The following is a 288358-nucleotide window of genomic DNA, read 5'->3' as shown; positions in this document are numbered from 1 at the left end:
GTCTGTGTCCTACCATGTTGATTCAGATGTATACTTGAAAATTTGGATGATAATGCATTGGATCAGCAGTATTCTAGAAATCTCTTAAAAACATTCTCCTCTTGTTATATAGCAAATAATCTCCATTTAATGTCACAGCTGAAATACAGAATTGCAGAGATCTGAACACAAAAATTAATCAACATTGGAAGAGATCAAATAACAGCATTTTGACTCTTTTAAAAGTTTGTTTTCATTTACTTTTTTTCTTTGGATTTTCAAATGTTCTACCTTACAGAATAAAGTTTCCTTTGAAAGGAGGAAACCCACCTGTGCACCAATGCACCCTAGGACTATGGACTTGCTTCAAAAGCAGAGTTCTTTTGAGTTCAGTGAAACTGGAGACTAAACCCAGAGTTTTTCTGCAACAATTTCAAGCTGAGTCTTAGAGGTCTCTCTCACTTCCAGACAGCAGATTTTTCAGCAGATTGCTTATTAATTTTAGGAGGACAAGTCAAATCTGATGAGACTATTGTAGCCAGTAAGTGATTTTCTTCTGCGTCCAATGGGCTGAGAATCAAATACACACTTTCTCTCTCTCAGGCAGAAGGACTGCAAGAAGCTGCCTCAGCAGTTCTAAAGTTTGTTCTGAGTGGGAAACAAGGAATGCAAAGAGGCCTCCAAAGCAGAAAGGGAACCAAAATTCTCAGACTGCACTTTGTCCTCTCTCAAAGGACTTCACTCTAGACTCTTTCCAGTACAGATCTGTTTGGACATAAGTTTTGCCAGATCACTTTCTTACTTTCTTAAAGAAAACAGAATACAAATTAAAAGCGTAGTTCTGTGACACCAGACATATAAGTAGGGTAAATCGGATCTCCCAGAATTCTTTGTGTGAATTCCTCTGGTCATTTCATCCACATATATATTTTTTATCTGTTAATATATTTTTGTTAGACATCTTGAGCCAGACTTTAAGCTTTTCTATGAGTGTCTGCTAGATTACACATTTTACATAGTATATCTAAGAAGAGAAGTAGATGATGACTTTGATTATTCAGTTTGGGAATACACCTGACCCACAAAGCTGTGTTTCATATTCAGTCTGTGATCTGTGGGATCTATGGGATTATTCACAAATTTGAAATTAAGCATATGCTTCCACACGCTGTTGGATCAGAAACTAGAGTTATGACTAATCTGAGCCAAGATTCACATTTGTTCTGTTAAGGAAATAGGGACAAACTACAAGCCATACATCTGGAGGCAAATTCAGTTTTCCTTCATGTTCAGGAAAGAAGGACGGGATTTCATTGGGTTCTTTCTCCTATTCACCATTTGAGGAACTGATTATCTATTCAAAGAAATGTAATATTTTTCCAGCTTATATTACTGCAATTAGTATTATTTGAGTCCACTGTGTTTATGTTTATTTTATGCATAGTAAAATATCGTCAGTGAAAAGAACAGATAGTTGGGGTTTAGATCTAACAGTAAGAACTGTGGAGGAGAATTTCATTTTCTTTTCATTCACTTAGATGTATTTAAACAGAGGAGCCCCTTCAGTTCATAATCAGCTCTTCCACAGAATAGATCAGATGAAAAAAATATTAATAAAGATGGAGAAACACAAATGCTATTGAGTGTTATGATGAAATACACTGTTGGGAAAATATTCCTGAAGGTAACATTTAGTAACATTCACCTCTTTCTTTCCTTTCCTCTACCTCCTCTTCTTTCTTTTCATTAATGTTGTGTTTACCTTAGTTTCCAAGTTAGTGGATTATTGATTAAAGTGCAGTATAAAGTACTAGTAGGATGAATTATTGCGCTGAGATGGTGATGTAGTAGATGGGTTGTTGTTTTTTTCCTGATGCATTCTGTGTTTACGGTGATTTCTTTTGTTATTGCTCTCTTTGTTTTTGTTTCTTTTTCTTTTTTGAAGGGAAAATTCAGGGATAAGAGGAGGTCTTATGCAGCCAAGAATAAACATTCCTGTTTATAACTCTCTAACTAGAAAATTCAGATGGGTTATGAATGTCATATGGCTACCTTCAGTTCTGGAAACTGTTTGATGTATTTCTAAAATATTTTGCTAGTTGTTCCTCTCCTCTGATAACCAAGAACATCATAGAACCTGTAAATCTATCTGATCTGCCCAGAGAAACAATTATTCCCTTCTTTCTTTTGGCTGGGGCTAGTAGTGGATGCTTGTATTAAATGTAAACTAATAGATGAAATTAAAATGAAGATTGAGTCAATTGTTTGGGACAAGGGAAAAAGAAGAGAAGCTCTGCAAGTGGATTAACAGATTCCAGGGAACTGCATGTAATGGATGAAGCAAAATAGCAGTAGTGATAGGAAGTGTAGTATTTTAGGATTGCTCAATGTTAAATGCAAGAGTGATAGCCACATTGCTGCTGAGGATGACTCACATCTGCTCTTCTGTCAGATATTTATGAAGCAGTTTTGTGTGTGTGTGTGTGTGTGATAAGCACAATTGTACTTGTTCACTAGCTAATATATACTTGTATATTTTTTCAGTATGTTCAGAAGACTCAGTGTTATAAAGAACTGTGCCTTTACAACAAAAGCTAACAGGATTGTTCTGTAATACAGACCGAAGCCAACCTTTATAGCAGTAATCTTTGAGTTGTGTTAAGCAGGAAATGTTGTAAACAAAAACGCAGTTAGAAATAGGCAAATTATTAACAAATGCTTTTGAATACAGAATGTGCTACAGTGAGTGCCTCCTTCATCAATAGAAACTGATGGTCTCACACCTACAGATGACTGTCAGAATATCTGGAGCGACCTGGAAAGATCAGTGTGATTTCTCACATGCTTGTATTCAGAAGGCCCATATTTTAATTTCCGGAATAAACATTACTTGTTTGTTGAGGAACAAATACAATCATAAATTCTCTGAAGAATGCTCTGTTTCCTCAAGGTATATGTATGACAAAACTGTGCTTGATGACCTACAGAGCCCCATCCAAATCTTTCTGCTATATTTTCCTTCTACTTGCTACAAAGCTTATTTTTGGTACTCAGGGTTTGGTGCTCCAACTATCATGAAATACCACATATCAACATAAAATGCCTGGGTTCACTGTCTGGGTCCTCAAAACTTATAACTTAAGCTACGATTGCACAAGCAACTGAATCAGTCTAATTGATTGCTGCAGCTGAAGTGCCTTATTTTTTATCTGTTTCCTTTATCTCCCTGCCTTTGACCTTCTTCCATCTCCTTCTCCTTGCCTCACAGCTCTCATTAGACACATCTCTGAGCAAATTCAACATCACTGAGTTGATAAAAAACTTCTCCTTTAATGTTAGTAAGGTAAAATAGCTCGTGGTGGGATGTCATAGGTGCTTGTCAGATTCCAGTACTCTCTGATTAGGTTCTGATAGATATTTTACATGAAGAATGTTTAATATTTAATACTAAATTTACATATTTGCATATGCTTGATGTTACATAAGACTTTGATTTAGTAGAGTGATACAACTATTTAGCTAAACCACAATAGAAGCATGTCTTCTTTGAGCCACATTCTGTTACAGGGATTTGTTGGCTAGTCACAGTGCTGCTGCTGGTGCACAGTGGACACAGGGAGACCAGAGCAGAGAGCAAGGAAGGGAATGGAAGGGATGGAGAAATATAAGCTGCTGAGTCAGTTTATCAGGCCTCAAGAAACTACAGCCTAGTTTAACTCTCCATATGAACTAAATAATATCTACCCAATATTGTGAGATATTCAGAAATTTAATGGCACATAAATTTTAGTCTTCCTATGTTCTTGCATTTCTACTGTAGTATAAGGTCTTTATTTTACTTAAATTTGACTTTCTGGATGAATCCTGATGGAAGACTTCAAAATTGCATATAGAACCCCAAATTAGTGGTAAGTAGACTGATCTAATTTCAAAATTAGACTAATTTTAGCATCATGTATCTGCGAGAGACCTAATGTACTCTGCTTTTCAGCTCAGTCCTCTGTGGAGATCCAAATCCACAATTTCAGCAACACTGCCTGCCAGTTGTGGCCAGTCTACAACCATAACAAGGTACAAACACATCATCAGGTTGGCTCTGACAGAACTTTTCCATGTTTTCTGTATTCAAAGCAGTGCCACTAATACCAGTCTCCAGCAGCAATTCTAGAGAAAATGTGCCATTTTTTTGTTAGTTGTAAATGATATTTTAAAGCATAAGATTTTTGGCATAGCTCACTCTCATAAGGACAATCACAATGGCAGCCTAGAGACCAAATTTTATGCCTTATAAACCAGGAAAAATTCTTTACAGCTGGCTGTAGCCAGAGCTTCTTTTACTACTGTATTTTCTATTTACCCCATTCCCATACCTACAAAAAAGAAAAAAAAGAAAAAAGAAAAAAAAAGAAAAAAAGAAAAAAAAAGAGACAGAAAATTAAAGCTTGGCAAACCATCAGTGTGGTGGTACCTCCTTTTTCCTCCACCTACCACACCTATCTGGAGGAGCAAACTGTTGGTGTTTGTAAAGAAATAAAGTGTTAACATTCTGTTTTGCATTATCACTTACATTTGAATATGGCTCATTTTCTACAAGAAATGTCCAACACATTTTAAGCTCAGAGGATTTTAGAAAGGGATTGTTTAGCATGTTTATTAAGAAATTATAGAAATGAAGCCTCTGATCTAAAAGCAGTTTACAGGATGTCATCTAGTCAACTAGTAGAAGAGAAATGTTTCGTATATAGCCCTTTGCTCTCTGGCTAATACCTTTGTCAGTAAACTCCTTGACACTACTTGGTGTCTTTCGTTCTCTAAAATGGTATACAGGATCTTAGAATACAGTGATTTACTATGGAAGGTTCGGTGAACAATTCCCTGAAAAAAAAAAAAAGTAACTGCATAAGTCCAGACCCATACAGCATGGTAGAATTCCCTCAATGTAGGTTGAGGTTGTTCAAGACACATACAGGAGGCTGGGAGACAAGACACAGGACAGAAAGGAGACCTATGTATACTTTTCTGGACTAGTATCTGAGCATTGTGCAGAGTATTTTGAGACATCTGAAAAGGCAAAGATAATCCATATCTTAAAAACTGAACAGAGGCAATTTTGTTTGGCTTTATATTTCAGAGATGCTGTGAAAGAAAGGGCACATAAAGAAATCTCATGTCAGTTTTTAAATACAGTCCACAACTTCTGACTACAATATGTGCTTTGTATAGCTAGCATTTGCCAAGGGTTACCTTTTCTGAGAAAAGACAGTAACTCTCACAACTAACACAGATCTAGGCGAATTCTAACTACAGTGACACCCCCTGCAACTGCATTGTCCTCAGGGCTTTATTTCTATGGTTGTTGTTTCAATTATTAAGAGTCTTTCATACAATACTGGGAGAAAAATCAAGTTAGGAAATGGCAGCGTGTGGCTTGCCCACATATTCTTAAATCATCATCTTCAGTTTGCAATGAAGGCTTTAATTAAATGACCATGGAACATTTATGTCACAAATCCCTTGCCTCACTGAAGAAGGATGACATATAACAAAAAAAAAAAAAAAAAAAGAGAAAAAGTTCTTATCACATTTTCAAGATACTAACCTATATGATTTCTTAAAAGTGTTGCACTAGACTTGCTCTGAAACACCTATCCATTCCTATGCTACCATATAGGCTGAAGTTGTTTGGAACTTCTGGTAAGAATTTGCCCAGAGGAAATAAATCAGTATCTTCGTAGCAGATGGGATGGAGTTAAGCTGATAAAGTGCTGTGTTTTGTATTTAGGTTGAAAATAATGCTAATAACACATTGATGTTGTTACTGAGCAGTGCTTACACTGAGTCAAAGACTATTGGCTCCTTATGCTACCTGGCTAGAGAGGAGGTGAATCTGCACAAGAAGGTGGGAGGTGACATAGACAGGACAGCTGACCCAAAATGACCAGAGAAATATTTTCTGACATCTGATGTTGTGACAAACAATAGAACTGGGATAAGTTGTCCATGTGGAGACTGGGGATGGAGGGAGGGTTGATGCTTTGTGGAAACTGGCTGGGCATCATTTGGCAGATGGTGAGAAATTACATCACTTGTTTGTTTGTTTGTTTTTTTTAATTTTTACTTTTTCCTTTTCTTATGAAACTGTACTTGTTTCAACCCTTGAGTTACTGTCCTGTTTCCTATTTTTTTATTCTCTTTCCATCCTACTGCAAGGAGTGAGCAAATGGTTTTGTGGTACTTAGCTGCCTGTCAGAGTTAAACCACAGCAGTCTAGAATGCAAAGCACAAATAAGCCATCACATGACATCATCAGAGATCTGTAGTTCTAGGGAAAACAAATGTTATAAGCTCTTTACTCATACAATGATCTTTTCCTGTTTGTAAGCCCAAGATTTTCACTTCTAAGGCTGAGAAGAGTCATTTTTGCTTTATCTGTGACATTGCTCTTGGTTTTCATTAACATTAAACCAATAAGTTTGTCTCATTAAAAATCTCTCTACTCTCCTAGTATGTTCTCAAACTCCATTCAAACGTAATGATCTAGAGTCTTTTGTCTAGCTCCTGCCTGGTATTTGTCTTTTAATCCCCCTCCTATATAGGCAGCATTACCTTATAACCTTATCTTACCTTATATAACCTTTCTCAAGAATTTCTGGAGTTAAATCTAAAGCCTGTAGTGGGAAATTGATGGTACACGAGTCCTCTTAAGGAGACGGAGCAAGAGATATGTAGCTGAGAACTTTCTCTCTCAAATAATGTTATTGTGCTCTTTCTGTGGAAAGAAATGGCAGACATTTCTTTTGGGGTGACCTACATTTATTTGTCCTGTTAGTTCATTCTAGTGCTGAAGCATGGAGCTGTTATAATTTTCTCCCCTGACTGCCTGTTCCTAAGAAAGTCTGCTGGTATCAAATGATCTAAATCTATTTTTGAGAAAAGTAGAAATATATTTTAATATTTTTCCATTTCTCAGTGCACATAATTCATATGGTTCAGCATACACATCTTATTGATTTAGTACACTAAATGATTTTGTTTCAGATGCTCTCCCTAATGCTGATGAGAGTAACAAGATGTTTATGCCATAAATCCAGAGGGAATGAATGCTATCTGCAAAATCAGGGGTGACATGAGAAGCTGTAAGATGAAAAGCCTCATTCACAGAATCTGGCCTGCTGTTCTCCATTATCTTCACATAGAAACACCTCTTCTCGAGTTCCTTTTGCATATTGTTTTCCTATTAATGTAGACAAGTTAAAGCATCTTCTAAGAACCTCACACTTGATTATTAAGCTTCACAGATGTTTAAACTGAAAAACATTGGTCTTGTCAAAATTTTATCATACAGTTTATTGTACGGTCTCTAAAAATTGTCCATGCAGCAAAAAGTACAATACATCAAGATAATTAGGCATCTTAAATATTTATGCTGTTACCTGTATTGATCAAGGAATAAGTAACAGAGGCCCCAGTTCTCTCCTCTGTGTGAAAAATATATAATAATTTTCTCTCTATGCTTACAATTTACTCACTAATTTTTGACCATATTTCTGCCTTTAAAAAGCCCTATTTCATAGAATCATATTTCTGCCTTAAAAAAGCCCAATTTAGTCACACTGTGAAAGAATCTTCAATCTTCACCTGATATCAAACAATTTTTCAGAGTTATTGCTTGACATTTTATCACTCCCCTGTGAGCATTATTTCCTGAAATCTTATTTTCTCATAAAAAAATAATTGCACATTCAGATTGCATTTTAAATACCCAATACACTTTTCAGCATGCAACTTAGTGATCTGCAATACATTCAAGAAGTGCAGAATAGTCCAGGAGTACCCTCACTGAACTAGCTGAGTTAAGCACACTAGGGAAAACACATGTATTTCTGCTTATTATGTAAGTTTTGCTGGACAAATGATATTATAAAATAAATGTTAAAAATTAATATGAAGTTAGATCGGTTCTTACAAGTAGAAGATCTCTGAGCCCTTTCCTGTGGCTACAATCCTAATCATTTTACCACATGTATTATACTAATTTTTAGGTCATCTGTGCTTACCTGGAACTGATTATAATATCAGAACCAGAACCTAACTAGGACCTACACAGCATGTGATGTAACATATCATGACAGCTATAAATTATCAACAAAACTGATGTTAAACCAAGAAGAACAACAAATGTAGACCAACTTTAAAAATGTATGTCCACACCCTTTATAAGCTGAAGACAAGTTCACTTGAGAGCAGTTATCTCTGTTCTTGGTGCACTATCTCTTGTCTCTTGTTCTTACTTGTTTCTTTTTCTTTTGAAAGAAGCACTCCATGGATTTGTGAGAATACTAGCAGTAAAAACTTGCTAATCTTTTGTTGACTTTGAAGTTCATGTGGGAATCCAGGATTTTACCAACTTTCCAAAAATGATACTTCTGAAGACACAAGGAAATTATATAGATTTTAGGTTTTGGCCCTTGCTCAGTTAAAAAATAGAAAACTTTACAAACTTCTTTTGCAGCAAATCTGTTTTGGCTGTCAAAATACAAGAGAAAAAACATTCTTGCCCTGAGGAGAACACATGACAATATGGGAACTTCCATCCAAAATTATCCCATTAATGCACACTGGAGCTGTAATTCTGATGTGTAGGTGCTGATATTCAGAAATACTACTCCTTCATGTATTCAAGAGTAAAACTCTGCGCCTCCACAGCTTTGCTTCTCTCTTTCTTTCCCTTCCCACCCTTCTCACAGCATGAAAGCAGCTCTGGAGAGCACCTCACTGTCAAGTCCTAAGAGCACCTCAAACAAGAGGCCAAAACATACTTTTGTGTTTAAAGATGAAAGAACACCCATGTTGTCCACCTGATAGATGAAAAGCAGCATGTTACTTTTCTAACAAACTTCCCTTTATGTGTTCAAACTCACCTTCAGGTAAATGATATTAAGTCTGGTAAAAGAGAGAAGTGAATGCTATTAGTTGATCACTTAACTTGTGACAAAGGGAAAAAATACTGCTTTGCAATTTTCCACTTTTCTGTACTGAAGAGACACTGCTCTGTGAAGAATCATTCTTGACTTAATAAAATGACCTTTATTGATTTAATTTAAAACTCTTTATTGTCTCAGCAAAAGTGGATCGAATGGAACTGCTAAAGCTCAGAGTTTATCACATCATCAGAGCATCAATTTCCTAGCTGACTGCATCTTGGAATTACAATGAAAACTTAATTTCAGAAGTTTTATAAAGAATGGACTTTAGGAGGACCATTGAGAAAAGGCTTTCTTCCAGCATAGAATCTCTAACTGTGTACACCATTGTCTCCCAAGAATACAACTCTAAGAGTTGCAACTGCGGTACATATCTAACCACTGACATCTGTGTTAGCTATTAAATGAGAATACTTTTTCTTTAGTAGAACATCTTGAGCTTTTACAAATCTGATGCAGATAAAATTCCCAAGAAACTGGACTACAACATCTGTGCTCTCCTGTGGATTATGAATTATATAATATTTTGGAAGTCATACACAGAGAGACACAGAATTCTTTTGTATATTTCATTGTTTTGTTTTGTCTATTGTTTTCTCTGATTTTCTTAACAGTGTCTACAAGATAAAGTAGATCTTAGTGTAGGTAAGTAGTGTTCACTGCTGTCCTCTGATGGTAAGTATGACTGTTGATTGGTGAAAAGAAACTTTAAACTATGCATCCATATATGTTCTTCATCTACTTATATCAATCAGCTAAGAATAATAGCCCAGTGTAAACGACCAAACTCACCATTTCCATCCCCTTTACAGCAGTACGTGACACTCATTTACAATAATAACCTGCAGCCAATCTCAACTATTTACTTTAGATAGATTTTGTAAAAAAAAAAAACTTTCCTTTGTCAAATCATAGAATCACCAAGGTGGGAAAGGTCTTAGAGATCATACAGCCCAACCAATCACATATTACCAATACTTGCCCCGGAGGCACAGTGGTAGGAATGCCGCATTGCAACACCGGAGAGCCCGGGTTCAAAACCCCCCTGTGGCGCAAGTGGTAGAAGTGCCGCTCTGCTACACAGGGGATCAAATCCTGGGGGTTGGACTCAATGATCTCTAAGGTCCCTTCCAACCCGCACGAGACTGTGACTGTGATACTGTGATACTTTCCACTAAACCACGTCCCTCAACACAACATCCAATCATTCCTTGATCACCCCCAGGGTTAGTGACTCCACCACCTCCCTGAGCAAATCCAAGGTTTATTCCTTGTGCCTCTAGTTTGGAAGGCTATCAAAAGCAGCACCAGGTAGTAAATCACAGTGTTGTCAGAAGCGTGCCTTGTGGTTTGGAGTCAATTTTCTACATGTTTTTTTTTTTCCTCCTTTTTTTTCCAATCAGCTGTATTTCTTGCATCGGTGAGTAGGTCTAACATGTCAGATAAGTAAGCCTCAGCATTTCAGACAAGGTATGTCTTCCACAGTAATGGGCATCATATGGACTCTCTTTGCATACCTAAACAGGAAGTCCGATGAATCCTAGTTGCCCTAGGCTCACTGCACAGTACAGAGACATAACATGAACTGTTATTTCACGAATAGATATCCACAATCTAAATAGGAGATATTACAGATAGTAAAATATCTACAATATTTTTGTTAGAGAAATCTCAGTTTTGACATATGGTACTAATTAGTCCATAACTACCAAAGCCTTTGAATAGTCACTGAAAATACATGAGATTTCCCAGAAAGCGAGTTTGTTCATAAATGAGATCATTTTTTCAGGATATAAAGTCTGTTATACAGCTCATTCAGTAGCCGTCTAGACCTTGATCCAAAGTCTATGAAGTCACCAGGTGGTTTCACATTGAGTTCAGTGGCTTTGAAACAGGCCCAGGATAAAATGCCTGTGGGAAACTTTGACTTAGTGACTTACAGGGCCTGTGAATGCAACTAAGACCTTGCTGAACTAAAGACATGAAGAATTCTCTTCTTCTGACTGTGTAGAATGAACATTCAACATAGAAGAGAAATATTTATGCACTTTCAAAATGGTTTTAGTGAGTTTTGAACAATACACTAAGATTCAAGTTGCAAAACTATTCTGCGGTGTTTTTTGATGAACTTGTAGAAGTATGGCACCATGAAATGCTTTCTGAATCTATCTCAGTGATTAAATTTTACTAGTTGTTTAATTTTGGTAGGCTTGTCTCAACTCTTTAGAAGTCTGGAAAGTTTTAAGGATGGTCTATTAATTCTTCATTACTTCGTCTTTTTGTGGCTTAGTAAATTCCATTAACTTTTTGTGTGCTAAATTAACTTACTGGGCAATTTAAAAACACACACTCGTGAACAAATTACCTTTATTTATTTCTTCATCAGCATCACATGGGGTAAATAATAATATTAACATGCCCAAGTCTGACTTCAACAACTGTACTATAATAATCTGGAAAATGATATTCCTCACAGAGAGAACAGGCTTTACAGTAGTAAAGAAGCTAGAGCCTTGCCAGAAATTTGGAGCAGTTTTCTGTCTGGCAGGAAGGTTTTTTGTAGTGTACTATTCTCCAAATGAAATCTCTCAAAGGATACTTGGTTTTCTTTTTCATTTGTCCCATAAGTAGCTATTTCCTAAGACCTTCATTTGATAAAGCAGTTCAGTCTAAGCCTAACTTCACATAGAACGTAAAGAGTGCAAATCCTTTAGAAACAAAAAGTTTTGTACTATGCAAAACAAACAATCAAACAAAACACCAAGATATAAACTACTTTCTTTTATGCAATATAGGATGCAAAAAGTTACAAAGAGATAATTTTATCAGATTTACTCTGCAGTGTCCCATCTTCAGATATACACCAGCTCATCTTGAAATCTTAGGCCTCAGTCATTCAACTCCTGATTTTTTCTGCTTCTCTCATTAACTCTTGACTCAGTAAAATAGAGGCAAGAAGTATCAAAACTGAAATGATGTAGTGGAAAAATTTTAAGAGAAATTTTCCATTTCATACAGTGTACATTTCTATTCCAGAAATATGAACCACCTGTAGAAGACCCCTCAGGGAATAGCTGTGGTGCAGATTGCTTATTAACATCCTGGACCCCCTCCTGTTTGTGATACGAGTCAGGCAGTCTTTTCTTCTATGTACATTTCATGATCTCTTACACTAATTATTTGGAATTCATTTATAATAAATGCCTTATGTCTCCTTGCAGCACAGCACGCACTCTGAACATTCACTGCTTTTGTGTGTTGCAGAATGACTAATACAACAGAATTCCAGGCACAGAAAGATAAACTTTTCATTGAGGGGTGTTTATTTTAAAGAGACGAGGAAATAAGAAAAGCATTATTTGGACTGGAATGTGTGGACAAACACATTTCCATCAGAGATGTTTTCATTTCCTATTTTGCTTAGAACGATGAACAAATGAAAAAACATTCTTGGGACAATTTAAATTATTTTTGTAGAAGCAGCGAATATTCTAACTATTTAGAATCACTAGGCCTTCTGCTTGCTTATTTATTTGCTACTCATTGCTTTCTGTATAAATTTGTCTTGATATTTTTAGGCAGACTAATTATCTTTTGACTGAATTTTATATTGTCAGCACCTAAAGAAACTTAAGAAAAAAGGTTCACAAGCAAGTGATGTCTCTATACATCACATATAATGAAACACCTTAAAAGTTATTAGCTCATTAGTGTGAAGAAATAGATAAAACAATACATCTACCCAGAGTCATAGAATCATAGAATTACAGAATCACCAAGGTTGGAAAAGGCCTCTAAGATCAACTAGTCCAACAATCCACCAACCTCATAATTTCCCCAAGTTCAAGCATAGTATAGAACACCAGTATATTTATTGCACATTTTATGACAAAATTATGACAAGACACCAATGTTAGACTATTTTTATTTTTCTAAGACTCTTGTGGCCATTATCTAGTTTGACTTTGGACTGTTATTAGCATCACTGAAACACTGACCTCCATGTCTCTGGAAAGTGAGAGTGGAATTATTACTTTTTTTTTTTTTTTTTTTTCCCTAAATTGTTTTAATTCAGCGCTTTTCTCTCTAAGATGTCTCATTAAGTTTTGTCCTTCTTTTCACGAGGACAATAGTAATATGCAGGATAGACTCACAGTTTGCTTTGCTGCTCCTAGCATAATGCTGTTCTTTTACATTTTCAAAGATACTTCAATGCTGTTATTTTATAGCAATAAGAGCTTTCCAATTTGTAATCCATCCTGCTTTTATTGAAGAAAATAACACTATATGAATATGGTTGACATTTCTGCTCCTGAGTAAAAGTAGAATTGTACACTGGTAAAGCCTGTCTAGGTGAGACACAGAACCCTCTTGGAAACTGGGCTGAGCACTTCTTTCAAAGGCTGAATATCTCAAACACAACATGCCCTTTGAAGCAGATTTATGGTATCATTCTTTCCTGATGTACTGTTGAGAATATAGCAGACAAGGCAAGGCAAAAGAATGAGATCTGTTACAGCATCTCATCTGGATTTCAACAGAATAATATGTAAGATGCTCCAAAAGTAAAGCCTCCTATTTATTTTCACAGAAATCACAACAGATACAAAAAGCACAGTAATGCTACTAGACAGAAAATTCTCAGCTACAGAACACAATTTTTCAACATTGTCACCACTGTTATACATTTTTTCCATACCCAATGTTTGGTCTCTACCAATGTTCAGCAAGCATCAAAGAAGGTCAGTGGGTGTAACTTTTTCTGCATGGAGGTATTCAGTGATGCATGTTTGATTCACCTGCACTTCCATGTCAGACAACATTTTGTCAGACTGTCCCCCTGTTACCAGCTGTCACTTGGCCATAAAATGTAAAAAAATATTGGTAGGAATGTTCAGCCTCTATTGCCCTAGCACCAACACCCACCTCTGATACTGCAGGCCAACATAAAATAAGAGGCATTACTTTTGGAGCACTCCTCAAGCATACTCTTATTAAAGGAACTGCATGGTCACATATTTAAGGCAATTATAGGATCTCATGCATGATGTTAGGCTTTTTCAAGCGCCTGAGCATCCCATTCATCCCAGAGAGTCAGAGGCAATGAACTGAGCCTCCTTGATTTTAGAGTCCAAGATCTATTTACTATTTTAAGATCTTCTACTATTAAATCCTGTTATTATTCATAGCTCTGGAAAAGGTTTTCCTACAGAAGACATCAGACCAGTTTGTTTTTGAAGATGTATTAAGGAGGTGAATCTTAGCTCATTGAGTTTATCTTCTGTCCAAACTATCTCTCTCCAATACTCTTTAAATCTGAAGAGATTGCACCACCATCATATCCCAAACATGTCATTGATTTTCTGTCAATTGCACCTCTGAGAGTGTGAAAGGGTCACCACAACTGGATTTCCAAAGGCAACTGCCCTTCTGCCCTCAAAGCGTGCTAGAGATCATGAAGCAAATCCTCCTGGAACCTACACTAAGAAAGAACAGGATAGACTCCTTAATAGAGTCTGTCATCATATGAAAAGGGGAATGGTTTCAAACTAAAAGTGGGGATAATTATATTATATATAAGAAAAAAAAGTTCTTCAGTAAGGATGATGAAGCACTGGAAGATGTTATTAAGACATGTGATGGATGCTCCATCCCTGAAGACATTCAAGATCAGGCTGGATGGGGCTCTGAGCAACCTGATTAAGATGAAGGTGTTCCCATTCATTGCAGGGAAGTTGGACCTTTAAAGGTCTCTTCCAACTCAAATGATTCTATGACTCTATAACTCTAAGTTAGTGCTCCAGTGCTAGAAAGGAAATTTGTTCCCTGCAATTAGATGCTGACTGCACTAGACTGATGCAATCAGATATAGACTAGATATAGAAATAGACTCAAGATATTCTTCCCAGATCAAGAGACTTGAATCTTATTCCTTTTATTTTAAATCAAAAGCAGAATTTCTGATGCAATTCCAATACTGGCTGGAAGTTCCAGGAACCCTGGCATGGGCCTTGAGTGATTTTCTGTCCATCCAGCATAAATTAGATGAGAACATATCCAGCCAGATTGCGTGAGAAAATATACAGGCTTCTTCCCAAATTATTTGCATGCAAAATTCTGTTGCTATCACTTCAATTCAGATTTTCATTTGAATGAATATGGAAGTCAAGGATACATCATGCCAATTGCTACGTTGAGCTCTTAACGCAATAGGACATAATTCATTTCAGTGTTTTACAAACTGGGATCTTTAAAGGAAAATGTTTAGTTTTATGTTATTGGAAGTGGCATTTATATATTCTGGATGTTTTCTTGTGGTTCTCTTTTTCTCTGTAGTTTAGTTCTTCTGGTACTAATAAGTTTTCCAGAGCAGAAATGAAGTAAAAATATAGTGATTTGTATGTTAAATCAGAAACTGACATGGAAAAATTAAGTACATCTTCTTTACTACAAACACTAAGCAACTTAATACATCAAGTTCTTAATCTTTAAAGTCTTAACCCAATGTGAACTAATATCAATCAAATACCAAATGGATTTCATTGCAGACCTTTAAAGGTCAAGTAATGGGGCAATGTGAAACACAGATAAGTCATATCTTTTTCTCGCATTATGAAATTCCTGCTATTGTAGAATTGTTCTTGCTATTATCTAGTGGCACTACTGGCACATCTCCATTTTATTGTTCTTATTGACTCAAGATTTATTTTTTCATTATTCACTCATTTTTAGGCATTCTTTCTAATGCTTGGTGTATCTGATAATACACTGTCACACTACTTTAACCTGCTTCTATGTATTAGTTATTCCAGGTAAATGATTCTGTTTCCCAGTCTGCAACTTTGCATATACCAAGAACAGCGTAAAACTCCCATGTCCTGATTTCCACAACGCCCAGCTCCCCAGCTCCACTCCTACCCAGTATCCAGCCCTCCCACTCACTCCCTCTCCTTGAGACTGTCTGGGAATTACACCCCACTTAGAGTTCTCCAATGTTTCAAGTTCTCAGCCCTCCAGTAGGCCATACTCCATATGTCATTCATAATCATATTTTGCCTGATGTGTCCTTCTCTTTGACACTATATTGTAAAAGCCAAGGAGAATAGCTAAAGCAAGGGGTATTGTTTTGCTGGAATGTGTTAATAGTTTTATGAGATTAAGCCTTTGATCTATGGACAATTAAGTTGCTCATTCTACTAATCAGATGCAGGGGCTCTGTGTGTCTCCTTCTTATTCATCCTGTAGTGTTCTGGTTTCCACCCAGACCCTTAGGGTTCTGCCCACTGATGCTTAGAACATCTCTTGGAAGTGACTGGATGTGGCATTCAAAAGTTGTCACACTGGGTCTAAACATTCAAACAGAAATGCCATTAAATTGACTCCAAGATTTTATAAACAGTTGAAAAAATGGCACTGCAGATTCTCCACATTTACTGTCTCCCAGTGATTTCCAGAACAAATGCATTTTGTGCACAAACAAAAAAAAGCATACTTTTGTATGCTTTTGTTTCTCTAGCTATCTACTTAGAAAACTCATGCTCATGTCTGACTTACTTTCCTGCTCATGCATCAACAGCAGTACAAGTGGCCCTGCATATTATGTCCCTGTTCATCCTTGCTAAAACCAATTTTCTTCCTGTTGTGTCCTCAGTGACTGCAGGGCTCTTCATTTCACAGAATCACAGAATTGTAGGGGTTGGAAGGGACCTCTAGAGATCATCAAGTCCAACCCTATTTTCTTAGAAGTAATGTCTGTTTTAATCATGCAGCGAATCACTAAGTGGTCTTAAGAATCAACATTGTGATCTTAACTGAAAAATAATTTGTGTTCCTTTATATTTAAGAGCTGTATGGGTTGCCTTCCAAAACTTTTGCATACCTTTCTGAAACTAGAATGAAATTTAAATGTTACTGTGTTCAATCAGTTTTAAGTGGGGTCTTTCAGAGCAACAGCAAATAGCATAAGGAGCTTGTGTAGCAACACACAGAAGTTACTGCAAGTAATCATATGTATTTACAATCTGCTTCCACAGGCAGCTTCCTTACTCATACAGCAAGCCAGACTCCCATTGCTTTACAGCTGTGTGGGCAATGACTCCTGGAAGATGTGTGCCCTTCAGCATTATCTACCTGTTCTTTGGGTCATGAGAACACTTATAGCACAAGCTAAAGTTACAGAGTAGCTGATTATTGGCAAACAGATTCCTCACTGCCAGCTTTTCTTACAGTAAATAGAGATTTTAAACAGATTCCACCATCAGCATATGTGCTGATGAATACATGGTAAAAATATGGTCATTTTCCTTCATGCAAAATTTATTTAAGATGCAATATTCCATAGTTAAAATATGAAAACATATTTTAATACAGAAAAGATTATGAAGAAACTTGAAAAGATCTACACAGGTCTCAATAATTACTTCTTTGGATTTTAGGCTTTCAGTAGTATAGCATTGAGTACTTTTATAATAGTATATTTACTGCATTTTTCTGAAGGAGTTTCCAGAGAATTTTTATTTCCAAGGCTTAAAGAGCTCATAGATTTAGAAAGTTTTTTTGCTATTAAAACTTTAGATCTTTTGATACGCCACTGTCTGGTGTTTCAATATTTTATTGCTATTTCTATGGACTTTTATTACCAAAAGCACTGCAGTATCTGAGACATTTTCTTTGATACTCTCTCAGGTTTTATACATCTATTTAAAAGTTAGCTTGAATCTTCCCTATTTAAGCTTAGTATCAGGGTAACTCTTCTTGAACAGTAAAGTTTTACTCTCTCCCAATGAACACATATCTGCCTAAGTTGATAGAGAACCTGGCTCTTTTAGAAGTGATTTTGGACATTTACTTCAGTACATCCTCTAGAAAATATCAGACTAATACTTTCTGATATCCTTAGTTAAATGTTCCAAGATTTCCCCACAATCCTTCAATTTTCAGATTTATTAACAACAAGTATGAGAATTCTGAGTTTAGGAATGAAAATCATATAAGCTTCAGTTTCTACTACAGAATGACACAGAAGCAAAAATTCCTCCTAGAAAAGTCAGAAATGATTTTTAACATTATTAAAATAATAGCTGTACTCTCTCAACCTTCTTCATAGATTTGGCGAAATAAATAAATAAATAAATAAATCTTAACTTCCAAAGAAAATTCTTTAAGACATGTATACCTGAAATGAAGAGCAATCATGGAGAAATCCCATTTATATGATTATGGTGATCTTTTAAGCAACTGAATACAGGCACTCAGAATGTTCCATCCTACCTGTCATTACTACTATTACTTAAAACATTAAGCAGGAATGCAAGAAGTCCCCACCTGTATTTGCCTCTGTAAACATCCAGGTATATCTGAGTAATACACAATGTTTAAACTGGGAGTTTAACACTATGATTAATCATGCTATCTTGCTCAAAGAGCTACAATATACTCAGGGATGGCCATCATGAGAGCAAGGCCGTATTCTTATGATGTCCTTCAGCTTTCCTTGCTTTTAGATTCAAGTGTGTTCTACACAATCTTTCAAGGAGATTTTTTAAAATTCAGGGAGGTTGTATTGGTTTATAACAAACATAAAACAGGATGATCCATTCAAAATCTATTAAAATTTATACAAAACTCCATTAATTTTGACAGAATTCAGCTCAGCCATTCTAGTAAATTGGCAGCGTGCAACATTAGCTTGATTCTGACACATCCTTGTGGCTACAATCACACAAGTATTAATCCATTCCAATCTCTGTCAAAAAAAGAAATTCTTCAAGTGTCATTCTCTAATTTCACACAAAGTGACAGTTAACAGGCCCTTTAAGAATTCCATGGGGAAATACAACTGAAGAAACACAACTTCTAAACCAAATTGGTTCCTTTCTTTACACTTAAATCCATTTACACTTACTCTGACGTAAGCGGATTCAAGACAGTCATCAATTAATCAAAGTGTTCAGGGACAATGTTATGATCCTCAAACGCTTTGTGTATGACAATATTGTGACTGAGAATTTAGAACTGTTCCAGATGTTGAAAATATAATTTTAATAAAACAAAAAGAAGTTCAGAACTCTATTGTATATCAGCAGCCTCTATTCAGACCAGCTTTTTTAATACTGACTAAATTGCTGCTGTTTGGAGACATGCCAGGAAAACAAACCAGTCCTCTGCCAACATCTCCTCATCTACAGAAAGTAAGATAATTCCTATTACAGTTTCCAGGAGTAATGTCAAGGCATCACTTATGAATTTTAAAAAGTAAAATAACTTTCAAACAAGATTCAGGATTCAAGAAAACATTTATTAAGATAAAGAGAATATATAAAAATAAGTGCAAATATAAATATACATATGTGCATGAAAATAAATACATTCCCATACATAAACTAGAAGTAGACAAATCTGATGGGCTGCAGGTCTCATCCCACCCCTGGGATACAGCCTCAGGGTTGCAAGGATCTCCTCTGGGATCCATCTTGATCCCTCCCTTTTTTTTTGGTCCTCCCCCTACATATCCCATACTTCACCTTCTGAAAGTAGCATTCAGAGGTTCAATAACAAGTTCAATGCAGTTGCACAGCTTTCTATACCTTGCATCCCACAATAAGCCCTACGCCTATGGATGCAGTGACCCTCATCAGTGCACATGGCATTTCTTTCCTTGTTTTCCCCTTGGTGGTTTTCCTCTTTGAGAATGGCCAAGTCAAAGCAAACTGTTGGATCTGAACAGATTAAGGGGGTCCCTCTGCCCATCTACATTCTTCTGTTCTTCACTGGGTCTTTTCTTAATATGTTTAGACTTCAGTCAGATAACATAACAAATAGGTACTTCATTTTTAATTTATTTATTACATCCTTCCTCCACAAGCCTTTCTCTATGCTTTCCTGTAGCAGCGTATCAGGAGAAAGAAAAAAAAAAAAAAAAAAAAAAAAAAGAAAGAAAGAGCAATGTATCACTAAGATGAACTGCCTACATCTTATATTAATGATGATTCAGAAGTGACAGCGCGGTAATTCATCTCCTTTTGGTAGGTTTCACACATTTTAACCAGCTTTGACCTGCATAGGAACAACTTTGTTATCTCTCAGTGTAGAAATACCCTTTACAAAGCTCTTTTCTGGACTTTTTCCTTTCTTCCACTGCACTTTCATCCTTTATCCAAATCCAGTTACATGTTTTTCACGCTCCATCCTGTATGTGGTTATCGCTTTAGAATAACTTGCATATTTCTCTGTTTACATCCTCCTGACTCTCCTAACTGTATCTGATATGTGGTGCTGTGAAAACCAAACCCTCTACCAAGTGGTCTCCTGCCATTTCCTGGCAATGAATGCCAACATCTTTTCCTAGTCCTGGTTGGCTTACACTTCACTGACATTTTTATGTCTTCTCTCTCTTTTCTCTCCCCACTGTGCCTTCCTCCTTTCTACACATCCATGTCCATGTATTCCTCCTTTATGTTCAAGCTCAGTCTGTCTTTTATTTTCTCTTCTTTTCTTTTTGCTGCAGCAGTGTCTTCTCCAGCAGTTTCCCATTGCTTTTGTTTCACTGCTTCTACAACCTCCCTACTGCTTGAAAACCATTCATGTTTTCTAAAATCACTCCACATTCTGGCTTTCTTTGTCTTATGCACAAAGCAGCATTTCTTTTAGCAGTTCCATAAGAAGTTGGTCACTGTCAACAAGTCTGATGTGATTCACAGAAAACATACTAAACCTCACCCCTTTGTATTCTGTTCCAGTCTTTGTCAGCTCCTGTTTAATTCTTATCATTGTTTCTTCTCAGGTCAAAGCTGAGATTTTCCTCAACTCTGACATGAAAGGTAAACTTATGTTATGACTGAATGCTAGAGAAAATACCTCACTGACATCTACTAGGTCAACACATTTCTCCTGTCTTTTCTGCTGAATAGTTTTGGCTTCATTTTCCTTTTGTCTTTAATTGTTCTCTCCCAACATTCTGGATGCATCAGGATAACCAAACTATCTCTTTTTCTCCTTTTCTTCTTCCATTTCTGTCTCTATGCCTTCTATTGAGGTTGCACTGTCTTTTGGGATAGCCCAGTCTTTTTCAAAACACAATCCTCCCTGTATCGTCATCTTTAAATAGTACTTCTTGTCTGAGGAAGAATAAAACTAGCCATCTCCACAAACACTTTTAAACCTGCTCAAACATATACTTCAAACAGGAAGTAAAATCTGGTTTCTGAATATAGCAATTTCTTTTTCACCACCTCACATTATTTTCAGTATCTTTGTGCATGGTATGCTCCTGTATCCATAGTGCTGACTGTGTCTACACTGCATGCCACACAACGTGTTAACACTTACAACTAGGTAGAATTCAGGCAGGAACCTGGAGCCTTATGATAGAGTACAAAATTAGAAAATAGTGAATGGCACTTGATTTTTAAATTTTCTTTTTCTGACTGTGCTAATGGCAAAGTTGGTAGGTAACAAGAACAGTATTTTGCAAAAGTTAGTGGGATTTGACATATGTTTGGGATGGAATATGCTCCACACTGATATGTTTTGAGATCTCTTAGCAAATGTTTGTGACCTGCTTCGTGGTTTCTCTTCTACTGATCTTTGGCAAAAATCACATGTAGAATCTAAGATTTATAACTGGCCCTGACAGCTTTCTGAACCTAAGTGGACTACACCAGTTCAGTGGGAAGGGGGAGGGAGACAAGATGAAACTATCTCCATATGGCAGAAGAATTTCCATTTCCTAAGGGGATATTAAGTCTAGAGGCTGAGCCTTCAAAAGCTTTCCAAAATTATAAATGCACCTTTGAACAAATGCCGGAGAATTATGTCTGCAGTCCTCTCAGAAGCCTGAAAATCAGTATGGTGCTGGCATTATATATGTCTAGCTGTGCAGCAGCTGAGGTGATAAATCTAAAAAGGAGAAAGCAAATAATTAAAAAATAAGAAAAGCTGTCTGATAAAGGGGGGGAAGTGACTACTATTTTCTAATGTATCAGTTGTCTCTCTCTCAAGAAAAAAAAAAAAATTAATGAGGCACACAGAATTCAGATCCAAACTATAGAGATCACTATGGAGTGCAGGTTTACTTTACTCCTTCTAAACTTAGAAAGATTTTGGTTTTCCAGGCACCAACAGAGTGTTACAAGTTTACTTGGGAATGAGAGTTCTTTCTCTCTTTTGTGGGTATCGATATCATGAGGATCTTCACATGGAAGAATGCATGCAGATTTGTTATATCATGTTGAGCTCTGTGTGAGTCCTGAAATGTTGTAAATCCACCAAACCAAAAATTTCTGAAATGGAAATCAATAGTATAAAATGCAATTTTGGGGAAGAAATCATTCACCCAGATGTGTTTGTAGCACCTAATATCACAGTAACTGACAATGCAATTATAATTTTGACATTTACACATCCTTTCATGTATAGTAAACATTTCACACAATTAATGGTTTTTTTTTGTTTGTTTGTTTTGGTTTTTTTTGTTTTAATTTTGATGCTACCATCTAATGATGTTGGTAGCTTTTTTATTCTTCATCAGATTGAATTTCTACATTTGAGTGTTGGCTGATTTTAAAAAGTCTTATTTCAACAGCAAATGGGGAAAAAATCCTCCTTTTTTGATGGATAAAATGATGCTTGAAAATTCTGAAAGGAAAATTTGATTTTGTAGGACAGGTGTAAAAGTTTCAAATAAGGGATTCATTTTCTTCAGCTTTTCTTGACTTATTTTATCTTACTTTGTCGTTTGCTTTTTCAGAATAAGAGAGAAAGAAAATGTTTGACTAGAGAAGTTGTGGATGCCCCATCCCTGGAGGCATTTGAAACAAGGCTGGATGTGATTCTAGGCAGCCTGGTTAGTGGTTGGCAACACTGCCCATAGCAGGGGAGATTAAACTAGGTGATCTTTAAGGTCTTTTTCAACCCAGGCCATTCTATGATTCCATGACCATCTTTTAAAAATACAAATGCAGAATGGGAGAACAATTCATAATGTTTGTCTTCTATTTAAAATTCATTGCAAGCTCTTCTGGAAGGGCATAGGAAAATGTTATCCAGACTGTTTCCTTTCTCTTCAGTGATCTCTATTGAATGGTGTGCGTGTTATGTGCTAATAGTAGGTATATTTCTTAACATTTTGGGATATCAATTCCTACTTACCATTAGGAAATGATCATTTCCACTATTTCAATCAATTCATCAAGTGTGTTTGGGACGTATCTGCTAGAGCTATATACCACTGGGAAATTCATATAATGGAAAAGCTATAAAATATCCTCAGAATTACATGAGCCCCTCATAGTTACGTAGTGATATCGCATTCTGCAAGTAACACTGCAGCAGTTGGGTACATCACCAGCTGCTTATTCTGATCATGTGAGAAGTGACTTCCATTCATTTAGAAAAGCAAAAACGTGAAATGCAAGCTAGCTCAGGCTTCATGCAAATGTAGGTGAATTTCTTACAAGGTGGATTTGGAGTGGAAGAAGACTTTCATATCATCCAAGGAATAAGAGAAAGAAAAAATAAATACCTATGACACATTTTATGCATTTCATAATGCATTTTATGCAGTAATGCATTTCACTGCGGAGACTAGCTTCAGAACAGGTAAGACGGTAAGACTGCATTATGCAAGGGATTTGGAATAAAAAAACACCACCAAAAAAAAAAAAAAAAGCTCTTTTTTTAAGCTAGCAACAGTGCCAACAGTGGTGCTGAGCATGTGCTGAGAAGCAGCTTGTAGGTGGGCTCCTGAATCAGCAGGGGTGGAGGTGGCACATTAGCAGCACAGTTTAAACACCCACCCTTAACCTTCGCACTTGATAATAACCTTTAAATAGCTTCAGGGAGGGCAGAAGCTAGCTTCTGCCTACAAAGCACACGTGGTGAGTAACTGTTGTTGCTGCCTACTGAGAAAAGGGAGGATCAGTGAGTGAACACAGCTCACACTGCCTGTACTGTGCTGCATCTGTGGGTGTGGGAGGTGGGTCAAGTGGTGAGGACTGTAAGTATTGTCCTTCATTGCCTGGGAGACTAGCTTTCCTCATGGCAGTCTCTGAGACCATTGACCTAAACACAGTCTCCACCTGACAGCAGGCTAATTCCAAGAAGGCTGTGGTGACCCAGATGGAGGGCCTGCACAGAAATGTTGCGGTTCAGGTCTCTGGCTGCAAGGAGTGCCTGAGCCTGCTACTGCCCAGAGAGGGTGGCAGGGATTCCACTGGTGTGAGCAGGTGGATGAGCTGCACAGCCTGGTCGTGGAGCACAAGGAAGAGGTGCTATCAATAGAGGATACCACAAGTTTGAGAGCAAGTAGTTTGCCTGAAGAGCATCTTTTTCTCCCTCTTTCACCCTTAAATCTGCTCTTTATCTTTCATCTGAGGTTTTTTTTGTTTTTTTTTTTTTCTTTGATATAGCATTTCTGAACCACTGTACACACAGATTTTCCTGCTATGATCTTAGTATCTGATGCTAAAAATTGGTTTCACAAAATAAATAAATAAATAAATAAAGCTACCTCTACCATTTACAGCATCATTTTATGGCTAGGTAGATGGTACTAGTCTGAGTTAACCATTTGAGACTGATGAGGGTTACTACATTTTTAAATATGTAATATGTGTATATACTAAATCATAGATTCATAAAATGGCCTGGCTTGAAAAGGATCACAGAGATCATCTAGTTTCATCCACCCTGCTATGTGCAGGGTCACCAACTACCAGACCAGGCTGCCCAGAGACACATCCAGCTTGGACTTGAATTCCTCCAGGGATGGGGCATCCACAACCTTTCTGGGCAACCTGTTCCAGTGTGTCACCACCATCTGTGTGAAAAACTTCCACCTAATATCTAACCTAAACCTCCCCTGTCTCAGTTTGAAACCATTCCCCCTTGTCTTATCAGTGTCCACCCCTGTAAATACCTGTACCCCTCCTGTTAATATGCTCCCTTCAAGTACTGGAAGGCTGCAGTGAGGTCTCCCCAGAGCGTTCTCTTCCCCAAGGTAAACAAGCCCAGTTGCCTCAATCTTTCCTCATAGGGGAGGTGCTCCAGTCCTCTGATTATCTTGATACCCTGAGGGATACTGCTTGTGCGCAGACTCCTCCTGACAGAGAACCATTGATCACAACCCTTTGGCTGCATCCAACCAACCTATTCCCAATCCATTGAACAGTCCATCCTTCAAACAACAGAAATTGCATTTCTCTTGGCATCACATGCTGTCTGAATGTTCAACCTCAGTCACCAAACTTCCCAAGTTTCATCAAGAGTTTGGAACTACTTAAGGATTGGTTCTTTACTTTTAGAAAATTCTAGCATATCTTTCTCCAGGAGAAAGAAAAAAAAGAAGGAAAAAAAAAAAAAAAAAGGAAAAAAGAAAAAGAAAAAACAACAAAAAAATCCAAACAGTTACAAGTGAGCAGAATCTGTTCAGAGGCAGAGGGAATCCTCTGACATGCAATCTCAGGGGAAGTCAAGTCCTATGAGGGTAAACGTTATGTTGTGTGTTTTCCACAGAAAAGATAGCCAGAGTTTGAGAGAAGACTTATGCTTTGGGCACTAAAGTTTTGAATATCAAATTGCCCTTCCTTGATCAGATAAATGGCAACTATGCAAAAGTCCATTCAAAACTGCTGGGGTCAGACGGGGGGACTTTGATAGGACTGACTTCCTTAGGTACAAAGACAGAGTGCCCATTGGAAAAACAAAAAAAACCACTAGGTATGACTAATAGTAGAGAACATACAGCATCCACTTGAAGATAAATATCAGGATATCAGGAGTACATTCATCAGGCTATCTCTCTATCTATATTTTTGTCAAGTTTATTCCCTTGTCCTGCAAAATTCACCAAAAGGCAGTCATAAAAATAACGAGTTCAGGAAAATCACTTATGGGTTACAAAGTATAAAACTTTAAAACACTCTTTTTTTGCTCTCTGACACATTTTTATGGCATAAAATGACATTTTTTGATGCTTTATCAGTTTTATGGTCACTGCCAAATTTTTTAATCTGTTGTACATTTAAAAGTCAATAAAATCTCTCTGTTTGGGTCTTAGCAAGATTATAGTACAAGATAAATCACAGTGCCTTTGTCCACTCAAGAGCTCATCTGTTAGAAGACAGTGACCATGAATCTGGTGAATGAGTGCTGGAAAAGTTGTGAGTATCCTGAACAAGAAATGAAATCAGCATTTCAGCAGTTGAGTTTCTGTGTGACAGAATATCAATGTTTGCTTACAAATACAAGCTTAACTATAGTAGAAATAGCTGAGGCTTCTCTTTTAAGCCAGAGAGATGCTTCTGAATAAATAATATTGATTTCCATGACAAAAAGATACTTGAAGGTCAACACAAATAGAAGCCTTTTTTTTTCTATCTTACTGTTGTAAAGATACTATTGGCTATGTAAGGATGCCAATAGTGATGCCTTTTCAGTGAGTTACGTGAATCAAATGTGTTACAAACTGAAAGTAATGTTAACAGAGTTTACATAAGAAAATCAAGAAACCCCTGCACTTGCTGCCTTAATTTTTTGATTCTTCATTAAAATAAAAATAATATTTCAGGTTGATATCTAGAGAGTCATTGGATCTTTGTTCTTTTACTTTTTGAAACAGATGAAGATGCTGAGGAATTATCAAGAATTTTCTACTACATGTGACCTTCCTCAACACCCTCTGAGCAACAGAAGAAAATTCAGGTTTACTACTATTACCTAAATAGAACAAATTTTCCCAGAATGCTGTCTTTGTATCATAAAAAATTAAGTGCTCTACAATTTCAACAAAAGGTATTAAATTAGAATTTAACTATGAAATATTAAATGGATGAAAATATTTCCTGGAGTTGCAGAGACCACTCATTAAAAGGAATTTTGAGGAAAGACATAAATACACTTATTACCAGACTAAAGTGATCATTCTAGAAAGAAATATCTTTTGTTTGTAATTTCTTTTACTGCGCTAAGCCTCCTGATTTTCTTTTATAAATGGAACAGTTCAGAGTTTCATTTAACACATATAACATGCATAAAATTAGTTGGGAAAGTAATTCCTTATACCACTGTATGCTCCTTCCACAGTTTTTGCAAAGATCTAACCCAATTCTCACTCTGTCAGAATGTGCACCACTTATATCTATAGTGCTAGAACAGACAGAAAAGAAAAACCTAAACACTGATTAAGACTGTCAAAAAGACTAATGAATCTCTAGAGTGAATTAAGAGTTTGCTAACATTCTGTGAAGAAGTGGTAAAACTGCTTGGCTGTGTCCAAGACATGCTCAAGAAAAGAGAAACCAAACATGACTCAGGAAAGGCTCCTGGAACACTCTGGAAGTTGGAAAGTCCACTCATGCTAAGAGTCTATGAGTTTTGCTTAGCCAGACAAAATGAGGCCTGAAAAGTTGTTTTTTTTGTTTTTTGTTTTTTTCTTTTTCATGTCTGTATTTATACTGGAGCTGAGAAGAGTGAAAACATCAGGTGCTCACAAGAATTGTTTGAATAAACAATCAGAAGTTAACTGAGATATTTTTATCTGTTGAGATAGGTCTTATCAAAGTTTAGCCAAGAGACAGATCTTCCTTTGAATTCCATGCCTGACTGCAATTCTATACATTCCATTTGAAAACTGGCAGATAATGTATAAATGTTCGCTGAAAATGGAGTCACGAAGATACCAAAAAAGCAATGATTTTTTTTTTCAGCAATCTTGAAATGTTTTTTCATATTCCTTTATCAAAACAGAAAACATGGCTACATTCTTTTTGATGTTCACAGGACTGTGTTTAGTCAATGTATGAAAATGCTCAACATTATTTGCTATAGCTTGAGTTATCACTGCACGGAACCCTCCCTGTGCCCTGGTTTCAGCTCAGACAGCATTAACAGTGCACTGATAATTGGTTGTTGCTGAACAATGAGTATGTACCCCAGGCTTGGCTGGGCTGCAGTTCTGTCTGGGGTGGGCTACTTGCAGCCTGCGAGTGCAGGCCAAAGGTTAGACATGTTGGGTCTAGAGTCTTATGTTTTTGTTGAGTGAATGTGTTGTTTGATCTTTTGGACTAGCTTTGTCTGTCTTTGGTATGAGTACTAGAAAGTAGAAAAAGGCTGAATCAAGCCAAGGTGTTTTTTCCTAGCTTTACCACTGGATAAGTCAGCAGTCCTCTGGTCTGCAGGTGGATTTGAATAGCAACTTTTATATTTCAGTTAGTATACTTCTGACCAGATTAATACAACTTCATGCAAGCCCTTATATAATGTGAGACATTACACTTGTGAGAAAAAGACCCATGAAGAAATAATCAAAAACTCAGTTACTGTAGAACAACAATTTTTTGCTGGCTCAAACAACCCTTCCATGGTTTCATGATCTCAGAGAATTCAAGTTCACTGTTGCTAACAGTAAATTTACCCTTATTTCTACATTAAATATTTTCTCAATAAAGGAGAATAAAAAACCTAGTGAGCAGTTTGAGTGTTACATTGCTTTCCCATAAATGTCTGTGGAACAATGACACATTATAAATATCACCTGATCTTTACACTTCATAGATGTAGAAAGTGAAAATCTTTATAACAGAAAAAAAAAAAATACAGTCACAGAAGCTGCCACTCTGCATTTTGAGTTTGCATAATGATGTAGGAAGCAGAAAGGGAAAAAAAATCAGAAAATATGCACTAGAAAAAACATATCAAGGGTTTACAAATAACAAGGGATTTGCAGGTAATTTTCTTGTCAAATTTTTGTACAGCTTTCTATTTAATATTTTGTAACATAGAGTTTCCCGGTGTTCAAGGATTAAAATGTGAGATACAAAACTTGGGGCAGGCCACTACAAATCAAACACATTAAAGTGGTTTTAAACCTTAAAGACTTTCTGCTGCATATATATTAAAATAAAGTGCAGTCAGTTTACATTAAGGTAACCCTGAAAAGCTTATTTTGTAGGAATAATATAACTGAAGTCATTTTCTGTTGCTTCACCTATGCTGTGTATTAAGCCTCTTTGAATGACAGTATTCTTAACTATAATTTCCTTTTCTTTTTTTTGCCTACATCTTTCAATGACCCTTTTCATGGGAACTCAGAGTCATTGTTTCCAGCTGGGATTGTTTAATGGAAAAGACTGGGATCACATAGAGCTATGGTAGAAATCAGGGCTTGCTATCTCTTTACCTTTCCCAGACTTTCAGCATGGAAATTTAGCTGATGGCCCAAACAAATTACAGCCATGATGCTTTTGGGAACTTATCCCAAAGATACTCCTACAGACTCTGGAGAGTGCACATGCAATGGGAGCATTAAAGATACGTTTTAGAGTGCAAATAGCAGGAGGTCAAATGGAGGCAGCCATCCACAAAGCAAGCAAACAACAGAATCAGCCTCTTCACAAAATCTACAGGACTTCAGCTGCAGAGAATATTGCACTTAACAAATTCAGTGGAACATCACACAAATGGCAGAGGAATGTGGAAATTTCAAGAAAGGAGTTTTGTTTTGTGGACTACTTTTTCTTTCACAATCTCCTTTTATAATTTTGTCCAGAAGGACATTCATTTATAATTTTATGCTTTTGTCCAGATGAAAGTTGTGAGGTAGAAGAAGATGAAAGGAGAAATCTATGTTACCCTGGAAGGTAACATATCCTCAGTTATCCTGTGCTTCTTTGTACTTCCTATGAGACCAGACAATCCTTCTTTATCAAAAAAGTGAGCAAGTAAAACAAAACTGAACATCTCAAAGGCTGTGAGAACTTCTTTACAATGTTTTTATGAGTTCAGTGTATTGAAGTACTCTTATTTTAGCATTCATCACAACAGATGTTATTATTAGACAATACTTATGTACATCCTTTTTTTGAAAGTTTAGCCATAATATTTAACTGTAACTATTTCCTGTAGTAATGAATTCCACAGATGAAGTCTACACCGTGCATTAGAGGCACATTTCCTTCACTTCTGTCTAAATATATCAGTCAGTAACGTAATTGACTTGTCCTAATCTTATGTCATTTCAGCTTCATGATACTCAAAAACATATAGATTTTGATGTCAACAAGCCCATCTTCACTCATCTCATTGAATTTTTTGTGGGCTTGGTGTTGTGTTTTTTTCTAGGGGAAGGGGGTGGGGGGGTTAACTGAAAAGAAATGCTTAGATGTATGAGAGGAAACAAATCAAAGTGGAATTACGAAATTCCAGGAAGTATATTTGGCAAGTGTTGCATATCTTTTGACAAAACAGGCCACATAGGAATGTAAACAACTGAGACAGAGAATAATTATTTGCTAATAAAAAAAAGTCTATGAACAAGTTCTTGTGATTCAAAAGTAAAAAACAACTTTTTTTTTTGGTCAGAATAAATAGATCCTTTTCAGCTGAATGAATTCAGGTTTAAAGATCCTGCACTTACACAGAAGAGTCACATCTGAGTTTCCTTTTGACAAGCTTTCATTGAGGAATAGATGTTCCTATTTTATTTTTTTTTTAATTGCTACATGATTACTTGTTACTTGTAAACATCTGGGTGACATGCCTTGTGTTCCTTTACCAGGGAAAAATTGGAAGCAATACATTGAATTAAATATCAACTGAAGTCTATTTCTACTGTGAATTTTGAGATTCCTGATGTTTTCTGATTTCCAAAGATACTCAACATCACCTCTGCATATCCTACTGCAAAACACATGTAAATGTAGGTTTTTAAAAGAGAAGAAAGGAAGTAAAGAAGGTTGTTTTAAATGTTTTTAAATGCTGTGAAACAGCAAAACTATGTAATATTTCAGTAATGAAAAGCAACACCAAATTTTCTCTTCAAATGCGGCCAAGAACATCCAGGACTAACAGTCATGGGACAAGAAGAAAAGCAAATGAGGGAGTTTTGTAGTTGAACATGCTGCTGGGATCAGGGAATCCGAATGCTCTGGATCATTTTTGGGCTCTATCCAGTGTCTGTCTGAACTACCTTAACAATGCAAAGAGCGAGGACCAGAGCCTACAGCTATTTATATTGATTTTATCTGTAGCATAACAAGTAGTAGCAGCAGCAGTACCACCACTTCTACTTTATTTTTGACCCTGCTTCTGTAAGAAGACGTATGCAAATGCTGAACCCACTCCAGTCTCAGATCTTCACCAGATTTTTGAATATTGTTTTCCTCTTCCTCCCTATTCCTTTGATTTCTGTCTTCTCCTATCATTCACCACCTCCTCTTCTCCTCTTGGTGATCTGGCTGTCAATTTGACCATTTCTCTATTTTCCTTTGATGTGATATCAAACATAAACTTCTTTTCTTTTCAAACCCCTTAATGTGTCTGTGTTGCTCTTTCTGCTTCATATACATTTGGGTTACTTGACTGGAGCTTACAGTTTCTCAACTCTGTGAAGAGGATATTCACATAAAAATATGGCAAGGTTTTTCCAGTTCTAGCCTAAACTTTCTTTTATATACAGAGTAATTGCATTTTTTTACATAAACAAGGGCTGCTCTGAAAGAAATGCCTCCTATTTTATTGTATTGGCCCACAAGACCAGAGGCAGATATTAGTGGTATGACAATACAGGTTGAACCTTCTCAACAATATTGTTATACTTTATTACCGTGTGACAGATGGCAGCAGAGGGGCTGTCTGACAAGATGGCATCTGTCATGGAAATGTGTATGAGGTAAAGGTATGAAATTTAATTCCTCCATATCGAAAAAATTGCACCCGTTGACACTGATATGTACCAAACAGTGAATCTGAGCACAGTGAGGTGATGGGTGGTGCGTTTCCAGAACAGTAACATCTGCAGTGATTCACCTCCACTAGTGTGGATTTTTACAAGCATGTTATGCAGGCTTTATATTTCTGTGGAAATAAGTAGGAAGCATTACTTTCAGAGCAACCTATATACATTGTAGATATGTAATCCTCATCTGTAAACAATTAAATAAGAATAAAATACGTATTCATTTATTTGCAGTAACTAATAATAAACATTTGTTTTTTGTGTCACAAATATTATCAAAATGAGGAAATGTTAGTTCTGGTGAAAGAACATATTTCTAAAAAACTCAAAAATATTTGTCCATTTGTCCATTCTGTCATCGTTTTTCACTTGTCAGTGGTTTAGAATCTGCTCTGCAGACATGCTTTTCCTAGAATTCCATACACTCGGGGAAGTCTTCATCTCACCTGGACATTGGTTTCAAGGTAAAGACAAGTATATGCTACTTGCACAGTTTGTTACACTTTTAAATCTCTTTCTGTTGATGTTCCTTTAATCCAAGAATCCTTAGCTACAGAACCTTAAGGCACTCTCTAGTCTCCAAAGAAACTATATGATAAAGCCCCTTACTCTGTTTAGATTAGTATGACTCACAGTTTTGGAAAAAAAAAAAAAAAAGAAAAAAGAAACAATTTGGGATTGCACAGTGGCCATATTAAAATGGTGAACAGGAATAACTGCTATTTCTGTAGTGCTGCTACTTTAAAACATTTTTATCCCTCATTTGTGGTAAGCTTCAAAAACTTGCAAAATAAATTTCCTATAAAGGACACGTGGAAATACAAAATCCCTCTTCAGGGATTTTTGTTGCTCTTTGTTGATTTTCTCTTGGCTCTTTTCCACTGAGGTTTTAAAACAGTTTTTGGACCTTGTATGCCCATATAAAGTGTCCGAATATTGGACTTAGAAGAATAATGGTTCAGTGGCAGATTCTGTCATAGTATTATCCCTCTAATTTCCCTAACAAGTTCAGCTTCACTAAAATAACAACAATCTATTTTTTCTAATTTGGCACAAGCCACTTCATGACTATAAACCAGTTACTGTACTGCTGTTCAAACTGAAATTGGATTAAAGAAGTGGTGTGGAGACATCAAAATAAATTAGAACAAATAAGAATTCCAGTAAAATAGCAGAACAAGAATGTTATGTCTTGCCTTAAGTGGATTAGTGGAAGATAAAAATATTATCATTAAAAAAAAGCTGATGCCGTGTGGAAAAGTTTGAAAAGCATTCTGTTTAGAAGCAGTTCTTCACAAACAACTCTTTTCCCCCACTCATTAGTGCGATCAGCACTTTTATGTATAGAGTTGTGGGGGGCCAAATACACAAATTCCAGTTATGGGTTCATTGAAGATGACAGTTTAAGTCTGTTTTTAAGCTATGCTAGGGTATCACTCCCAGCTGGACTGGATGTGACAGTGAACTATTTTCCTTCCAGTACTGGTCTTTCAGTGCTGTCTGTATGAATCATAAACTTAAATGTTTTCTTGGTTGTTGTGGCCCTAGAAGACAAAATGCATTTTTTAATATTCTTCTGAATTGGTTATATCTACTTTCTACTACCTCCATAGCACTAGTAATCACTTAAAGAATCAGTAAGGTTGGAAAAGACTTCTAAGATCACCCAGTTCAAACCCACCCTGTCTACTAACCATGTCCATCAATGATACATCTCCACAGTTCTTGAACACCTCCAGTGACACTCCTCCTGTGCAACCACTCTTACTGAGAATAAATTTTTCCTAATAGTCCTAATTAATAAAACAAATGCATATGAATGTATTATTTAACAGACAGCATTTTTGTGAAATGCCTATATGAAATGCCCAATGAAATTAACTGCAGATGTTGAGCCGAAGTGCACAATGTCCAGTACTGAGTACAAAACATACTTAACAAAATAAAGAAACCCAAGTGCATACTGTACTCCTGGGACAGTCACCTAATTTATACAATTGACAGTACAGCCACTCTGAATACAATAACATGTTAGGAAAATGTGGATACTTAATGACAAATGGGAACATACTGTAGGCAACTTGTATGTCAAGGGAATATAAAATTCACAGTGTACTGAAAACAGCACTGGGCTCAGTGTTTATAACAGAGATAAATTAGCACAGTATTCAAAGTTACCTGCTGTTCAGCTTTGATTTTTTATTTCTTGTTCTGTTCATTTCTCAGTATTTTCATTAAAACTGTAACCGTAATTGTAATATTCATTGTCAAAGAACTTTATACATCTTTTTTTTTTATTAAAGCCAAAACAATTAATTGTACACCCAATGTAAGAAAGATGATTATAAAATCATTCTACCAACAACAGCAACAAAAATAAACTGACTAGAACTGAGCTCAAAAACAAATAAGCTACTATCCACAAATATGAAGACCTTGTTAATATATGTAGTGTATGAAAATGAAGATATGAGTTAGCTGCATGAAAGCATTTGTATTAAAAACAGTAATTGGAAAATAGACAATTCAAAAACATGAATTCCATCTCCCACAAGCTCCATGGTAAAATTACAGGGAGGAGGCAGTGCAGAGAATCATAGTATCATAGTATCATAGTCTCGTGCGGGTTGGAAGGGACCTTAGAGATCATCGAGTCCAACCCCCCGGGATTCGAGCCTCCTGTGTAGCAGAGCGGCACTTCTACCACTTGCACCACAGGGGGGATTCGAACCCAGGGCCTCCGGTGTTGCAACGCGGCATTACTACCACTTGCGCCACCGGGGCACACTATGAATGAAGGAATGAGAAAAATAAATATATCACAATATTATGAAAATCAGACAGTTTTCAAATAATTATGTTCTAAAGACTGTGATAGCGTATGTAAGTCTCAGAAAAAAACGTACGTCTGTAGTATTATGAACATGACATCCTCAGTCACCAAAGTTTTTGCTCACAGACTAGTTCAGTCCCGCGTGGACAATACTGAAAATAAATCTCATATTTTTATCTGCAGAAGCAGACTAAAACAGGGAGAAGTTATGTGTGTTTTCTTCCTAACAGCCTTCAGCCCATCTCCACACAGCCACAGAGGAACCATATCTGTGGATCAACAAGTAGTCTTTGTACTCACTCAGCCTATGATTTTTCTACTGAGAAAGCCAACATAAATGCATTTCCAAGAGTCTCTAACCTTGGAAGGGACTTTTTGAAATAACAAGCCATTTCCCAGAGTTGCAGTGTAAGTTAGAAGGGAGGTAGAACACCCTTGGAGAGTCAGAGCTGTGAAAAATGTGCTGGAGTAGTACTTTGGCAATTTTTCCATACTGATGTGGCCAAATTAACTCACTGTTTACTGTGCTTTCTTTCAATACAGTGGCACTGTGCTTAATTTCAAACTGTTTCTTCTACTCTTACACATGCCTAGGAATTTCTTGAAGCACTGATGCACTGAAACAAGGAGTTCTACTGTTTATAATCTTGCAGGAATGCATTAAGCTTCTATAATGCGTCCCACTTGCAGCTTTGTTTCCAGTTTTTTTTCCTTTCACCTTACTTGTATGTCTCCCCAGCTGAGTGCACCCTTCATCCCTTGCCAGTGTCTCTGTGTTAAGAGAGTGTGCTCCCATGATCACTTGTTAGCACAGTGACCAAAAGCTAACCACTATCAAAAGCTTCACTTCAGCTTTGTACCTCAGCCCCTTCTACCTCTTCAGAACACAGAACACAGAATTTTTCATTTATAACCTGAAATGGTATCCCCATTTCCACAAAGTGAAATTTCAACAGAGAACATTGCGTATGCATTCAGTCTGCAGATGAGTGACTGAAAAAAAACAACGGACATCTTGAATATTCTGGCTTACACTAAAAAAAAAGACATAATGGAGATAGATTGATTAATTAGAGGTGAACTTCCATTTGTCATATATAGATATACAAGGTAATGTACATATAGATATGGTGGGTTATTTTCTTGCTTATTTTGGGAAAAGCCCCATTGTGCCAGATTTAGGAAGCCACGAGGAGCCAGGCTTACCCCTCCTTTCTCATCCCCTCTCTGCCTCCTCTTGATTTCATTTTGATTCATTACTGAAGTGTCAGGGTTAATAAATCTTCTCTTCAGTTCACATAGTTGTCCTGTTGTCGAGTATCCAGGAAGTAGCACAAAGTGTGATTTTGCCAAGTCACGGTATCCTCACATCGTGTGAGTGGAAGAGTTTCCTGGGGAGAAGGATAAGCAAAACTGCATTTCTAGATCTCCCAAACTTTAAGCTTAGCAACAGCTTTGTCCTAGAGAAAGTTATTCAGGTTTAGCTTTCCTAATGAATAATGCAGAGGGACTCGAAGTACCAGAACAATTTTCTTGCCATTTATGGATGCTAAGTTACCCAAAACAAAAAGTAAGATGCTAGTTTTGTAAACAGCTATTCTTCGGTAAACATTTGGAATACCTTCTTTTTCCCTCCATAGGAAATCTTCACTGTGGCTGTAAAAGTAAAGCAACTTTAGCAGAGAATTCTGTGGCAAACTTCTTCATAGAAAGACAGAAACATTTTGAGATGCAGTTTGAATTGGGAAATAGAAGAAGATCCTTGGATTTGACCTCCAGAGCAGTATTTTTCTAGCATCCACAATAATTTCATTCTCTACTTACAGCAATTTTGCTGATCAAGTGGAGACAATGCAGGGGAGGTTTTCAAATCACCGTATAAAGTTTGTTGGAATTAGCGAGACTGTTGTTATAAGGCCTTTCTTTAAACAGGTTGGGATTTTATTTTTGGAAGAAACTTCCCAAGGAGGTGTGTCTTGAAACTGAAATGCTTTCCTTACTGTTGTTGCTTTTGGTCTACATGGAAATTGGGCACAGACCAGCCAGCTTGGCAGTAGGAACATGCAGATAGAAATGGTGTGTCTCTGAGAAAAGACATGGTCACGCTTGCCTGAGGGAAACAAGGTCATTTCAAGATCATCTCAGAAAGAGATGACATCATGTAGGCCATGTTTTCTTGACCCAGGCCTCTATTTAGCTGAAGAGTATTTCTGATCATGGAGTAAAGCACACTGCAGGGGTGTCCCACAGCTTAGCATTCCCTGTTCCTAATCCTGAATCAAAAAGCTTACTTTAAGCAGCCCTCACACTAAAATTTCATGCACCACTTGCACAGTGTTGGCAGAGATGTACTAGATTTTAGCGAACAGCTGCCAGCATTCTAGTCTAGAAACATTCTGAGCCATGAGCTAACAGAATCACACTGTTGCCTGATTAGATAACTGCAGTTTCTTTTTTAACCTGGTTTTGACTATGCCATCAAATTACAGGAATGTGCTGATGGGACATTCAGTACACTGAAGTCGTATCCCGTGATACTCTTTAAGGAGAGCAGGTGAGATGCTAGATTAGCAGCACCCCAACATTGCTGTGGTTTATAACAAACCTTCTATCTGGCAAATGGTAGGATATTTAAAATGAATTCAGAATGTACGCTGTCAACAGTTTACAGGATGGTTCGGCCTAGTTCTATGACTGGTGGGGTGGAAGGATTTTGCAAAATCCACACTTCTGGAAAAGGGAAACAGGGGACCCCAGAATAATTCAAAACATCAGCAACAATCTGAGGAGAAATAACAATCTGAGGAGAAACAAACCAATTTACTAAATCTAAATACTAAATGGCATCAGAAGGCAAGATAACACACTCTAATACAATATAATTAGAATTGAAGCTAATTAATCCAATATAATGAAAGAAAGACTGTTCAAAAAGCTGAGGGCCTTACACTAATAATGAAGTGATGCGTGCAGTCAGGATGGGTAGCAGTGAGGAGAGGCGAAGGAGAAGAGAGACATCAGGTGACTTTGCCAGGAGTTCTGTCTCCTCTCTGACAAAAAAGCCTCCTGGGGAACGTAGTTCTTCTCTTCCAGACAGGTACCTGGAACTGGAGCATTAACACTTTAACTCCCAGTGCACTACATGATGTTATGATGCGGAATACCAGTAACCAAAAATCATAAAAACCATGACATTTCACTCCTTATTCTACATCACTACATCATGCTTAATATATGCAAACAAACCATAATTAACAAGGACTAAATACATGTACACCCAAACCTATATATATATATATATATATGTATATATATAGACACGTGGAATTAGTGACTGCACTCCCCCAACATCAAATTCCCTTGTGGTACACATCATGACATGTGCTAAGCTCTTTGAAAGCTATCAGCAATGGGCAACATGGCACATGTGCTTGACTGATCTTCATTGCTTTAAAACTTGTGACTTGAGCAGATAGATTTAATTCTGTTCTCGTGTTTGATTATCTGTGGATGGCTTTCTGTTCTCATGTTTGCTTTTTTTCAAGCTGGTCATTCAAGTCAGATGAGAACAAGACCCAGTAACATTCTCAATAAGTATTTATTAAAAGATTGTCACTTTGATGGTAGGTTCTCTATGCTTGAAGACTCAGTGTTGCAAAACCACCTAAAATAAGGTTCATCTCAAGACTCTGCAGTTTCTCTGGTTTCTCTCAGATGACTGAATTCTGCATGTATGCTCAGAGGAAGATCTGCATATCTTTATAGCCTGAAAATCCTGTCTTGATCTCATTTACATTACAGTTAATATAGAGTTCTTGAAGAAATGGGAATAGGATCTTTTTATTCATCCTGAAGAAAGAATGGAAAGATGTGGGAAGTATTTTCCTAATTATTCTCTTATAATTGGTGAACATAAACTTCCTTAAAGCAATCCAGCAAGAATTTCAAATTTCAATAATTCTGTTCTGGAGATACCTCAAAAGAAATTATCATGTTTAAATTATGTTGAATAACCTTTCCCATTAGTACAGACTCCAAAAATTGCATTAAAAAAAACCAAACTAACTAGTACTGAAAAATTCTGATTTGTTTTATACTTAGATTGCTTCTTTAAAGTAGAATACTGTTACAGTAACTATCTGATGTCTGCCATTGGAAAACTTCTACATACATAATTGCAACTGTCTTAGGAAAGAAAGTTCAGCATAGTTATTTGCATTTGTTGTAAATTTAGTTTAAATTTCTGATTTTACATTTTGTTTTGCTGTGATGATTTTGTTGTCATTGTGGTTATTGTAAATTGATAGTTTGTGTTTAAAAACCCTGGGTATATGCTTCTTCGAGTACTGAGACCATAAACTTCAAGATATAATAAATACCTGGGTGTATGATATGTAGTCTGGCAGTAGACAAGGTGGTAAAGCCATTGTTGTGCTTGGTGATTACTGAATCAAAAATTTACAGGGATTTTCTCTGGTTATGGCTGTGACTAATATCTAAACAAAAACTATCTGAGTAACTCAGCTTTAAAGACTGACCTATTGATACTGCAAACACTTCCTTTTCAGGCTGAAAGCATATGCACTGTGATGAGTACATATATATGTATATATATGTGTATGTGTGTGACAGAACAAACATTAATCAGAATTATTTAATATTAAAAAAGGGAAAAATGATGCCTTTAATGTGCTTCCTGGACAACTGTATCATAGAATCATAGATTCATAGAATGGCTTGGCTTGAAAAGGAACACAAAGATCTTGCAATTTCAAACCCCTGCTATGTGCAGGGTCACCAGCCACAAGACCAGGCTGCACAGAGACACATCCAGCCTGGCCCTGAATGCCTCCAGGAATGGGGCATATACAGTTTCCTTGGCCAGCCTGTTCCAGTGCTTCACCACCCTCTATGTGAAAAACTTCCTCCTAATATCTAACCTAAACCTCCCCTGTTTCAGTTTGAAACCATTCCCCCTTTTCCTATCACTATCCACCCCTGTAAATGCCCGTTCCCATTCCTGTTTACATGCTCCCTTTCCGTACTGGAAGCCACAATGAGGCCTCCCCATAGTCTTCTCCAAGCTAACCAAGCCCAGTTCCCTCAACCTTTCTTCATACCAGTTCCAGCCTTCTGATCATCTTAGTGGCCCTCCTCTGGACCCTCCCTAAGAGCTCCATGCCCTTCCTGTACTGGGGGCTCCAGGCCTGGATGCAGTGCTCCAGATGGGGCCTCACAAGAGATGAGTAGAGGGGTACAATCAGGTCCCTCTCCCAGCTGGCCACCCCTTTTTTAATGTAACCCAGAACACAGTTGGCCTTCTGGGCTACAAGTGCACACTGCTTGCTCATGTCCAGCTTCTTGTCTACCAGGAATTGGCTTCTTCAGTAATCAGATAAGATTATTATTATTGTCCCCAAATTATAACAATATACTCTTCATGATTTGAGGCAAGCTCATTTGAGACAGGATGATCTGTATCTTTCTGCAGAAAAGGTAGTAGTTCTCTCAGATGAAAAGATTGTTCTCATTTGGTTAAGTTATCCAAATAGAAAGATATAACCATGTACCAGAATCAAACAGTGTGTTAATAGAGACACAAGAAATGAAATCATACTTAAGTGTGTAGAGTAACTTGTCCTCCACAGCAGGGATGCTGGGAAACGTATTAAGCTTTCCTAGCTATTGAACTGCTGCAGTACTAGGAGTTATGTTGGAAGGCCTGGAAAGGGAAAAATTATTCTCCCTTAGAGTAGTCAAAATCAAAATGTCTGATAAACATTTATTGGTTCATACAGGGAGACTTGGAAAATGTGCTTACATGTGTAACAAATTAAACTTCAGTCAAATTTAGTTACCTCAGCTTTTCGAGTACTGTGTTCATCACTGGCGAGCTAAATGTAGGAGAAATTATATGACAGAAGTTTTTGTAGGGGGGTTTTGTTGGAGGCTTGGACTCTGCAACTCTTCAAGTGTACTCTGATCCAGTGCATTTGTTTGAAACACTGTTTATAGAAGAAGTATCTGGAAAATTCAGATAACCTGCATAATTCTGTTGCACTCCTTTTCTTCTGTTTGCAAAGTTGGCATTTATTTAGAATGGTCAGGTTACTCTAGTTTTAGTATTTACTTTCCCATGTTCATATTCTGTTGACTGTATTTTTTGTATTTTGCTTGCAACTTACGTTTCCAGGCTATGCTTATAATTAGCACAATTTTGAGAACAATCAAATAGATTTATACTGGAGCAAAAGGATGCGAGTTGGCTTCATAAAATGTAAATGTAGTGCTATTCCTTCATATTAGGATGAAGGTGATGTGCAAGACAAATCAAACTTCAGCCTGCACCATTCCACTAATCTCAGTGGAAAAGGCAGCTCTGGACAGTAAATAAGAAAGGGAAATCCTATTTGATTGACTATAGCAGTCAAAGAAAATCTCCCCAACAGAGAATATCATTCTTCTAGTCCTGAAAGAGTAAATAATTTTCCATATCAAAGATTTTCACTCTTCTAAAACTGCCAGAAGATGTGGCAGTTATTAATACTTAATGTTTTCTAGTTTATGTCACGTAGCACCAAGCACCAATCTTTCAAATTACTTCATGGACAATATTCATCAGATATAATTCCAGGCAAACTCATTACTTTGGCAAATTCTTCTGGCTTATGGTATGTAAGGAAGGTCTTGGATATATATATTTAAAAAGCAAAATCAAATTGCTGTTTTCATACGATTGAAATATATCTATTTTCTGAAGCTTGACCAAGGTACAGTAAAATGCTATCCATGAGAGTATCAAAATACTCAAATAAACAGAGAATTGGATGACTGGAAAAGCAAACAACTAAGTAGGCTTTATGGGCACGACCCTATTTTTTGGATATGAGTTACAGTTAAATAGATTATGGTGTGTAGTAGACTTGATTTGCAGATGTCTCCAGCATTGCTCAGACTTTGCCTTTTGGCTACTTTCCTACTGAGTGAACTTTTACTACAAATGTGCAGTGCTCAGCAGTGATGCTGTTGTTTTTCCATTTTCTCAACTACATGGATGAGGACTACATTTTTCTTGTAACTTCTGAGTGTATCAGCCTAAGCATCAGAGATGTATTATTTTTTCCTCTGATACCTGTAAAACAAGCTTCTCATGACTCATATACCAGGTTGTCATTTCAAGAAGCCTGCCTTTCCATCCTGTTTTTCTTCTCATAATAGGTTTACAGTGAATGAGTTCTGATGTGGACTCAATTTTTCAGAAACCTCAAGCTCTATTTTCCTCCTTTTGGAAATGAAGGCATGGGCATCTTTTGGCCTTTGTGGTTTCTAGAAATTATCTTTAGTTTTAGATGATTTTCTCTCTTTGGCATAAGCTTTATGAATGAAGCTCTTTCTCAGGACCATAAAAATCCAGATAGCCCAATAATATCAAATCAAAAGAAAAAGGAGGGTGGGGCTCAATTGTAGCTCATTGGTTTAGCCTTTCTAAGCAGGTGCATAGGAGGACGGTTGGACTAGATGATCTTGTAGGTCCTTTCCAGCCTTGTGATTCTGTGATTCTATGAACCAGTGATGGGGGTCTCATGAGGAAAGGCCATTCATCAAGCTCAGGAGCTACAGGCAGCGCCCAAACTCTCACTACCTGACAGAAAATGTAGAAAATCCCTTTCCAGGGGCTCCCAGGAGTGCTCAGAGGGGAACACTGAGGGAAGGTAGCCCCTTTTCTTAGCCAAATGCCATTCGTCCTGTGGGGCAAGAGCAGCTGCAGATGGTGCATGCTGCTGGGCTGAGCAAGCACTCATGCTGGTCGTGTCAGAGCTTGACTTGTGCACTTCCCATGGCTGTGCAATGCACTCATATCACAGACTTTCCAGGGAGTTCACACACCCATTAAGAGAAACTCCAGTGGGTTTCCTGCCCAAACTTGGCTTCAACTTTTCCTTGTACATTCTGTTTAGTTGTTTGTTGGCTCTTCTTGTGTAGAAATTATGCTTGTAGAAACTACACTAAAGTATCCGAGTCCCATGGTCATTAGAAGTAGTCACTGCAGGACAGATTTGCAGTTTTTTGTAATCCTATTGTTGAATTACTATTTCTTTAGTTTGGATTTTTTCAGTAGTAGTTTGGATTTTTTCAGTAATAACCTTTACTTTGAAACCTTTGCATGCCAGTGACACATACATAGCTGTAGTGTAACTTATCAAAAACTCCTAATACCCATTCTTATTCCTGTGGCTGTGATAGTTTTATTTTTTTTATTATTATTACATCTCTTTATCTGAACACATGGTTCTACTTAAAGGCTACTGAATTTGTAGACTAATAAAGACTATCAAAGAAAATGATTTTGGACAAAAAGACATTGGAGAGGATCCAGTAGAACATAATTCCAGGGGACAGTTATTTACAGTTAAGGTTCCATCTACCTCTCCCTTCTCATCTCAGACTCCTAGCTGAACCAGCTATACACATTGGGTTTGCTTCAGGCTGCTAGTCATTTATTATTACCACTTAGCCAACAATACTTGAACCATTTCCAAAAATCAGACTACTGGGAGAGAGATGCCTTGTTCCAGTCCTTGATGTTTTCACTGTGTAAACTTGTAACATCATGATTCAAAGCAGAAACTTGAACTAGTATGTGGCATGGTCCCTCTAATTGAGGTGATATAATTCCTGCCTTGGCAAAAATACACCTAACCTTGTTTGACTCATGACGCCATGTACAAAAATAAAACAAAACAAAAGAAACCAGTAATAACTAAAAAAAACACCTGAGCATTCTGTTGTTCAGGGAGGGTTGCTAGCTACCCTCATGCAGGGTGGGAACCATGCACCAGATTCTTGAACTTGCAGTTATTTTCTGCTGGCATCCAGCCTGAATCTAGGAGGAAGATGGCAGATTTAAAGTACTAAGATTGTTCATAATGACATAAAGGAGACGAGGAAAATGAGAATTAGCATACACAGTGGCAGTAAAACCAGAAAAATATATAAGGTAGTATGGAAGACAGGAATAGTAGTGGAGATGTGGAAACTAGCTAGACCATAGTCTGGATGAAGAATGAGTAAGAAAACTAAGACACCAGGAAAAGACGTAGAAGATTAACTTTGTATTAGAAATCTGGGAGGATTTTAAAAAATGATAAGCACTAAAGATTCCACATGAAAATTTGGTTAGTATATTTTAAATCATGCTTCAAAAGAAAAATGCATTAAGTAATGAGAATAAAATAAAACTGTGAGTAATCAGTACAAATAAGCAGATATACAAATGAAATGAGACAAACACTGAAATATTAATGCCCTCAAACCCACAAATCAAAGGACCTAATTAAAGGCATAGAAATCATGCTGTTAATTCTACCACTGACTCAACAGAAACTCAACTTTGAAAATTTTATTGTGTTTTTGTTATTAAGTGTTTGTTTGAAGAAATATGTGTGTGTATACATGTGTATGTAGTAGCTGCATAGAAGAGCTGGGAGTAAAGTTGTAAGACAGTTCATGAAGTCTCTCAGTTTAGGCACAGTTGTCCTCATTGCATGATCCGTATCAAGGCATAGCTTTTGCTTTCTCTGCAGTGAGGCAAAATTACTTATGATTCTCTTAGTAGAATCCTAAAAGCCATGAAAAACTTTACACTAGTATGGCCTGCTGTTGAATCAGAAACAAAATCTGTAGATGAGTTTCATGTCCCACCCTTTTCTTATCTTAATAGGTTTAGAATTTTTATATAAAATTCTAAGTATGATACGAACATCTTTCTTTAAGAAAATTGAATAGTTCTCCTAAACATCCATGGAAAACACTATTTTTCCTTGATTTATTTTATGCTTATTTTGTCCATGGAGTTGGATGAAAAGTAAAACTAATTAAAATAAACGTGTATCTAGAGTATCTTTTGACAGAAACCTGTGTCATTTCCCAATTTGTTCATTTCTCTTCTTTACTTCCCTTACTAAATATGTAAACAAGTGTTTTTGTGATATGAACAAAGCTCAGTTTCCTACAGATTTAAATCTCATGTTCAATCGCCACTTCAAATTAAAATTTTCAATTCTGATATAGAACAGCTTGTGTCTTCTATCTAAAAATTTAGCCCACATTGTAGGTTTTCCTTGAAAATGTTCAAAGAACTTGTAATATTTTGAGAAACTACTCTCTGGTGTAGTTACTTGGTACTGGATTATATGTTTTGAATTTGCTACGGGAAATTAAGCAGATTGACAGAGAGGTCCAAACATAACAAGATGAAACTAAGTTGAAAAAAATATGTCCTCCAGACTAGGCCTGACACCAGCCTATTTATGGTACCACCTTCAGAGAGCTGTGTGTACATACAAGACCCAGTCCAGAATGCTTTAAATTCAGATTGCAGAAGAAGAATCAAAAGTGGTTTCTGGAAGAGAAGTAAAATGACAAAGATAAAGGAGAAAAGCAGGCAACAAGGATGGGCCAGAAAGAAAAGAGAAACGGTAGTAGCAAGGCTGGATCTTGGAGTGGGATAGCTCTCTCTAAACTGGTTGCAGTCTTCTTATTTACACTGCTGTGTGTCCTTTGGGCCCCTCTGTGTTTCTAGAGGCCTCTCCTGAGCTAGCAGCAGTACTCTGCGTTCTGCTGCAATTGAGGGCTGCGGGATTTTGGAGCAGAGAAGCACCCTATGAAACCTCCATCAGTGCTCCGTATGAACACTCAGGAACCTGTCAGGGGTGTCAAGGAGCTGGATTTTACATCACCAGAGCCCTGCCTGATGTTGTTGCTCTTCATTAACAGCCTCCACAAAGGAACATGCTCTGCCAGTGATTAGACACATGCTCTGATAAAGCTGAGAAATAGGCTGTACACATTAAGTGTTTTATCTCATCCCTCAGCCATATCCCATGAAATGCTGAGTACAACACAAATGCATTCAAACAATTCACAGAAACCACATGAAACCACATTCCCTGCAAAATGCTCTGTTCTGACTTGTCTCCTGAGTAATGGACACTGTGCTTTAAGCAGATAATTAGTCAGCAGCTAGGTAGCACGCTGCTGACAAACTAGCTGATTAGGTATTAACAGTAGGCATAACTCAGTTAATCCACTAATTTTTATTTTACACACACTGCATAATACTGTCTTTAATAATCCTACTGTTTATTTCTTGGCAGCTGAAAATAAGTTGACTCCATGAGAATTATCTGTTTTAAGAGCTATGAAACTCAGTCACTGCAGACACACCAGGCATTTTATGCATTATACGAATGATTCACAGAATCACAGAATCACAGGATCACAGAATGGCCCAGGTTGGAAGGGATCTCAAGGATCATGAAGCTCCAACCCCCCTGCCTGGCAGGGCCACCAAACTTCCACATATACTAGATCAGGTTGCCCAGGGCCCCATCGAACCTGGCCTTGAACACCTCCATCCACAACATCCCTGGGCAGCCTGTTCCAGGACCTCACCACTCTCTTAGTAAAGAACTTCCCTCTAACATCTAACCTAAATATTCCCTCTTTCAACTTAAAACCATTTTCCCTAGTCCTACTATTATTGGCCCTTTCAAAGACTTTATTCCCCTCCTGATTATAGGTTCCCTTCAGGTACTGAAAGGCTGCAATGAGGTCACCCCACAGCCTTCTTTTCTCCAGGCTGAACAAGCCCAGCTTCTTCAGCCTGTCTTCACAGGGGAGGTGCTCCAGCCCCCTGATCATCTTCATGGCCCTCCTCTGGACCCTTTCCAACATCTCTCTGTCTTTCTTCTACTGAGGGCTCCATACCTGGACACAGTACTCCAGATGGGGCCTCACAAGAGCAGAGCAGAGAAGGACAATCACCTCCCTAAATCACTGGTCAAATCAAGCTTATGGAACATATTGAGCTTATAAAATAAAACACAAGATGACTTTTTACAAAGTCTGACACTGATAGGAGAGGGGACAATGGTTTTAAATTAAAAGAGGGAAGATTTAGGTGAGACATAAAGAGGAAATTCTTTACTCAGAGTGTGGTGAGGCACTGTAACAGATTGTCCAGAGAAATTGTGGAGGCCCTGTTCCTGGAAGTGGTCAACACCAGGCCCTGGGCATCCCAATCTAGTGGGAGCAACCCTGTCTGCAGAAGTGGGTAGGAACTAGACGATTCTTAAGGCCCTTCCAACTCAAGTGATTCTGTGATTCTTTGATTCTGTGAGGCCATGATCCTGAAGGTAATACCTCCTATTTTATCATGTTGGCCCATGACTTCAGAGGCAGATTGCTAACAGTATCACACTAAGACTTAAGCTTGCCTCCAATATTTAATTCAATTTTGTTGCCATGTGAAAGTGGCAGCAGAGGGGCAGGCTGACAAGATGGTGTGTGACATGGATGTGCATATGAAGCAAAGGTGTGGGATTTAATTCTCCCCTGAGGAAAAAATTGCACCCATTGATATTCGCTGATGCTTGCTTAACATTTGTGGAGACCAAACAGTGGATGTGAGCACTGTGAGGTAGTGGGTGGTACATTTCAGCATAGCAGCAGTGACATGAAACACAAGCCGTGTTCCAGATAGCCAAACACAGCTGTCTGTCTCACCCCTTTCCCTGGTTGCTTTCGCACAGCAAGACAGTCACTACAGCACAGCAAAGCAGAAAAACTTCAGTTGGTTCCTTAAGACATCATTTTCAGCTCCCAAAAATGTTGCTATTTCTAAAATTAACCTAGGATTGCTCCTAGGTTAATTATTGCATAATTTTATGGTTTCCATGTTTTTGCCAGAGGTTACCCTTTCTCTTTACCTTGTCAAATAATTCAAACCCTTGGCATGAGTAGTAGGCTGCATGTTGATAGGCATAGATAAGGTGAGTGGAGGCAGTTGGAAGCAAGTGAACTTACAGAGGAATATCTACAGCCTTACCTGACCCACTTTGCTAGGGGTAGTTCCCATGACTGACTAAAGGACTTATGCCCTGACCTGTTCTCTGGTCTTGCATGACCTCTCCCCTTCTTTTGCTGGATTTGCCTGGGCCATTCTCCACACTGTCAAAACACAAAATGAAGAATTTCTCCATCAGCTCATCAGTGCAAATCAAGGACTATGATATGACACTGAACAGGGAACTGTGTACTCAGCTGAATATCGGCTTCAGTGCACTGGAATCTATGGTGAATATTTTGGAATATCGCAAAGTTTTCGCCAAGTTGAAAGAAAGCCAGTTGCAAAGTTTTCCTACTGAGTCAATGTGAAATTAACTGAGAATTTTCTCTCTCAAATAGTGTCATTGTGCTCTTTATATCAATTGTAATTTCTATGAAAATAAATGGGAAGCATTACATTCAGAGTGACCTACGTATGATTCTATGATCGTTATTCTTTAGTTTCTCCACTGAGGAAAAATAATATGGAGACCATACTAATGGCTTTTTTGAAAATCCTAATGAAGGCTGTAGAAGCTGTAGGAAGCTGCTGAAGTCCAGATCTACAGGGTAGAAGTCTGCACATGAGGTAATTGTTTGGACTCCCTTTGTAGTCAATGAAAAGAAATAGGAAACTCCAGGAGATGATTTATCACACCCTAAAATAGTAATCTTAAATAGAGCAAATGAATCTCATCTTGGAAGTGTCTGTTGTCTGTAATGACTATAAAAGGAATCAAGGAAACCAGCTTTCAAGTAAATGTCAACACTGAAAACATTTGAAGTTCATTAAAATGAGTCCCTGTGAATTTGCTTCCTTCTTGAGAACCCTCACAGCAGGGACCTCAAGACACTGTTATTAGCCTCCAGCCCTTCCCTTTACAATGAGACTTTCAAATGAGAAGAGTCTCTAGCTCCTGCAAAAGAACAACCAGAAGACTGGAGGAAACTTGCAAATAGAGATGGTGACAGAAATATACCTGTACAGTACACTGGAAAATCTCTTTCAATCCCATTTCTATCTGTCTTTTCACTTAAGGCTCTTCTTGCAAACATTTTTTAAAAACAAACTTCAAAATCACTGACATGAAGCACTGTTATGGATCTTTAAAGCTCCATAGTCTGGATAACTGGCAAGGAACAATTACAAGGACAAGTGTATAACATATTTACTGTAGAAATGCCTAGGGGAAACCCTATAGTTCTGTTTTACTAAGTGCAATGCTATCAGCTAGAGACAGTCTATACCACAAAAGCTACAAAGGCAAGACAATTGAAGTATCATGTTTCATTCCTTAAAGATGGAGAATTGAGACACAAAGAGATTAAAGGGTAACTTTCCCAAATTACACAGAAAGTCTGTGGTAGAATCTTGGTTCCCTCAAAGTGTAGTCTATAACCACATGCTTCTGTTGGCTTGCAGTGGTATTGCTAATTCTGGGATATGTTCTTTTCAGACAGGGCTGCACTTACAGATAATATTTGATTTTCTCTTTCTGTAATTTGGCTGAATTTCTTGTAAGAAAAATGGTTTGCAGTGCACTATCAAACCCTATCATTCAGTCAATACTGATCTCTTATGGCCAGGAGGGCATATGATAATGACTTTCTAGAAGTTTCAGAAGAGTCCATTCCTCAGCAAAAGGCTGTAATGATAGCTTGAAAGCTATCAGGTTGATTGTATATATTTTTCACACGAAGCTAGAGGCTTAAGGTTAAATATCAGTAGGAGTAACTAACAGCTGCTGCTAAAATAAGAGTTCAGATTCCAAGAATGGAAAATTTACACTAGGTTTACTTAAAAATTCATGAAGTTTCTGAAATGATGAAAACCAAAAGTCATAAACAATAACTGTTGGTCTCTGAAGAAAAACACATGAGAATCTTTTCAAGAGAGGTGGAAAATTTTATTTCTAATAACATAAAAGAAAACATTTCAGTTGTCAATGAAAATGAGTGAAAGTTCAGGAGTAATTTTTTTGAGAAATGTGTAGTAATTACATGATGAAATGTTACTATACGGTAGTCATCACATGAATCACAGTAAACATCCATGTTCAGTAGTGAGAATTAATATTGCCTTTCAGATGGGAGTTAGATTAACTAGCTCCTTAGTTTTTATGTTTTTTGTTAGTTTGTTTTTAATTATTATTAAAATTTAACAAGGGAATCAGCAATTTTTCTCACATGCATCAATTTCTGAAAGCTATAGAGATTATGGTGGTTACCTGTTATTCATTCTGCAAGGTGAAACTTCCAGTCCTGAAAGCTTTTCATAAACATCAGTTCTTGTATTTGAATTCATCACAAGAACTTGGAAGGAAAGTATTGTTTCAGGACATACTTATGCAGTGGCCATAACACAGCTTTATGCATCTTCCTTTCAGTTCTCATACAATTTTTTTTAGTTTGTTTTTTTGTTTTTTTACTTTTTTAACATATAAAATAAGCAAAGTCTTTGTCACACAAGTAATGAAATATCCAAATTTCTGGATCTAACATTATATATAACAATGTGAAATCTGGAGATTAGATCAAGCAATGAATACCAAAAACAAAGTCAACACAGTTTCATTTCTTTCACCAGAAAAGAAAAATTAAATTGAAAGATAATGATTTAAGACTGCTGAAAGGCAGCAATTGGTTCTTCAGTTCACAGCTCATCTAATTTATTCACAGCTAATCTCTTTTTCTCAGTATGACAAGTTATATCTGAAATAATGTACTTAGCAGAATTCAAGCAAAACATAGACTTCCATTTGAGAATTGAGAACTTCTACAATTAGATAACACACTACAAGAAACAAAGATGGAAACAAAACATAGTATTCTGCAAATAGACCCATATTTCACTCTTTTCTTGAGAGGAGATTTTAGTAGATAATTTCCTAACTGCTTTTGTGAATTCATCAGGAATTAGATAAGGGTAAGCCTTCATAAGATGCACAGAAACAATACTGTTCATATGATCAGGCTCTGAGGTAAGATTTAGATAGGAACATTCTGATCTAGAAGTGATGGTGTATTCAGCCAGACTGCTTTGTTTGGAACAGCTTGTGTTGGAAAACAGCTGTTAAATCCCAGAGAGTCTGGGTGAATACTATCTGGGTGCCAGGGCTCAACAGTGCTTCCCCTGTGTTCAGTGTCAATTCAACTACATCCTCCTTGGGATCCAGTCAGTTTACTGCCTCAAGTAAATGGTTAAAAAAAAAAAAAAAAGTAATAAAATAAAATAAGAAACAAGGAAACAATGTTCTAGTTCCAGGACCACGGGAGGCTTTATATCCCTTAGCTAGCAACTGATCTGCCCTCAACTTACTAGTCCTATTAGGTTCTGTTCTTCTTTTAATTTCCACTTGTTTCTCAATCAGGTAAATACCTCATCTTATCTAGAGTCACTGGAATTATCTATCTTTTGGACTTTGCTGTAGAAGCAGTTAATAATCCTTTCTGTGATTAGTAAGTGCATTACACACTCTGCAAAGGCAGTAAAATTATTTCAAGGAAACTTCATGGAATTTCCATACATGGACATATATCATTTTCTGCTTCTAGTGTCATCAGTTTTTGCTGGTCTGAACTCCCCTTGTGATTAGCCACAGGCACTTCCAGTGTTCTGAGCTCTGGAAGCAAAAAATCAGGTGCTCCCCATACCTGGACACTTTATTCTTATTTTCACAGCAAACCTCTCCAAGGTTTTACACCCTGTTGTTCTGTTGTTTTGTTGTTTTACACCCTGTCCCATGCCAAGCTCTTGGAAGATGGAGTGCTCCACATGTTTTCCCCAATCATTTCTTCTTCCTGGACAGAGACCTTTGCCACACAAAAGCCTGGATCAGTCGCTGTTTCCCTTGTGCTTGTAGACAACTGAAGATGATGTCCTGGAAGGCCAAAGATGTAGGCTTTGTAATTACTGAAACACTGCCCCTTGGAAGGCAGACTACAGCATTGTTTACAGGTTTTTAGACTAGCACTTTCGTGCCCTTCTCCCATGCTCATTTCCTCCATGTTAAGAAGCATTTACAGAGTTACCGCATTGTCTTTTTGCAGATCCTAAAAGCACACTCTACAATTGCAGGCAGAGAAGTATTCCATATTCAACACAGACTCCAGGGAGCTCTGGTCTATTCAGTCCTGAATACAGGATACCACAAAACAACTTGAAATCCTTGGAATATTATTAAAAGTGTCCACACAAGAAAGTCCATCAAAACTATTCTGTCACAATGGATGGAACCAAACAAGAGCAGAGGAAATGCAGTGTCTGAGCTCCCTGTCATAGATATGGAGAGTGTTAGATGAGAATGTGACGGGAAGGACAATTCCCACATCAAAATCCCAAAGCTTGGATACTCCTTGCCATTTGTGGTTCTTAGTGGTTTAATAGAGAATATAGTACATATCCTGAACTTTGACTGATTTTAGCTTTGAGGACATGATTAAGACCCATGAGACAAAACCACCTAACTATCCTAAGAACTTCCCCCTGATCACTGGCATATTAGAAGGAAGTAAAACCTCTTATATTCAAGAAGCCATGTTTTGCATTGAAGAGAGAAGACATTCTTCCTTGTTCCTGCACTTACCTGGCAGATGCCCTGAAGAAGAGTTAGTTGAGTGAATATTGTGTAAACAATGTCAACAAACAGCAACCAAGATTCTTTCAGCCACTCTTGCAGATATTATCATGTTGAACAGCCGCGTCAGTCTACTCTGAGACCCTTCATATCCTGTCATAAAACCTCTTCTATAAATGCCTTATCCTCCATCTTGAAGTGATTTACCCTCATGTTAGAAAGCTATTCTTATATTTCCAACGGATATAAATCTTTCAGATGACTTGTTTCAGGTTGAAATTCTGTTCATTTTTTCTTTATATATTCTTAAATTAATCTGAATTGCAGCTGGAATGTAAGAAGAAAATGGTCATGTAAACCAAATTTTGCTGAGTTTCCAAAAGCCTCCAATCTGATTCAGTTTGAGAAATAGGGAATGTTTCATCCAGATTTTTCCTTTCTAATGAACAGTTGCTCACCTTTTTTGTTTTGGTTTGTTTTACAGAATCACAAAATCACAGAATTATCAAGGTTGGAAAAGACCTAGAAGATCATCTAGTTTTGGTTTGCTTTGTTTTGTTTTGGATTGGTTTGGTTTGGTTTGGCTTCATTTGGTTTGTTGTTTTTTTTGCTCAGCCCAAAGACTGGGAAAGAGAACAAATAAATTCAATAGCTACTTTTTTTTTTTTTTTCTTTTTTTTCTTTACCTTTTTTTATTTTCTCTCTATTATATCATGTCTGCCCTGACATGTTTGCTTCTTTAAGGGAAAGAAGATGAGTCATGTGGATGAAAGACTATAAGACAGGGAGGTGGCTGAGAACAGTAGACAAGGCATCAGATAAAATATAATGCACTTATTTTATTACTCTGAGCAAGTCATTTGGGAAGGGCACTGGATATTGAAGTGGAGCAAGGAATTATCTGAAATAACTCCACATACATTTAATTCATCTTCCCAGTGCCTGACAGCTATGCATAATTCTCAGCATAGGGACCATAGAAAGCCATTCCTATACTCTCTCTCCCCTACAGACTTTTGCCCGCTGAGTGTTGGTTTGATCCCTGGCTGGCATAACCATGCTGACAGAAGCACTCAATGCTCAGACAGTTATACCAGCAAACTGCATGTCTCTTTGTTTTGGGGAAGGGTGTGTTTCTATGGAAGAACAAAGCCAGGCAAACTGCACCCACATTAGGAATGTCTTGCTTGTAAGTCAGTGTATAAGAAAAGAAATCCAAGAATAAACTTGGCCTTAGATACCAGACCCTTGGGGAGAGGTGTGAAGAATCGAAATGGATATCCACCTAAGCCTGTGATAAGGATTGAAATTTCTGCCCGATCTGCAGATGATTAACATTTAATGCTTTATAACATTCTAGTTGTGTAGAATCCTTTAAATGGATTTTTGTATTTTCTTTTAAGCCTCCCACAACCACCATCACCAGAATGGTGGAAAAAACATTATTTTATTGAGAAATCTGCCCCTTCTTTGTTTCAGGAAAAGATAATTGAAGATTGAGGAGGCATCTGTGCATAAAAAATCTTATGCCTTCAAGTGGAAAAACAAAGAGATAAAATTAACTTTACTTGGGAATGCATAATTTCATTTCTGTAAATCTTATCACATTCTTCTTCCTTTGCTTTGTCCAGAAAGAAATGATGCCATTTCTATGTTGTCTTTTTTTTTTTTTTTTTAATTTTTATTTTTTTCAGGTAACTTGTAAAGAAATGTCCTTTCCAAGCTCACTAAAACATTTATCCTATCTTAGACACTACAAACAGATGGAGAAAATTCCAAACAACAAATATGCTTATAAAAATGCAAATAAATATTTGCTTTCATTCAGTTTTATAAAACTTGTATCCCCGTGCAATCTCTCTGTGGTTATAAGACAAAGGATTTTTAATAAGTGCTCTGTAATGACATGCTCCGTGTCTTATGAGGTGGTACGTACATCCAAATCCACCAAATGATTCAAAGACTGATTGTGATGCAACAATAATTATCCCATTGTTTATGGTCAGTAAATGAACTAGATTTACCTCACTGTATGAGATCTGATGCTTTAATGAAAACAGGTTACAAACAGTGCTGTGGGAATATTATTATTTACCCAAGATGGTAGAACAACCCTATGTCTCAGTTCTGTTTACATTCAGGTCATGCTGCTTTGGGATAGACCCCTACCCAAATAAAGTAAGTAGAAAGAAGGAAAAAAAATCTTTATACTTAAATAATTATAGTGTTTACAGAAATAGATCTTTCCATAAAAGGGGGAAAAGACAAATAACACTGTGTTTGTTCTACTTATAAGTGATGTTTCCCGCAAGAACTGAGATACTATGATTATCTTCTTGGTTCTGTTTGCATTACTGGCATTTGTACCGTCTCATGTTCTTTTTTCCCACAGTGACATCTGGCGCAGGGCAAAAGTGTTCTGGAGCACTAAAGTGTCCTAGCTCAAGCAACAGGATGGTTGACAAGAGAAGAAAGTAAGATTATGACAAAAGGATAAATGGGTTTGAAAATATTGTCAAGCATAAAAACTAAGACAGTGAAAAAGTAATAGTACTACACAGTATAGTTGTGCCTGCAAAAAGCTGAATAAACTGAAGTTCATACTGCAGCAAGAAGTCCTTTTGGTAGTATAGACAATTATCATGTTCACTATGTGGATATCAACAAAAGAGTTCCTCCAGCTATAAGGGGTGTCCTCTTGAAGGACACTTTTTGGCACAGTTATTTTATTACAGGATTCCCAACAAGCTCTTCTGAAGCACAGAGAAGCAGAACAGAACAGAAACTCAATTTCTTATAGATGAGTTTTCATAATGAAAGGATATTATGGGTTAGTAGGAAGCAAAGGAAGCAACTTACTGTGTATTAGTATTTACTAATACAGATTTAACATGGATAGAGGAATACCACGAGTATACATATAAATGTGCTGCTCTACCAGAGGTTGCTAAGATTTCTAAAATGCCTGTCAAGAAGCAGTGTTTGTTTGTTTGTTTTGAAAGCATGTACTTTGATTCTTGCCATTAAACCTGATGTAACCTCTCACAAAAAAAGGTATCCATCTACAGTAACAATATCTGCCTCATGACATAAACTTTTCCATACTTGTTTAGTGAAAAAAATAGTCAGGGCATTAACTCGCATAGTATCAGGAGTAAACTCAATTGAGTGGGAATGAACCATTAATAAACAAACCATTTGCCTATTTCTTACCTTATTTTGAAGACAAAAGCTAACAGACAATTTTAAATAAGACCAGCCAGTGTGGTTTTAAAAGACTGAATAGCTACAAGAACTGGAATTTAAACTGACCAAAAATATTTTTAATTTTGATTCACTTTTAATGTTCTATTTATTGTTTTACATTTTCCAGTGCAAAGTGCAAATAGTGCAATACTCAGAAAGAACCAAGTAACTTTTTCTAAATCACCTTAATGTTTACATTTTGAAGTCCCTTGACTGCTGTTGGAAATGCTGCTCACTGCTACTAAAAATCTTTGTCTCTAGAAGGCTTCACTTGGCCCATTTTCTGTTTTTAAGTCTGCTTTCTCTCTCTACTTTCTTTTCCAGTGCTATAGAATTCTCTAGGCCTGCCCAGGGACGTTTTGACATGTTCTCTCCCATGGGCAAGCTGAAATAAGGAACTGTTACTTCCAGTGCTGGTGCTACAGCATCTCTAGAGCAAACTAAAGCAGAAATACCAGGAATCACACTGGAAAACTTGTTTTTCAAAACAAAGCAGCTTAGTTTTAAAAACTCAAGGCATTGATGTATTCTGGTGCTCCTCTGACTCAAAGTCATTTTTATCCACTTACTAAGGTTTAAATTGCACCATTTGATACACATCATGAAGGACTAGTTAAATGGGAAGCTACTCAACACACATTAAGTTTGCAACCTTAATTTTAAAATAGACATATTCTAAAATTAAATCTGTGTCAGTGCAGAAACATGAGATCACTTCCCAGATTTCAGGTTTAATCTTTGGTTTCAGTATAAGTGCATAGATGTGCTATCAAAACAACACCAAGTCACAAAAAAAATACGCCTTTTACTAGAGAAAGAAGTTGAAGATGATAAAATCCAAAGGAAAAGAGTAGAAGCAAGTCCTGCTTTTACCAGAAAGTTTTGATGTTTTTGACAGGGAGTTTGTCTTCTTTGCAGACAAGTAGCTCTTTTTCTTTCAGGAAAACTCTTCCAGGATAATCTTCTACAAAGTCCAAACGCCCACTCCCTCACTATGATATAATGGCCATTGTGCCTTTTTGAAGTAAGTATAAAACAAAAACAAATAAAAAAATGTGTTTTAACTCTGGTACATCCATCAACCTTGCCTTCACTGAGTCTGATGCACAGCCTCCAAGGACTGCAGAAATCAAAGCAGAAAATATTCCACTATATCTTTTGATTTCTTTTATTTTTGGATTAGCATTTCTAAGAAAAATATTTTATCTGTTTGTCATACTTTCAGGTATGTGTTTCAACTGGAAAAATCCTGGCAGTGCCATAAAAAATCTTTGCTCTTCAGCACAGTGAACCAGAAGGCCTTTCTTCCACAGGAAACAAAGGCCTTGGGCAATCTCAAGCTTATGTTCTAGGCTTCTAGAAATCATTTTTGAAGATTTAATGGTTAATAAACAATAAACTTTAAGTTGTTCCAAAATGCTCTTTATCCATGTCATAAATCTGATCTGATAGCAGAGATCGGGAAGAATAGGCCCCAGGGGAAGTCAGCAAGCCCTAGTATCTTGTGCTAAACTACACAAGAGGGAACACGGCCTGTAAAGGGCTTGTTGACTGTTCATATAGGCAAACAGCAGCAACAACAACAAAACCTGCTAATGAGTTAAGTAGCATTTACACCCTGGATTAATTCCAGAGCACTGTGAAACTAACTCTGCCTTCTCTCACCTGCAGAACATGGAGTAGACAAGCCCAGCATTTAGAAGATACATGGAAAAAAATCTTTCATAAACATCCAAAATTTATCATCTGGATTAAAACTTCAATATTAATCCTTATTTTACTTGATTTTCAGAACATACGTAGGTAAAGAGTCAGACCTGCTAGGAGTATGTCTACAGTTGAATATATTCTGAACTGGTTTTCTGTATAGAATTGATGATCTGCTTTAACTCCCTTTATGGATATCCTTACAGTGACCTGGTAACCTTAGTACAAATCAATTTAGGAAGTGACTTAAGTTAAACTCAATGGAGGACTTTTTAATTCTCAGATCAAGTGCCCACATAGGAGTTTAAGTTCACCTTTTTACCATATTTTTAAAAGATTTTAAGCAAGTTTTTCCAAATACACCAATCTGGGCCGTAATTTGCAATATCAACATTTCTAGTAGGTGTTTTAAAAAATGTGTTGCATGCAATGAAAAAAAAAAAAAAAAAGAAAAAGAAAACACCCATGAAACAGACAATAAAGTCTTCTGTTACACATATCGCTTAGGAAGATTATTAGTCTTTCATTAATCTTTACTTACTCAAAAGAAAGAATGTCACAGCTATGTCACTGCTCCAAATGTTTTTAATTAGTTAGGCCACATTAAGATTAAACCATTATGCAGTCAGAAGCCCTGTCCAAGACTATAGCTTCATAGTTGTTTTCACATGCAAACATAGACACTTATATGTGCAGGCACACACAGAGGTGGAGAGAGTCATTACTTGGGTGTCCCTGAACTTTCTTCACTGCTTTCAGTTTTTCTGTTTGTCCCAGGTCCTGTCAGAATTTTGTCAGTGGACATTTAAATTCATTTCCATGTTTGAAACTCAGACCCAAATCTTTATTTTGGCCAAATCCATCTCCAGCAGAGTTCTGCTTGCTAGGAAGAAATAGATTTTCAGTTTATTAATGTTTTGCAGAATGAAGATGAATCATTTTAAAAGTTTTACATGTTGTTTTGTTTTGTTTTTGTAAATTGAATGACCAGCTTTAAAAATAAACTAATTCTACTAATAAACGACTCTTGATACTTACGAACACTCATGTACACTTATTCACTGAAGAGCTGTTAAAAATTTCTCATGAAATATGGGCATCCACTGGAGAGCACTTACCTGGCAGAATACAAAAAAAAAAAAAAAAAAAAAAAAAAAAAAAAAGAAATTAATCTAAACTCAGGACTAAAAAAAAAAAAAACTACAAAATTTATGTGTCAGTGCTGTGGATAATTTGCTGCCTTCTTAGTTTTCGTCAGGAAAGCAAACATATGGGGCACATTACAAAATTGTATGGGAACATGTGTTACTGCACTGAAACACTAAGATAAGCGACAGAGAAATCCATGATCCATGGGGTTGGAATATTTTGGGCCTCCCGGTGCTTTAGCACTTTTTCTTTTCTAGTGTAACAGAATGTTTTGAGTTAGATGGAAAATGCTGGATGCTTTGGCAGCAGTGTTATGGTGGTTTGATCAAACCCCTAGCTTGATCCTGACTGTACAGGTCTTCTTTGTACCACCAGAAAAGTAAAGAAAAACATATATCACAAGATTGTATTCTGAAAGTTTTATAGCTAAAGTTTATTTGCTTCAGAATAGAGTTATTTGAGGGATTAGGGAAATCTGTTGCTCAGTAGGGAGAATCCACATTTAAAAGAAAATTCTACATAAGTTTGATCATATTTGTAAGCAAATTTTAATATATAGTGGAATGTTGTTAAATATCCACCTACTGCTGTTACTGTTTACATGCGCCTAAAACAAAAGAGGATGAATTCTTATTCATCTGCTCAGTTTTACACTTAAAAGAAACAAAAAGCTGTGCAAACCTTTCTCCCCAACCAGGTGGGGAAGCCAGTGTTTAGATCTGAGTAGTAAAGGTCTTAAACATGAAGAATTTTGGTATGATTCTCCTAATTTAGAAATTCAATTGTTTTTTCAGATGCATAACAAAAAAATAGATTAATATCAAGGACAGTTTTATCAGATATTCTGTATGGAATTTCAACGTGATTTATAAGGTAATGGCCTGCAAAAAGAAGCTCTGAATATCCCAGATAAGATGGGGATGGACAAGTCCTCAGGTCAGTTGCTTCATTTCACCTCTTCCTTTTTATTTTCTTTTTTTTTTATTTTCTTTTATTTTTTTTTTTCTCGAGCTAGTCATGTACTGCATTGTGAGATCTTGTACAGGTAATCTACATATACTTATAAGTGTTTCTTTAGTCAATACCTGATAACAGAGAAAAGTGCACCATTTATCCAACACTGTGAAGACTATTTCGTTATCTCAGACTTTAAAATTGTATTGCTGCTTTCTGAAACAGTCTAGGGCTGAATTAAAACATCTGGTTAGACAGAAACTCAATGTGAACTGTACATTTAGATACCCTTCACTCTAGGATAGGGAAAGTTAGAGGAAATAACCTTGGTCTAATGAAGACATAGGGACAGAAGAAATCTAGGCCTGAAAAATGGGCAGACAAACTCCAAATTTTGAAGCATTTTGTAAACATTGACCTCACACTTCTCTATAGTACTCAATACTGGGAAAAAAAAAAAACCAACAACAACAACAAAAAAAACACTACTCAAAACTGTTTCACAGATCAAAGCCCCATATTCAGCTGTCCTACTGTTCTGATCAACCTGTTTCCCATCTGTTTAGGAAGTTCCCACTTCTTAATATATGTTTCCTGCACTGAGGAACTGGAAGGAAGCAGATGAGAAACGACAGATGTTGATTAGAGAAAAGATTGGAGACTGTAGTGTACAGTGGAAAAAGGAGCTCAAACTACTGTCAGAGACAGTACAGCTGCTGCTACTGTTGTTTAAATCTCCTGAAAACACCAGCATCTTCCATAACTGTTGTTTAGGGCTATCTGCCAATACAAAGAAGGTGAGAATACAGCATGTTCAGCAGTGGAATGGGTTCAGGCTGTTGGGGATCAGAAGCACGGCAGTTGAAGGAGAGAGACCGTGGAGATAACAGAGTTGATGGAAAAACAAAGGCATCTCTGGGGATCAAGTCAAACTACCTAAACATAGCCTTGAACTGTGTCTCTCTCAATCTTCACTACACATGGAGACTAAGAACTGAACTGAAACCCCAACAAAAAGTAGATACATGATGAATACCAATCCTTTGGGTGTGTAGGCCAGAGTAGTATTTAACTGGATGTTTAAATACAAATCATTTAACAGAATGATGCCATTCTGCTAATATTAATAATCCTACAATATTATAGTTATAATGCATTATTTAAAGGAGATCATTCTAGCAGTAAAAGGAGAAAAATGAAAAGAGTTATGATCCTAAAGCAGGAAAAAGACTTCTGTGCCCTTGAGTTTGCGAAGTGGCTTGGCATGATTAAGAAAAAACATTACTGGAACAGTATTCAAGAGCAGATCCAGTTCAGCAGCAGATAGTAGCTTAGCTTAAAGCCACTGGATTAAGACTGGATGGAAATTTAAACATGTATCTTGGTTTGAAATAAGATATGATTTAATAGCTCAGTGGAAACAGACATTGGCTGCTTTAAAGTTCTTTTTTTTACCCTTCTTTTTAAAAGTCTCACATGTCTCAGATAGACTATTATTACAATAACTACAGTGCCGGATGAAATAGCAACCTTTTGCCTAGTCATTACTTTCTTGGCTGTTTAGTTTCATACAGTAGATTATCACAACACAAAGACTACATGGCAGTTGAGTGATCTGCAATGATTTTCAAGTGAAGGGCAATTGTGTAGTGTATCAAAGGTTTCAATATTTCTTTCAAATTGTTATGCATATAAATATCGCCTACAAGTAGCAATTTTAATGCAAAAATTAATCCCCCTTCTTTATCTAAAAAGCTATTCCAAGTAAAAGGAAAGGAAAAAGGACATCTTTGTCAGCTGCCTAAGAAACAACGTTGTGAAATTTAATCCCTTCATGCATTAGGAAGTTTTCCTGAAGAAATACTCAGATCTGACAAAGAAATCAACTTTCCCATGTTCTGCATCTGAGTTAGCTGGAAGAAAAATAGAAAAGGTTGACAAATGATCAGAGAAGCAATTGGTAAAATATTGCTTGTTGCTGAACAGAAGCATTCTGTGCTAGATGGAGAAGGGGAATTGGTTTGTTTCTTCCCAGCTCCTCAGAACAGAAATAAAGTAAACATCTAACAGGTTTGGAAAAGCCAGGCATTTCAAACACTGAGTTGCTTCTATCTTTTCATGCTCTGAGTCACCATAACTGAGCCAGACTGACATTAGTCAAATAAAACTATTTTGGGGCATAGTATAAATGTGCTTCTTAGGACCAGTCCTTCTAATATCTTGGTCAGTTCTAGAGCATTTTACCCATCTACTGTTGAATCTCATTAAGTTCTTGGGACAAAGACTGTCCTCTTCTTACTAACAGCTATAATACCAAGCTGTGCAAGGTCCAGAACATGAATTGTTGATGGTCTAAATATGTATTTAAGTCTCTCTGTGGCTTTCAGAGCACTGTATAAACATAAATGAAGAGCAGTGATATCATTCCCTGTTCTGCATGGTTCATAAATATGGTTGGGAAAACAAAAGCAGCTCAAAGTTAATTATACTAAATAGTGAGAAGGAACAGATAAGAGGAGTCCTGTTCTCTAGCCAAAGTAAAGAAGGTTCAAAGATAGTATCATATGCTTTGTACTCACGTTTTTTAAAGCAATTTCTCTTGTACGTATTGCACGTCAATCACTGGCTACATGCAACATACCTTGAGACATACTTGTCTTGCCTAGATAAAAACTGTTCAGAAGGATTCATCTTACCCAGCTCCTATTACCAACATGCTCCTTATGTTCAGCATCTAAGCTAGTCATCTAGGCTCCTCAGTAATCAACCGAAAGAGATGGGTACCTACAGAGAGTGATTCACTGTAGACAAGGCAATTCATTCTCTGGATATGGTCGTCCCTCTACAGCAATTATTAGTTATCTAGTTCAACTCGCTGCATAACCATTAAATAACTAAAATTAAGTGAGATGAATCTCACACTGTGTTGCTGTCTAGACTAGACTAAATTTCTTTAGGACAGATTTGAGTAACAAATTGCCTCCTTTTTGCTGCGTTTGGCAACACTAGTGCAAACAAACTGAAACCAATCAAAAAGGAGACTGAGAGATAATGATTACAAAAATATATATTGGGACAGATTTTAACACTGACTGCAAATGGCATATAAACTCTTGATACTCTAGTTTAAGCAGCAATCACATCTTCAATTTGCATTGTAACAGATTCAATCTGTCAAATAAACAGTAACTCTAGGTATGTAAAGTAATTACCATTTAACATTTCTATGCTGAGCCAATCAAAACCTAAGAAGGATCAAAACAGAATTAACTCACTGAAGTACATTACACTCATATAAAGTTGGAGTTCCAGGTAAGTTCAATATTTTCCCTGAGTTTATTTCCCACATGAAGCAGGGAACAGCTTACCTTCAGATAGCTGAAGTACTTTCCTATGGTAATAGTCTTTTCACCTCAGCTTCAGCCACCTGCAAGAGAACAACTGAACTGCAATTAATTTGTCTGTAAAACTGAAATTCCTACTGTTTGTTTTGACAAATGACACCATACCTTGTCTTTTCAAGTAGCCTGGATCATGGAGTGATGGAATAGATAGGGGCAAGAATGATTCCCTAAGTGACAAACTAAACAAGGTTTTTCTTCTGAATCAAAAACAAACAAACAAACAAATAAATAAGTAATGCATGAAAAGAATAAGATTTAAAAAAAAAAAAAGAAAGAAAGAAAGAAAAGAAAAGAAAAAAAAAAAAAAGAAGACTTTTTTTGTGAAGATATACCTGTGCGTAACTTTGATACCTCTTTGTAGTGAAGTTTCATAAGCAATTCATAAAGCTTGGGCAGGGTAGGTTACAGATGTTATCATTCAGTGATCAAAAGTCCTTTGGATGTGTTTTATGGAGGATTTCCTGTTTCTACTGTTCAAAATGTGAAAGACCCCAGGCTGACTTCATATCACACTTATAAATAGTGCTGCTATTCAGGTAGGTTCAATACTTTACTGATTTCTCTGTTCTGTAGAATCATGGAATCATACAATCGCTCAGGTTAGAAAAGACCTTGAAGATCTTCAAGTCCAACTGCAGCCTAACCATATTACCCTAACTCTAACAACCATTTACTAAATCGTGTCCCTGAGCACCACATCCAAATGGTTTTTAAACACATTCAGGGATGGTGACTCAACAACCTCCCTGGAGAGCTTATTCCAGTACTTGTCAGTCAAAAAAAGCCCACAGCAGTTAGTTTTAAGCTAAAACTCAACTCACTATTCAAGGAATTTCCAAAAAGAAAATACTGTTCAGCTGCCTGGATAGAAAACTACTCTCTTTATGAAACAGATGAAAGTGACTTTTTGCAAGTCTGGGGATTTTTACACACTGCATCAGTTTAAGATCATACAGCCCCTAGCTGTTTGTTTGCTGCTGGGCCAGAGGTTCTCATCCTACTGACAAGAGAGAAATTAGGAAAAAAATATGAAGTTGCCTCAACTGCTTCAGCCAAAAAATAAATAATTAAATTTAAAGGGTATCATTTAATAGTTCCTGGCGTAAGCATAGGATGGACAGCTGGAGGCAGAAACATTATAAAAAACCTTCATAGCAAGGTTACTCAAGCTGATCTGTGTTTTCCAAGCAAAATAATTTCAGAACTTATTTTTATAAGTTCATTAAGAGCAGCACACGGATGGCAACATACATATTTAGAAGTAATATATGTCACTTACTTATGTCACTATATGTCACTTCCTACAGTCTTTCAATGAAAGATTTGAGTTAGTTTTTCCTTCCCTTTCCTTTGTGTCTTCACCATTTGTGTATGGATCATGTGGCAACCCATCTGAGTGAGAAAAGTAAGACTGGATAGCAGTGGGCAAGCTCAAATACTCTTTAATTGCAGTCCAGCCATTCTTTACATTTCCAGTCTACTCATTTTCACTTACAAGTAAGGTTTTGTTGTTTCATCCAAATTCCACTGAAAAATCAACAGATAAGCAGGGAAAGAGGACATACTGATAGGAAATATGACCTGACTGCAAACAATACACTCATCCCTGGAAATGAGAACAAAAATATTGAGAAAATTTGCACTGGAAACAAGACTGTGATGATGAATGGAGATATATAAATGTGAGGATTTATATCTGCTGAGAATATAGCTCATTTTGACATTTGTACAAATGGAAGTTTATGAGTAGACTCCTAGACTGGCATATGACCTTCTGCCAGCTGCAGACCTGCTGAGTGGGCAAACCTGCAGGTTCTATTCACTTCAAAGACTTTCACAAAAGCTATTCAGATAAACAGTTGCTACACATTCCTCAAGAATACCTAGGGCATTACTCACCAAGATACACCAGGGATGCTGGGCCATTAAGTCACAAGGAAAGCTACCTTCCTCCTCAGGGAGAAATGACTTTAGGATCTGTGCTTTGAGAAGAAAAAATCTTGCAGATGCTCCTCCTTAGGTGATGTAATTCTGCCCTGCCCCACATTTAGGGCTATGTTGTTATTGCAATAACTTATCCTTGATTGTCTTGGGTGAACTTGTCAGCACCAGCCTTTTTTTGCTTCTTGTGTATCTTGCAGATGCTCCCCTCCATCTGCAACATCACGAAAAAATTAGCAACAGGAACATGGATAGACATATGCTTAGAAGCTATTTCTATAGTTCCAGATACTTGCCCCTCATCTCAGCCTTTTGAACCTTCAATATTGAAGCCAGCTACACTGAATTCCTTGAAAAAAATACATATTGGAAAGATATCTGAATGCCAAAACATTCTTTTCCTCAGTCAGTTATTTTTGTTACTAGTGTCAGCATGAGTAGCTTCTGGTACAATCACACTCCTTTTAATTACTGAATCAGCCATATCCTTCCAAATTCATTCTAAATTGTCATCCTCCTTGTCAGAGACAAGAACGATTTCTTGAACACCAGAGCATTGATAATTACTGTTGCCAATGTTTTTCACAGCAGTATATTCGCTCTCTCTAAGAATAAAACTGTTGAAAATAGACTTAAGTCAGGGAGCAAGAATATAGTATTTTTTATATTATCTTCTCCCTAAGGAAAAAACTGTTCTAAGATACAGAAATTGGTGAACACATTTATTTCAGCAGTAGAAGTGTGGTTTTAATAAGATTCCCCCAAATAACTCTAGCAAAGGACTTAAAGAGGTCTCCGTTTTTATGAGTCTAAATTAATTGGCCAGTGTCGTGGCCAGGCTACAAAATTAAAATTAAGACGAAAATTCCACTGATTGCTCCCGTAAGCCTTACGGTCATAGGCAGTAAGGTCTAACAAACAGCACCTGATACTTGTAATATTGCAAGCATCCGCTTCAAACAGTTTTTAATTGGCATTTAAGCTTATTTTAATCACAAGCCAACACTTGGGATAAACAAACCAAAGAGAATGGGAAATTTAAATGCCAAAAACCAAGTAATGACCACAACTAATGTTTTTTCTGCTTGTTTCTGGAAAAAAAAAAACAAAAAACAAAACAAAACAAAACAAAACAAAACAACACATTTTCTAAAATCAGATGTTTTAAATATCTAAACAGCATCATTATTTTTAACTTTCTTTTGAGGTCTAAACATTTTCTAGTACTAGTAGGGAAACAGCTACTTGTTTTTGTTCTTGTTTGGTTTTGTCATGTTTTTTTACTTGCTTGCTTTGTTTCTTCATTATAACAACTATTGTCTTACTGTGTTAGCAAATTAGGGTTTTCTTTGGCTACCTTTGGTATGCTTTTCCTTCTTCTACAATTAATGAAATAATCTCTTTTTATATAATCAACAATATCCCAACACCAGCTGGACCAGACAAGACAATGTAGATGGGCACAAATGCTAGCAAGGTTGATGTTTCGTTCTGGAATATGCATGTGGCATCAGTTCCTTAGTTGGAGACTCACTACTTTGGATAAAATTCCACTGATTTACTGGACAAGACACACACATTTTTTTCATGTCCCTGTAAAACACAGACGTTGGTAATGAGCTATCTTATTGCACAGACAATGGCACAGAAAAAGAAATGCAAAAAAAATGACATTTGCTTGCCCACAGTCTTACCAAATACGTAAATTATAGCTTACTTAATCATAAGAGCCTGGATATATGTGTGGGTATTTCTTCTTTTGTCCCTGTTCTTGATGCTGTGTTTCTTTTTTGTTTTTTGTTTTATTTTTGGGGGCTTTTTTTTTTTTTTCACTTTTCATCTTCTATTAAAACACAACATAGGAAATTAGATTAAAAGAGGGGAAATTAGATTAAACAAAAGGAAATTAAATTAAGCAAAATTGTTACAAGGCCGTGAAAGCTTTGACTGAAACCAGCCTTTGGAAATGAATATCTTCAGACTTCTTTTGACATTGATAGCTCTCAACAGCCACCATGATGTTATGCAAGAGCAATTCAGACTGTGCTAACCAGAGGCCCTCTTGAATTCTGATTTGCCTTTCCATCCTGGATCTGAGTTCCCAGCTCAATGCAAATGAAAGTCTAGAAGGATTTCTTAGTCCTACTGAAGTTGGTTATTCTGATTGTGGCCTCAGAGAAAGTGACTATTTCACCATACTTAACAACATTTTTCTTCTTATCTCAAGTATAACATCAAGAATTTCAAATAGACAAGTAGAGATTCTGATGGCCCTCAGATGATTTAAGTTGGAAGTTGTGAGACAAAAGCCTGCTTTGGACATGTCTTATTTTTTATTTTCTTTCTCTAAGCACCTACTTCTGGCCATTCACTCTCCTAGGTATTTCCAGAAGATCCCTCCTGACATGAGTGTGAAAAGAACATCACAGAATGAATAATGGACACAGAATGGTGACATAAAATTTTCTCCATGGATGCTGCCAACTGCTGGTTTAGAGGAAAGGAAACACAAGAAAGGGAATGCAGGCCTGATGGTCATTAGAGGTCACTTTCTTCCCTTCACTTTACCCCAGCCTTCCCTGGCATACTTTCCCAACTGCTAAAAAACTTTTAAATGCTCTGCAGATGGAAAAGACTACTTACTTGTTTACTGTTTGTAAATGAGACCTTTTAAAAGGATTGGAAAAGACAATAAGAATTTGAAAAGATACCATCTGTTAAAAATCTTAGGACTGAAAGGCATTAATGTCATGAAATCTACTTCCTGCACAATAATATTGGTAGAAATTCGTAGAATGTCACAACAAAATTAGCTTCTTCACATAACTTGGTGAGAGTTGGATTTTTCTGACACATCCAGTTTAACTTAAACTCTCATGTACAAGAATAGCCTTGTAGTTTCTACTGTATGTAGATGTGGTAAAAAAAAAAATGAACTGTTGCAGTCAGAGAAGTAGGAAGTGTTTCTGTAACCATATCTGAAAAAAACAGAGATCTGATGTTGCCAGGAATATTGGGTTTACATCTCAGAATTCATTATATAGGAAGGAAGATATGAGAGAAGGAGGAAGAGAGGGAGGGAAGGAGAGGAGAAAGAATGGAAGGAAGAAAGTAGAAAGAAGGAAAAGTAAGGATGACCAATGAAAGAAAGAAAAGGAGAAATCTAAAAGAAAAAGAAAGAAAACATCAAGGTGTTATTAAAAACAGGCAGCTGTCCTTTTTCAGCTGTTTTTTTTTTTTTTTTTTTTTTTTTTTTAAGGAAACAGTATTTGACAGTTGTTTTCAAGGAAAAGACAGTAAACTTGTAGATTTCATTTAGGCACTTCATTTCAGTCTTATCCTCTTCCTTGAAGTTAGGTGAAGACACCTAACTTGTGCAGCTGAGTACAGTGAGATTTGGAAGCCTTTGACTTTAACTTCTCTCCATCTAACTAAGTTAAAGATTTTGTTAGTGTTGCATATAGTATTTCATAAAATATCTTTAAAACAGGTACGTTTGAACTTCTGTAAGTCAGATGCTCAAAAGCTTCCTGCTGGAAACGTCTTTAAAACTATATAAAAACTGCTGTGCACTTTCTGATCTGATATCCACCTGTTTCACTTTCCCGGAAGACGGGTTGTAGAAGGTTGATGTTCAGTTCTCGTAGTCGAGAGACTTAATATGATCACATAGTCCAATATGTAAAAAAATCATGAAATAGTATTGTTAGTCTCTTGCAACATAATGAATGTGGTAGTAATCAGAAGAATCCTCTAAACCTTACCTTTCAATTAAAGAAAGGGTAAAACAGAAAACAAAACACAAGAAGAAATCTGTTGAATAATACTGTTTTTCTCCAAATGATTTTTCCACATTTGCTGCCAGAGCAAACACATGGTGCATGTTAGTCTGTCGGCCCTACATTAATTCATCAGCTGTAGGAACTGCAGTGGTTCATTTGCCAAAACCTGTTGCAGTAAATCCCTCTGTTTTTAAATTGTAACTCTAAACATCCTTTTAGCCTTGCAAAAGATTTTGAATGCAACTTATATATATTGCACTTCTAAAAGTACATTCCACACACATATATCTTTAAATTTTTCCACTTTTGGTAAAAGTGATATAAGCAGCCCATCACTGGTTGCTTTCAATTCCTCCTCTATCTAGTTACAAAAAGAAGTCACTCTTATCTAAGAAACAGAAGGCTAGAATGTGCTAACTGGTTTGCTTTGCTTCCAACAGGGAGCTGTGCAAGCAGTCCAGGCAACAGCTGTGCCTTAGCATTATTGTTTTCTGGTCTTTCATTGGTTTTTATGGGAAAATAGACACCTTGTCAGGTTCCTAACATGCAAGTGGATTTTTAGTCATTCTTCCAACATACGTCAATTTTTTAAGAGTCTTCAATGACTTATTAAAACAAGTTTACTGCAAGGTGTATTCTTATTAATTAGTGATCTGTTTAATTTGATGGCTTTTTTATAAGCAAGCTTTCACTGTGGAAGAGCACTCCTTTCTGAAAGAATGGTCAGTTGCTGGAATGAGTTGGCCAAGGGGGTGGCTGAGCCAGCAGTGTGCTCTTGCAGCTCGGAAGGCAAATGGTATCCTGGCCTCCATCAGGAGAGGGGTGGCCAGTAGGGATAGGGAGGTGATTGTCCTTCTCTGCTCTGCTCTTGTGAGGCCCCATCTGGAGTACTGTGTCCAGGTATGGAGCCCTCAGTAGAAGAAAGACAGAGAGATGTTGGAAAGGGTCCAGAGGAGGGCCACAAGGATGATCAGGGGGCTGGAGTACCTCCTCCGTGAAGACAGGCTGAGGGAGCTGGGCTTGTTCAGTCTGGAGAAGAGAAGGCTGCAGGGTGACCTCATTGCAGCCTTTCAGTACCTGAAGGGAACCTATAATCAGGAGGGTTGTAAACTCTTTGAAAGGGCCAATAATAGTAGGACAAAGGGAAATGGTTTTAAGTTGAAAGAGGGAATATTTAGGTTAGATGTTAGGGGGAAGTTCTTTACTAAGAGAGTGGTGAGGTCCTGGAACAGGCTGCCCAGGGATGTTGTGGATGGAGGTGTTCAAGGCCAGGTTGGATGGGGCCCTGGGCAACCTGATCTAGTAAATATGGTTGTTTGGTGGCCCTGCCAGGCAGGGGGTTGGAGCTTCATGATCCTTGAGGTCCCTTCCAACCCGGAACATTCTGTGATTCTGTGATTCTGTGGTGGTTGAGTCACCATCCCTGGAAGTACTGAACAAACAATGATACAGTACTAAGGGACATGGTTTAGTGTGGAAATGTTGATGGTAGGTGGACAGATGGACTTGGAGGTGATATTGGTGGCCTTTTATGTCCTTGGTAATTCTATGATTCAGTGTTGCCCAACTCATATTTTCTGTACTAGGTAATGCTAAGGTGGGAACTCTCACTGTATTGCTCTAAAACACTCTATGGGAAGGTAAGGAGAGACTCACAAGTTTTATGATGATGTGAAAGTTTTCCTCTGTTCTGAAATATTACAAGAATGACTTGTGAAAAACAGTACAAGTAATCACAATTTTCTTCATTAGATTAGTACTTAGAACTGAAAAAATCTTAAATGCACCAAGTTTTTTCCAAACAAGTGTTTCCTTCTCATTTTTAATTTTTTTCTCTCTCTCATTCTCTCTCATTCTCTCTCTTTCTCTGAAGGAAAAGAGACATGCGCCTTGATCTACAGTCATGCTAAATGAACCTTCAGGGTTGAATAATCATTACTGCTTCAAAACCCTTGTACAATAAAGGCAAAAGGAAAGGAAGCGATTGAGGAATCCCATCGACCCCACTGTTTTAGATCATAGCAAATAATATACCTACGAAGAAAACAAGGTAATTTGCAGTGCCCCATAGAAAGATTATTCTCATTCAAGACAGTCAGCCAACACAATTCAGTGTTTCCTTATCCTAACCTTTCCAACTATTTCTTCTTCACTTTAGGAATTTATTTTCAGATAAAAAGATTCAGATAAATATATATGTACACTGATAAACATTTATTACTTTAGTAAAGCTGTTTAAAATGTCATTCAAATATTATTTTATCTCTGTTTATTGCACAAAAATTATTAGCCAAAATTTCTAAATCAGTTCTGCATGTAATTATTCAATTTTCTATTTTTATTTTCTTTTTCCAAAACAACAGATTATGTTAACTCACCATATTTTCCCCTAGAAATTTTTGGTCTCACATTGCTAACTCCATAAGTAAAAGAGCCTTTGTGGTTTAGAAGACTGACAATTTTTCCATAGTCTTCTGAGATAGAGGTAATCTCTCTTGGAACTCAGAAAAGAAGCCTGTATTAGACTATATTTTCCCTGATTTGTTTATCACTATGCCTGTGAATCTAGAATGAGAGAAAGGTGTTAAATACTGTTTCTGTCCAACTAAATCAATAATAACAAATAAACAGTCCTGGTTTCCTTTCATCCCCCAGTTTTAACAGGATTAGGCATGAGATATACACAGTGTTCTCAGACACTGAAAATGTGGTTCAGATGTTTGCTCTGGCAAGAATGAGGTTAGGTGTTTGCATTCATCCACTTATGTATGGCCAGTTGCCATTTATTCATGTATGTTTGCACTATAAATATTGATGCTTGAAAAATGACCAAAATCTTCTGGAGGCTAAAATCAGCTTTTATTCACCTGAGCTGGAACTTGCAACCTTGATTCCTATAAAGCTCAACATGTCTCAGAGAAACTCCCCTGCCTTCATCCAGACAATTATTTATCACAGGTGTTATTTTTCCCTGAAGTACCAGAGGTAATTCTATAATGATATATCATAATTTACAGTAAAAGAATGAGAAGAAAGAAGAACTTGCTTATTTTAATTCATCTGTTTCTACATTAGCTCCTCAATAAGACAGACCGTGCTGGAAGAAAAAAAGAGCTTCCTCCTTACATTTTAGGTTCTCTCTTTAAGTGTCACTATTTGGAAAGAAAAAACTGCCCAATTCCCACACTTCTATCCAATTCATCCTTGTACCTTCTCCCTGCAGCAGAATTTTGTCCGTCTGTTCCTGCAGAATAAGGAATTTTTTCTACATACTTGTCTTCAGTCCTGTTGTGTGGACTTCTCAGCTTTTCAGGTGACTCACAACCAAAAATGAAAACATCCTTTAAGAAATACAATTCTTGCATTTATTTAAATTTTTCTTTCAGTAAAAGATGGAATGAGTAAGAAAATATGAATATAATGAGAAACAAAGTGGTGCAATGTTAGGATATTTCAGTAGACACAGAACAAAAAATGTAGATTGGAAAGATGAGAATGAAACTGGACAAAGGCAATATCTGGAATTCTGGGTAATAAAATGGAGAGAATATTCAGTGCATCTCCAATTTTGGATGACATACACACACAGAGGGTAAAACCCTGGCTATATCTCAGCCAGTGGCATGACTCCCATTAACGTCAGTGGGTCATGATTTCATCTACAATGCATGAAAAGAGTCTGCCAGCTCTTCTGTGCTCCCGGGGAGAGAAGAGAAGCTGCACAACATTGTACCTACTGCCTCTAAGTGACGCTCAGCTCTGACATGTAAGATCTGTCCAACCTTTGAAATTTTTCTCAGGACACTGCATTTGTTTTCAATTCATGTGGAAATCTCTGCTGTTTTCCAGAGTTTCCAAAGCCTGTACTTGTCACAGGCTAACCACAGAAGAAGAGGGTTCCAGCACTTCCTGTGACATTTAGGAGGAGAGTTGGGTCAGCTCTGCATGGTTTTCAAAATCCCAGTCATCACATAAATGTTGTTTGTGGGAAAGAAAAGAAACACTTCAGTGCTGCAAGAACAACCAATTTTTCAGGAAGTTGCTCTGCTCTTTGTACCATGCCTAGACTGAGGGCAAGACAGAAAACTGTTAAATTACTGTCTCCATCACAGGCACTCAGAAACTTCACTAGCTCACAGATGAGAGCAAACCATGCCTCTGCTTCAGAAATGAAGCCAAACATTTCGTTCTGTCTTTAAAAAGAGAAAATCTGATTTCATAGTCCCTGTTTTACACTTTTATGTTTTCCTCCTGGAACTTACACTTCTCTGTGTATTCAGTAAGTTGCATAAGATCATTTTATTCTTTGCAGTTTGTGGTTTCCTTTTACTGTAGACAAATTAAACCTAATTTATTTTCATCTATAAGATGATAACATTTGTTTCAGGGATTGGAGGCTTTTCCTTCAGATCACAAATAGCAATATTAGTGAGCTGATTCTCTTTGGGGTAAGATCTTGTCCTGAGAATCCCTGGGGCTCCCCACTGATTATTGCAGTGCGCAGTGTACAAAACATGCTGCTGTGAGACCACTGGCAACGCAAACCAAAGGTACTTTGGGCTATATTCCACTGAAAAACATAAGGTTGAATGGTTCTGTGGTGCTTTGCATAGGTGAGGCTTTGACTCAAATGCAGCAGTTAATCTCCTTCCTTGAAAGAATGGAAGAAAGAAATTTTAAATATTAAACCACCTCACGTGAGATGAATCCTCCTACAGTTCACAGATTTTCATCATCCTTTAACTATTGTTTCTAGTTCAAAATGTCTCAAAAGCATACTGCAAACACATGTATCTACCAATCAGATATGACTCCTCATGGGACCACACGTTCTGCTCCAGAAGAGGTGTTATAATGCCTTTCAGCTAAATTTAACTGTTTCCTACTTAACAGCTTCAACAGTATCCTCATGACTTTCTGTTTTCAAGGAGTCACCTTTTTCTCCATGTAGCATTTTCAGTACACTATTACTGAAAATTGTGGTGTTTAAAAAATGCTTCAAAAGAGTCGTAGAACTTTTCTACAATGACTCCTGCATATGATTGTGGCAAAGAGTCCAATAATAGTAGCTTTGACATTCCTGTTCTGTGCTATTGGAAGAAGACAGGAGAAGAAAAATAACAAATAGGATTAACCCAGAAGAATATTTGCTTTTACACTGGGTGTGTCCAACCTTTTGCCTTGCCTGGGCCACAGTGTGTAAAGAGCAATTGTCTATACAATATATAATATATTATTACATATATATAAGTAACAAAACTTTTTAATATATATTTTAATTAAAAGATAAGAATGAGGACAACAAAAGTATAAAACTAGTGGATTGGACACAAATGAAAATTTAGATGGTGCTGGATAAAGGAAGTAATGTCTACTCTTTGAGAGGTATTATCTAGGACTGTCCTGCAGCTCTGGATCAAGGCTTCTTACAACTGCATGTTTTCAGATGAGAGCTGAAGGATGCCCACTTTTTCACTAGGAAAGAAGTAGAAACAGATATAATAGGCAGCTGCCAGTAGAGTCCAAAAGAGTCAAGCTTGTTGGTGCCTTTGTTGCCAAATGCAATGGGAAGGATAAATGTGGGAATTACTGGTTTGGATTTTAGTCCTGTGCTTATTTGTTGTATAAGGGAAGTAGAGGTCTCCCCAGCTGGGATCCCACTGGAGTCCTCCACCACCTTAAGGAATGACACTGTGATGGAGCCACAGCTCTACATGCATTCAGAGATAGGACTGCCTGCTCCTTTCCTTCCCTGCCCTATTAACAATAGCTAGCCATCTGCACATGAAAAGAAGCATGAGGACACCTCATGACCAGTGTGAAGGTTGAGGGCTCTTGACATGGGGTGAAAAGGTATGGGGTGAAAAGGTACAAAGGAGGCAATTAAGAACCACAAACTGCATCTGCTGCTGCCAGAGGAGAACTGGGGACTCAGTCTGGTGTCATCCACAAACTTGCTGAGGGTTCACTCAGTGCCATCATCTATGTCACTGATGAAGATGCTGAAGATCACCAGTCTCAAGACTGAACCCCGAGGGACACTGCTCATGAGCAGCCCCCACCCTGACACATAACCATTAATCACAACTATTTGGCTGCATCCAACCAGCCAGTTCCTAATCCACTGAACAGTCCTTCCTTCAAATCCATACCTCTCCAATTTAGAGAGAAGGATGTGATGAGGGACCATGTCAAAGGCTTTGCAGAAATCCAGGTAGATTACATCCATCATCCTTCCCCTGTCCACTAAAGCCATTACTCCAACATAGGATACATCAGGCAAGATCTGATGAATTCTTAGTGAAGCCATGCTGGCTGTCTCAAATCACCTCTTTATCTCATTTGTGCCTTAACATAGCTTTTAGGAGGATCTGCTCCACCATCTTCCCAGACACAGAGGTGAGGCTCACCAACCTGTGGTTCCCTGGATCTTCTCTTTCTTCCTTTCTTAAAAAGTGGGAGTAATGTTTCCCTTTTACCAATCACTGAGTACTTCACCAGAAAGCCGTGATTTTTCAAATATGATGGAGAGCAGCTAGGCAATCACACCAGCCATCTCTTTCAGAACCCTCGGATGGTTATCAGCCTGCCCCATTGACTTACTTATACACATTCAATTTCACGAGGAGAGCTCAGACTTGTTCCACTCTTACAGTGGGACAGAAACCACTCCCCACACCCTAACCTAGAGGCTCATGGTCCTGGCAGACATGGAAAGCCTCACCAGCTGTGAAGGCTGAGGCAAAGCACTCACTGAGTACCTCAGCTTTTCCAGTCTCTGAGGAAGCCAACTCCCCATTATCTTTCACCAGAGGGGGAACACTCTCCTTGGCCTGTTTCCTCCTGCCTATGTACCCCTTCTTGTTATCTTTCACATCACTCCCCAAGTTCAGCTCCATCTGAGCCTTGACTTTCCTATCTCTGCACACACAGACAACAGCCATGTATTCCTCCCGGACTACACAGCCCTGCTTCCACTTCCTGTACATTTCCCTCCTTTCCCTCAGTTTAAGCTGCAGGTCCTTGCAATGCCACGACAGTTGCCTGCCTTCCCTGCTCTTCTGCTGTAGGATGGAGAGCCATTGTGCTCTCAGAAGGGTGTCCTTAAAGAGCTGACAGCTCTGTTCTGTATCCATATTCATAAGGACAGTTTCCCAGTGGATCCCACTCAGCAGTTCCTTGAGCAGCTAGAAGTTTGCTCTCCTAAAGCACAGGGTCCTAGCTCTGCTTTTTGCCAGGCCCTCATTCTTCAAGATCACAAACTCAACCAAGGCATGGTTTCTACAGCCCAGGCTGCCTCCAATCTTAACAATCTTAACAATCTTAAAAATGCTCTCCTCTGCATTAGTGAGCACCAGGTCCAGGAAGACTTCACCTCAGGTTGGTCCATCTATTACCTGAACCAAGAAGCTGTCCTCAACAGACACCAGGAATTTCCTGGATTGTCTGCCACCCACCGTGACACTTCTCCAACAGATAATTCCAGACAGTAAAAACCTGTTCACCTTCACTTTCTTATTTCTATGTGTGTTAATTGCCCACAACTTTTATGAATCTGCTTGACTGTTGTTTTATGAATATGTCAAATGTCATTCTTATTTATAAATTCGAAGATGACTCTCCTCATAGGGCTCATTTTCCAAGCCCTTAACAAGCCTTGCTGCCCTTCTCTGGACCTGCTCCAGCACCTCCATGTCCTTTCTGTACTGAGGTGCCCAAAACCGAACACAGTACTCAAGGTGAGGCCTCACCAATACCGAGTACAGGGGCAGGATGACTTCCCTAGACCTGCTCACCACACCATTCCTGATACAAGCCAAGATGCCACTGGCCTTCTTGGCCACCTGGGCACATTGCTGGCTCATATTCAGCTGACTGTGAAGAGTGAAAATCAGCACACCAAGGTCCCATTCCATCAGGCAGCTTTCCAGCCACACCTCCCCAAGCTTAAAGGGTTGCCTGGGGATGTTGTGACCAAATTGTAGGACCTGACACTTGGCTCCATTGAAACTCATGTCATTAACCTTGGCCCACCAATCCAGTCTATCCAGATCCCTCTGTTGTACCCTTCTTCCCTCTGGTAGATCAACACTCCCTCCTAACTTGGTGTCATCTGCAAACTTACTGAGGGTGCACTCAATCTCTTCATCAGGATCATCAGTGAAGATGTTAAACAGAAGTGGCCCCAGCACTGAGCCCTGGGGACGTCACTCGTGACTGGCCGCCAACTGGATTCAACTCCATTGACCTCAACTCTTTGAGCCTGGCCATCCCGACAGTGTGTTTTTTGTTTGTTTGTTTGTTTTGTGCCCCTTATGAGAGCTTCCGGTTTTTTAATTGCTTTCAATAACACTTTTTATTAACAAGGATATGAGACCACCATTTCCTTTCATACACTAAACCCGAGAGAAATGGCCCATGTGTTTTTCACAGTACATTTATAGGACTTGATATAAAGAAGCTATACATAACATCAACAACAATAGCAGTATTAACAGTATTGAAATTAGTCAGAATGAACACAACTAATGTCAGAGCTCACTAAATACAATGAATATTTGTTATAGGAAACTCTGAGAAAAAGTGAAACAGATACACTCTTCTATTTGGTGCAGAGAAGCAACACACAATCTGTTCCCTTAATTCTTCTTTGTCTGCATATTTCTGAGAAAAATATTTAGTAAAACAAAATCCCTTTTTCAAAATCTGAAAGCTTGTTGTTGAAATCAACTGAATTTTGCATTTGGTTCTTGTCAGATGCAGAATTATGCATGGTCTTTTCTGCAAAATAAAAATTTTCCTGCCTTGCAAAATTAAACCTTTTCTTCTACAATAACAGACTAATTCCTTGTTATTGCTTTAAAAACTCATCTTTGGTTATCAGTCAGAGTAATCTCACTAAACTATAACATTTTGCTGCTAGATAGGCATAAGGCATTGCAGACCAAGATGGGTAATAAAACATTGCTGACCAAGTCCGGTGCATGTGTATTTCATGTGTAAAGTTCAGCTAAACAAGCACATATATCCAAGGAAAGTTTTCATTTCTCTCAAATATATTTGTTTAAGCCTCTGTGTTTTGAAGACCTGGTGGGCTACTTCTTTATCATGGACTAATATATTCTGTGGGCTAATAAAAATAGAACATTGGAGTCTAAAATTTAATTCAGTTAAGAAAGTTGTGCCTTAGCCCATGTGAGTTCTTCTTCTCTGACTTGGGCAGCAGCCCAAGAAGCTACTGCCAGGGTTCTACCCTCAGCAGAGCTCAGCAGAATCTATACTTTGATGTCCTTCATGGCCTGGGACTCATAAGCAAAGATGCTTCACAGCAAAGCACTGGATCTAAGAGAACAAAAATAATTTTAATGAGTGTTCTTACTAACATTACAAGGCCCTGCTTATTCTCCCTGTCAGAGGCTGATATTAGCTTAATTATGAGTAGCTGAATGGACAGACTCAGAGAGAAACAGTCACTGCCACAAAATCTATTGAAGGCCAGCAATGAGTGGAGTACTGTAGAGGTCAATAGTAGGTCCATTTTTACTTCAGATCTTCATTAGCAATCAGGACAATGGAAAAGTGTACACCCTCTGTAAATACACAGCCAACACAAAACAGGGAATTGGCTATCTCACCAGAAGACAGCAAAGTCCTGCAGAGGGACCTGGATGGGCTGAAGAGGTAGGCTGTGAACCCAAATTCGAGGAGAAGTACAGATTCTTGAACTTGGGGAGTAACAACTCCAGGAACTTGTACTTGTTGAGGGCCACCTACCTGGAAAATAACTCTGCAGAGTCTTTCCTAGGAGTCCATGTGGACACCAAGCTGAGCATCAGTCAGCAGTGTGTCCTTATTGCTAAGAATGCTAATGGTATTCCTGTCTGCATTAAGCAAAGTATCATCAGTAGGTCAAGAGAGGTGATCCTTCTCCTCTGTTTTGATGAGACTGCATGTGGAGTTCTGTTCTGAGGTCCCCAGTACAGGAGAGACCTGGACATACTGGAAAATGTTCAGCATGACTGTCAAGATGATCAAGCACTTCTATGAAAAGAGTCTGAGAATTGGGATTGTTCAGCCTGGAGGGGTTTCTGGGGGTATCTTATCAATGTCTATAAAATATCTTGAGACAGTGTGCAATTAAGATAGGGTCAAGCTCCTTTCATTGTCAGGACATGAGGCAGTGGGCAAAAACGGGAACACAAGACATTCAGTGTAAATACCAGAAACTACTTCTATATTGTGCAGATAATGGAACAGTGGCACAGGCTACCCAGGGAAGTTATGGAGTCATTTTCCTTTAACATCTTCAGAAGCCACCTGTACATGCTCCTGGGCAACCAGGTGTCCCTGCTTGAGCAGGAGGAATGGACCACAGGACCTTCAGAAGTCTCTTCCAATTTTAACCATTCTGTGAGTGGAACTACAGCTCAGGTGTGCAATGCCATGACCAGAACGTTCTCCTATTCTAAAGTTACTGTGCTTTCACAAGAATTATTTAACCTTAAGGTACAATGTCTTATTCTTGCACCCTGACCATTGCAGTACCATCTCCAAGGTGATAGCAATATCAAGTCTCCATCTCCAAAGGGATAAATCAACTATTTCATTTCCTGTAGGTGGCTGATTCAGGACAACAGATAATTATCCAACTAAAGCAAAGAGCACATTTCAGTTAAATAGCTTAAGCAGTTTACTGCCTGTAATGAAACTCACCTGTAGGGTATATCCATGGGGCACAACATAGTTCTGCCTGAGGTGCAATCCAATTTCTGAGGAGACCCTTAGTCTTTAACCTGGCACTGATAATGAGTGACAATGTACTATGTCCACGTACAGAGATATGTGATCACAATATGAACATACATTATATACACATATTATATATATAAAATATTCATAGAATCATAGAATCATAAGGTTGGAAGGGACCTACAAGATCATCTAGTCCAACTGTTTTCCCCTTACTGTAGCTACAGAAAACCACTAAACCATATCTCAGAGCTCCTCATCCAGATGCCTCTTGAACACTGCCAGGGACAGTAATTCTATCACCTCCCTGAGCAGCCATTCCAGTGCCTGACCACTCTCTGGAAGAAAAAGTTCTTTCTTATGTCTAGTCTAAACCTCTTCAGGCACAACTTGCGGCTATTTCCTCAGGTTCTGTTTGTTGCCTGGGAGAAAAGACCAAGTCCCTCCTCATCACAACATCCCTTCAGGAAGTTGTAGAGTGCGATGAGGTGTCCCCTGAGCCTTTTCTTCTCTAGGCTAAGCAATCCCAGCTCCCTGAGCCGCTCCTCATAAGACTTGTGCTCCAGACCCCTCATATACATATATACACATATTACACATACAAATATACATATTATATATATATATATTATAATTCATCATACATAATTTGATTATACTTTTTCTTTTTAATAACTAAGCATCAGATCATTATCTGTCATTCCCCTGAGGCTTTTTGTTGTCATCACATTTTCTTAGTCCTCCATTTGCAGGGCCTCCTCTCTCCCTTGACTTCAGGAGTTGGACGTATGCATCTCTTTCAACACGGGATATTCTGCTCTTCTATGATCCAGGTTCTTACATTTAACTATGTTTTTCATACCAAGCCCTGTGAGCCAGATGAGCCTGTGGAAAACACTATATCTAAAACCTATATCCACAGGCAAACAGAATATTTCACCATAAAATACACCACATATTTTTAAATGACCAGAGGATATATGTGGAGCGAGGTTGTTGTGGACAGAGATGGAGGGGATCGCTGTTCCTTGCTATTATTCATTTTCTACACCATCCTTTCTGTTTTTACAGGAAGAATCCTTGCCCAGCTTACTTACTTAGCAACACAAGAAATCTAACTAGCCTATGGCTATGCAGCTGATACATACATTAGAACAAAAGCCATAGCTCAGACTGTATGTACAAGGCCATCTTAAAATGTTTTGCTTGACCATTTAGCTAAGCTTAGGTGTGTCTTTCATAAGATCTTTTCATCTCCTCAAAATATCTGTTAGGTTACAAATGAAGAAGTGTTTATAACTCAAATGCCTGTGTCCGGACCTGATTTTACTTTGAAATTTTGAATTGGAATTAAAACCACTCCGAGTTCTGATTTCAGCTGATAAAATAAGGCTTTTACTTTTAGTTTTCATCTTAGATATTGAGGCTCAAACATGGATTCGAGGTGACTCATAGGACTGATCTTAAATAGCCAGCTAGAAAACTAGTTCAACCAAAAGAAAGTCCTGGAATACTAAGAAGGGAGGAATTGCTCAAGTCTTTCAGACAAAAACCTTGGAAACATCAACCAAGCACAAATTCCTTCCATGCCCTGAACTGGAATCTGAGAGCAGAAAAAAAAAAAAAAAAAAAAAAAAAAAGAGCATAATATTTCTGAGGTGAGCTCTCTGTTAAACATTTCCCAAACTTCTTTCCACTGGAAAAATTCTGCAGTAAGCAGAAGCAAGTGGATAAAAACAAATGGAATTTGATTAACCAAGTTCTTTAAGCATCTTTGGATATCCTAGCTGTGTCAAAAACAATTTTCACTACAAATATGGCCTAGAAAATAATTATAATGTATGTTTGCATGTGCAAAATGTAATGAAGTGGATCAGCATTAAGTGTATTACTTCCTTTTTGCTGATTAGATTTTTTCATAGTTAAAGGAAACAGATTTGGTGTGCTATGATACATAGCCTTCAACTAAATAAAATGCACTGCAATAACATTCAATAGGGTTTTTGCATGTGTGTTTAAGTAATAGAATTAACAGCTTGCTACATTATATAAAGCAATACCTTTAGAAAAAGAAATAACAGAAGATTCAGGTGTCAAACCCCCAAACCAGTAAATCTGAGGAAAAAATTGTTTAGATTGAAACAAAGAAGTCCCTCTAGAGCAGGCAGCAGCTAGAGAATTCCAGTATTTCATGTACAACCATAGTAATCATCTTTTGTACCATCAGTTTACACAAAATGACTTGTAATACCCAGGAATGGTAATTCCAAAACTTCCAGTTTTTCTGCTATTTACTTTGTTTGACTACCCGTAAAATGTGAATATTTTGAACTATAAAGTAGTAAGTGTATCCAGACGATTATTTATTAACAATATCCAGCTGAGGAGCACTTTGATGGCAGAAAGCAAACCTTTTTCAGTATACACATGGCCAGATCCTTTTCATATTAATAGAGTTTGACTGCACTTCTCTAAGGCTCCCCTACAGCGCAGCAGTAAAACACATTTTTCATTTAACAGCTGGACATGCCAACATGTCTTTAAGCATACTTCAACAAATTCACAACACACTGAGCATATATAATCTAAGTCAAGTAAGTCCAGCTCAAATGTAAAATGACAACCTTTTGTTGTGGTGGCACGTGAGGAACAGAGCTGGAGGAGAAACTCATTTCTCCATCAGCCTGTATTACTGGAGACTCCCAGAAACCCTGAATGTATGCTATCTTCTTCTGGGTATCACATAATTGCCATCCTCCCAAGGACTACAAACATCTTGGATGCACGCTAGCAACTTGCATCTTATTATTTCCCTGTAGTTTTCAGAACTTCTCCAGAAGAATACTGGGAGACAGTATTGAAGGCTTTGCTGAACGCTAGGTAGATTGCTGTTGGAAATGATATATCTGGTATCACTTGGGATCCAATTTACTGAACTGACTTCAGATACTACAGTGCCCACCAAGTGGCCAAGTGTCATTCAGATAGAATAAATAACCCGTATCCTGAATTCCCAGCCTGGTTATTAGTTCTTGATATTTCCTTGCACATACGTAAATTAAGACTCAGTACTGCCTACTTTGCAGTGCCATACTTCATTCACCAATTTGAGAGATTACAAAAGGGAAACAGGAATCAGAGCTACAAAGTGTATAGGTGCCTGGCACAATCAAAGGGCTGCTATCCTGCCATACAAGTAGTCCAACAGGGAATCCCACATTAATGTAGAAAGAAGTCCACTGCCTCCACATTCTTCTGATACATACACTGGTGAGAATAGCTACTGAATGGAAAGGATGCTTAAATATAGGCAAATTGACATTGTTCTTTATATCAGGATGAATTCTACCACCAGTTAACTAGCAGTGGTTTAGTCTCTGCCCAGACTGAGAAGTCATTTATCCTTAGTGTGAGGAAATATTCACTTTAAAAAATAATAATAATGGATTATGTTGCTCACTTGAAACTAGTGAATTAAATATTGTTATCAAGGTCAAGCAACACACGGCAGCCTCTATTCATACTAACAAAGCATCCTACCTCAAAAGCAAATCTAGTTTCAGTAAACAGAAATTCTACCTGATACTAGGATAGATGTAGCTTATGGGAGGTAGGATGAATCCTTTTATTGAACACGTACCAGTAGAAATCTTACTAAAACCTAGAAGTCTACTAAAACAGGATTTAGCCCAATGGATATTTAGTTTCAGAAATGCAAAGGAGCATCATTCAGGCATGGTTCAGTTTCTACAAGGTGGTCAAAAGATTTGATCAAAACCTCTTCACTGATGCTCAAGGCATTCGTAAAGACAGAAGAAACCTTTTTTTCAACTTGTACACAGCTACTAAGTTCAGCTAGAGAGAGAAAGATGTCCACTGGGAATCAGTAACTGCTCCCTAACTTCACTGTTGATGACTTCTTGGTATTTGAACCTCAAAAGTTTATTTGTGGTGCTGAGCTTAGAGAAATGTCTTTTCTTTATCTAAGGAATGCAACAGGCATCCCATTGCCTGTCTTTCTGCATACATGTATATACACCAAGCCCTACTCTCAGTTCTTCAGTCTTTCTACCCCCTGTATCTTGGGTCTTTTTCTACTCAGGCCATTCTATGATTCTATGATCTTTGTGCCTTTACCAGGGCACTGGACATCCCTAGGAAAACACAGATCCTATTAAATTAAACAAAACAAAACTCAACACATAAAAATCAACTACAAATGTTTGGGATAGCAAAACAAGTCAAATTGTGCCTATCTAATTTATTTTCCGTATTTTCAAATTGTGGTGAACATTTGCAGTTGATTTGCAATATTATGACTTCATTTACTGTATAGTTTTAATTGTTTGTCTTACATTTAACAATTGCTACACATTGTTGTCTCCAGCTGCTTATCCTTTTATCCAAATTCAGAGTCGACTTTGAAGACAGTCTCACTGCTTTAAGATACAGTTTATTATTATAGCTGCCATGGATATGCTTTGCTAATGTATGTCTTTTTAAAGGAGAGATCAAGATTTAGCAAAATATATGAGATAATTCCTGTCTTTGTTTAAACAGATCTAACCCCTCAAAGCATATTCCTATTACAAGTACACACATTTACACATTTTTATGTTTGACCTCAGCGTAACCGTATGGAGGAGTGCAGCCCTTCAGTCAGGTAATGAATGTAATACATGATAGAACACTGTAGTACAGTGTTTTTTCTGGCACGAGTTTGGGATGACTGCACTCATTAAGAGGGAGCTATTATTAAAGAACACACCCCCAGATTAGGTAGAAGAAACCAAAATAAGCAATCTAATTCATGCCTATGAAGATACTAAAGTTATTTTAAAGGTTAGAAATTTTATAAATATACATGCATATTCTTAATATATAAAACAAATATGAAGGTCATATAAAGAATATTCAAATGACAGATACATGCATGTAGGAGAGGATATATTTGTGTACAATATAAAGGCAATAGGAATCTTCTTGGACCTGGTCTTGTTTTGTGAACAACTACCACAACATGTTAAATTTCACTGTTACATTATCATTTTGATCCTGAACTTTATGCACTCCATGGCATCTCTCACATGACTAGTTCTGTTTTGCAGCAAATGGCAGGTTTGAAATAGCTGGAGTCAGATTTGCTTTTTAAGACTATAACACTTTCAGCGCCATTGATTAGAAACTGTTGCAATTGCTACTGTCTGCAAAAATTAACCCACTGTGTGATGTAAAACTATAGTATTCACTGATAAAAGTAAAGAAAAGCCAGAAAATACTCAAAGGCTATGTTTAGCAGAGTTCAAAAAATAAGCCAAACCATGATTTCTGCAACCAGTTTTCCATCAAGACAACATCTGTTCTCCAACTGCACACCAGTTGTGATATTTCAGACTCTGATAGAAAGAAGCCTAGCTGAACTATCTGCCACATCCTGACTGAGAATATCATAGGATGTTTGACAGAAGATGTGGGGAGGAAATCATGGCCACCTGCAGTTTGGGATTTGCAGACCTCTATTAACAGTGAGCTTCAGTGCAGCAATATAGAACAAATCCAGTGCCTGAAAACAGTGAGGCTCAATCACAGCCTTGGGTTCACACTTTAAACTATGTGGACTGCTCCAGAAGCAATGCCTCCTATTTTATTATGTTGGTCCATAACATCAAAAACAGATGTTGATAGTATGGCAGTAGAGGCTAAGCCTGCCCACAAATATTCTACTACATTTTGTTGCCATGTGATAGATAGCAGCAGAGGGGCAGTCTGAAGAAATGATGTCTGACTTGGAAGTGCAGATGAAGCAAACAAAGGTGTGTCACTGAATTCCTCCATGCAGAAAAAAACTGTGGTCACTAACATTCATTGAAGTTTGCTAAACATTTATGGAGACCAGTAGTAGATATGAGCTCAGCAAGGCAATGGATGGTGTGTTTCAGCAGTGGAGACAGTGATGTGGAAGGCGAGCCTAGGCAAAATTATATCCATCAGTTCATCCATGTAAATCAGAGGATTATGACCAGAGAACTGCGTATGGAGCAGATTGTTGGCTTCAGTACCTTGAAAAGGATGACAGCAATGTTTAAATATCATGAAGTTTTTGCAGTGAGTCTCACACATGCTCACACAGAAACAGAAAGAACACCACATGCAAGTTTTTTGGACTTACTGAAGCTGTACAAGACAGCAGGTGACAAGGTGCAGTGCCACCACTATGAGCCAGAGTCAAAACAGAAGTCCACGGAGAACTGACAAGTGAATTTCCTATTGAACAAAAACCTCCAGCCCTCCAGCAGATAAAATGATATGCACTGTCTTTGGGGGTAAGAAAGATGCGATCCTCCTAGACTTCCATTAATCTGGGATTTTATTCCCCCATCCCTAACTAGACATTCAGAGATGTGAGAGGAGTGAGAAATATCCCTTTCACCAAGGAACATCAGAAGGTACAGTAGTCGTCCCACATAAATTTTATAGGTAGCTCTTCCCTCCATCATTTAGACACATTTACTACCTTTGTAAATGAAAAATATTTTCTGCAAGTCATCATGTTCTAGGGTGCAGGGGGAGAACTGCTCGTCCATTCCTCAAAACTGAGAGGAAACAAGAAATATAAAATAAAATTGAATAAACAGTCCTTTCTTACAGATATCTTTCCTCTGCTCTACGGGGAATTGTTTTCTACTCCACTCTGAGGATCATAGAAGATCTAAAGGATAATTTAAAAGCAATTTCCTATTTTAAAAGACCAATAGCAATGAATAATCTTTCAGGTCTGTCTCCCTGTGATGTCAGTAGAGACAGCTTTCTTCTGTGTTTCAATTGTGTACCAAGATTAATACTGGCCCACTATTATAAAACATCTCCTAAGCAAATTAACATTCTGAATCTTGTTTTTCAGTACCCAGGATTCTGAATGTCAGCCGGCAAAGAAATGTAGAGTTTATCATCTGATAGTTTAATTAGCCTAGTTTTCTTTCTTCCATATATTCCAATGTGTACATCTACATTTAGCTGCACATTCCAGGCAGGCTTCTGGCCAAGAGATACTATACTTACTTTATCAGTCTGTGAAAATACGTGGGGTAGGTGAACAGGCTCAGCAGCACAATGGGAAATACTAAAGGAAGGTAAGAAAGACTTATGCAAGGTAGGAAAATGTAAACATAAAATATAGAAAACACAGAACTAGGGTAGGGGAGGAGGGGAGGAAAAAAAAGAGTCAGTGAGAAAAGGAGAGCTCTGTGTTGATCCCAAGTGTCTCAGATCTATGCAAGGAAATAGCTGGTCCACAGAATTCTCCATTCCTCCAATGAATCACAGATCATTGAGATATTTAAACTACATATTTTATATTACCATGAACTTTCAATTTCTTTGTACTCTCTCATTCTTGAAGATTAGGAAATTATTTCTGCTTTTAAAAATATTGGTTAGGTCGCATAGTTCTTGACATCACTGCTGATGTTTGAACATAATATAAGGTTTCTCAACTCCATAAACAAAAAGATAGAATAGGAAAAAAAAAAAGAAAGAACAGAAGGAAGAACTCCTTGGGGGCTTTGGGGGTTGCAAACATGATTAATGGCTTCTAAAAGTCTTTTGAATAATAGCTATTAAATGATGCCACATAAATTCATTTATACTCTTGGCAGGTAAGTGTTCCCAAAAGATTCCTGTTCAGTGCTCCTTCTTTACAGGACAGGAAGGTTCACAGAATAAAGAATATTAGCTCTAGAGTATGTAAATCACAAATCTGAAATGGAAAGAAGTACTTGTTTTGCAAAAAGACCTTGATCTCTGTAGACGATAACTGTATTTTAGTTCTAATAGCTCTTTCAGCTGAAAACAAACTGCGTAATGATGGACTATAAACCTCTGAGATTTACATGCTAATTCCTTTCCATTTATTTTCCATTTATTTATTTTCCAGTCACAGTGTCCTCCTGTGCTCAGTGCTGGAACCACTTCTGTTTAACATCTTCATTGATGAAGGGATTGAGTGCACTCTTGGTAAGTTTGCAGATGACACCAAAGTGGGAGGGGGTGTTGATCTGTCAGAGGGAAGAAAGGCACTACAAAGGGACCTGGATAGACTGGATCGATAGGCCAAGGTTAACGGCATGAGTTTCAATGGGGCCAAGTGTCAGGTCCTGCAATTTGGTCACAACAACCCCAGGCAACCCTTTAAGCTTGGGGAGGTGTGGCTGGAAAGCTGCCTGATGAAATGGGACCTTGGTGTGCTGATGGACAGTTGGCTGAATATGAGCCAGCAGTGTGCCCAGGTGGCCAAGAAGGCCAATGGCATCTTGGCTTGTATCAGGAATGGTGTGGTGAGCAGGATTAGGGAAGTCATCCTGCCCCTGTACTCGGCATTGGTGAGGCCTCACCTTGAGTACTGTGTTCTGTTTTGGGCACCTCAGTACAAAAAGGACATGGAGATGCTGGAGCAGGTCCAGAGAAGGGCAGTGAGGCTTGTGAAGGGCTTGGAAAACCAGCCCTATGAGGAAAGGCTGAGTTGAGCTGGGGCTGTTCAGTCTGGGGAAAAGGAGGCTGAGGGAAGACCTTATTGCTCTCTTTCAGTATCTGAAAGGTGCTTACAGTGAGAGCAGGGCAAGTCTCTTCTCACTGGTGACAGGTGACAGGATGAGGGTAAATGGCCTCAAACTGTGACAGGGTAAGTTTAGGTTGGATGTTAGGAAATGCTTCTTTAAAGAAAAGGTTGTTAAGCATTTGAATAGGCTCCCCAGGGAGGTGGTCGAATCACTGTCCCTGGATTTGTTTAAGATGTGGTGCTCAGAGATATGTTTTAGCAGAGGGTTGTTAGAGTTAGGGTAAAACGGTTAGGCTGTGGTTGAACTTGATGATCTTTGATGCCTTTTCCAGCCTGAGTGATTCTATGATTCTATTTTAACCACATGTTCACTGCGTTTGCTGAAGGAACTGGTTCCCAGCAGTAGTTTGTACCACTTTGTCATCCAAATAAGATAGGGAAATCATCACCTCCTGTGTCAACTGGGTTCATACTATGGGTGCTCAGGAGAAGCCTCATGACCATCAAGTCTGACCTCCTCTTTGGATGGGCCATAGCCATTCCTCCAGATCGTTTTATGAAGTGTGATTGACTTACAAATAACATTCAAGCATTGAACTGGAGTCAGGTGATGAGACTTCACTGTGCCAACACACCCACATTCTGCAGCAGCTGTTTCAGAAGACAAAGGGTATAGCCATAGGGCCATGAAAATAACTGTGTTGCAAGGATATATATATTACAACATGCATTACTCATTAAAGGAAAAAACTGAAGCCCTGTTAATGCTCAATATCAGTTCTCTTATAATTCTGCCTTAAAGAGCTTTGCAATTGCATACAAATATCTGCAAGACAATAAATAAATGAATAAAAATTGCAACAAATGAGAGAGTACCACAAAATACAAGTGATGTGACTAGATATACACTGAAATGAGTTATTTCCTAGTTTATATTTGGTATTAAGTTTATGGCACAACAGGTACATAACAGAGTTGAGAACATCTTGATGTACAAAATTTCAAGTGGCTTCACTGTTAGAATTAGTATTTTCCAGAGTCATCTGAAATATGGCCCACAGCAGTTTTCTTTTTAGTGGTTCAGTGTCATGCTGAAGGGGTAGGAATCCTTTTAAGATGTCTGCAAATGGATTTTCTTATGCAGCAGAAAATGCAAGATGAAGCAGGTAGGAAAAAAACATCCAGATATGGAAAATGCTGTTTAGTTGTCTTTTTTTTTTTTTTTAAATTATTTTGTCACAGGAATTCTTATTTTGCCTTTCCCCTGAAATGTAAACTTTTAAAATATTTCAAGAATTTCTTGACTGTATTTAAGTACAAGTGAATGAGCCAGATGCCTGAAGGAAAATGTTAAGTATTTAAATCTGTTTTATATTCTCTGCTCTGAGAGTCATTCTCTTCTCATGGCTCTTGCAAGGTACAGTAAGGGGAAAAGATAACTGTCCAGGGTTGAGTAACAGATTCAAAAGATTCAGAACTTCAATATCAGCCTTTGAACTGTAAAAGCAAGCATATTTTTAAGCATAACCAGTTATTCTGGCCTGAAAAAGAAGTACAAGATAGGAAATAAAACATATTTTTCAATCACAAAAAGACAAAAGTCCTACAATAAATAGCATAGACTTGACTTTTAAAATGTATTTATTTTATCAATATTAACGGGAGAAAGTATTGATTTCATGTGTAAGTAGTTTCATATCTGTGATTTTAAGGTGAAAATCAACTGTACAATTTGTAGAGACAGCAAACACAGGCAAATTTTCAGCATATGAAATCTGTCCCAAAGTTTTTCCGTGTCTTCCAACTTCATATTTTGGTCTATACAATATATTACTGTCATGGTTTTGTAATTTTGTAATTTTGCTATCAGTATTCCACATCATAACATCATGTAAAGCATGGATAATTTCACCGAATGTACAGTTCACAGAAGAAGACTACATATCTCAGATGGTCTAGTGGTTAGGATTTGGCGCTCTCACTGTCGCTGCCCGGGTTCGATTCCCGATCAGGAAATGTCATGGTCAGGGAACCATCCTCTGTGAAGTCCTCTGGGATATGTAGTCTTCTTCTGTGAACAGCACATTCGATGAAATTATCCATGCTTTACATGATGTTATGATGTGGAATACTGATAGCAAAATTACAAAATTACAAAACCCTGACAATTACCAACTCCTTCATACCTTATCATTTTGGCATCAGATTTACTTTTAACTCTAATAAAGTACAGTTTTGTCTCCCAGATACCTAAACTAGACTAAGGCAGGACATGCAAAATAGGTGTAGTAGCTACCACATTTCGAACTGGACACATTAATTTCAAACTACAGCTCTTAAATAAGAAATTAATTGGAAATAATCTATTAAAAATAAATTTGCATGGTTAAAATTTCAGCAGAATACTCTTAAAGCTGATAAATTTTCCATAGTTTTTTAGTGAAATGAAATCTGATTGGAAACTGATTATACATAACACGAAATTGTTATGTATTTCCTGCTAATTGGTGAAATCATCTCTCTTCTTGGGACATCTGTATACCAGGATTTGGCAAATTGATTTAATTTATTAATATTTATGTTTTATTACTTCAGATATTTTGACATTTTAATGACAACGTTGTAGTATCTGTTATTTTATAATGAAGTAATTTTTTTCTTTTCACAAGTTTCCTGGTTAAATTGAATTTGATGCCATTTCTGGCAACTCTGCTATGCTGTATAAATCTGGCCTTTAAGAACAACTACTCAATCCTGATTTTGATCTCAGAGAGAGTGTTTTTTTATTAGAGAGAGGAACAGCTTGTTACGCCTGTTTCAAGAAGAATAAAGATGTATCATAAAATGCAGTCTGCACCACTTCTGATGAAGTTTATGCCTGTTAATGATGTGATTTACCTGTTAATTGTTCTGTCTACAAGGTTGTTAGTGAGCAGTTCCTTCTAGGAAGCCTTGATAAAGCAAAGTGATTTATATTTGGACTTCTGCTATCAAGCTTTTGGACATTAAATGCTTGTAGGAAAATGACAAGGAAAAAATAGCAAAGCTGTGTTTATTCCATCTTTCTGAAGAGGATATTGTAAATCAGAGAGGGGAAGAAGATGGTAGGAGAGAGATCTATGAGGCAAGCAGGGGAGAGAAAGCTCTGGAAAGGTCTGCTAGCTCTGGAAAGAGAATGGAAATTCAGATCAACAAATACTAATATAATAATAGTGAGAAACATAGCAGTATGTTAAAATCACAGAATCATAGAATCATAGAATCACCAAGGTTGGAAAAGACCTAAAAGACCATCCAGTGCAACCGTTCACTTATTACCAATAGCTCCCACTAAACCAAAAATAACAGGTTTTACTCCCAAGAATGGGTTAAATTAAAGACCAGTTACCATTCAACCCACGTTAACCTCACAGAAATCTCTGAAATACATTTAACAGGACAATGTTTGTTTAATTCCTGTTTGTTGATTTCACATCTTCCCTCTTCAGCTCTTACTGCATTCTACTTTGGGGACATTGAATAATTCTTTCTGTTGTACAACTGGAGTAAAGACAGTCCTACAATAGGACATGGCTCAGCAGAAGACAGACAGCTTTCCTGTCTGTGAATTCCACAACTCATTTTTATTATACTGTGAAAAATAAGACTAAATATAGTCAGGATTAACTGAGAGAGGAACCAGCATTTCCAGTGTAGCTTCTTAAATCACAAAGAACCAGAGGGGAAAGCACCTTTAAATAAACAGGAGAGTTCTCACTTTCACTCACCTGATTTGTATTCTGTTTCTGAAAAATAATAATTACAGCAATAGTCATGATGCTAAATGTGATGCTCCTCCCAGGAAATATTGCAATGCATGGAGTCATATGGCAAGGAATCTCTTCATAAAATATTGGTTTTTACTTTTGGCAGTGTGATAGTTTTAAAACAATTTCAGAAGCAGCTACTTTGTTAACACAGATTATACTAAGTCTTCAGCCTGAACTTGTACTTTTTTATAATATACACTTGAGGAAAAGAAATAAAAAACTCAAGGCAACAGTATCAACACTGGCTTTATGGGCATGTACACAAAACCACATCAATATCTCTTCCTACCTTTGGCTCAGTCTACATTCTTGCTTCAGATTTATACAGCAGAACCTGCACAGACTCAGTATGTCTGCCTCACACATATCAGAAATGCATGTTTTGTATGGATCAAGTTCATGTTTATCTGGGATCTTCCAAAGTTTTAAGGCATATCTCACAACTGCCACTTTGTTATTGCTAAACCCTGGGATGAGTATACATTTAATTTTACTTGAGTTCTACCTTAACCACATTAACCATAAATTAAATAAGAATGGATAACAGAATTGCATGACTATCTCTAAATGGAAATTTGCTGTGAGATAAACAGTAGCATTTAAAAAAATGTGTTCACAATCATCAACATTATGAGCTATGTACCATGAACTCCAAGTACTGAACCGCACAGCATTAAAGTCAATGAAAGTATGATTTCTAAACCAAAAACACAATCTGAGTGGTTAATTGTGAGGTAAAGGAACAAGGAAGTGAAAGGTACCCTTCATAAGCAAAAATGTTAGTCTAAACAAATTTCCAGGTTCCAAAATGGCATAACTCAATTCTCCTGCCTAGATTTTCAGCAGTCTCAGCACAATACTCTCCTATATATCCATCCAAAAATAGGTTTAATTTTGCTCCAGATTTAAAAAAGGATCAAACTCAGCGAGACTTGAACTAGATGCAAAAAAAAAAAAAAAAAAAAAAAAAAGTTGTCTTGATCTTATTTTTACTTGTGCCTGTTGATTTCTGTTTTTGGGGAAAGAAATAAAGTATATTCTCAGTAGATAGATTATAGAATATATACATATATATATGTTTCTGAATTGAAAGTGCCTTGGAATACTAATAAAAAGAGAACCTCTAAAAGTCCAAATAATGTACTAAAGAACCTAAGTTAATATACTCCTATAAAAAGACCTAAACCATTTTTTTTGTTTGTTTGTATACATAGTCACTGTGCTCATCTGATGAACATGCGCACTGTTTAACCTGTCTTGAAAGCTCTGTGCTTCTACATGACTAGTTGTCCTACAGCTGATCTCATTTAACAAGCAACACCATAGGAAAGGTGAGAGAGACGTTCACAATAAATCTCACAGATAATCAATGAAAGTGACAGGAAAAGCTGATGGATGCTGTCCCACTGAAGAGAAAAACAGTAGTAGTACCAGATCACTTGAAGTTGTCAAGTGGTAAAGTTGCAGCTTTCATTCTTGAAAGGCAGGGAAAATCATACAGTAGCTGAAAGCTAAGCATCTTCCCTGATATTTTTGTCATTAAGGAGGACCTCTTCATCCACAGTGTTTTGTGCATGAATCATGTGAGATGACTAACTACCAGTGTCGTCAGACCTAATATGCTACTAAATTTGTTTTATTTTGCTTATTTCCGTTATGTCACTAGTAGAAGGTTTCATTTGGAAAGACTGAATGTATTCAGATTCTTACACAAACTAATAAAATCCTTTTCTGCTAATGAGTAGGGTGACAATCACAAAATAGGGGCAAATACATGCTACCTCAGAGGCTAAATATTCAAGACTGTAACCACTTTATATTGTTTACAGATTGCAAAATCACTGCAAATTGGCTTAAATTAACTATATTTCCATGAGCTTTTGTTCCAAATTAAATTTAGCATAGGAAGCACAAGATTCCACTTAGAGTTTTAAATGTTTCAGGAAACTTAGAGATATTAAACTGAGTATGATAGTTAAACTTCTTTAGCACTATTCATTTAACCATAGAAAGCTGAACATTCTGCTTGCATAGTCAGTGTAGATCAGACATTTTTTTTATAGAATGCATTATATTTTCCATTGAGTGAGTTTGTCTGCATGTGTTTATCTTTCTTTGCATGTTTATCTTCAAAGCATTTTCACATATCTGAAGATATATAGTGTTGCACACACTTTTATTACACAGAAACTTGGTTTGTATGCTACAGCTAGCTCAATGTACAGATCAAATTAACAGCTACTTCATTAAAATTCTGGTAAATATGTACCTGGAACAAATTAATGTTTACGATTCATACCTCTCAACATAGACAAAAAAAAATAAATAAATTTTTAAAAAAATTACATGCTGCAAATCACAGAATTTTAGAATCACCAAGGTTGGAAAAGGCCTCCCAGATCATCTAGTCCGACCATCCACCTACCAGCAATATTTCCCCACTAAACCATGTTCCTCAAATTTTTTTTAAATCACCTTCAAGCACAGAGACTCAGTCACCTCCCTGGGAGAGGCTGAGAAAACCTGAGGAGGTTGAGGACAAGTGGGACAGTATTCCTTCTTCACTGCCAAAATCATTAGTTAAATAGCAGCAGAATGCCTTGTAAAAAATCTTTTAAGGAGACTCTGGAGCCTACTGCTTTGAATTCTCACCCTGAATCCTGTATCTCCTTGCTCAGTTTTCATCATTAGTTTCTGGCTCTTTACACCCTTTACGCTATTTTCTGGCATGGCTCTACTGCCTCTTCCCAGTTCTGAGTTCCAGCTCTGCCTTCATGGTGCCTACTGATGCAAAAAGTCACTTTTAATATCGGTACAATGACACTTGTAGGAACAGTCTTCCTGGCACAAACTTCCTCTACTCTTACAAAGTCTTCATAATACTCACCTCAAATATCAATGGTTCTCCTTGCAGACCTTAGTACAGACATAGCACATGAAGTACATTTCAACAAAAAGGATGGATATTTATCGTATTAAAGGTGTTTTATAAAGTTCCAGTTCTAGATATGATGGGGCTTACTGTTTTTCCACTGGCCTTTTCAAACTTCAGCTATGTTTTTCCGTTGACGCAAATATTTATACTTTCTCAAATCCAAGATGAAATACCTTTTTTGGTCAGTGTTACTAACGTTTGATGGCACCGAGGGTGTCCACTGAACAAGCACATGCTGCCTTTAAAACAACAGTCTGTCTTATAAACCAACTGAGTCATCAACAGTATCTGCAAGCATTTCTTTCCTTGAAGATATAATTTAACCAGCATGACTCCCTAACCAGGAGAAACAAGAAATATTTTTCAAGTAACTCCCATTTTTGATTCCACAATGGCTGAATCTTACTGATAGAATAACGGAACAGATCAAAAAGATGCATTGCAGAGGACCGGGCTTTTGGGAGGCTCCTGCAAGAACACGCAAAACCACTGGCTGCGTTAGGCTATGACATGTTGGCCTTGAGCTGGGCCCTGTCCAAGCACACCTTGCCAGCTCTCCTGAGAGACTGCTGATCCATGCGGTCACTCCACCTTCAGGAAGCCTTTCCAAATAGGAATGTAGGTTTTTACCCTTAGAAAGTCAAGTTAGCAGAGCCTGTCAAATAAACAAATCTGCCTGCAGCCTCACGGTGCCAGCACTGCATTAAATGTTAGACATAACAACATTTTTCTTCTAGACAGCAAAATACGCTGTCCCTCACCAGCGCTCAGCACAACTGGCTGGGTTCCCCAGGGTGCTCCCACCCAGCTTGAGCTCCCAGCACACCGAGGAGGTCAGCATCCCACACTGCTGTGAGGGAGCATGGAGCCGTGGGCAGCTTCTGCAGCCCTGCACACTCCCCACTGCCTTCCTGGAGCACAGCCAGCCTCAGGCTGGGCTCTGGAGCTGAGACTGCCAGGCCACCCGCCTAGGTGAGCTATGGTCACAGATGTACACATACCTTAAGCCATTTCTTGCACCTACACCACAGGAAAATGAACAGAGTGGAAATGTTCTTGATTCTGTGAACTGCAGCAATGCTCTGAGCTGGAGTAGTTTGGTATCAGTCTTCTTGCTTTCTAGCTTGCAGCAACGATGTTTTAGACAGAATTTCACAGGGTATGATTTGCATGTTCCTCCCTTTCTGGGCACCAATGAGCATGTAGGATATTGCTTTAAAGTACATAGCAATGGTTATTAGGGTAATAAACTCTAAGAAGAGGCATGCTCTTCTCTCTGATTTATTCACTCAGACTGAGTTCTTTTCAGTGTCAGAAAATACGCTTCCTTCAATCTCTCAGCTCTCAGAGACTTGTCAGTATTTTTTTCTGTAATGAACAAAAAATAATAGGAATTTTCAAGCTCAGTTTTCACTTGAGTGTTATCTGCCTTAGCCAAATTGCAGCTTGGCAGGAATATGTGCCACCTTTATGGAGTAGGAGACAGAGCAAATAATGCTGACTCAATTGACTTAAGACCCTTGGCCCTTCTCATCAACATCTTATCTCAGAGGTCCCTGCTCTCCCCCAACACTTACTCTCCTTCCTCTCCTCTCCTCATGCCAGTTCAGCTCCCCTCACACAAATGTGGATGAGCTAATGAGAATTTTGTTGGCTCAGAAAAGCAAGCAGTGCTTCAGCTGCACTCAGAGGCACCTAGCTCAAGTCTCTACAGTCTTCTACTCAGACACAGGTAGTAATTTGTTCAGCTGATTCTCTGAAAGTGAGATGCCTCTAAAACTGCCAGCCCTTCTGTTCCATGCAACATTCCAGCTGAACTTTTACTATGCTTTTTGTCCAGGTTATTGTTTTAATTCTGGAATGAAAAGCTGGTTGGTCAGATCTTGTTTCTTCATTACTTTGTGCATTTTTTTATACTTCAAGATCTGTACAGTATGTTGGAGGGACACGCTGCATTCACGTTTTGTGTCCTTTCTGTACTTTCCTGAAATGAGCTTCTTGGCACGCAAAAGAAAAAGTCAAAGAAAAGTGTCTCATTGTTTGGAAAAAAAAAAAAAAATAAATGCATTTATTAAGTGAACTATTTATCCTTTTTTTCCCCTCTGAGTAAAGGTTACTTTTTTGGCCAAATATCATGTCATGCAAAAATAGGCATAGAAGCTAACTAACCTGCTTCTGAAATAGTACAGTGCATATTAGGGCATTGCTACTAGCCCTGCCCTGAGCATTCTAGTTCATGCAGTGTTTTATTGCTCTTATGAGTCCTCACTTTCACAAGAGAAAGTGATCGACCATTTCAATCCTTCTCATCTGCGATATGCCTTAGACTTTCCAGATCAAATCAGCAGCTTGCTGGTTTGTTTGCCACCACACTGGGTCTCAGATATTCCTAAGTTATCCATTGGATAATATTTCAGCAAACATGATGAACACAAGATTTGGATCTCTACTATCTCTTATGTCCGATCTTTCTCATTAAGGCATAACCAGGATCTCCTTTTCAAACTAATGCAGATTCTCAGTACATGAAATACATGTAGATGCCTGACCTGTCCATCCATTACTCTGCAGCTTACATTACAAGTAAGATGTCAGTTTCTGCTACTACATAAGTAGTGGGTTTAAGTTTTCAGTCAAACTGCTGTCATTAGATTTCGAACCACTTTGTCCAACTCTGCTATTTTGAAATTTTATGAGGTAGAAACCAGGTAGTTATTTTGGAAAAAAAAAAAAAAAAAATTAAAATGATATTTAATTTTCATACTTTTTTTCCCCACAATTAATTTTTCTGATTGCACTTACCTGCAAGCATGCCTATGAGTCTACATATTGTGTCTGCCATGTCAAATGCACTATGAACTAAAAAAATCATACAGTGCGTACAATCCAAGATGGTACAATCAGCTTTGTGTGATGAAACAAAATAGTATGGAACTACTACAAACATTTTTCCAGCTAACACAATAATTCTGTGCACACTTTTTTCCAAGAGAACAGACTTTTTAATGAGTTAATATGAGCCGTTTGACTCAACTTGGCCTGCATTTATTTTCAGTATTAACAGCGTTCTCAGTGTCACTGCTCACTGAAGTCAGTAGAAAATACCTCTGTACCTCAGATTTTTCTTTCTCCAAGTGGTCTCCATATTTTCTTCTGCTTTTTCTTTCTCTTTTTTTTTTTTTTTTTTTTTTTTTTGCAACACATTATAAATCACTAGGTTGGCCTGCAAACATTTCTGCCTTCAGTTGATAATACCAGTGGAAAAATGCTGCCCAAGCTACTGCTGTTTCCATCTTCAACATTTTGTCTATTGGGTTTCATCTGAGCTGTAGCTATGGCACTTTGCTTGTTTGTCTTCCACCTGAGGATAGGCAAGAATTTATAATGCAATCTAGATCTGTTAGCTTCCTTGACTTTCTATTGAATATGGCTACATCTACCAAATCTTCCAAGATTCATTCAAAAAAAATGAAATCTCATACTGAATGCATTTATATTCAGAATAGCATTCTCCGTAGTCTTATATTTCAGCTTTGTTCTTTTCTTGGGAAATTCTGTCAGGAGTTAATTACCAAAAACCTGGTATTCCTTTTGTTGTTGTTGTTTGTTTGTTTGTTTGTTTTTGTTTTGTTTTTCTCTATAGTAGTTCAAAACCAAAATCCTATCATTTTACCCTCTTTTGTCCCCTTTCACTTTAACTGTGAAATAGCTCTGTCATCCTTAATTTAGAACTACATAAGTTATGTGATGGAACATCAGTACTCCAGATACCTCTGCAGAAAAAAATCGCTGTTATCTTTAAAATGTAAAAATATCCAGGCATTAGAAACAACTACTATCAGAAATAAACAATCTTTTGTCAGTGTGCTTTTTGTTTATGTGCACATGTAGCTCTCTGTCCAGACATCTTAAATGTTCTCCAGATACTCAACTGTATTTTGTTTTATTCTAGGGAAGGAGGATGCTGTTTTTCAACATGTCGGTGCATAGTGCTTCTATTTACAAAGAAAACCTCAAAAAATGTAACTTACTGTCTGAATTTACAGGACACCCAAAATAACAAGTCAAGGTGTAAATGGATTTTATTTATTTCTACCTGTGCTAACTCTGATGATAGTAAGGACATTTTAAATGTCAGTAATTCAATTGTTTATCAAACCATGTAAGAGATGCAGGGATAATTCATGCAGGAAAAACTATGTACAATTTTTGAATGATTATCCCTTGCAGTAGATCTTCAGTCATGTAATAATTAAGTGGTTGACAAGAAGTGCTGCAAAAGGGATCATTTTTTCCAGAACAAGGATACAAAACTAAGAAAGTTTGTCTCACAAGTTTTGCTTTTGTTCCTAATCTTTTTCAGTATTGTTAAGAAATGAGTAGCCAGAAATTTGCACCTTGAAACTGGTTTGCTTACAATGCTTGTAAAGAAGCATCACTGCCACTGGAGGAGATATTTTATTTATTTAATAATATCCCTGCTAAGACATTCCTGCATGAACATTTTTCCTGTGCTACTTTTCACCATTACATTGTATATGGGGTTGCTTAAGACCTCTGACAGTCTTGTCAAAATAAGTGGTTTAAAAAGCTTTTAAAACTTATCTATGTTACTGACCATCAAGCACAAATTGCTACTACTGGAAAGCATGAAAATCAAAACATTTTGCCTGAGATGAATACAAATCTGCTTGTACCATAATTTGTTGCCCCTTAGCTAGGTACATGCATTCAAGTAATCAAAAACTAGGAGACAGAAATGGAAACATCGAGCACCTCTTTGCTGCCCTAAATAATGGCATTTCTACTGAAACAGAAGAAGCCTGTAAGACTTAATGATAGGAGGACACATCTTCAAGAGCTTCAAATAACTCAGGAAAAATGAAGCATCACACCTCCAGAGGTTTCCAAATGTTTCCAAAGCATTCTTTACAATTCATCAGGAAGGCAAACCTCATATTTTTATGTTTAACCTTTGCAAAAGTGCCAAAGCTTTGTGCTAGAAGAACCCGTGGAACAAGGAACAAAATAGTATTTTAGTTATGACTAGTCACATTCTGTGGAATATACAGAAATGAAAGTAAGAAAGACGGGTGTGAAGCTTGGACAGTCCAATTCACCATTCTGAAAAAATAAACCCATGTAGCTGCCCTTTCAGTAAAGAGAGAACTATTTCTCTGTGGCAGATCACAGTTGATGACTGCTATTTATTTGTTGTGCACAGTTACGAGCGAATGTGATACCCCACAGACTTCTTTTCTGCAAAAACGAGGGGAAGTCTGCTGAACATTTTTAATATCTTATTATTAAAGTTAACTTTGCAAACATAGCATTTTATGTGCTAATGCCTGTGTGCCAGATGAATGATTACTGTAAATGTGTCAGTTAAAGAGTCCAGTGACAGCTCCATATGTGCTCTATAAAGAAATTAGTAAAGCTTGCCCTGATCAAAAACAGAGTGATTGACTCAATATTTCAGGAGCTCAGAAATATGAAGGCTGGACAGAGTTCTGAAATAGACTTAAGCAGATGACCTAATACCTTCTGTAATCCTCTCTGTACTGCATCAACATGCATGTCCTCCAGACCATTCTCTGTCCCTGAATGCACATGCTTACTTTGTACAAAATCAAATATTTGCTTTGTAGAAGAACAAATAACTTGAAGACCTCACTGCTACTGGGTTGCTTTATAACCACCTACCCAAAGGAACTGTCACTGATGGGGACTGCTGGAATGATTGGACAGAGCCCCTTATGCAAGCTTAATGCAAAATCACATATCTCTGAAGAGGTGAGGGCTTTCTTAAATAGTGGTATGGCATAGGAGAAAGGTAACTCTGAAAGCAGTATCCTGTGCACTTTAAGATAGTTCATTCAGAATTCTCTGTGCAGCTCTGCCACTCTCAAAAAGCACTTTATAGTCGGAAGTACTTCAGACTAAGAGAATGCATGTATCTTCAGTCTCATTGTATTTCTTCCAACAGAAACCAGAGATTTTACAAAGATGGTATTGTGTTTTGGGTCAGCTTTGGGTTAAGTTTTTGAAGTAGAGTAGGAGATAACATTAACTGAAATAGTTTGGTATTAGTTCCAGAGGTAATTCGTTTCTCTCATATCATCAACTTCAAGTGCTTCAATATGTTATTAATTTCCAGCCACAGAGCATGGCCTTTTCAAGAAATCAGATGATGAAAGAGCCTGTGCATGTTGCTTTTGTTCAACAACAGACCTGTCTTTTATATACTTGAAGACATTTGTACGACATAATTTATTTTCAGAATTTTCAGACTTTGCTTTTCAAACTACAGTGATCTCTTGAAGGTTAATGCTCTCTCCATCACCTCCTGAAAACCAATGATTTCTATTCATCTTAGCATAGAAATGAGAGACCATAGACTGACTATATATTCTTTAGCATTACCATGCATAGTGGGTTTAATTGAAAAAATCTGCAATAGCTGCAAGGCCTACTGAAAATCACAAACTCAGAACTAAGTTAATTCAAAGCAAGTTTCACAGACATTTAGATTTGATACTGACCAGTCACCATCAACTAGTCAGAACCACCTTTGTATGTTTCTTAGCATCGGTATTCTGGAAGCTATTTGCCTCCTGCCTACTGAAAGACAGAAGAAGAAAAAAATATATATTTGCATAATCAAAATAAATGAAGAACTAATTAAAAGCCTCTGCGTTTCTAACTGGTGAGAAAACTCTAGCAAGTATTCTCCTTTCCTGTGCCATGGCAGGGCCAACTGAAAAAATCACCCAGAACAGGCCCAGAACAGGTAGGAATGGTGCTTTGCTTGTCTGTAGCCTGCTTGAACTTAAGTTTTTAAATCATACATGCTAAATTAGATGAAGTAATCAGTTCTGAATCATTACCATGGTTCTCTTTATAAATGAAATAAGACTATGCAGTAGGGGTAACAAAACACAGTTTACTGCCAATATGCTCACTAGGTCCAGAGTCTAAATAGGCAAGTAATTTCTCTCTAAGGTATTGTTTTACAATGAGCAAAGTATTGTTTTAAAAATAAAATTAAAAAAAAAAAAAAAAAGAAAAAAAAAAAAAAAGTGGATTCACATTTGACTTCTGTACTTTGTTGGCATATCTTCAAGCACCACGTCTTCCATGTTCCATGGCTGTGAAATGAACAGCTGCTGCAGCTATAGACTTGTGGCTTGGCTTGTTAAGATTTCATGAAATTGCAACATTTTTCCAATAATGTCTGCTTCTGTGTTTGCTGATTATGGTTTCTTTTGAGATACCTCCACATTTTTATATCCTTCCCTAGCGTCTGGTCTTTTCATATATTTACTTAGCTGTGGTGTCTCCTTATTCTGAAAACTGACTTCTCATCCTCTCTAAGCTGTACTCGTGTATTCTAAAGCAAGTACAGTCAGTGTTTAGGTCTCTAGATTTATGAATTGTTGAGTTCTTTCTGACTCTAGCAACAAGTGTTCTTTTGTTTCTGCTTTCTAAATTTTAGCAAAGACCAGTCCTCTGCTTCTGACTGCTGAAGAAATAACAGCAGCAAAGAACTTGGTTGTTCTGTTCCATGTTTACTTTGTGACTTGTTTATGGTAGTGTTTTTTTGTTTTGTTTTGATTTTGATTTGTTTTGTTTTGTTTTGTGTGTGTGCATGTGTATGTAATGCTACAGTAGCTTTAAAGACCTCCGAAAAAATGACGGTCCCTGAATTAAAGAGTGTATGACTCATAGTGTGAGAAGTATGACAAGTGATAAGCAATGTCAAAACATGTAGTAGACAAGATGCTAAATGACAGAATCATAAAAATAAAGCAAAGGCAGTGGGTGAAATCTTGATTCTGTTAAAAACTGTATCATCACATATGAAGCCTGAGGTTCCCTTTTAAGGAGAAAAACATGACTAAAGCAATGTTGTAATAAAAATGCTAATGTGATCCTTAAAATTACTCTAAACAGATACTTTTAGATAAGATATGGAAGTATTAATGCCATTGTACATAGCAGCAGTGAGGCTTTATCTAGAGTACTTAGTACCGCTCTGTTTACAAGAAAAAAAGTAAACAATTTTAACTTGTTTAGGTGAGCAGAATAAAAATTGAAGGAATAAGTGTGCTGCCTGAAATATAAATTATTATGAGGACAAACATAAAGGAGACAACAGTACTTAGCCATTCAACTGAAGGACAATAATGGATTATGGATAAATGCGCAGAAGATGAGCAGGACAAGCTGTAGGCTAGAAGCTGGAAGAGGCTTACAAGCCAGCAGAGCAGGGATACTCTGCAAAATTAGTGACAAGACAGAAACGAGACTATCACTAGGGGGAAATGGGAGGATAAATATATGATGGTCTCTGCAACACAAAGCACTGCAGCAGCAGATGTAATTTCAGCTCTGATCTAAATACTGGGGGCAACGGAATCACCTGAAAGCTTTCTTCTTCCTACATGGAAATTTTGCTCTGATAAGCTCTAAATGATTCCTAAATGAAGAGGCCACGTAACAGAGAGTTGTTCATAGTGCTGAGCCTAACCCTATGATCAAGTGCAAAATAAAAGTATTCAGTACACTGCAGAAACTGCTTAGCGTTTTGAAGATTTGGCACCTTCTAAATAAATGATTTCTCTGTTACTGTTTAGTCCTAGCCTGCTGACATAAAAGGAAGTGTTTTCACTGATGTCATCAACAAAGGGACAGGACAATTTTTTAAATTATTAAGTACACATGAATCAACTGATTGATTCCACTGTTCATTATTATTTTAAGCCAGATGCAGTTTTTCATTCAAAAAACATTATTTATTCTTCTGTGATAAATGGCCTGCTTCTAAACTCTGAATCTTCATGAAAAGCTTTGGTGTCATATTTAGGAAGTCCTACTGCAGGTAGCATTTTGGGGAATTTCCTAAGATCTCAAAAAATGTTTTGATTGAGCCAGTCACACCTACGTACATTTTCCTTCTCTTCCATTGGGAAACGAATTATGATTATCAAAAAGAGCACCCTCTCACATTTTCTTACACTAAAGAATTCATTACCCTAGGAAAAATCATATCAATTACTTATGAATGGAAAAGACAGGCAATCACTAACATTGCATTTCAGTTAATTGCTAAATTACTCCTAATTAATTCAGTTACTCCTATCTGAAAGTACTGCATAACACCAATAAGGAGACTTAACAGGTCTACAAAGGCCTGAATTTCAAAAGACTGGTAACATAGAACATCCTTGAAACTGAGAAGCCTTTTGCTGAGTATTTTGGTTCAGGTCTACCTCTGCTAGTAAAAAGGTGCTGAGCATCAGAGTCTGGGAGGAATAGGCTTAGCAGGAGCAGATCTGCTGGTGCACTGGTGCCAGATCTATACAACTCTGAGAGCACTCTCCTTTTCATTACAAGAGTTAATCCCTGAATGTGTTTATAAACTGGTTGGATGTGATGCTGAAGGACACAATTTAGCAGTGGGCTGTTACAATTAGGGTAGTGTGGCTAGGCTGCAGTTGGACTTGATGATCTTTAAGGTCTTTTCCAACCTGAACAATTCTATGATCCTGTGATTTTCCCAGAACAGGGCAAGGGTAAAGAGGCTGGCAGTTACTGAGAATCACAGATGGTATTTCTAGCTTGCTTGCCTTGAGCCAGATAGATGGCAGCACCAATATTTCCAGAAAACCTATCTGTGTAATGATTAATAACATTATACTAAACATCCCAGAGGCAGAACTGATTTTGAAAAATGATAAACCATTCCCATAAAAATATCCATGAAATCCTGAAGGCTGTGAGTAATATAAAGTTCTTTATATTTATTCAAAGGAATAAAGATTGTGTTCACACAAAAATAGTAATTCATAATAAGAGCCAACGGGGATGGGATATCTGAAAACCATAGGAAATATTTTTTTAACCCATTAATCATTCAAGTTGTTTCTATGTGCTTTTGAAGTAGAATCATGTTTTCCAAACCTATGTTTTTCTGCAGTTTCCATTTTTTCTGAAATTTGGTCTTTTTTTTTCCTGGAATTACATGTATTTTATTCTTGGAACTTTAAAAAAAAAATCCCAGCATCTGTGATGCAAATGGACAGAGGACAGAACACTCAGGGTAAATTAATAAGTTCATTTCATCTGAGTGTGCCACTGACTTAGTTCTGTATGGAGCACAGACTGCTGTGGTTTAACCCAGCAGGTGGCTCAGCACCACAGTCATTCATTCATTACCCTCATTCCTAGAGGTACAGGGGAGAAAATTCAAAAAAAAAATGTAGAACTTCTGGGTTGAGACAAAACTGAGACAGAGAAGAGTGAAAATGACAAATATACATGACTGCATATAGCAAGTAATGCGCATGCAATCTACAAATGGATACCCAGCTATCCCTTGATCAGTGGAAGGAAGTCTGACGAACTTCCAACACTTTCAAAACTTTCCTTCCATATGATGTCATGTGGTATGAATAGCCAGTTTAAGTCATCTGCACTAATTCTATCCCCACACCATCACCAAGAAAACTAAAATGTCCTTGGCTTTATAGAGTGCTGCTGAGTAACAATTAGAAACATCAGTGTGCTATCAATGCTGCTTTTCTCCTTAAACCAAAACACAGCTTCATGCCAGACACTATGAAGAATATCAACCGTGTTCCAGCTGAAACTAAGGCATAGATTTAGGATAACGGAAACATATGGCACAGAAACTATAGTGTGCTATGAGGCAATACATTCATAGGCATGTGGGCAAATCCTGAATAAGATACACAAAATGTATGAGACTCCAGATCTCAATCAGAATTTTTTGTTCCAGTCTTTGGAATTTTTTACCTTCTATCTTTCTGAAGCAGGGAAGCTATCCATACCTCACCTCTGCTCTCCTCTTCCTTCTCTTCACTTTCTTTAGGCTGGTGGACTTCCCTTTCCGGGATGAGACCTCATTTCAAAGAAATTAGATAGTTAAACATTCTCCCACATTTGTATTAGTCCTTCAGTAAGCTACAGCCTAAACTGTTTCACAGTTTTCCACATTTTCCACAGTGTCATTGGGGTTTCTTCAGCCTCCTTGCACTACCCTTCAACACCTCCACCTTCAGATTTCCAGCTTTTCCAGTTTTGGAGCCCTGAGATGTCAACATACTTGTAGTCTCTTTTCTATTGTTTCTTTACAGCTGTGTCTACTTTAAACATATACAGTATTTCTCAGTCATGTGCTCTATCTGGATATTACAACACCCATAGAAAACTGGCTTTGGTGAAGTTATAACCCCCATAAAAAAAGCAAAAGAACAGACAGAATTATGGGTTACAAGACATCATTATACCACCCGCATACCCCACACCTTACCAGCTTCACTCAGTAACTCATGAAATTACCCACTAATTGCTGGTTTAGCAAGAGTACAACTTCTAGAAGGCTTAGGGCTGCCTTTCATAACTGCAGTTTCCCTCTCCCACAGAGACTTTCATTCTAATCAACACAGAGCAATGAATAAAATTGGTTCGTTTCAAGTATGCATAGACACATTGGTCTCATAAAGGAGAACACATCAAAATGCTTTTCAACAAACATAATAGCACAAAACAGAAAGAAAAAGAGAAAAAACAACACATTCTTTTCTTGCCTGTAACAATTCTGGACTTATCACTTCGACTTCTGTTAGACTTACCTCATAATTTATTGAAAAGAGAATTCATTCCAGTAATGAATTAAAGAATTCATAAGCACACTGGGATCCTTTAAGTTGAAAGACATTTCCATAAATATAACACATACACTCCTAGCAAGACAAACTACTTGGATATATCCAACTATGTGCAGACAGATTTAGATGCAAAACAAATTTAATAAGCTCCCGTAAGTTAAAAAACAGCCCTTCACTTCTAAACATAGTTTAAATTGGCATTTTTTCAGCAAAAGGCAGATTACCTCCTGATTTTGTCAAGAACAGGAATGGCAGTTTTCCAAAGAAGTGGTCATCCTAACTGACTCATTCATTTCATCTAAGTAAATGTTCTGTTCTAAATTTTCACTTTTTTCTTCATTTCCAGCAAGACTCAGTTTGGCTTCAGGTTGATAGGACTGAGCTCATGACAGCATATACTCAAGCACTTAGCCTGTGCTAAAGGTTTTACAGCTCACCAAAAGTGAGCACAGTGTTAGAGGAATAGTCTTTGGGGACAAGTAGCCTCTAGAAAGTAGCTTAATCTTCTCACTAGCATAGAAGTTAAGGAAGTACTGCTAAGGAACAAAACTTGATGAGTTACAGGACTGTTTTCCACTATACAAATGAAAGACAATAATTCATTTTAAAGATGTGAATTGATTGTGACTAACAGTTCTGCTAAAAATCCAAATGTAATTGAGGAAAAATGTGGTAAGTTTTGGAAAGAAAAAAACAACATAAAGAAACCTCTTGAAATGCTGTTAATAAAAACAAGAGAGTTTTAAACTGGTACCACTCTGCACCTTTTCCCATTCATTACAGGTGCCCAGAAATGGAAAATCCACTGACAGCATTTTCCAGAACAGTCATTATGCCTGCAAAGACAGAACTGGTAACATACAAGAAAACGTGTGTACATGAACATATTTAAATAAAATGTTGGAATTAAATCTTGCTCCTTGAAACAGTCTATTCCTATCCTGTGTTCCATACACTATTTGGTCAAGTATGGTTCTTCCACAGATAAAACTTGCATGACAGCTGAAATGATACTATCATGAGAAATCCACAAGTTTCAAATATACCTGTCACAGGTTTAAAAAAAAAAAAAAAAAAAAGGAAAGAAAGAAAGAAAGAAAGAAAGAAAGAAAGAAAGAAAGAAAGAAAGAAAGAAAGAAAGAAAGAAAGAAAGAAAGAAAGAAAGAAAGAAAGAAAGAAAGAAAGAAAGAAAGAAAGAAAGAAAGAAAGAAAGAAAGAAAGGAAGAAAGAAAGGAAGGAAGAAAGAAAGAAATAGACAGACATTAAGCTGAAGATGAAAACCAGAGTGGAGAAAGGATTTTTCTATTTCAGCCTCAGCTCAGTCCCAAAAAACTTACCGCAGGAACTTTGCTTTTCTGCTTCCTACAAGCTTTGCATGGGAGCAATTAGCTTAAAGCATGTGACTCTGCACAATGCAATTCAAATAGCACAAAATGTGGAAGCTGAGAATTAGCTTGCTGTTCAGAAGACATATGTCAAAATCTCCTGGTTAATTTCTCTGCAGTTTTTTCCCTGTCTGGGAAGGTGTGCTGCAAGATGTTACATTCAGATATAGCATTTTTAATAATGCAAGTTTTCAGAACCACACACAGAATAGAAGGAGTAGCAAAGAGTGCACTTTTGGTAGTAAAGCAGACAAATTCAGGGTACAGGGTTAATATGAAACAAACTGTAAATTAAATTGTATTCACATAAATCACACAAGAATAATGCAGGATCATAGTGTTCCAAAGGAAAATGAGAAACATCTCAAGTAGAGAAATATTCTTCAAATCGTACATTGTACATTGTTAGGACATCTGGAGATTCTTTGTTCTTCGCAATTCCCAGTTCTCTCCTAAACATCATTATTAAAGTGTCTAATAAAAACTTCTGGCAAGCCCTAAGTATTTCGTAATAGATTGTGCTATCTTATAAGATAATATCTTGTTAGGGTGTGAGGGGATGAAAAACAATATGTGGAAAAACATTCAAATCAGAGGAGTCAATACAAAGCAGAACAAAAGTAGGAAAAGTACTCTTTTTGCTCAGTTGCAGCATTCAGACAAGCTCCTAGAGGAAATGGTAGGAGCCTCCATGAGCTGAACAATACTCTGAAGAATACACTGAGGAAAGAGCAGTGATGAGCTGAGGGAAAGATAAAGAGACACTTGGGAAAAAATGTCCAGACCTTACTTTCAGTATCTTATTTGATAAAGGTCTCCTGAAATGTCCATGTCTTGGGAAATAATAATAACAACAAATAAATGATTAAGAGCTGCCTATCAATTTTCTAGATTTGGTGGGATTTTTTTGACAGTCTCTATATTTCAGCTGCTGTGTTTCACTCAGTGGTCCTTTAAATCATTTCAACACCAGCATGACTCTGTTGAAACCAGCAGGGTTACAACATAACATAACATAACTGGGCCTACTAGTGTGATTGCTGGTTGCTAGACTGAAGGAAAAACAACTTTGTTTAAGCTTCACATAAGATCTTTTAATCACTACGTGGACTAAGCTAATCCAAGAGACATCAGGCTGTTCCTGTGTTTGGAGGACATCAAGTGAGTTGTATTTATGGTTTCTCAGTCAGAGACACTATTGAACTAAGACAAAAAAATGGCCTGGACATCACATCTCTCAAAAGACATTTCTAATCCCATTGATGTAATAAGCAAATTATTAGAAGGTGAAGCCAGGAAGAATCATCAGGCCATCTTATCTGCTCTTTTGCATGTCATGTGCCAAAAAATGTCCTCCAGTCTTTGAGGGCAGTAACTTGCATGTCTAAAATGGCATTCTTCATGCTTTGGTTAAAGCACGTTTTCCCAGATGATAACCAGATCTGAGGATCTTGACAGATATTCAGATATTCACTAACTCCTCATGGTTACATTTTTGTTAAAAAGAAATACAAAAGAGATTGAGAGAGAGAGACGCTTTCCAGGAACATCAGTGCTGTACAGAGATAAATCTGGAAAGTGTGCCAAATCACAGATGACTTTTACATGCCAGCAATCAACCTAGCAAAATGTTGAAAATCTAAAAAATGGATTCTGCCCTTAGCAAACAATGCTTTGCTGAAGGTGGATGGCACCAGGAGGCTTCCAGGACTGCAACTGTGAAAAATAAAATCCCAATTCAATCCCTGAACAAGCATCTTGCTTTCAAGCTAAGTAATTCTCTGCAGCTGCTTAGGCTCCATGACACCAACTTATAACTTGGAGTTCCCAGAGTTAAGTGGTTTGATACAGCTGCTGACAGTCATGTGGAGGAACAGCCAGGGCTGAGAGATTGTAAAATCTGTAGAAGTGCCAGCCTTGTACCTTTCCCCAACATTTGAAATCCACATGTAGAGGTTTCATTGTTTCATTACTTGAATCAACTGTTCTTAAAAATCAGCATTTCCTGGTCTGTTAAATCCATTATTTCTCTCTATGTATCTAAAGATACTAGCTTGTTCTCCATACACAGTGATAACAGACTTTTGTGTTTCTTAGTTTGTCCAGGCACACTAACTCAAAATGTCAGAAAGCTCAGCCAAAGACAGGAAGGCTATCTGAGTGCTGATAAACTTCTAGTGCCTGCAGATTATGTGATGGTTTTCTTTTTTGTCTTTTTTCCTTTACAATAAAGACTGTAAAAGGCATTTACTTGTTTGATGGTACTGATTTCATTTCATAAGCTTGGATGCAGGGCAGCTACATTGCTAACGTAATATGTGTTAAATAGGAAACTGCCACTCTCCCCAGTTGTTTGGGACACTCATAACTGAATGCAGGCAAGTCTCTCTCCTTGAGTTTGCACACAGTAATTACATATTATTGCATAAAGTTGTGTAAATTATTGTGAGAATGGTGACAAGTGGCTTAAAGGAACTCATACCAGTAAGCTGCTTTAGCAAATCCTACTGTTCAAGTTCTGGTAATAGCCATGCTACAGTGCTCTATTTGGATTAAGGTATATTGAGGCTATATAAAAACTCAGGTAAGGTTATGCCAGGCTTACAGAAAAAAATCTGAGAAAAAAAAAAAAAAAAAAAAAAAAGGTAATCAACTTATGCACCAGTTTATAGGAATTGTGTGCCAGGTCATTTTAATATGCCATAAAAGAAATTCAACCTAAAATTTGTCATATTTACTTTCTTAAATAAGATGCTTTTTGGAAGATCTAGAGAAAAACTGCAACCAAAAAAAAAAAAATAGTTCAGATTATTCTTGTATTTAACAAACAATTGCATTGGTGGCATGTATACTCACTTTTGATGACTCCAACAGGGTGATATGAGCAGGTCTGGCTCTCCTAAAGCATTAGACTTACAAGCTGGCCACTGCCTTGTTATTCCCTGTGACAAATCCCAGCTGTACAGCCATTGGCAGCTTGTCCTGTGGGACAAGGATGGAGTCAGCACTGGCTGCCACTACAAGGCCTAGATCTTTATATCTGGCAGGTTTGGGAACGGAGAAGGTCTTCATTATCTTTTCCTGCCCTCCACTGTCCACTCAGATGTGGAAACAGCTGTAGCTAGACAGGTGAGACTATGAATTCTAGAAGACGGCCAATCTCAGTATCTTTTGGGAACTAATTATGAAGGAAATGGTGTCATTTTTAAACACTGCTTTCCAGATCATATTCCAGTTCGTGTCTGTTACCCCTTGTTCTGGCACTGTACATCACTGTCTCCATTCTTCTTTCACCCTCCCTTCATACATTCATTAACATCAATGTGATAGATCCCCCCAGGCTTTCTCTTCTCCAGGCTGAACAGCTACAGCTTTATCAGGCCCTCACAGGACACGTTCTCCAGCTGCTTAGTCATCTTGGTGCCCCTTTTCTAGACTCTCTCCAGTAAGTCCAAGTCTCTCTTGTACTGAAGAGCCCAGAATGTGACCCAGCACTCCAAGCATGGCCTCATCAACAGTAATAAGGGGATAAGGATCACCTCCCCAGCAACCAGCAACTTTCTTCCTAATTCAAGATGAGGGAGGAAATGCCAATATTTTCGCACACAGAGAAATCAACATTGATGAGCACAACAATGTCCAACAGTCCTCCAGATTCCTCCTGTGCATTTCAGTACCCATCAAAGTGTCTTACAAAAGGCTGCAGTCAAGAGTCAGAACTTCACAAAGCCAAAGTAACATTTATGTTCAAATAACCAGTCTAAATTTTGCAGTATGAACGTACTTTGCTGGGAGATGACTGACTCAGATGGTGGATCATGTGGGAGAGTATCACTCTCCCAGATCATGCCACACTGCAGTACAGTTTGAATTTAACTTTCTTGTTTCTCTCTTTCATTTCTTTGTCCTGAAGAACTGGTAAAATTGGAAATTTATGCTACAAAAAATTCATTACTATGAAAAAAGTCCTTTGTCCTCTTCACCTAAATCCTGAAAAAGCTCTTCTGGTTCTGGGCATTGGGTCAGTTTCTGAAACAGAAATATTGCTGTTTTTCTGTTTATCAAGAATTATGGAAAAGAAGCAACATACAAGTAGCTCTCAGGAGCTGTAGAACAATATAGGAAGTTTTTTTTTATGTGCTGCATAATTATATTAACACCTGATGACTGCCCAAAAGATTTTACTAAAAATCCTTGATAAAATCATCATAAATTGTGATTGTATCTATAATTTTCTCTAAAGGTTGTTTTTATCTTTGCCCATTGATTAACCATAGGAGATTACCCACTAATCAACTTCAGAGTGAATTCAGTATTCCTTAGTTTACAAAATGTTCTCTGAAGATTTTATGGGTTTTCAATTGCAAAGGAGAAATATGAGTATCTGATAAAGAGAATCACACAATCACAGAATGACCTGGGTTGGAAGGGACCTCAAGGATCATGTAGTTCCAACCCCCCTGCCTGGCAGGGCCACCAAACATACACATTTTCTAGATCAGGTTGCCCAGGGCCCCATCCAACCTGGCCTTGAACACCTCCAAGGACGGGGCATCCACAACCTCCCTGGGCAGCCTGTTCCAGGGCCTAACCACTCTCCTAGTGAAGAACTTCCCCCTAACATCCAACCTAAATCTTCCCTCTTTCAACTTAAAACCATTTCCCCTAGTCCTGCTATTGTCAGCCCTTTTGAAGAGTTTACCCCCCTCCTGGGTGTAGGTTCCCTTCAGGTATTGAAAGGCTGCAATGAGGTCACCCTGCAGCCTTCTCTTCTCCAGGCTGAACAAGGGCATGAGGTCCTTCTCACTGGCATGGAGAGCAAAGGCCTTCTTAATAGTAGGAAAAAAAAAAAAAAAAAAAAAGAAAAGAAAAAATAAAGAAAAGAAGAAGAAAGATAATGCAAAGAAAAAAATGAAATAGCTTAAAACCAGACATATTTTTGGAAATTAGGTACTTGAAACTGGTGTATTGATTAACATGCCTAAAACTTCTAGATTTAGAAATTCTAAAGATGTTTCTTTCAATCAGATTGGTACTTTGGTTTTCTAAGTAAAACTGAGCTCAGATTGCAGTCTGAAAAAGAAACAAATTTGCAGAAGGCTGCTAGCCAGGTGAATGCTTTTGCAAGTTTCCTGTAATATATGTTACATTTTATACAAAAGATTAGCAAGAAAACACTGACAGCTCTTCAGATCATGGCATGTGCAGTATCATTTCACAGTAAGATCTAAAGATGAAATTCTCTGGAGTCAGAGTTCATAAGGAGCTCTAAGGATCCTTCCAGGTGTTTTCATGGAAAATGATACAATGGAGCATAGAGATGAAAGAGCAAATATATATTATTTTAAATCATAGCTGCAGGGCTTAAAGTTAAGCTCAGCATTACTAGGAGACCCAGCATGGATTTCAAAGCAAATGAACATCTAAAGAAAGTAATTTTTCATTACAGTCATACTTTACATAGTATTGACCTTTTTTCCCCTCAGTTTTCTCTTCCTGCACTATTTCAATCTTTTCTTCCAATACTTCTTTAAGAGAGAGAAAATAAATAAATAAATAAATAAATAAATAAATTCAGAAGTTTCAAATTTCTGTTTGTCTTTGTGGCCTCTTCATTTATTGTTTCCTGAATATATGCAGAATTCAGATATAATTCAGTTTAGAACTGGGTATGGCAACATGCCATGCTCTCCGTTACTCCATTAAAAATAAAAATAAAAACAAAAATAGTGCTGTAGAAATAATAACTAACGCAAGGTTCCCTATTTCAGATGTGTGTTATGAAAAAGTGTAATAAGTTCCAGTCACACCTAAGGCCTAAGGATTAGAGAAAGCAGGATTCTGAAAGCTCCTTCTGCGAGGATATGAGAGTTGTGTGGTGCTTTGTCAGCCACATATGCAAAAATAATACATTCTTCTGGACTTTTGAGAGAAAATACTTAATTTTTCATATGCTGTCCTGCTCCTTATAGACTGAATAAAAGAGAGTGGCATCTGAGAGCTGCTTGAACCATTTCTCAGACTTCTAGGCAGACATGCAAAATTCTCCAAACTCAAAATGCACACTTCATAGTTGGACAGGTAACTGTTACAGCAGCTCTGGTGAACTCTTGTTTGTGTATGCAGGCAAGGACTTTTTTTTTTTTGAAAAGCATGTAGAAAAATGTAACTATGGTACAAATAGATTTCAGGGAGCATTTTATTGATACTTCTGGGAAACCCACTCTGTCTCTTTGATCACTATGAATACTTCCAAGATGTTAATGCTTTTTCATATAGATGGCAGGTAGTGTGAACATGAATATTATGGAGCTTTGTATTACACAGAAGAGACATACAGCCCCATAAATACACAATATTCTTGGTTTGGTTTCTGTGTTTGGTGGGTTTGGGTTTTTTCCCCCAAAATTGTAACTCTCTTTTTCTCTTATCAAATATTGAACAAATAGCATTCATTTCACCTGGCTAAGTTAACACAATCCAGTCTTTTGTTCAGTTACCAGCACAACCTCTTTACAACTGTTCCTTGGAATTTATAGATTTTTCCATTCTCAAGTAAACTTTTAAAAAGTTGTAAAAAAACAAACCTTTGAATAATTAGGAACTGAATGCCTAAGAAAAACTTCTTTGGAAACACTGAAGACAGAAACTATGATTTTATCACATTTTCCCCCGGGTTTCTGCTACCTTTGATGCCAGAAACAGTAATATCAGGAAACATCAACTCTACAAAAGGAATACATAGAGTATTTCTTTCCAATTCCACTTTTATATGAGTCAGGCACCAATAAGGGGAAGTTTTATTCATCTATGGGTCTCAACATAGAAACAATTTTTTGTGTTCTAATTAAATGCTGGGTGTATTTCCATTACCATATTCTGTTTCTAATATTTGCAAAAGTTATGATATACATAGAATATAACTTGGGTATATGTAAAGAAGCATATAAAAACATATTGTTTGCCCCAGATGGATGCATGTTGTGTTGTGGGAGACCATAATACTGTACACTGGTTAGCAAATGCATCCACCCAATAAACTCCATACTGTATAAGAAGCTGTGGGTTAAAAGCAGAATGGAAAAAAAGTAAGAAAACAGAAACATATACAGGCACAAGCAAGATATTTATCATCATCATTAATGTATTCTGAAGTGTTTCAAATACCTTAAAACCTTTCTACTAAAAGACTCTGAAGCATTAGCAGCCTTTTAGGAATTAATGAAGGTGAAAGGCAAGGCCACTGGAAGGAAAATTGAGCTGTTCAACAGTTATGAATTTCATCAAAGGTCAGGTACTGAATTGATGATATAGAAATAAAAGCATGAAGTTCCCATTCCAACACCCTCACCTCACTGCTATACATCATATGAAAGTTTTGCTACTTTTCATGGACATTCTGGCAGAAACTGAGGAACCTGAATAGAGAAAAGCAGAACCACTTGCAAGGTTTGTTTTTTGTATTTGCCTGCCTTGCTATATATATATCCATGTGTATATGTACACGTTTATTTAATAGCTGGAAACAAGATCAAGAAGAACTACCAGTAAAGACATCAACTCCACATGGGAGTTGGAACTCGGTGCTCTTTAAGATCTCTTCCAACCTAAGCCATTCTATGATTCTCAAATGTTCTTGCTTCAGTGTCAGCTGAACAACTACCTACCACGGAATTTTTAGGCATGTTACCAGAGTGACCAAAATAGAATCTACCAAAATAAGAGATACGTAAAACCACCTCTGCTTATGAATTTAACTTCAGAATACACATACAAAGTCTTAGGCACAGCTGCACATAGGTACAGATCTGTTTTTACATTCAACATCAGTTACATTATCTTCTGTTTTCCCTAAGTATGTCTCACTGGCCACTTTCCCACTAATTACCCCTTTTATTGGCCTGATCTGAATATAAGAAAAAAAGAACAAGTCACATGAACTGAGGCTACTAGTGATATCATGTAACATGAGCACTGTTGCATCTCCATTTAACACAAAAAAAAGCCAAGGTCTGTTCAGAGGTAGTGCTGAGCAATCCAACCACATTTGCCATTTCTGCTGACAGAGCACTGAACCACAAACTTACCCATGAGCCTGTTTCTGAGCAAGAGAAGCTGCATTCAGCATAGCAGATTGCTGTGGCTGACTGGAAGAGGATCAGTGTCAAGGGTCAGGAACAGAAACCTCAAAATGCACCACATATCTTGGAAATTCACAGAATCAAAACTTTTTCAGGATTAAGTGAGCCAGATCAGTTCCTTAATTGACTGTGGTTTGTCTGTCATCATTTTTACATGTGCCACGACTACTCCATAAAAAGTTACCCATTAGAAAAGCAAAACTCTTTATTAAGGGGCAAGCCTACACCACATATTTGAACACGGAACAAACAGAATCTATTTTCAGCTTTTAAATGAAGTATAAACTGCCTCCTGTAATTTTCATGTTAAACAACAAGCACAAAGTATTGTCCTTTGTACATTGCCAGGGCAATCTCCAGAAGCTTCCCGCAGTATATCAAAGATTCTTGTTGCACATACTAACATGTATCTCAATTCACACCAAAAAAAAAAGATTAATTGTCTTCAAAACTGATGCATGGTGACTGATTTAAACAACCAGTGCTTACTAGAACCCCATTAGAAGATACACCATTATCATGACAGATAATTTTGACTTCAATTTACACACTTAGGACTCCAGTTGAATCTAATTTTCTGCGTGCTCCTACAGCAATTAACTGCCCACCTGTAGTGAGAGACTAACTGGCATATAGTGTGGTGTCTCACAAGTAATACTGCATTCAGCCACTGGTAATACATGTCAGCAGACTGCATACCCTCAGCCTAATGTGGCTTATTGCTATTTAAATAGGTATCATATGTGTAGTTACAATGCTTAACTGCCCTCATAAAGTGTTTGGGAGATCTGTGGGAGGAAAGGTCGTGTGATTTCAGGACTACTCTCTACAAACAAAGGCCCATTGCACAGCCACCTGTGATTGCAGGGGCCTGGTTCTGCAATCCAAAGCATTGCTGGGACTTCTGCACACTTCTAATAAAACAAAATCTCTATTTTTAGCTCCTCCAGAGAATATAGGGATACTGTTACTAAAAGGTAATATAAAACAGAGGTGAACGGTGCAGCCATAGTCCCATGTTTTTGGCATATGCAGTTAGTGCTTTAAAATTATGCTACAGAAGTCAGTACTGGTTAGGTAGCCAAACTCTGATCCTCACTGATAATTTAAATAATTTTGATGAAGTATTGAATTTACATTTGTCCTAGCAAATAAGATCAGCACCATCTCCTTTAACAGAGCAGATCCTCATGTGGTGTTATTGCCATAGCTCTGTAATTACTAGTGTTGACTAATGTTCTGTCTGCCTGCAGTTTTAGTCATAGTACTAAGGTGTTGACAGCTCTTTACCATCCAAATAATTAGGTTAATCAAGATAAACTATTGATCCACTCACATTCATCTTTACTACTTTTTAGGAAGCGGTGTTTATTTACTGATGAGTGTAAATCAGTGACGTACCCCTATGGATGACTTCACTACTGATGTCACACACCACTGAGTTTAAACAATGACATCAGTGGCAACAGGCACTGACCAGGATGTGTGTGGTGTGTTACACAGAAGCAAAAAACAACTCTGTATAAATATACATCTTTACATCATCTCTTCTCTCACTAGGATTTTCAAGTTGTAATGATAGAGATTCATGCAATCAGGAATATTTGTTGTGGCTTGTCATTTCTGCAAGCTTACTGACAAGGTGTTCTGCTTCAAAAAACTATATATATATTTATTTTGGTTACTTGGATCACTGCCTGGACAGGAAACGATGAAACAGATGTCAGGGAGTTGGATTAATAATAGAATAAGTTTGGAGGGTGATTCAAGCTGCTAAGAAGATGACACTTGAGAGGTCAGAGGCACAAAACACTTTCCACTTTCTTTTCCTCAGAACTCAGAGCTTGAAGCACAAGCTGTATGTGATTCAGCCTTGTGGAGCTGGTGAGGTCAGGGCAGTTACAGTTTAGATCTATCCAGCCATTGTAAAAGTCTTCAGCAGAACCATCTCAGAAAGTAATCTTTAAAATAAAATCAAAAATGAAAAGTAGATTGATACATTACAGCCAGCTAAACTGTTTTATGCATTGTTGTGCTATTAGAGACTCAGATCTACCCAAGGGCCTGAGAAGCTATTAGCTACCCAGTCTGTCCCCAGCAGCACAGCCTTCACTCTCACAGCTGTGCAACTTCCCCCTCCCTCTCATTTACAGAGGAGTTGCAGTTGGGACTGTCCTAATGCTAAGTGGATATTGAATCACTGTTTATGTTACAAAGGTAATCATAGGGTTTCACAGTCCAGATGAGGAACTTTCCCTCCCAGTACTTGTTCCTGGGCAAACCATGGAGGCACACCTCCTGCTTCCAAAGTGTTCAGCATAGGCTGGCAGATCAGAAGAAAGGAATGTGAGAGACAATATTGCTGTTTCTCCTCATGAACTGGGAAAGAGAGGCACCCAGTGCTGAATTCCCAAGGGAAGGTTATGTGAGGATAACCAAAAAGTCCCAGTCTGTGGACACTTTGATCATAAAACCATCTTGGAACAGAAGTATGTAAAATTTACAACTCTTTACCCAGGGGCAATCAGTCTGGGTTCTCAAGTTGATGAATCACATGTGATACCTGCAGGAAAAGACACAAATGCCTCCACTGAAGGATGATGGGACCACTTCCAGGTCCCCCCATCCTGACAAGCCGAGCAGCCAAAACCTGAAGAGTTGCAGTTGCAGTACAGCAAGAAGGGTACCCCAAATGTACACACTTCTTTGTGGGGTCATTGCAGTTGCCATCCTATACAAGCGTTCTGGGGAAGTGGTAGCTGCAGTCAGGGGACTTCTGTGACAGTATTACTGCATGATAAAATGTAAGTAGCTAAAGATTCAACTACATTGCTTTTATTACTCTACGTTGCTAGTTACCTGTAGGCAACTATTAGTAAACATGCAAGAGATGTTCTCACAATGAAAGCTCTTTGCTCCAGAAAGTGAGCACAGAGTAGTACATCTCCATTTATTGGCCAGAAGTGAGTCTAATGCACAGAGCCTAGACAATAACAGGATTAATCTGCTGCGCAGCAACAGACTTAAATTTTCTATTGAAGGGAGTTGCTGCCACCTTCAGGCGAAATTGCGGGCTAGCAGTACGCCTACAGAAATAGAATATGTTCTGGAAAACTGGAAGTCCGAGTAAAAGGTGAGAAGCAATAAGTCTCACAGAGCTGTATCAATATTACTTAGTTACAGGTTTTTATGATAAAACAGTTATATATCTGTAAGATGTCAGAATAAATGATGGGCAGGCTTCCTTCAGTACACACACATTTTTTTCCTATTCTGTACGTCTTTTTTTTTTTTTTTTCCTTATAAAGAAAGGTTTACAAAACGACTTAGAATAAGAACATGTATATTCCATGTATTGCTGCTCACCAGCGAGAAGTCTTTCTCCTAAGATGAAAGTCAATAGAAATGAGATTAAAGATTGTAGGTAACTGAACTTTAGTTATTCAGGTCAGACTTGGGCTAAAATATGGAGCTCAGAAGGTTTTCTTCTTCGTTACAAAGATGGCATGGATTTGTTAATGGCTGTATCTTGAATGAGTAAAATGAACAAGAAGAAAATCATTAAGTAAATTTTCCCTGAAATAAACCATAGGAAAATGACAGTCTGTTTTTCCTTTTCACCTTTACTTCAGAGACACTCCACAGGTTCATCTGATATTTCTACAGGTTTTAGGGATCTGGTGGAAACTCAGAGCTACCAAATTTCAACAAAAGAAGATACCCCAGGTTCTGCACCTGGGGTGGAGCTATGCTGGACATATATATGGCTGGGGATCATCTCAGCAGGGAGGTGCTTGGGGGTACAGGTGGCTGCAGCTCAGAGAGAGCCAGCAATGTGCCTGGCAGCCAAGGGGCAAATTCCATGTTGGGGTGCATTAAACACAGCATAGCCAGGTGGTCAAAAGTGGTGATACTCTCACTGCATTTAGCACTGGTGCAGCCTCACCTTGAATACTGTGCACTGTTCTGGGCTCCAAAATATAAAAAGTATTGTAAAGTCCTTGAAAACGTATGGAGGACAGAAACAAAATTGAAAACAAGGCTGGAAGGCATGTACTGTGAGGAGACACAACACTTAGGCTGTCCAGTCTGTAGAAGAAGAGGCTGAGAGGTAACCTCACTGCTATCTGCAGCTCCTGGAGGAGGGCAAGCAGAAGGCACTGCTCCTGGTTACTGATGGCAGGGCAGGAATGTTGCAGAATGCACCACTGAGGGTCAGATGGACATTGAGAAACATTTCCTTACCATGAAGGTGGTCAAGCACTGGAACAGGTTTCCTAAAGAGATGGTTGATGTCCCATCTTTGTCAGTGTTCAGGAGGCACTTGGGCAATGCCCTCAGTAACATGATGTAATGTCTGGTGTAGCCCTGAAGAGGTCAGGCAGTTGTACTGGATGATCTTTGAAGGTCCCTTTGAACCTGAGGAAGCTGTTACCTCACCTTTAAGGCTGGAGTGTCCCCCTCTGCCAGTCTCTTGACAGTGTTCCTCCACTGGAGACAGGATCCCAGCACCTCACCAGATAAGGAATCACAGAGCTTCTGATGAATGGAGAGGATGTGCAGTAAATTTACTGAAGGAGTAGACTATAGTTATTTAAAGTGTTTGCACAGAGCTGGCATTTGTCATTTAACTCTGTACAGGATAGCCCAGAGAACTCTAAGATGCTCTTCAAGATACGAGTATGTCATATCACAGATATGGCTGTTACCCTTTACAAATCAGTCAAAAAAATAAGCTATCAAGATTGTTCCAGTGGTTTAGATCAAGCAGGCCTCACTGAAAGCCACAGGTGATCAGCACCTCAGAGTCCACAAGATGGTACTCACAGCACTGTCCAGAAAGGGCCTGCTGTATAAATCCCGACACTGTTCCTGGCAGACTTCAGAGAATTGTACTTAGGTGTAAGATCAAAGCACAGGGAGCAATCTGTGCCTTCCAGAGAAACATAGCCAAGCATCAGTACTGGGTTTCTTCCTGAAAATTAGGATCATGTCTGCAGATGCGCATGTAAGACTTTGAAAAAACTTTTTATGCAGACATAAATACTTTTATAAAATATATAGTTTTTGTTAGTAGGATTTTTTAATGATGATTTTAACTTGTTCTCAGACTTCAGTTATGTTAAAAAAAGTTAGCAGAGCAAAGATCAGGCTGCATGAAAGTCTCCCCCAATCTTTTTATGTGCAGGAACACATCAAAGGGCTTCAAGGGTTTTAATAATGGAACTATGACAGCCCAAGGAATAAACAGAATTTGAGTGGACAGTTGCACAGGACTTAGAGCTTAATCTAGGGAGGCTGCAACTTGCTGAAAGGAGCCAATATTAAAGTAATTATGTATTTAAAACAATTACTATTTATTCTTCAAAGAGACATACTGAAGTGAAGTAACCCACTTTAAATTATTTCTGGTAATTGCTCTGCATCCCCAAATTATATGTCTACATTCTCTTTGAACTAGGCTTTCCAAAAAAACCCTTGCATTTTTGCTTAAAGACTAACCTCCTTCTTGAATACTTCCTCTCTAACTTATAATTTCCTGAAATTATAATATAAGGTGTTAAACCTGAGTAAATATCTGTAATTTCACTTTTTCTATTTAGAAAAGAAATATATTTAATAATGAACAATTACATATCATAGAAGCATAGGATGGTTTGGGTTTGAAGCAATTTTAACTTGACTTTACCAATTGACTTTTGATAACCTGGGAAATTCTGTGAAAGTATCAGCACATTCCTATTACAACTGCAGTAGCTCACCAACACATAATTGCACATAGCAAAATGACTGAGCATAAATTTAAGAGGAATCACTGTTTTGTTTCTTAAACACCTTTTGCTTTCCTTCATTTCTCTCTCACCTCTACATGCAAAATCTGATGGAAAGTAATTCCCAGTGTCCATCATTTCTACTGAGATACAATCACATTATTCTTGTGTAACAGAACCTAAGGAAAAAAAACACCACCACCTGTATCTTCTCCTCAGTTTACAATAATCTAAATTTTACTTTTATTTAACAAAGTTAATGGTAGCTTGTGGGGATATTTCCAGTGCTACACTTAAGAATATATCTTGCTCATGCATACATGCAAACATTAAAAAGAAAGCAGCAGAACAGACTCAGCATAGACTGTACTCATGGAAAAGGGTCATTTGGGGCATCTGATCTATGCCAAGATCTCTCCTCACAGTACATGTCAATATATCATTATCAATATATAAATATATTGGTAAATAAATATATACAATTATAAATAGGTAAACAGTAGAGACTATTCAGTTGCTTATGTGCGAGTGCCTATATAATTCGGGTTGCTATGAGATATCCAGTGTGACTGCTGGCTGCCACACCAGAAAGGAGTGGGCTTTTCTATGTCCTGTGTCATTCCTGCTGAAGTCATAGCATGTGTTAAATACTGTGTGGCAACTCAAATCTCACTAGGTGCAAATATTTTGGAAGCTGAATTCAGCTGCAGAGAACCAGCCTAAGCAACTCACCTGTGACCGGCCTATAGGCAGAGGAACTGTGGCTTGTATCTGCACAAAGCCAAACCATTTCCTCTAGAACCAGGTCTGCATTCAGTGCAAATATGAAACTGCTAGAGAGACAGCAGCTCATGAGCCATCTGTCAGCTAATTAAGGGTGGGTACTGCTTGCAGTGCAGTGATTATAATCCCCTTTTAAATTCTCTTCTCCAGGCTAACCAAGCCCAACTCCCTCAGCCTATCTTCATAGGGGAGGTGCTCCAGCCATCTGATCATCTCCAGCCATCTGATCATCATCTCCTCTGGACCCTCTCTAAGAGCTCCACATCTTTCCTGCATGGGGGCCCCAACCTTGACTCAGTACTTCAAATAAAGCCTCAGAGGCAGAGTAGAGAGGGACAATCACCTCCCCGTTCCTGCTGGCCACCCTTCTTCTGATGGAGTCCAGTGTTACGCCTGCCTTTATTTTAAGGTAAAAATACACAATCCATGCTGCCAGAAGAATTATGCACAGGGCAGATTGCTCTTTTAATTCAATTTTTAAAGCAGGCTACTCCTCTTGGTCACCTGGTTTTCTCTCCAGAAAGTATCACATCTTCCAAGACTCTTCTGGGTCAAAATTTTCTATCTGGTCAATTTCTGGCTGCTCCAGCAAGGGTGGATGGTTACCAGCACCCTATCCACAACACAAGTTACTCATGGCAAACTCCAGACATCCGGGGATAGCAGAGGGTCATGTTGGTGGGCATCCCTTCCTGCCTGAGGTCACTGTTAATCTTAGAACACTGCTACTCTTCCAGAACTTCAGGCTAACTGGCTGCATCTCTTCAGTTTTCTATAATTCAAATTCCTCTCAACAGCTTCTTGGGATGATCCTTCCCATGCTGTTTATAACCTTTTTTTTTTTTTTCTTTTTTCTTTTTTCTTTTTTTCTCTACCCTGCCTTTTCCTTCTGCCTTCTGGAAAAGGACGCAAGAAAACAAATATTTTTCATTTGATTTTTCTTTCAGCAATACTGGTTTTTATTAGCACCACTTTTTTTCCATTAGTCAGACAGCACTTATTAAGAATAACTAAACTCAGTGTTTTCCTTTCACAGTAAGAAAGAGTTTTGCATACTGTTCAGAGACATCCTGCTGTGCAGAAAAAGTGTGAAGCATCTGTCTGGGCACCAATGGCACCTAGGCCTCATGGGCTCCCCAACCTGCCCAGGGCACAAGAATCCATTTCAGCTCACAGTACTATCAGTCCCTGCCACTGTTGCTCCACAGTAGGTCTGATTTTCAGCCATGGCCCCACCAGTGGACCAGTTCATACCTTCCTTCTTCTTTGAGGTGCAAGTGAGACATGAGAGGAGTCGGTAGGAAAAGGACCAACTGACATGCAGGTGAAGGCACTTGAAATACCTTCCAGGTGAGCAACATAAGTAGGACTGCTGCTTCTCCTTTGATACCATATCACACAGTATTTTCCCCATACTTTCCAGCTTTTGGTTGATTGACCAAGACCTAAAAGGAATTTCTGTTCCTCTGTTTAACCGCTGTTATTACCGTATTCTGGACAGAGTCCAATAAATTGTCTGCTACTTAAGGAGGCAACATTGGTCTACTTAAGAAAAGAACAATGTAACTCAGTGTCCCATACCTCATACAGGAAAGCCACCTAAGGAACAAAGTAATTGTACAAAGATACTTAAACTTACAGCGGCAATAACATGTACCTCAGGACACCATAATCTACAACTTCTATCCTCATATTTGCATTTAATAGCTCTAGGATAATTTTCTACCATTAATTTACCCAGCTGGTATTTTTGGCTCCTGCAGTATTCTGAGTTCTCCTATTAAACTGTGTATGGCAAGAAGTAATTTTGTTTACTCATTCGCTGTTATCCTCAGAGTTCACAAAAAGGTAGTAGTTACCAAACAGCACAACTGGGGATTCACAGCTAGAATGCAAACTGCCCCCAGCTTGGTCTGCACTGAGGAGAGACAACACTTATACCATACTTGTGATATGTGGCAACTAATAGAACGTCCCCTTTCAGAGGAACTCTGTTCAGCTTAAAGAAAGAAAAACTGAATTTTCAGACTGAAGCATCAATTTTACATTACACCATAAACAAATAGATGCATTACACCATCTTCCTACCAGAGGATGGAGTACTGACATGGATGCAGGCAGGAATTGGGATATGATGTGCAACTGATGTAACTGTCATTCTCAAAATATTATCTCTTCAGTAATACCTCATATTCATGTTGGAGAAGGGAGTGAAGGCCTTCAAAATAACATAAATGCAGAAAAACTCTTATGCAAATACATAAGCACTTGTGTACCAAAATAAATTCACAAACAGGTTGAAAACTTGCAGGCAAGGAAGGCCATAAGAATGAGTAATCATCAAGAATTCTTTGTGATAAGTTTGCCTAAAACTGCAATGTTGACAGCAAAAAACAAACAAACAAATGAACAAAAACCAAAACCAATCAAACAAACAAAACAAAACAAAAATAAAAACAAATAAACAAAAAAAAAAAAAAAGGAAAAAAAAAGAACAGAAACCTGTATAGTCCCAAGAAATAAATAACATGCTAGGCCAATGATATCCATAACAAAACTGTGAGTAATGTTAAGATCACAATTTGAGAATATTTGTGTTGTATCTTTCATTTTAGACATAAAAATTTGTTTTCTTCTAGCACAAAAATGTGAAAATGATGTGGTAATTTAGAGCACCTGTTTATAATTGAGAAATATCACTGCTTCTCTCTAACAGTGTACACTGGGTATACTTTGCTCTAATTATTACTGTTATTTATTCATTGATTAAGTACATTTTAGGATCATTTCCATAACTGTATGCCAAGAAGACATCTGTGTGAGTATCAATACCATGTCAAGCATGGCTAAAAGTGATTGCAGAACATACCAACATCCTTTGTAGACAACCAGGAAATTGGCACTGTACTGTCAGCTGAAGCAAAAAGGATGGCTTCTGCAGACTTCTCTCCTACCCAAATAAAAACAAAGTCAAAGATGTTTCCTTAAGATACCACTCTTGAGGTTAGGTTTGGAAGCTGGAAGAACCATTGTCTTCTCAGAACGTTCACATCATAGCACTTGGGAACTCATTTCATCCTTCAGTAAAACTGATTCATTTGAGAAGCACTTAAGTAAGTATGAAACATGCTTGGCACTCAGTAAGTGCCAGCAGACAACCCCTACTTTAAAGTAAGAGAAAGACTGGACATCAGCTTTTACAGTGCTTAAGGAATTTTAAAAGTTTAACTCTAGACAAGCTGGGACAAAGATTCCTTTCTTATAAATAATTTTTAAAACCCCAATATTTCCCTTTTGAATTAATTTTTCTCAGAACTATTCTGGGGAAAAAAAAGGTAATTTAATATATATGTATCAAGGGACTAAAAATATGCAGTTTAGTCACTTTGTAATCACTTTTTAGACAATGTAATTTTCTTATCTTTATAAGAATTGACTTTTGAAAGAAATGCATTGTGATGACTGTGAGTGGAATACAGTTGAGGTAGTGGTACAAAGTACCTTGTGAAAAGTACTCTCATCAAGATGTTCCTGTTGTCCACACTGAGTGACCTTCTTTTGCTTGCATTTATAAGGAAGAGGAATTAGAGTGATTTATGAACAGAACTTTTTTTATATATGAACAGAATTTTTTTTATGAACAGAACTTCTTTTCTTTGTGTTCGTATAATCATGTTTTCCCTGTCATGCTAAATGTGGCACCACATCTCAGGTCAGAGCTGAGATTCTCTTCTTCTAAGGTTCTCAGCAAAAGTTTAATCCTATCACCTAAAACTGATTTACTTGGAACAGCAAACTAGGAGCTAGGAGGTGAGACAGGCTTTTCAGGGAGCTCCCAGAATCCAGACATGTGATCCTGCTGTTCTTCACTGGGGAATAACAAACGTTTACCCAAGCAGCTGCCTTCTCACACATTCCAAGACTGCTGTTTGAAGCTGTCACACCAGTGAATTTTATTTCCCCAGGCTACAATGCAGGCAAGCTCATTAGTGGAAACAGCATTTTTTTCCAGAGCCTGCAATCATAGGTGACTGACTACCTGTCCCTCTCCAGAGCTGACCTGGCCTCCTCTCTGCATAGGAGATAGCCAAACAGATACCATTCCTCAAATACTACACTGTATTTGCTTTTCCTTATTCATCTTTTCCTTTAAGGGACAGGTGAGAAAGAATCCATTCACTTACACTACTTCAAAGCTTTTATATCTTTACTCTCACAAGAAGCAGAGTAAAATGTCATCAGTGGAGATCTGAAAATAAGTAGTTACCTGTCTTTTACAAGTCACTTAAGGCAACTCAGATATACTGGCAATGGAAAATAATACCATGGAAGGTATATATATTGACACATAACTTTCCCTCCAGAACATACCCTGACTCACAGACAAGGCATATATAAATGAAAAAAAAGAGTATAAATGGGCAGGAACAGCAATATTTTAGAGATCAGAAAGAGAAAGAAGAGAAAAATGAAACATCTCCTTTTCTACCCAAACCTATAGAGAGGAAAAAAGCAGAAAGGGAAAGATCTCTGTTACAACCCAGGAAGTGGAGGACAAATCTAGGAAAAGCCACATAGATGTCATATTTTAGCTTCTATGTACAAGATAGTAGAGAGTTCCAGAAGCAATTTTTCAACATTAATTATCTTCTCTGAAACAGATCTGCACCCTGGGGAATACATCCAAACATATGTTGTGACAATTTTAACAACAAACATAACTAAAAAGCCTCAAAATGGGGTCCGAGGGTTTCCCAGGTACAATAATGTAGATTGCAAACATAAGACAATACTGTTAACCCCATGCCACAAAGGATATAACACGTTTTACAATTCTTACATTACAGGCAGATTTCTTAAAGAAAAAGCCTGTTTCTTTAAAAGAAAGTGTGTTGCTTGTTTTAAGCAGAAATAATTGACGTATCCATTTGTGGATACTGTGTTGGCATACTTTGATGCCATACTGTTTTACTACACCTTTGAGCCATCAAGCAAACCTATTTACTGGCTGTTATCTATTTTGAGATCAAAGAAGCTTCAGAGTAAGAAAGAAGCTTTTGACCATCACTTTGAAAATGCAAATTTTTATTCTTAAACATGTTTCAGAACCACCCACTCCAAGTTGCCTGTTCTGTCACAGCACAGACCGTAGGAATAGCACATATCAGACACAGCAGAAGTATCTTCACACAATTTCTTTATGAGAGCAAAGAAAATCAACAGCCCTAATAGGTTCTATCCCAGCAGGAGGAAGATTCTGGAGAGGTCTGGAGAGGAGGTGGGCCTTCCTGTGATTTCAGGTTAAGCAAATTGAGAAGAAATACTCAGGACCTACCTGGGTACCCTTGAATAAAATACTTGGATAAACCACCAAACAAACAGAACTACAATTTACCATTCTGCCTGTAAAAATATTCCATATGCCCAAAGAGAAGCTTGTCAGTGACTCCACCTACCTCTGAGTCACTGTTTTGGAAGTTCTTGCCAGTGGAAAACACAGAGCAGTCTTTATGAACAGTAGCTAAACTGTAGCAAGCGTATTCCAAACTCCTGTCAGTGACAGCACCTCCAAAGACACTATGAACATCAGTGATGTTGAGAATAGCAGGTTATGGATGTGGAATTAAATTCTGTGTCAATAAGAGAGTAATTCAGCTGCATGTCCAGTCATAATTATTCACTTACACAGGCACACTGACATCACAACACCCAGAAGTTTGCCAAAAGTCACAAACGTTACTTTGGAATGAGAAGTCTGTAATGGGGGTCTGACACATATGTAAGTGAAATAACTAAATGACAGAAAACTGGTAAGTAAAATATGAATTAATTAAAGTTCTGCAAAACTATCTAACTGTTCCATAATAGCTTAGAACTATATTTTGAACTACAGAGCAAAATTTAGGTAACATTAAATCTTTCTTTGTTGTTTGTTCTCTGAGAACATACTATAGCATACAAAAGTTTCAGGAGAATGAATACTAACGCTGCCATGACCAGTATTTACTTTTTTTTGTATAGTTGGATATTATGCATAAGCGAGTATATTAATTTCAGACTGATATTACACTCTTATCTCAGCCGAACAGATCAGAGTTCAGCCCATGAGTGTATAACTACCAACCAGATAAACACACAGAGCTTCTGCAAGTACGTTCTAGATGTCCTAGACACCGATCAGTGATCCAAAAACTGAGTAATTAAATCATTTAGCTGAAGTCATACAGTCTAAGATAGCAATTTTATCACTGTGAGAGGCATCAGCGAGGAAACAGCTACAGGTTATAACTCTGGATCCCTTTCAACACCTGGATCAGAGCACTTCACTCAGAAGCACTTCTTTCACTTAACTTTATCTTACACTCTCAGAATGTTGAGTAATATGCACAGCAATTAGAGTCCTTTGCAAGATGCATGAATTTCATGATTGCTCTAGCAGTAGTTTTTTGGGGTTTTTTTTCCTGACAATTAGTAAGACTTTCCTAGTGCATTCTGTTTTACTTCCACTTCCTTAAACAAATGAATCAAATCACTGACAAGTTAGCAGCTCTTTTTACTCCCTTTTGTGCTTTGTTTGACTTACTGTATTTTAGTTGATCTAAGGAAAAGGACCTTTTGATTTTGTTTCAACCTAGCAAAATTCAAAATTAACCTCCACTGGTTTCTTTTGCCTTCTACAAGCTTTAAGCCTGTTAAAGTCAATATGTTCTTTAAAAAGAGATATAGATGATCCAGATGCCTTCTTCTAAGTGTTTTTCATGAATGCCACATACTGAAGTTACAGGACTGTCAGATGAACACTCTTTGAAATTTTTTGTTCTGAATCTGTAACAAAGCACAGCAGTGGCTCATTTCCAGCAACTGTCTATCATATTCCATTCTGACAGTTGTTTTCCAGCTACATATACAGCTAGAATCTATAACTTAAACAAGAGGGAAAGAACAAAAAAAAGATACTAGAAGATTAATGGCCTTTGGAACTATACCACCACAATCCCAGCTTCAGTTGCCATAAACAGAAACACATGAACAAAATCAATATATCATGTTGGCCTAGTGACTGAATATGCTTTCTATAAACTTCAGAAGAATAGTACTAAGCTAACTTAGGCTTCTAAGCACCACACTGAAAATCAAGCACAGCATATTCAAGAATCTTCTCAGAAATGGCTCTTAAGATGCAGAACTTCTTCCCCAGTTATTTATTCCCATAAGGAGTAAACATTATTCTCTTGAACAAAGAATCATTGCAAACTTGTTTTTGCTAGTATGACTGCACCAGTTGAGACGCCTAAGGGATGCACATTTGCCCTATTTTCCATACAGCTAGCACTAAAGCTCTTCTCTGTTATGCTAGCTCTCCACTTGCAAACTGGCCATGTGAGTGCACAAGGAATAAGGGTAGGTCTCATTCTTCTGTTTCAGAGGCAGTTTAAAACAGAGTTATCTGTCATAAAATTCCCATAGCTCACCTTCATCAGGGGGGAAAGAAAGTGAGAAACGAAGAGCCAGAGAGGAAGTTCAACAGCCTAAATCAGTCGACCCTGCAGCACAAATTCATAGGTGTCGGAATATTTAAGATTCAAAGCATGCAAGTTAGCAGAAGGTTCTTCTTCACCCTTCCTGGTGTGCACTACCTGTGAAAACAGTAACAGTTACATAGTGAATACTGCACAGTACAGCTCCTCAAACCCAAGCTAAAAAGCACTGCTTAGTAAAAATAACAACATTGCATTGACTGTCTTAAACACACTAGGAAATTCTTAAGTATGTTTAAGCAATTCTCCATTTTTTTCTTATATCAAAGAATTCAATCCATATAAGGCTTCTGACTAATGTTGGTCTTTGGAATCAGTAAAATTGCCTCTGATAAATTCTTTGTACTACAAGGCAAAGCGTCATTAAAAATATCAATAAACACATATAGGAAGAAGATAACACACCCAACTGGTGATAAGGGTCTACAACTGTAAAAAACACTCCTTCTCAGAAAGCAGCCTTCATCCACAAGACCCTTAGAGGCTAGCCCTTGAGTGAGCCCAAGGAGTCTTTCAGTCATGTGGGAGGCACAGGAGAATTACTTGTCCCTGTGCTTCCTGGATCAGCCAGCCTCTTCACCAGCAGTTCAGTCATCAATTCAGGTCATGACATAACACTTCCCTTACTGAGAGAAAAAGAAAATATAATTAGATTGTATGGGAAATCTTATTCCTAATTAACCCTGCTCATGGACTCACACACAAGGTAAACATACACGAACAAATTTGATCATGGTGACAGAGAATAAAATCCTTGTAAATGGATATTGATATCCTGCCTTATATGTCTCCCCAGAAGTTTTTATGTTCTGCATGTGATGACATTTGATGATTCAACAAGAGTTAGCAATTTAAAAGAACAGAGGTGTTCCCATGATGCAGCAAATCTTGCCCCAGTGGAAGTATATCTCTTTTTGCTGTGGTATGATACTTTGATTCTGTCTGCTACTACTAGCAGTGCAGAAAGAACAAAAATAGTGTGCACATGGGTACATTATTTTCCTTTCACCTGAGTGAGATTAAGCAAACAAGAATTAAACTGGATGAAATTTCCATAGAAAATTCTCCATCTTTGCATGTGAATATTGTGACAAAGAACCAAGAATGCCTGACTGGTAGTCAGCTAGAAACTGCAGCTTTGGATAGTCATGCTGAATTTACACACAGTGGCTCACAATACCAGCATAGCAGGAAGACCACATAAAAAGAAACAACATTTGATTTTCTTTCTTGTTGTATTTAATTCTCAAAGACTTTCAACGTTTCTGCTGTGTTTGATCTAAACTTTAAAGATTTCCAGCAGTGACAACTTTCAATACTTTGCCTGTATGAAATATAGAGGTTGGACTGTATGCAGTATAGAGGTATATGTAGGTTTTATTGACTGCCCTTCTTGAAAAATGATAGAAGAGATTCATATACTGTTTCCAGACTTATCTGCCCAGTACATCATGTACATTCTCCTTGCCCCAGTGCACCTCAGATTGTTCCCTGCTGAGTCTCTCCTAGGACTTGGGCTGTTGTGGGAGATATAGTTGCAGAGTATCTGCCCCAAATTTTCACCTTTGATTATTTGACTGGAAAAGGAAGAGGAAAACCAGCATTTTCAAGAGAGTGCATACCTTCCTTCATTCTACTTAAAAAGAAAATTGCCATAGTCTGTAATTGACACACACACACACAAAGCAAACAGAAACAACACACACAACAGTTTTCAACAGCTACTGCAGTGATTTTCTTTTAGTTATTTATTTATTACTATCGCTGTTAGTTTTCAACATCCTTGTAGTGAATTTTAATAAAAGAAAGATACGGTCCCTTCAAACTTTTATATTTGGATTAAGAGGAACAAAGACTCCGTGAAGTAAGATGAAACACTGTCATGTAAAAAGTCTAAAAGCCATTTCAAATACCCCTGTAATCATAATCACGCTTTGGTACCGATGTGGTATACAGACAGAAAAGGACTTTTTGTCACAAATCAAAGAATGAATAAGGACTTTTTTGAGCTTATTTGCTGTAACTTAAATATAAATTCTTTTTTTCTGAGTATGATACTATCTCACAGAAAATGTACTACTACAATCAAAAGATACCAAGTAAGTACACTGACTTGGAATTTTAGGCTGAAAAAGAGGAGATGGAGATACATATATGAGAAGACAAGGTTTGGGTTTTATTTTTTGTTCCAGGTACCCTTAAGCAGCAAGTGATAAAAGAATATGCTGTCATGGAAAAGTCTAAGCAACATCCTGGTATGAGAACACTGTAGAAACATAGAATGGCTTAGTTGGGAAGGGACCTCAAAGATATCTTGTTCTAACACCATGAAACAGACAGGGTTGTCATCCACTAGACCAGACAGTAGATCAGACTGCCCAGGGCCCTACCCAAACTGGCCTTGACTGTAATTTCCTATGTACTGAGCCACTGAGCGTTGTGTTACAGAGAACCCAGTGCTAGTGGAAAGAGCAACTTTAATAATGTTTTTTGACAGTTTGTCTCTGTTTAATGCCTTAGATTAAAAGAAAAGAAAAACAACATACCACAAACAAAAGCTGAAAAGAAACCAGCCCAAATTCCAGCATGTGGCTCCATAATCAGACCCACATGTTCCTTTGGTGGGGCTGGAACCTTTCTCTCTTCCCTTCTGACATCCGCCACTAACTGGATCTCTGAGGCACAATCTGGAGTGTCCATGCACTTCTGCTCCAGTTTCCTCAGGTTTCCCAGTCTATCACCTCATCCTGCAAGTCACATTCTCTCCAGCTCTAAGCCTTGCTCTGTCACTTCATTCCAAAAAATGTGCATTTTCACAGTCCCTCTCCTTTGCTAAATGCCTTCTGGTCTAAATGTCAACTTAGAGACATCATCTTCCACTTTCAGATAGCTATCCCCAAGCCCCTAAACACAGCATCTTCACAGAATATGCACCGGCCTCTGTCTTACTTGCCCTTTCTCCTCTGGCTCCCATCCTGAGTCAGTTTCTTCTTGTTAATGAAGCTTTTGTCTACTCCTATCTGTTTTATCTCTTCTTTCTCTTTTTCCTAAATAGTATTTTTTTCCTTTTTGCATTTAAGTCAGGAAATGTCCTTCTGCAGATTTCCTCATGAGGTAAATGTAACCATAGTTTCTCCTCCTCACCATATGACCTAGCCGGAGGAGTATTTCTCACCCCCCCAAATCAAACTTTCAATAACGAAATACTTATCCAATATAATTAAGAACAGTAGAGAGCAGCATTTTTATGGCCTAACAATGAACATCTAGGTAGGCTGTTGGTTTTTGTGGGTTTTGGTCTCAAACAGGCTTTATTCTTGTTTTGCATGTGTCACCAACCATGCGACCAACCATTCTTGGACCACTGCTCAAGAGGCTTATACTTTCTGCTTTTGTAAAATTTCCTCAAGTTCTCCTGCTGTTACTGACTGGTAACAGCCAAGGCTCTGGCAACAGATTTGGAGACCACATGTATCTTGGAAGGCTTGAAATTGGTTTCCTCCAGGACTTTCACCATGTTCCAGTCTCTGTTGATCCCATTGCGTCAACTCCTCTTCATCCTTCCTGTGCAGACAAAATGGCCTTGATCTTTGCCATGATGCTGGAAGCAACAGGGCTCTGAGCACAAAAGACAGAAGCCACATGAGAGCAGGACTCAACACAAGTCTGGGTTCACCTCACCAAGTTCATGTTTTCCATTTGTGATACCCACTCATCTCCCAGCAGGGGAGGAGATGCAGTATAGTCAGTAACCACATAAATTTAGAGGTTTCAGAGTGCTGCATATATGAACATAAGCAGAGATTTATACTTCATTAAATGCTTTTTCCCAAATCATATTCTCAATAGTAGCCAAAATACTTTGATGGCACTTTCTACACATGCGTACACAGCAGCAATCTGCCAGTTTAACTACCTATTGAGAATCATCACCTTAGACAAAAGTAAAGCTTCATAACATAGAAGTGGGAGAGATTTCTTGGATTGCCCAGCAGGCCAAACCATGCATCACGCCTTCATATTAAGAGATATCTAGGTTTATTTTTGCACCAGCCACACAAGTAAAAAAAGACTATACTTCCCTGCTTTCTCTGCAGGTCTCCCTGTCTCCAGGCAAAGAATGAGGGAGGCTGAGAGGAAGAAGCAGTGATGTACATGTAGGTTTAGGTCTGCAGCCGGGACTGGATGAATGCACGTCATCCCTTTTCCTGTTCTGGGGAGTTTCCCAGAATAGAAAGATGCTCTATGACTCCAGAATGGACTTTTCAGCTAAATGAGCATCTAAAGTTGGCTCTGCTGAGAGGAGTGACACATACCACTGACTGCCAAAACTCCCAAAGAGGACTTTCTCTTCACTGTGGAGACAGCTCACTATCCAAAACTTTTTCAGGAAAAAAGTAAAAAAGATGGGAAAAAAAATAATATTTTCTGGGGTGAGAGGAATCTTTAATGAGTATTCTTAGTGACCAAATCTTTACCACTAATCTCTCACTTTGGTTTTAATCTAATAAAAACTGACTCAATAATTAATCTTTGTATTATCATATGGTTCATAATTGCTAAAGGTCATGAACTAAGCACAGCTAAAATACTTCACTGCAAGGGAAAATATCATCACAGATGTTTCACAATAAGCTGGAGGGTTTTCTTGCCTTTTTTTTTCCCCTCTTACTTCAGGTTATTAGAAAATAGGAAACTGTTAAGAGGAACATAGAAGCAGCAGCCAGGACATTCTGTTCACTTGCCCTTTATAATCTTTTTCCTGTTAATGCTTGTGTGATAATTCATATCAGTTATTTTCATAATTCTGCTAGCAATATTGTATGTATCGATCAGATTAATCTGGTCTGCATTAAAAAATAATAATAATAATAAAGTATTTTATAAGCTCCAAGGTAGAGAGTCTTCTTTGTCACCAGTGACTCTGCAGATTTATGTTCTTCAGTAGTAGGCCAATTAACACAAAAAAGTAAAGTCCTATCCAGAGAAGATGAATGACACATAACAGAATGAACAAGTAAAATGTATTAATTGATATTGCCACAGGAACACTGAATTACCATTTCCATTCTGGAACTATGGAGTTGCAGAGTGTGTATAGATATGAAGGTATATAACTGCAGTGTTACAAGAATGTTCTCAAAATCTGTTCCACGTCACAATTTCAAAGACCTGTAATTATTTCTACAACTTTCTACAAGACTAACAACTTGCTTAAGTGAACTCTCTCAAAAATATTTAATAGATTCCAGAAATTATAGAATATTAAGAGAATACAACAACAAATACAAAAATGTATAAAATAGAAGTTGGTGTTGATGTCTTTACTTTTTCACTTAGACACTGCATTCTACCTTTAATTATAAGAACATACAGTGATATATCTGTGTTGTACTCTTTTGCAATTAGCCACATATGGATAATCTATTTCAGTATGCATATTGCTTTGTATATGCTATGCTAGACCGCAAAAGCTATTTATATGAAATGGAAGTATAAATTACATTTACACAATATGCTATAAATTAAGGATAACAATAAGAAAAGCAGTGAATATCTGCTAGCATATTAGACCAAAAAAATATTCAACCAACAGTTGTCTGGATGGAAATGTATATGCTTTTATTTAAGATTTGCATGTAATTTAGTTAAACTGATATAAAAAGCAGTAGAAAAGGTCATTTCATTTTACATAAAGCTTATCTGTCCTTGGCTTTTATCAATTAGGAATGGGCTGAAGCCTACTAAGAGTTTGAACTTACATGAAAGAAGGTTTAGCCCTTACCTTTTTCACTCCTGTATTTCAGAAAGTAAATTTTGCATAATGAGCTTTATAGCCAACTTGTTTATTCTACAAATTAATGTTTAAGATTTTGCTGTATGGTGTGGTATTTACTTGAATACATATAAGCAGGAAAACACAGGAATACATACACATGTATATACAGGGGAAAAAAAAGAAAAAAAAGCATTCTTTTTCTAATTACTTTTCAGTAAAAACAGAGTGAGGAATGCAAAAAGGTATATGAGAAACATAAATCCTAAAAAATTAATTTGACTTTAAAATTGCAGTAGAGTTGGCAATACAATTTATTTCTTGAAACATGAGTACAAGCTATAATACAACTTGTTAGATCTCTAATAACACCAGATGACTGCAAACCACAACGTAATCTGTAATCCACTGTCATTATCAGATACCTCAGAAATTAAAAAAAAAAAAAAAATTGAAATAAAATCTTTAGAAACATATTGAACAACTGAGAAAATAAGTGAAAAATCTTAAACCTGTCTAAAATGTGAACAATTCATTACAGGTTCCTATATTCATACTTATGCACATTTCAAAAACTAATAAATATGACAGATAGACATATCATATATCCATATAAGTGGCATGGCAGAAGAATTCAAAAGAATGCTGTACAAATGTCCATCTACATACAAAAAGGAGGAGAAATGCTGTGCAAAATTAAAAGCTCCTTTACTAGCTAGCATTTTTTGAATGAAGAGTTAAGCTTAACTAATCCTCAGCTTTCAAAATGTTTTTTGCTGGTTAAACAAAATACTGGTATCACATAATTTTATTTGCTAATCTTCTGAAAACCAAGCTTCCAGCTGACATTTTCAGTGAAAAATTAGAAAAAACCTAATTGGCTGATTTACAAATGGATTCTGATTTATTCTTCTGTTAAGCATGCAAACGCACTACCTAAAGCTTTTTCCTTCTAGCCCTAGCCCTCATAAGAAAACATGTAGAGTCAAATGTATTTCAGGTTAGCACAATCAGAGAATATTGCTCTCTATAACTACCAAAAAAGAGGTTGTAGAAAGGTGAGGGTCAGCCTCTGAAACAGGGGAAATTTAGGTTAGATATCAGGAGGAATTTTTTAACTCAGAGGGTGGTAACATGCTGGAATGGGCTGCCCAAGGAGGCTGTGGATGCCCCATCCCTGGAGGCATTCAAAGACAGGCTGGATGTTGCTCTGGACAGCCTGGTCTGGTGGTTGGTGAACCTGCACATAGCAGGGGGGTTGAAACTACATGATCTTTGAGGTCCTTTTCAACCCAGGCCATTCTATGACTCTGTGATGATTCTCTTCACTCAGGTGACAGCAATCAGAGAGGGAATGGTCTCAGGCTGTGTCAGGGGAAGTTCAGTTTGGATATTAGGATGAATTTCATCTCAGAAAGAGTGATAGAGTGATGATGCATTGGGACAGACTGCCCTGTCCCTGGAGGTGTTTAAGGAAAGGGCAGATGTGGTACTTAGGATGTGGTTTACTGGGTAATATTGGTGATAGGTGGACAGTTGGCCTGGATGATCTTACAGATCTTTTCCAACTTCAATGATTCTATGATTCTATGATTCTAGATACATTTCCTCAGAGTCATTCTCATTTGCAAAATATCATGAAGCATTTTCTGAGGAAGAAACTTTTCTGGAGCAAATAAATAGGAAGGGAGAAAAATAAAACAAAGGATAAAACGCCATATATCCCCAGAGAAGTACATTTGCGTATTGACACTCCCTATTAATACAAGATAATCTTTTAAGCTTTCTGCCCATCCATCTGGAATGCTTTGCAATCATTGCTTTGTGACATCCACCTCACTAAGAACTGGAGCAAATCTGATGTCACACAGCTGAAAATCAAAACTTTAATCAAGGTCTACCATAAAAAGTCTGACTGTAACTCAAAGAGTAAACTCCTGTAATAACAACAGGAGTGGTTTGATATTTAACAAGTCTTTACAGCTTCAGATCTATGCTGCCTGAAGGTCACAGAGCTCTCATTCAGATTCAGATCTGAATCCAGAAATCCCACAAGCTCAGCACTAATAGCACTGAATACTCAAGTTGTCCTCCTGCTTACTTCTGAGATACAAAGGGGATATCTAAGTCAGGATCTAGGCAGAAATCTCTGCCTGTAGCTACAGAGCAGCCAAATAAAGAAAGGTACTGTAATTGCAATGCAGGTGCATTGAGCTCAGATTTAAAACATGAGAAAATTATATGCAAAGAAGTTTTTAAAATGGTAGTTTTATTAACTCAGATTTCTTTCTTGTTAGATCTCACAAATAAAATAGAAAAGAAAATACTGGTGGAATCATTAGCAACAGTCTTTCCTTATATGCCAATTAGAGAAGCTAAGAAGGTGCTTTTTAAACAGAGGGATGCTGCTGCCTGGCAGATGAGGCATAGAATTGAAACTATTTTTATTCACGTTCGTAAAAATATCTCTCTGCAGAGATATCGACCCCAGTGCCCTGGGATCAAATTTGGATAATTATGATATTCTGTATTCCTGAAATGTTGTTTGCTTCAAAGTAGTACCATGGAATACATATCCTAAAATGTTGCACAGTGTTGCTCTTTGTTCTTAAACATCCCTTCAGTTCCTTCACTTTAATGATAGGCTACAGTTAAAAATGTTAATAAATCTTAATATTATAAGAGCATTTCTTGCAAACTGTAATCCAGAGTCATCTCCCCACAGCACCAAAACCTATGATAAAAGTTATCTGAGGAAACAGTTGGGGCTGCATCTGCTGCAAGTCCCACCCTCGAGCCATGGCAAATCTGCTTATGAAAATTTAACACAAGGTTGCCACTAGAATTCTCCAAATATCTTGCAATTCTTTCTAGATGGTAGGAATTATCATTATGATATATGCACAATATATATGATATAGCATAATTTGTCTATCCTGGCATTCAAGATAGACCAGAAGCTATAGGCTACGTTTCCTTTATTTTAACCCTTGATAGAAGTTTAGGCATTTCCCACTGCAGTATGAACAAAATTTTATTGGTGCTGTTTTTAGAGAACACAGCATCAAAAATGTTCATGGCACAGGCAATCAGCCTGTGCTGCTGATTTCAGTCTTGCTACCACCCACGGAGCTTCTAAGACCGTTACTTTACTAGGAGTGCAAGAATAACTGAGAAGGTTGAACAGACAAATATCAGCCATATCCAAAACCAACCACTGACTCTGATAAGCATTCAGTCCACATTTTATTGTTTGCATTGTATTTTCCTTCTGCTGCACTCTTGAGGGATAATTGTGTTTGTATTTGTCCTAATGATGTGATTATGTGTTGCATTTGCCCTTTTCATGTGATGCTGAATGAGCTAATGGCATCCCCTAGGGATTAAACAAAACAGCAAGCAAAACCCAAACCAGTGTGGCTACTTCTCTGAGAATAATACAACTGAGAAGGGTAGAAAAATGAAAAAGGCCAAGCATTCTATTGCAACTAGTGGAAATAACTGGATTTTATGCATGTGGAATCTGGTCAAGAGAGTTTTGAACAGTGGAAAGATTCAGATTTTTCCTACATTTTTTTCAAAACTAGTTTATATGTTTATTTAGGTAGTATATCAGCAATGTTTTGAACAACAGAAGTTCTCTAATTTCACTAGCTATATCTCCAAATCCTAATTGTTTTTTAAGGATTTTCATCTGAGAAAGCATTGTATAAAAATCAATACTCTTCCTCAGCTTGGAAATCTTAAGATCAAATCAAAATCTGCATTAAATAGTATTGACTCGATTCTCCCTTTCCCATATCAGGTGAATTGGAATCTATATTTTTATAACGAAGGATAATATAAGTGCCAATTAAAAGGATTTTCTTTGACTTGCCTTCACATCAAGGCAAAACTGCATAACCGAACAGCTTCACAATTGAGGGTTTTGAGTTTTTTTAAATTAACGGCTATTCTATTTTTTTATTTTTTCAAGTGAACGGAAATTGACCTTCATTGTCTCTTTAGTCAGTCCAGCTCAGAATCAAAGAGCAAGTTAATTATTACCATTTAAAACTTAACAGTTGAAGCCTTTTGATGTAATATCACATTCATTTCTAATTAACTGTACATATGTCTTGCTGGTTTATCCAATAACTCTTGAAAAGTGTCAGCATAAAACATTAATAAGAGCATGAACACTTCAGGATGAAGATTAGACAATCTTTATATAAGAAGGAACAGAAGGTGACGGAACAAAACTGACTATAGAACAAAACCCCTGCCTAACTGCTTTCCCTAATGTTCTTTAATGCAGAGGCTCAGTGTCCTGAGTGTCAGGAATGGCTTTTTTAGTTTTACAGGTAAGAACAAAATACAAGTAGCTTTATGTTTCAGATTTTCCAGTGAACTACTGTGTAATGTTTCAATTTTGCCAACTGTTTATGTACCCTGTCCTAGAACCTGATCATCAAAAGCAGTGAAAACCAGCCCAGTGTCCCACTAGAACAAAGAGAAGTCAAGCAGACTCTGTCCCCAAACACTGTGATTACACAGACAACCCTCTCCCCATGAAACTCTTCTCTACAGTGACAAGATTCACTGGGCATAGAGCTTGAGTTTGGTCGTAGACTTTGCAATAAGAACCCAGCAAGGTGCTAGCAGAATCTGGGATCTTAATTTTAATTTTTCTGGCAAGGAAGCTTCACTGTTTCTTAGTTCATAGTATATTATCATCATTATCCTTGCCTAACACCCTTTTTCCTCCACATAGTTCATCTCACAAGAGGACTTTAGAACATAGTCCTGAATGCATTCCATATGCCTCTGAAAATGGCAGTGACATAAATAGCAGAGCTGTATCTATTGTCCAGGAGATAAATTTGTGCTGCATTTTGGGGTTTTGGTTTGGTTTGGATTTATATCTGGTGTGGAAAGGAGAAGAGCTAGTTGATTTTTCACTCTTATTCTTCAGCTTTGTACCTCGTATCAGGTTAGTTGACCAGCAAACAGCATTCTCCTCAGAGCTCTGCACACTGGACACACCTGTCTACGGCAGAGGAATACAAGATGGAGTGCAATCACTCTGTTCACAGTAGGTAAAATCCAGTAATGGCCTCTTGGACAACAGTTGTAATGATAAATCATGGTAAGAATGACTGCTGTGTGAGGGAATATAGAAACCAATAACAAATGGCTGGAAACCCTTTTGGAAGAGTTGGTGCAAATCTGAGGAAGGATGCTGGAAAGACCAAACCATGAAAAGCAGGAGGAGAAGAAACTGTGTGTGTTTGTTTGTTTCTTGTGGTTGGTTTTGTTTTTGATTCTTTTCTTTTTCTTCTCCTTTTTATTTTTTTTAAATTATTATTATTATTATTTAAATGTTATTTGGATATTACTGTGTGAAAAAAGTTCACAAAACTTAGCCCTGACGAAGATCCAGGAAAACTGAAATAAAGTTGTGAATCTGCATTATTAGAGGGGATGTATTTAATTATGAGCTATACTGTTACTTTGCGAAGGAAGAAATTGAATTACTTACCAGATAATTAGAGGAGTCAAGAAAAAAGGGCTTTCTATATGTCATTTATCAATGATTCACTGTACTCGGTAGATAGGTACAGCACTTTGTTTTCAGTTCACTAGATTTCTTGCCCACTGAAAATTGTAACCAGTAAGCCTATTCTTGCCAAGGTCTGGGAAGAATCAGACAGAAAGACTTCTGTTGCATAATTCTGTATCCAGTTAGACTTAAAATAAAAGCATATAATTGACCACAGAAATTAGTTTTGTCCTCATAAAATCTTTCAAAAAATACAGAAAGGAAATTCTGTTGCTGAGAGTATATTGTATTCAAATGTTTTTGTTTTGTTTCTCATCACAGCCAGCTAGCTGTCATGAAAATACTTTTATATTTACAATGTTTCTCAGCATGAATGATCCCAAAAAGTTTTTGGTGTTGTTTTTGTTTGTTTGTTGTTTCTTTTTTTCAAATGGGAAAATATTCAGTACTAAAATGCAGCCCCTTTGGATAATAGTAGGAAAACAACTGAACAGATGGGATTTGAAAAGGCTATGCAACTATAAAATGAAGTAAATTATGGCAAGTGTTTATAAAACAAAGCTATGTACCATAAAAGAGTAACCAGAAAAAAAAATAATATCCATAAACTGCTTTTATTTTTAGGAGCTCCACTGACTGTGTTGTGAACAATGAAGCAAAACTTAATTGGTATTCACCTGAGAAACTACAATCTTTTGGTCTAGGGGTCTGGGATATATGAAACTAAATTTGATGACCTTTAAGGTCTCATTGCTTTTGGCCTAAACAGTTGTAAGTTGAACTGGGGAAAAAGTCAAATGTAGTTCTCCAACACGTACTACTTGTAGTACAAGAAACTGTTATAATTTAGCAGAATATTGGCCATTTCCTCTCTGTAGCTGTACCAGGTACCTGGCAAATGTGTGGCATAATTTAGCTCTCACGGATCTAAACAAGCACACTAATGACTCAGTCTGCAGGACTTTGAGGTTCTTTCCACTCTTTCAGCTCCAGCAACAGCAGCCAAAATACTTGCTCTTCATGTATGCCTTCGTAGACACAACTAGTTTAATTTTGTTCTTGCTTCCAATGGGTTTAAGTAGACACTGAAAGTAGCCTTCTCAGCATGAATAGGAAAGCAGTTTCTACGATTTACAGCATTCAGGTTTAGCCCAGTCAGCCTTAAGGGACTGGCATCAATCAGCTGTGAAATGTGATGGTCAGTTTACTGGGGAAGTAAAAGCTCAAGAACTAAACTACAAACTAAAACCTTGTAAACACTGTGTGAAATCTTGTTCAGGGTATCACAACCAAAATGAAGCAGAGGCCATCAGCTTGCACTATCAGGAACCTGTTGCACAAAAATAAGTTCTACATAGAAATTCAGCAACTACGCACTATGAAAACCTGAAAGATCAAGATGATAGAACTGAACATTCAAAACAAAAGAAAATTGTATTGGAAAGGAGTTATACAGACATTCTTTATATTTAATGAATGTGAAATCTCCAGTCTGTGCAAAACGAGCTATGGGATGCTCATTTAAAACTCCTAGTCTTTTCAAGCCAATAAAAGACAAAGCTGGGAAAGGAAGTCTGGGGCCCAAACATCTGCTATTGCACCCTGTCAATAATTCTTCTCAGAAATGCAATCTGAAGCACTGTGGTTTGTGGTCTGTGTTACTTGCACTACCAGGTTATTCCAGAGCATCAAGCTCATACAGTTGGAAGCCTGCTTCTCAGTTCCCTCTTAGGATAAGTGTAGTTGTGGTCTATCAACACTTACTTGTTTTTCCAGAAACTTTATCACTTACCCTACACATTTTTCTCCCTTCTTAATATTTACTGCCATGGCATCTTTATTGGCAACACAAATATCCTCTCGTCCTTTTTCTTCTTGAGCAAAATGATGCTAACTTTTTGTCTTTGAATTAAGGTACAATATTGGTCACAATGTATTCTTGAAGAAAAAAAAAAAACAAACAAAAAAAAAAACAAAAAACAAAAAAACAAACAAAAAAAAAACACACCACCACAATACTTCAAAACTGAGTGAAAAAACAAGTCACATAAGTCCATCAAGGTCTAATACACTGTACTGGGTGTAAGTGACAAGGTTTTCCTAGTGGCATGGCCACAGCACTAGTCTCTCTGAGATGAGGCCAGGGCCTGCCTGTCTGGCAGGTGCTGGCCTCCATCTGGTTCACCAGATGTCTCCAATGAATCCACCTCAAGGCACAGATGAGCCGAGCCAGCTGGTGACACCTCTGGGAAGATGTATTTAGAAAAGGGCAGAAATCACTGGAGAAGGATGACAGAATGCAGAAACAGATGGCAAACCAGAAAATGAGAGAACTGAGACAAATAGCAACAGGAGCACCTGGGTCAGGAGGAGATAGGTGCACTGTAGCAGAGGAGGTACTCCTGAAGCAAATGCAGCCTGCAGGAGACCAACACCTGAATGCAGGAAAAATGTGAGAAGGAAGGCGCAGCAGAGAGAAACTGCTCCATCTTGACTGCAAATGCCTCATGTGCTGCTTGCTGCCTCACTGAAATTATAGCAGAGGGAAGGAGAGGAGCCTTGGCAGGAGTGAAGCTAGGCTCGGGAATGGACAGGTGTTATAAGTGTTCCTTTTTTTGTGACTTTCCCAACACTCAAATCAGTACTCAAAATATTTATATTAGTTGGTAAAGAATTTCCTTGACTGTATGTCAACCCTTGATCTCCTTATTCTCTCATTTTTGATATTTTCTTCCTTCTGTGCTGCTGCCTGGGCAACATGCAAGCAGCCATGGGTACTTGACTGTGTGCTGGGGTCAACTCACCATATATAATCAAGATGCATTTCTGAGGTAAAACAAATTTCTCAGACTGTTACAGGAAATCCATTTTAACTTCTAAAAATTTCAACTTCAGATTCTTGCTTATACCCGTCTGAAAAGAGCCTGAAGAGAACTGTAAAGTAAAGTAAATGCAGAGGATCCCCAGCAACAAGGATTTACTAAAATCTCTGTTTTGGTCACTCAACACTATATGCATATCAAGAGAGACTCCTTACCTGAAAGCATATAAATAGCACTGAAAACAAATGAAAGGTCAGAAAACAGAAAAATGTGAAAGTAATATTTCTTTCACAAAATTGTAAGGAGGAAATGTCAAGGCTAGCAATACTTCTCAGGAATGACTCCTGATGAAGTAAGTATCAGATGATCAAAGACAACACAGATCAAAAAGATCTGGTAGATAAGACAAGAAAAAGCAAAGCTTGCAATCCTCAGAATAAGAAAGTGGAAGAAAAAGGTGTGTGTGAAGAGGGGAGAATAGCCTCCAAATAATGTACATAGAAGTTCGATGTTTTCAGATCTTTTAGATTTGCCTTATGGGGCTCATTCTGAGATGCCAGAAGAGCAGTGTGCTGCAGTATTTTATTGGATCTCTGAGAACTCTTGGAGGAGTTGGGAGGCATCAGAAGCTTAGGAAATAAATAATAGTGTGCGAAGAGTGAAGCCACTTTAATCCTGTTTCAAAAATCAAGCAAAAAATAGACAATAATCCACTATCTAGAAGAAAAGCAGAGGAATATTTAAAGAACACATTGTTTCGACCCATTCTAATTTCTTTCTGGGGCAATGTAATACCTGATTTTAGCAAAATCTATGTTTCCTACTTGTTGCTACTAAATATAATTTGATGAAATGTCTATAGGATGAATGAACACTGGCAGATAGCCATATCCATGTTTTCCAGTGAGACACTGTAAGAATGGACTGAATTCTGTAAGGGTTTTCCAGAGATGCAGTAGGTTCAGTATTTACATCAACCAGCTCAGTGATGGAGCACGCTTACTACAAATACCAGTAACAAAAAGCTGGAAGGGACTGCAGCCATGTTAGAGGATGAAATACCAATTAAAGTGTTGGTCACTCCCAGGTCACTCAGTATTTTCCCTCCATCACAAATAATGGTCTTGATGTAAGAAGTACAGATTGAAGTTCTGTGACCAATGCTAAAAAGGTCAGACCATAAATCCCCTGTTTATTCTTATAACCCACTCTCTATAAGTTACTCCTATCTTCCAGTACACTATTCCAAGAAACGTCTTGAACTCTGATAAGATTCACCATTACACAATAAAGATGTAATAAATAATGAAAATAGCATGCCTGCTGTGAAGGTAATATAATTTATAAAAAACAAAGAAAGGGAAATTTTACCTGGTTATTCACTCAACAAAGAAGGCAACAACTGCATGTCAATATGATTATACCCGGTATTTTATCTGTATGTTGTGCTTTAAGTCTCACTGTGAAAAACTTTCAAGATAAAATGAAGACCATATTTCAGTAAAAAGTAAAATGTTCTCTGTCTTTGAAAATGGAGAAAGTCATCCACAGTAACTTGCTATCCACCTAGCAGGAAATAATTTGGGGTATTTCCAATCTGTACATTTGAGCTTCATCTTTGTTTTGAGGGAGGGAGAAGAATATAGAAAAGAAAGCAAACTATTGTTTCTCTGCAGAAATTTGGTTTCAGCTTCCTCATATCACGTTTGCTTTGTTTCAGGTAGTGTACATAAGGAAGAATGGTGAGACCATTGTTTGACTTTTTTCTCATCTTGTGATTCAAGGAAATAAAACCAGTACACTCACTGGTACAGTACATAAACTTCTACTGGCAAGGACTTCTTCAAATATGTAAGTTTCTAAAGTAGTCTATATAAAAATCTAATTGTCTGTGACCCTCCTTTAAGTTAGCAGGTCTTGTGTGATAAAATAATCACCTTTATTTTCAGGAGACTTTCTCGACCAAGCATTTCTGGAATGTACTGAACTATGACTTGCTCTGGGAGATGAAGCTGTGTATGTCTGTAATCTACCAAATGGCTTTGTCCTCTACGCTTTGATTCTTTGGAACTTTAGTAGGCTTACTTATGGAGAAGATAAATAGCTATTTGTTCCTGCTACTTCAGTTGCTGGCATGCTAAATGGTGAAGTTTATAATATTTACTAAGATCCTTGCAGCATAAATACAAAGGGAGGATACAAGCAGAGAAGTTCAGTGAAACAGAATGGATTACACAAGCAAACTGCTTACAGTTGTGCAGTAAAAAATACAGGATCTTCTAGCTAACTTGCATTTTGCATTTCCACCCTACATGAGATGAGCTGATTCAACGCCATCCATTATGCAATGTCATATTCAAAGATAAGTTGTGTCTAAACCAGAAAATAGCTGACAGATTCACACAAGTGTTTACAAGGTTTATGTCATACTATGGAAAAATTAATGTACAAACAACTGTGCATATTAGTTTCTATCCTTTACTCATATCTCTTGGATATCTATGGATCTGAACAAGGTCTCGAACCAGGTACTATTTTCAATATTCTGACTGCACATAGCTCAGTGTGAAACTGTATAATAGGCGATGGTAATTTAAATAAAACTGATTTAACTCCCGTGGATTCTCTCACACCCACCTGCTCATGTCTCAAAGAAGTCTGACCAGGGTCACTTTGGTGGCAAGGAGGACAAGGAACACAAGCTATTGAGTATTCATCACATCACTTGTCATAGACTGGTGACCACATTCTGTTTTTCTGCTGTGATTTTTTTACTCTTTTGGGTTTTACAGGAATGGCAGCATTTTCTTTCCCACTGGATAGCACCTCTGCAAATTGTCAAGTAACACTGCTGATTTTCTCATTGTTCTTTTGACTCCTTTTCTGCATGTAGCTTTGTCCTTTATCTTAGCTTGTCCTTTGTTTACCTGGTCCAGATGTCTTGAGAAGATGGAATTAAATGTGCTGTGATATTTGCCAGCTGGTAATCTGGGAGCCATCAACACAGGAAAATCTTTTCCATTTCTCTTTTTTGTTGTTGTTTTAGTTCTCTGGTACTTTCAGACCAGTCTTAACATCTCATTAGAAATCTTTACATTCATAATTATGTAAAACACTAGGAAAAGGAATTAATAAGTAATCTTATTAGCACCCTCCCTATTTATGCATAAAACAGCAGACCAGATCTATTTCCTCACTTGAATGCACAATTCAAGTAATACACAACAATCATGTATATCCAGAGAGAAAGAGAGAATGACAGGGTCAAAATAAGAGTTAAAATTCACATCAATTTCAAATATGGCAATTCTTTTGACATTAAATAGAAGGAATAGAAGTGTTTACTCTGAAATTTTCAACACAATCACTTACTGTATAGTAATTTCAAGTATAGGATTATTATTAGTATTAGGATTATTATAAAAGAATAAAAAAGAAGCAATCAGCATTTTTTCATTACAGCCACTACCACTTACTGTAATGAAACCAGATGTAAGATTAATTCCATTACTTGCTTGATACAACAAAGCAGCATAAGGTAATCATACACATCCAACAAACTCAGGATACATTGGCTAATTTTACTGTTTCTAGCCTTTTGCTACAGAAAATGCAATGAGCATAGTCTTGTAGAGTGCATTTTCTTCCTGTGGCTAAAAATTTATTGCATCTCACAGTGGTCAAGTAGATTAGGCGGTGTTTCCTTCGTCCTACACATTAGATCAATAGACATTTTCAAAGACAACAGATCAATGATGGACAAATGTTCTACTATAAAGTAAGAAATCTTATGAGGCTTTGTCCTGTACTCTGTTCATCCCACCTGATATGAACATTTGCCTGGCTCCTATGGCTTATTTGCAATGCTTGTAACATTTCAGCATCTACAAATCTTCACAGTCTTCATAGTGATTTAAGAGAAAGCATTTTTTTTTTTTTTAAGTACAACTATTTTTCAAGCAGTGATATATTTGAGATAATTATGAAACCTATTTCATAAGGATAAAGGTGGGAGGTTCAAAATAGTCTGTACTGATTTTCAGTGGGCTCCCATTGCCTTAGATTCCCTGGAGAGTCCCAGCCTAACATATCCCAAAAACTTTGTCTTTATGTATCAATTTATTTTCTGTAACAGGGTAAGCACGTCAGAAATTATTTTTGCAAGTTTTGACTTTATTACTAATTATCCATCATACAGAAATAAATCTTAAGGTAAACAATTTTATCAAGTAATCTCACTATGGGAGTGGAGATGAGGAGAGGAAGAATTATATTCAAATATAGAAGGCAGTCAACTACAGAATATGGGTTTACAGAGAGGCTGTTTGCAGTGAGTACAACTATGAGGTTGCAAATATTCTCATTGCATATAAAAAGGAGCAAAGGGTTTATATAACAAAGTAGATTCAGCTGAGACATTAAGGAGATGGGAAAAAGAAGTCATAACACAATGAAACACTGAAATAAGTTGTCAGAGGAACCTGTGAATCATCCTAAGTCCATCAGGTATCCACACATCTTGAGGATAAATCATCTTGATAAATGGAGTTGTCTGTATCCTCTCCTGATATTTCCTGCCTTCTCATTCTTTCTACTAAAATACTAAAACAGAGCTAGAGAAAGCGCTACATATTCTCAGTGGAGGAGAAAAAGTGGCAATTCTGAGTAAGGGAAAATGTCTGCTGAGTTACAGCATCCTTTATCATAAAAACCTCTTGGGAGGTGTATTACAAGCATATATGACCCAGCAGAAAGGAGAAAGAGGATTGTTATCATGGAGACAAACTTATCTCCCCTTAGAGCAAAGGAGAAAAAGTTCAAGTAAGCCCATCACTACCATAAGCTGCCGGCAGTCTCCATCATAATGTGAAGTCTAAGAAAAAAGGATCCAAATGCTGAAAAAGCCTCAAGGATACTAACAACCATGGTCATGGCATAGCTTGCAATACCTGATGTAGCTATGTACAATCTTGATCACTTAGATGATTTAATTTGTAGCGTCCGCCACTGTGTACACTCATATGTATCTGGAATGTCCTGACACAAGTAATTCAGGTTACCCTTTGTAGAATACTATGAGCAAAACAGGAAGCCAAAGGAATAGGGGAAATGCAGGCATTAGGAAATACTTATATTTTTAATCTAAGATTTAAAACTCATTTCAAACCTGTCCTAGTACTAAAACTTGAATCAGGAACAGGTACTTGATCCTCAAATGCACACTCTTTGTACTCCTTATTCTTCGTGTAGATGAGTATCTCTGGTTACTTGAAATGACAGATGGCATTCATGTGGAAGGAAAGAGTTCCTTTTTTCACTGCTACCTCATTGTATATACAAAAACGTTGTTCTTAGATATGATGTGACTTGACATAAAGTGAGGCAACAGTAAAAAGAATTTTTAGAGGTTTCTTTCAGCTCGGGTGATTCCTGTCAATTTATACAACCACCACAAACCAAAGTGTTTTATGAATAATTAGCAGGTTAATTACCCATAACCAGTGAGTAATTTGTATTACCTTTGTGGTTAGTTCACCACACTGAAACATGTGCTGATTGCATGTCTGTGTTGCCTTCCAAATTAAAGGATAAAGGATAAACCTTGCAAGGCACCGTCTGTCCCTAAGTCCTACTATTTCTCCAACAATGAACAACATCTAATTCAAAAGATATTCCTAACGCATAACAAGTGTTTGATGTATTTCAGATTGGATCACCTACAGCAATGTGCTTTAGAAAATAAAACAGTCAAGTAAGACAAATAAAAACAAAAATAAGTAACTGAAGCACACCAAAGCAAAATTAAATACTTCTTGTTACATTTATAATATTTTGTTTTGTCATCTATTCAGCATTCATGAAATGACATGAATCATCTGTCTGAGCTGGGACAAACCTTACTGCAGGAGTGGCCATTGCTGCTGACAGTATGCAGGTCTTCTTGACCCATCCTTAGTGAAACTTGGAGAAATTTTTCATTTCATCCAGAGAAATATTCCCAGAGCTCCCCTTGGCCCTCTTTAGTATGTCTGTAGTTTCCAGTCATACAAAGACTTCCATATCCAATCTGTAGGTCAGCCAAGTTGGCTACCCGTTATTAGACAAACCCTTTTGACTAAACTTGAAGAAATCTGTCGAGTTTTACCATTAGTCACAGTGAAACCAAGCTTTCCCTCTGACATCACCATACTTTCAAGTTCCAGAAGTACTGGCGAGACCATTCAGTGTTCACCCTGATTTAACACAGATATACCATAGCACTACACCAAGATGTATGCCAGGAAGGAAGCAGGTTCTCAGCTTGTCCCTGCTGCCCTCAACCTCAAGATACAGAGGACAGTGTGCTTCTTGAATTGCTAAGCAGTGAGAGCTGAAGGCCCAATCATATTACCCAGTTGCCTCTTCTCTTTGCAAGTTATGCAGGCCACATCTCATCCCATAAATGAGTCACTATATTGAATATATTTCCTTTAATTTTAATAAAGCATTGAGGTGAGCTACAGGAAAATGTATCTCTGACCTTTGACTCACCTGAAAATGAAAATTGTAGAATCATAGAATCATTTAGGTTGGAGAAAGCCTTGATAACCCCAAGTCCAACCACCAACCTGACCCACTAAGTTCCATCACTAAGGCACATCTCTTAATGCCACATTCACACACCACTTAAATGCATCCAAGGATGTGGAATCCACCACTTCCCCTGTTCCAGAGCTTGATCATCCTTTTCATGAAAAAATTCTTCCTAAAATCCAGTCTAAACTTCCCTTGGTGCAACCTGAGCCTGCTTCATCATGTTCTATCACTTATTGCTTGAGAAAAAGAGTCCAGCATACTCCTCATTACAACCTCCTTTCATGTAGATGTAGAGAGGGGTGAGGTCTCCCCTCACTTTCCTAGGCCTTTCACCAGCTTTCTTTCTGTTCTCTGAACACAACTGAGCAACCAGTTCAAATCAACATCCTTCTTGCAGTGAGACCCAAAACTGAGCACAGTATTAAAGATGTGGTGTCACCAGTGCCACATACAAGGGGACAATCGCTTCCCTAGTCCTGCTGGCCACATTATTTCTGATGTAGACCAGACCCAAAAAAGAAAATTACCAGTAAGTAACAATGATTCAGAAGTGATTTTCCACTTTTTGGTATCCAAAAGCTATTAGAAAGCACCAGAATGCCAAGCAACCTAGGCTGCCAAGTCAGTCTGTATGAATGTGGCAGGAGGCAGCGAAATATCCTGAATTACAACCCAAAGGAAACAAGGCTTGATGAATAATCATCTTATATTTCCTAATAAGGAACATATATTGTTTTACAATAGGCATAAAATAATTCCATCCCCTTCTGTTTTCAGAAAACTGTGCGTAAATATCTTTCAGTAGAAAGTTTGGGTTTCCTTTTTTCATAAAACAAACAAGCAAAAGCTCAGTTAACAGCTTTCAAGAGTTTTCTTTTACAAAGTCCTGGAGAACTGCCAGTTGGCAGGGCTATGATTCTAGTGCTGAGGATCCTGCATGAACCTATGCTACACATAGGCAAAATAAAAATTGCAAGCCGTAGTATATTATAAACATAAACTCAGTCGTTTATGGTTGAATAAGACAGTGCCCCAAAAGCTGAGCAAACTAATATCCAACATGCCACAATCTTTTTATTCAATGTTTGCTTAACATTGATTTTCCAACCCCATTTCTGAAATGATTATCTTCTGTGGGTGTGAATAAGACCTTTAAATATTATTTGAACTTAGATTTATGGGTGATTCATTTACCAGAAATTATGCGAATTCTTCTTAGCTGCAAATCATCAGTATGGGATCTGCTGAATAAGTATGACTCCCTCTGCTCAAAAGCTGTGCACAAAATATTTTCGCCGTTATTTAAAGTTTCTTAAAACTGAGATTTTGACCATCGGAATGACGTTAGCACCACCTAGAGGCACATATCAAGACACTTATCCAGACCCGTCATTTGAAAATGCTCGGTTCATGCCTTTAGTTTCAGGAGGTTCCCTTTAGTCTATGTTTCTGAGGGTTATTTTGAATATAAAGTTATACTCCAATGCCTTTAACCAAGAGGAAACATATATATATATGTATATATATTTCAAAATAAAAATATTCTTTTTGCTTATATGTAGCCTCTAAATGGACAATATCTACTTAACAATCAAAGAAAACTGCACCACTTAGTAGTGTTTCACTATTTAAAACAAATGAACTCCTATTAAAACTGTAATTGCTGTGTATCTGATTTTGAACACAGATGATCAGATCTGTGAACTGAGCTCATTCTCATTCCCTTAAGAATATTCCCACATGTAACCAGCATGAGGATCTCTTTGAGGCTTAGAAATATTTTGCCCCTGCCTTCTTCTTGGCCTAAATCATGCCAATCATGACTCCCAGTCATACTGTCTTTGACAAGGTCTTCCATTTCCTACAGATGAGCTCTAATTATATAGAGAAGTTTTGCAGCTGATGCCCCAGTGCATGACTGCGTGTTTCACATTATTATTTTCCTAACTTCTATCATTCCATTACCAAGACTATCTTATCTCTCTAGTACAGTTATTCAGTTCTTCATCCTCTTGAAAAAATTTTGAAACCTATTTTGTCAGAAGAGTCACTCACAGATGACTGAAAGGTTTTTGTTGTCACTCTGAAGTTTCCTACCTTTCTGACAATGTACTCTTTTGAAAATAATACCTTCAGTGCTTGTTTATTTATTACATTTTTTTTCAGCTAAAAAAAAAAAAAATCATATTTACCATATTCAGCTTTCCTGTAGTGTCCCAACTGCCTATTAAAAACTTTAGAATAAAATACATGATTCTTCTTAGCTCAGAGACCCTTCAGTGAAGAACTCCGTTAGCTTTCATGCTTCAGTTTTCACTAGTAACAACTGTGTCCAACTGATATCAATATAATTTGTTCTTCAACCCTGACTGTGAAATGAAATGCAGCCATCATGACTAACCACTTAACAAGATTTATTTTTAAAATAATGCTAGGTACTCAAGATACGCCTAACCAAACAAGACTTAAAGCACTCAGCAGATGCCTAACAGGACACGATAAGGCTTCTTTTTAATTTTCTTTCTACAAAGACAAAACTCGAATCTCAGTTCCTTTCATCTACCTTTAAAATGTTCATCTCAGTCTTTCTGACTTCTTCTCATGGTATAATCTTTTGTGTCACAAGTCAAAGTGTTATTATCATTCTTCGGTCATTCTGTTTCAAGCCCAGGTCTGTATCTCACTGAAATTGTTTCTAGCCTTTTGTAATAGGATGAAGATTCACCTCCTATTTGTTGTAATCTCATCCAACATTCTCAGTTGGAGCAGATATAAACTTTTTCTATGCATGTATGAGTGCTAGCAGTGTAATTTTCTTTTTCCTTGCTCTTTCCAATAGATACTTACAAGCATGTAGCTTAAGTCTACCATCCCATTGACACTTAAATGCCTCACACATTGACGCAAGAATATATTCCTCAAGCTTGTTTCATCCTTTGTGCATTAGTGTCTTCCTGTACAGGTTGGGGCAGAAAAGCACATATAAGATACCTAAATATTTATTGCAGGTTACAGAAAGTACACATTTATTTTAAATAAAGGTAAGGATGTGGTATTTGGGTTCCTAATTCTGAGCACATTAACTCACAGAGGCACAAAAGGTTATCGAGGCACACCACCCTTGTCCTTCATCATCAACTCAGCTTGCCCTCCAGTCTTTTCAACATTGTTTTGTAGCCCTCTTTTGGACATGCCCTGACAGTTTTATGTCCTTCTTACATTGTGTCACCCAAACCACCACCCAGTGCTGGAGGTGAGGCCACACTGCACAGACCAGAGGGGACAACCTCTCTCCTCACCTGGAAGCAGTGCTGGCCCTGGTGCACCCCAGAGTACAGCTAGCAGGGCTCACTTTCAACTTGCTGTCAACCAGAACCCCTATATCCTCAGGGATAAAGCTTAAAGATTTTATGTCCTGTTTGCTACACACAGGTGACTTGTTCTGCCATATGGAAATGTGTAAAATATGAAAACAGTGGCAGCATATACCATTCAGCATGTTCAGTTCTCTTGCTCGCTCGACTGGGTAGCCCTTTTCCTAACGCAGAGGTTGTGACACCATCACTAACACGTTTAACTCTTAGCACATCCACAATATTAACTTCACATCCACTATTAACTTCGCCATGCAGCAGCAGGCAGAAAGGCACGAGCCAGGCAGGCTGCACACAGGAACAGACAGAAAACATCTTGGGGCTAAACATCTTCACTAGGAGAGTGGTTAGGCCCTGGAACAGGCTGCCCAGGGAGGCTGTGGATGCCCCGTTCTTGGAGGTGTTCAAGGCGAGGTTGGACAGGGTCCTGGGCAACCTGATCTAGTAAATGTGTATGTTTGATGGCCCTGCTAGGCAGGGGGGTCGGAACTACGTGATCCTGGAGGTCCCTTCCAACCCGGGTCATTCTGTGATTCTGTGATTCTGTAAACATACAGCAAGGCTATGAGCTCCCAGGCACAAGAAGTAACGCAGGAAAAGCACAGTATCAATTAAAACGAATTGCCAGCAGGAGGAAAATATCAGAGGTTTCTTCAAAGAACTGCAGTACTGAGGGCATTTGAGCAACCACATACACCTGCCCTCAAGCAGTGAAGGAGTGATGCTCACACACACTGCCAATGGTTGCGTCGTTACACCATGTTGGTTAAGGGCACGATTCCCCTTCCTCGGCACTTCCACCCCGGCTCAGTATGTCAGCTTCCTCCGCCCCTCTCAGTGATGGGAAGGGTTGGTTACAGCTCCGCTCGTTTTGGTGTCCGTGCGGAGAGAGGCCGCTGCGGGGCGCTCTCCACCGGGCAGAGCAGAGAGTAAAGCGGGCGCCCAGCGGAGCCGGAGGATCCGCCAGCGGATCGTCGGATCGAAGCGTGACCGCAGTGAGAGATCGGGGCAGACTGGGGAAAGGAGACGAACGCATCTCGGGTGACATCTGCCGGAGGGCACGGGGGAAGAAGAGTCAGGGCTTCGCCTCTCTGCCCTGCTCCGAGTGCAGCCGCTATCTCTGTATGCCGGGGGAACGAAACGAGCTGTGCGGGTGGTCCTTGCACTGCGAGGGGCTGAAGTGCGGTCACGCTGGGTTAGATGTAAGTGCTAGGGATGAAACGTGCAAACTGATAGAATATTTGCCTCTCTCATTCTGATTTCTTTTCTTCTAGTTGTTTTTCAGAACTTCCTTAAAGTCAGAGGTATTACAGCAGTTGCGGCTGATCAGTTGTGCTGGCATTTGCAGATAACAGCTGATCACGGGTAACGGCTGGTGCCGTGCCTTTGGGAAGTCTGCACAATGCGTGTATTCACTTCGATGACCTCTGGAGAGGGATAGGGCTCTTCAAGTCAGGTGCGGCACAGCTTGACTGCACCCCAAGTGAGAAGGAGTTGAAGGGTAAATTAGTGGTTGGAGGAAGAGTAGGAATTCACAGAGAAGTTGCTTGTAAGAAGACATGTCAAGAACAGTGAGTTCTGGTTGATCTGTTAAATGTGCGGTTTGGGTCACTTGAGAGACTAAGAGGCACTGTATACTTGTGAGACACAGTTCTTGTAGCACATAGGACATGAGACCTGTGCTAAATGGGCAGCCTCTGCTGCGTGTATGCTTGGTTTGAGACTTCAGACTTTTCGCTAGGTTTATAAATCTTGCATACTGTCAGGTGTTATCTGGCTGTCACTGAAAGAAGAGGATCTTGGTTTATGTGGTCAGACTGCATGGTTTTTGTTCGGTAACTTTCAGAATTGCCACTAAGTAAGGCAGGCTTGTTAACTGTTGCTATTGTTCTTTATCATCATCCTTCTTTGTTGTTTGAGATCTATGTGTGCTGGGAGAAAAAAAGAGTTACAAGTCCTTCCTTTCTTCCACCTTTCTTCCACCTTTCCTACTGATGGAGTCTTCTTTGGCCAAGAGGCAATACAACGCTGCCTTTCAGTTGCTCTGATACCAGATACCGCACCATGTGATAACAAAAATATAGTGTAGGTTTGATTAATACTTAGTGTTCAATTAAATCAACTGAAATTAGACATTTCAGTTCTAAAACAGTTGTGAGAAAACAATTTGTCATTAATTTCTAAGATATTATGGTTCTGAAATTCTGTAAGTTGTTAAAAGATTCCAAGCTTTTACATGTTATTTTTGTGGATTATTCTGTATCTGAAATATATTAGGGTTCCTGAATGCATCTTTTAAATAAGACATCTGTTATAAATTAGTGGTGCTTACATGTTCTTGTCTGATGTGGTGCTGTGATAATTTCAGTACAGCGTGTTGAAATATGCAATATGAATATGGAAATAATATGACAAGTATTGAGCATTATAATCCATAACAGGTCCACAGGATAAATGTGAATTCCCCCTTAAAAAAGAGCATGAAAAGTTGCCCAAATGCCTTTTTAGTATTGACATCTATCTGAATCTTTAATGCATCTGAATCTTCACTCCTCTGTGTGCAGATTGCTAGTTTTGGCTTGTTGGATTTTGTTGGTGGTGTTTTGTTCTCTTATTTTATTTATTTATTTATTTTCCTGAAGAGCAACTCTCTTAAATGTTAAATGTCCTCAAGAAACTTCAGAGTATACCCCTAGTTTGAAACAATGGAAAATTTACACCAGATATCATCCTTTACAGTAAGGATGATGAAGCACTGGAACAGGTTGCCCAGGGAGATGGTGGAAGCCCTGTCTTTGGAGATGTTCAAGGTCAGGCTGGACCAGGCTATGAGCTGTGAGTGTCCCAGTTCAGTGCAGGGGAGTTGGATTAGATGGATGTTATGGGTCCATTCCAACTCAAACAATTCTATGATTCTGTATCTTCTTTCTAATTTATTAATGTAATATAGAACATTTTTGCATCTGTGAAAATCTGCTTAATCAATTATCTGAATTTGTTTTTATTGTAATTATGTTTTTGGCCTGGTGTTCCCCTCCTAAAGATTCTAAGTTTATTTCATGAGCACTCATCAGTTTCCTTCCTCTTTAGTTTTTCTAGAAAGCTTCTCTTTGCTGATTAGAATGTAATCTAAAAGCATCTCCATAAGTACATAAGCTGCTGCTCAAACCAGCAAAAGTGTTCAAATTAACTTATTTTCTGACAGATGCACTCAAAATGGTGCCATAGTGGCATTCTGTTTTCTTTTTTTTCCACAGATTGTCTGAGTAATCAATCCATCTTTTCCTAGTAGGAAAAAAAAAAAAAAAAAAAAAAGTTCTCAATACTGTGGCAAGTTTCGCATCAATAATATTTTTAATTATCCTAAGATAGCAAGACTCAGATTTTTGAAGGCTTTTTTTCTTTTTTTTGCATTCATCCTTTTCTGTCATTAATTTTTATATTCATCTTAATATAGGAAGTAACTTTTCCTGTTATGTTTTAAAATTCATTGGCAGCCTTTAGAAATGATTATAAAATGTCTAACTGCAAAAATATTTTCTGCTTTCTGAAAAAAAGAGAATATTGTGTAGGAGTGAGGGAAAAGTGTAGGTTTATGTTTACACTGCCTAATATAAGCTCTTCTGACTATGGTAAAGTACGGTTGTATTCCACTTTCAATTTTTGTAACATCTTCCTCCTCTTAATTTATTTTACTACCAAAGCCTGCTGTCCTTCTAAGTTCCTCAGTTGTGGGTTTAATTTTTCTTGACTAGAGGAAGGGAGTATAAGAGTTTTCAAATGTTGGATTACTTTGACCTATGCTGGAGAACTTAGGTATTAGAGGCTTTGTGTTTCTAGTAGTTTCTCAGTGGATATAAAGATGAGTAGTTCAGTTGACTTGCAGTTGATCTGGGCAGTAGTTACTTAAAGATACTGAAAATAGAGCCTTAAGGTTTTATTTTTGAGGTTGATGCTTTTGAAGATGTGGTGAAGGCTTCTTGTTTGTTTGTTTAAATGACTTTAGAGTTTTGTCCAAACTTGAAAACTGCAATTATCATTTATACCTGTGTATTACCTTGAGCTATCAAATTTCAAAGCTGAGTATATTGTTGTCCTTGCTAATTCAAGCCTTGACTCTCCTGTTTGTCCTCCTTATTTATGAGAAGAGATGCTACAATTCAACCTTTGAGTTTTCTTCTTTTTAGGTTATTTTCATAATGTTTAGCAATATGAGGAGCTTAGCAAATCAAGAAGAAATATGGTTTTGACCACTCCTTTTTGAAAGGAGATTTGTTGTCAAAAAGGAAAGTAACTTAATCTTAAGTGTTCAGGTAATATCCTTGCTTTGTTCATTGTTTTTAAAATATTATACTTCCATGTGGTCTCTGGAAAGTTTATGTGGATGGATGTGTTCTAGTCTTGCTCTCTCACTGGTCACAGTCATCTCCTACAGTAAACCCTTACCAGGATTGCCATTTACTGCTATTACTGTTTGGTTATTCTGGTTTCTGTCAAGTTTGTCTATGGCTTCTGTATCCTGAAGCATTTGGAAGGTAGAACAGGAAAACTTTTCAAGATGAGCAATCTAATGTAATATCAGCTTTAAAATGCCTAATGCTTTGTTGAAGAGCTGTGTCTTATGTGCAGCTGTGTTATGAGAATACATTTTCAGCAGAGGCTTATACCCTTTATTGTGAAATAAAGCTGGGAAACATGAAATGCCTAACTTGTTCTAGTGTGACTTGATGCTTTCCTCAGAAAAATCTTGGCAATGAAAGCCAAGGAACCAGTTGAAAACTGGTATCCCACTGAGACCTTTTCAGGGCATATGAATACTTCCTTAAAGAGCCAACCACTAAAGCTAATTCAGAGTGCTGCGAAGGCAACCAGCTTGGAGTTTCTTTCTCCAAGTGAAGTACCACCTCTCCATCTATTCAGGTTGGGTTGCTACTGAGCTTATGCTGGCTCTTCTCTCTAAGAGAAACACAACTCCTGTAATAGAGGAGCTCTTTAAAAAAAAAACAAACAAACACTACTATAAGAAAACTTTGTTTTCCCAGTTTTCTGGGAAATTCTTCCTGGTTTTGCTGCCTTCTTCCTTAGCACTGCATTTCAGGCTTAAACAGGTAGGATACCACTCCCTTAGTTGAAGTAGTTCCCTGAATGTGCTGTTTTGTCACCTTGTATCTGAGAGCTTTCTACTTGTTAGCCATAGTTTGTGAGGTTCTTTTTCTTTGTTTGTTTGGTTTTGGGTTTTTGTTTGTTGATTGGTTTGTCTGCTAATGAGATTTCAATGAAAGGCTGCAACAGTTTTTGAGAGATGATGTGTTGTATTGAAGAGTGGTCACTTCACATGACTCACACTAAACCAGTATCCTGATCTTCTCTATCAGCTCTTCCCAGAAACTGCACTTGGTATAATAATATATATTGGACAAGGCTTGTGAAGGGAGGTAATCATCTTTTATTAGACTGGCTTATAATGGGACATGGTGCCAGGCAAGCTTTAGGTCACACAGTGACCTCGAGGGTTTATGTGCCTAAACATGCATCACATCTTTTTTCTAGCTACATTAGTCTAATAAAAGGTATTACATCTCCATGGAAACACTGTCTGACTTGCAGTCTTGGTAATAGAAGGCTGCAGCAACGTGGCAACCGTCATCAAAGCTGACCAACATGCTATATACTGTGTACACTTTCCAGTCCCTGCTGTGCTTTATGCACTTATTTCAGTTCTAGGGTTTTAATATTCAAGGTGTGATTGATTCTGCTTTGATCAACAGTCTTTCTATTAAGTAAACTTTGAATCCAAATTTAGTTTGTCTGGCTTGAAATGAAAACTTTCAATTTGGACTGCCTTTACTATCTTTCAATATTGCTTTAGTATGTGTTTTAATAAATGAGATCCAGTTTAATAACTGTGGGAGCCTTAGAGGTCATTCATGCTTTGTATACAAGCTTGTATAATTTATCAGATTATTTGTCACATTTTGTTTTGCTTTAACTTATTTGTTTGTTTGTGAAAACAATTACTTCATGGCTTAACCTTTATTGCTTTGTTTACCAGGTGAAGGGTACTACAAACTTGATGATGCCTATTTTATGTAGGATGTATCTCCTACTTGAGATAAGTAACTAAATTGAAAAGTAATTGAACTGGTGAGTTAGGTTGTATCAGTAATAATCTCTTAGCTTCCTATATTTTATCTTCTTAGATCTTCTCTGTTTTCATGAAAATATGTTGCTACTTCATGATAAAGGAAGATTCAAATAATCAGTTTGAAGAGTTTAGTGTTAATTACAGAACTTTTTTTTTTTGTTTGTTTCTTCCAACATTGAGCAGTACTGAGAGCTACTGAAATGTTTCCTTTCAGCTTTCAGTGGAAAAAGATCCTTTGCAGGGAAGCTCCTGATACTAATCATAAGCAAGTGAGGCACCAACAAATCTGAGTCAGCAATTAACCATAGCTACTGAGTGATGCCCATACAAAATTTTAGATAAAGTCATGTGATTATGTCTACTTCTCAGTGACAGATACAGGAATATACTGGTGTCAGCTTGCAGATGTGAACTGTAGGTACTTCTAAGCAATATTATGGTTTAAGTGAATAAGAACATCAGTCAATGTGTGGAATTCTTTGTTTATATCCTTAAGCAGCTATTCTATAATTCTAGGAAAAGACTTAGTTTGGAAGGGACCTTAAAGATCATCTGGTTCCAGCCTCCCCACCCACCAAATCAGGCTGTCCAAGACCCTATCCATCCTGGCCTTGAACACCTCCAGGGATGGGGCATCCACAGTTTCTCTGGGCAGTAGATACTCTTTGCTAGATATAATCCAAACCTACCCCCCTTTTAATTTAAAACCATTACTGCTTGTGCCATGACACCCTCTAGTAAAGAGTTCTTCCCCATCTTTTCTAGAAGTTCCTTTTAGATACTGGAAGGCCACAAAGGAGGTTTCCCTGGAGCCTCCTCTTCTCTAGGCTGAACAAGCCCAGCTCCCTTAATGTTTCTTTGTAGGAGAGGTGCTCCAGCCGTGCTCTGTGGACTCATCTGGACTTGCTCCAACAGCTTCCTTCCTGTGCTGGGGGACTCAGAGCTGAACACAGTAGTCCATATGGGGTCCCAAAAAATTGGAATGGAAGGGGAGAGTTATTTCCCTCACTGCTGGCCACACATTGTGGGGTTGTTGTTGTTGTTTTAGTTTAGGGTAGCAAAAGGTACAATTGGCTTTCTGAGCTACAACCACTCATTTCTAGCTGGCCCATGTCCACACGCCTGGTATCATTGTTGATTATTAACTATTGAATGGTTAAAAGCCCATGAATAGACCTCTTGTTTTTGTTTTTTTTCCAGATTGTTAGTTTACAGTCCTGTAGCCAACTCTGGGCCTACAAAAGTTTTTTTTGTTTGTTTGTTTCTGGTTTTGGTTTGGTTTGGTTTTTTTGTTTTTTAAAAAAGGAAGAAGCTGCAATCCAACAGTCTGCTCAAGAACTGCTTACAGAGAACCTCTTAAACTATTATCTCTTATTAATAGCTCTTCCCTAGAGTAACTGGTGTTGTAGAGCATACACTTGCTCAGTCTTGGCTGGAGCTACAGTCAGTCTATGCTTGAGTTCATAGTTTATATATAGATGTTAGATGGTATATTAATGAGCACAGTAGTTAGTCACTACTACTCAGCACATCCCAAGGGAGTTTGTTCTCTATATACTTAAAGATTTTTCATTTTCCCTTGAGCTTTGTCTCATTAATTGTTTACCTTAGTAATCACTACCACTTTTCAGAGTCTAAAAATAACACTGATATAGATAATGAAACTCTTATAGTGCTTTTTCTTATTACCAGTGTGAGATTTAAGTAATCTTAGGCATAAACAGTAAGGAATGTATGCAGCTGACAAGTCAGCAACTTTTGATATCTTGCTTTATAAGATCTGTATTAATGCAGTTTTGGAGTAGTCAACATTTAAAAATAAAAAAAAATAATAAAATGTTTAATTAGATCATGTCTGTTATGTTCTTTTCTGTTTTTGAGATCAAACTGTTTGAAAAAAGATAGTTTTATCATAACATCCTCAGATTGTCCTGTTTGACAGTAATTGTTAACATCCACATATGGTGACTCTAAATTGACGTTCATATGAAATCTGTTTATTTTTAAGTATTCAAAATAATATCATAAGAACAATTTTATATTTACTGTATGTTGTGATTTAACTTGACAGGCAGCTTGGCACCATACAGCTGTTTGCTCCTAGTAGGACAGGGGAGATAATCGAAGTGGGGGGGGGAACCAAAGTAGATCTCATGAGTTGAAATGAAAATGAAATGAATGTCTTACTAAGACAGAAAAGGAAGAGAAAAATAAGTCATGATAAATGACTATGATAAATATCTTCACTATTGTATATCTCATTAATTTATGTATACTTAGAAAACAAATTATGCACAGTGCAATTGCTCACCACCTGCTGACTGATGCTCAGCCTGTCCCTGAGCAACAGCTGCTTCTCCCAGCCATCTCCCTCATTTCTTTAGTTCTAAGTGATGTCATATGGTATGGAATGTCCTCTTATCCAGTCTGGGTCAGCTGTCTTGGTTCTGTCCCTTCATAGTTCTTTGTACCCCCAGATCCCCTTGCTGGCAGGACAGTAGGAGAAGCTGAAACATCCTTGGATTTGTATAGCACTGCTCAGCAACAACTAAAACATCACTGTGTTATCAGCATTGTTTTCTCCCGAAGCCAAAACATAAACATAAATTTATAGCACAACTAAGCAGCATTGATTGAAACGAAGTTTGGAGCCTTTGAGGATGAAATGAATTTTTTGAAAGACTGAAGAAAAAGTGTACCTTGGTGAAAATGTAGTAGGAAAAATAATGTGGTGGCTTTGTACCTCTATTCATCAGAGGATCAAACTCATGTCAGTAATGGATATTAAGCTACTGTTTTCTGCTCAGGCTGTTTGAATAAGAAGGTTGACTGTTTGCTCACAAAGGTTCCTCAACAATTGCTAAGATTAACAGTTTAGTAATAATATAACAGTTAAACACTTAAATAACAAAAATTGGGTTCATTGCAGTGGTTATGATCAAAATGCCACAAATCCTTTTCTTTTGAGTAGGAATTTTCATAAATCCACTGTATCAAATTTCTGAATCTGGAAATGCTGTATTAGGAGACCTATTCTTAGTCCTTATTGATGCTGATCTTTTAATATAGAATGCCAATTTCTTACCAGTGACTGAAGTACAAAGTCCTCACACATTGCAATATCCACACTGAGATAAAGAAAACTACAGGAGATCTATCCATTCCATTGTCCCTTTAGCAACGTTGAAGCAATGGCATCTTAGCGCTTTATGTTGCTGTTAAGTATCCTGATTTCCCTGTTTGTGATTATAGCAGTAGTCTCTTTGCATTATTTGAACAACCTAAACTTCACTTGAATAATTTCTTGTGTGATAAACTAAATAGTATTGAATAAATCACTTGAGTTGCTTTGGTTTTATTTTGTTCTCCAGACTCTGGATAATCACTGAATGCCATCAAAACTTATCTTCTGGAATGAAGACAAATTAGGAGTTTTTCTGTTTTGAATCAGTTATTCTTCTAAGTAGTTCAGTATACTTAAGACCCTTCAGGTAGAATCTACAAAACCTAAACCACAGGTCTTTTATTTAAAATCTACCTTTCCTCAATACATGTCATTGATGAAAACATTCTTAAGCGTATTTTTGCTGATGTTAAGTCACTTTGCCTGCTAAACTGCAGAATGATATTTTACTGAGGCTTTTGAATGTGGAATGTAAATCTACTGCATTTTCTCCCTCCCTGTTTTCTGGTGGGCTGCAATTAGAACTGTTGAGCAAAGGTGTCCTATTTTGATTCTATGCCTCAGTGACTTTGTTACAAGGGAGACAACTAAAGTTTATTAGCAGACCTCTGTTTTGTCACCAAGAGAAAAGAAAAAAAAACTATAGAAAATGTGATTGCCTTCCTGTGCATCTACTTGGAGGTGTATAATGAAAGAGCACTTCAGCAAGGCTGAGATTGAGAGCTTTTGCTTTCAGTCCTGAAGCTACCATCATTTTATAAAGTGGAAGAACAAATTAAGATTTGCCCAGGGATGTGGTGGCACTAAATTAAAAGTCCTTCACCCAGTCCCACCCGTGCTGCTGTCAGTAGATCCTGTCTGTTGTGTGGCAAATTGAAGCATTTCTATTGCTTAAAAGATTTGTTCCTAAGTCACTTTAGCCCTCTCCCTGACCAGCAGATCATTAACTGACACATTCTAAAAAATAATCCATTTCTGATTGCTATCCTCAGTTCAAAAGCATGGGGGAGGGGGAGAATGTGAGTGCTCACTATGTACACGCATACAAGCTATGTTCTTAGACCTATGTTGCCTGTGGTTTCCAAACTATTGAAGTTACCTGAGAATTACCGGAGGTGAAATTATTTTGCTTTGTGATAACAAAGGATCTTACAAGCAATTACTTTAGAGAAGAGTTCCCCTTGTTTTTGTTTTTGTTTTTAAATACTGCTTCTGTTGCACAGCTTGAGATGGAATGTGTGTCTACATTGTAGTGTTAATGCAGACTTAAAACAGAACTTTCAGCACAGGCAGATACTGCAGCTGCAGTGCAAGGCCAGTAATTTAAGTCATGGTCCGAGTACAAACAGAAATTTGTTTTGCCAGATGTATTTCAGTTTTTCTGACACATCTAATAAGTTTGTTCACAAGGATAACTCTTTAATTAGGCATGTTATCCTAATGTTTATATAAAACGAAATAAGCCGAATTGTTAGATATAAACAAATGAGTTTTTACAGCAAATCACATGAATGGCGGAGGTAGCTGGCAAGTCAGTGGTTTTTTGTATGTCTGAACTTTTACCATCACTAATGTTATTAGAATATACCTAAATAATATTACTCGCTCTTGCAGCATATGGTGCCTCAATGCTTTCTTTTTATTTTTAGTATGCCAGGACCATGTGTTCCTCCCTACAGCATGAGCTGGCTTTCCTTGTTCACATTCCTTGCAGTCCATCTGTCTATAAATGTTTTTAAGAACACACAGAATGATGATGCAAAGATACTTATGCGTTAAGTCATTAACAATAAAAAATCAGGCCTGGAAAATTTGCTGTGTATTTAGCTCAAACGCTCCAACACTATGTCCAAAATCAAGTAACTTCCAGTTTTTAACTAAAACCTTTAATAGAAGCTTATCATCTAAAATAAGTATTTGTCATACGCTGAAAGCATTTTTAGGACCAAATTTGATTTTATTATTACTTTTTTTTTTTTTTTTTCCCTATAGAAATGCCTAGTATTTGGTAGAAGGGAGACTAAAAGATCAAGGCTGTGTAAAACTGAGGGAAGGCAATGTAAAATCAGTCCTGTATGACTTAAGAAGAATCCGAGTGTCTTGCTTTATTCTGTTTTTGCAAGTCATGGTGAAATGAAAGAGACTAGAAGCAGATGCATGCCTGCTAGATATAACTGAGCTAGTAATTTATATATTCTGACAGGTGGTTGGTTTTCACTGGATAATCCTGGTTCAGAGTGAAATGTTACTTTTGGTCTTGGTAGAATAAGCCTGTAGTTGAGAAATAGCAGTGGTTGCCACCTTTTCCTACATTATCTCAGCAGTTACTGATCTGACAGTATTAACAAGCTCAGAGGTGCCTGTAGCTCTGTCTCTATGCTTAGCATTGGTGAGGCCACACCTGGAGCATGTGTCCAGATCTGGGCCCTTATTCAAGGGAGACATGGACATACTGGTAGGAGCTCACTGTAGTGCCACAAAGATGATGAGAGAACTGGAGTGTTTCTTTTATGAGAAGTGGCTGTTCAGCCTGGGTGTCATCCCAAAATGGGAATCAAACGTTCTAATCCCAGTGTGGCATTAGAATGCAGCATTCCTTTATTCCTCATTATATTTACTGGGTGACTAGACAAATCAGTGGTCAAGTTTTACACTGAGCAGTTAAGATACACATATGCAATATATTTAAAAACATATTCATTCTTTTCCAAGAACTTTATTAATATATGCTAGTGCATGCCTTCTGGGCATGCATGGTAGGGATCTTCAGTGGTCCTAAACCACCACTTCATCATGGTGACTCTTGGCGGACCTTTAACTATTTTTCCCCAATTTGGCACATTTCCATTGCTTGTTAGGCCATAATGAAGAACTTTCTGTCTTGGTGCACTATAACCAAAAACAGTACATGTGAAATTCAAGAAAAAAGTCCTTGCATCCTTGTGGATGCAAAGATAGAAGTAGTCTATCATGACTTTGGTGCTTCTGTGAAGCCACATAGTTGAGAGAAACAAGGCTGGTCATACATCAACCAAAGCTAAGCTGGAAGGTTTTATTGCTACACTAAAATATTGATCTTTAAACTAAACATATTGATCCCTATTGCTAAACCAGGTGCTATGGTGGGGAAGAAGAGACTTGGGGAGAATCTCATCAGTGCCTGTGTATACCTGAAGTGAGGGTAGAGAGAAGACAGAGATAGGCTATTTTTAGTGGTACCTAGTGCCAGAATACAAGAGGTTCTCCCTGACCATCAGGGAGCAATTCTATACTGCACAGGTGAACAAGCCACTGGCGCAGGTTGCCCAGAGAGGCTATAGAGTCTTCGTCCTGGAACATCTTGAAAATCCATCTAGATGATGTCCTGGGCACCCTATTGTAGGGGGCCCTCCTTCAGTGGAGTTGGAGTAACCAGATGACATCCAGAGGTCCCTTCCAACCTCAACTATTCCATGACTCACAAGTTGTGTTTTTAGCGGTGGACTACTTAGGTTTATTGAGCATACTTCAGAGTAATGGTTGTTCTGGGAGAGCCTCGCACTTAACCTGCAGTTAAGCAAGAATCTAAGATCTTGTGATCTGGCAGTGGGGAAAACTGGTGACAGAGCTAGATGTAGTGATTTATTTATTTATTTATTTTCCATTTATTTCCGTGCCAATGATCTGATAAATTGCCCTAGCAAGCTTTCTTTTAAGAGAAGAGATAGGAAGTAGAAAGGACCTGACATTCAGTGTCTTGTCAGCTCATGATGGCTCTTGTTGTTTGCAGTGTAAATCCTTCTGTCTAATTGTTGAGCCTTCATTTCATATATGCAGCTACAATTTCTTAATTTTGTATTTATTTTCTGTTGTCAGTATGTGATATGCTTCTTTTGATAAATCTTGTGTAAACAACTGTTCATAGCTATATCTCTGTAGTCTTTGCCAGTTACAGATCAGTATCTGAATAGTAGATCAGCATCCACCCACAATCTTGAATATAGTAATAATTCTGTGACCTGTGTTTTCTAACACTGTGTGATTTTATTTTTCTTCCCCGCAGGGTAGAAGAGGTTTTGAAGTGAGACTTCTGTGCTGTTTGCCAGCTTTAAACAGCTTTAAACTTGTAAATGGGCATATTGTTCTCATCAACAGCTGGTCAGGGGTGAGCAGAAACTACCATGTAACTGGCACAGATCTAGATTCCATCAAGAAAGAAGTAGGCAGAACCAATGGAACTGGGTGAAGGTAGACAGTAAGTCAGAACCCTTCAGCACTCAAAAGAGCACTGTATCCAGGCTTGGATCTTCTTTGGCAGATTGCTCAGAACAGTAAGTCTTATGTGTAATGTGTCATTCTGGCATATCTGTATCTAACTGTGGTTAATCCACCATTTTTTTTTCCCTCAAAAGTATGTCTATCTTACCTATTTCTGCACACCCTTCCTCTGTGATGCACCTTTTTCTTCAAATCCTCACGCTAGCCTAGAAATATAATATTGTCCAATTCACAGGTGTTATCACAAATGGGCATTCAAAGGATTAGGCTCAGATTAAAATCCTACTGATTATATGCTTCAAGTAGACTCCGACTGTTTTTTGTCAGATGTCTTTAACCTCTCCAGCTGTCCTATTAGTGAACATGAGTCAGAAGCTGGAGTTTTCTCCAGCTGAACTTGGAAGTCTTAACTGTTAAATCTGTTAGGATAATTTGGCAGTTTAAAGATGTGGACTGGTGCATTACTGCGATGACAGCAGCCTTTTTGGAATGCTGCCCCATTTTATTTATTTATTTCAAGAAGAGAGAGAGTCTCTCAGGCCTTTGTTTTCTTCTACACACTGAAAATGATATTTTCTGGAAGAACTGAGCTTACTGTGGGCTGATAATGTTGGCTTGGTTTGTTTGTTTGTTTTGAAGTGTTGCTGGAAATTCCTCAGACTGGTCGTATGAGAGTGTTTTGTACACTGCCTATGAAGAAAGAAGATACTGACACCTTGCCCCAAACACCAGAACTTACAGCGCCTGATACAGGTGGTATCTCTCTTGTTCAGGGCTATGCTGTAATGTTTCATTTTGGAGAGATGAGCATATGTAAATACCTGGGACCTCTAATTGATCCTTGGATTTGTATGTTGGGATTTTTTTTTCACTTTTGAACTTCTGGCCGGCTTCTTGTTCTACCACTTGCTAACCTTTCTGTTGGGTGCCAGGTGGCACTTGGATGTTGTTCTGTAAGAGATTTCTTGATTTCTGCTGGAACTGATCTAGATACATCCAGGTATTACTTCAGTGAAACAGGTCTTTCCCTGAAGATAAAAAGAGGCTATCCTTTGATTTAAAGAAATGTCCTTGTCATTGTCAGGGTTTAGGGTGAAGCACAGCTCAGTCTATAGGCAGTCAAAATCTGTCTCAGATATGAAGGATGAGTGGGATCCCCTGGGTCATGTTTTGGTCCACTCCATTAAGAGCTAGGGATCCTTATAATTAGCAGCAATGTATACAGCATATATCCAGACTGTGCTCCTATGTTCTGTCCTGATGTTCCTACAACAGAGGCTGATTTTGGTACAGCTGCCCTGCAGATAAGTACAACACCTCTTGTCACAGTGAGGTTAAAAGAGTGGTACAGAAATAGTCACCCTGTACAAAATGTAGTTACAGCCTGTATGTCTAATCTTTGTGGCCTTCCCTGCCATTGAATGTTTGAAAGAAGAGCTCTGCACTTAGTGGTCACCTAGCGACCGAGTATACAATACAAGAGTGTTACAACATCTTGGTTTAGCCACAGTTATGAGCTGCTATTGAGTGTCAGGTAATAGATGAAGTTTTTCCTTTTTCCAGTGCAAATCCACAGACATAATGGCAAGGTTTTGTTCATTTAAAACAAAATATCAATAGATTTGACCTCTTATAATTTTATGTCGATAGGTACAGAAAAGCAGTGTTCTGTATTTGATTGCTCATTACCCTGGCTGCATTTGAATACATCTGTGTTTTGTTATGTTTTTAACCACTGCATAACATTACAACTACTACACAGTGATTTCATTTTACTTACACGCTAACTCCTACAGGCTTCAATAGAAGTGCACACAAGAAGCAGGATTTAGTGTTAGCCTTACAACATATTTAATTGTCCTCTTTAAACATACAGCTTTTACAATAGTAATCAGAAGATTTTCAACTGTTTTTGAAGATTTCTGAAGCCCGCAGGATTTCTGAAGCTAGTGGTGAGGAATAGTTATGGAAAAAAACCTGGTCTGTGTAATTAAGATAATTAAGCCTAAATGTCTTTCACAGCTTCAGGTGTTTTCTAATACTAGCGTGGCAGGGTTAGTGTGTTGGGACTGAATTAGGATGCAGTGCTTGGTTTTAGTGCTGGACAAAATCTGAACTGGTCTAGAAGTATGGATTTCATGACTGAAACTATGCATTGTTTTATCACACAACTAACCTCTATGTTTATGTTTTCTTTCTGGGATGCGGCCATTCAATAAAGACTGAGTATTCAGACATCATAGTAAAAGATGTGAAAATGAATAATATCTATTAGGAAGCTGAACTGTGTTCTTCTGCATGCTATTTATTTACATTAAAAGATTTCTTATAACCCAAGGCTGTGTTTTCTAATATTTTATACTTGTCTGTTGATTAGCAAAATACCTGGAAAAGGGCTTAGCCTAGTTTTCATTCTACAGTTTTAATCAAGTGAGAAGCAAGAATCATCATGCTTTTATTGCTTTCTGCCTTTCCTTGTGAATCCATTGCTGGGAGGAGAGAAGCCTGAAGGTATTTGTTCTAACTCATGCTTCCTTAGCTGCTCACTTTCACTCCTAGACCTTTCTCTCCATCGGGATGACGCAACTGCTTTTCAATGAGAATTATTTGAACTGGATTACAGTGTGTGTGTGTGTGTGTGTGTGTGAGAGAGAGACCACCTTAAGAAAAAACAAACCAAAGAAACCTTTAAAACATATCTAGCTACATCCTGAGATTTGTTCCTCAGTGCTGAATGGAGAACTTTAATCATCAGTGGGAAAATGAAAGTAATCTTAATCGGTTATTTGTAATGTCCCTGAAGAAGAGAGTCAGTGGGATCTGATTGCAGCTCTTTTTATACTATACCTCTCCCCAGCCTCTAGGTAAACTTCCAGTTGTTGGCTTTGTCTTGTATTTTTAACACGTAATCTCAATGTAATAGCCAATTTTTGTGGGGAAGAACGCGTAGCCTAGCAAGGAACAACTTTGATAGCAATTTCAAAAGCAGCTTGATTACATTTGGCAAACTAAACAAAGATAATGACAGTTGCAATTGCAGTTGAAGCATAGATAGTATTTCAGTTTCATTTCAACAGCAGCGTGTGGTTGCTACAATGGTAATTTTAACCAAACTGGAAAGGGAAAAAAAGAATCCTTCAAAAACTGCAGTGAGTCACTACTTTCTCCAGCATCTCACAATACAGAAAAACTAGCCTTTTCAGTTACATTCCTGGATATTAATTAGCTTTTCTTTTGCCTTTAACTTATAGGAACTTGAAAAAGCAACAAACAGGAATGGATTAGTCACAGATACAGAAAAATAAAGATCTGCTTGTTCAGTTCCAGGTAAATCATACTGAGATTAACCACTTTTGTTTGTTTTATTTTCAGTCTTGAATCTTTCTTAGTCCGAACTGGCTGAAGTGTTCTTAAATAACCATTAGTGGTGTGGGAGTGACACACAACAGCCCATAGCCACAGAGCAGGTGGATGTGGTCTGTTCAAATAGTACCTCTAGCCTTAAAGAGGTAGACGAATTTAATACAATTTATTCTTATAACTTATTAAGAACACTTATTTTTGCTTTTCAAATACATGGTTAAAATTGCTTGCTGGCACTTTGTGAGGAGTTTCTCCTCTGTGTTTTGGGGAAGAGTAAAACAATGGAAGCCCTGTTCTTCCTTGAAAGTTTTCAAAAGCTTTAGTAAAGATGACAAGCTTTGCAGGAAGCCCTGAAGATCAAATAATCTGTCCTGAATTTGGAATTTCTTCTTACATAAACAATTGGTTTTGGCTCGGATTTTTTTATCTCACTTTTAAACTTTAAGGGCTTCAAGCATTTGAGTGGAATTTTTTTAAGAAACTGATTGTACTTAATTAGTTGCTATCTCAGTTTGTTTAAAACAGGCCATTTTTCATCATGCAGCTTTCACTCATAATAAAATCAAAACAATCTTTTAAGGTGTACTGAGCATTCTCATGGGATCTAGGAGTACTTGTCCAGCTCAGAAAAGGCTGAAACAAGTATTCCACATGCATTAGCAAAGAGGAAATGAGTAGCACTACTGTGCTATTTTTATAGCACATATTTTCTGGATATTAGGAAGTATTACTTCTTAGAAAGGGTGGTCAGGCACTGGAATGGACTGCCCAGGGAGGTGGTGGAGTCACTGACCCTGGGGGTGTTCAAGGAAAGACTGGATGTTGTGTTGAGGGACATGGTTTAGTGGGAGCCATTAGTAATAGGTGAACGGTTGGATTGGATGATCTTTTAGGTTTTTTCCAACCTTGGTGATTCTATGATTCTATAGGAAGACACACTGAAGAGATAGTAATAAATATGACTGTAGGTCTGATATTTTTTCTTTTTAAAATAACAAAAGCTGCTATTGTTAATGGAAATTAACTTCTTACTTAGAACAGCTATTTAATTGTAAAACGTACTGTCATTCTTGATTTCAACATAGTCCATTAGATATCCTGTGTGCTGAGTCTACCATCTGCTTTTCCTGCAGGGTATGTGGAGAAGGAAAACCAATCAACAGATCATGCGGCCATCCAAATAAAATGAACAGTACCTGAATCAGCTGCACGAGGACAGCACAAAACCAAGAAGATATTCACTTTGGAAGAGCAACCTCTAAAAAGCACTCCGAAATTTTGTGACTGCTTTGTCTTTTTCTTTCACTCTGATCAATGTAGGCAAATAATTACAGTAACTGAATTTGAAACATCATTAGAGTGTCTGAGAGTTAAGGTAGCCAAGAAAGATGTGGTTTTTATCATAGCAACAATGCAACAGCCTTTGAATGTCACCTACTGCAGCCATAAAAAGAAGAGTATTGCCTTGAAACCTGACCCTTTACCTTTGCCCTCGTGTCATTTTCACTTGTTTGTTTTGCGTTGTGCTACTTGCCTGTAGGCGAGTGTGTGGAAGGTTGACTTAGACTTTACTCAGTGTCTGATGTCAGAATGTATACAGGCTGCTGCTATAGCCCTATTGAACTACTCTGTGGGTACCGCTGCAGTGTTGGCATTGAGAGAAGGCAGATGGCATTCGCAATTGTAAAGCAGTGCTATATGAGGGTTATTCTTTGTGCCATCTGTTTTGCTCTATAGCACAGTTTCATATATACTTGAAGATTCCATCTCAATGCTGAGATATCTGCTGCCAAAATACACCTTAGAGATCATCGAGTCCAACCCCCGGGATTCGAGCCCCTGTGTAGCAGAGCGGCACTTCTACCACTTGCGCCACAGGGGGATTCGAACCCACGGTCTCCGGTGTTGCAACGCGCCATTCCTACCACTGCGCCACCGGGGCCCACCCGTAGCCCCGCCCCGGAGCAGCAGCCTAGATCCCATTGGCCCCGCCCTGCTCTTATTTGCGGCCGTGCGCTGTTGTGTCACGTGCTGCCGGCGCACGTGTGCCGTTATGTAACGCACGGCCCGACGGGGCGGGGCCTGAGAGCCGCGCAGGCGCCTCGTGCCGCCGGCGGCCGCGCATGCGGGGCGGCCTCGTGCGCAAGCGCTGGGGATGAGGGGCGGGGCCGAGCGGCGCTGGTTGCAGTCCTCCCGCGCCCCTCCTCCGGTCAGACGGCGGAGGTCTCGAGCGACAATGAAGCAGGAACCGCAACAGCAGCAGCCGTCGGCCCAGCAGCCGCCCTCCGCCGGCGCCGGGGTGCCGGCCTTCCTCAGCAAGCTGTGGGCGCTGGTGGGCGAGGCGCCCAGCAACCAGCTCATCACCTGGAGCCAGGTGCGGCGGCGCGAGTCCCGGCCGTTGCTCGCCCCGCCCCGGCCGCGTGCCCCGGTGTGGGACGGCGGCGGTGGGGCCCGGTTGGGGTTACGGGGCCTTAGGGGGCCTCGGTCGGGGCGGCGCGGGGCGGGAAATCCGGGCGCGGCCGGGCGGGCCATCGGCGGGGGGAGCGACCTCGGCGCGGTTATCCGGGCACCGCGTGCGGATGGAAGTGACGAGCGCGGGTGGCAGCCCGGGGCCTGGCCCTGCCGCCGGCTGCGGAACGTACCGGGGCGCGGCTGGGACGGGGAGCCGCCGCGGGGCACGGGCTGGGGCAGGGGATCGGGCGGCGTGCGCTGACAACGGAGCGGTACTTTGCGCTGCGGCTCGTCCGTAGTGCGCGGGGTTGTGTAACGGCTGCGAATTGCACGTATAAGATGGGTGGGAGAACGGCGTTTTTACGTCTCCCCCCGCGGCCGCCCCGCTCCCCGAGCGGCCACGTGGGGTAGCAGTTCCTGCGTCGGCCGCGGCCACCTGCACGCGGTGTAACTGCGGGGCTGCCCCCAGCCCGGCCCGCGGCGGCCTTTGTTGTGGTGGCCCGGATGTGTTGGGCACCTTGAATGGACGGAGCCGGGCGGGCATTGCCTCTATGGAAAGTCCCTGAGTGCCCGGCGGGTGCCAGCGCGGGACGGGAGTTGGGCTGCTGCTGCTGATGTCGTGGAACCCGTAGTTATCGTTCCGATGTGTGTTAGCGTTGGGTCGATCCTTACAATCTAATACAAGTAAAACCTGAGAGGGATGTCCTTTCCTTCTGAATCCCTTGTGCTAAAATGCAAGCTGCGGTGGTAGATAATAAAAAACGCATTATCAGCTTGCGGAGTTTAGGAGTATATTTATGTACTTCAAGGCAGGGAGTAACTGCCTGCTTGCATGCAGTGAAGAGGCTGGCACATGTAGTGCGCTGGACATCATTAACTTGTGATAAACACTGCACAGTCTTAATGGAGGCACAGGTAGCAGGAATAATGAATAAAGTATATAGGAAAGTGTCCCACGCTGCTGTCAGTAACAACAGGACTTGAGAACCCTGTTCAGGTACACAGTGATGCTTCACTGGGTTAAAGCTGGGCATTAGCACGTTTACAGCATCGATGTAAGCAAGCATCGGGGCAACAAGGACCAATGGCAGTAGGTTAGAAATTTTTCAAGGTGATAATGAAGTTTGGTGCTGCACAAAAGCTGTTTGCTGGCATTACAGGTTGCTGTAGCACCACTTAAAACCTTAAACTGGTGAGTCAGGTTAACTTAAAATGATCTCTCACCTTTTCTTTTACTTCCCGTTTTCTTTACGCTGCCTATTTCTCAGCAGGAGATAGACATGCATTACTGGGAAGTTGGGAAGTTTATCGTTTGTCAAAAGTGAGTTCCCACATGAGCAGTCTTCATGTGGTCTCATAGTTGGCTCTTGAGGCTTTACTGGGGAGCGTGTGGCTGGTGGCATCTGTGGGTAGGAAGCAAGTGTGGCTCCTCGAACTGAAGGGCTTCCGAGAAGATGGAGAGTAAGGGTTGGCATTTGTCAAAGCTGATAGGTGAGGTGAGGTTGTTGCGAGTAGATTACAGATAAAACCTCTGGCAGTTTGAAGCCTCTAATTCTGATTCTGCCAATTCTTGCCCTTTAGTTAATGGAGCAAGATTATTGAAGAACAAAGAACGGAGGCTTCTGTTTGTCTCAGTCTGTGGATGTAATTCGAGGATCAGTTTATTGGGTAAAAGATCGATCCTCAGAGTTGGCACGCAGGAGGAAGGAATTACTGTCTTGAGTGCTTTATGGTCATTTTGAAATCTTGTGGACAAGCTGAGGTCTTTGACAGCTCCATCTTGTCTGTGAGCCTTAACAAACTAGTCATACTTCAGCGCTGGATAGCAAAAAGGTTTTCAGCTGTGATTTGCAGGGTTGTTTTGATTTTGACCTTGTACGGTTTCTTTGCTGTATTTGTATTCCCTCTCAAGATTTTGAAGCTCGTAGGTTACAAAATTGATGGTGTTGTGCTGTAGTGAAACCGGTGCTTGTTGCTAAACTTGTCCTTAATTAATTTCTTGAGGAAGTGTGGAGAGAAGCAGTGGAAATGTTCTCCTTTAGATATGGATGGCAATGCAAATTGATAGTTCTCTGTTGCTTTGCAACTGGCAGTTATAAGCTTTTGTTGTGGAAAACTGCAGGCAAGCAGATCAGTTACGTCCTGCATGCACAAAGGAAACATTCCTATGCGGTGATTAATTCTGCAAGCCCAGAGTGTGTTCTACAATAGTCTTAAGTAGCTTTATGTCTCTCGTTTTAGAATGGCCAGAGTTTCTTGGTGTTGGATGAACAGAGATTTGCAAAAGAGATTCTGCCAAAGTACTTCAAGCACAACAACATGGCAAGCTTTGTCAGACAACTAAACATGTGTAAGTTCTCATCTTTTGTTTCTGTCACAGTTAAAGATCCTGGATGTGTTTAGTTATGTGTTATTTTCTTCTGAACGGTTGCACTGTGTTCGTCGCGTTTAGAGTATTGTCTTGTCCTGAAAACTGATAGAAGGATGGTTGGAACAGTATATTGTTATATATGTAGTTTGAATTCTTTAGTGTGAGTTTTGAGAGATGAGTTTTTTCTCCTTTTTTTCCCCCTCTATTTAAAGATGGCTTCCGTAAAGTTGTTCATGTTGATTCTGGGATTGTCAAACTGGAGCGAGATGGTCTAGTTGAGTTTCAGCACCCCTATTTTAAGCAGGGTCGAGAGGACTTGTTGGAACACATTAAAAGGAAGGTTAGTGAAAACTCGGTATATAAACTGTAATTGTAAATGAATAGCAAAGTTCATGGCAAGTTTTAATTGTGGGTTTGTAAGTTCATGTGGAATTTTCATGTATGTTCTGATTTATTTATTTTGGGGGCTTTGACTAAGCTGCTCTAGATAATTTTTGCTCATTATAGTAAGTTTCACAGGCAGCAAAAATAAGTCATGCAAATAGAAGATCTAACAGGTATATGTGAAGAGGGCAGAACACACTTTAACTTTACCATCACTAATGTAATTATTTTTTATGTAGCTTGATTCAGAACATAGCTACTGCAAGAAGTAACCTTCTTGCCCAGGAGAGCTGGAAGCAAACATGTAAACGTGTTTGTTGTGCTGCTATTACATTTCTAAAATTTGCTTTGCTGTTACTGAGAATCAGGTGCATAAGAGTAGATATCAAACAGAAATGCAGTAACTATGGTGAGAGAGATGTGCTTGTTAGCACTGGGTTCATTTGAAGCAGTTAAGATGTAGAGTGCTGAGTACTATGTCTGGAGAATCTGAAGGTAAACAAATGCTTGTAATAAGAATGATACAGCATCTGTTGTAAGAAGTCTCTCCGTTTCTGTATTTACGTATTTGATGCATGGTTTATTAGTGACTTTAACTCAGTTATCAGCACCATCATCAACAGCATCATACTTGATCTTCAAAAGAAAATAGTAATTAACAATGAGTAAAGGGATGTTTTGTTTCTGGATTCTCATCTCTTAAAGGTTTCTTCTTCAAGACCTGAAGAAAACAAGATAAGCCAGGAGGATCTCTCCAAAATAATAAGTAGTGCTCAGAAAGTGGAGATTAAACAAGAGACTATTGAATCTCGATTGTCTGCCCTGAAAAGGTAAATGCTTTGTCAACAGCTGATACCTAAAATGGAGTAATTCTGGTAATAGATATTGGAGAACAAATATGACATAAAAGTAAGATCTCATTTTGGTTTCTTGGTGTCTAACTTGAACTGTTGTTGTAGTTAGATAAATTTCAGTGAAAGATTTGCATTAAGATTGAATATTTTATGACTAATATGAAAATATGACTAAAAGTAATAAGCAAATTGGTGTTTGAACAACCATCTTTACTACTAGTTCCTTAATGCTGCTGAGTTGGAATATTCAATTAGTTATTAGCATACGCCACATATGCTTAGTTGCTGTGTTTAGTCTGAGGTAGTTTGGTTTTTGCAAATTTCTTATGTTAATGTTTTTACTCATTGCTTTTTTATTTTCCTCTTGCTGTCTTCATTTCCTCAGTGCTGAAATTACAGGAGAGTTAATCCTTGTGAAAATTTGTTTGGAGATCTAACTTGGAAATTCATTAGTTACAACCAAAGACATAGAATCTAAGGTCCAAATATAAATTGAGTATTTTTAGGATACTATTATTTCCTGTTTAATAATTGTTTCATTGCTAACAACATGAGCAATGTGAGTCAGAAATAGCTGAGTGTGTAGATAGAGCATGTAGATGAAGACAGGCTATACAGAGATAAGCTCTTGTTCTGCAGGTCTCAGTACCTCAGTGGTAACTATCTCCAGGACTTCAAACTGAGAAAATAATTGCTTGCTTCTGTGGCAGAGATAACTTGTAATCTCAAGTTTTGAAAAGTAAATGATTTCATTCACTTGGCATCTCCAGTTCTAATTACTGAAGTTTGAAGGGCAGACTTATTTTGTCTAAGAAGGGTCTTTATTAGAAACTGGCCGGTCTAGATTAAAAAGGCTCCTATTCACTCTGTTGGGTCATATATGAATTTGCGTTGGAAGAAACCTGAGGAGGCCATCAAGTTCAAACCAGGCTCAGAGCAAGGCTGACTGGCTGAAATGATGTCTGGTTTCTAACGTCTGGACTGTTTGCAAAGATTATAAATGATGCAACATTCAGTCTTTTACATCTGAGTTGTTTTTTAGTGAGTTTTAAGTGATTTAAGTAAAACTGGATCTAAATCAGAAGACCCAGTCTTAAGAATTGTGTACCTAAAGCTAGTGGGAAGATTGAGAATCCCTGACTGCTGTCGAATTTGTGGTGGAACTCTGTCTTTAAACTGTCGGACATTTTAATCTTCAAATTGCTACTAATCTGCATCTTGCTGAGTATCAACAACTGTTTATGAAAACTGAGCTTAAGGTTCCCTAAAAACATGAAACACCGGTGGGGGGATTTTCGCTGTTTTTTGGCTTACATCTTGAAAATTAAACTATGAAAGAGGGAAGGGTGGTATGGTGTCTTTCCTTATGTAGTGAAGCTTTTGATATTCATTATCTACTGATGAATGTGCTTTATGCTGTCAAAAACCACAAGGTTCATGGGTATTATAACAAAGTTTTTGTGCTGTCACAGTTTTGGACTCTTGTGAGTTATGGAAGCAGCCAAGGTTTGTAAATGACAGTGTTTCAGGAAAGCTGCTCTCTCTGCCGTGCTCATTACCTAATATATGCCTTTACTGGAATTAATTAAAGGCAGCCTATAGCTGTGCTTAAAACTTGAGCTTGTTCTACAAAGATCTGTTCATGATGGATGTACGGTTTCTGATAGATGGCTTCCCTCTAGCAAGAAGTGTGTGAGGGAGGGCAAATAGGTGTAATATAAATGATGAGCTGCAATATTTTCTACAGAAGGCTATTTTCAACCTAGTCACCCCCATTAGCTGTACATTTTCACCAGTGAAAAACAAGTGCCTGCATGCTGTGTTCATAACAGTCTATACCAGCAGAAGTGACCCACTGTTTCACAGCTGCTGTTCTGCTGTAGTTGCTAGGAAGATGGTGCCCACACAGTCCATCTTTCATCAGCCTGAGCTAATGGAAGGCACCAGAACCAGACTATACAGTGGGTGCAATAGGGCAATGCAGCCAAGATTGGCATTGTGCTTCACAGTCTTAAAGACTGTTGTGGAGCCTGGAGTTATATGTTGCAGGAGATTGCCTTCTCTGGCCCAACTCTGGAAGTTTTACCCTTCAGCGTCAGAACTGATGGTCCAGGTTCCAGGAAATCCAAAAGGATCACCCTTTTTCTATCCCAGAGGAGAGTGCATATCACTTTACAGGCTGAGAGCCATGTCTTGAGCTTCTTCTTTGATGGTATATTAGTGTGCCACTTTATGGACAGCCATATTGACTTCAGCTCATAATGGTGACACTACATCTCATTAGTTGCAGAATCACAGAATTACCTTGGTTGGAAAAGACCTTGAAGATCATCAAGTCCAACCACAGCCTAACCATAGTACCCTAACTCTAAAAACCCTCAGCTAAATCGTATCTCTGAGCACCACATCCAAACGGCTCTTAAACACATCCAGGGATGGCGATTCAACCACCTCCCTGGGGAGCCTATTCTGGTATTTAATTACCCTTGTAATGATGTGATCCCTGAAATTGTCACTTTCAGACTCATGTTGGTACAGTAGGTGCTGACAAACTTTGGTATGGTATTCTTTCTGTTCTTCTGTAAGCATGAATGGGACACACCTGGTGCAAGCTTTGAGATATGCCAGTGTTGTGACCATTGTTTCCAGTGCACTCAAGCTTGCACTCAGTTCTGTACTCAGCTCCTTGGTTGTAGTCTGCTGATTGGCATGGGTGAGCTGATAGATGGAGATGCTTTTCATTATCCATTGTGAGAGCTGTGCACGGCCATCCAGAACATGGTGTGTCTTTGATGTCACTGTCACAACCACTGAAATGCACCATCACCTCACTGTGCTCACATTCACTGTTTGGTCTCTGTATAAACATTCAGCAAGTGTCAATGAATGTCAGTGGGTGCAGTTTTTTCCATGTGGAAGAACTCAGTGACTCACCATTGCTTCATTTGCACTTTCATATCAGATACCATTATGCCAGACTGCCCTTCTGCTACCACCTGTTGCACAGCAACAAAATATAACAGAATATTGGTGGGAAGGTTCAGCATCTACTGCCATACCATCAACATCCACCCCTGACATTGTGGGTCAGTGTAATAAAATAGAATGAAAGGAAGGTAACTTAGGTGTTCTGTGCCCTTTCAAACATCTAATTCCAAAGTGCTGAATTTGTAGTAAATATGTAATAAGTGATGCCTAACTTGCGGGGAAAAAAGTGTTATGTGGAGGCTGGAAGTTCTTCAGGATATTTGTTGTGTTTGGTTCTCCATTTTATAATTGTTTGCAAGAGTTGCTAAATGATTTTCTTTTTGTACAATCAGTAAAACATTTCAAAGAGCTTTCATGAAATTAGCTACTCTTTTAACAAAAATTAATAATATGAATACTTCAAAATTCAGTTTGATCTTTAAATTATCCTTTTCAAACAGGGAGAATGAATCTCTTTGGAGGGAAGTGGCAGAACTGAGAGCAAAACACCTGAAACAACAGCAGGTTATTCGGAAGGTAGGGATTTATTCAAACACTGTCAGTGGGTTCTTCTGAAGTATGATTACTCTGTCTTACTGTCCTGGTGTCAGCTGGAATAGAGATGATTTTCTTTGTAGCATCTGGTATGTTGCTATATTTTGGCTTGAGGAGAAAAACAATGCTGGTAACACACCAGTGTTTTAGTTGTTGCTGAGCAGCGCTGTGCAGAATCAAGGACCTTTCAGCTTCTTCTCCTGCCCTGCCACCAAGGGGGCTGGGAGCGCACCAGGAGCTGTGGGGGGACAGAACCAGTACAGCTGACCCAGACTGGCCGAAGGGTCTTGTACCATATGGTGTCATTCAGAACTCTGAAACTGGGGCAGTTGGCTGGGAGGAGCAGTTGTGGATCAGGAATTCACTGGATGTTGTTTGGTGGTAGTGAGTGATTGCTTTGTGCATCACTTATTTTGTAAATACATACGTATGTATGTAGATGTATATTTTTGTTGTTTCTGTTTTTCCTTTTCTGTCTATGCTAGAAATTCTTTTCTCTTAAGGCCAGATACATGCATTTAATTCTTAATATTAAAACATGCAGGAAGAGAGACAGATTTCAAAGGGGGAAAGGCAACCGATGAATATTGTCAACTGTATGAGTCCTTTTTTCTGAATTTATTAAAAAAGCTTTTCAGTAGACCACAGTATTGATAGATATAGGATACATATATGGCCAACGTCCTTACGTTGCTTATAAGAATTTTTCTAATAGTTGAATTCACTGTTTTTTGTTTTTTTTTTCTCTATACCAATTGATGGGTACAAATTTATTCTTACTGCTTGCTATGTCAAAAGCCTTTCTTGGGGATTGTGTCCTTTCTTCTAAGATATTACCAGCAGTATTTTCTGTTCTACCTTGGTTTTTAACACTTAGAGCAGTTATACATGAATGTTACTGCACACAGTAAGCGTTCAGTTGTTTCTGTGTAGATTTTATTATTGAAGTCTTTGCTTTTGAGATATCTTGAGAAAAGCAATTATAGAGTCATGTAACTAACAATAGGATTCTTTTCTTCATAGATTGTACAGTTTATTGTTACCCTGGTGCAGAATAACCAACTAGTGAGCCTAAAACGCAAGAGGTAAGTATGGTGTTGAAAAGTTGTTATCCAGTCAATATACTGACATTTTTTCTTTAATAAAATGTAAGGATTAGTTCCTAGATGGCTTTCTTTCTTTTCTGTGATTTAGGCCTCTACTTCTGAACACTAATGGACCTACAAAGTCGAATGTATTTCAGCAAATTGTGAAAGAACCAGCAGACAATAACCATCATGTAAGTATTACTTTATGCATACCATTTGATATGGTGAAGGAGGGGGCCAGACAGATTGTGGCTTTCTTAATAGGGATACAATTATTGAGAGCTTTCAAGTTTTAGAAGTGGTATACCACGTTTCCTTCAGAGGCAGTTGTGTTGGTAATTGCCTTTCACTTTTCAATATAATCACATAGAAGCCACATATCTAAGTATAGTGTTGTGGGAAAATACTGTCAGCAGTTGCTTTTAATAGTAGTGCTGTTAAGGATATGTCTGTTACGTTGTTGTCTTCTTGAGTTAGGAGGCACAGTACATGAACAGGAATCCACCTGCGAAACAGCACGTAGCCCTGCAGAATCGTTCTTCATCAATCAATTCTTGTGCTGCTTGAATGTCTCACCATTGAAATATATATTCTGCTGTCCAAATAATGCTGTCCAAATAATTCTAATAATTTCTCAGAATGAGTGCTCAGGCTTGGGACTAGGATTAATAGCATTATAGTGAAGTATTAATGGCAAATCATGTCTAATAGTAATTGTTTTAGGTTTTGTTGTTCATTTGTAGTCCTGCCTTTGTAGCTTTTTGTTGCTTTTGTTGTGTGATATTGGTAGTACTTTATTTGAATACCTTTATTACTTGCCAAACATTTTTTTTCTGTAACTGCTCTTTTTCAGCTTGTTCATTCATTTATATATACATGTATAAATAATATATATTTCTGTTTCTAGCAAACATAGATGTGTGCAAACTCATTGTAGTCTCCAAGGTATAGGAAAACCTTTTACCTCTTTAGAATTTCAGTATTGAAAGATACAGTGATAACTGTCGGAATGCTGAACCTAACTGTCCTTCTGTCTCCTCATTCTTCAAAATTATTCTCAGGTACCTCTCAACAGAACCGAGGGCTTAAAACAAAGAGAACAAATTTCAGATGACATCATTATTTATGATGTTACCGAGGATGTGGCTGATGAGGAAAATACCATGGCTGATGAAGAAAATGCTCCCATTACACCAGAGACAAATGAAGATACCACTTCAGATTCTTCTAAGTAAGTAGTTTTTAGAAGTCTGCATAGAAAGTGGCTTCCAATACTGAATAGTATGCAGTAGTTCAAGTGTCGGGAGTACTCTTACGCGTACAGGAGCAGGATCTCCAAATTCACACTAGCTTTCCTCTGGATTCGTTCCATGATAGGTTGTCAGGGGCTTTAATATGTTGATAGAAGCTAGTGAAAAGTTGTCTGTATTATTGCACTCTTGTTAAACGTGCTGTTTGTCCAAAGACAGGATCAATTATATCTACTTATTTTTTGGTTGTGAACACAGATAGCTATTAAATTTCAAGAACTTTGGTTATTTTTTTGTTGCCATTTGTAGTCCCAAGCATTTTGTGACTGCATTCAATCTTTTTATACTGTATCTTATATCTTATCTATATGTATTTTTTATACTATATCTTTTTTTATAGTTTGTCTTTTACCTATGAGCACTTCAAACTTGGTTCAGAGATTAAGATGCAATTTTGTTCCTTGGTTCATGGTACTGATGGGACATATGATGCCACAAGGAATAAAATTTAAAGATTACTAACTTAATACCTGAGTTAGTACCATTGTTTTGGTTGAACTGATATCTGGGAATGCTTTCTCTGATAGAAAAGTTTAACTGAGATAAAGTTTCAGTAGGTAACACAACTATGAAAATATGGAGGATGGCAAATTAAAACTGTTTTTCCCGGTTTTTAAGCTACCTTCCTTGTGTACATAACAAGCTTAATTAACAATCAGCAGTGTTGACTGAGATCATTCATGTTACGGCTAATCCAGAGTTAAATTGTGTTCCACCAGAAAGATGCAAACTACACATGGTCTGTCTTGTTAGTCTTTCATGCTTTGTCCTACTTCATGCATAGGTCACATCTACGTGCAAGCTTGTACTTGTTCTAATGCAAAAACATCAGAGTTCTTATGTGCTCAAAATAGTTGTTATTGTGATCTAGCACAACAGTATTTACTGGCTGAGCTGCATTAATTGTATTGAGCGTTACTGTGCCATACCAGTGGAAAATAGATATGTTTAGAAACTCTGGCTGTATTTCCTGTTAAAATGCAAAAGGAAAGTTATTTTCCATGTTTTAGCTTGGCTGAAATGGAAAGTAACTAAAAACGTGGAAGAGTTTGAATTTAAATGACTGTATGAAATATTCATAATTTATTTGTCTTGTTTTACAGCTGCAGTCGTTCTCCTGATATTGTAATTGTGGAAGATGATAATGAGGAAGAATATGCCCCTGTAATTCAAGGGGATAAAAGCACAGAATCGGTTGCTGTCTCAGCTAATGATCCCCTCAGCCCCATCAGTGACAGCGCAAGTCCACTCATGTCAAGCGCTGTACAGCTGAATAACCAGTCAACTTTAACTGCAGAAGACCCAGTCTCAATGATGGATTCCATACTCAATGAAAATGGAGTAATTTCACAGAATATAAATCTTCTTGGAAAGTTAGTAGCCTGTTTTTTTAAGTATCAGAAATTACCATTTGAAGCCAAAAGAACCAAATTGTAACTCCTGTTGAGAACTTATTAGCTTTATTTTGGTAATGTGGTTCGACAGTGAAATGTTGTAGATAACGCCATTTAAACTGATGTTGATGTTAGGATTTATCTGCAGTGTTTCTGCAGGCAGATTGGATTCCATTAGAACAAGTGAGATGCAGTTGTATTTCTGCTCACGATAGTTACAGTCTAACATTAATGTGATTTCTCTTTTGGAGTATCTGATTTTTAATATATTATTTTTCATGAAAAGCAGTTGTCATAGTTCTGGTGGAAAATTTTTAGATAATATAATATATATCTGTATAAAACTTAACTGTGATTTTCTTCCTTCTTTTAATTGATGCAATATTACAATATTGTTTTTTTCTTCCAGAGTTGAACTTCTGGATTATCTTGACAGTATCGACTGCAGTTTAGAGGACTTCCAGGCCATGCTTTCAGGACGACAGTTCAGCATAGATCCAGATCTGCTGTTTGATGTAATTTTCGTAGAATCATAGAATGGCTTGGGTTAAAAGAATCCTTAAAGATCATCTAGGTTCAACCCCACCAGCTGTGGACAAGGTTGCCATCCACTGGATCGGTCTCTCCAGGGCCCTGTCCAACCTGGCCTTGAACGCCTCCAGTTCCAATGCCTCATGACACCCTGAGTAAAAACTTTCCCAATATCTAATAGAAATCTCCCATTTTTTAAATAAAGGTTTAAACCTTTATTACAGAGGTCTTCAGAAGTATTGAAAGGCTACAGTGAAGCCTTCCCAGTGCCTTCTGTTTACCAGACTGAACAAGTCCCAACTTTCTCCACCTTTGTAGGAGAGGTGCTCCATCTCTCAGGTCATTTTTGTGGCCCACTGGTTCTTTTCTACCAGTTCCATGTTCTTGTGCTGGGGGCCCCAGGCCTTTATGCAGTACTTATAGTGATGTAGAGCAGAGTGGTACAATCACATCCCTTGCCCTGCTAGCTACCACTCTTTTGATTCAGCTCAGGATACAGTTGGTCTTCCAGGTTGTAAGCATGCGGTGCCTTCTGTCAAGCTTTTCATCCACCAGAACAGAACCCGTAAGTCCTAATTTGCAGGGCTGCTCTGAAGGATTTCTTCTTCCAGTCCATATGCATTTGGGATTGCCCTGACTCAAGTTCAACACCTTACACTTGGTCTTGTTGAATCTCTTTAAGTTCTTGTAGGCCCACTTCTCAAGATGTTGAAGAGCACTGGTTGCATCTGCTCCTTGTGGCCAGTTTCTGCGTAAACCACAGCCCTACGGCTGCAGCCATTCCATTCCTTAGCTATTTTTCAAATCATTCTCCAATTTTTAGGTAAGGATGCGGTGTAGGCCTTGCAGAAGTCCATATAGGTGACATCAATCGCTCTGTCTCATGCCATCACACCATCACAGCACAGTGGTCGCATCTGCCCTTGGGAAGAAATGCTGGCTGTTTTGGATCTCCTCCTTGTCTCATATGTACTTAAAGCTTCCAGGAGATTCTTGTCAATGATCTTCCTAGGCACAAACAAGAGGCTCACCAGCCTGTAGTTCCCCAGATCTTTCCTCCCTTTCTTAAAAGTAGGAGTGATATTTTCCTTTTTCTAGTCCAGGACCCTGGGATGCATGTCGTCCAGCCCCATACACTTGAACACATTCAGTCTCATCAGGTGGTCTCTGACTTGCTCTTTACTTACAGTTGGGAGGGATTTTGCACCCTCCATCTCCTGTCCGCAGGTTCAGGGACACAAAATGTGGGAAGCCTGACTGCCAGTAAAGTTCAAGGCAAAGGAGTTGCAGAGTCTTTTAATGTCTGTTGTAGCCAGTTCTACTTTCTTGTTTATCACTTTCCTTGGCCTTTCTCTTCTGGCCAACATATCTGTCAGACATCTTTGTTACTTTTCATATCCCATGCCCAGTTCAGTTCTGTGTACACCTTGGCTTCCCCTATCCCATCTCTGCACATCCACATGGCATCCCTGTATTCTTCCCAGGCCCCATGTCCTTGCTTCCACCTGTGCATGTCTTTCTTGCCTGTCAGTTTAACCAACAGGTTTTCAGCTATGCTGGTTTTCTGCCTCCTCTGCTTAATTTCTTATACTGGGGGTGGAGAGCACTTGTGCTCTCAGAAAGGCATCCTTAAAGAGCTGGCTGCTCTGCTCTGCTCCTTTGTCTCGAAAAGATAGCTCCATTGACAGCCACATATCTGTTGTTGTTCCCGTCCTTCATTTTTACCCACTAGCTCTTTATTTGGTCATGACTGTTTTTTAGAGGCAGTTCTTCATGATCTATAACTTCAGAACAGAGAGAGGGCAACTCATCCAACCCTTCTGCCATGCCCATCTCTTCTAAAAAGCTTACAGTACTCGGTCATAGCATGGCGTTGTGTGATTTGTCCTACCATGTTTCCACAATAGCAATTAGGTCTTCATTTTTTAATTCCATTATTTTTTTTCTTCTTATTTCCCATGCTAGGTGTAAAGGTGTAGAGGCCCTTCAACTGGACTGTTAGCCATGTTACCTTCTCAGAGAAGCCCTTGTGATTGCCTCTGGGACAAATCTGAGGTTTTCTTGTGCTGCATCCTAAAGTGACAGCGTTCCCTGTCTCTTCTTTGCCACTCAAAAGTACATCCCTTCCCCCAGTCAGATTTAACTTAAAGCTCTGCTAATCAGCCCAGGCAGTTTACTGCCCAGAATGTTCTTGCTGTACCTGCTTAGTTGGGTCTGATAATAGCTTTATTCCTAATCCTTTCAACATCCTCCCAAAGGGCATAAAATCTTTTTGTAATATCCTTGTTGCAGCTTCATATGACCCAGCTTGAGTGATTGGGAGCAGATAGTAATCTGGCTTTATCAGACTTGCCAGCCTCTTCTTGATGGAGTGTGTGCCCCCAGCAGCATCAAACCTGTTTGGTGATCCACGTGACAAATGGGCGCCTCCATGTCTCTCAGTAAGGAGTCCTGAGTTGCTAGCATACTTTTCTTTTTCTTTTTTTGGTGGCACTGGTTCTGACTTGGGTCCTTGGTGGGACAGCCACATTAAGTTAGTGCATTCCTGGGTCTGGACCCTTCTCCATGCCCTCTCCTCTTTCCAGCCCCGGAGCCTTGTACCTTAGGGGCACTTTGGGAGCAAGGTGAAAACTCCTGTAAGTGAAGCTGAGAGTCCAGTTTCCCTCGTTTTGCATGTTTATGTCACCTGTCTCCTCCAGTCTGGAAGCTGGCTTAGCTGCTTCTTTGCAGGGACTTAAGACAGGGCTGTTGACTTGCCTGTGTCACTGAACAATACTATATGCATCGGCTTCTCTCCAGTTCCTACCTGGCGATTGCCTCACGCAGCCTGTGAGCTTGCACCCATGACACCCCTTTCTTCTATCAGGCCTTTGGGGATCTTTCAGATTCTGCAACTGAAGGTCTGGGCAGCTCTGTTGCTTCTTGGGAGGTCTGTCTGGGTGCATGTGTTAGCCAGAGATGGTTGTGGCCTTCAAGTCTGGCTTTCTGCCTCAGCCTGTCTGTTGCAGCAGGTGGTCATCATGTTTATTTCAATAGAGTGGTGCTTCTTGCTGTGATTAGCAAGCTGCTCTCCCTTTGCCAACTGTTGTGCAGTATCCTAACTAATGTGCTACCTCTTGGTCACTCACGTTCCCAGGGGGCTCACTTATAATGGGGGTCTTATGCTGCTGCTCCTGGCCCTGCCCATGCCTCCTCAGCCACTCTCAAATTTGAGAACTGGCAGCCCCAGGTGGTTTTCACCTTGTCCTGGGGTCTCCTCTGCTTCAGGACTCCCCTTGCACACCATGATCCACTGCTCTACTGCAGAATGTGTCTGTGCTGGAGCTGATTACCACAGAAAATGACCCAAATTTTGTTTATTTCAATATTTTTACTGTTTTGTTAATATATTAACTTGTGTGGATTGTTAGCATTTAAAATGGACAAGTTTTGTGTTTGTTTGTTTTTTGCCTTCCATTTAGGAAAAGGAAAGTTATAAATATGTGTGTATGTGTATCTGGGACATTGGTGAAACTGTAATACACAACTGCCCCCAGTGCATGCTGTAGTGATGACATTGATTTAAACTTTTGATTGAGTAATGGCTTTTTTTAGTGAAATAACGCTTGTATTTGTTGCTGCATGAAATCAGATACTGATAAGATTAATAATCTTTCTTTGAAATAGCATAGCACGTTATCCATTGTCTTCTCAGTAAGCTTGTACTGAAAAGCCTCTTTTATTTTACAAGTGTCTCTGACATTTCAAGTTATTTCTTAGGAGTATTTGTATGTTCTTAATTTCTCTTCAGGTTCATGTCAAGTAGAGTGATTTGGTTGGATGGGACCTGAGCAGGTCATCTAATCCAACCCTCTTGCTCAAGGGCCAGCATGAAAGATCATGTTGCTCTGGGTCTTGTCAACACAAAGTCTGAACTCTCCAAAGGGAGACTGCACAGTCTGCTTGGGTGCCTGCTCTACTGCTTTGCTCTCTGTGAAGAATTTTCTTATGTCAGTCACAATTTTTCCTGCTGCAGCATGAAACTCTCACATCTTGTTCTATATCCAGCTCTGTGGAGTTTGTCATCTCAGTAGCATTTCTTTATTAGCAGTAGAAAAGTGCACTTAACCACCCTTGTCTGTCCTCTACAGACAATATAAGCCATGCTTCATCAGCCTGTTGTATGTCTCATGCCCCCTAACCATTCCTTCAGACTCTATAGCGTGAACATTCTCATAATGGGAAACCTAAAGCTGGTCACTCCCTGCAGCATGGTCATGCTGCTGGTTCATGTGGGGTGTTGTCTAGCAGGACTCTAATCTCTGAGGAGCCATTCCCTGTCTGTTTGGTCACTAACCTGGGTTGGTGCATGGGGTTATTGTGTCCTTGATACATTTGTCTGTTGAACTTGACAGAGTAACTGTTAGCCCACTTTTCCAGCTTGCTGAGACCCCTCTTAACACCAGCTCTGCTCTCCTTTGTGTTGTTGACTCTTTCCAGTTCGGTGTTTCTTGAAAACTTGTCCAGGGTCTGTTCCTCATTATTTTACACAGATTTCTCCATGGAGCAAATCAAGAATGGATCAGTATTCCTAAGACTACAGCAAACAGTGTTACTCCAAGTTAGATGTGCTAATGGTTGTTTTCTTTGTGATTGAAGTTTTTGTGATTCCAAACAATGTAAACTCCAGACATTTTCTTTGCAAAAGTGCTAACTGCCTGTAAATAAACTTTAGTTGTGATTGGGGGTGAAAACGTAGTTCAGGGATTTTTCTCACACACACAGATATGACATTCTTGTATTTTTAATAGGACGTTGAGATACCTAAAGCTTGATATGTTTTGTCTTATTCAGCTTTTTACAAGCTCCGTGCAGATGAATCCCACAGATCATATCCCTAATACCAAAGTAAGTCTTAAATCCATTGCTCGATGTACTCAGTAGCTAAAAGATGCAAACTCTTTTCATCCTTTACTTTTTTCTTTATGGGTATAATAGTGCTTGTTTTTTCTTTTTTTTTTTTTTTTCATTCTTTTACTCTCAGGACTCTCGTAGGGATAGGAGAGCTGCAGGTGAATTCATCCTGCTTGTTAGGCTTTAAATAGGGAGGAGTAATTAGGAGCAAATGATGTCATTTAGAACTGTCAGGCCAACACCTGTGTATATCACTAGTCTTTTTTGTATTCTCTTAAATTTTAGAATTTGCAAACATATATACTTTCTCAGAAGGTTTTCATCTGTGCCGTCTGGTAGGGAACATTTAATAAGCAACAGAACAACATTCTAGCTCCTGGAGTTTGTCTTGTTCATTTGTGAGCATTAGTTCTTAAGTCTGTTTCCATTTCACATTTTTCTCTTCTAGGCTCTGTTAGTTCAAGTTAGTGAAATAAGTGCCTCCTTTCACAGAATAGTAGGGGTTGGAAGGGAGTGCTGGAGACCCTCTCTGCTAAAGCAGGTTCTGTAGAGCAGGTTGCACAAGAAATTGTCCAGGTGGGTTTTGAATATCTCCAGTGAAGGAGGCTCCACAGTCTCTCTGGGTAGGCAGTTCAAGTGCTTTGTCATCCACAGAGTAAAGAAGTTCTTTCTCACGTTCAGTTGGAACTTTACTGTGTTCCAGTTTCTGCCTGCTGTCCCTTGTTCTGTCACTTGGTACCACTGAAAAGAGCCTGGCTCCATCCTCTTGACAGTTAACCTTTAGATATTTACATACATGTATCCCCTCTCCTCCAAGCTAAACAGTCCCAGGTCTATCAGCCTTTTTTCGTAAGAGGGATGCTCCAGGTTCTTAATCATCTTTGTATCCTTCTGCTGGACTTCCTGGAAGTTCCTTGTCTTTCTTGAACTGAGGGAGCCTGGAGCTGAGCTCTGTTCTCCAGATGTGGCCTCATCAGGGCAGAGTAAAGGGGGAGGAGAACTTCCCTTGAGGCTGCACTTTTAATGTACCCCAGGATACATTGGACTTTGTGGTGATGTAAGCATACTGTTAGTTCATAGTCAACCTGTTGTCCACCAGAACAGCCAGGTCATTCTCCACAGTGCTTCTCAGCAGAATGCCACTAACCTGTGCTGATGTGTGCAGTTATATCTCCCCAAGTGCAGGATGCTACGCTTGCCTTCGAACTTCAGAAGGCTCCTTTCTACTCAAGTCAACTCCTGGTTCTGCTGAATGGCAGCACTGCCTTCTGATACGTCAGCCACTCCTCCCAGCTTTGTATCGTCAGCAAACTTACCAAGGGTGCATTCTATCCCTTTATTTACATCATTTATGATGATGTTAAACAACACCAAACCCAGTACAGGTTTCTGGGGAACAATGCTAGCAGCAGTTTACCAGGTTTACTGCTGCTGATCGCAACCAGTCCGCCTTGTTGTCAGTTCATCTTTGCTGCGCTTACTTGGCTTCCTTCTGATGATGTCATGGGAGACAGTATCAAAAGTCATATAAAGTCAAGGTACACAACATCCACTGTTAGCTATTCTGTCATGTCACTATAGAATGCTCCCACGCTGGCAAAGCATGATTTCTGCTTAGTGGACCCATTTTAGCTACTCCTGACAACATTCTTTTCTTCCACTTGCTTGGAGATGACATCCAGAACAAGATCCTTCTCAACTAAGGAGAATTTTTTTTTTCCAGATTCTCTTCTAGGGTCTGGAATGGCTGAGGGCCAGGCATAGCAGTGAAGACTGAAGCAAAGAATGTGCTCAGTAATGGTGTTCTCAGTGTCCTGTCTCCCAGGGCACTCACCTCATTCAGCAGCAGGCCATATTTTCCCTAGTCTTCCTCTTGTTATTTGATATACTTAAAGAAGCTCTTGTTCTTAACCTTCCTCATTAGATTTACTTCCATGTGGGCCTTAGTTTTTCCACATTGCATACCTGCATGGCTTGACAGCATTGCTATATACCTTCTGAGTGGTCAGACACTTTTCCTTTAGACTTTCATCTTCCACTTGTGCTTTTCCATGAACTCCTTGCTCATCCATGCACGTCTCTTGCTGCTTTTACCCAGCTTCTTAATCTCAGGGTTGCAGTGATCTTGAGCTTGGAAGAAGTGGTGCTTGAATGTCATTAGGTTCTCTTGGGCCCCTTTATCTTCCAATGCTCTTAACCTACGGAATGCCTCCAAGTAGATCCTTTAAGAAGTCTCCTGCAGGCCAGGATTGCAGACCTAATTATTACACTGTTTTTTTCCACACAAGATCTGAATTCCGCTATGCTATGGCCATTGCAGCCAAGGCTACTCCCAATCATCACATTCCCAACCAGTCCTTTATAGGAACAAGGTCCAATGCTGCACTTCTCACCTCCTCCACCACTTGTGTTAGAATCATCAGTGCTCTGCAGGAACCTGGGCTGTGTGTGCCTGGCAGTTCTGCTTTTCCAGCAAATACCAGGGTGATTCAAGTCCTGCCATGAGATCAAGTGCCTGTGATTGTGAGGCTCTTTTCAGCTCTCTGTAGAAATTCTCATCAACTTCCTCCAACTGATCAGCCTACCCAGTAGTAAACAGCTACAGCAGTGTCACCCATATTAGTGTGCCCCTTGGTTCTTACCCATAAGTTCTCAACTCATTCATCCCTAGGCAAAGCTTTAATACATTAGAGATGTCATATCAAGAGCAACAACTCCACCATGTCTCCCTGCTGGCCTGTCTTTTCTGAAAAGAACACAGGCATTCACGAGCTGTCCTGCACAGATTCTGTGATCACAATGAGATCGTGGCCCTGTGACCTTACACAGGCATCTTCTTTATTCCCTGTGCTGTGTAGCCTGGTATGTGGGTGCTTCAGAGAAGAAAGGGGAGCTGAGAACGCTGGTTTCTCTAGAGGGATACAAGAGCATCCCCCCCAACTAACTAAATGCACCCTTGACATGGCTTGCCTTCTGCCTCATGTCATGGGAGGTAGCTCAGGAACAGGTCACTGTTCTGGTTGGCTTGGCTTACTCTCAAGTCAGTTGCAGTGCTGTGAGCCCTTTTGGACCTGTTCCCCAAGTCCTTCAGTTTAAAGCCCGCCTTCACAAATACTGTTTCAAAATAGTCGGTGAGCTGTGTTGTAGTGACACTGCAGTTGTGTTAAAGAGGCTTTGAGAGGATGTTTTTGAGATTTAACTGAACTTTATTTTCCAGATGGAGACAAAGGGAATAGAAACTACCAAGAATAATGCTGGTCCAGCTGCTTCACAGGAAACACAAGTTTCTAAGCCTAAATCAGGTTAGTTGTAATAAGTGGGGTGTTTTTTATAATGGTTTTAAGTGTTGAGCAAGTATTGTTCTCAGTATTTTGTTGTTGTTATCAGATAGAGTGACACAAGTGTAGACAAGCCAACCTTTAATGTATCTGCTTTTAAGGTTGCTTAACAGCACTGTACGAAACAGATGTTTTGTGGGAGAATGGGAATAATTTCATATAGTAGTTAATTGTTAACAAAATGACCATACAACTTCTTAAAAAACACTTAATAATCTTGTAATAAATTGTATGAGGTGTTGATTTTTTGGTTTTTTTTCATTCAACTGATGGTTTGTTGGGATTTTTTTTCCCCTTAGATAAACAACTCATACAGTATACTGCATTTCCACTGCTTGCATTCCTTGATGGGAACCCAGGCTCCACTGTTGAGAGTGGGAGCTCTGCAACTGAAACTCCTTGCTCTGTGGACAAACCCCTGGAGGTGGATGAGCTCCTGGAGAGCAGCCTGGATCCCGAACCCACTCAGAGCAAGCTGGTGCGCTTGGAGCCACTAACGGAGGCGGAAGCAAGTGAGGCCACGCTGTTCTATTTATGTGAACTTGCCCCAGCACCTATGGACACAGACATGCCATTTTTGGATAACTAATGTAATGGGGACTATGTACATAGTCATGAAGATGAACTATTTATTTAGAATATTGTTTGGTATGAGTTTTTTGTAAATCACTGTTTTATGTAACCAGATAGCGTGGAATCTGAAATACCTTTGCTATCCTACAAGCAATTGTTTAGCTACAGTTAGACAAGCTCTTAGACACGGTTGGCAATACCAAGTTGGACTGTTACAATACTGCTGTCAAATGCTTGGTATACCTACACATATCTCTAAATACCTGAGGTAACCAAACACTTGTTAAGAGTAAGCTTTGATTTATGGTTTCTTCCACTTCTGGTCTTACATATAATGATGATGAAAACTAGTAGTGTATGGTTAGGGAGCACTGACTTTCTGTATCTTTTTTTTTTTTCTATTTTCTACAACATTTTGTTTAATAAACATAAGGCTTTTTTTTGGGGGGTGGGGGGGACCAGGACCTGCTGTTAGGCTTTTTTTTTCCCTGCTTGAACTGGGAACAAAGTGCCTGTACCTTGCTAAATCTTGGTTCTGCCTTACTTTCACTTCAGTGGAAGTGCTTATACATAGCACAAACTGGGGAAGAAGTTCTTTACAGCCGCCAGGCCCCTTGACTGCATGAGTACTTTAACTTGGACCATCTACTCTGATAAAATAAATGTTACGTAAGTAAGTGTGATAGCTTAAGAGTTGTCTCTTATTCCCTGTGCCAAGTGGATGTGAATTTAACAGCTGTGTTTTTATTGCCTTAATTGTACGCATTTACTGGAAAAGGGGCTCCTGATCTGCAAATCTTGAGATTTATATATAAAATCCCAACAGCAGTACATTACCCAGTGTAGCAATCTATATTATTTTAGCAGTATACATTACTTTTCTCCTTTGGTCTAGACAACTGCTGCAGAGCCTACTCGTTCCTTTCTGCAGAAGCACTTTACCCCTACTCAAAACGTGTGCATTTACTGTAAGGCTTTCACAGTCATTCAAGTTGTTATTCCATCGTCATTACATAGCTGAACAGCAAAGACTGTTGTAGGTGACAAGTTGACATTGCAACAATCAAATGATTTCACCAAGCACCTGATTTAGTATAAGAAGTTAAACTGCAACTGAAGATCCTTTTTGCCCTCAAAGCTGTAGCTAAAGAGGTTTGTGAGAAGCTTCAGAGTAAGATGTCCAAGGAAAGTGATGAACTATAGTAAACTTGCTTATTGAGACATTCAGCAAGAGAATGACACTAGAAGCACGTTAAAGCCTGTTTAGTTTCTCTTTCTAAAGGCATGTTCTGGCCTCTTTTTTAAGAGTAGCTGAACTGATGCTGACACAACTGATACCTCACCTTCCTTTTTCCATGAAGGACCAATTTTAGTTACTGGTCACAGGGACTACAGTGGAATACCAGTTAATTCTTATTTCAGGAGCTACTGTATTAAAACAGTAGTTTTAAGCATGAAGGGGTTTCACTTAAACATAATTTGAGCTGCATTGTAATTCTGGTCACACAGAATCTCAAAATGGCCTGGGTTGTAAGGGACCTCAAGGATAGTGAATCTTCAACCCTCCTGCCACAGGCCACCAACGTCCATATCTAATACTAGACCAGGCTGCCCATGGCCCCATTTTTACTGGCCTTGAACACCTCCAAGGATGGGGCATCCACAACCTCTCTGGACAGCCTGTTCCAGCAGCACCTCACCACTCTCACAGTAAAGAACTTTCCCCTAACATCCAACCTAAATCTTCTCTCTTTCAACTTAAAACCATTTTCCCTTGTCCTGCTATTATCTACCCTTTGAAAGAGTTGACTCCCCTCCTGTTTATAGGCTCCCTTCAGGTACTCATAGGATGCGATTATAGTTAGCTCGTACTGCAGCCTTCTTTTCTCCAGGCTGAACGAGCCTAGCTCCATCAGCCTGTCTTTGCAGGAGAGGTGCTCCAGCCCCCTGATAATCTTTGTGGCCCTCCTATGGACCCTCTCCAGTAGCTCCCCGTCTTTCTTGTACTGGGGGCTCCAGACCTGGACACAGTATTCCAGATGGGGCCTCACAAGAGCAGAGAGGGACAATCGCCTTCCTGTCCCTGCTGGCCACCCCTCATCTAATGGAGTCCAGAATACCATTTACTTTCCAAGCTGCAAGAGCACACTGCTGGCTCACGTTAAGTTTTTCATCTTCCAGGTTCTTCTCTGCAGGGCTACTCTAAAAGACTGCTCCTTCCAGTCTGTATATATGCCTGGGATTCCTCCAGCCCAAGTGCAGAACGTTGCACTTTGCTGTGTTGAACCTCATTAGGTTCACATGGGCCCACCTGTCAAGTCTGTTGAAGTCCCTCTGAATGACGTCCCTTCCTTCCACCATGTCAGCTGCACCTCTTAACTTGGTGGTCCTGTTGGTTAAGTAGAAATGCAGTTACAAGTATAATGTATTTTAGCGTTTTGAATGAGATAGGTGCAAAGAGCACAGAGACAGTTTGGAAAACTTCACCCAGGCTTAAATGTGATACAAAGGGCCTGAGCTGACACAGGTATATTAAAAACTGGCAGTTTTTACTTTTCAACTGCCAAATACTTGAAAATGTCCAGGGAATGTAAGATTCAAACACACTGTAGGAACCATATTCTAGCCACATGTTCAGAAGCAGAACGAGACATCAAAAATAATTACACAGCTTCATCCAAATTTATTTATTAAGGTAACAACATATTCCAAATTACTGCAAGCCTTTACTAATCCTTTCATTACCATCTCAAGTTTGAGTGACGTGTCATACTTCTGCGATAAATGTCAGCATGAGTTATAATAAAAGCTTAGAAATGAATCAGCAACAAGAAGTAACAGCATAAACATCACAGTAACGGATAATCATGACATCATCTAAACGCTCTAGGGTACCTCCCGACCAGACAGCTCAAGTCTCAGGTCATAGCAATTAAAGGAAAAACATAAATAGTGCAGCTTACATACTTCAATTACAAAGCAGCAAGCACAAAAGCATTTAGTTTTTTGTAACTGCACAAAACTATACAGTATTTTAACCAAACAGATCTAATGTTTTACCTTTTGTCTAGAAGTGCTTTCTAGGCTGAACTCCATCTCTGCTAATGGACAGCAAATTACCCAAATCAAAATGTAGAGCCTTGAGTATCTTAAATACTTTTGTTAATGCAAACCTCCCCTAGTTACTACAGTTTCAGTGCTTCTTCTGCTTCTATTTGAATCATTATATCACAAAAATTCCTCTGAAGAGCCAACAGCGTTCACCATTCGGCTCCTTGCCAAGTCTGATTGTAATTTAGCCAAGAAAATGGCACAAAACCAGCAATAAATTAAAGCACAGCTATCCCACTTAAACTACCTTTAAAATAAAAATACGTTGATGCATACTGTAAACAGGTGTCTTAAAAACATGCTTCTGAGCATCTGCTACCAGAATATTTTTTCCCCAGTCCTGTCTGCAATGGGACACATCAGACACAACAGCACACAGGAAGATGTCTGCCACTCCACAGTTTCAGATGCAAGTTTCCCCATTTAACATTTGTGCTCAAGGTACTGTGCTGCCCTTAATACAAGGCCAGGCTTTCAATGCCAACACGATGCAACATGTCTTGTAAGTACTAACACACACAATTTTGAGTCTTAATGATGCTAGCTCAAGATTACATTGAATCAAGGCAACACGGATTATCAAAGGCAGCCCCTCCTTCCCTTACAAAGCCTGATCTAATACTACTTTATTACATTAATTAACACTTGCACTTTATTCCCCACTGAACTATTTTGTACGATTGAGGAGTGGGAAGAAAAACATACTTCCAAAAGGCCTTGATCTCCTAATGCTCCCAAAGCACTAGATCTAGGGATAATCCTATGAAAACTATCATCGTAGCATTTCTCACTGAGCTCAGCTAGAAAGAGCCATTTAGTGAAGTGACAAAAAGACATGATTCAAGGTGATCATGCAGAGTAAAGCAGGGTATATGCTACACAGACAGCACGCGCACACGTATTTACAACTACACTACAATCCTGAATACTGTTTGTTTCAAAGACATTGTGTACTTAACACCATCTTCCCTGGAGAGCAATACAGCTCCCTTAGTCAAAGTCACGATTTGTAAGAACCAGCGGAGCAACCAGAGTCCACACATACAACACAATGCCAATCCAGCTGGAAGAGATCTTCACCCAGACAGACGGCCATTTGCTGGTCATTGTCTCATAAGTAGAATCCGGACTGTTGAAAGAAGTAAAAAGGAAATTGTTTGCATTTTTTGTTGTGACATGGCAATCATGCAGTAAGCTATGATGCAACAGTCAATTATTTTCACATCAGCTCAGCACCTCACAGGATGCCTCCTCTTTACTTCCTCCAATGAGCTCACACCAATCTGTATGAAAACACCTTTTGCAAGTCGTGAAAAACAACAGCAGCTCAAAAAGTGCTGAGTATCAAATACATTTGCAGAAAGAAAACCTGGATAGCATTTATGCTACTGGTAATGCATTTGACCTTGTGAAAAGACACACCCTAGGAGAACTAATAGTCTTGATATCACATTGCTTTAAGCAGAGCCATGAATCAAACCAAGAACAAGACTACCAAGAGTTACTTCAAAAGAAAACACCTTTTGTAGTTGTATTATTTTGGTACAAGCAGTTCATTAACAAATTATTAAGAGATTAAAATAAATTCTGAATAGCATCTGCTCAAGCTGTTAACATAACATTAGTAAACGTTATACAACTACAATTCATTTACACGGATCACTGAACACACTTCTCAAAGGAAGTCCCATTCAGAGCCACATTCCTCTTAGCACATCAGCTGTGCCTGTTTGACCAGTCAATGTAGCATCTTGCATGCAGACTGTTAGTGTACTGTACTATGAAATGCAGATACCTGTACCAGTTGGTAAGTGTCATCATGATATACAGCGATGCCAGGAAAAGCATAAAATGGAAGAAGGAGTAGCTGTAAGTAACTCCATCCCTTTCATTATCTATAGCACGGTGAACATCATCACCATCATCAAGGGAGCCGTCGTTCCTGGGCATTCCATCCTCTATCAGAGTAGATTCATCACTGGTCAGCATCAGCTTGTTAACTTGGCTGTTATTGGATGTTCGGATGCTGTATTTGACAGGAAAGGATGCAGTACCATTACCCAAATGAATGTAATTCATCATCTGACAAAACATCTGACTCAAAACAATGGAATATATATGTATTTTTAAAGCAGTCTTACCTTGAGTACAGAACACACAGCAAAAACAAAATGAGTCCTACAATTCCTTGCGCATCCCACCACTGCACTACTTGACCCTGGGTTGGAATGGTGGTGGTATTATAACCAATGATGCTCAGCAAACTCGGGTTACAGCGCCTATCTGTGAGGGAAATTACATTAAAACTTACATAAAGTAAAAACTGAACTAGTACTTAAAAAGAGTATTTCCATACAGAACAAAAAGTAATAGCAAGAAACGTGACCAGTAAAGTTTTGAAGCACAGAAGCCTGAATTTTAGCCTACATAGTCTCTATAACAGGCCAATAACAGTACAAAAACTTATACAAATTTAAAATCCTCTGTCTGCCCTGAGATACCTATCAAGTGCTTTACTTCTGCCATTTCACAGAGCCAGAAGCAACCAAATACAAGTTCTCTGCATATTAATCAAATAAATTGTACTGCTAGAAACCAAGCAAGCCAACAATATAGTCTACAGATTACGTATCGGAGTAATCTCAGAGTTAAAAAGAATGACACAAAGTTAGTTTCTTACACCAACAGTTTCCAACTTCAGCATCCATACACAACATGTAAATGAAACAGCAGAAAGCAGACTACTTCTCCATAATTACTTCAGTAGTTACATTGACTCTGATCTCTGCCATTACGCAGGAGCACAGAAGATTGCCTGCAATTGAGATTAAAGGCTACTTCCATGCTGGGGACAATTTAAAGCACTGAAATCAATATTTGGTAATTTACTTCCATCAATAAAATTGCTGTCATTTATTTTTATTATTATTATTATTATTTTTTAAGACATCTGGTTGTTTCCAAGCAATAAATGTTTTAGCAATACTACACTGAAATAATTCCTCCATTAGGAAAAATATCATCAATAACATCTCAATGCCAAGCAAGAAACTTGAAACCTGGCATGGAGATCTCTTTGAAAGAAGTATTTCTTCAGGGTTATTGCAGGAAATCAGAGCCATGGGAGAAACTTGTGGCTGCACACATTACAGTACCTCATTCCAACATTGCCTTGCAAATAGGTGAATACAGAATTTATAGCTGAACTGTTCAGCTAAAAAGGCCACATACTGCTGCTACAGTTACCTGGTTCGTTGGTCATAGCTGACCAAGTCAAATACATCGTATAGATGGTAATCACAGAAGACTGCAGCAAACCAGATCTTGGCTGAGATTCCTGTGTGAAGTAGCCATGAAACAGCAGAGTTAGGCAACTCAAAAGTCTCAAAACAAAAAATAATACAGAAAACTAAGAAAATAACAAAACTATACCTGAATCCTTGGCAGAATTGACATCACAGAAGCACCGATACACAGCAGCATATTAACACTGATGAACGTCTTGTTTTCAGAACAACCTTCTGGATGAGTGTAATAAACGTAAAACAAAACAATAGCTACTAGAGACAGTAGATAATTGACAGCTGTAGCTGACAGCAGAGCTGTGAAGAAAGAGAAACAGAGTTTAAGTGATTAGTAATAAGGCATATTAAAACTGAAATGATATTGTAAATTATCCAAAACCTGATGATTATGAGCAGAATTAGAGAGCAGATTTGGGCTCTGACATGTTGAAGTAAATAAATCCCTCTAACTTGAGGTGTTAACAAGAACATCTAAAATAAATAAATAAATAATTAAATGGGAAGCCCAGAGCTGTATTTCATTTTCCATCGCTTCAACAGCAACCAGACTAAGTATGAAGGAATATAGTTCTGCTACATACAATTTGGGTAAAGGCTCATGGAGAAGAAAATGGAGAGCTACATCTCCAACTGAAAGAAAATCAAAATCTCAAAACTACACCTTATTAAGAACATTGCAGAACAAAGTAGCCACTGCACACAGACAGGCTGAGCTGTCCCCTGACAAGAATGAATTACCACATTAGAAATTACTTCATTAAAATTAACAAATAATCTCTCCAGTGAGATTACTTGTGCTCTCCTTTACTATCTTGGTCCTTCATTCAGCATGTACCTATATAGGGCTCACACGGCAAGGTTTTGGCAGTGGGGGATTACTGAAGTGGCCTCTGTGAACAGAGATCAGCAGCTGCCATGTGTCAGATCAGAACCAGCTCCAGCTACTCCAAGAGGCACATGCCGCTGGGCAGAGCTGAGCCACAAGCAGTGCTGTGTGTGCCTCTGTGAGAGCACACTGAAGGAAAGAAAGAAAAACTGTGTGCAGAAGGACACAGCCCATGGAAAGCCCCTGTAGGAGAAGGCCTCAGACATGAGCCCATTGACAGTGCTCAATATGGGTAAGCTGCTGCCTGTGGAGCCCTGCACTGGAGCCATTCCTGAAAGACAGATCCCATAGTACAGAGCCACACTGGAGCAGTACTTGGAAGAGCTGCAGCTCATGGGAAACCTATTCAAGATCAGCTCAGGAAGGACTGTATCCCTATAGGAGGGACCCAAAGTGAAACGGGGGCAGAGTGATCATGAAGGAGAAGCAGAAACACAGCATTATGGACTAACTGCAACCCCTGCACCACTTGGTGAAGGAGGCAGAACAGAAGGAACAGGGGCATGGAGGGGAAAGTGCTTTCAGTTCTCACCGCTCTAGCCCATTAGCAATAGACAATAAATTACATTTATCTCCTTATGGTGTGTCTGTTTTGCGTCTGATTACAATTTATGGGTGATCTCCCTGTCTTAATCTCAAACTTTGAGCCCTTTTCCATCATGTTTTGTCCCCCTCCCTTCTTTTGAGGAGAGCAAGAAGGCAGCATGGTAGAATATCAGGATGAAACAATCCTATACCCTAAAAGAATGACCAATAGGCAGACACAGAAAAGCTCACTGGACTTGTGTTCTGTATGAAATCAGTTTATTTTTAATCAGTGCTAAGGTGTAACAAAGCCTGTGGTTTTGTTACCACAAAAGCAAAATTTTAAGAACCTAATGCTATAACTGCCTCTTCTCTGATACGCTGCACTGATTCCCTGCACCCAAGGACTGGATTTCACCACTTAACAGCAGTTTCCTCTTCTCCTGCTCCTTCCACTTTTAACATAGTATCAGAGGAACACTTCGAGAGTTGAATTTAATCACACAACAAAATGATGCATAATACACAAAGTAGCTCTTCTGCTTTCTGGTAAAATATATTACTCAGGTGAATAATATATCCAATATAACATACAATGAAATGTAAAAGTTCTTGTTGCAATACAATACCTGCATACCAGCATCTTGAGTTTCCCTCCTCCATTTTTTCAACCCAAGACTCATTCCAGGAGTGAGCAAAGTCAATAAGCAGGACCAGCTGAATAAGAATAAAGCAGAATGCTCCAGACATACCTACATAAAACCACACTATAAAGAAAAATAAAAGTAGTTCAGAGCCATTGATAATTTACCACCTTGTCTTAAACACAGAGAAAGGTCTACAATTATGGAGCCACAAAAACTGTAAGCTCTCAGTACACAAGTTTTAAAACCACTGCCACTGCACCTTAATCCAAGAAAAGGCAACATTCTCTTACCAGTAGTAAAAGGTCCCTCTGGGATGAAGAAAGCTCCAACACTAATTGCAAGTGCTGTTGCAAACTTAAAGAACCAGAACCTGAAGAATTAAAGGGGGAAAAAAAGAAAAAAAAGAAAAGAAAAAGGTAAGAAAAAGTCTGGCAACTACTGCAGTCCTATCTGCTTCACAAGAACTCAAAGTGACACAAAACACATTCCCAGAGGGTTCAGAGGCTGTTTTGTTGGGTTTTTTTTCCTCTTTTTTTTTCCTCTTTTTTTTTTTTTGACTCATTTTTGTTTCTTCTGAAGATAAAATTCTTATTCTATCTATCCAAGGTTGTTTTTTTCCTCCAGTAAATGATGATAAACCATGCTAGATTCATAAGAGTTCAACACTAATTTCCCATAGAAATTTCCCTGATGCTTGAAGCCAGGATGGAATGAAACTGAGATACATGCTCAAGGACAAACACAACAAATCAGATGTCACATAGAAAGGAGACAGGGAAATACTTCCCACCAATGATTCACCACACACCTTAACAACATTCTGTGTAGTGAACTTCAAATACGAAAAGTACACCAAACACCAAACTTTCCCAGATCAGAATGGCACGGAGCTCCAAATATAGGCATGATAGCATCTATGTGTACTTCAGAACTGAATATAGCACAAAGACATGCACCACACTCCCACGATTCAAACAGCTGCGTGGTCTTTATATTTTCTATCCCACCTTATCTTTTCTCAACCTTCAGTCACCACTGCTTGATCATAATAAGCAAAAAGAGATTAAATTTCTTCAGATGAGAACTCCTCAGAGGAGTTCAGTTGGGCAGAGAGAAGCAACGTAATATGGGAGAAGTGCAGAATATGGGAAAACCTGAATTCACTGGGATATAGAAAAAGTATGTATGAAAGTTGAACTAACTCTGAAAATTTATTGTAAAATGCATAACCCACTTAAAGTACCTTTTAAATCTGCATGGACATTTAAGTGTTATTACAAAAACAATTTCAATTTTGTGCAAAGTTCCTCTCTAATTCTATGCATTTTAAATGGCTCTTAACACATCAACCACGCACAGTTTGCATGACAGCTAAAAATAAGACTTCTCTTAAAAAACACCTACAGTTGCTGTTCTTCTGTGCAACTGAGTAACAACCCCCTGAATACATTATAACCGTGTTTGTTGCATTCCTGGTAAGAAAATGGCAAGCCATTTTGACTGCCAATAGAAAAAGCAAAGAAAGTGAAAGTTGGCACTAGAAATCTTATCTACTAGGTTTGACTTGTAAGCAAGCATGAAGAAGTTAGTACATAGGTGTGGGAAAACCTAATACTCTGAATATTTCAGATCACTAACAGAAAGATTACACTGAAAAGTGTTACTGAAGATGTATACAACTTAAAAATAAAAGCCCAAGTGGTAGAAGTGCTGCTCTGCTTCACAGGAGGCTCGAATCCTGGGGGTTGGACTCGATGATCTCTAAGGTCCCTTCCAACCCGCATGAGACTGTGATACTGTGATAGGTGTATTACTGAAGCAGCTACCTGTTACAGAAGCGTTGGCAGTAGCATCATTACACATTTTACTGGTAACAGTCAAAGAACACAATTTTTCCTTTTATTCTAATGCTGATGCTGCACTGGTTAAGAAGAACAAACTTCTGTGGGTTGTGTAAGTAATACCAAAAACTTGTATCAGATACTGCAACTCCAGACAAGCACATCAGGAAGACACCAAATACCTAAGAAGTTGTCTTCAGTAAGAAGATTCTACACCATATATACTGTATTTTATTAAAACAAAACAAAATCCCTCAAAGCATTCACAACCTGATTTGCCTTATTTTGCTTTTTAGAAGTATATTTTAACAGTTTTCTGTGACAGTACTGGAAGACATAGGGAATACTCATGAGCAAAGCAAAGGACAGACACTGAACTGAGTCATTGCTTCTAATGCATTGCCAAATATCCCAATATTGCATCTGATCTTCAGTCTGATCAGAAAAGAAAACTGAAGAAAAGATAGCAGGGAGGTGAACATCGTTACATATTTATACAACTAAAACTCAACAGGAAACGTCAAAGTTAAGTGCAATCTAATTCTTAGAGAACAGATAAGGCTTTTAAATCCTTCTGTACATGAAAAACATCTCAGAACTAGAACAGTAGCATTATTCCTTTTTTGAATTACATCTTCTTTGGACAAAGGAAGAATCTCTAGGGAAATGCATATACAGATTACCCAGTGTCATAGCTACAGCTCTAAAAACTGGCCACCACGTGTATCTTCTTTCACAAAAATGAATCCATTCTGAGAACTCTAACGTTGACTGCCCTTTACTGCAATTAACACTCCTCCAATTGCTAAGAAATTCTTTTGCTTGAAGAACAGTACATTTGACAAGCATGCATGGCTGCAGGCTACATGCTGGCTGAGCCTGCTTTGGCAGGGGGGTTGGACTCAATGATCTCTAGAGGTCCCTTCCAACCCCTACAATTCTGTGATTCTGTGATTTCTACAGTAGCTACATCTCACAAGCAACTTCCCACAAAGCCCACAGTTAAGTGCTCATCTCAGTTCTCATTCCTGTATCTTACCCATTATGAACTGCTGCTCTTGGATCATTGCTGCTCTTCACTTTGATCATCAGCAAGGAGAAGAGAAGAAAGAACATTGCCATACCAAAGCACACACGGTACACTGCTTTGTAACCAACTAACACATCGCAGTTCACGTGGCCATGAATACCAGGAATAGTTGTTCCCATCCCTCCGTCGCAAAATCCAGGAATCTGTAACAGACATGAGATACTTCAGTGACCTGTCAAAAGCCCCCAGTGTGTAAATAAGTGGTAGCAATTTTCATTAATATTGTAAGATTATGCATAGTATATTAAGAACTACAAACTCAGCTAGAAAATAAGATACTGCTGGGCTGTATAGCTGTACAATTAAGGCTGAAACCAGAATGTTAAATGCATTCAAGGGGAATAAAATAATATGGATGAAATTAAATTTTCAGAAATAAACACCTACAGACAACATTAGGGGACAAAGGGGTGGAATATGAAGTTACTGCCTACCACAAGAAAAGAAAACAAAAAGAACAAGACAACAAAATGAAGACTAACAGAACTACAGAGTGTGCAATCAAAGTTCAGCAAAAGCTATAAACTCACCAGTAATTAAAAGTTGAGGTTATCCCTCCATTAATCTCATGCACAATCTTCATATAAATAAGACTGTAAAATCTCCTAAGAACTTCCTACTACCCTTGTAAAAAATATTCTTGCTGTACATTTGCAACCAAAATAAAATTTTAACTAGAGCAGCACAACAAACTAGAAATCGTAGACTGTGTTCATTTCTCACTCATATTCTTATAAACAGCAATCAAAATCAAAATCAATTAAGATGCGCAAGAACTTCTTTACGGTGAGGGTGACGGAGCACTGGAACAGGCTGCCCAGGGAGGTAGTGGAGTCTCCTTCTCTGGAGATATTCAAGACCCATCTGGACACCTACCTGTGTGACATGGTGTATAGGGAACCTGCTTTGGCAGGGGGGTTGGACTCGATGATCTCTAGAGGTCCCTTCCAACCCCTACAATTCTGTGATTGAAGATCTACAAACATCTCGGTAATATACAAAAAAACCCCTGCAAATATAGATTATGATTTCCTGTTTGATTAAAGACTTTTCTTATCCAAGCAATTAAAGTGCAACTTTACTTCTAAATAGTGCTATTTATGTACACAATGATACTTCCACAAGTCCTTTGTTTACTTGATCTGTAATCAAATTAATAGTGATTGTGAAGCACAACTTGCAGAAAAATTATACATTTCTGATCAAAATCCATGCTCTGAGGGATATTATATACAATTACTTCTGACATTTGTTCTACCAAACATGTTAGCAAAGAAGTAACCTGACCTTTTTCAGCTGCTCTTCCATTCCTGGAATTAACATCACGCAGGCCACGCTCACGCCAAGAAGCAAGAAGAAGGCATAGATCAGCCTAGTGATGGTGGAGTTGTTTCCACTGGGACAGCACCTGCAGAGCAGGCACGGGGCACTTCCACACAAACATGGTATCTGATGGAGATAAGGAAGGTGAAACAAATGCTTTAAAAAGCTTTGCACTAGGTTTCAGTGTCAGACTGCACAGATTATCAGAGCTGACAATAGCAGGACACAGGGAAATGGTTTTAAGTTGAAAGAGGGAAGATTTAGGTTGGATGTTAGGAGGAAGTTCTTCACTAGGAGAGTGGTTAGGCCCTGGAACAGGCTGCCCAGGGAGGTTGTGGATGCCCCGTCCTTGGAGGTGTTCAAGGCCAGGTTGGACAGGGCCCTGGGCAACCTGATCTAGTAAATGTGTATGTTTGGTGGCCCTGCCAGGCAGGGCGGTTGGAACTACATGATCCTTGAGGTCCCTTCCAACCCGGGTCATTCTGTGATTCTGTGATCAGAAGTTAGGATGGAAAATCACTCAATGTTAATGTAGGCTAAGTAGATGCAACATGTTACAGGGCCTCCAAACAAGTCCTGGTGGTGCTTCCTAATGCACCACTGTACAATGAAACTACTTCTATGTCAAAAGTAACCATTTATCAATTCAGCCAGGATTCATGCTTACTTTCTCTCTTGAAATGTAATACATTCGTTTCATCTAATTAAGATTCCAGGATTCTTTCAGCCTAGCAAAAACATCCTCCCCTGCACAGCTGCACAGATAAAACATACACCCCACAGAAAAAAAGAAAAAAAAAAAAAAAGTGAATATAAATGCCATCTAGATATGCCTTCAGGATTTACAGTTGGGCTGCAGTCCTTACTGAGGTCATTAACATCAGTGCAGCAAAAAAAAGAACCAGGTAAAATAAGCCTAAAGCTCAGGCTGTTATTTATTGCACTTTTAGCAGCTACTTGCATATGGGTATCATGTAATTCTGTTAGTTGCAATGTAACAAAAGTTAGTAACAGCACAAACAGTACAAAGGCACTGTATGTATTATCAGCTCTCCCAAATATCAGCAACAGAAACAAGAAGAAATGTACAATGGTTGTAAATACTATGAAAGAATCAAAGAGCTGTTACTTGCATACAGTGAGTTTTGTTCTTAAGCAAGGCACTACAGGAAGAAGGGCACAGATTAACAAAAGCAAACAAAAAGCAGCCCATAATTAACTGCTTAGCAGCGCTCAGCCACTTGTTGAGAGACAGCTTGGGGAGCAAAAGAAGGGTAAGGGTCCACAAATAAGCATAAATCAGAAGAGGGAAGATTAAAATGTTTTGCAGTTAATTCCCTCATTCACAAACAAATTGTTTCATGTAAAATAAACGAAGAAAACTGTGGGAAACTCCAGTGAGTAGTTACAGTTAAGTTTTGGAAGCCACATATTATTCACTTACAATACAATTTACCAATGCAAGACTATAGTGTCCCCTGCTACGGTTACCTTAATTACACAAGACCTGCTCTGACTGCACTACAGGAGAACACGGAACCTCTTATAAAGGCAATAAATTGTGACAAAACTCACCCCTGTTTGTGCCAAAACAAAACAACATCAACAAAGCAAAGTAAATAAATAAATAAATAAACAAACAAATCGCATAGGCATTAATCACCACACAAGGGACACCCAGGCACAGGCACATGACCAGTACACATCAGTCAGCCAGGATGATGAGTATATGTCAGAGTTCTTAATACTTAGTCATATGGCAAACAAAACACCAGTGGTCTGCCCTGCAGGAAGGTGGCAGCACACCAACAGACAGCCAGAGGACTCCAGTACTGGAGGCAGTGGCCTTTCAGTAATTGAAGGGAGCATATAAACAGGAGGGGAAACAGCTGTTTATGAGGGTGGATAGCGATAGGATAAGGGGGAATGGTTTTAATTAGGGGAAAGATCTTCACTCAGAGGGTGGTGATACACTGGAACAAATTGCCCAAGGAGGTAATGGATGCCCCATCCCTGGAGGCATTCAAGGCCAGCCTGGATGTAGCTCTGGGCAGCCTGATCTAGAGGCTGGTGACCCTGAACATAGCAGGAGTGCTGAAACAATATGATCATTGTGGTCCTTTTCAACCCAAGCCATTCTATGATTCTATGACTCCTGGCAGCTGCTCTGATTTTCTGTCCTGGCATATCAACCAGACCAACCTCATGGGTCCTTGAAATAATTCCCTTATATTCTTTCTCCATATGTTCTTGTTCAAGGCTGGAAGAACCAAAAATGTTTGTTCTACTCTACTACAGAATTGTTTCTGAATCAACAAACATCATTAATTTTGCCCTGATAGAAAAAACCATTCCCATTATAACTAATCCAGTATGTAAATGACTGCATATCACTCTGACTTTCTCCTCCTCAACTCGGTATAACCACAACACAACATGAAAGAAGATGCGAATTGCAAGCAACTACATTAAGGGTAGCTATGCTAAGTAACCAGGAAACAAATGACAAGTATTTGCTTAGGACTTATCAGGACTTCTTTGAATACTACTGCGTTTATGGTATTTCCTCACCAAAAATAACCTCCCTAGTGAAAAATATTCCTATTGTCGACAAAACATTACTTTCTTTATCTAGTTCTATACTTCAACAAGTTCTGTCTGTCTTCATAGTTTTAAATATATTCTTGACTTAAAGCCTGAATTTGCCAGAGCAGGACACAAGCCTATGTTCATTTGCTGCAGAAAACTTGGTGCGAAGACTGTCAGGCATAAACGTGTCTAAATTACCACTGTTAAATTGTTTATTAAATGCTAAGTAAATGAAGCAGCTTTCTCCTGAGCGTTAGAAAGGGAACACACAGGAGTGCACGTAACTTGGATGTTTCTATGGGCTTAGAGGAGCTGAAAGGAACACCATTGCATCCACCTCATTCAGTAAAAAATATGCTTCAACTGAGACAATATTCCCTATTTGACTTCAACTGTCTGAGCAACAGCTTTTAAAACACCTTGCCCCTGAACAACTCATTCTCACAAGCACATCTCTGAGTAAGAAACAACTCTTGATGCTATTAATGCACATTATCTACTTCTACGGAAAACCATTTTACAGTCCGAGTCTCTCTTTCTTCAGAGGAGATATGTATTATTTTATTGGATTGCATGTACTATTATTAAAAATCCACCTAACAAGCAGTAGACTCCAAACAGAACAGGGAGCAAGAAGCAACCTGCCCACGGAACACAGTTCACCAGCTGAAAAGACAGTTTGTACTGATTTCTTTCCTCCTATATTCAGAGTTCTCCTCATAAAAAACATCACAGTACAAACAGCAAGATAACACTGCACAGATCAAAGCTTAAAAGTATCTCCTTGGGTGAAGTTGAGCTTACACACAGATGCAATAAGCTACTTCAGAAAGCACTGCAATACAAACAAGGCAACAGAGTAAAAGCATCAGGACTGACTGTTCTAGGCCACTGGGATCAGAAACCTTTTGGTGAGATAACGCTCTTTAAGGCTCCTCCCTACTCCCAGTTCATCCCTGCAAAGACTGCCTGTGCAGCACAGCACCACAGTACCACACTGCCCAGGGAGGTGGTGGAGTCACCGACCATGGGAGTGTTCAAGAAACGTTTGGAGGTTGTGTTGATGAATATGATTTAGCTGGGAAGTATCAGTGATGGCTGGACTGGATGATCTTCTAGGTCTTTTCCAACCTTGATAATAATGTGATTCTGTAACTATTCAAAATAATCTCAAAGAAATAAAGGATGCCAAAGTCAGTTACTCAGAAGAGCTCTGCACAGCACACCTAGCCCTGCAAAGCAGTGTGAGCAGCACTATCTCCATAGCCAGAAGAAGAGCAGCTCCCCAGGCTGGCACAGTCTGCACCAGCAAACTCCATGACATCTGGCTCCTCCGAGACCTCCCTCCTCTTTCAGAGCCATGAACTCTTTATACAGATGCATTCTTAATGACTGGGGATACAGACAGACTCCAGCTGTACAAACTGCTGCACAGACGTTAAGCACCGATTAGTTGTGGTTTTAACCATGTAAAGAAAATTGGTACTTTAAAATCACCAGGAAAAAAAAACAAACAAAACAACAACAACAAAAAAAAGGATTTGTTTCAGGCACTTTAAAGAATGGGATCTGCCCACTGTAAATCTAACAGTCAAGATTCCATTACTGTGCAAGTCACTGCACTTAAAAGACCAATATATGATCTTGAAACCATTTGTCTCAGCAGAAATTAACGCTCAGAACAAACAGCACATACACAGGATTCTTCATGCGCTACGAGCACCAATTACCAGGAAGGCTGTTTATTCACTTGAAAATGCAACATGTATTAACCCAAATATTTTCATTAAACTAGTTATGGCATCACTTAGTGCTTCACAACAATTAAAAACGTTAAAGTAAATACATTTAGCTAGTAATTAAAGCCTACCTGGCTTAATCCATTAAGTGGTGTTTAAAATGTTAATTAAAGAAAAATGAACGCTAACAGCACCTCTTTGGCAAAACACCATCAGTGTTCCAGGAGTTTATTTACATGTAGATCAGCCTAGCAGCTTATTTCATACCCATTAATTTACTGTCTCTATGATCATTTAAGTGAATTTGTACAGGAGATTAAGGAATTAAATTATCCCCACTCTACGCATCACTCTAGCAGAAAACAAATGAACTTCATGTGCTTTGATAAACTATAGTGCAAACATAAGAGCTTGAATCTATATGAGGCTTTGTTAGAGCGTTAAATTAGCTGCGTGAGTTTCTGTTTAAATGCACACAACTTCATTTTCTCTGAGTAGAAAAAAGGTACAGCCTTTCTGGTGTGAAAAATTTAGTTTTTCACAATCCCATTGACATTTTTATGCCAGAAGTAGAGAACCATAATGCACCATTGTTAACATTTGTACAAGGCCTAGATTTAGAAAGATGGATCACTTAAAGACAAGACAGCAATACCTCAAGAGGGATGAAAACTGCCATGAAGGATCTTTACAGACTTTTGTGTTTCCCTGTATGGTGCTGACAGTTTTAAGCCCACCTTCAGCTATTGTTTCCAAGCAGTAAGAAGAAGCACTGAGTAACACACAGCACGGCAGTGACATCATCACAGCCTGCTGAGCAACGAGAAAAAGATGCCTCGACGAGACAAAGATGCTACAAAGGGCGGAGCTGCCCAAGACAAAGCCGTAAGGAAGACGAACTAAATACAATCACCAGGAGCAGAGAAACACTCAAGTTTTGTTTTTTTTTCCCAAAGCACAGAGCAAATTTCATCAACACTGAGTGAAATTTTAACTGCTTTAAAGGGCGGCGGGGAGGGGGCCGGGAAGGGTTGTTATCAGACCCCATAACGCCTTCCGCATGACAACACGGCCTGAGAAACCAGCAGAGCACAGGTGGCCTGCTTGGGTACCAAGCTCCCCTACACTCCATGCACCTCGGCGGGGGGAGTCCAGAGAAGTTCGAGAAGGGGCTCAGGGGCGGAAGCGAGGACCTGACCAAGACAGGACGAGCGAGGGGCCGCGGCCGCCCACCGAAGGTCGGTACGCAACAGAGAGAGCCACGGCTTCCCCAAGGCCGGCAACACGGACGGGCACTGCCCCCGCCGCTGAGACAAAGGCCCCGGGAGGCGGGGGCCGCTCAGGGCCTGCAACAGGAAAGAAGGATAGGGAAGAGAACATGAAGAGAGAGCCACCGCGCCGCCCAGCCCGCCTTACCCAGCTCGCCATGGAGCAGAGGCCCAGGACACCGCCCATGGCTGGCGGCGGACTCGGACTCCCACTCCGCCAAGATGGACGCGCAGCTCCGACTGCGCTGTTTACCCTTCGCCGCAGCTCTTCCGGCAGCTCGGGAGGCCGCGTAGCGTCACTTCCGACAGGCAGCGAGAGGCGGGTGATGGCGATGGGTGATGGAGGTTGATCTCAGTGTGTGTGTTTGCTTTTGGACGTGTGCTGCCTGCTGTCCGCCCGTGCTGCGGGTGGAGCGGTGCCTTGTGCGGGGCGGGCGTTCGGGTCAGTGAGATGGCCTGAGTGTGGTGGGGCCGGGTGCTTCTTCCTTCCCTATACATACCTGAACCTAGATGTACTTGAAAGCAGAGATGTAGTCCAGAGTTGGTAAGTTAATCACAGAATCACAGAATTGTAGGGGTTGGAAGAGACCTCTAGAGATCATCGAGTCCAACCCCCCTGCCAAAGCAGGCTCCCTACACCATGTCACACAGGTAGGCGTCCACGCGGGTCTTGAATATCTCCAGAGGAGACTCCACCACCTCCCTGGGCAGCCTGTTCCAGTGCTCCGTCACCCTCACTGTAAAGAAGTTCTTAAGCCCCCTCCATAGCAGCTGCTAGTGCTGTGTTTATTGTTTCCAAGCATATACCACAATTATTAATGAGTTAGAGCTGGGCAGACATTGTCAATGTCTCACGTACCTCAATAATATTTCCAGGTAGTTTGCATTGCATGACTCTATAAGATTTTCGTCATACCAAATTTATTAGTGACTGTATTACTTAGTGTCACTAGTATTAATAAGAACTTCAGAAATAAAAATGGTTTATAAATTAACAGCATAGTTACTTTGTTTACAAAAATACGACCATCTCATTTGTCCGGTGTGTTTTAATATCCAAATACCTTTCCCTGTCCTCTCTTTCTTCCTCTACCCAAGCAGCGCAGGGGAAATGGGAACAGGGGCTGTTGTCAGTCCCTAACACTTCAACTCTGCCCTGCTCTATCAGGGGTCCCTTTCCACAAGATGCTTTCCTTTCTGAACTAATCCTGCATGAGTTCTCATGGGCTGCAGCTCTCCAAAGTACAGCTGCAACATGGCTCTTTACCATGAGGCCCATCCTTCAGGCACTGCTCTAGCACAGGGACATAACAGCAGCAGCTCCCCCAGACCTCTACATTATTAAGGTCCTCTCTCAGTCGTCTCCAGTTCTTTCAACCTTCATTATTATTTTTCTTTTTTTCCTTCCTTCCTTTCTTTCCTACTTTAGTATCCCTGTAATCTGTACTCTTTCTCATTGCAGAAACCCCTGACAGCCCAGTTTCTACACAGACCAACCTCATGTCTTTTACTTCAAAATATTAAATCACATAATTGTTCTCAGATTATCTCATTATTTCTGTTGTCTTATTTGTGATATCTACTGTGGAAAGACAGTGAAGCATGTGCACTTCAGTGATCCAAGTCCTCCTTTATCACAAATCTTTTTCAAGAAGTTGTGTGAGAGCAATCTGCTACAGGAATTTATCTTCTGGAATTTATCTGCAAGTGAAATGTAGCTTGCCTGGCAGCTATTAATCATACTGTGAAATCTTGGTTGTGTAGAAACTAGTAATTTCTCAAAATTGTTCTTCAGGAATTTGAACAGCTCTATTTTGGCTGCTATGGAAATACCTAGAATTCTGTTTACCTTCAGCAATGACAATAAGTACTTTCTTTTGTGCTGGAGTTTAACTATTTGCTATCATTCCATATGCCAAAGCCCTCTTGTAGCATTCTGCGTTTTAGTGATTTATTTATTTTCATAGCAACGTTTGCATTTTATTTATTATATTATTATTATTATTTATTTATTTACAGCTTTCTATCAGATGCATTTTGGAAAATGAGTTTGAAATTTTCCAAACCAGAAACCATCAATCTATCCCACGGTCTCCATCAACTCCCCCAGTGAACACCAGCTCCACAGAGTCCAAAGCTGCGCTGTGGGGATATCACAGCAATGGCCACACACACTTCAACGTGCAGCAGAAAAGCCTGTTTATAAACCTTTTTATAGACATAGATAAGCCTTTTTATAGACTCCACGGATATTTTGTCTGTGGACTTTATATCCTCAGGCCACTGTGAGGAATGCAAACTATACAGAAGAAGATACAATATAATTGCTTTTATTTTTTCTAAGGCTTTTCCAAATCCATAATTCTATTTTAAAGGTATCGAAGATGAAGGGACTCCAAATGCACAATAATGCAAGTGCAATCTAGGATGAGAGAGAGAGAGAAGATTTATGGGTTCCAGTTGTAGTGAGAGCATGTTCAGATAGCATTTCCCTTCTTGCCCCGTTCTCTGCCCAGGGACTGCAGAGATCAGATCTATGCTGCTTCAGTAAAAGAAAAAGAAAGGACTGGGAGAAGGAACAGCCCCCGGAGCTGAGGGAGGCCTCGGTAGGGATCCGTCCGTCTCTGAGGCGTGCCGCCCCTAGGGGGCACTGCGACACCGGTTTCCCCTGAGCCTCCTCTTCTCCAGGCTAAACAATCCTAGTTTCCTGAGCCATTCCTCTTAAGACTTGTGCTCCAGACCCCTCACAAGTTTCATTGCCCTTCTCTGGACACATTCCAGGGCTTCAGTGTCTTTCTTGTAGTGAGGAGCCCAAAACTGAACACAGAATTCGAGGTGCCTCACAAGTGCTGAGTACAGGGGGATGATTACCTCTCTGCTCCTGCTGGCCACACTATTTCTTATACAGGCCTTCTTGGCCACCTGGGCACACTGTCGGCTCATGTTCAGCCAAGCATCATCCAACACCCCCAGGTCCCTTTCCTCTTCACAGTCATCCAGCCACTCAGCCCCAAGCCTATAGAGCTGCATGGGCTTATTGTGGCCAAAGTGCAGGACCCGGCACTTGGCCTTGTTGAACCTCATCCCATTCACCTCAGACCAGCAATCCAGCCTATCCAGATCCCTCTGGAGGGCCTACCTACCCTCAGGCAGATCAACACCACCTCCCAACTTGGTGTCATCTGCAAATTTACTGGGGGTACACTCAATCCCCTCATCTAGGTCATCACATCAATGCAGATATAAAACAGGATGGGTCCTAGTACTGACCCCTGGTTGATGCCACTTGTAACGGGTCACCAGCCAGACTTAACTCCATTAACCACTATCCGCTGGGCACGGCCCTCTAGCCAAAGAAGGGTTTACCTGTCCAGGCCATGGGCAGCCTTTTTCCCTAGGAGAATACTGTGAGAGAACATGTCAAAGGCCTTGCTGAAGTCTAGGTAGACTAAATCAACAGCCTTTCCCTCATCTACCAGTCTGGTCAACCAGTTGTAGAAGGAAATGAGGTTGGTTAAGCACAACCTGCCTTTCATGAATCCATGCTGGCTGGGACTCATCCCCTGGAGGCCACACACGTGCTGTATGATCTCACCCAAGATGATTTGTTCCATAACTTTCCCCGGTACCGAGGTCAGGCTGATGGGCCTGTAGTTCCCCTTTAAATCAAAGAGCAGTAAATTCTGTGATAACATATGAAGATATCCAGGCTTATGTCTGTTGAGAGAGAGAAGTGGAGCACAAAGAAAACTGTGTTAAGAACGGGCATAACATCCTTGTTTCTGGTAGTCTGTGCCAAGGCCCATACAGGAGGGATCTGAAGTGTCTGGAGCTCAGGGGCCATGATTTTTAGGGACTGGAACAGATGTAAATCTGATTATGAGTCCAAAAGATAAGGCTGTGAAATAAATGCTTATCTTTATTCTCCTCTTACAAGTGGTTTTCTTATTCTATCAAACATTTATGCAGATCAAAATCTAGTGTTGCAACGGATTTAAATGGGGAAGCATTAATATATGCTTCTGTAAAATTAGTCATCTTCAAAAGATATTACTGAGTAGAAATTGATAAACAACAGAGGTTTTTGTTTTGTCATTGTTGTTGTTGTTTAAATAAGGATTTAATCCTTGTTCAGGAAAGACTGAATAACATAGGGTGGTTCTGTACAGCTGCTGTCACGAAGCAAAGAACAAAACACATCAGACTACAGTTTGCTGTTGCTACGCTCATGACAGCAGTAGGTAAAATGACAGCAGGGTGCAGACATTACAAGTAGGGAAGGAGAACTAATTTCTACCTCTGTTATTTTCTGCTTGGGAAAATATACATATATATATATATATATACCCTCTCCCACACCCAAAAAAAATGCTCTCCAAGTGTAAATTAACAAGACAGCTCCTCAACACAACATAGTGCTTTATCTTCTTAACAGGAAAATACAAGAACATTTGTAATAGAACACCTTCAATTTGAGCAGCATAGTAAGATTCAGTGTTTTAAAATAATGAGCACTGCTTGTACACTGCTGCTAGCACTGTGCCTTTTACCATTGCGTGACAGATGCACTTGCCGCCCAACACTGACAATTTTCTGTCTATTCCCATCTTTCCCAATGATCCAACGATGGGAATCTTTGCATTCGTATTATTCAAACTGAGAATAAATCTAAAGAGTTCTATGGAATTCATCAAGGAATTAATTTTTCCTGTTTTTTTTTTTGTTAGTCAGTTAACTTTTAGAATACCTGGATCCATTTATTTCTCCAAAATCATCCTATCCTGTGTACTGGAGAATTCCAGTGGGTGTCTGAGACGATCTAAGGACATGGATCTGGCAGCACATTGGGTTGGCTCTGTTTGCAAGTCTCGGTGATTGGAGATGTGGTCTTACTGTGTTCACTGTAGACAGCTTTCACCACAAGTTGGAGGGATCTAGGCTTGCCTGCATATATACTGCCATGCTGCAGTTTCTCTGGTGCCCTGTGCTCTGTCTATGCACAACCACTAATCAGCACAACCACTAATCAGCATCCTAATAAGAACAGAGTGCTCAAATGCTTTGAAAACTGTGCATCTTTCTTGCATCACAAGATATTATGTTTTTGGCATATAGAGTCAGTCAGCTGGAAGCTTTATTTGAATTGTATCTCCCAGTTTAGCAACATGAACTGCTTCTCCTTTGATGGAGCATCAGGCTGTTCTGGCACAAGGCTGTGAACTCTTCGGTGATGCCAACCTTGTCCATGTTCCCACGTTCCTGTGGGGAGGAAGGGACCCAGCTCCAGTCCTGCTTCTGCCCCCAGGCTTTGCAATGTGAGTATGACAACTCAGATAGAAATATTTCTTTGATTCTTCGTGTAACACTGAGAGTCTATGGGTTTGGGTGAAGGCGAGCAACCACCAGCTGTGTTGACAACACTAAGGAGCTGGTACATCTTATCATGTACAGGCATGTGCAAAGCCTCTGAACTGTCAGTTCTCCTACACCTTCCAGCTGGCTGGAGAACAGCAGAGGAGGTGGGTGGCAACATGCTTCTCTTTACTGGATTTTTTTTTTTTTTTCCCCTTTTCAGGTTTCCTCATCTTTTATTCTGAGAGGATTTAGTAAAAACTAGTTCAGCACTGTGACATCCATGGTTCTGTGCGCAAATTATCCTATGAGATATATATATACATATATATATACACATATACATATATGTGTATATATATATATTCCACCTATATGTGTATATATATAAATATGTATATGTGCATTTACACATTTGCATGTTGCACACAAGTATGTGATGTATATATATATATGCAAACACATGGACAAATAAATGCATGCATGTATTTCTATTAATATGTTACTTGAAATGAACTACATTGGATCTTTATGTATCTATAGCTGCACTTCATGTGAATTTGTTTTCACCTTCCTTTTCATTTCAACACAGTAGATACACAGCTATTATTTTTTTTTACTTATTTCTATTAATCGTGGCTAATTTGGAGGCAAATTATTTTCCTGATTTTTTTTTATTAATCCCTCTTAAACTATGAGTGAAATCTACCTCTGGGCCAAAAACCTTACCTGGCACAGGGTCACCTGTCTTCGCTGAATTTGATGGAGATATGTGCACTACTATTAATTAAAAATATAGTGATTTTTCTATATACAGTGTGCAGCATGCTTAATTATGCAAACTGTAACATTTTTGTTAATTGCTTCTGTTTTGACTAAAACACGTCAAATAATCTAAAAGTAGGTTTAGAAAAGTAGTTATTTTTAGCTTGGGATTAATAGGCAAGTTTTAAATGAGAAAGTTTAATTCTTAATGACCTCGGAATTTTGAACTTCGTCGTTAAAGCTTATATTAGAGGAAGATAGCAGTCAAGCCAGCATCTTCCTATACTGTTTTCTAGATAGCAATATCTGGGACCAGTTGATAACTGGAGCAAGCTTTTTTTTTTTCAGTAATCTTTAAGATACATGTAAATGTAAACTCGAATTGTTACAGAAGGCTGATTTATCAATTTATTTATTTTTCAGATAAAATAATTTCTTTTTAAATCTTAATGATTATTTTGCACCTGTGGAGACGTTATTGGAGCTATTCTAATATACACCAGCTGTTAGTAATCTGTTAATAATCTTCCTTTTGTTCTCAGAGTCAATGAGAACATATTACTCTCACTTATGTACTTATGTTAAGCACAATTTTTGCCAGAGAGGAACAGTAATACTCTAATCTTAAAATATGAGTAAGTAGAACTGTAAGATTTTAATATTTACTCCATAAAAGCTCTTACCTGTTGCAGTAACAAACAACAACAGCTGAGGACCCTTCTGCAGACTGATGTTTCAGGCACTATGGTTAATACTGAAGAAATTAATAACATTGGCAGGATCAGGCTCACTGGTTGTTTTAAACAAATTAAGCTACGGATTTGCTGAACCACTGACTGTTATTTAAGTGATTCTGGCGGCTCTCCCAGAAGACAGAGGATAACAGATCTGATACAAATTTTTTTCCAAAGTCTCCAGGAGCACTTGTACAGCTCAGTCTATGAGGAATACATGCTTCACAAATCTAATAGCATTCTTTTGAAAACTTAGTGAGCATGTGAATAAGGGTGATTTGGCTTATGCAGTACCTGGATTTTTAAAATGCCTTATGCAAGGTCCTCAGGAAAAGCGTTAGAAGAAACTAATCAGTTATGAAATGACAAAAGAGGCTTCTTTTTTTTGATTAATAGCTACTAGCGAGATCTATCAAGGGCTATTAAACATAATTGACCAGTCGCAACCTCTATTCAGGAAATCCTTAAAATGGTAATTGCTGGAACTGGGCTGGCAAAGCTATCATCACCTGCTCATCCTTCACTTGTGCTCTTTCCTGAAGCATTTGCGATTGGCCTCTATAAAGAATATAATACCAGGCAAAGAAAATTTTACTCTGACCTTGAGCAGCCTTTCTGATATTCTTAGCTAAGTATAGAAATTTACTCTGAGGAATAAAAAGTATCTGTATTTTGCTCTTTCTGATGATAAAAAGGTCTCTTCTTTATGTAATATAATAATTTTATTTAGAAGTAGATCAATAATTTTCACATCAGTAACCTGTTTTATGAAGGGGTATTAAACTCACAACATTTGAGCCCTTATTGTCCTTTGTTTTAATTATTGCAGTACAGTGTTGGGGGCAGTGCAGAAATACATCATTCATGTCAGTTTTAGAACATTTTGGGGAAAAGAACATTGCTTCTGCAGTCCGATGAGTTGAGTGTGCCTCCTCTGCAGAGCTCTGGGAGGCTGGCAGGAACAGGACATGGCCAGAATGATTTGTGTCCTTGACGTGACTGGCCTTGGGGAGCTCTCACAGCTAAAAGCACTGAAGTAGTGAACACAAGGAGGAGGTGGACTGCAACATGAACTCTGCATTGGTAACAACTTGGGAGAGTGTAAGAGTTAAAGAGGCAGTAAAATTGTTTAAGTCAACTTCTGTAAAAACGAGCATTCTACCCCTCTATTATTTCCCAGTGAGACTACTTACAGTGATGAGCTCTAATGTATACAAAAGCCTTCTCCCATAAGCAATACTTTTAGGAGGAAAGATTTATGTCTGCATTCTAAACAGATGATCTGACCTCTCATTCTCTTAAGCCATCAGGATGATCTCTTGGCAAGCCATAATTGTTCACTCTTAATTTTTAACCAATTTATATGGCTTCAGTGGTACAGCTTATTATTTTAACAACAAGGATGCCAGGGCACTAACACTTCTCTCACTTTTTTAAAACCCTTTTTTGACTTGAGACTGTTTTGTCTGCTCATGAGAATTGACGCTATACCTTTCAACAGCCTCATAGAATTTCAAGAATGCCTCCTGGCTCCTTGTTTTGAGTAATTTGGCATAAGGTGACCAAGCTGCAAATAGCATTTGCTCGTGCCCGTGAAGTGAACCTGTATTAGGTGAGAGGTCTAATAAAAGACAAAGAGATTTCCTGCCAGCAGTTAGCAGTGAATCAGAGCTTGGTGACAAAGATGCCATACAGGCCTTCCCACCTGCTATCTAGATAAGAAGGGTCAGATCCAGTCTACTCAAAAACAGAGGCAGATTTCAGCCCTGGTGCTCCATATGGAAGAATAAAATGTAAGTAAGTTGTTCTTTTTTTTTTTTTTTTTTTTTTTTTTTTTGGGCTGGAAGTTGAGAGACCAAGTGTGAAAGATGTCAGGGTGGCTTCAGGGTGATGTGAGTGTCAGCTGAGTGTTAACTGATTGAGAGAGGTCCACATAGTGCTGGGCTGAATGGTTCTGGAGGTATATTGAAGGTCGCTATCCAGTGCTCATTAACCTGGCCAAATTAGAGGCCAAGAAAAGCTCTCGTTTATCTCATGCAAAGGGAAGGCCACTCAAAAGCTTTCTTAATGCTTTCTTAAATTACATGCTTCAGATTAACATCTAGTTCCCTAAGCTTCCCTAAGAAGTCAGTGAGAGGATGATAGTTAATCCATAGCTGTTATTCTCATTGGCTTAAAGAGGAGTTGGAGGAGAGAGGGCTTTAAACTCTGATAAACCCTGACAGGACTCAGAGCTTCAGGGTAGCAGTGGGATGTGTTTCAGGAGGCGATGAGCTCTTTCTTGCATGTATTTCATAAACTAGATAATGAATGAAAGTGGAGAGCAGCCAGAAGAATTGGATCAGGTAGAAGGAACCAAGACCTGTTCATTCACTCAGACACTGGTGTTTCATTCACAGTCAGTACAGCCTGTGTTTGTATGTAAAATGTAGACATTGGCTCAAAAGAAATACATTAAATCCATGGTGAGGTTTTGTTTGTTTGTTTGTTTGTTTTTTAAATACCATTTTTATCAATTGAATTTACAATGATAGATTCTTAACATTAAGTGCTTAGCTAGTGACAGATACTATGGTATAGCCTGAGTAACTTTCCTACCATTCAATTTAGTAACAAGCATTTTCACATAAGCAGTACAAATGCTGATTCTTGCTGAAAGACAGCAAAGAAAACCTAGATGAAATATGAATATGTAATCAATACAGAACCACCTGCAATAAGAATATGCATCTGAACAACCCCACCTAATCTAGCTTCGTTTATTTTTGTATGTTTGGTACTGTATATGTTATTTTCAGATTCTGGTACTTGTAGCATTTCCTTACTATCTAGTAAACATGTAAAAGCAAAATAAGTAGAAATTTTATGCACACTCATATAGGTGAAAAGCTATTTATATGAGCTATTATATGTGTCCTATTACATTTAGAAGCACATTCAAATGAGTAAATATTGCATAAACTTCTAAATAACAGCAAATGCATTTACCAATGACTGCCTCAGATTTTTATTGATTTGTAAGGTTAGCCATCTGCATATTGCAAACCAGTCTTTTTTTCTAATGGATGTTCAGAGGAAACATATACTTCAGGGACTATGAGTGTGGAAAAAAAGCCTCTCAGTCTGTGTGTCTTTTACATAGTGATGATTTTAAGTTTATGCAAGCTCTGTTCTGCTGCTATCATAGCAGGAACTTTGTGCTAAGTTTGAATTACAGAGAGACCACGTGTATCATTTCTGGAGTCATCAAACTTTTGTGTGAACTGTTAAATCTTACAATAATGGAAAGACTGTGAACAAAGACACTGCTGTGGCATTCCAATGATGTATGATTAAATTGGAGATATTCCCATCCATTTGTTCTGTATGAAGATATCATTCCTAATTGGTACCATCTGACTTAATTCAACTTTTATTTGAATGCTTTTTTTTGGAATTGTTTTGGTAGTTTTGGTTTGACTTTCCATGTTTTAATTACCCGCAGGGGGAAAATATTTCAGTTCTACTTCCTGAAAGCTCATCTCTTTTCCCAGTCCTTCTCTGATAATCTCTCGGTCAGCTAGAGTCCTGTTCAAATTACTTGTCTCAGAAGTATACAAATCTCAGTTATATTCATTCTTAATCTCTTCCTCTGTGGCATCATTACCTGGTGTAATGTTTTGGACCTCTGATCCATGGTGATCCATCTATTAATGATTTTCTCAATTATTAATATTTCCATTCTACAGAAGCCCAGAGAGCCTTGCACAAGGTTATGTAAGAGGGTCAGCCTGTATCTTCTAATACATCTCCTATACCCTAATTATGCTCCCCTGCAAAAGTTTCCTAAAGAACCAAATATTTGCTTTCCTGCCATTTTCAGGTAATTATGATTGTGGCTGAGACTGATAAAGTTAAGAACTTTGATCTTCAAGGATGCTTAAAATTGAGATTAATTTTATGACTTTTTTTTTTTTTTTTTAGGAGAAAAGGTCTTCTTAATGCTAAGATCATTTAATATAGGAGCAAGAATAAGATGAGAGGTGATCAGTCACATTGCTCGACAGCTGAATTATGAAGATTAATACTCCAGTAATGTTGGCAAGACATTACTGAGAAGTTTTCCAAAGGAAATTAATTCACTGATTCACTGCAGGTTTCTGAATAGTGAATGCATAGAAACAGTCTGTTTTGTAAGGCTAACTTGGTGCACTCCAAACAGCTGATTCATTCTTTCATAAAACATCTCTGCCTTCTTTTAAGACAAAATGTACTTTCACCCCTCTCTGGACTTGCTTTTGCTGCTTTTCAGCATCCATATTCCCTTTCCCTGGAGAGGGAGGCAGCCACAAAATACGTAACCCCCAAGAAGGCACAATGTCTTTTTACATCACCTCTGACTTAATGATCTCTACCTCTGAAATGTGGACTTAAATTCAAGTATGTTCTATTCTCTGAAATTTTGACTCCAAATGAGTCATGTTAAGTAAATGTCATCTTTGTTTAAAATTTTTTAGTCCACATTACTCTGATTCTGAATTTACCTTGTGATGACGTGCATATAACTCTTCATGGTGGTTGTTTCTTCTGCCTTTTTTCTCTCTGCTGATTTGTGTGTCATTAATGCATCCCAGAGCTTTTTTGCTCCTCTAGCTGTTGGAACCACTGAGGGGCTGCTTTATAAGTTTCTGTATCTCCAGCTCCTTTATGCAACACCTGCTGAAGAGTACTCCGTAGTTAACAAAATCAGAGGATGAGCCTAGAAAAGTTAAGCTGGACTCTTGGACATGGCTGGTTATTTAGATGGGACTGGCACGGACTGGACTGATAAGAGCCATGTTCCAAAGCTCTCGACAACTATAGCTGAAAAAGGTTGTATTACTTGCTTTGCTTCAAAATTCACCAGAAAAAGAGTAGAGACCACTGTTGTGAAATGGTTATAGAGATATCAAATACATTATAAATCAAATGAGAAACAAGACCTGACAGAGACATCACTGTAGCCTATTGCATCATTTGATCAGTGAATGAATGAATGTGTTATCTCAGGATTACAGGAGAGAATCAGGCATGCAGCAATTCTGGTCTTATTTGTTGCAACTGACTGACCTACAATGTTATGCAAGTGGTCCTTACTGCTGAAGTTATCCTGATAACAGGAGCACTGTCTGACTGTGCTTACTGTCAGGCTGCATATGTTGCACCTTGTGTTCATGTTCGTGTAGGCAGAAGGGATGTCCCCCTGTTACTTGCAGTTCTGCAAGCTGAATAACCCATGCTTGTGACAGTCATGTTATGTGGCCTGGTTTGAGAGATGGTTTAAACATCCTTGGAAGAGGCAAACATGGAAGGGGATGAGGGGAATGTCGTAAAAACCTGTTCCTTTTGAAGTGAGAAAACTGGAGACTGTCCTTTGTATTTCAACTATTTTGGGTCCTTCTCTTCTCTTCTCTTCTCTTCTCTTCTCTTCTCTTCTCTTCTCTTCTCTTCTCTTCTCTTCTCTTCTCTTCTCTTCTCTTCTCTTCTCTTCTCTTCTCTTCTCTTCTCTTCTCTTCTCTTCTCTTCTCTTCTCTTCTCTTCTCTTCTCTTTATTGATCTGAAAAGAAGATATTTTCTCCCCAGCTAGATGAAGCATGGTAACAGCCTGGAGAATGACCAAAAACACATTCCAATTCACTATGTCTTTTTACCTCTTTTTTTTCCCCCTTTGATTCATATTTTCACCCCAGTTAGCTTAAGTTCTCAGGGTTAAGCTTTGTATTTCAGAGATAGTTCTTTATTTAGAGTGATGCTTTGTAAAACAATTAGCTAAGTACTAATCACCATTTATCTTGTTGTTTTGGCTGCTGCTGACATATATTAACTTTACCTCAGGATATACACATCTGGCGGTGACAGTCATTGGTTAATTGAATGTGACTTTTAATGAACTTTTCACCCAGCAGGCAATACTGGGATTTATGAACCACTGTATTTTTCACAAGTTTTTTTGTAATTTTTGGTACTAAGAGTCAGACTCAAATGTAATGCCTTTGTGACAGCTGCTGCAGCTTGCAGAGTTGTACGTGCATTGCCAGTTAATCTCCATGGGGACCAAAATCACCAGACTTATGTGTGACTTGGTAAAGGTGGTTTATATATCATCTGAAAATGGACCATCTGATTATGGCTACTCATCATACCAGCCCTCACTGAGTGATACTCAGTGGCAGTATCGTATCACCAGTGCGACTTACCTTCCTTCATCTCAGTTTCTCTGATAGAAGATCTGCCTGGTATGTGTGCTGTTGGTGAGACTGTTGGTCCATGGAGAGGAGGTGGCACAAGGGAATACTAACATTGCCTCAGAAAATGGGAACAGGCTTGAAAGAATTGTGCAGGCTTTTCACACTAAGGAATGAGGGTGGCCAAAATGGTAGGACTCGAGTCAACAGCATGTATATATGGAACTCAGACAAACAACCTTAGAATGTGAAGAGACCCTGTCCCAATTATTTTTGTTTTGATTCTAATAAGGATTTAGTTGTGATGATCAGCTCATGAGATTCCTCTTTCTTTATTTCAGTTTCTGGTTGCTGTTGTTTATGTGCCCTGGAAGAACTGACCATCAAACACAGAACAGGGTGAGGGAAGCTTTGGAAATTAGTTATGTATACAGAGACTTGGCAAGAGCATTAATAGATGCAAAGGAAAATTGCGAGAAGAAAGAAAATAATCTAAATGAAGTCAACTCACAGTATGAATATCAAAAGAGAACTAGTTTGGAAATGGAAATGCAGCACACTTGGAATTAATGTAGAATCATTCTAAGCCTGGCATGATTCATACAGTGCCAAAAGGCTGTGCGATTTGCATCAGTATCTATATTTCAATACAATTTTGTAACCAGGCTATTTAAATGCTTTAATCCTGTTATGACTGTGTGTGGAAGTCTGGAGATGAGGAAAGGATGGGCAAGAGCTGGATATCTGCAGGGCACATCTCACATACAACCCGTCAGGGCCAACTCCAGGCTGAAAAAGCAGAATCTCTGATCAAACCCTTGCTTTGTCATTCTGATACACACATCTCAGCTTCAGATTCTTGGAGCAGACATTTCTGAATGTAGGCAAAATAATCTCCTCCCTTGCCCTCAGAATGCTTTAATTCAAAATGTGTATATAGTTATCAGTTCCACTTTGGATAAGTACAAGATGTAAAGCCTGATGCTTTACACTGCCTGAATTTGGAAGCTGGCATACATTTGGATGCATATATGTAATCTCATGAATCAGCTGCAAGATTTTTGCTTTACCTCCTTTAAACTTCTGAGCAGTTAACTCTTGATTTATACTGATGGGAGGCAAGCTGCTGGAGGCAGATATTTTGGAAGCAGTTTCCCATTTTTCATCAACGTGGGCAAGAAGAAAATGCTACCAGTTTGAATAATGGTGCTGTCCAAGCTAGAAGGGGCTCCATGCATTGCTCATGCTGTCAGCACTGTAATGAGTATTCTGGTACATTAAAAATAAAAATTCTAGTATTCATACTGAAATGTCTTTTCCAAATATCACTCTCACCAAGAATATTTTGGAATGTATTCAGAGTCCATTATTTGCCCAAGAGCAAGTTGGCAAATTTCAGGTGGCAAGGACTCAGGGAGCTGTGACACCGATGATACACCTGAACTTCCTTTTCTGTTTCCAAAGCCTATTGTCACTTTTTTATTGTTTTATGTTTTATTAGAGGCTTCACACTAATAAAGAATGGGAAATGTGAATTTCTGTGTTTAGTTTTACCTCATTAGTGTTACTTCCATTGCACCTGGGCCGTTTTCTTTAATATCCTTTGGTGGGTATATAAGTGATTATTAATCTTATTATTCTCAAGATAGTTTGGTTTCTTTATAAAAGTCTTCATAGGTCTTACCTGAAAGACCTTGACAAAAGCTGACTGGATCATCTACATATGACGATACTTATAGTAGGTAGTGGGGCATGGCTTTGTTCCACAAATGTCAGGTTGATACTCTCCATTAGTTCAGATTTTCTTGCACATCAACTGATTCTGTTGTTTTGTACGTTTCTTTAATGGATTGTCTCAAATGTAAATACCTTGTGGAGCCTTGTTGAAGATCTGGTATCTTCTATTTGTGTGATTTCAAGATCTGTTTATGTGGTAAGTTTACCCTTCAGTTAGTTGAACAGCTGATTGATAGCTGACATCCATAGGGACTTCTGGGTGAATAGCTTCAGCTAGTTGATCTTATTATTAATTTATGTGAGCTATTTTTTCCTTCCAACTGTTCAAGACACTATAACTTTCCAGGCCTTATTTTTGTGTAGAAAGTATGAATACGATACTCTCTGAGTTCTTTAGTAGTGAACAAAGACTTCAGTTATTCTCTCTTCCATGACCTCCTTCAAGATCCTACTCCTTGTTCATCTACCAGCTTTAGAGAGCTTCCTGTTCCTCGTGGTCTAAGAAAGGGCTTTATTAGTAATCAAGATACTTGTCTTTAGCAAAATATACTTTGAACTCTTCATTTATAGTGTTAAACCTAATACCCTACTTTGCGTGGGTTTATGTCCTATGTAAACTCCCTTGTCTGCACACAACTTCCACTTTTGAAAAATGCTATTTTAGCTTCAGATAATGCCTCTTATTCTTTTCAGCTCTGCCAGTTTATTTATAGTCTTCTAAGTCCTTCACTTTTTTTTTTTTTTTTCAACAACAAATATTCATTTATTCTGAATCTCTAAAGATGATGCTTTCAATGAGGGCAAAATGTCATCTTCCTAAAGCCAAATCTCCAGAATAGAAGGGAGTTCAGAAGCCTTTATTGAAGCAAGGCTCTGCCTCCAGCTTAAAAGGCCACCTAAAGCTCTTATACATTGCTGTTGGCAGTCTCGTAGCTGTTCAGATCCTATGAAAATCCTGCTGAGGACAGCTCTACCCATGGCTCAGAAGAAAGGCCCAATGCAGGTGGTTTTTGTCATGGCTAATCCAGTGCAGTGGCAGGATGTTGGACCTATCCCCTTTTTCCAGTGCCCACCACAGTGCAGACATCACACCAGGAGCAAAATAATCCAGGTCTGCCAGGAGACCATGTGCATGTTCACCCACTGATTCTGCCTCCTGAGCTTGCTGGGTCAGGCACAGGCAGCCAGAATTGGGCACAGGTGAAGGGAAACAAGCCCTTTTTGCAGTCCTTAAACTTAGCCATGTGGTAAAACCATATTCACACTTTCTTCTTCAGACAGACTCACCCTTGGTAATTCACAAAAGCAATCAGTATTAGTATGCAGCCCTGAGGCTCAAACAATCCTGCATTTTGCTTTTGTCTCATTTTGACTTTATAGATACACTGCTCATCTCAGCAATTGTAAATGTCATGTTACGGTCAAAGGACTACTAAGAATCTCGGTCACTGAATTCAATCTCCTGCTTCTAGGCATCACCAAACAGCATAATCTTCTTCACTGATTTCTCAACAGGAATTAAAAAATATTAGTCTACAGTATTTTCTTCACTGGATTTTTTTTTATGATAACAATCAATTTCATTAGAAGGCTATCTGGGATTTAATCTTCTATTGTATCCTACCAGAAATATCCAACAATGTAAAGAAAGGCTTGGAATGAATATTATTAAAATACATTAGGATTTTTCCTAATCCTCCATATGTCTAAGTATATAGAAATTGCACAGAGCTGCATCAAATTTTCTTAGCAAGGCTTTCAGGTATAAAATCTGTTTTTCAAGTGACACCTGTTTTGCTGTAAGAAGGGAAAAAATGAAACTGTATCAAAGGAATACCCGTTTACAGTGGAGAAGGTCTCTAAGTGGACTGTTCTGTGTTCAGGAATGCCAACAGCAGAAAACCACAATCAGAGAATCACAGAATAACCTGAGTCAGAATATACCCATAAGAATCACTGAGTCCAGCTCCTGGACTAATGGGTCAGTATCAGTTGGAAGTATTGTCATTCTTTTACTAGATTTTAAACTATCCGTACAAATGGTCACCCCTTTGATAAGTGAATCCCAGCTCTCCCAGATATCGGCCTTCCTGCTCTTCACTACTGAATATCACTGAGGTCACTGACTTGCTCTTTTGCAGAAAGGATTTTTCACTTACTGGTAGCTTGCAGTTCCTTTAAGAATCTTTTGCCTCATAGGAACCATCTCATTTATTGGCACCTTCTGGACACCTATCATGAGTTTGATTCAGGTTGGGTGTCTGAAGGCCTCCGTACCAAACAATGCATGTCCAGTCGGCCTGGATGCAGTAGACCTGGGCTGCATGAGGAGAGGTGAGCGTCACCTCAAGAAGCATTCCCACATCAGTCTGAAGCAATAGTTGGGTTTTCTCCCTGAAAACATCCAGATGCTCTACAAAGATGTCAAGGCCTTCAGATTATGTTGGCAAGTTAAATCCATAAATCCTGTATTTTGGCGCAAATACCTGTAGTGGAGAAATGCACAGTTGGGCCTAGTCTTCTTCTCTTTCCTCATGCATCCTTGTAAAAAATGGAGGTGACACTGGAGATGAACAGCACACTGACTTCCCATTCCTGCAGCAAGAATGGGCTGCTGAATACAAGTCAGCAGCATAAATATTGCCTTCATGGGCAAATAATTGCAGTGTCTCAGTAAATCTTTTCTAATTCAGAAAATGAAAGACATCTGCCATTTATTTCCATAATTAAGCTAAAAATAGTAGTCATTAGGGTTTTTTTGTTGTTGTTTATTTTGTTGGGTTTTGTTTTGTTTTGAGATATCAAACCTTATGACCCAATAATAAAATAAATGACAAAGTGACTAATCATTAAAGGAGATGTAGTAAATTATATCCTAGGAAAAAACATTCTAGAGAGTGCAATGGCATGACTCCAAACCGGAGCTCTTATATTTTGAGGGTATATTTGGAAAGGTCTGATGAAAATGCAAGATAATCAACCAATTTTAAACCACCCACTGAGTTATCGGGTGTTTAAAGCTCCCATTGTAAACTGAGTTGCTGTAATAATATGGATAAAAATCTTGAAAACGAATACCAGCCATTCCTGTTCACACTAGAAAAATGAAGACAGTAAAAAAAGGGGGATTTTAGGTTCAGAACCCCAATTTAAAAATAGATAAAATTCTAACTTTTCCACTGCTTTTAATTATTATTATATATAATGATGATAAAAAAGCTTGATGTACTTTGTAGGGTAAGCACTGAAAAACCCAGATGCAATACTCATCTTTAGCTGAATCTGTATAGTCCTGAGTATCAGGTATACATGGAAAACCTATGTGGGAGTCGCTCATCCTTTGGCTGGAGGTAAATGGAAGGATAAGGGCTCAGGTAGATTTGCAACAGTTGTAATGAGACTTCTGAAAAGGGATTTCAGGGTGAATAGTCTGGAGTCGTTTGGAATGACTTAAGAACTATGTCAAAATCAATGTCTAAAATTTCGAGATCATTCAAGAAGCTTTCAATGCCTGCGTACTGTGACACAATTTCACGCAAGCGGTTGTTCAGAGCGGGATGGTTCCTCCTCACACCCTAATAAGCCAGGTCTTAACTTTCGTGTTTTCACTGGAACGCAACCATTCACACACAGAACTTGCTACACTGTCCCCAAGGCAGCACTTCGCGGAGAACACGCACAGCTTCTGCTCCCCAGCTGCCGCTCGGGGCGCGTCCCGGCTGCCGGGAGCGCTCCGTCAGGCTGCAGCCGCAGCGCGGCCCCGGGACGGCGAGGGGGCGGCCGCCGGCGGGGCCGGGCTCCCCGCGGGGGCGGCGCTCCGGCGGGCGACGGCGGAGCGACGGGGCAGCGGCGCCCGGAGCCGGGATCCTACGGCTGGCTGAGCCCCGCCGAGCGGGGACCTACAGGCGTGCAGGTAATGCGTGTCCGTGCTGGGACGGCCGGCCCTGCGGGCATCCCCTCGGTGTGCCGAGTACGCGGCTGGTGAGCAGGACGGGGAGACGGGGCAATTTGGGCAGCTGGTGGGTAGGGGAGCTGCTGCTGGGCGTCCCATCGTGTCACCGGGAGAGTCTGAGCCGCGCTACCCTGCAGCTCGGCACCAGGTGTGATGTTGTAAGGGTTGTGTTCTAACGCTTAGGATTTGCCGGGATAAACTGCGAGTAGATGTCATCGGGAGATTGCATCTCATCGGGGAGAAAACTAAAGTGACGTTTTCCTCAAGCAGGAAAGCAAACAGAAGTGCTCTCGTTGCGGTTTCTCTTTCTCAGATTCTATTACTACAATCAAATTAATTAGTACTAAGAACATAGAAAAGTACGGAGTAAAAATAATCTGCTCTGTTCACGTGGTGGTACTGCTTAGTAAGATTAAAATAAATTTCTGAGAAATAAGTTTTGTGCATGATGTCTGTAACGGAAGTTGAATGACAAGGGAATGAAGTAACCCTTAGTCTGTCAGTGCAGAAGATGGCCCTGGGAAATCAGTTAAAATACATCACTGACTTTCACCTTTCTGTGATTGTGAGGGCAGTCTTTACAAAAGAGTATTTTTACCACTGACAAGAAGGAATTTTTCTGGTTGCGACAGAATTCTATTAGTAAGATGGTTTTTCTGAATTCAGTTAGGATAGATGAGCCTCTACATTTGTTAAAAGTTCTCTGTGGACTCAGAAAGCCAGGCAAGGGCTTTCAGAGAAGGAAAAAGTGAAAGTATTCTAAATATTCCTGCAGCGATACATGAAGTGGTCTCCATCCTGCTGTTTGGCTGGTACAAATACACCCAATTCTTGACTGTTTCAATTTTGGAAAGTAGTAAGATTTTGTTAATTTCAGGAAAATCTTAGCTGCCTTTGGGAACAGCACAGTTAGAAATGAAGAATGTGAAAATAGATAGGGTGTGCTGGCTCACCCAGTATATTTTCATCCCCTTTTGTACACAACAAAAGCCAGATTGGAGCCTGAAGATATGTGAAGTAAAAGCCATAACTGTTTGTTTACCTTTCCTCACTGGAAAAGCCATAGGGATGATTATGGTCTGGATGTTTTCTGTTTTGTTGGTTGGTTGGGTATTTTTTTGAGCTTCTATTATTATTATTCCCTTTGAAATGATAAATGTCTCTGTTATATTATTTCTGAAATGTTACATTGTGACTGATAAAAAACATTTGTGTGGAAGTGAAAATAAATTGGAACTTCACTAGAAATATCCAATTAACTTCTGGAAATGATCACTTTACCATTAGCATGTTTCATTCCATAGACATTTTGAAATAAACTCCATTGTGATAGACCTATCTATTTTGTCTTAGATATGTCAAGACAGTTACAGACTTAAGCAGAGCAGCACAGCGTGCATCAGAACACTATGAAAATATTAATGGGCTTCAAAATCGAGACAAATTTTAAAAGTCATAAAATACAGAGAGGAAAAAAACTCATTGCATATTGTTAATGTGCCTGGAAGAGTGAAATTGTTCCCTTAAATCCATTTGTAGGTTGACCCTGTTCAAATAATATTTTATGCCAGTATAATGATGGACATTATTAATGTATCATTCAGAATGTACCTGCTTTCCTTGGCTTTCAGAACCTGGGAGTGTACTTTTCTGTGTACTTTTCTCCATCAGCTAAAGATGATTCTCATGAGACTGTACCCTGTCTGTATTGGGTTTCTTCCTGCAATTTATTGATTTATCCCTCTGCTGAGTGCACTGCAGGACCTTACTTACCTCTGTTTTGTAGAAAAAAGGAGGCTGTGGGGGAACAGCAAGGGAAATTTGTGTTCAATCTCCATGTCTTGAGTGCTGGAGAACTTTCATTAACTGCACATCTTAGCATGTTCCTTGTTCTCCCAGACAGTTTTGTGAGCAGTGAAACAACTGCTTGTTCAAGGAAAGACTGGATGTTGTGCTGAGGGACAAGGTTTAGTGGGAGCTATTTGTAATAGGTGAACGGTTGGACTGGATGATCTTTTAGGTCTTTCCCAACCTTGGTGATTCTATGGTTCTATGATTCTAACTGAGGATTAAGAATTGAGCGATAGCTCACGCTGAAATGAATTATCAACCTATTATGTTAGGCTTGACAAATGCCAACACTTGCTATTGTATCATATTGACTCAATTTGTATATGAGTAATCTCAAGCAGTGACTTATCTTCAGAAGACATGTAACAAAGTTGTGGCTTTCTGGAGAATAAGGAAGCACACTTAAATACCAGACATGCCAGAAAGACATAATCAGCCTTATCCCAAGGCTGTCTTTGTCCTTTAAAGTGTCTGTTTCTCAAAGGCTGCTGATGACTTGATTTATTTCGCTGTTTGGCACCCAGGCTGGCCACTCCCATGGTATTGTTTTGACTACCTGCACCAAAAGTCGATAATAATAAAACTACATCCAATAGATCTTTTCTGGTAGGCCTATTTGAATAGTCAAGTACTTACGTTTTAGAATTTGGATAGTCAAATATTCTGTGTTAGAGTGGATTGAGATTCTGGTGTTTAAATTTTTGCAAGGACATGGAGATCATCCAGATTTTCATTGCAACCTGTGAATGTGGCTTAGCAGAAACTGTAGGAAGTCAGGAATGTTGATCAGTCTGTGAAAAAATCCAAAATCTATCTTTTCACACATATAATAATGCCTTCTATACCAGACATAATAATTATAATTGTAGGAGGTTTCCCAGCTTGAGATTTCTGTATATTATTTCCTCCCTTTTGTCCTGACTATATTTTTTCACCTGTTTTCCTACAGAGATGAAGTTGAAATAATAATGGTGCCCAACTGATAGCTCCACTCGTAGCCCTGCAGTAATGTGTATATATATATATATATATTTACCCCTGGTTATCAGTTTCATCCAGTATCAACAGAAGAGCAGAAATTTCAAAGTGATGAAATTCTGACACACCTCAACACTGCTGGTGACCAGGGAGATAGGAGAGGTGATGTTGACACCCCCACTGAGGGGAGGACAGTAGTAAGCATTAATATCATTAGGCACCAGAAAAATCATGTGGGTACTCCACATGCTGAACATCTTAGCTTCTGCTGCTCACAAGGTTGGTGATTACAGCTTTCAATTTCTCTGCTCCTTGGGAGTACAGAGTCTCTGAGATGTTTTGATGATGCATTTTCTCCTCTGTAGTCAGTTCAAATAAACTCTTGTTTCAGAGATGTTTCTAGTAATGAGATAGATGGCAGTGCTGCTGTTGTTCCTCAACTTTATAAACTGGTCTGTTGCTTTCCTAACCCCTAATTTAATACTTTTTGATACAGGTCAATAACCTACAGAGCAGCAATTTTCTTTGTTATCCTGCCTCAGTGCAAATACTTGATTGCTGTGGGCACAATAAAATGTGCTCTTCCACAGTCAGTTTCTCTGAGTTCCTTACAAGTTTTTGATCAGGATGTTATTTGTTTCCTGTTGTCACTACTGTTTCTTCTGGTTATGGCTGCATCCGAACTTCCTCTTCTGCTTTCTTTTCATAGAATAGCATCAAAACAATGTGTGCATTATGACAGGAGAAAGATAATCAGGATTAATATGAAAATGTATCGTCAGCTTATCTAGCAGGACCTTTTAAAATAACTACTGCTCTTATTGTCTTTTAAGCGGCAATTGTTCTAATTATTTTTTTCTGTTACATAACTGAAGTTAAGAGCTGTGTTTATGGGATACTGATGGATAATTGCCAATTTTCTCCTTTCTCCCTTTTTCAATATTAATGCTGTTATAGTATTTGCCATTCTCTCTTTCATTACCTCTCTTGAAAATAATGGATGTTTGGATCTAGAAAGCTTTGATGCTACTGGTTTTGCTAGTTTAATCCTACTGTGCAAGTCCTATTGACTGGAATTGCTGTCTGTGCATGAATGTGTGCAAATTAAATCAACTGAGAAAAGTGCTTAGTGCCTAATGCTGATTTCTTGTTATATATTCGTCTGCTTTCAGATCGTGTCTTTTACATATTGTAGAAATAATTTAAATATTATTAAAATCAGCATTCCACTCTCAGAGTACTGAGCTTGTGTAGTGATTACATTTGACTCCATTCTACCGGTTTATATTAGTCAGAAGGAGGAGGAATGAAGCACATAAAAATGTTTTCTTCTTCTGCAGAAGCAAGAATGTATGCAGATGTGACACCTTTCCCTGCCTCCTCATCTTATACTGTGACAGGGACGAACAGCCACCTTCCTCACTGCAAGGGTCAGGGCCTCCTATCACTTGCAAGGCTGAGCACCATGGTGCTGCCTACTACTGCATACAGTGAAGCCAGGCCTGCTCCTTTGGTCACCATCCAGCTGGTCACCACCCTCTGCTGCCTCTCGACCCCACCCAGCACCATGAATTACTGCCTCTTTTCTAGGAGTATGGGGTGTAGTACTGTGTGTAGGTGCAGCCCAGTCTGCTTCAGTTGAACTGGATCCGGAGGGTCTTGGAAACCTTGCCAGTGAGAGTGTTTAATGTGAATCTCTTTGGCACATCTGGTGGGGTGTGGAAACACCTGGGGTTATGTTGGCAGGTCTGGGAAGGAAGGGCAGTGACATCCAGCAGAGAAAGGGAAACGGCCCGAGGGCAGCGGCTGGGTTTGAGGCCAGAAGGGTGGGTTGGGATGGGACAGCCAGCAGCTGGGCTCTGAGCAGCCTTCTGGCTTGACTTACCAAAGTCAAAGCAGCATGGCTGGCTTCAGCCTGAAAAACAGTGTCAGCAAAGGGAGGCAATGGTTCCACCAAATTGTCAGATTTCTGCTGCCTGTGGGAAGATGTGTACTTTGAGCAGTCTCTGAATGTAGAGCTGTGCTTAGGTACCCAGGCTGAGGCAGTTGCTCGGAAGCTCTTGCAGCTCACTTGCTGCAACATGGAAAGTGCTGAATGTTTGCAGCAGCAGCTCTTCTCTATGTGCTTTCCCAGATATGTAGTACAGATCTTTCCTTGCTAACCTGAGAGATAATGGCAATTCTGTGCTAAGGCTGTGCTGCAAGGACACAGATTTTAATTAAAACTGCAATTTCACTGTATTGTCAGAGGATCCCAGGGAAACAATTGCTGATCAGGAACCGCTTCCTTCTTTTTTTTCTTCTGTAATCCACATTAGGCAGTATTTTGCTACATATGTAATGTCAGCAACATCTTGTCTTCCTCTCTGTTGGCTTTTCACTTCCTGTCTGTGCATTCCATCTGAATGAGGAAGGTGAAGTGGGTTTGCAGCCCACAACAACGTTTATGTCTGCTGACGTAATCACACATTGGTGTAGGACTGGGGAATCATTTCTGCCACCTTCCAGCCTTCTTGGACAAACAGGACACTCTTTATTAGCTTTTTTTTTTTTTTGGTTGTTGTTGTTTTTGTTTTGTTTTTGTTTTTTGTTTTTTGTTTTTCTGTTTACTTTTGAAACTTGATCACAGCATTCCATGGAGAAACCACTAATTTGTCAATAGACTCCTGAACAACCTGAAGCTGTGTTCAGTCATGCAATGCAACTGCTGAGCTGATGAAGCATCCTTTCAGGAGGTGCTGCTCTTGTGTAGGGGCAACTTCTTCCTCTCGAATCAAAATCCCTGATTTGAAGGCAGCCTTGGGCAGGACTGAACTTATTCACCTTTCTTTGTGTAAGGAGGGGCTAATAAGAAGAAACAAGTATTCAAGTGAATACTGCTGTAGTACACAAAACATTTTTATAAATCATATCCAGATGCCTTCAGATCTCTTTATGATTGTTATTTTGAATGGAGTAATCTGACTTGTAGGATATCCTCCAAAGCACTTTGGGTCAATTGTAAATTCATAATGGCTAGCAGTGCTGATGTGGTAGGTCCTAATAGAAAAGGAATGACCAAAAATTCAAATGATGAAAACCAGGGAGAAAGTTTCAGTCTGTGTGCCCTGAGCACTATTAGCACTACTTCTTTATACTTTGCAGACTTTATTGCATTAGAGCTTGTAAATTTTTGCCGTGATATAACATGTTCCAAATGGGGAGCTTCTCGGAGATAACTTGGAGGCTCTGTGGGCTTGAGTACAATCATATGCACTACAGAAAACACTTGAAATTGTGGTATTTCATGATCTCTGTACCATTGTTTAGTGACTGAGATACTAGAGAGGCATTAATAAAATTTATGTAACTGTGTATTCTGCCTGGATAATGAATTCCTTTTTGTTCGGATTTGACACATTCTTTACATTTTATTTTGCCTATCTTCAAGTCCTGCTTTATTTGCATTCTTTAGGTGAGATCCTCACCCATTGGTATTTATGATGTCTTCATTACAATGTGTCTGCTTAGACGGATCCAGAAGCCTTGGCAGCTGATGCATATTTCACACAAGCTAATGAAAGTGTTCTGTCACACACCACCGTGTGATGCCAGAAAGATTGTTACTAAGTTGAATATATGCCCTTCCACTGTCTTGTCAAAAATAACTGTAATTGATGGTCGATATGTAGTATGCTTTGTTCCTAAGTAATCAGTAACTACAAAGTTACTGTTGGAGTCCTTAGAAAAGAGAGTATTTGTTGAATGGTGTTGGTAAGATTTGTCATGGAAGTATTTATATGAAGAACTTGGTCTCTTCTGTCTGTTGTAGACATTGTTTGGTTAGCAATGAGGGATAAAAGGTGCAGAAGACAGGATTTCTGGAAGTTCAATCTCTGAGTGGACAAGCAGTCCTGAAAATAGTGCTTGCAATGTAACTAGAGTTTTCCTCATGGTATCACACAGAAGGATGTGGTTTGCTCACTACCTGAAGTATATCGACGTATCTCAGGACCCAGGCAGTTTTACGTAGCACTGTTAGATTTGGCAGCTGGTGCAACAAGATGTGAAGCAATCATGTGACACCTTATTTTAATTTCAGCCCAAGGTACAGTGGGAATGTTGGAGCTTTTCTCCTGCTGTATGAATAAAAAGCTGGAGGACTGGCTTTATATACTGTCCTTGGAAAAAGGGAAGCTGCTCTGGAACCAAGGAGCAGAACAGAGTTCTGTGTTTCTGTTGCCATTGTTCCAGGGTGGGTGGGATGTTCTTACAGAGAAAACCTGTAGCTAGAAGATGAGGTAGATGCCAGGCATGGTGGTTTGCCTGCAGACTTGCCTGGAGCAGTGCCTTGCTTGGGCATACTTGGATGGTGCTGTAGCTAAGGTTCATCGGGGATGTCAGCATGACCCATTTCCCTCTCATAATAGAATGCTTCTTCCCAGCCTTATGGAGGTGGTGGAGAAAGGGAGGTGGAGATATGAGGGTTCTCATCTTAACCAAAGGAAAAGTTTACTCCCTGTGGGGCAAGCTGCAGGGGAAGGCCATGCTGGCTCCATCTTCAGGGCTTCCAGCCCCAGTCACACTCAGCCTTAAGCACCTGGCCTGGCCTCAGCTCTGAGCCTACTTCCAGGGTTGGGCCATCGGCATCCTGAACACCCCTTCCAGGATCAGCTGTTCCAAGATCCCACCATCCAAAGTGCAAAGCTGAGTCTCTGAGAAATTTTTGTCAAGATTTTGTTGCCATCCACACATGAGAAACATAACAAAGAGGGACTTTTATTTCCCAGTCTAGAAGAAGGACAGTGACAAGTTATTAAGAAATAACAAAGAGGTAATTACAGCAGCATGTAGGTTTGCAATCCCTGTCTTTAAAAGAGATTACATTGCATTAGCAATACATTTAATATGATTACATTCAATTATGTGAAATCATTTGTAAGTGTACTTCATGTGCTCTGTTTCAGGCTTCAAGTCTAACTCAGTGAGCAGCTGCTTTTGTTAACCTAAGAAAAGCTTTCTTTAGAGCTCAGTGGAGTATTATGAATAGCAGGGACTTCTGTAAACATGTTTTGCTTAAGTGTTTGCATGTGATGCTCATGTTCTATTAATCCTCTTGCTTTCTTGGAAGTAGTCGTCATTTGTAAAGATGTGATTTTGAGGCTTTGAAGAAAAAGGTCTCTTGGTAGGGATAGGCTCCTTAACATATTAACATCTTTTGTTTTTCTTCTTGGGACACTCAAACATTCAAAATTCTACACCACTGTTCTTGTGTTTTCTTTAAGTGTCTTCTGAGAAGAGCTGGAATGCAGTGAAACCTTGTGATGATGAAGTCTCTAGAGGACACAATCACTCACTACTCTGTTATTATGACTGTAGGTTGCTTCTACTTAAAAAAGAGAGAGGGAGAGAACGGCAAAATAAAAGCAATTGCTTCTACAGCAGATATAGTCTCACTTAAACAAACATCAAGCAAAAAGCTCCTGTCAGTGTTGTCAAAGTTACTCCATAAGCAGTAATTGAACATATGTTCCTGAGTAGTATAAAGGAGTTTGAATTAACAAGCCAGAGGTGCTTTCAGCCACCTCCTTACTCTTCCCTCTCATTACTTGGAAACTGTCACTACTAGTGCTTGCTGTTTACATCAGAGAGCTTATAAAAAGCTTAAGAAGATGAGCATGTGCGTGTTTGAGGAATATTTTTTTCTTTCCCCTTAAACTTTCATTCGTTTGCTGGAAAAGCTAGAATTGTGAAAGGAATTAAACTGAATAAAAAACCTCTCCCAGTTACTAATGGAAGCATCCCTTTATTGATGTGGTTATAAGCTCTTCACTCCAATGTGGAACACACATATCACAGAGCCAGGGCACGATGTCCTTACAAAAAGGACACAGAGAGGACAACAGTAGCTTTTGCTGTTCTGAATTTGGTAGCTTTGCTACTGATAGTTTAAACAGAGTGCACACACTCTCCGTGCAGTTCCTTTTATAAATAGATTCACTCATTTCTGTTTACTTTTGCTCATTCCAGATTCTCATTACTGAGAGGTAGTTGGAAGTAGCAGTTAGAAAAAATGGGAACAAATTCTCAAACAGATTTAATAGAGCCAGCTTATTTTTTTTTTTTCTACCAAGTTTTGAAACTGAAATAAGTATATATTCATAATACAAATTCATTAAACTTTACTGATTGTTAAAATAACTGAATGGAAATCTAGTTGCTGTAATCCCATTTAAGTAGAGACAGTTACTTGTTTTGAGTGAGCTATAACAAATCATGCTTCTCACCATAGAAACTGTTACAGGAACTCAATTATTTTGAAAGGAATTAATACAAGATTTAACTGTATAGTCTCGGTGTTAATTAACTGACTAGTTAATAACTCAGCCTTTGTAGAGAGTTTAATTATGTCATGTAAAGAGAGAACAAACAAATCTGGACCCTCCTTCAGAAAGAAGTAGTAATTGTTTAATTTAAATAGAACAGAAGAAAACTGAACTAATTTACCCAGCTGACCTATTTTGCAAGTTCACATGGAATGATATTTGCCTCTTTTGACATCCAAACAATATCAATTAAAGCTTTGTACTGTAAAGATCTGCAAAGTTGTTTATTCCTTAAATTTCTATAATTTTTCTTTAAATTTCTATAAAAAGCTATTGCTTAAAACTGAATACAAATTTGTACTCTGGAAGAAGTGAAAGATGAGATACAGGGACATGCTTCTTTTCAAAAGGGAACTTTAAAGTATATTTGATTGCTTGACCAGCTTTTGCTGTATTTGACTATGAATGTTTTCTAAGCATATATTATGAAACGGTCATTATTTTGTCTCATTTCTGTGCTTTTTAAAGTAAAATTTTACTGCCTGTAGCTTAGGAAAAAGTGTTTAAGATTACAGTGAATTCAAATGTGCTTTGTTGGTGGTGTAAATTCGGATTTTGGACTATGGAGTCAAACACTCCTCCCCTCTGATTTTGTGTCCTGCAAATAAATGCAAATAAAATCAGTGCTTTCCAAAGCTTGTTGAAAGCTCATGTATGCATTGAGTGAAGGAGATGTAGGTGTGACAATGAATGGGAGAATGTGTTTTTAAAAGCGGGATGAACATGGAGGAAACATGCTTAGACCCACTGACCTTGTGAGAAGAAGAATTGTGTTGCTGAGATGCAAGACTACCAGTCTCTTTTTCAGAAGCTTGTAAGCAAGTTGATAAGGCTGTGACAACATTGGACAACATTTTCAAATTCCAGGGTGACAACAACAAACCACACATGAGCTGAGCTGAGCTGAGCTGAGCTGGCAGGTGGTTCTGGCTCCAGTCCATCCCATGCCATTCTGAACTGCTTCATTAGAAAACAAGGACATCTAGACAGCTGAACAAAGTTTGTGCAGATCTAGTTTTGATTTTTCTGGTATTCATGTTGGCCTGTCCTATATTTTTGGCCTTGTAAGGAGACACATGCTTTCTCAATTGAGTTCTTTTTAAGACTCGATCTCACAGGAGAGAGTGTAGGGGCTCAGATGCATGTGAATAGATGGCTTATCACTAAATGGGAGGTGATGAAGAGGAAGACACTAAGTCTGAGGCAGTGATGTGGGAGCTAAAATCAGCTCGGTGTTTTGGGATCTGCACTTGCCACAGTTCCAGCAGGAGTGTGTCAGATGGTACAGTGAGCACTTAATGTGAGCAGTTTGAGTTGTTCTGGGGTTGTTCACAGGTGTGCATCCTGGGAGAGGGAAAAACCCCTAAGCTGAGTAAAGGATATTACAGCATGGCTTTGGCTAGTGTCAGTATGGGTTTCAAAACTTGTTAAGCAAATAAGCATATGGGCTGCAGTGCCTAAAAGGCACATGAGCTTTTTTGAGCAAGAACATAACAGACACTCTTCTCCATTTTATGTCTCTTCAGAAAGTGTCTTCACACATTTTCTTGTATATTTATGACTCTGAATTTAGAGCGGGAGGCTGGGGAGAAAGGGAAGCTGAGGAGACAGCAATGCTGGGATTTGATGGAGATTAGCACCAGTTTGTTTGCAAATTGAAGCTGCCGAGGAGCGCAGTGATGCGTTATATTGTTAATTATGTTTCAGTGTAAAAGCTGCTGCTCAGGAGAAAAAGGCATTTTCAGTAACAGCTCTGGAACTGGAGCTTTGTATTTTTTGGTGAACTGTGACATGTGAAATGATACTGCTGTAAATAAAAATAGAACCTAACTGTGCTAAACAGTCAACAAGCACTTACTGATACTCCAGTTTCAATGTTTAAACTGTGAACATATTAGGGAAAAAAAAAATACCCCTAATTCTGTGGCACCTACTTTCTGAAGGAAATTGCTTCCTCATTTTCTAAACTAAAGGAACAAAACTAAGCAGCAGGTTTTGTTTATTTGTTGTTGTTTTCCCTCAGATTGTGCTGTATTTGGTCACAAATAGAAAAAAAATAGTTCACAAAGTTCCTGTGCTTCTCATTTGGAGACTGAGTTTGTAGGATGCAATTGCACCTGGCTGTAAACACATGGCTCAGGAGCTGTGGCAGGTTATTTTCCTCCATCAAGGTGAAAGACACTTTGAATAGTCATTAACATCTTGGATCTCCTCATCCTCCACTAAAAAAAATGTATGGATACTATAAAAATACCAAGTCAAGGACATTTTCCCTCCTCATAAATTTCCCACAGAGAGATCGCTCCATCTTTAACAATGTAATGCTGGGTCTGGTGCTGAAGCTTGGGTTTCATATGTTTTATTAAAGTAATTTCACTTTAGAAGAAGGCCGAATGAAACTGTACTCACTTTCTCGTACTGTAAATGTAAACGTAGTAATGAGCTGTATCATAGAATCATAGAATGGCCTGGGTTGAAAAGGATCGTAATGGTCATCTAGTTTCCATCCCCCTACTATGGGCAGGGTTGCCAACCACTAGACCAGGCTGCCCAGAGCCACATCCAGCCTGGTCTTGAATGCCTCCAGGGACTGCGCATCCACAGCCTCCTTGGGCAACCTGTTCCAATGTGTCACCACCCTCTGTGTAAAAACTTCCTCCTAATATCTAACCTAAACCTCCCCTGTCTCAGTGTAAAACCATTCCCCCTTATCCTATCACTATCCACCCTTGTAAACATTCTTTTCCCCTCCTGTATGGCATTAGGCTTCTCCTCTTCTGGTTGCAAACACTACCTTGTTCTCTTTCACTGCTCAGGAAAACTCTCATGTTACAACGTACCATATTTTGGACAGGAAATGTAATGAAAGATTATACATACAGGGTGAGTCTGCATAACCAGGAAATAAATCTATAATCAAGTGTGAACACCTATAAGAAAAGTGACTTTTAGCAGTTTAGGCTGCAGCATCGCACAGATGCTCCCGGTTGCGGTTTGGCAGAGGCTCCTCATGATTATGGGACACCATATGCAGGGAGCAATCCCACCCCAGCTGGAGGTGGTCATTCAGCTGGTGGAGGTGTTAAGGAGGAAATATCAAAGACCTCCAGTTTCTCCTCGCTGGCTCCACAACAACTAGAGGACAGTGTTAGCCAGATTGTTCACATTTCTTTGATTGATTTCCTTTTCTTTCTTTATGTTTTTAAAATATTTATTTGCTTATTATTTGTAATTCTAGAGAAAAAAAGCATAGGCCAGCAGTATGTTTTCAGTCTGAAGGAAGGGCATTGAGAATGCGGAGATCCTGTAAAGCGGACTACAGGAAAAATGTGTGTTCACATGATGGAATTTCATGTTGTCCTGCAATCTGTAATAGTCTTGAGAATAAACCTTACCTTCTAAGTTGTAAGACAAAGCCTTGATAATGCAGAACAGACAATGTTACAGGGAAACCTTATTGAAAGGCTGAATAGTTTCTTTTCTTCAATGAGGCAAATGGGTGACATCCTCAAGATTCAGTTGTGCTAAACAGATGAGAAAGGAAAATCATTATTTGTGAAAAAGATTAAAATTCCAGGTTTGTTTCTTGACATATAAATAAAACATTCTGCACGATCCAAGTGATCTGACATCACGCTGACTATGGTCCGTTATTTCTCTTGAATTATATTGTCCTACAGCCATCTTCAGTGAACTATTCTGAGGTACTTAATAAGCAATCTGAAATGACATTGCTATGTGAAACTGTATCTATTAAATGCAGCTTTTCTGGATATGTAGCTTCAGCATATTCTCTTGCTGTTTGAAATACCAGAAAGGCTGTTCTATCCTGCCTTTTATTTATTTGTTTGTTTGTTTGTTTGTTATGGTTGTTTACAGTTTCCAGTAAAATTTCCACTTGCACTGGACTTAAAATGAGCTTCAGGTTCACCATCCCTCTACTAATTTATTTTGTCCATGTCAATTTGTGGCACCTATCTGGAAACAACTGTGCAACCTCTGATTCTGTAGCTGAAGAACGGTACCTAACAGGAGAGTGGTTTATTTGTGGATGTTGCTTCCTTTTTTTCTTCTTAGACATGTAAATTTTGCATATACATTCAATAATTTGACAGCACTGGATGTTTACAAAATGAACTCTTATGCCACACTCTTATGCAGAGCTCTGGTGCTGGGTTGCCATTGGACACAGCAGTCATTGTTTGGCCTTGCCAGTGCTGAACAGTGGGAATGAATTACAGGATGTCTTTTTAGTTTGTGTAAGCTATAAATGTTGTATTGAGAGACAAGTGGATTGTACGTAAACATTATTCTTCCTTTTGCTGTGCATACTTGACGGATGGAGCAGAAATAATAGTTGGTGAGTTAAAATCAGAATTATGTTCACTTACAGGCTGCTAAAAGCCACATAAGTAGTCTCCTGTCATATATAAACCATTTACATAGCAGACAGAAAGGCAAGGATGCCATTAGAATGCCTGAGGTTTGGTTTCATAGCACACTGAATCCGGAGGTGACCTTTAGTTATCATCAACGTGATATCCTTGGAGATACTGGGCGCCAAGACTTCTTTCCTACCCAGGGCTTATCTGGGACTTGATCTCAGCGATACCTGACGCGGAACAATGAGCTGCCAATCAGTCTGCTAGGTTAAAAGCAACTGTAGCAGATGTCATTACAGATCCTGCATGACAGAGACCCAGGTGCTAACAAGCATAGAGATTTGTGCAGGAGATGGGGGGAGAAAGTACTCTGATAAAGTGGCATGAAACTGAGGAGGGAAAATCTATGAAGTGTGATAGTGTGGTGGATGCTGCGGTCAGTCTAGACATAAAATGGTAGTTTTCAATCACACTTCTTTTCAGGCTTATCATCTTCCTGCTTTAGCATCAGTTATGTTTATTGTTGTTGTCATTGCTATGTGAAAATATAAATAGTGTGTTTTTCTGATGTGTAAAATTGTGTTCTCCTACTGATAGCTCCAAGAGGTCTTGCTAGGGGAATTGCAAAATGGTTATGAAAAGCCTGTTCTGTGGATGAAGTATAATGGAGTATGCAGTTGGTAGGGCTGGGGCATAGCGATTCTTGCTCTCCTTCTGCTTTTTGCAGAAATGCCATTGCTCAGGAGAGGGCTAAGAGGTGCAGTTCTAATCCTCAGGGATCTCCCTGGGCTGCAGCTGTGCCTGATCTGCATATTACAAGAATGAAATCCAAGGAAAACCTTCTGCTGTCTCTCTCCACTTCCAAAAGGATCAGAGGCGATTTATGGTCTTTCCCTGGGGCCCACTGTCCCTCACCTCCAAATGTCATTCAGCCATAGGCAAGCCCTTGTGGGGCAGCAGATTTCTCCAGCTGAACACTAGCAAGCCACTACAAGCTGTGGCTGTGATGGCTGTGGGCTTCTGGCATCCTTTTCCTTCTAAACATGTTTGTTTGAAAGAGGGCTTTAGTTTTGGAACTGCTGACTTCAGCTTTCACATCCATGCTGCTTTATTTACAGCAGATGCGGCATATAAACTGTCATGTCCTGACTGTCCAATGTCAGGGATGTCTCTGTAGGCAGGAGAGCAGGTGTTGTATCTTTGGGGCATTTGCCTTTTAAATTTCCACAGCGTCATCTTGCTTCAAAAAGCACTGCCTGTGGAATTGATTGCTGCCCTTTTGGAAGGGTGACCTGCAGCCCTGCAAGGCTGTCTCTACAGCCACCAGTGAGTGGCAGGGCTTTGGGGATGATCGATACAGAAAAACCTGTGTGCTCAGCTGTCTGTACTCTGAGAAACTTACATTTTGCCATTTGAGCAGAGTTCAGTGCAAGTGGAGGGGTCACACAACTTCGGTAGGAGGACAAAATTGATAATCTTTATGCTCTTTTTTGATTGAGCTTTTTCAATCTCTAGAGTGCTTTTTCATTCCCTTATTCTCTTTTGAAATCAAAAACCAAACCAAATGAGCAGTTAATAGAGTCTTTTCCTATTTTCTCTTGAAAGCTGTAATGTCTTATTAGCCCAAAATACCCTTGTAATTTTCCACTTTCACATTCTGCATTTTGACTCTCAAAAATCAGCAGACCATCTGAATTCACCTTGCCACGGAAGGAACTGGTTCTTCCCATCCAGGGGGCTACTTTAAAGCTGGTTGAAGGACAATCTCATGCATGAGCTACTGGAAGTGGAAATCAAAACTGAAAATGTTTTTCATGCTCTTCTTTTCACTGGAAATCTGATGTAATTCCTTGTTTCAGCACCAGGCTGCAAAATGCAAAGCCTGTGTGTGCTGTGCTGTGTATGGAAAGAGTTGGATTTGCTTAAACCAATATAGACTAAATGATTTGAAGGAGCTGGGTATCCTGGTGGACTAAGGCTTGGCCATAAGCCAGGAGTGTGCCCTGGTAGCATAGAAGGCCGACGGTATCCTGGGGTGCATTGAAAAGAGTGTGGCCAGCAGGTTGAGGGGGGTGATCTTTCCCCTCTGCTCTGCCCTAGTGAGGCCAGAATACTGTGTCCAGTTCTAGGCTACCCAGTTCAAAAAGGACAGGGGTCTTCTAGGAGTCCAGCAAAGGGCCTTGAAGATGCCATATGAGGAAAGACTGAGTAACCTGGGTCTATTCAGCCTGGGGAAAAGAAGACTGAAGGGGAATCTGAATAATTTTTATAAATACTTAAAAGGAGGTGGGAGGCAAATGGATGAGGCCAGTTTCTTCTCAGTGGTGTGTAGCAGTAGGATGAGGTGTAATGGCCTAAAACTCAAATGTATGAAGTTCCATACAAACATGCAGAAGAACTTCTTTGTGGCAAGGGTGATGGAGCACTGGAACAGGTTGCCCAGTGAGGTGGTGGAGTTTTCTTCCATGGAAATATTAAAGACCTGCCTGGACGTCTATCTTTGTGACCTATTGTAGGGTACCTGCTTTAGCAGGGGGGTTGGACTTGATGGTCTCTTGAGGTCCTTTCCAACCCCTGCGAACCTGTGACTTTGATTTTGTGATTTGGGCTGCACTTCGGGATGGAAGAGGAGGGAATATTTCCATTTGCTTTGAACTGACATAATGGAGATTTCATTTGTGTCTTTTTAGTTTATTATTTTATTTTCATATTTTCCTACAAATTACAAGAGTTGTACTGGATCAGATTGAATGGCTGTTATTAATACATTATTAATAACCTACTAGACTTATTTCTTCAGATTGACCTCAATTTTCAAGTCCAGGATGGATCTGCTACAGACATCCAGGCATTGCTCCTGTGTGACACCAACCAAGTTCTGTTCAGGAAATGATTGAGATTTGTAACTTATTAATTCTGTGGACATCTGAAATGCTTAGACACGTCCAATGGAAACCAAGCCATACACCCACCTGTGGAAGTGTGGGAATTTGCAGTGCTGGTTTCCAGCACTAATCCTGGCCAAGTGACAGGACATACAGAATGAAAGCCCTGGTCTTTTCAAAGCTGCGCCTTACTACTGCATTATCCTTTTTTTCTTTTCATGTCACTACTACATTGCCTTCTGCCTGCTGTGTAACTGTCTCCTTGTCCCTACCCCAGCTATGTCCAATATTTTTGTTCAGGTATGTAGAGAAGCTGCTGGTGCCTTACAGAGTAAACAGCTGTGGGGGCAGGATCATTGTCTCCCATCACACAAAGATGTACTGAGGTAAGATGAGCTGCTAGGTGCACTGGTGACCCTTCGGATCATTTAGCTGCTGCTCTTTTGATTTCAGAAGGTAGACATTCAGATGTCTCAGAGGAAAATAATGACATAGGAACTTGTCACGGCTCTGGAAGAAACCAAAATAGTCCTGGTGATTTCTAACATGCTGTCCAGGTGTACAGAGCTACCTGATGTTCTGTTTGTCGAACAGAAGAAAATCTACATCAACAGTAGCTTCTAAACTAGTGCCATTAAAACTAAAGCCTAATTACAATAGATGATTTCTATACTGTGTCATTTGCCCACATTTGTAGAGCTTCTATATGAAAAATGCAGATATTCAGCAGGAGCTCAAATCAGATATTCAGTAAGTATGTGCAGCCAGAAGTTCTGAAAGAAGGATGGTTATTAGGCCCCCTTCATGTAGAATAACTTGGGCTTGAAGATTTTCTGTTGCTGGAAACAAGTTTTTTTGGGGTATTCTTTCCTGAATGTTGAGAACAGACTTTAAATATCTCAAGTGTTTGAAATACTTATGAATAAGTTAAAGTAACACAGGATATGAAAAAGAGTTTTTTCCATCTGCAGCTGTGAAATTTCTTGTGAATGCAGTAGAATGCTCTTGCTTAGGCAAGTGATTGGTAGAAGAGGAAGCAACGACTGGGAATAGATGTGGCTTAAGCATGATTAATCTCCTGATGTTCTGTTGACATTTTTCTTTTCAACTTAATAAAAGCAGAACTTCTGAAATATGTTTTGGTTTTTTTTTTTCCTTCTTATTTCACTGTAGATAACACCTATGACACAAGTTATGTGGCTTAATAGTTTACAGCATAAGATCAGAAATTAAATTAACCTCTCATATCTGTTCTGAGGTAGAACTCACATATCTCTGTCTGGGAATGATGAAAATGTGGAAATTGATAAGCTGCATCCATTTTTATTTAAGATAAATTTCTCAAACGTGGGTTTACAGTGTGGAAATCAGGCCTGCCAATATTCCTTCATACCTAGCACAGGCTGCATGAGGAGGATTAAGTGGTTATGCACCTTCCTGAGATTCGGAGATGTCTGACCAAAGGCACAATTCTGCATTGCTAGTCTAAGCCTTAAAAAATCCTCCTAGCCTGAATCTGAAGTCCTGGGAAGGCTCACCTGATTTCAGTGTGACTTGGGTCAGGTGCTCAACCTGTGTTAACTTCACATGTTTGTTTTTTTAATATAGATACTTCCTGCCCCCCATTTTCTTTAATTCAGAACATCTCAGTACTGTGTAGGCCCAACATTGAAGTGGACAACATTGACACCCAGGTCAATATAATTACTTTCTACAAGGTGGGAATTATGATAAAGAGCTTTTGCATTGAAGAGACCATTTGTAACCTATTAAAGCACTACATGAACTAAACTTCCACCATGTTCTATGTTTATGTGTTTCCAAAGAGAGCACATTGTCCTTATGCAGCCAAAGACATGCTGTAATTACTGTCATGGAACCAAGTAGGAAACCTAAGAAGGAGACAGCTCCTTAGCCCTAGGCTTAACTTTAGGTCCTTCAACTGCTGCAGGGCTTTCCCCAGCCAGCAAGCCTCTGGATCTCCACAGCTGTCATTAAATGCCTTTCAGAAGAGATCAGCACTTTGGAGGCTGACTCCTAACAAAGATGAAAAGTGACCTGAAAGCAGAGTGAGCCAAATACTAAGTATGTCAGGATCCTGCGGCGGTGAAGCACTTCATCAGTATCGTCTATAGGCTGTGTCTTTGTGGGTTATGGGACAGCACTGTCTCCTCTGTGTTACTCTTCTGCAGATGTACATATGATAGAAGTGGAGAAGCCTTCACTCCTCATGCTAATATAAGCAGGAGTTAGGAGTGGAGATACTCTCACTGGCCTAGTTTAGCTTCTGGTTTGTTCTGAAAACAGAACGTACACTAAACTCAAGAGAACAGCATTAATATGTCATTTTTATGGACCTTAAAGATCGTCTAGTTCCAACCCACTGCTGTGGGCAGGGTTGCCACCCACTAAATCTAGAGTTCAAATAAAGACCCCAGAAATGGATGCCCCCACCTTGTGGGAAGGTTGAACCTGCAAGCTGGCCCCAGGGCTCACTGGTGTGGCTGGTGGAGAGGTGAGGTTTCACAGTTAATTGCTGGTGATTTCTCCATCTAAATCTCAGGTAAATGAAAACCTTAAGTCCTCTCTTAGGAGGTGTGTCTCTGTCTTCAAATGGTTTCGAGGCTGTTCAACAAGCTTTGGGCAGTGCTACAGCATGGGCTGTTGGTGCCCTTATTCCTCACTGCTTCAGAGGAACATTGTAGGTTTTCATGTTTCTCAAGTTTAAATAATAATTAAAAAATTCAACAAAAACAGTGTCAGAATCGCCTATCACTTCATGATGTCAAATCCTGTCATGGAAGCCAAGCTCTGTCTTTGCTTTTTGCTCTTCTCTGGGACAAAGAAAGGGAAGAGGAAAAAACTAGCAAATACTTCCAGGTGGTTGTATTGAGGCTTAGAAATCAGAACTGGGCTAGGGGAATGCAGCCTTCCATGAAGGTTCCAGGGAAGCAATTCTGAATTTGGAAGAGGAATACAGAAGGTAGAATTTTTAGACTTGTTTTGCTTGTTTGTTCTGACATTCTGCTTGTGTTTGCTTTTTATGGGCCAGATTTTTATCAGGCCAATGTCATTTCACTACAATTTCTACACTACATTTCACTTACACTAGTACAGAAGGAAAGCATATTATCAAATATAGTGGTTTGCTGTTTGTACTCATATAAATAAATATTCAGCAAGCTACTTACTATTGTTTTTTATACTTTACAACACCAGAGGAAACAAAAGAGCCAGAGAGTAGACATAGTTATACAAAGATTATATTTCCAAGAGAGCGCTGGGAGTAAAAAGGAAGCAGCGTAAAAGGCACGTGTCGCCTTTGAAGCTCAGGTACATAAAGACAGTAGTAAAGAAAAGCAGCTGGAGCAGAAAGCACTGGTTTAGCATTTCTAAACTTGCAATGCTAATGCCTTCTACAATGGCGCTGAGTCAGCTGCGTAAGAGAGCAAGGTTTGTGATCTTGAAGTCAGCAAAAGCATATGGTAATGAAAATATTCATGAGATTTGTGACCCTTACCATTTTATTGTGGGGTTTTTAGTTTTTTTGTTTTTTTTTCCTTAATGATGACCTTCATTTTATAAATGAATGTGGAGGACAAATGAATCATCTTTTGGGTGTGGTAAATACAGTTCAATATTCTGTTCTTTACTGTTTTTGGGGGGTTTTTTTTGTTGGTTTTTTTTTTGTTTTTTTTTAGTGCCTACATAGGAATACCTTCCACACTGACCTGCATGGTAAATGAGTTATTTATGACAAAACTCTTTCAGGTCAAAGGTAGACTGTTTCTATTCATTCCACTGCGTAGTCTTTAAACTAAGGATTTTGGAAGTGTAGCTTTTTAGTTTTTTCTCGTTGGCTGTTAGAGCACTGGGGGCTATGTTCAGCTTTCTCACTTGCTCTAACAACTTGCTTGCATGTTTCTGATCTTCCCTTGCCATTTCCTTTTGCAAAATATAACCAATGCGATCAAAGTACGGTCTTTGATCATAAAGATCATTCAGCATCAGTGGATCCATTCTTCAGCTGATTCCTATGCAGTTTGGAAACCGTGATTCAGCCCTGTCATAGTTTAAAACTAAAATAATTAGTGGCTTCTGAATTTTGGTTTCAGAACCAACATTTTATCTGTTGGAGTCTGATGCCCCATTGGACAATAATGCCACCTGCTGTGAGACAAGTCAGAAGTGCAGCTGAACAGATTTAATTCGATGCTATGAAAACAGATGTAAAGCACAGCTTCCTTGTGCATAATGGAACTTTGTGACCGCTTATGCTTACTTCTGAAGTATTACAGAGAACATAAATACTTTGAACAGCTTTCAGGAGGTATCTGTATTTCATGACAACTTGTTAGTGAAATACTGCCAAAGTTCATTTGTAGGAGAAGACTACAAAGATGATTGCCTTTCACCAAATTGGCACTTCAGTGAAGTGTATTAACACTCTCCTGCAAAGACTTATGTATCATCAATTCCCTTTATTTTTCCAGCTTCAAAACAGCATGCAGCTTGGTTCTATCTCTTCTCCTCATTTTGATCATGGAACAAACCTCTAAGAAAGAGGCCGAGCAGCACACTAAAGTTACAGGCAACTAGATTTTTTTCCTATCTAAGCAAAACAAAGATCTGTGTCTTTTTATGATTTGACATTTCAGCTGTATTATATGCAAAGTGATGCAAGCACTTATCTATCTTATCAGCTGCCGCATATATATGTCATAAGTGCCCACTTTATTTGTTACAAAGAGTAGGACAGCTGTCATGAAAATGAAGGAAATAGAATGGAAGAAGTTACAGCTTTTTTTTCTAAGTGATTTTCTACTGATTTCAGAAGTTTTTCCTGGAGCTGACCAGCTCTCTGGGAATGAGTTGTGGGAGCATTTTCTAAAGCTATTTTTGTGTATCACCCCAGGCAAGCTCAAAAACTTAAGAGCATGCAACTTGCTCTGGTGGGTCAAATGGGGGACAGGCTTCAGCAAGCTTAGTGAAGGATGTCTCGTTACCCATGTTGACTGACACAGTGTCTACTCATGGTATTTTTACACTCATCTCCAGGATGGTGAAAGAATTTCAAGCAAATTCATTCCTAGCATTATGGCAGCCAGACATCCAGCTATGGTCAGTCAATAGCATTGGCAGATTCAGTGGCTGTCCCATTCTGAAATTGTGCCTAATGAAAGAGGGGCACTGTCATACAATAAATGGTTGCAGCTGAGACTTACATGAAAAATAAAAAATAGATGAATGGAAGATGACAAAGATGGAAGCCATATGAACAGAAGCAACATTTTTTTAAGGAGAATTATAAAGTTGTAGGCTTTCAGAAAGCAATAATAATTAGGGATACAATCAAACAGACAATACCAAGACTATCTTACTGAGGCTGGCTGAGTTTGTGCATGGGTCTTTGTGTTAGAGTTATTTTAATCCACCTTTAGCAATGTCCCTGCTAGAATAATGACAGGCAGCAGGCTGTTGAAACAGCTAGAGCTGGAAACTGCTAGAGTGGAGGGGGAAAAAGAAAAAAGGAAAAAGGGAAAGCAAACAAACAAAAAACAATGTAATGGTGTCAGTAACTTTGCTGATGTTTTGGCTGCTGGATGTTTCCAGGGTGCATGTGGCAGAAATTTGCCCTGCAAGCTGAATGCAGAAATCATTGTCTTAAAGATCGTTTTCCTCAGGAATTTTTACCCAGAGAGAGGAACACATCTCTAATAAGAAATAAAAGTAAGCCGCAAGCTGGGAAAGAAAGAACTGGAAAAGAAGCTGATGAAATTTCTGTTTAATTAGCTCTTGGAAATCTGATATCTTGGGAAGGTGAAAAGGCATTATGGTGGGAATATTTATGCTTTGTTATAGCAACCAGAGTATGGCTGTATTCTCAGAAGTCACTATTAGTGCACAAGGGAAAAAAATGCAAGGTATCATTTACATGCTAGCTGCGCTTCATTGCTTGCCACTCTGTTTGGCACAGAACCACTGCTCTTTTACCACTGACCTTTTTTATTTCCTACCACTTTTTAAAAATGACATATAAAATTAGGTTTGAATGGAGGAATTAGAAGATTATAATGTACAATTTCCATTTTTGTTAGAAGAGAACGTTTTCGTGGTAGCCATAAAGAAACCTCCACCTGCAGTTTTCCAGGAGTCTGTTTCTTTAAAAAGATGTTTTCAAGATTGATTGGTATCAGGTGTGCAGTGCCGTGTGATTTAGGCGTTACTATGGTGATAACTCTTTTTAGATAGGATGTCAGAGACCATAACTGCACTTAAAAAATCCTGTGCGCAGTATGATAACCTGCACGGAAATAAGCTGTAGCCTCTCTCAGTCTTAGGTCTATCTCTGTGACTGAGTCACAACTGCAAGCCACCAAAGATTACAGACTTTTTTTTTTCTGGGAGATTGCTCTCCCTCTCACTTTCTATGTGACAAACAGGCAGGATCAGCTCTACCAGCTGAAAAGATGAGATCATTCTAAGCAGAATACCTCCCCATCCACTTCAGAGTCTGTGGCTTTCTCTGTGTCTCAGCCTAGCAGATCCAGCCTGTAGGTGCTCTGGTGACGTCCGTGGTCCTTCAGTTACATCCACCTTGTGCTAGGACTTAAGAATGAAGGTTTTTTTCTTACTTCCACAGCAGTATCTCCCTGGTTGCACAGTGGATGGTGTCAAGCCTGGACCTGGTGATTAAAATTAATTTTCTCACTTATTCTTCAAAATGCTCCTTGCTCATCCCTTGTATGTCTTAGATCCTAGCAGTGCAGCCATACATTTGCTTTTTTTCACAGTGCAGCCAGCAGTACTGATGCACTTGTTCACAAACTTATAACTTGTGCTCCTAGCCCTGCAACTGTCTCTGTAGAGTGCCTATGCTGCTTGACCTTTCAGTTTCTACAGCCTGTAGATTCTGGATTTCTGCTTCAAGCCAAATAATATATAGTTAACTTGCAGAGTAATAAGCTCATAAAACTTATTAGCTTGAATTCTGTGTTAGTAAGATGGAAGGAAAAAAGGCAGGTTGATAAAGAGTGAGGAAACCATGACGTGGCTTCAAGGTGAAGAGGTGTGGGCTGAAGAAGCAGTGAGGTCAGGGGTTTCTGTGCTGTTCTGTCCCAGTTCCTCCAGCTATTGTTGCTCAGTGGCATCAAGGAGCTTCAGGCTCTTCTCCTCTGAATGTCCACTAGCAGGATAATATGTGTAACAAGGCGAATCCTGTTTTTTGCATCTTGGCCTTTGGTTGCCCTTTTGGTCTTCTCAGAGTATTTGAACTCTGGGCCACAGCTGCATATGTCAGCATACCAGACTGCTTCAGGCTTTCAAACACAGAGAATGGACTACTGTTAGTAAATAACATTTCCTCAGAGTTTATTAATGACAGAAACTTCTGATAAAAGCTTGCAAATTGCTACACTTTTAGTAGGGATTGATCCTGTAAGTCATTAAATAACTTCATCTCTCCCCAGTACTTGTAGAACTCAAAAATACTCAGGACTTCTCAGAATTAAGAACATAAAGTTGCATATTTGGACGTGTTGTCTCTTGGTGGTCTTAAGCTCGTGACTGCTATTTTGAAAGACCAAACTTGAAAATGTGGACAAATGAGCAATTATGGCCCCAGCTGTACAGAGTGCTTATCTATGTGCTTTTAAGCATGCAATTACAAAAATTAAACACATGACTGAATGCTGTAATCTGCTGGAGCTGTGCAGTACAATGATGTACAGATCTGCAACTTTAGAGTAAAAGTGACATTTGATTTAATACTGCTATGTAGTTCAGTTCATTGATTTGACATTATCCACTATCATATTTGAGTTTTCTTTTGCTATATAATAAGTGGGCTTTCTAATGCAGTAAGTAAACAGAACTTAGTAAAATAGCTAAAGGTGGGTGAGTTCAGCACTCTTGTTTCCCTGCTAGTTTAAGAATGTGCCCATCAGCCGTTCTTTCAGAAGCTGGAATTACTACAGGGGTTTAATTCTTTGATCTAATTTTCCCATTGACTTTTAATGACATTTATAAATGAATTGATTTAAACAGTCCTTAATACAAGCACCAAGCAGTTTGAAAAATGAAATATCAAAAACAGATAGAGAGCAAAAGAAGTCGGACTTGGTAGAGCACGGAGTACAGACACCAATATGGAGACGGTTGAAATCCAAAGGGATGATAAACAACAACATCTGTCCTTTCAAAGACCATGTTTATTAATAAAGTTATAAATAAACATGGTAATTGGCTGCTTTGCATCTAGCTGTATAAATGAGACTGGAAAATGCCAGCCAAAGCTACTATGGACCACAGTGTCAAATGCTGAATTGTTTGGCATAAAAACTAGAGCTTTCACAGCTTTTTTTCTTACTTGAGAAAACAGTGACACAGGAAGTTACTTAATTTACTGATTATTGCCTTAGCCTTTTCATTTTTGCTTCAGTTTCCCTGATTTCTTGCCTCTCTCTGGGAAAGACTTTCAATTCTGATTTTGCTGTATTCCCCCGTGCAATAGAAACACACAACTGAAAACCATCTGGAAACCAGTATCAGTGCCAGCCCCATTCAGAATAAGTGAGCTGATTTTTTGATGCCTGATTTGGATATCACATGCTCTGCCTGACAGGAAATCTGGTGCTATGCCAGTTTCACAAAGATGGAGGCTTTTAGAATGTAAAGTAGCGTGGATTCACTTGAAAGCTCTCCATCTTTTGGGCACCTGTCTGGGAGAGCAGCTCAATCTGAAAACTCTCAGTAGCTGTGATAGTTTTCGTAATCATGCTTTGTGCATTGCCTTCAATGAACTAAATGTTTCCTGGGAGAGTGTGCTGGCAACAAGGAAGGTGTAATGAGATACTGAGTTGCATTTGTTAGATTGTGTCTGGAGGAATGTGTCCTGCTTTGCCCCGCCTTATATAAAAGATGTTGATAAACTGGAGCAGGAGACCATGAGGTTGATCAAGGAAAAAGCATTGCACTGTGAATAGAAGCTGAAAGTTTGGGGCTTTTAGAGCCTGGAAAAGACTCTGTTGGGATCTGAGAGTGGCCTTCCTTAACTACAAAGGATTACTGAGAAGATGGAATTAGGCTCTTTATAGAGTTGCACACAGGAGAACAAAAGACTGTGGTTTTAAACTAGAACATGGCAGATTTTGACTGGAGGCAAGGAAAAGTTTTTTAGCTTGAGAACATTTAAGCCATGGCATAGATTGCTCAGAAAAGTTGTGGAGTTTCTGTCCTTGGAGGCATTTAAAACCCATCTGGACAAATCCCTAAGCAACCTGGTTTGTATAATAGAGTCTGCTTTGATCAGGAGGTTGGAATAGACGTGGCCCCTGCCAACTTGAATTTTTCTTTTAATACATATCACCAAGTTTTCAGCCTTATTTTATCTTATGGTTCTGGCTCTGTCCCATACATCTCCTGGCTGCAAGTCCTGTCCCATTCTGAGACCTACAAGTAACCCAAGATATCTCTGCTGTTCATTGTCAAGTGAACCTTGATATGATAGAACATATGTTGGTTCTGAGGGTAATGAGTGACTTTCTGCATTAGTGAAGTGCAGATTGTGTTCAACTGGCTCTGTACCAGAGTTCAAACGTATGACACTCTATCCTTGCTGCCTTCTAACTCTGCTTAGTAAGAAGATGGCTTTGACCAGAAGAGTAAATTATTAATTTCCACCTGTTTGCCATATCAATTTACTCCCATCTGAATAGAAAAACTTGTTCTGCTAGCCTGTTCTCAATGTGAAATAAATGATAGCTCTTCATCCCCCCAGCCCTCCACAGGAGTCTGACATTTTAGGATATTCCTAAATTTATCTATGTTTAGTATTCAGAAGCAAATACAAGCAGCCTTTGAAAAAGCACCAGAGTTTGCTTCCCCTGAGATATTTCTTTATGTGTCCTTCACTCCATCTATTTGTAAAGTCTTCAGCAAAGTCAAGTAGGATATCTTGTTTTGATTTAATTATCTTTCAAGTTGTCCCAGAAGTGATGACCCTAATACATTTTCATATGCAGAACTCTTTTAGGACACTGCACAGGATGAAGTTGAACTATTTGTATTTTTCCTAATGCTAACTCTTCCTTTCTCCCCACTTCAGCAGACTATTAGAAAAACTCAGAAAGCTCATGCTTTTCTTCAGGAACAAAGTCAGAAATAAAATTAGGAAAATTGCAGAATTTATTTTCTTTCCTAAAATTAGAGGACACTCAGATCTTGTTTCTAATGTTGATTAATGATACATAGTACTTCTAAAATTGTGATGAAATATAACACTTTTTCTTTGGGCCACGCCTGAATCATTAATAATGCATCTTTTGGGGGGCTGAAATTTGCTAGTAGCTGACAGTGAGTGCTCTCTTAGCAGTTGCTAATAGTTCACTGACTTCAAATACAGTCATTAAACTTGAGATGCAACTGCGAATATCTCTCTAGAAAGACAAATGCAACTTGAATGTCTGGAGAGTGAACTCATAGTAGGAGAAACATGGCTGATGTAGAGGTGACGCTCAGAAATTCCAAACCAAATACTTAATTGTCTTTGATTTATTTTATGTGTATTAGAGACCAGTTTTTCTCAAGCACAGTGTATTCAACAGCTTATGTTGACCTCCTTTACTGTTTTTTTCAGGACTCTAACTCCAACATTCTGGACAAATTAATGCACACAAAGCATTTAAACTTCACTGAGGCTAGCAAGATGAAAATGTTTTGTTTTCTTGTGGGTTTTGTTGCCCTAAAAATGTCTAGAAGTTCTTCCAGAGCAAATAATCACTGAGTATTGTACTTGCAATTAATACATGTTATTGAAAGACAGCTCTCCAGTTTTCTCTTAATCCTTTTCCTTGTTAGTGTGATAACTCCTTACTACCATGGACAAATTCTAACAGGGAGAGGAGAATGAGATAAGACAAACTATTAGTTGTGGTAAGCCAAGAGAGCATGAATCAACAGAGGTAATTGTAACTGCCCAGTAATCAGATTAGCAGGTCTGTTTTGTGATTCATCTAATTTACTTTCAGTTACCAAAAAAAAAGGTATATCCTTTGCAGCTGTTGCTTCAAACACAACGTCTTGTTGGGATGCTTTCTTTATCAGTATTTTGCCAATGTAATACTGACAATGCAAAGAAAATATTGTTTCAGAGAAACCACTAGCAGTCCCTTGGAACATGATCAATCTTTTTTGTGTCAAGTCTTACTTAAATAAACAGACAGTGTTTTAAATTTAATTTTGTTTTCATTTTACTCCTGTTTGCTTTAACCTCCTCCTAACAGCTCATTGCTGTGAACATTTTTTGTTTGTCTCTTTGGGAGCTAATTAGAGAAGATGACAGGCAAGAATTCATGGGGGCAAAATGAGTACAGTCATTAACAGCTTCAGTGGAAAACGTGGGAGTTTTGAACCTTGTACTGACACCAAGGGCTCTTTCTTCTGCTGTAAGAGCTAGTCACTGCACAAATCACAGAAGTATAGATTTCAAACATAATATTTGCCCTCTCTGTTTCAAGTGGTGGCCTGATTTATGCCAATTCTGACCTCAGCTTCTGAGGCATACCTCTTTTTTTTTTCCTTTAAAAGAAGGCGTTGTTATTTATAGTTAAGTAAATAAAATATTGTAATATTAGTCATTAAAGTGTGGAGATAGATAGTAGCAAAAGTTAACTGACATTGAAAGGACCAAATTTCACTTAGAATACTTCCATTGTCTTATGCACATTGGAAAGTGCTGTTCAGCTTAATCTTTTCCCTAGCATTCAAAACATTCACCTAGGACACAGAAGCTCAAGGCAGTTTTCCTTAAAAACTCTAAGTATGCTCTTCTGGGCACATTTTCTAAAAGAGGATTGAGGCCTGCTTGGTGATTTGAAGGAGTCATAGAATTGTTTGAGTTAGAAGGGACCCTTATGGGTCATCTAGTCCAACTCCCCTGCAATGAACAGGGACACTGACAGCTATATCAGGATGCTCAGCCTAAATTTCCACTCTTTTAGTTTGAAATATTTTACCATCCGATCACCACAGACTCCACTAAGGAATCTGCCTCCTTCCTTCTTATAACCCCTCTTTAGATACTGAAAGGCTGCTATCGGATCTCCTCAGCACCTTCTCTTCTCCAGGCTGAGAAGAGCCTCTCAACCTGTTCTTAACAGGGAGATGAGTCAATGCAGAGGTGATTATTTCTTCATCTGATTAGCTTGCTGGTGAGTAGATGAAGGTATTTCTGGGAAGCTCAGAGCAAAGCCAAGTCTGCAATGGGTAGGATCCCTAGGTATGCCTTTCTCCCAGGTGTTATCTATTGACTAGTACCATGTGACTCTCCTTTCATACGTGATATCTGTAGATTGATGCAGTTTTCTGAAACATCGATCTCATTGGTGTTTTGGAATCTTCTTGCATAGTTTGGATTCTTTCTACCTTGCAGGGCTGATACCTCAAGTGAAAATATAGTGGCACCCGTCTTAAGTGCACACACTGAAAAAGGAACAGGAATTGTATCCCAGATGTTGTGAAGAACAGAAGTTTGTAGAACAAGAAATGAGGCATGATGAGGTCTAGGGACAGTATTGGCCTTCATAATGAGAATCCATAGAAAGCTTAATTTTGTATATGGCTAATACGTAAATTATTCAATTAATTCAATTTACTCCATCTTCATTCACATTAGATTTTTTTTTCCCTCATCAGCTGTAGTATGAGCCTGAATAGTTCCATATCCAGTCAATTTAGAGAAGCTTCTTTTCATCCACAGTCACCTTCCTTTAATGGCCACTTAGCTTTAGGTGGAAAAATAGTTTAGATGATATATATCCTCAGACATCAGCGTAGAAGGTGTATGTCCACATAATACAAAATAAATGCTAAATAACCTGTAGTGGCCTTTGTATGCATAGGTGAGCATTTGAACTATAAAAGTAAGAGCATTCTGAACATAAACAAAAAATTCTCATGGTCTAATTTGGATTTATTTAAAGATTTTGTAAAGAATAGCTTGGTTGATATATGGTCATTAGTTCAGACTTAATGATGTTATGCTTAATGATATTATGCTCAAGCATACTGAGCATAAGATGAGAAAACTTTCTAAACTTTCTTCATCTGTTTACAAAATAACAAGCAAACTTCTTACTGTAGAAAAAGTCAGCAAGGAAAAGTCTGAACAGTATAATTTGTAAAATAAATTTCTTGAAATGGAAATGCAAAATTCTTTCTTAATGAATGATGATATGCCAGAATAGACTTTTTGCAGCCCAAACATCGTGTTGAGTGGGAGATTCGAATTACTCTGAGCACTGGAAGACCCATGAAGTTTATCCAAGTTTACAGCAAATAATCTGTCCCTACATATGTAATGAGTGAACTTTAATTAGAGCATCTTGCTACTTGTAAGGAAGCTGTTAGATGAAGAATAGCTTATCTTGCACCAAATCACTTGCCAAAAGTGTTGATGCTGACTCACAGTTTCAGAAGCTGCAGCTACAGCTCAGAAGAATCTGCTCTTCAGCTGGTGAAAGTCCTGGAGAGCTTTGAAAATGTAGGATATGTATGCTTCTGAACTTTGGAACAGAAAAGAGAGAACCCATTGACAGATTTTTTATGTATGTGTGCTGTTTTCTTCCTCTGCTCAGAACTTAGGTAACTACAAAACAGCTAAAATCAAAAAATAAAATGTCAAACTGGAAAGGGCATGTGTGCAAAGAAAGCATTTCAGGCTGAGGGTGTGGCTCAGAGCACTGACTGTACCCACTGTCTGTCCAGTAGTGCAGCAACTGAGGTAAAAACATGATTTTCAGTATTCAGGAAAGGAAGAGATTTGGAATGAAAGAACGTTTTACCTTCAGATCCTGTTTCTTAAGTATAACTCCATTCTTGCTTTGACTTAAATCTGTATTTATAAAGTCAACAAAGTATATCTTGTATGTGGCCAAGGATGGTTACATTACTGAAGTTTTCTGGATTATGTTAATTGAGCAAAGCCAATAAGATAGGCATAATTGACAAACACAAGAAGAAAACTAATTTAAAATGTGCTAAAGGCTGCAGGGAAGGCTGCAATTTTTTCATGTAAATGTTTGCTTTCTTATGGTAGCAATTACTGTTACAAAAATATTGAGATTCAGATCAAGAAGTGATTCTGCATCATTTTGAAATACAGTAATCTCCACAACAAACTCATATCTACTTCAAAATGCTGATCTTCATACTACTATTCTAGTAACTTTCTGGACAGTTGTTTTTTATAACTAGTACCTTTGGAAGGTCAGGGGTTTGTGCTGTGTTTGTACAGAGCTTCAGGCAGTAATAACGACTAAGGTGATACAGTGCAAAAAAGGAATGTGAATCTATTCAAATTGATTTCTATTTCTGCTAGCTTACTTTATAATTCCTCTGACATCTACTTAAATACCCAATTTTATACAAGCCCTTTTCCCTTTAGTAACTAAATAATTGGCTGATGTGAACATTCTGTGGGATGACCCTGATCTCAGTTAACCTGACGTATGCTCCAAAAGTAGTGCCTTATATTTTGTCTCGCTGGCCCACAACATCAGAGGCAGATGTTGGTGGTGTGGCAGTGGAGGTTGAATCTTCCCATCAGTACTCTGTTACATCTTGCTGCCATGTGACAGACGGCAGTAGAAAGGCAGTCTGACAAAATGGTATCTGACATGGAAGCATGTTGGAAGCAAAGGTGTACCATTGAATTTCTCTGTGTGGAAAAAAATGGCACCTGTTGACATTCATGGACACTTGCTGAGTACTGGAGACTGAAGTGTGGATTTGAGCACAATAAGGCAGTGAGTGGTACTTTTCAGCAGTGGTGAAAGTGGCAGTGAGTCACCTCTTCTGCAGATATTTATGAGCATGGCAGGTAAGCTCTTCTTCATCACTGGGGAAAATGCATAGCTAAAGGTGGTGACTATGATGAAAAACAGTGTTTTGTAGGTAGCTTTTTTGACTGATGTGAAACAGTGTGTAGGTGCTGAAATATCTGTTGTAGTAGTCATTTGCCGCAAATTGGGTGGGAAAGTATTGTTTATCTCATAAGTGTGAAAGCAATTTTTATGGTACAGTGTCATCTTGACTGGCTATTGACAGCTTCTGAATTATCACTTCTGATAGTGGGATGCCATTGAATAGACACAGCTTGCTTTCTTATGTAGCATCTAGGCAGTAATTACTACCTTTGGAGTGAATGCAGCAGCACAGCTTGTGCAGACAATTTCACTCTTTTACCAGAGGATGGAAAACTCATTCTAAGACACTGTTGTTAAGGACTGAGTGTAGAAAGTTGATTTTTTCTACCATAAATGCCCTAAATAAAAATGCTGAAGATATAAAGCCTACCTGCAAGGCATAAGCTCCTCCTATATGTGGACATATTATTTACTTATTTGAAAGATGTTCAAGTTTTCTTTCCCCTTTGGCAATAATTCAGCTTTCCCTTGGAAAGCTGTAGTCAGTTGAAAGTCAGACACTAAGATCATGTTCTAGTTGCACCTTTGGTACTCAGTAACCCCTTTTTGCTATCCCTTGAGCTCTCAATTCGCTGTCCATATGCTCTCATCTGCTATATTCTGCCACTTAAATTCTCTACCTCTTGTAGGCAGGGATTTAATAAACACAAAATCAAAGCAAACAAAACAAGCAAACTAGTGTAAAAACCTCAACAACACTTATTTTATGAGGCTTCGTGAGTGTCCACCGTTTCTAAGAAGCTTTAGTTAAAGAGCTGTGCATGTCTCCATGTTGCTGTTAACAAGTTAGGCAAACAGAAAAAGAACTCTTAAATGTAAGAGTTCTTAGCCTTGATGATGTTTTCCTTCTCGCTTGGCTTTTACATACATGCAACAAAGATTTCTTTGTCTTTGTAGGCCTTCCATTTAAACATCAGAGTAAGTACCTTCTTTGGAATAATGAATGTGGTTAGATTTAAAAAAAAAAAAAAAAAAGCCTCTAGATTTACACCCACATTTTGTTCTTTGCCTGTTAGTGTCAGTGTTTTACAGAGTTCTCTCCTGAGAAGTGAAGAAGTGGGTTCAATTTTATTGTGGGTGCATTTCTTCCTGCTTCAGAGAAGAAGAGTGATTAATCAGGCAGAGCTGGAGAGAGCCTCTGTTTGTGTGGCCCTTCACATGCAGACTGTCAGGGCTGTCCTCTTGAGAGACCTGTATCACTGACAGATTTTTGGAGTGCCCTATAGCCAGGAGGAGCCTGAGATGGGGCACTGACCATAAGTAACTCTGAGCTGAAGAAAGAATGCTGCTTGGCTTAGGCCCCCACTGTTGGGTCTCCACACAGTCCTTGTGAATTCGAGAGACTGCTTCCAGTTTGGGGTGACTATTACAGCTTCCACGGTAGGAACAATTTTTTATTTTTATTTTTATTTTTTTTATTTATTTTTATTTTTATTGTTTTATTTTTATCTTTATTTTTATTTTTTTTTTATCCCTCAGAATGGATGAGCCTATCCTTCTGTGGAAGGATATCTGCAGAGGTTTCTTTTTTGGCAGCTTTCTCCTAAACCTGTTTTGCTGAACAAATCCGTAGTGTTTTGATAATTGATATTACAAGAATATCAGAATATAACAGAATATTACCCGTGATTTCAAAGTAAGTGCAGCACACAGGGCTCTTCAGTGAAAATCTACAAGTAAGAAAAATCTGAATTATTTCTTCTTCTTTTTTAAAGAAATATTCATGAATAAAATAAAATAAACCTTGCAACTACTTTCTTTAAAGTGGCCTATACAAACATGGCAAAGAAAATCAAATTAAAATGTTTCTCATGGTCCCTGTGGCCTTCTGTATCTTTTCCAGAACAGGTGGTCATCTGAGAAAAAACTGGACTGCAGTCACATCATCTGCAGTTCTCCACTCCGATTCCCTTTAAAGTTTATAGCTCTCATCTCCAATGTGTTCTGGAGTTTAGAAAAACAGAATCCACTGTCTCTAAGGATATACATTGAACAGGAAAGCATAGCAAGCATCTTTCTTATTTTTGTCTTTTCAAAAACTGAAGTCTTAATGGAGAAGTGGGCAAAACAAGAAGTAAATGTTTGGTGTGCTAGAAAAACATTAAACAGAGACCCAGTTATGCTAACACAGTTATTATAATGTCTAGGGTTTTGTTTTGAAAATCATAACTCTGTATTTCTGCAAACAGAACTCCCCTGGATCTTCCATCAAGCAATGCAATTAATCTCTGTGTTTCTGGGAAAAAAACGTGTCCTTTTAGTGTGCATCCTCCAAGACTGTGTTTGTGTTGGTTTAAATCTGTCTGGGAAAAATAAATGTTGCTCAGCCCTATTGCCTGTCTATTTTCCTACTTCTCTCCCTGCCTGCTTCATAAGACAAAATTGGGGAAAATCCAATTCTGAGGGATTTGCTTGGAAAAAAAACAAAACTAAACTAAACAAACAAACAAAAAAAAACCACCAAAGATTAATTTACACTGCCAGGTGTCACACTGTAATGTGATTAGGCTGACAAAGATAAAAAAAAAGGATATGTTGAGACCATATAGAAATTTTAGAAAAGGTCACTGGCTTAGTGGATGGGGAATGTTTGTTTATGAGTATTCAGCAGTTCTTGATCCCACACAACGTTACATACATATGCCCATAGGCCAACTGCTGCGGACACTGCAAAATCTTCCCAGTAGCTCATGAGGGCAGTATTCCAGCTAAACATAAAGCCTTATGGCTACAAAATGCCAGCGCTGAAGAGTAATCGGTAGCCAACTGAAAACTGATTCTCTCAGGCACTCATTGTTCAGCTTTCCAGTTGATCACAGATGCTTTGCTTGCTGTTTAACTCCCTCTTGCATGGTAGGAAATCCTACCTAATTCTGCTCTGAAGCAAAACTGAGTGAAAAAATCATTCTCAGACTGGTCTTGTTTGTTCCTTCCACACTTCTTTGTGGGGAAGATCTCCAGTCTGGCATGTCAAAATTAAACCCATTTCTCACTCAGAATACAGCAGACAAAAATGTCACATTTAAAAAGAATGAGGACAAAGCAAAGAAGAAAGATGATGGTTGAACTTTTAAAACTAAATTGTTTAGGTAAACTAAAATGCAGGCTTGCAAACTAAAGTTATTTGTATGACAGACAGGAAGAAGACTTGTCTTTTTTATGTTGTAGTTTCCATCCCTCCACTTTTCCTTAGGCATCTGTAACCCATGCAGATTAAGAAAGTTAAATAAAAGTTCCGTGCTTGGTTGCATTCTGGCTAGAAATAGCTTAAGGGTATAGCCATGCTTGATTCAGTTCCTTTATAAAAGCACACTCTTTTTTTTTTTTAACTTTCTCACTGCAGACTTTTAAGTGTCCTATTTGTACTGGCTGTTGTCACAGCCTCATTATGATTTGGGACTTAACAAGTGTTTTTGCTTGGTGCTTGAATTTAAAGCTCGTTACAAAGGTCTTTCTATAGTTAGGCATGTTTACTAAAGGATAATTTACTAAAATGAAAAAGGCTGTTTGAGAGCGATCTGTCTTGATTAGAGGTATTTTTAATTGAATGAATTTACAATATGTTAAATTGATCGTGTGGAAGTTTTCTGATTGCCAGCACAGTACATGCCTTGGAAATGGCAGTTTGGTATTTATTCTTGAACAACAGGCAGACCATAGTATTTGTTGGTAAAGGTTTGGTTTTAGAGCTCTTTTTTAAAGAGACAGTAATTCTCCTCAATTACTGAATAATCTCAGCGAGACTATAAAACCATTTCCTTAGTATATTTTATTGAGATTTTGATCAAAATATGTCTGTTTCACTGAGCTACTCTGTAACTGTGAAGGTCTGAGACAGTAAGGCTGTTTAATGTCCTAGTTTGAGGGCACTGGAGGGTAACAGAGATGATTCATACTTTCATAAAATGGAAGTATATTGAAAGGCTAAAGTATTAAACCAAATGAATCCCAGGTGTAATTCCACTGACTTGTTTAGCCTTATAACTAGTATGAATTTTACCTATTAGGCCAATTCTCTTGGGGAAAGGAGACACTCTGAAATAGCATAAAAGTCAGGGAGTTCATAAATTGCTGTGATTGCTTTCAGGAGAGCTGTGGAAAGGAAAAAAAAAAAATGGAGCCATCTAAAAATAGGAAGGCAGAAGCAAGTAGAGTGCTACAGTAAACCCTTCACCCGAGTGTAATATTAATCCAGATCAAGTTGCAAGAAAAAGTGATTATTGTGTCTAATCGTACAGCCTACTTGTTTTCATCACTAGTCCTCAAGAAACGGTGGTTTCAGGGTTTTTGGTTTTTTTTTCCAATAATTTGAAATTCCATTTCAGCAGAGGTACTCAGTGCAGCAGGCTGGAGCTGGTTTATTCCCAGGAAATTTAGGGAAAAGATCCTCTCAAGTATTTGTGTCACCATCCTGTGGAAGACTTAGGCAAGCTTTTACTACAGTCTCAGACTTTTCTCACAGATGAGTAAATCTGAGACTTGTCACATTTTGAGCTTCTGTGCCCGTATGCACACACAGCTCTCAAAAGTTTCTGACCATTGCCTCAGCCATGGACATCACGGTGTAGACAAATCACCAAAAGGCTGTACAGGCGGGTATCTAATCCTATGGAGATGAGTGTTGTCTCCACAAACCAGAGCTGGACAAATCCCACCTTGTGATGTGTTGTTGAGTGTGAGAGGGTATATTCCCACATCAGTCTCACAGTAGAACATACTGAGTTGGAATGGACCACAAGGGTCATTGAGTCCAACACAGGCTCCACACAGGACTGCCTGAAATTCAAACCCTATGTCTGAACCCTCCTTGAGCCCTGGCACCTGGAGCTGTGCTCGCTGCCCTGCGGAGCCTGTTCTAGTGCCTGACCACCATCTGGTGTAGAACCTTTTCTAACCATCAACCTGAAGCTCCCTGACACAGCTCCACGCTGTTCCCTTGGTTCTTGTCATTATCACCAGAGAGCAGAGCTCAGCACCACCTCTCCACTCCCTCTGAGGAGCTGCAATCACCATGAGGTTTCCCCTCAGTCTCCTCTGCTCTGGGCTGAGCAAATCAAGGCATCTCAGCTGTTCCCCATACATTTTCTCCTCTAGACCCTTCTCCATCTTCATGGTCTCCTTTGGATGCTATCTGATAGTTTTATGTCCTTATGTTGTGGCACCCAAACCTGCACCCAGTGCTGGAGGTGAGGCCGCACACTGCAGGCCAGAGGGGACAACCCCTCCCCTTGTCCATTGGCACCCCAGGGTACAACTGTCCCTTTGGGTTGCCAGGGCACACTGCTGGCTCATATTCAACTTGCTGTCTCCTTTCTATATTATCAAATTTAAATGGAAAGAGAAATAGCCTACCAATTAGATAAAACTAAGTACATGCATAACTAACTGCAGGATTAAGCTGTTTAAAATGTAGACTATCAGAATATGTTTCAGTGAGTTGTAATTGATTTTTATTTTAATTTTAATCTGCAAGCTGAAGTATTCGGTGAATATAATTGGGAAGTCTTATGAATCAAGCCCATTGTTTAACTTAAGTGATAAAGCTAAAGGCAGACATATTTCTCAGAATTCAGTTTATTTTCTTGGTGAGTCACCATAGGATGAAACAGATGCTTTCTATCTTTAATTTCATTGAAATCAGTAAACAGGACTACTACCAAGACTGAATACGTACGCTGTAGAGGATATGACCTGAGTCGAATTGTATTAAGCATGATGTATGCTGTAAAGTGAAATTAAAATGAATAAATATTCATTTGATACTGAAGAAATATTATATATGAAGTAAAATATATGCTAAAGCATAAGGAAAATGGAAATGCAACATACAGAGCAAGGGAAAAAGAGGGAAATGAGGATCTAGATTTAAAATTGAGTTTCAGAAGAAAATACAGAAATACAGCATAACACAGATTCTCAAAATGTAGCATTATGTTCTATTGACTTCCCATCTCTGTGAACATGAAAACCATTGGGTTGTTGAGTAGTAGGAGGCTTCAGTGCATCAGGATGACTTGCAGGTCAGAGTTATCTTTGTTCTGTTTACGTTAGATTTCACCTATCAAGTGGTTGTTTTCTTCCAGGGCTCACTTGGAAGCCCTCAGATTACTGTTAAAAACAGCAGCCTCCATTGCCTCATCTTTTTCTGAGGGCAGACTGAACGAAAGTGATTTTCTTCCCAGCATCTGTGATGGGAAGGATGTGGTTGAGACTAAGTTTTTATTAGTTAGGTAAATGTCTTTGGAAAAACTTTTGGGTATACTAGTTCTCCTTCAAAGTGAGATGGTGTTATAGAATTATCCTAAAATAGCTTGCTCATATTTATAAAGTCAAAGGCCTTTCACTAGCATTGAGCTAATAAAATAATATTTTATTTCCTAACTAAACACTGAGTTGAGCAAACGCATTTTGCTTTCCAACATCCTATCCACTGAAGAATGCCAAATGCAGTATTCTGGTTTGGATTTCCAGAAGCATTTGTGGGTAAGCTAGAAGAATATTTCAGGAAAACCAGGTCATTTGTGGGTAGAAGAAGCAACTGAGAGACAGAATAAACTATAGGGAAAATAGTTATTCAGAGCTTCATGGTGAAACCAAAGAACTTGAATTGATGGAAACCCTGAGAGCCATGTCTTGGCACCATCACCCCAGCATTTCACTCAAACATCCAAACAGCTACTGAACTGATATTTTTGTGAATGGAGTGGAGTAAGTGCTAGCATCAACAATAACCACTAGTGAACTATCTGAAGTTCTCATTAGCTTTGCCTTGCAATCTGGTTTTTAAAGAAGCTGGTCAAATAAAATACTTGACCAGTGTTAGATTTATAAACTTCTTCATGAAAATAACAAGCAGGTTTTATTGCAGTTTGCTGTTAAAAAAAAAAACAAAACTAGCTTTTAGTACTTAGGTATTACCTTAGTACTTTGATTACCTGATAAGGAGTTGAGGGTTAAGCTGGTTTGGCTTTAAATGCTGTATTCAGACCTGTATGAGCAATTAGCAAAGAAATGCTAAATATCCCATCAGGTTTTTCATTTTTTCCTTTAGAAAACAAAACAAAAAACTGCTGTGAGTAATTATTGGTCTGGAAATACTGATATTGTTTGTCTGGAAACAGTGGCTTCTTGTGTGTTTGGCAATATGAGGTTAGAATACAGAAAAAAAAACCCTAAAATGGGAGTTATTCTCGAGCTTAAGGGGATGAGTTGGTGCTTGGATTTCAGTACATTTCAGCTCTTCCAAAACATCCAGCAGGCATCAATTATACACAGCATCCCAAGGAAGTGTATCCTCTCCTATCTTTAGGCAAAGAAGCATAATGGGATGCAATTGCAAAACTGGCTAAACACAAGTGTTTCCACATCAGTGAGGTGCAATTGACCCTGAAAAGAGAACAAGTCCAGACGTACATAGGGTACATTGTTTTACAGGTTCAATCTGAGGTTGGGTCTGGCACTGCCTATATGGGAAAGTGCTTTACTAATGTACATAGCTTGTCTTGTAAGCCAGTATAGATCTATTTATTGGAATTTCCCTGAGTTTCACTGCAGTAACAAAGGACAAAACATAGCCTTGTGTAGTTTTATAAAGTGCTCACAAACCAATAAAGTCAGTACTTCAAATATTTGTTGTTCAAAAAGCTAAAAGATAGAACTAGTAGGTTCAAAGGAGGAAGAATCATACAAATATATAATGATTAATATGTTTTTAAATATAATTATGAAATGTTACCTAACCATGACAAAAATAATAAAACCAAATGTCAGCTTTCATTTGCATAAATAAAATCATAAAATGCTTCTGAGATCCTGTGTTTGCTTTTTAATTGAAATTGTTATGTGTTCAAAATCCTAGGGACTGAGCCAGGTACCTGCTGCTATTCGCACATTATTCCTTTCTCACTACCTAATGTCTAACTGGAGAGAAGCACTGAGTTTCACAAAACCTGCTTCTGCTTCCCAGAGTTCCTCTGAAGGTCTGAACATAGAATAGAGTGGGACGTGGGACCTTCCTCCCTAGTAGGGAGCTGCTGCAGCTACTTGTTCTTTTGAGAGGTTCACACAATGTCAGTTGGTGGAGGCCATCACCGATACTACGTTGTAGGTTAACAAACTGTTCTATCACGTGTCATGTTAACAGTTATTTATGCTCCTCAAAATCAAATTTAGAAACCTGTAGTTAAGTAAACTCTTCTTTCTTGCATGGACTCTTCAGGTTTTCTGTATGTGGGTATATTGAGAAAAATGCCCATATAATCTTCTAAGCAAATACATGCCTGCTTTACTGCTACCTATCTAGTTTGCTGCTAATCTGTAGGCTCTGCTGTCTGTGTACATCCTCTGATGGAGTTGGTCTTCTGAAAAGCTCCCCAGATGTTCCTGCTCCTGCCAGCATGCAACTTGCTATCCAGATGAGCTCCTAAATACATGATTTCATCTGTCTTCGGTAATTTTTCAGATATCTCCATTCTTGTCTCTTCAGTTTGCCTCTCCCAATGTACAAACACAGCTATAGTCTCCTCTTTCTTTGTCATTCCTGTGCTCCTGTCTTTCGCTTTCTGTGCTGCTTCAGCTACTCTGAGTGGCTTTGTAGAAGCAGTTTTCTTCCATGGGCAGAGCAAGCTGAGAACCAAATCACTCGCTGGCTCTCATAAAGAGTACAGTACTGACATACACGTGTGTTGGCTTATATAGCTATGCATTTGTGTGTGCTTAGGAAGTGTCCCTGGGACTCTGGGGCCACAGCTATCAAAGCAGAGGGAAAAGCTTCTTGGATTCTCTCCCCAAGAATTCATAGTTCAAAGGCTGGGGAACAAAATGATGGGAGAATGTGGAGAAAAAGTATGATGCGCGCATGCTTATAGCAACAAAACGAGGCTACCAGGCTCTCTTGTTTGGTATTGACTGCCTTCAGCTAATGTCACTTCATTTATTGCTTGCTGTTGAGAACTTCTGATTAGGTTGTCAGTATCATTCCTCTTTATTCCTTATTTTCTTTCATAACAGGATATTTGTACTGTTACTTAGTGATATTATTAGTCTTGTAAGTTGTTTTTCTGCATATCAGAGCACCATGCATACCCAGCATATAACACAGCTCACAGTAAGCCTGTTCTACTCTGTATGGCTTTGCGGAAGGTGAACCTTACCATAGTACAGAAGTACAAAAGCAAAGTAACTGAAAAGTTGAGTAGCTTTTTCTCTCTTTTCTGTAATATTGGCTATGTGGAAATGGTCAGAAAATCCAGTCAAAAGTACCAATATGAAGAATAAGAAAGCTGTCAATGATGTGTCACTGTTCCATCTCATTTAATTTGTATAAAAAGGGATGTCATACCATGTATGCCTTGTAATGTTGGCATTCTGTCTTACTCCAGTCCTTTCAACTGCTATACCTATGCAAGTGCATGTAGATGATTTTTAGGTATTGTGTACAAGAGGAAGTAGAGGTTAAGAATAATACTTTGTGTTTGGACAGAAGATGTTTGTGATGGTCCTTTGTACTTAACAAAATTAATTCTCCATATTGAGCCATTTCTAATGAAAACACAGATGAGATATATCTAGAAATGTTACCAAGGGGTAAAAACTGTCAGCTCCTCTCTTTATCCTACAGCTTTGGCTAAGCTTTCAAATTCTGTACCCTCAGCTGATGAGCTCCTGAAAGTATGATCAAGATCCTAGGGTCTGACTCAGTGCTTCTGAGAGCACCAAGGAAGGAAGTGAAGGAATGGTGTAATGTTGGTATTTTGGGCTGATTGGTTTGGGAGTAAGTGATAAAAATTTCTGAAAATCTCATCTGAGATGCACTTTTGTACATTATGGGAGGACACTGCACTGGCACAAGGAGGAAGGGTAGGTCACATACCCAGAGCGGAAAATAGAAAACCACAGCTGCATGTCCAGCTGTGTACATTGCCAGGAACCCTGAATGAAAACCTGTTATACAACATACCAAGCCTTCAAATGGTTATCCTGGGAATGTCATATGATTTATGGGCCCCCAGCTGAGATGTAAGATGCAGAAGGACTCGGGAATGTTTCTACACTGTAGATTCATTGATACAGGAAATAATGTATTTTCCTTGAATGGAAAAACAGCTTACAAATTTTTTGAGAGAACTTGAGCTGGAGATGCCCTGAAATACCTGAAAGGTACTAGAAGGCCAAATCTTATTTCTATTGTGGAAAATAAAATGAATTTGTTTCAACTTCAGTGATATATTAAAAAATCTGAAAGCTAAAGAATTTACTTCTGAGTGCTTTGTTTTTAACTTTTGTATGTTTATCTATATATTTTTTCACCTTGCCATTTAAGAAATCCGTGAGCCCAAAACAGTAAAGACTTCTGGTGTTGACAGTGAGATGCTATGCATGTGGTCTCCTAGCTCTAGGCATACATATATGTTATAAAGTTAATTGGTGGGGAAAAACATGAAACGGAGGTCTTCTCACAAAAAAAAATGTTATGTAGCAGGGCAGGCTACTGTTAGTCATTGTCATAATCTCTGGGTTGTTTTCATTAAAATCATGACTGTTCCTAATTTTCTCCCTTTCTTTGGCCCAGTACTACCTCAGCAGTAAGCATGAGGATTACATTAGCTCGCATGAGAACATTCTGATTTTTTGAGGAAAGCAACAAAGTCGCCATGATGCAGCAGCACCAGAGGAGGATGTGAAAGCATGGCAGTTGCATAGCAAGTGGTTTTTATTTGAGTTGTACAGTGAGAAGTACTTCATTCTATTCAGTTTTCTGTTCTCCTTGCTGAAACACTTCTGAAGCTACAGACCTTGAGGGAAAGGGTGCTTGAAGAACACTCTTACTACTTAAAGCAAAAAAATAAACACAGGATACTGAAATGCGTCTTAGAGCATGTGTTCATCAAGACACAAAATAGATCAATCCAGCTCTAGCAGTATTACAAGACTACTGTGTTTTGCAGGTGCTTCTGAGAGTTTTTCATTTTTTCCAGTCTGTTCTCAGCAATGGTCATTCAAATGGGGAGTGCACCACTCTGTTCGATACTGCAGACAAAGACAGAGATCTAAGAGAGGAGTTTCCAAAAGGAGAAAAGTGTGTCTGAGTGGCAAAGAGTGATTTGTTTTGTTGTTCAGCCTCCTGTGCAGGGCTCCAACAGCACCAGTGTCAGGAACATCTTGACATTTCCTGAGGAATAGTTTGTCCTCCTAGAGAGAATGAAACCAGTATTTTAAATCTGTGTAAGACAGTGAAAAGATCAGAGAGAAAAAGATCCTTCACAAACATGTATGGTGGTGATTTATCTACTTCCTAGCAGAGGATGAAGAAGAGAGAGCACTGACATTGACCATCGATCGTAGCACCTGTTACAGTTGAGCACTGTAAAGCATTTCTCCCTTGATCCTCAACATGAATTGTTTCAGGAGAAGTATTTTGTCTTTCCCTTTGTCATTTATTTAAACAAATTCTCAACAGCTTCTGTGACTTGTCCCTCAGGAGGCAGACAATGCTGCTGACAAAGGAAGACTCGAAGATTAACAGACCGTCTCACATAGACAAAAACATGCTGGTAGTTTTCTTTGAGGACACTTGAATGTCTGATAGATTTGCTTATCAATATTTTCTTCTGTTGGTAGCCAGTTTGCACAGGCAGACTGCTTCCTACCCCCTTGTACACCAGATCAGCTGTGCATCTGTGTGGTCCTGCAGGCATTTTGAAGGGCTATTGGAGAAGGTTAACTCCTCACTCCTGAAAAACCCTTAGCATGGTGTCATGGCCCAGTAAAAATAAGCAAAGTTAATCTGGTGCCATGGAGTACTGGTGGAATACTTGTAATTTATCATGACAGTCAAAACCCTTGGTCTGTAGTTTAAGTAAGAGAGCTTTTTTGGGAGTCCAGCTGCCTTCCTCCTGTTGACCCTTTGTGAACAGCCACATTCCCTGTGTGATTCACATCCTATTCAGTGCCTTTCTGTGTCTGGACCACGTGGGTCTTGCTGTGGTTAAACAAGAGAGGCAGGGAAGCAGACAATCTTCTGCTCCAGCAGTCTGTCACTCTTCTTTTACAGCTGTGTGCCAATAGTGTAATGAGTGATGACATGGGAGGAACATGACAATAATGTAGAAGCTGAGAGAAGCAACTGCACGCTGGCATTGGCAAAATATGTGTATATTTATCGTGGGTAAGAGTACAGAAAAATGAGTGCAATGAAGCTGCAGGAGATGTTGCCAGCAGGAGGAGGAATGGCACTGGGAAAAATTGCAGCCTTGAACACTGTGATTATTATTTACCCTGTGAGGAAGTAAGAAAAGTGCTACACATAACACATGTTAGAAGATACCTGCCTCAAAAAGGTAGTTACTGAGGGAAATATTAAAAAAAATTAAAGCTAGAAGCAGATGAAGAGCAGAGAAACTAAATTACCATAAGACAGCAGCAGAATGAAACTGAACAAATTTCTTAGAACACTAAAGAAAGAAATGGCATTTGGCTATAGTACAGTAGAAAGCTATTTTGACTATGGTCTGTTGAACGTTTGGAGTTACGTTTTGATTTAAATGAACATAAATTGAAGTTTTGGTTTAGATAATCAATTATAAGCCTACTGGAGTAGTCCCTCATCTTTGGATCATACTTGTACAATGTCCTGTGTTCAGACCTTTCCTGTCCAATTTAGAATTTAGAAGTGTGCTAGCTTAGGGAGTAGCCCTTAGCATTTGAACTCAGCCTTCTCCTTATCTCTGATACCTGAAATTTGGTACAAAAAAAGTGAAGGTGAATCCTTCACCCTTAATGGTAACTGCTAATCAGAAGACAGCACACTTCTATTATTTTTAGATAGCTACATTTGAATTATTCCCACCAGTCTGACAGATAATGATGGGCTGATTTTCTGCCCAACAGCTGTTCCAAGATTTGTCTCTGCATGCTTTTTAAATCAAGTACATAAATCAAAATTCATGTATAAGGAAGCAAGTCAGACTGTGTCCTCCATCATCTTTGCCTTGTGTTATGCATTGGAGGGAGATTACATCAGGGAGAAAGAGAGAGCCTGCGAGGAAAATGGAGGAAAAAGGGAAAAAAACAACCACAAGACAGGCTTGAGAAGACCTTTGCTGTGTTGTAACACTAATGTCAGTCTGTAGCTCTTTAAATGAGTAGCAGTCAACTCAGAAATGTGTTGTTCTATCAACTACATTGTCTGAACTGAATGTGCAAGCCATGCTGGTATTTTATCACTGGGAACAAAGCTTGAAAGCCTTATCCAGCAAAGGAAGATGCTGAGTGTTTATTGTTCTGAAGTGTAATTTACATTGTCTTGCAACCATGGAGAAATATATTTTAGACACCTACAGTTAAGTTGTAAGTTAACACTCACAAAAAAAACCCCAAAAAACATGAGACTATATCTGTGACTTTAGATTAGTTCTCCTTATTTTGATATTTCTTGTAAAGTGTCGAGCTTATCAATTTTAGTGAATGCACAGTATAATGCTGTGTCTAAATCAGAATTGTGATACATATATCTTGTACATTTTGTCAACATTGGATGCTCAAATTTTTGTATTGCTTCTGTATTTTTGCTACTTATGGAAAGGATTCATTTGGACTTGATTTGCCTGTTTTCACATAAGATGGGAACTTCAAAAACTCAAGGTCAGAACCTTTAATCACTGACTTCCTTTAAAGAAAGTGATTTATTTTCTAGTTCAAGTCATCTTTCAGGTGTGCAGATTTTACTCATGTCATCATTTCCTGCCAAGAAGGATTAATTTATTTTATTACAGAGTATTCAAAGATATAGAGATAGTTACGAATATTTATTCTTATAGTTGGAGTACACATGAAGTTTGAGGGAGAAAAGGGAAACACTCTTTTTTGTTGATACACAAGGGCAGCGTCAGTAATCGAAGTACTGCTGCTCCCTTCTTGCACATCAGAACAGGTTGTGTTTGATTTAGAGGTCAGTCTCAGTTTTTCTGTCCATGAAAGGAGAGTACCAATAATTCCCAACCCTAGGAGAAACTAAGAATGGTGATTATGATGCTCTGCTTATTACGTGAAGAACAGTAAAAATGGGACTTTGCTTATCTGATTTTTATTCTAAATACAGGTAGTCATCAGTCAAGCTGGTAGTCTTCCATCAAATGGGTCTCCAACCCCATCTGTATACTTTCCTACATAATGTACTGACCATAGCTACACTAAGAGACAATATTCCTGTTGCACTCTACACAGAACTGCACTTATTTGAGCAAGTATTGGTTTTGATTGAACAATTAATGGCAAATTATTAGGAAATGCTCTGTTAATTAATGGAAATTATCATGTACAATTATGGTATGGTAGCCTTTTGTGATACTTAATAAAACAGTAGGTAATGGAAGCTTTCACAAACTGTCCTTGCATGCTACATGCAATGAAGTCTCTGCCTTCTGCTCTAAGTGCTCTCACTTAAGCTGCTGCCCTGAGGTGTGATCCTTCACATATGTCTATGCCTGAACCAAAGCCCATTTTCATCAACAGGAATTTTCACATTCAATTCCATGAGCTCTGAGGAAACTGAGCACCATTGATTCTGTTAAGCACAGGATTCAATTATTTATTCAGTAAAGGCACGTGCATGAGCTGAAGTTAAACCAAACTAGCTATTTCTGTAGGAGCAAAGGAAAGCGAGTTGTTTGGTATTTGCAGGCTAAAGAAATTTTTTGCAGTTTTTTATTTTTAGCTTGTTGAGAGGTCTTTTTATACAATTTACTCCCTGTGAAAGGAATTTGTTGTAACAACATCCTAAATAAGAGTCCAAACAAGATTCCTAATAAAGAAAACCCAGTGGTTCATGGAGACAGTATGACTAAACAGAGTTTCAGTTCCCTTCCCCATGGCAGTGTGGCAAAAACCACTTAAAAGCAACGCTCAGGTCCTAAGAAGCCACACAAGTGGCTGGCAGAACAGTCTGTTGCTGACCTTATCTACAGGTTTCCTGTAGGTACACAACTGCTTGTTATGCTCTTGAGGTGCGCGAATGGCAACATAAGACACAGAGGTTCTTCTCTAAGGCTTTAGCACCCAACATTGAAGTATGTGGCTTTACTACGAAAAGACCCACTGGGGCAAACAAGGCCTGTGGCTGTTGTGTTGATCTGGTGATTAGCGTCCACATTGCAGAAGCAGATCTGTTTCCTGTTCTGATTCCAGGCTACAGATGTTTTCTTCTATTTATTCTACCTGCAGATGCTGCTATGAGGAAAAGAGTCAGCAATGACTGATGTGGAGCCCCTGGTGACAGACTTTGCAGCATCGGGCCGGGCAGGCCGCCGGAATGCCTTACCTGACATCCTGGGCTCTCCTGCTGGTGCTGGGACCTCAGACTTGCCACACAAACTGGCCGAGCTGTCCGTTTCAGAAGGTAGCACCTGTATGTTCCAGAAGCAGGCATTTGCACGTAGCCATCCTTTGCTTTCTCCTTAAAACTTCTGGCATCATGTAATTTTGATGTCAATATGAATAGCTCTTTCTTCATTCAGGTTTAAGTTCAGCCTTCCAAAGCAGTTTTGTACTCCTAACAAGTTAATTTTAACCCAGACTGAGTCTGCCATACCCACCCACAGACTCACTGCAGCAGTCTGGGGAAGGGTGCTGGGAACTGAATGCTGGTTCACATAAAGAAGACGAACCACAGTTACATTGCTGGACAGCTTGGCAAACTACCATGCCAGCTATTAATTAGAGTCTCCTCCTGCCCAAGGGTAGCTTCGCACTAGTCAGTAAGCTGTGCTGTTGATCCAATTACAGCTATCATTCTAACTTGGAGATAAAACTTAAGAGTGCTAAGTCCTCCTGCTAAGCTTTAGACTTTGCTGTCTGAGATCAGTGTTGCATTTCTGATGCCAGTGAAGTGAGACTTATAGGTTGCTGCTGAGCATGGGTTGCTCCTAGATTTAAAATCTTGATTTGGAATAATGGTTTTCATCTCATGCCTGCTGCTGCCATGCTGGTCCCACTTCCATCAGCAGTAGTGGTGTGCAGGCAGCAGAGTAGGAGGCAAGCCTGTGCTGAAGGGTGGAGGCCTCATGAATTCCATCTGGAATAGGTTACAAGAAAGATTCTCAAGCTCAAAATGTGTTTAATCTGCTTCTGTATTACTTGAAGCAATGTTGAATTTGCATCCTCCTAAAGCACCATAAAATTGTGGGAAATTCTTTGATTACAAATTGTCCTTCCATTGATCATTTCATTTATATTCATGTATTTGGGCTTTTGTAATGCAAGCCCATCTGGGACCTGTTGAAGGACTTCTGGTGGTGAAGAAGAGGGTGGGTAGAGACATCATTTCCAGGCAGAATGAGAGAGAGACTGGATCACAGCCTCCTCGCTTGAAACTAGGGAGGGGAGGGAAAACAATTATATGCTGGAAGCACGCATTACTTTTACAAAAGGAAAGGCTTCATGAAGGATTCATGAAGAGGACAGGAAAAAAAATGAAAGCCAGCAAGGACAGTTATATATACTTAGGCTGACAGGCAGTACTGAGGAGAACTGGGGGAATCTGGAAAAGCAGATGGAAGGGCGCTGTGTTAAGAGCACATACAAGGTTACGCAGCACAGTAACAACAGATGAGATGCAGTTCAAACTCCTTGAATTTGAGATGTCCTTGCAGATGTTCTCTTTCTGGTGTATGTGACTGCAGCGCAGAAAATCCATTCCAAAGTATAGACAGGCAATTAACATTTAATGCTTTCATTTTCAAATATGTTCTTTTTAATCCCAAAAAGCTCTTCCACTTGGCACCACTGCACACAGTGAACAGAAGCCACATTCCTGCAGGAGGGAACTGTTTCCCTTGTCAAAGAGGGGGCAGGTGGGAATTTGACGCTGTGGAAGTAAAGCTCTTGGACTGAGAAGTCCAACCCATTGGGATATTCATTGCTATGATATGAATAACTAACCTTTGTATTGCTTAGAGCACTGAGCCTTGAGGGGCATACATAAAACCATGTTAAACAAAGCTCAAAAAATACAACAGCTATAGATAAGTTCCTCATGTTTGTTTCATTTTGGACTCTGGGAAATGTAGTAGTTGGAAATAATATACTTTTAAAGGCGTGGAAAATTTCTCTCTGATATATTTATTTTTTTTTACTGCATAAAAGTAAACATGAAAGAGTGAGCATTGTATTAAAAGAAATGTTACAGCACAAGATAATAGAAGTACTCCAGACAGAGTAATCCTCTTCTGGTGCCCATCCAAGTGCATTAAGAAGAAATGAAACGCAGCTGCATTAGTTTGAGCAGAATGTACCAGTGCTTTCTTACAAACAAAAGGAGATTTGAAGAACAATTCAGAGCATGGGATTATCCTTTGCTTTTTTCATTGGCACATACCTGCACCAGAGCATGCCCAGAAGGAGTAATTGCTGTTATCAGTGGTTTGCAGTCATGATAATAAGTGAACACAGGATACAGCTAAACATGCTGTGACTAGTGGGCACTGCTAGGGTGCTTTTGTGAACTGGGAATTCCACAAGTATCAAAATGGGAATTGCAGCCTCATTTTCTTGTCAGTTAAACTTCAAATCAGGCAGCAAGCAAAACTGAGGGAAAGTCAACAAAATGAGAAGAAAGTTTACAAGTTCAAATGCTGTGACTGGGAAATTGTTTGTGATACATTTGGGGCTTTAATGGACAAAGCTTGCTTGTCTCTGGCTTTAGCAATCAGCTGTTAAAATGAAAGCCAGTGCCAGATCAGAACAAAGAGGTTGGATAAATGAGAAAAGCAGAGAAGATAGAACATGTGGCTATATAAAGCGTGCCCTATTTTTTTCTGGCAATCTGAAAGATTCAGTGAAGACTGTGGGGAATGGTGAGGAGGGCTCTCCATCTTGCTTCACATTTAGCTAATGCTCATTGGATCATACATTTCCTTTCCTTCTAAAAAGCTGTCACTTGCTGTCAGAGTGAAAGGTCAGAAACAGGATGTGCTAATACTGTCTGTCTGGTTTCAAAGATAAAAGAGATTTTGCATATATTCTTTATGAAAATACAAGGACCCTTGCTGTGTGATACAAATTCCTGTGCACTCTGGACATTGCATTAAATTAATATTCACCTTGAAATGAATTGGAGAGGGCTGACAATAGCAGGACTAGGGGAAATTGATCCAAGTTGAAGGAGGGAAGATTTAGGTTGGATGTCAGGGGGAAGTTCTTTACTAGGAGTGGTTAGGCCCTGGAACAGGCTGCCCAGGGAGGTTGTGGATGCCCCGTCCTTGGAGGTGTACAAGGCCAGGTTGGATGGTGCCCTGGGCAACCTGATCTAGTAAATGTGTATGTTTGGTGGCCCTGCCAGGCAGGGGGGTTGGAACTACATGATCTTTGAGGTCCCTTCCAACCTGGGTCATTCTGTGATTCTGTGATTCATTCTGTGATTCTGTGGAGAGGATTTGGCATCAGCTATTTTTCACAGAGCCTGACTCTGACAGGAAGGCTATCTGTACCCTACCTACCTCTGCTGATGTGTTAGTTTTGGAAAGTTGATACTTCCCAAAGGAAGTCTGATGGGAAGCCATAGTAGAACCATATTAAACAATCATATAGTCATAGAATCATAGAATCTCCAGGGTAATTCCTGAAACTTCTCCTCTTAGATTATGATTGTGAAATCAGATAAAAGTTGGAAGATTATACAACCAGATTCACAGAAGCTACGGTCTGTCTACATACTGTTTTGTTACCATTGTTAATGCCATGTGAGACTTGAAGATACTGTGAAAATAACTGTGCTTTACAAGGAAATCAATGCAAGAGGAGTTCTCATTTCTCAGTGAGAGAACATGGGCTTCAAAAGAGACAGAGAAGAATTCCAATTATCTAATGATGACTATGACCATCATTGACTAATGATGACATCAGTTCTGCTGGTGTGCTTTTATTTCTACTAGTCATGTAATCATTCCATTCTAATCTGTGAAGGTGTGAACTTCAAAATCAGAATTTTATTTATTTATTTATTTATTTATTTATTTATATCCCCTTGTCTTGTGAAAAGAAGGTGAATTCTGCTAAGTTTTTCTTGGCAAAGAAGGTCAGACAAATAATGAGCATGTTCCTAAAATGTAATGTTATCTACCAGAATCCAAGCAGTGCTCAGAGGAGTGCTATATTCTAGCCTGACTTTGAAGACAACTCAGAAAAAAAGTAATGTCTGATCTGATGCTTAAAATTGAACAGAATGTGCAAGGAGCAGGGAAATTGGCACCAACAGGAAATTGGTTTTGGACAATGTCTGTGCAGGTTATCTTTTATCACTCTTTCCAAAGCACCCAGGAGCTTGGTAATAAAGAGCCAATCCAAATAGAAGTGATTGATAGACCCAAATATTTCACTGTAACCAAAAAAGCTGTAAGAATATGTGTGGTATAAATATTTGATTGTGTTTTTTTAGATGAAGGAGCAGAGGGTGGAGAAGTATCATCATCCAAAGCCTTGCTGGAAAGTCAAGAAGCAGAGGGAAAGAGCAGCAATTCCTAAAACCTAAGGACTGTTCGACTGATGAAACCTATCGACAGACTTTGCAGAGTTTCCCTGTGTTACCTATTTTGAAGTGTGGTAGCAACTGCAACAGCACAAGAAAGACTTTTGTGACACACTTATATCTAGATGGCTTTAGCATGGAACTACTGTTTTTTTTCTGCTGTCGTCCCTCAGAAACAATGTTCTACACATCCAAATGGGAAGAGAACTAAAGAATGCATCTGTTCTGTTGCTTTGGTTTTTCTTTTAATGGTTACTTTATTCATCCAAACTAATCTTCTTTGACAGTTTTAATGATCATAGATAGCAGATGTACCAGGTAATGATTGCTTTAAAATAAAAGTCCTATTTCTTAATTTTCTAAAGTAGCTTCTTTCTCTCTTAAACAGAGGTGTATTCACTCTCCCTACCTTAAGATAATGAGTACTTATTATATTACAGACCCAACCTGCAGTATATCTTCAGAGATTATTTTTTTCTCATTAGGGATAAGTAGATGGATGTGACAAATAGAAAAACTAACCTTTTTTTCTCTCTTTCTCCTAACTTCAAAGCATTTTGTTTAGCACTTAAACTACCAGTGTTTGTTTTTGAACTCTCTTTACACTCTGTTTGATTATGGCAGATCATCTCACCTATCCCACTTCTAGCATTCTTGCTATTTCTGTCATTTCTGTTTTCAGGCTTAATACTGTAGCTGTTCATGTGTATCTGAAATCAAATAGCCATGTTTGTAAGTGATTAAAACTGTTCATCTCACTATGGAAATTAAATAGCTATCGTATTTTCTGTCTCCTGTTGAATCCTTGATGTTTCTTTTATATGACAAGACTCGAAACCCCATAATACATAGTTAATGCATCTCATTTTCTCTTTATTGTTTGCAGCTGATGAAAGTGTTCCAGTGTTATTTTTACAAAGAGTTTTATCTATTGAAAGGCATTTTTTTTGTGTGTGTGGTGAAGGCCATTCTCCCGAAACTACCCAGCATGCATTCCTTCACTGTAGGAATCTGAGATTAGCGCACAAACACCCTTGCTGCAGTCTAGAGCAGCAGCTGCCGCTGTATGTACTTTGTGAGACTTGACCAGTACTGACAATCAAATTCTTTTTTTCATCCATACAGTCTCTCTGCTGGACTGTGGCAAGATGGAGGAAGTATCTCCACACATTTGACTGGTATTCCACCTACAAAATGTTTGTGAATTTTATTGCTGGTAGACATCTTGCAAGAGGCTTTTCCACACAGTTAGCATTCATAATGGGCATTTGCATTAAAAGGCTGTCTTTTGGGGACCATTCAGTAAAGGGTAGGCTTTATCCAGATGAAGCAACACTGGGTTTCCTCTAGCTATCTGTATTCATTCAACAAGTGCAACATCCCAAAATTACTTTCAAGTTTGGAAAGGTAAATAGTGTACTCCACTTTAGCAAAGCAGGTGGCTTAAGAGAGTCTGAAAACCTGAGCTAGCAGAGGAAAAGAGCTGAAAACCACAGTGGAGAGGGATATAAAATGAACTGTATTTATGGTGCACACTTTAGTTCTGTGTTGCAGTCCTTTTCTCTTACGCCAGCCTCCTTTATAGCATCAGGACACATGAAAGTGTTGTTTTAAGAAGTTAAAATGACCCTATGGGATTCAAGCGGTTGAGTATTACTGAAACAGAATTCCTTATACACTTTAAGTGGAGCATATGTTAAAGTGCTCTTCTGGGTCACAGCCTGTATTGAATTCTTCCTTCATAGTTGCAGCACTGGATATATTTAGAATCTTCTTTTACATTAAACAGACACTAAAATTTGGGTTACAGGAACAGGTACTTAAGTATTTTTCTAGTCTGAAAAGCTTTGAAGGTGTTTTTCGTTTGTTTGCTTCCTATTAAAATACCAACCACATGAACCAGTTAAATTTAGCAAATCATTCATGTCTTAAACCATGTATAAAATCACTCAACAGACATACATTCATACAACTACTCATGGATGTTGAACTTAGAACATTAACCAGGGTGATAAATACGTAGGAGAATTGGTGCTTACTTTGCTCTTGAGCTGTATCAACCTGTCATTGAGAGTGTAGAAAGGAGGTTAAGAAGAAGCTCTGAATAAGATGTAAAGACAAACAGGAAGTTTTAAAATGCAACTCAATTAAAAGCGAGTTGAACATATTTCATGTATCATATGTAGGGTTTGCAAGTGATTGCCACAGTCAGCACTTATTTGCCTGTGAACTGTCCTTTAGAGACGCAGAATACTTATTTTTAACCTCATGCAAACCCTAGGTTTTGCCAAATAAGCCTTTCCAGGTCGAAGATGGCTGTGTATTTCTGGCCAACATACCCAGAACTAAAGTGGTTGGTATGAGAGACATTGTGCTGAAAGCTTTGGTCCAGAAGAATTTGTTGGTTCTGTATTACTCATGACTCAGGCAGACAGGAGTTAGACAAGCCCCTTCAGAGCTCTTTGGGAACCTCAAGGCCATGGTGCCCAGGAGTCGGGGGTTTAGGCGGTGTTACTGTCTGAAGTACAGCTAGAATTGGGCAAGCTCTGGTTCCTTTTCTTGCTGGTTTCTTCAAGATAGACGTTAATTCCTGTTGGCTGTAAAGAGCTAAGTGCTTCTGAGTACTCCCTGCTGAGCCAGTTTATCCACTTTTAACCAATATCCAGGACACACCACCTTCCTATTAGCTCAGATAATGAATAATTAATGATAGTGTTTTCTCTTAATCCATATAGTAAGAAAGTTATGGCCAAAAATCAGCAGAATATTTTAAAATATGCTTAGCTTTAAATGTAGATTAGTCTCACTGAAGTCAGTAGACATACTCAGTGCTTAAAATTAGGTACATATTTAATTAACTTGATAAATTACAGCAGCAAACTTCTATTAAAGCTAATTTTGTATTATAATGCATTAATCCCAATTTCCATTTGCAGCAAATGCAGCACAGGTAATGGCATCTTTTTCATCAGCATAAAAGCACCATCCTGGGCTTTTATAGAGCCAAGACATTTATTTTAGTACCACGCAAAAATGGTAATTTTGTTGTCTCCAAATTTCAGAACTCAGTGAGGTAATTATTAATTCTCAGCCACTCTGCATACTGAAAAAAAAAAAAAAAAAAAAAAGAAAAAAAAAAGAAGGGAAATAAAACTCTGTAACTTAATTGTGGATACATTAGATAATTCAATAATTTAGATTCTTTGAACACATAGAAAATTGGCCCCACTCTTTTCCAGATGTCATTAAGAAGGTAATTTTCTTTGGGTCAGCTGTTCATCATGAGCTCCGTGTGAGAGATGAGTGAACATGCTGAGGCCCATCTTCTGTTATTATAAATTAGGAAGGTTCCATTTGTTTTCTGGAAGGCAATGAAGGAGTAAGTAGATTTTAAGGTAGGGGACTGATGATTGTTAGAACAATCGAATTTATGTTTATTTGCTATGATTTCTCATTTAGCTACCTCCACCTGTGCCACATACTATCATACATCCAGTGTAACTCTGCATTGGCTGAGCTTTAAAAAGAGATGCTGGATGAAATAACAGTTGAAGCATTGGTACACTTCATAAGGAATTTCCAAATCATCGATAGTAATGTATGGGTCAGATCCAGTTGTCACTGAAGAAAAAGACGGTTTTATATCATCTGCAGTTTTAACTCATGAGTTACTAAGTGTACAGAAAATGTGTCCCATTCTGTAAAGTCCTTGAACAAATATGTGAAACAAGGAAACTACTCAGTGGAAACATTTTATACTTTTGTACTGTCCAAGACATTTGATTATATGGACATATGATCCTATTCACAGAGACCAGCTCTCTGTTGTGCAGCTTTCACTGGCTCATAACAGAGCAGTAATGACTTACAGGTCTTTTGTATATATAGTATATTTCCAAATTGGGCCTTGCAGATGAAGAGTTATGCATGTACCTAATCTATGTAAGAGTCACATAAAGATATCAGCTGATGATTTTTGGTTGTCATATCAGTGTATTCATACTTATGCCACAGTGACCTACTGTTTGACAGTAGGAGATATGGAATTACATCTTTCCCCAAAAGTGAGAAGGATACACATTTACTGCACATTGATACAGTGGTGATCATACAAAGGAGTCTTGACTGTGCTTGCATTAGTTAACAATTACAACACAGCAGTGGCTATAAGATATGTAACCCACACTTTGCCATCATGTATTCCAAATATCTTCTACTTATTTCAGGATGCAGAAGATTACTTAGGGTTGCTTTGCATTCCTCTGTTCTGCCTGCTGGTGCTGTGTGTGTGGTAAAACACACGAGGAAGAATTTAAGAGTCAGAGGTTTCTACATCAGTTCCTCCACCAGTTTTGCACAGGCTATATTTGCTGTGCTGATAGAATACAAGCTGTAGATCTGCTGTGGAACCTGATGGGTGGAACCTGATGGGTCCCCAGGTCCGCCCAGCAAAGACCTGAAGGGCTGAGCCCACTGACATGCACTGGTTGAGCAATCCAGTGTGGTTTGGCTGAAAGCAGCAAGGGCTTAACTGTCCTGCCATCTAGTGGGATCCTCAGCCTGCCAGGTAGCTTGCTTGAATAAATTGAGTCTGATGGTCAAAAGACCTCAAAATCAGCGAAGTGCAAGGCAGCTGGCCTGGCTAGACACTGACTGTCCAGTTTATTTGAAGCACTCACTAAGGTTTTTACTAGGGGTCCACACATCTTGTAAGAGTCAGTACCTCAGTGATCCTGAACATGCAGAAATTTAGGTAACTGCAAACAGCAGTCTCGCATCCCTGAGAATGTTGTTCTAATGGCTTAAGCAGACCTGGGAAAATAGCCCTAGCTAAAAACTCTCAGCCACACAGTGCTGTCACTGCTCCTTCCTAGTGTCACTTCCAGCTCACTCCCTGGTGGCACAGCTTCTGCCACCTCCACTCTGAAATTACCAGTGGAAATTCACACTGCATGTCCAAAGGCAAGTTGTGGAACTCAGGCATCAGGAGAGCAGGCCAGCCAGAAGCACGTTCAGCTTGTAAACTCCATAGCAAAACATGGCTAACTGTCTTGCATCCCATGCAGTGTTACATCCCTGCTCTGTGCTTTGGGTCAGGGTGCCAACACCACCACATGACTGCTTTTTGATTTTTGGTTTTTTTCGTTGTTGGTGCTTTGTTTTGCTTTTTTTTCAAGGAGAACTGTTTCACCTTCCCTATTTGAAGCTGTTCTATGCTGGGTAATGATTAGCAGTAAGTGGAGATCTGCTATTTTATTATTTCACTTTATCCCCCTACTCAGCTGGGTGAGAACCAGGTCACACTCACAAGACCGGACACGAGATGGCGCCCGAGCCCGCTCCAGGACAGCGGCTGGGCCCTGGAAGTGTTCATTGCCGCGCCTGCCTCAGAAAAGGCAGAGTTCGGTTCGCTCCCTGTAAGGACCAAAGGGGTTCAGAGAAGAACCGTGAAGATGATCAGAGGGCTGGAGCTAAGAAAGGCTGAAAGAGCTGGGCTTATTCAGCTTGGAGAAGAAAAGATGGACCTCATTGCAGCCTTCCAGTTCTTCAAGGGAGCTTATAAGCAGGAGAGAGACAGACCTCTTACATAGCCTAATAGTGATAGAACAAGGGGGAATGGCTTTAAACTAAAAGAGGGGAAATTTATGTTAATTTTCAGAAAAAGAAATCTTCATTCAGAGGGTGGTAAAGCACTGGCACAGGCTGCCCAGAGAACCTGGGCTCCATCTCTTGAGGTGTTCAAGGCCAGGTTGGATGGGGATAGCCTTATCTAGTGAGTGCCAACCCTATCCACAGCAGAGGGTTGGAATTGAATGATCTTTAAGGTCCCTTCCAACCTGAGCCACTCTACGATTCCATGAAGAAAGCAGTCTCTTCAGTTTCCTCCATACACAGTAAAATAAGAGGCAGGAAAACCACTGCTGTTCCTACCAGCAAGTAGCAGGCAGAGTCATAACATGTCAGACAGACCGCCTGAGAGCCTTGAACCATAACCTGAGTAGTCTGTGTTGGGCACTTGAAGTTGCTTTAGAGAAAAAATAGCATGTGACCATGCAAATAGAGCTCATTTTGCAATGTAAGGAAGTGCTGAAATAAGTTTATCCCAGGCATGTCCTTTTAGACAGCCTTTGAACTTTTGTCTTCATGTCTTCAGTTGTTCTGCTTTGTTTTGTTTTTTGTTTTAAACACGGGCTTTCAGAAGTGGAAATTTCTAGCTAAGTTTATAAAAGGTATAATGAAATATTGATATGTAAGAATGAAGATAATTGAAGTTGGAGAGACAAAGGACAGTGAGAAGGGTTAAAGGAGAGGAAGCTGTGCCAATTCCCTCTCTGCAGCTCTACATTAAGCAAAGCAGCCAAGCCCATCTTGGCATGAGCAAGTCAGACCTGCTCCTGCACCCTTCGCTGCTTCTGGACTCTGGATGTCCATAGCACTGGCTGTAGCTCCCTCCACCTTCTCAGTAAAGTTACAAAGGTCTGGAGGAAGATGCTGTTAGGAGCCTTGTTTAACTATTACAAAATTAGTTAAGGAGCTTGTGATACACAGAGTCTATAGGTTATGTTTACCACAGCCCCTTGGTGGAGGAGAAACATGAACATAGATGCATAAATTTAAAGAAATAGTAGGCTTATCTATACATCTCCACTTGGCAATTGCTTCAGGACAGTCCAGAAAGTGAGTCCCATGATTATCCAGGCAGAGACTACATGCTTATTTTCCTTCTTTTGCCTCTCTGCATCTTCTCCTGTAGCAGAGTCTGGATTTGACAAAGTATAATCCTACACACAGCCAGCTGGATGTGTCTTTAAGTCCCTTAGTCTAGACTTACTTGTTGTGACTGTCTCGTGTGATTTCTTGCATAATCCAGGATATGGAACTTCTCTGAATTACTTCCTCTATCATGTCTTAAAAAACCACGTTTGTGCCTTTTAGTCTAGTTTACAACTGACAAGGATTAAATGTTTGGTAAGGTGGTTTTAAAGTTATTCTTGAGGTTAAGATATCTTACAACAATTACGCACTTTTTTTAAAATATAAATTT

General features: G+C 38.8%; 4 protein-coding genes and 2 long non-coding RNA genes across 15 annotated transcripts; 4 read left to right on the top strand and 2 right to left on the bottom strand.

Annotated features, from left to right (window-relative positions):
- Nucleotides 1–49301: 49301 nt before the first annotated feature.
- Nucleotides 49302–95344, bottom strand: LOC107311904 (uncharacterized). 5 transcript variants are annotated; one of them, XR_001554289.3, is made up of 6 exons: nt 95225–95344; nt 64353–64608; nt 62418–62476; nt 57985–58064; nt 56113–56254; nt 49302–51297 (listed from the first exon to the last, which is right to left on the bottom strand). It is a non-coding gene; the product is annotated as an uncharacterized LOC107311904 (long non-coding RNA). The 5 variants fall into 5 exon arrangements; XR_014944098.1 differs by lacking the exon at nt 95225–95344 and adding an exon at nt 94176–94478; XR_001554291.3 differs by lacking the exon at nt 56113–56254.
- Nucleotides 95345–154436: 59092 nt separating this feature from the next.
- On the top strand, nt 154437–172049 carry LOC146761425 (uncharacterized). Its single transcript, XM_085542517.1, has 3 exons — nt 154437–154826; nt 170462–170537; nt 171707–172049. Exons 1-2 carry the CDS (start codon nt 154437–154439, stop codon nt 170513–170515), a joined length of 444 nt encoding a protein of 147 aa, XP_085398643.1. The 3' UTR covers nt 170516–170537; nt 171707–172049.
- A 736-nt stretch (nt 172050–172785) lies between these two features.
- HSF2 (heat shock transcription factor 2) lies at nt 172786–193973 on the top strand. 2 transcript variants are annotated; one of them, XM_015858728.3, is made up of 13 exons: nt 172786–172947; nt 175266–175374; nt 175608–175735; nt 176485–176609; nt 180062–180137; nt 181179–181240; nt 181350–181434; nt 182305–182474; nt 183657–183926; nt 184357–184462; nt 189312–189365; nt 192589–192673; nt 193009–193973. In XM_015858728.3, the coding sequence occupies exons 1-13, from the start codon at nt 172810–172812 to the stop codon at nt 193296–193298; spliced, it is 1698 nt and encodes a 565-aa protein (XP_015714214.2). In that variant the 5' UTR covers nt 172786–172809; the 3' UTR covers nt 193299–193973. The 2 variants fall into 2 exon arrangements, with proteins under 2 accessions (XP_015714214.2, XP_015714216.2); XM_015858730.3 differs by lacking the exon at nt 189312–189365.
- Nucleotides 193974–195945: 1972 nt separating this feature from the next.
- Nucleotides 195946–211850, bottom strand: SERINC1 (serine incorporator 1). Its single transcript, XM_015858737.3, has 10 exons — nt 211755–211850; nt 205975–206136; nt 204637–204830; nt 202047–202126; nt 201739–201876; nt 199826–199995; nt 199640–199730; nt 198535–198676; nt 198189–198419; nt 195946–197522 (listed from the first exon to the last, which is right to left on the bottom strand). The coding sequence occupies exons 1-10, from the start codon at nt 211791–211793 to the stop codon at nt 197384–197386; spliced, it is 1386 nt and encodes a 461-aa protein (XP_015714223.1). The 5' UTR covers nt 211794–211850; the 3' UTR covers nt 195946–197383.
- A 5611-nt stretch (nt 211851–217461) lies between these two features.
- On the top strand, nt 217462–226195 carry LOC146761424 (uncharacterized). The gene is made up of 2 exons (XR_014944096.1): nt 217462–220250; nt 225002–226195. It is a non-coding gene; the product is annotated as an uncharacterized LOC146761424 (long non-coding RNA).
- Nucleotides 226196–230202: 4007 nt separating this feature from the next.
- On the top strand, nt 230203–282105 carry PKIB (cAMP-dependent protein kinase inhibitor beta). Of its 5 annotated transcripts, none has more exons than XM_015858793.3 (3): nt 230203–230310; nt 277014–277188; nt 281224–282105. In XM_015858793.3, exons 2-3 carry the CDS (start codon nt 277041–277043, stop codon nt 281307–281309), a joined length of 234 nt encoding a protein of 77 aa, XP_015714279.1. In that variant the 5' UTR covers nt 230203–230310; nt 277014–277040; the 3' UTR covers nt 281310–282105. The 5 variants fall into 5 exon arrangements, with proteins under 5 accessions (XP_015714279.1, XP_015714278.1, XP_015714276.1 ...); XM_015858792.3 differs by having other exon boundaries at nt 277014–277191; XM_015858790.3 differs by having other exon boundaries at nt 277014–277197.
- The last annotated feature ends 6253 nt before the right edge of the window (nt 282106–288358 follow it).

This window comes from Coturnix japonica, chromosome 3 (genome assembly GCF_054131305.1).
Source record: "Coturnix japonica strain WE chromosome 3, WE-NBRP24, whole genome shotgun sequence".
Lineage (NCBI taxonomy): Eukaryota > Metazoa > Chordata > Aves > Galliformes > Phasianidae > Coturnix > Coturnix japonica.
This window is presented reverse-complemented; position numbering and strand designations above follow the sequence as displayed.

Bases quoted from the DNA above. Each gene is read 5' to 3' on its own strand.
- LOC146761425 (XM_085542517.1), top strand. From the start codon at position 154,437: ATGTCAGCTTCCTCCGCCCCTCTCAGTGATGGGAAGGGTTGGTTACAG. The intron at 154,827-170,461 runs GTAAGTGCTAGG...TTTAACTTATAG, and splicing joins GCGGTCACGCTGGGTTAGAT to GAACTTGAAAAAGCAACAAA.
- HSF2 (XM_015858728.3), top strand. From the start codon at position 172,810: ATGAAGCAGGAACCGCAACAGCAGCAGCCGTCGGCCCAGCAGCCGCCC. The intron at 176,610-180,061 runs GTAAATGCTTTG...CTTTTCAAACAG, and splicing joins CGATTGTCTGCCCTGAAAAG to GGAGAATGAATCTCTTTGGA. The intron at 184,463-189,311 runs GTAATTTTCGTA...TGTCTTATTCAG, and splicing joins ATCCAGATCTGCTGTTTGAT to CTTTTTACAAGCTCCGTGCA.
- SERINC1 (XM_015858737.3), bottom strand. From the start codon at position 211,793: ATGGGCGGTGTCCTGGGCCTCTGCTCCATGGCGAGCTGG. The intron at 199,996-201,738 runs GTATTGTATTGC...CTTTCTTCACAG, and splicing joins CTCAAGATGCTGGTATGCAG to CTCTGCTGTCAGCTACAGCT. The intron at 197,523-198,188 runs GTATCTGCATTT...TTCTTTCAACAG, and splicing joins ACACTTACCAACTGGTACAG to TCCGGATTCTACTTATGAGA.
- PKIB (XM_015858790.3), top strand. From the start codon at position 277,041: ATGACTGATGTGGAGCCCCTGGTGACAGACTTTGCAGCATCGGGCCGG. The intron at 277,198-281,223 runs GTATGTTCCAGA...GTGTTTTTTTAG, and splicing joins CGTTTCAGAAGGTAGCACCT to ATGAAGGAGCAGAGGGTGGA.